The 288358-nt window shown below is 47.9% G+C and overlaps 4 protein-coding genes and 1 long non-coding RNA gene across 12 annotated transcripts; all 5 read right to left on the bottom strand.

Moving 5' to 3' along the window:
* Positions 1-13045: 13045 nt before the first annotated feature.
* LOC138917391 (ral guanine nucleotide dissociation stimulator-like) lies at positions 13046-52172 on the bottom strand. 6 transcript variants are annotated; one of them, XM_070233589.1, is made up of 20 exons: positions 51164-52159; positions 45134-45368; positions 44496-44734; positions 26765-26913; positions 26271-26461; positions 22071-24618; positions 21558-21668; positions 20507-20700; positions 19791-19898; positions 18936-19137; positions 18509-18789; positions 17508-17723; positions 17059-17162; positions 16457-16526; positions 15609-15677; positions 15091-15165; positions 14473-14505; positions 13981-14102; positions 13684-13775; positions 13046-13349 (listed from the first exon to the last, which is right to left on the bottom strand). In XM_070233589.1, exons 14-20 carry the CDS (start codon positions 16478-16480, stop codon positions 13288-13290), a joined length of 477 nt encoding a protein of 158 aa, XP_070089690.1. In that variant the 5' UTR covers positions 16481-16526; positions 17059-17162; positions 17508-17723; positions 18509-18789; positions 18936-19137; positions 19791-19898; positions 20507-20700; positions 21558-21668; positions 22071-24618; positions 26271-26461; positions 26765-26913; positions 44496-44734; positions 45134-45368; positions 51164-52159; the 3' UTR covers positions 13046-13287. The 6 variants fall into 6 exon arrangements, 2 of the variants coding, with proteins under 2 accessions (XP_070089690.1, XP_070089691.1); XR_011425284.1 differs by lacking the exons at positions 13046-13349; positions 13684-13775; positions 13981-14102; ... (1 more) ...; positions 15091-15165; positions 15609-15677 and having other exon boundaries at positions 16481-16526; positions 51164-51324; positions 52021-52161; XR_011425287.1 differs by lacking the exons at positions 13046-13349; positions 13684-13775; positions 13981-14102; ... (1 more) ...; positions 15091-15165; positions 15609-15677 and having other exon boundaries at positions 16481-16526; positions 24566-24618; positions 51164-52172.
* Positions 52173-52462: 290 nt separating this feature from the next.
* LOC138917392 (uncharacterized) lies at positions 52463-56016 on the bottom strand. Of its 2 annotated transcripts, XR_011425289.1 has the most exons (3): positions 54397-55968; positions 53965-54066; positions 52463-52607 (listed from the first exon to the last, which is right to left on the bottom strand). It is a non-coding gene; the product is annotated as an uncharacterized lncRNA (long non-coding RNA). The 2 variants fall into 2 exon arrangements; XR_011425288.1 differs by lacking the exon at positions 52463-52607 and having other exon boundaries at positions 53492-54066; positions 54397-56016.
* Positions 56017-57433: 1417 nt separating this feature from the next.
* Positions 57434-153219, bottom strand: LOC138917600 (uncharacterized). The gene is made up of 13 exons (XM_070234699.1): positions 152978-153219; positions 148550-148626; positions 103670-103859; positions 101676-103203; positions 91754-92524; positions 90834-90951; positions 74085-74372; positions 73737-73968; positions 72032-72198; positions 60129-60170; positions 59851-59930; positions 58570-58622; positions 57434-57665 (listed from the first exon to the last, which is right to left on the bottom strand). Exons 7-13 carry the CDS (start codon positions 74218-74220, stop codon positions 57434-57436), a joined length of 942 nt encoding a protein of 313 aa, XP_070090800.1. The 5' UTR covers positions 74221-74372; positions 90834-90951; positions 91754-92524; positions 101676-103203; positions 103670-103859; positions 148550-148626; positions 152978-153219.
* A 57202-nt stretch (positions 153220-210421) lies between these two features.
* On the bottom strand, positions 210422-213457 carry LOC138917544 (ral guanine nucleotide dissociation stimulator-like). 2 transcript variants are annotated; one of them, XM_070234684.1, is made up of 7 exons: positions 213296-213457; positions 212988-213056; positions 212470-212544; positions 211851-211883; positions 211356-211477; positions 211059-211150; positions 210422-210725 (listed from the first exon to the last, which is right to left on the bottom strand). In XM_070234684.1, exons 3-7 carry the CDS (start codon positions 212485-212487, stop codon positions 210664-210666), a joined length of 327 nt encoding a protein of 108 aa, XP_070090785.1. In that variant the 5' UTR covers positions 212488-212544; positions 212988-213056; positions 213296-213457; the 3' UTR covers positions 210422-210663. The 2 variants fall into 2 exon arrangements, with proteins under 2 accessions (XP_070090785.1, XP_070090784.1); XM_070234683.1 differs by lacking the exons at positions 212988-213056; positions 213296-213457 and having other exon boundaries at positions 210517-210725; positions 212470-212610.
* Positions 213458-213823: 366 nt separating this feature from the next.
* On the bottom strand, positions 213824-219671 carry LOC138917545 (ral guanine nucleotide dissociation stimulator-like). Its single transcript, XM_070234685.1, has 8 exons — positions 219445-219671; positions 218934-219044; positions 217870-218063; positions 217161-217268; positions 216306-216496; positions 214877-216159; positions 214428-214531; positions 213824-213904 (listed from the first exon to the last, which is right to left on the bottom strand). The coding sequence occupies exons 1-4, from the start codon at positions 219580-219582 to the stop codon at positions 217196-217198; spliced, it is 516 nt and encodes a 171-aa protein (XP_070090786.1). The 5' UTR covers positions 219583-219671; the 3' UTR covers positions 213824-213904; positions 214428-214531; positions 214877-216159; positions 216306-216496; positions 217161-217195.
* Between the last annotated feature and the right edge of the window lie 68687 nt (positions 219672-288358).

Genomic DNA, 288358 nt, shown 5'->3' on the forward strand with positions numbered 1-288358 from the left:
GTTGGTTCTGGCGTGTCGGGCACATGGTTCCAGTGTGCAGGGCATGTGGTTCCAGATTGTCCGTCAAGTGTTTCAAGCTGTTCTAGCAGGTGGTTCAAGTGTGTCCGGCAGCTGTTTCAGGTGTGTCCGGCACCTGGTTCTGGCCTGTGCTGGACCTGTTCCTGGTGTGTCCATCACACGGTTCTGGGGTGTCTGGCACATGGATCTGGCATATTCAGCATGTGGCTTAAGGGTACCGGGCACCTGGTTCTGGTGTTTCTGACAGTTGGTTCCTGTGTGTCTGGCATGTGGTTCCACTATGTTCTGAAGGTGATTCCTGCACGTTCTGAAGGTGGTTCCCGCGTGTCTGGCAGCTGGCTACCGTGTGTCCGGGACCTGATTCCGTCGTGTGCTGTTGGTACTTTCAGAGTGTCCAGGTGTTTGTTCCGGCGTGTCTGGTAGTTGGTTCCCACATATGTCCGGCAGGTTATGCCAGCCTTTTCCGGAAATTGGTTGTGGCATATCCAGGACCTGGTTCTGCTGTATCCGGCAGCTGATTTTGGAGTGTCCGGCAGGTTGTTCTAGTGTGTTAGGCTAGTGGTTCCAGCTTGTGTGGCAGGTGTTTGTGGCTTGTCTGGCACCTGGTTCTGGTGTATTTGGCAGGTGGTTTCAGCGTATTTGGCACGTGGTTGCGGCATATCCAACAGGTGGTTCCGAAGTGTCTGGCATGTGGTTCTGGTATGTTTGGAAGATGGTTCTGGTGTGTGCTTTTGGTGCTTCTGGCATTTCCAGGAGTTGGTTCTGGTGTGTCAGAGTCACGGTTCCAGTGTCTCCAGCTGGTTGTTCCAGGTGGTTCTGGCGTGTCCAGTGGGTGTTTCCAGTGTGTCTGGCTGGTTGTTCTGGCATGTCTGTGTGGTGGTTCCAGAGTGTCCAGCAAGTGGTTCTGGTATGTCTGTCACTTTTTTCTGGTGTATAATGGGCCTGGTTCCAGGGTATCTGGCAGGTGATTTTGGTGTGTCTGGCAGGTGATTCTGGCCAGTCAAGCAGGTGGTTCCAGTATGTTCAGCAGGTGGTTGAGGCGTGTCCAGCAGGTGGTTCATGTCTTTCGGGGAGGTGGTTCCAGCATGTCTGGCGCGTGATGCTGTCATATCTGAGAGGTGGTTCTGTCATTCCCAGCATGTGATTCCGGAGTGTCCGTCAAGTGGTTCTGGCGTATCCGGCAGGTGATTTCGGCATGTGAAGCAGGTGGTTCTGGTGTGTCCTGCAGGTGCTTCCTGTGAGTTTTGGACCTGATTCTCGCGTCTGAGGTGGGTGGTTCCTGAGTATTCAGATGATGGTTCCAACGTGTCTGACAGTTGGTTCCAGCATCTCAGGTGGGGGGGTCACAGAAGTTCAGCAGGTGGTTCCGGCGTGTGCCACAGGTTCCTGCACACCCAGAAGGTGGTTTCGGCGTGTCTGGCAGATGGTTCAGTCTCGTCCGGCAGGTGGATCAGTCGTGTGGGGCACCTGGTTCCGGCGTGTGCTGTGCCTGTTTCTGGCATATACGGCAGGTGGTTCCCTTATGTCTGGCACATGGTTACAGGGTATCATGCTGATGACTTACACGTGTCCTGTGGTTTTTCCAGGCGTATCGGACACCTGGTTCTGGTATGTCTGGCAGGTACTTTCAGCGAATCAGGCAGCTGATTCCGGTATAGTAAAAAGGTGATCTCAGCGTGTCTGGTAGGTGATTCCGGCATGTGTAGCACATGGTTCCGGCATATCCAGCAGGTGATTTCGAATTGTCCGGCAGGTGGTTCCAGTGTGTGTGGCAGCTGGTTCTGGCGTGTCTTGCAGGTGGTTCAGTCATGTCCGGCACCTGGTTTTGGTGTGTGCGACACCTGTTTCTGGTGTATCTGGCAGGTGATTCTCACTAGACAGGCAGGTAGTTCAGGCATGTCCAGCAGGTGGTTCTGGCATGTTGGGCACCTGGTTCTGGTGTGCCTGGCATGTGGTTCTGGATTGTCCGTCAAGTGGTTCAGGCTGGTCTAGCAGGTGGTTCTTGTGTGTCCAGCAGCTGTTTCAGGCATGTCTGGCACCTGGTTCTGACCTGTGCTGGACCTGTTTCTGGTGTATCCATGACATGGTTCCGGCGTGTCCGGCACATGGTTCTGGCATATTTGGCATGTGGCTCTAGGGTACCAGGCGCCTGGTTCCGGCATCTCTGACAGTTGGTTCCCTGGTGTCTGGCAGGTGGTTCCTGTGTGTCTGGCATGTGGTTCTGGTAGGTTTGGAAGATGGTTATGGCATGTCTGTTGGGTGCTTCTGGCATGTCTGGGAGCTGGTTCTGGCATGTCAGAGTCATGGTTCCAGTGTGTCTGGTGGGTGGTTCCAGGTGGTTCTGGTGTGTCCGGTGGGTGGTTCCAGCATGTCTGTCAGGCTTTTCCAGCGTCTAAGGGGTCTGGTCCCAGCATATCTGGCAGGTGGTTCAGGCATGTCCAGCAGGTGGTTCAGGTGTGTCTGGGAGGTGGTTTGGCATGTCCAGCACATGGCTCTGGCATATCTGAGAGGTGGTTCAGGCATGCCTGGCATGTGCTTCCGGAGTGTCCGTCAAGTGGTTCTGGCATATCTGGCAGGTGATTTTGGCATGTGAGTCAGGAGGTTCTGGCATGTCTTGAAGTTGCTTCTGGCGCATTCTGGACTTGATTCTCATGTCTGTGGTGGGTGGTTCTAGAGTGCCCAGATGATGGTCCTTATGTGTCTGACAGCTGGTTCCAGCTTGTCAGGCAGGTGCATCACACATGTCCAGTGGGTGGTTCCAGCGTGTGCCACAGATGGTTCAGGCACACCCAGAAGGTGGTTTCAGCATGTCCGGCAGATGGTTCAGACTTGTCTGGCAGGTGGATCAGTCATCTGGGGCACCTGGTTCCTGCATGTGCTGTGCCTGTTTCTGGCATATCCGGCAGGTGGCTCTGGTGTGTCCAGCTGGTGGTTCCATTATGTCTGGCACATGGTTCCGGGGTATCATGCAGGTGATTTTAACGTGTCATGTGGGTTGTCCAAGCATGTCTGACACCTGGTTCTGGCATGTCCGGCAGGTAGTTTCAATGAATCAGGCACCTGATTCTGGCATATCTAACAGGTGGTCCTGGCACGTCTGGTAGGTGATTCTGGCGTGTGCGGCACATGGTTTCCCTGTATCCGGCAGGGGATTTTGACATGTCCTGCAGGTGGTTTCAGCATGTCTGCCATCTGGTTCTCACATGTCTTTCAGGTGGTTCAGTCATGTTCAGCACCTCGTTTTGGCATGTGCAACACCTGTTTCTGGTGTATCCAGCAGGTGGTTCTCACAAGACTGAGTGGTGGTTCAGGAGTGTCGAGCAGGTGGTTCTGGCATGTTGGACAACTTGTTCTGGTGTGCCCGGCATGTGGTTCTAGATTGTCCATCACGTGGTTCAGGCTGGTCTAGGAGGTGGTTCAGGTGTGTCCGGCACCTGGTTCTGGACTCTGCTGGCCCTGTTTCTGGTGTACCCATCACATGGATCTAGCGTGTCCAGCACATAGTTCTGGTGTATTCAGCAGGTGGCTTCAGTGTACCGGGCCCCTGGTTCCGGCATATTTGACAGTTGTTTCCATGGTGTCTGGCAGGTAGTTCCTGTGTGTCTCACATGTGGTTCTGGTACATTCTTAAGGTGGTTCTGGTGTGTCCGGCTGTGCCTGTTTCCGGCATTTCCAGCAGGTGGCTCCACCTGCTAGACATGCTGGAAGCCCCTGCTGCGCTCGTAGGAGCCAGGTACCAGAGACACTTTAACCACCTGCTGGACACGCCAGAAACACAGGCAAGACATAATTGAAGGACATGCCAGACATGCCAAACCACTTCCTGGAAACACCCAGACCACCTGCCGGACACCCCCAAAACATCTCCTGAAGAGGAATGTATCAGATGCCAGACAGGCAAAACCACATTTCAGACACATCAAAACCACGTTTCAGAAATGCCTGGAACATGGGACGGCCATGCCAGGACCAAGTGCCAGATGCAACTGGACCGGCTGACAGACATGCTTGAACAACCTGCCAGACACACCTGAACTACCCGCTGGACATACTGAAACAATCCACTGGAAAAACCTGAACTACCTGCCTGACATGCTGGAACCAACAGCTGGGCACCTCGGAACCACCACCCAGACAGTCTGGAACCATGCACTGGAGATGCCAGAATCAGGTCCTGGAGACGCTGGAATCATGTGCAGGAACCGGCAGAATCACCCATTGCACACAGTGGACCCACTTTCTGGAAATGCCAGAACCACCTGCTGGACACAACGGAACCAGCTTCTTGACATGCTGGAACCACCCCTGGATATGCTGCCACCAACCACCAGACATGACTGATCCACCTGCTGGACAGCACTGATCCACCTGCCAAACATAGCTGAACCACGAGCCGGACACACCAGAACCACCTGCCTGACATCCCAGAAACACCTGCCTGACACACTGGAGCCACCTGTCGGACATGGCAGAACCAGGTGCCGGACACTGTAAAACCACATGCAGGATACGCCAGAAGCAGATGCCAAACACATCACAACCACCTGCCGGGCATGCCGGAACCACCCGCCAGACACGCCAGACAACAGGCAGGACAAGCTGAAATCACCTGCCGGATATGCCATAACCAGGTCCTGAATACACCAGAACCAACTTGAATGTCAAAATCAACTGATGGACATGCCAGAACCACCACCCAGACATGCTAACCCACCACCTGACATGACGAAATCAGGTCCCGGACACACCATAGCCACCTGCCAGACACGCTGGAATCACCTGCCAGACACGTGGGAATCAACTGCCAGACACCCCAGACACACCAGCCAGGCACTTCAGAACCACCACACAGGCATGCCAGAAGCACCAGCCACACACGTCTGAACCAACTGCTGGACACCCTGGAGGCACCCACTGGAAATGCTGGAAACACCTTACCAATGTAACAGAACCACTTGCCAGACACACCGCAAACACCTACCATACATGCCGGAAACACCTGTTGGATATTCCAGAACCAGTTGCTGGACACGGCGGAATCTGGTGCCCTAAGGCCAGAAAAACCTGCTGGACATGCCCAAAACACTTGCCAGATATGCAAGTACCACCTGCCAGACATGCCAGAATCACCTGCCAGATGTGCTAGAAAAAGGTGTCGCACACACCGAAATGAGGTGCCAGACAAAACTGAACCACCTGCAGGACACCCTGGAGCCACCTACTGGATACAACAGAAAGAGGTGTTGCACATCCTGGAACCAGGTCCTGGACACGACTGAACCAAGTGATGGACAAGCCTGAACCACCTGATGAACTCGTCGTAACCACCTTTAGGATGAGCTGGAACCATCTGGTGGACATGCTGGAAGCCGAACACGCTACATCCAGGTGCAAGACACACTGGAGCCACCTGTGGGATATGCCAGAACCCCAGGCTAGACATTCTCAAAGGACACGCCGGCTATGCCGAACCACTTCCTGGATACACCCGGACCACCTGCCGGACAACCCCAAAGCACCTCCCGGAGAGGACTGAATCACATGCAGGACATGCCCAAACATCATTCGGACACGTCAGAACCACATTTCAGAAATGCCTGGGTCAGGGGACAGCCATGCCTGGACCATCTGGCAGAGGCACCTCGACCAGCTGACAGACATGCCTGACCCACCTGCCGTACACGCTGGAACCACCTGCTTGACTCGCCAGAACCACATGCTGGACACGACGGAACGACCTTCTGGACACACTGCAACGACCCCTAGATATGCTGCAACCCACCACCAGACACAACTGATCCACGTGCTGGACAGCACTGATCCACCCGTGAAACATGGTGGAAGCACGAGCCTGACATCCCGGAACCAACTGTCAGACATGCCAGAATCACCTCTCACATATGGCAGAATCAGGTACCGGATACCGTAACCACATTCTGGGCACACTGGAACCAGGTTATGGATTTTCTGTCAAGTGGTTCAGGCTGGTCTATAAGGTGATTCAAGGGTGTCTGGCAGCTGTTTCAGGCGTGTCTGGCACCTGGATCTGGCCTGTGCTGGACCTGTTCCTGGCATATCCATAACATGGTTCCTGCGTGTGTGGCACATGGTTCTGGCGTATTCAGCAGGTGGATTCAGCGTACCGGGCGCCTGGTTCCGTATCTGACAGTTGGTTCCATGGTGTCTGACAGGTGGTTCCTGTGTCTCTGGCATGTGGTTCCGGTATGTTCTGAAGGTGGTTCCAGCGTGTCTGGCAGGTGGCTACTGTGTGTCCAGGACCTGATTCAGTTGTGTGTGGTTGGTGCACTCACAGTGTCCAGGTGTTGATTCTGGCATGTCTGGCATTCGGTTCCCGCATGTGCGGTGGGGGATTCTAGTCTGTCTGGTAGGGTGTTCCAGCCTTTTCCAGAAATTGGTTCTGGTGTATCCAGGAGCTGGTTCTGGTGTATCTGGCAGGTGATTTTGTTATGTCTGGCAGGTTTTTCCAGCATGTTAGGATGGTGGTTCTGGCTTGTCTGACAGGTTTTTGTGGCATGTCCAACACCTGGTTCTGGCGTATTCACCATTGGTTTCAGTGTATCTGGCACGTGGTCTCAGCATATCCAACAGGTGTTTGCGAAGTGTCTGGCAGGTGGTTCCTGTGTGTCTGGCATGTGGTTCTGGTACGTTTGGAAGATGGTTCGGATGTGTCCGTTAGGTGCTTCTGGCATGTGTGGGAGTTGGTTCTGGTGTGTCAGAGTCATGTTTCCGGTGTGTCCGACAGGTGTTTCCAGGTGTGTCTGGTGGGTGCTTCTGGTGTGTCTGGCAGGTCGTTCTGGCATGTCTGTGTGGTGGTTAAAGAGTGTGCAGAGGCTGGTTCCAGCATGGCTGTCGGGTTTTTCCAGCATCTAAGGGGCCTGGTTCTAGTGTATCCGGCAGGTGATTTTGGCATGTCTCGCAGGTGGTTCTGGTGAGTCAAGCAGGTGGTTCTGGTGTGTTCGGCAGGTGGTTCAGGTCTGTCCAGAAAGTGGTTCCATCATGTCTGGCACGTGTTTCTGGCATATCTGAGAGGTGGTTCTGGCATGCCCTGCATGTGATTCCCAAGTGTCCGTCAAGTGGTTCTGGCATATTCGGCAGGTGATTTTGGCGTGTGAGTCAGGTGGTTCTGGCCTCTCCTGCAGGTGCTTCCGGCGCATTCTGGACCTGATTCTCACGACTGTGGTGAGTGGTTACAGAGTGTCCAGATGATGGTTCCAACATGTCCACCAGTTGGTTACAGCATGTCAGGCACATGGGTCACACTTGTGCGGCAGGTGTTTCAGGCGTGCACACAGATTGTTCCAGTGCACCCAGAAGGTGGTTTTGGCATGTCCGGCAGACGGTTGAGTCTTGTCCGGCAGGTGAATCAGTCGTGTGGGGCACCTGGTTCCGGCATGTACTGCGCCTGTTTCTGGTGTATCTGGCAGGTGGTTCCGTTATGTCTAGCACACGGTTCCAGGGTATCATGCAGGTGATTTTGACGTGTCCTGTGGGTTGTCCAAGCGTGTCTGACACCTGGTTCTGGTGTGTCTGGCAGGTACTTTCAGTGAATCAGGCACCTGGTTCCAGCATATCCAAGAGGTGGTCCCCGCATGTCTGGTAGATGATTCCGACGTTTGTGTCACAAGGTTCCGTCATATCCAGCAGGGGATTTTGAGGTGTCTGGCAGGTGGTTCCAGTGTGTCTGGCATCTGGTTCTGGCATGTCTTGCAGGTGGTCAGTCATGTCCATCACCTGGTTTCGGTGTGTGCGACACCTGTATCTGCTGTATCCGGCAGGTGGTTCTCACAAGACTTGTAGGTGGTTCAGACGTGTCCAGAAGGTGGTTCTGGCGTGTGGGGCACCTGGTTCCGGTGTGCCTGGCATGTGGTTCAGGATTCTCCATCTAGTGGTTCAGGCTGGTCTAACAGCTGGTTCAGGTGTGTCCGGCAGCTGTTTCAGGTGTTTCTGGAACCTGGTTCTGGCCTGTACTGGACCTGTTTCTGGTGTATCCATCATATGGATCTGGTATGTCCAGCACAGCTTTTGGGCGTGTTCAGCAGGTGGCTTCAGCGTACTGGATGCCTGGTTCCATCGTATCTGACCATTGGTTCCGTGGTGTCTGGCAGGTAGTTCCTGTGTGTCTGGCATATGGTTCCAGTATGTTCTGAAGGTGGTTCTGGCATGTCCAGCTGGTGGCTACCGTGTGTCCGGACCCTGATTCCTTCGTGTGCGGTTGGTGCGTTCTGTGTGTCCAGGTGTTGGTTCCGGCGTGTTTGACAGTTGGTTCCCACATGCCTGGCAGGGGATTCCAGGCTGCCTGGCAGGTTGTTCTGGCCTTTTCTGGAAATTAGTTCTGGCGTATCCAGGACCTGGTTCCAGTTTATCTGGCAGGTGATTTTGGCATGTCCGGCAGGATGTGCTGGCGTGTTAGGCTGGTGGTTCTGGCTTGTCTGGCAGGTGTTTGTGGCATGGCCAGCACCTGGTTCTGGTGTATTCGGGAGGTGGTTTCAGTGTATCTGGCACGTGGTCTCGGCATATCCAACAGGTGGTTGCAAAGTGTCTGGCAGGTAGTTCCTGTGTGTCTGGCATGTGGTTCTGGTATGTTCGGAAGATGGTTCCAGCATGTCCTTTGGGTGCTTCTGGCATGTCTGCAAGGTTGTTCTGGCGTGTCAGTGCCATGGTTTCAGTGTGTCCGGCAGGTGGTTCCAGGTGGTTCTGGCGTGTCTGGTGGGTGCTTCTGGTGTGTATGGCGGGTCATTCAGGCATGTCTGTATCGTGGTTTCAGAGTGTGCGGCAGGTGCTTCTGGCATGTCTGTTGGCTTTTTCCGGCTTCTAAGGGGCCTGGTTCCAGTGTATCCAGCAGGTGATTTTGGCTTGTCCAGAAGGTGGTTCTGGCGAGTGAAGCAGATGGTTCAGGCGTGTCCAGCAGGTGGTTCATGTCTGTCAGTGATGTGGTTCCGGCATTTCCAGCACATGGTTCTGGCACTCTGAGAGATGGTTCTTTCATGCCCGTCATGTGATTCTGAAGTGTCCATCAAGTGGTTCTTGTGTATCCAGCAGGTGATTTTGGCGTTTGAGTCAGATGGTTCTGGTGTGTCCTGCAGGTGCTCTGGCACATTTTGGACCTGATTCTCACATCTGCGGTGGGTGGTTCCACCATTTCCAGATGATGCTTCTGAAGTGTCCAGCAGTTGGTTCCAGCATTGAAGGCAGGTGGGTCACACAATACCCGCCCAAATCATTCGGCTGAGGCATGAATGATTGTCCTTCCACATGCTTAGGAGGAGAGAGACAATAGGATTTTAACCAACCACTCTTTGGAAGTTAAGAAAAAACTCGCTTTCCACAGTGCTCTTACAGCATACCGGCAACCTCTCATGCCGCCCTTGTGCATGGGTGGAGAGAGTGTTCAGAAAGCAGCTATGGAAGAAAAGCCAAGTTTGCTCAGCAGAGTCCTACATTGCCCTAAAACTGGAAGGCACAAAACACTGCCTCCAACCCTCAAGGGGAGATGAGCAATAATCCATCTTGCTTCCAGCTCTTTAGGAAGCTGAGAAAGAACTCACTTTCCACACTGTTCTTATAGTGTACCTTGAACATCTCATACAAAGGCACCTGAAATGCTGTTTATTTGGAGCCCTTAACTCATTGCTTTAGAACTTCTGCTTTTGGGGCATTTCCATCTTGCCAACCCAGCTCAGACAAAATGCCTACATCTTCTCCTTAAGCAAGGAGGCTGAGGCCCGAATGGTTGTGCTTCCACATGCTTAGGAGGAGAGAGACAATAGGCTTTTAACCAACCGCCCTTGTGCACTGGAGGAGAGAGTGTCAGAAAGCACCTATGGGAGAAAGGCCCCTTTGCTCTCAGCCGTGCCCTACATTGCTCTAGAGGTGGAAGGCACAAAGCACTGCCTCCATCCCTCAAGGGGAGACAAGACACGAACCATCTTGCTTCCAGCTCTTTAGGAAGCTGAGAAAGAAGTCGCTTTCCACAGTGCTCTTACAGCATACTGGGAACCTCTCATACACAGGCAGTTGAATGCCATTTCCTCCCAGCCCTTAACTCGCTACTTTAGAACTTCTGCTTCTGCCACATTTCCCTCTTGCCAACCCGGCTCAGGGGTAATGGCTACATCTTCCCCTTAAGCAATGGGGCCAAGGCCCATATGATTGTGATTCCACAAGCTTAGGAGGATAGAGACAAGAGGCTTTTAACCAACCGCCCTTGTGCACTCATGGAGAGAGTGTCAGAAAGCCCCTATGTCAGAAAGGCCCATTTGCTCTCAACCATGCCCTATATTGCTCGAGAGGTGGACAGCACAAAGCACTGCCTCCATCCCTCAAGGGGAGACAAGCCACAAACTGTCTTGCTTCCAGCTCTTTAGGAAGCTGAGAACTCACCTGCTGGATATGCTCGAACCAGGCACCTTAGATGCTGGAAAAACCCGACAGGCATGCCAAAAGCACCCGCCAAACACTCTGGAACCACCACACAGACATCCCATAATGACCCACCAGACTCACCGTAAGCACCCACCAGACACACTGGAAACATGAGTCTGACACGCCAGAACCAACTTCCAGACATGCTGGAAGCACCTAACGGACAGGCCAGAACCATCTTCCGAACCTACCAGAACCACATGCCAGACACACAGGAACCACCTGCCACACACTTCGGAACCACCTGTTGGATATCCCAGAACCAAGTACCAGATACACTGAAACCACCTCCCAAATATGCCAGAACCAGGTGCCGGACATGCCACAAACACCTGCCACACAAGCTGGAACCACCATCCTAACACGCCAGAACAACCTGCCGGACAAACCAAAATCACCTGCCGGATACACCGGAACCAGGTCCTGGATACGCCGGTACCAATTTCTGGAAAAGGCTGGAAAATCTGCCAGACACGCCAGAATCACCCACCGGACATGCAGGAACTAATTGCAAGACATGCCGGAAACAAAGCCAGGACACTCTGAAAGCATCAACCGGACAGGATGGAATCAGGTCCCAGACACACTGTTGCAACCTGCTGGACATGCCAAAACCAACTTTCGAATGTACCAGAACCATATGCCAGACACACAGGAACCACCTGCCAGACACCATGGAACCAACTGTCAGATACACCGGAACCGGGCTCCAGTTTCCTGCATTTATCAGTTCTAATAGGTGTGTAGAAGTATCTCATTGAGGTTTTATATGAAATTCCCGAATGACCTGTGGCGTTGGTCATCTGTCCTCAGGATCGTTTGCCATCTGTATGTCTTCTTTGGTGAGGGATATATTCAGGTCTTTTGCCCATTTTTCAATAAGGTTGTTTATTTTTTTGTTATGGTTGACTTTTAAGGATTCTTTACTTATATCTTGGACATAGTTTCTTTATCATATATCTGTTTTGCGAATATCGTCTGCCAGTCTGTAATTTGTCTTTTGACTCATCGATTTTGCCTTCCACAAAGCAGGAGTTTTTAATTTAATAAAGTCTAACTTGGGGCCAGCCCGCTGGCACAGTGGTGAAGTTCACGCACTCCACTTCGGCAGCCTGGGGTTCACAGGTTCGGATCCTGGGTGTAGACCTACACACAGCTTGTCAAGCCATGCCGTGACAGCATCCCACAGTCCAAATAGAGGAAAATGGGCACAGCTGTTAGCTCAGGGTCAACCTTCCATACCAAAATAATAAATAAAGTCTAACATCAGTTTTTTTTCAGAGATTATACTTTCAGTTTGTATCTTAATAACATAATTCCAGATTCGAGTCCACTTAGAGTTTGTTGCATAATCTTTTTAGAAGTTGCATTGTTTTGCATTACATTTAGGTCTCTGTTCCATTTACTAAAAGTTTGTGAAAGTGTAAATTCTATATCTAGGTTCATTTTTGTAAGAGCTTTAATGAGGTGCAATTGATAGAGAAAGAACCTGACATATCTAATATGTACTATCTGATGACTTCCCCCACATACCAACTGACATATATGTATAAATTTCTCCTTTAGCCTATGACAGGGTGGATCACATTGATTTAATTTTGGAATGCTGATACAACCTTGCATACCTGAAAAAATTTCCTCTTTGTCCTGGTGTATGATTGTTTTACATTGTTGGCTTCAGTTTTCTAATATTTCATAGAAAACGGTAACTGCTCATTTCTGAGACTTGTTGTTCTCAAGTTTTCCCTAGTTTTAAACTCTAGTTTTGCTTTTAGGGTACTGCTGGCCTCATAAGATGAGTTGGAAAGTGTTGTCTCTGGTGATATTTTCTGGAACAGATTGTTGGGAGCACTAGGTTTCTGGAGGGAGACCTGGCTGAGGCCCTAAAAGCTGCATCCCACAGCTTTCCCCTTGGATAGACAACAAGCAGGAAATGGTATTCAGAGTCAGGGACCAGAAGCCCAGGGGGATCCAGTCTAGGTCAGAGGTGAACAGGGAGCCCCTAGTGGGCCCGAGAAGGCAGAGTCCTGCCTGCCCATGGTCCATGTCCACAGGACCTTCCTCTGGCCTCGTCCTCTCTATGTGCACGTTTTGAGCTTTTGACGGTATTTTCCCCACTTAGAGCTGAAGCCATTGCGGAGACTGAATCAGAAAACAAGGTCCTAATCTGTGTGCAAGAGAAACCGGGAAAATGTTCCCTCTTCCGGCAGAGTGTCGAAAGGCAGCCACTGTCCTGGGCAGGACGTGTGCTAGGGACAGGCACGTGCTAGTTTGACAGACACGCCCAGCTTAGTGGTTGTGGCTCTGGCTGAGAAAACGCCTCCAACCGCTTAGTCCCAAGAGGTCGGAGGGGCCATCTCTGCTCCTGGACAGGGTGAACCACACTGCAATTATCCTGTCCTCGGCAGGAGGGGGACTTGGGCATGTCGTTCAGTAGCCAGGGAGAGGACTGGCACTTCTCCCTTCTCCACATAAACTGAGCTGCTCACTCTGGGAGATTTCTAAATTTGAGGAGGAATGTGAGTTTCTGGATCCGGTTTCCATGAGTGCTGCGAGCGAAAGACTCACACCTCCACTCCCAGGATTAGAAAGAAGCAACAATTTAATATAATACTCAAACGGAGCATTTACCATTGACAACAAAATATGGCCCCGCCAAATAGGGAAATAGGTGCTGGGCAAAACGGGGGAGGGAGAAGAGGGGTTGGTGCCTCCCCTCGTGGCCAACAGGGGACCCCCAGAAACGGATCACAAAGTTCTCCTCATCAGAATCAGGGGAGGTGGCCATGTGCACCCTGAGTGTCAATGCTGTGTCCCCGCTGTAGCTCAGCTGGTCTCAGGAGGGTCATCGACCACCACCACTGGGCCCTTGGTTGGGGGTCTGGTGTCTGGAGAAAGAGAGGCGTTTCCTGAGTGGCCTGCCTTGGAACCACAGTGCACACCCCATCCCGGCCCCCACTGCGCTCTCTGCTCCAGCCATTTGCTCAGTGCTCAGTCAGCCAACAGCACCCCATCTGTCCCTGACACAGGGGCTGATATTTAGCGTCACCCATTTCACAGAGGAGGAAACCAATCCCAGGAACGTGAGTGCAACCGCCCAGGACAGGACTGCTCAGCAGTGGAGCTGGAACCCAGGGCCAGCTGTCTGCCTCCCCAGGCCCACACTCAGTCTGAATGTTTCCTGAGCCCGTGGATTCAGCCACTGCCGGTCTAGACACTCACTCTGCCCTGAGCGGTTCTTCTTGTGTTTGAAGAAGAGTTGAATCTTTCTGACCCAGTGGTATCGGGGCTCCAGCTGGCAAGACAGGCTGTAGCTACAGGACAGAGCAGAGCTGGGAGCTCTCAGGAGCCACACATCACATGTGCATCCTGGAGCCTGCCAGCAGCTGGAGTCGAAGGGCCCCAGGGGTCGCCATGCAACCAGATCTGAGGCTGACCAGTGAGCCATGGACATGGGCTCTGGAGCTGGTCAGCAGAGAGAGTCTGCCCTGCCCTCCCCCAACTCCTGACCCGACTCACCTCTCCTCCTCGCTCAGGGGCTCCACGGCCTGGAACCAGGCCCCAAAGTGCTTGTCGGGCTGCACGGTGTACAGATTTGCAGCCTCCTGGAGCAGCTCGATCTCGTCCATCAGTTTGAATTGCTAGGACAGAGCAAGCACAGGATGCCTACAGGGCCTGAGTGGGGGACCCTGCAGGGCTCGTGGAGGGGGTGAGGAAGGGGGCAAGGGGCCAGTCTGGGGCCTTTGCCCACTTGGGAACCCTCCCTCCCTGCGATTCCAGTCAGGACTTGCCTGCTCTCACACTTGGCTCAAAATAGCTCCTCCAGGAAGGAGTCTTTGATGCCAGCCCTTCCCCCACCGACCAATGCCATAGGATCCCTAGCTCTGTATATCGAACTGTGCAAATAAATGTTCCACCCTGGGGATTGGGCCAGAGGGGGTCCTGCCCACTGCTGGGGGGTCTCTGATTTCCAACACCCACCCTCCCCACCGGGAGGCCACAGCTGCTTACTTCATTCCATTTCCGACAGTTGAGCACATTGCCCTGGAAAGCAGACAGCCGCAGTCCATCAGAAACAGCCCCCTTGGCCAGCACTAGCCCCCGTCCACACCTCTTGCAATGCTGCACTACTGCCAGTGGGCAGGCCCATCCAGAGCCCAGACTTGGACCTGGGCCAGTCTCTGGGCTCCAGAGCAGGGGGCACAGAGCAACTGAGGCAAGAGACCTTGTAACCCAACCCTCTCTGATGACACGTGGGGAGACTCAGGCCTCAGGCAGGAAGGGACAGCTCAGCCTCTGATGTGCTTCCTGACTGGGAGGGGCCCGACTTCTCTTCCCTCACTGGCAGGGCCAGAGGGAGAGGCTGAGTCCAGCTCAGACACCACCTCCTGCGGCCACACAGTCAGGCAGCTCTGAGCCTCAGAAGCCCAGGGAACCTGGACGGTGGCTTATGCAGAGCCTGCATCACCCACTGGGGAGATGGGCCTGACACCCCAACTCCCACACGAGGCTGGAGGCCCTGCCGAGAGGACCTTTTCCAAATGCAGAGAGCTCAGGGCTCAGGACAGGACTCTCTCCTCCCCACCCTCAGGAGCCTGAGCCCCTGGACCCACCTCCGGGCTCACTCACCTCCACGTAATCCTCCATTGTACCGTCCAGCAGCTCCAGGGAACCGAAGAACGTCACCAGGGAGGGGACGACACCCTGTGCCGCCATCAGGATGGGCATGGTGATGAGCTCCCGCTCTCAGGTGCCCCCATGAACTTTCCCCTGAAACCCTTCAGCCCAGCCTCCTGCCCACCCCACGCCCCCACACAGAGCAGCCTAGGATCCTCGGGACACCGCAACACACAAAATTCCCTCCCCCGCTCCCCTCCAGGAACACCAAACTCCATCAGTCAAGTCACAGGGATGGCTGTTGGCGCCTCCCAGGGGCAGTGGCCCCTGCCCTTCCCCACCCAAAATCTGCCCTGCTGCCAGCCCTTCCAGGCCTCCTCCTGCTCACTGCCACTGCAGGCCCGTCATGCTTGGCAGCCACAGCAGATTCACCTGAGGTGGAAGGCCCCTCTTCTGAGGGAGGCCTCCAGCTGGGAGGAGGCGCCCCCTCTCCTCTGACTCCTGGGCCCCTCCCCCACAGTCACCCTCACCTGCTGCCACTGCCTCTCCTGGGCTCCCTGGCGTGCCCTCTCTGCAGTCTTTAACACGGAGGTCGCCTCCTGTTGGGGCCGAAGACAGGGTCAGTGTGCCCATACTCCCCTCCACATGTCCCCCCAAGGCCCCTGATCTCAGACCCTGGCCATCGGCTCCAGTCCCCTCCTGCCTCTGCTGCTCCAAACTGCAGGGTGCTCTGATTCTAGACCAGTCCCAGCTCCAGGAATCAGTCCTGTGTGACCTTGGGCCTGCCCAGGCCTCCCTGGCCCTCTTTCCTCAGCTGAAAAGTGTGAGGAGAATGTCACCTGCTTCCAGGAGTCTCCTGAGGACTCAGAGTCATCTGCGTGTCATCACTGCTCTCCCCTCACCTCTCGAGGAGGAGCCGGCACAAATCTCCTCCCGTTCCTGTCCTCCCTTGGATGGTAGCACCCCACTGGGAGGCCTGCACCGCTGATCTTTTCCCTCCACTTCCCAGAGGAGGAGACGGAGGCCCCCAGAGGGGCAGTGACTGGCTCAAGGACCCACTGGGAGAGGCTGCTCCCCATGCCAGCTACAGGCCCTGTCCCCGCTACCTTCACCCCACCCCTGGCTCCAAATCTGACAAAGGCCCCGGCCTCTGGACTCCAGGGGTGCGTCCAGACCCCAGCTGAACAGACAGGGAGAGGGAGGGCAGGGAGTCTTGGGGGACCTGGCCGAGTGGCCCCGGCCTGCCCCACCCTCACAGGGCTCTCTGACCCCCAGCCTGGGCTGAGCCTTGCCATAGCCTCACCTCCTAGGATCCCCTCAGGATGTTCCCCTCCCCTCTCCTTCTGGCCTCCTTCCAGATCTCCAGCCTCCAGGTTACCTGCACTAGCAGCTCCCTGCTCATGCGTTTCTATCTCCTGACCCACTTCTTCCAGGTTCCAGAACTCTCCCTGCGGGGTGGGGAAAGAAAGAAAGAAAGAAAGAAAGAAAGAAAAACTGTGGGATGCTTGAAGGCAAGTCCCATTTGTTTGAGAACCCAGCAGATCCAAACTGCCTGGGGCCTGGATGAGGGATTTCGCTGGGGTGCTCTGAGCTCTAAGGTCCCCATGGGACTGTGGAGGGGCCTCTCCTCTTGTCCCTTGGGGCCTCCATTCCCAGATGTCCCAAACAGATCTCCTTGGAACAGTGTTGGTTTCAGCTGCATAGAGGCTTCTGTTGCTGCAAAGGAAACACCTGACAATCTCCACCTGGGCTCAAGCCAGGATCTGGTCTGGAAGGAAATGAATCCCTGGGATGGAACTGCTGGCCTAAGGGCCCTGAGAGACTCAGAGACCCAGCACCCAGGTCAGTCCCTGCGCCCGGTGTTCGCTGTCTCCCAGGTGTTCTCAGCTGACTTTGGGGGACATGCCGGCCCAAATGATGTTGCCTGGGCCACCTCACCCTCATGGTGCTTGGCTGGAGAGCAGTCTACCCACTACCCACCTGGAAACTTGTCCCCAGGTGTCTTGGAGACAAGCAGTGGCAGGGCTCTGCAGGGCAGAAAGGATTGTGTGGCGGGAACAGAAGTTCCCGAGTCCTCGGCACTCCTGGGGAAGCGGAGAGATGGAGCCGTGAGGGTGAGCTGAAGCTCTGCTGCCTCTGGTTTCTGTCACCTCACGGACTTCTCCTGTCCTGGAGGACACACATGCCCAGGGAAGCCAGGGAGGGCACACCTGCCACCCGATGAGTAACACTGCCAGGCACAAGGATTTGTAGCTCAACACAAGAGAGGAAGTGAGTTTGTCCCCACTGGGACCTCAAGTCAAGGTCAACGTGGCCCTGGCATGAGGGTCAAGGGACAGTCCAGGGACTAAGACCCCAGACTTCAATCCTGAGAGCTGAGAAACAAGAGGCAATTCCCATGCATCCAGACAGGGCGTGCCAAGGCTTACCTCAGCCACCCTGATCCACAGCTCAACCACCCTGGCCCTGTCCTGTGCTGTCATGCTAGCGTCCCCAAGGCAGGTGACGAGGATGCAATTGGCCATGGTGTTGTCGTGCATCACAGTGTCACGGACGGTGGGTGCCAGGGACTCGCGTTTCCTGTTGTCACACTCAGACCAGATGGAGCCGAGGCAGTGGGCGGGCACCAACGTCTTGAACAGCTCCTGCAGAAGATGCGGAGTGTCACCCGGTCCTGCCACACCCCAGCTCAGCGTCCACAGTCCCCCATAGGCCCAGGCAGGGTGAGATCAGAACTGGAGCTCAGGAAGCAGAGCATCTGGCCTGAGGCTTATGGGAGTCCCTGGGTTTTGTCTGTGTCCACTGAATGCACCCAGTCCAGGATGACCCCGAACTCAGGACTGTGGGGAAGGGAGGGGACATTTGCTCCCAGCCCCGTCTCACTTCCTCCAAGCTCCAGAAGGCAGCCCACACATGCCCACCAGAAGGGCCATCATCCACCCATCCCAGTGCCCCTCGAGTCCCACTCCCCATTCCCATTCACATTCCCCCAGAGGCAGGGACAACCCCCAGCTTTGTTTGACTGTCTCCACTGGACTCAATACACATCACCTTCCTGATAAGTGCTGAGGCTGTCCGGGACACCTGCGCAGATGGGGGATCCACCCAAGGACCTGGCAGCACTTCAGTGAGTGCCCATCCCCCACCAAAGGGCCAGACTCTGCCCACCTTCCACTCTCTCCCACCTCATTCATCGGCACAGCCACCCTATACAGCAGGTGCTGAGTGTCTGTCTCTACTGTCCCGTGTTCGCTAGGGGACAGCGAAGGCTTGGGGAGAAAGAAATCTGCCCAGGTCACAGTGTTGATAAGGAAGGAAGCAGGGATTTGGACCCAGATCATCGGAATCCTGAGCAGGGAATGGCAGGTGTGGGGTGGCTCATGGCACCGGGAAGGCAGGGGCCACCCGCCCCGCGAGCTCCTCTGCTCACCGCAGCCATCCTCGTCATCTGCTCTGCCACCAGCTGGGGAGGGAAGTCCAAGATGTTCGGCTTCTCCTCCCTCAGCTGGTCCTCGGTGGTCATGGCCCAGGGGCAGCTGGGCTCTGGGGCTGCCTTTACTGGTGGCCCTTGCTCTGGTCCTGGAGTGGCCGACTCAGGGGCTGCTGGCTCCAGCTCTACCACACGTGGTGAGACTGGAGGTGCAGCTGGCTCCAGCCCGGGGGCTGGCACTGGCTCTGGCTCTGGAAGTGGCAGGAGCTTTGGAGCTGGCTCTGGAGCAGGATAAAGAGAAAGTTTCACGCACACACCTGACAGTTTCTGTGCCTTTCCAAAGACAGAAAGGACTCCACTGCCTCTAAGGGAACGCTAGCCCGTGAACCTCAACACAGACAGTCTTCCCAGACTCCAGTCCCCTCACCTTTCCGTTCGGCCTCAATGGCCTTGAGATGCTCCAGGTGGCCTGGCAGAAGGTAGGCATGGCCCTCCACATGGGAGCCACCAAAGCTGACGTGCAGAGTGGCCAGCTGCAGGGTCCAAGAGGGAAACCGCAGGGGCTCCCTGCAATCCTGCCCTTGGCCCAGCCAGGTTCCCAGCAGGAAATAGATAGCACTGCGGGGAGGCTGATGGGCCAGAGAGTCAGTGGCCTGGCCTTTCCTTAAACACCAGCCTCCCAAGGCACTCTTGTTAGCATCTGCGCCCCTGTGCCAGACCCTCCCCCTCCAGAGGAGGGCCCCATCCCAGCCCTGAGCCCTGGCTGCCTGACCTGGCTGTGGCAGGCCTGCTCATCCAGCAGGCTGAACACAGAGTCTGTGAGAGTCTCTTGTTCCCACCGACACTCTCCTCCCCAAGGGTCTGGACACAGCCCACTCAAGCCCTCCATGTATGTGGGCCACTGGAATGAAGACTCCAGCAGATTTGGGAGCAGCTTGCTCACACACCTCCTACTATGGACCTGGCGGTGGTGCTCACATGGTGTGGATGTGGAGAAAGGGAGGCAGGAGGAGCTGGGACTCTGCTGGGAGTGGGTCTCTAGGGGACAAGGCAACCCAGCCTCCCTTCCAATTCTCAAGGGGCCTGGGACCCATGCACAGCTCTCTTTGAGTCCAGTCCTGCTGGAGTGGAAGCCACCAGAACTGAGCCCTCCCATGGGAATCACAAGATGGGTGAGATGCAGGGTTCTCCCAGGCCTGACATGGCCACAGCCTCCATCCTCGCCCCGCACCCTTTTTGCTAGAGACAGGAGGCCCTTCTTCTCGTCCCAAAGACCACTCACTTTGGGAGGTGGTCGTGTCCTCCAGCATCCCGCACGCAATGGGCCAAGCTGCCTCCATGTGTCCCAAAGGGGATGAAGTCATCACCCGGGATGGCGGGTAGATGGGACCTGTGAATGATGTCAAGTGTGACTGTCTGACTCTCAAAATAGAGGGGAGGACCAGGGAGGCTGTCTGCTTCATTCACTGAGTGACCCTTAGTGTGTCCAGAAGTCCTGCTCAGAGTAGGTCCTTCATAGACATTGTTGAATGACCTCCAACCAGAACCATCCCAGGTGTCTGAGTGGGCCTGTGGCCCCTCTGTGACCCTAGAGATCCCTAAGTGGCTACACCAAGGACAAGCACCAGGACCAGCTGGATGGCATCTCAAACTCTTTGACAGGGTGCTCTCCAGGTGCTTTTCCAAACTCAAAAAGCCACAAGCCAGTGAAGGGAGAGGTGAAGTGAAGACTACTTTCCATGGGGGACAGAGAAATAATCACCACCAGCAACCACAGCATGGCCCACCACCCTCTCTGCAGAGCCGGGCACCAGGGAAGCACCTGGATGGCTGATCCCATTCATCCCTGGGAGAAGCCTAGCAAGTTCATCCTCTCTCACCCCACATTTAAGAGGAGCCAACTCAGGCTCAGAGAGATGTGGTGACATTCCCAAGGCAAGACACACAGCTGGCAGTGGGCAGAGTCACCACTGTGCTGAGGAGGAGGCTGGCAGTCACCTGGGAAACAGCTGGTCCAGGACCTGGTGGGAAGTGCTGGAGCCTGAGTAGCTGTAGAGGGAGGTGATGACACTGCAGAGGACTCTGCTGGGGAAGGCTGGCAGCACAGACTCTGAGAGCCTCTGCATCATGCCTGCCTGGAGGGCACGCATCCTGCAGGCCTCAGTTACAGACAGAGTGGACTCATCTTCACTCTGGGTGGGATGAGGAGGACACAGGGTCAGGGCCACCACTGTGAACCACCAGCATTATCGAGGTCTGCAGCTGACCCAGGAACTCCTAGCCCCTCCCAGACATGTGCGACAGGAGACACAGGAGCTCTCACACTCAGCAAGGTTCTGGGCTCTCACAGTACAATCTGACTTTGGGCGTGTGAAGGATTCCACATTGATCTCCCTCGAGGCCATTTGCTCACTGAGGGACAACAGACCTCCCTCTGTGAAGAGCACCAGCCCAGTGAGTCCTCAACAGACACCCCCTCTCTAGAGAGGAGAACAGAGGCTTAGGTGCGCCAGGTGGCTTCTCTAGGTCCTGTGGGTCAGAACTGAGAGCTGCCCAAAGTGAGGGCTGAGGGCCAGCCCCTCTAACTGCCTGAGGCTTCATTGGGCCCCAACCTGGAGGGAAATGTTATGTGGCCACCCCACCCCGCCCCAGTCTGGAAACAGTGTACAAGGCAGTGACACACTCTGACAATCCCTTTGACTTCCAAAACACGCTGATGGTTATTTCTCTTACATTAAAGGGAGTTTGGAGACCCTCGTTATCGAGGTTGCATGTTCCAAAAAAGGCAAAATTCAAAGATACTCAGGGCCTAGTGGGAAGTGACAACGTTTTCTCTAATCTTCCTAGGAAAATGCAACGAGTGCCCTCCTATCCTCCTATGCAGCTGGTGGGGAGGAGCAGAAGTCCAGATTCCTTTGGGACTGTGGGACACTCAGGGGGGACAGCCCTGTTAGGCTCCCAGGAGATGGGCAGTTTGAGGCTGGATTCTGGGCCTACCCTGGTCATCTCAGGGGCCTGGGTGGGAAGACCCCTCTGTGCCCACTCTCACCTCAGAGCAGCCCTGGTTATTGATGATGGTGCGGTGCAGTTGGCCGCTGTCCAGGGAGATGGAGTACCCGAAGCCATTTGCCAGCTCTTTGACCACCTCCTGCGTGCAGCTCTGCAAAGACAGTGCCCGAGAGCCGGGCCGGGATGTCTCAGGCACCTGCCTCGACTTGGCCACAGGAGGAAACCCCAGCAGGGATCAGGTACCCGGCAGTGTCTGTGTAGAACTCCAGCCAGGGAGGGAATGAGATGACACCCGGATGGCTCGGGACTAACCTATGGGTAGAGGAGCTTGGTCCCCAGCACCCACTCTCCCATCCTGCTAGCCAACACCTAGGCTGGGAACACGACGCACTGCCAGGCTTCCAACACCCAGCAAAGGGCTCCTGCCTAGGATGAGTGCCCCCTCAGCCCCGCCGTCCCTCACTCCACTCCCCCGGGACACACAAGGAGGCTCAGAGGGGTGTGGGGTTGGGATCCCATTGTGGCCTAAGGCGGTTGGCCTGCCCTGTGTTACCTGAGGGATCCTCCTGCCAAATGGCCAGGGGTGGTGCAGGTGAGGGCCAAGCCAATGTGTGTAGCAACTGAAAAGTCTCTGTTTCTTGGCTTTCCTGAAGCCACAGCCTCGACAAGTCAGGAGACAACAGCAGAGCATCCTGCTCTCTTCAGTGTCTCTACTCAAGTGAGCTCAATAGGAGGCTATGTCTAGAATGCGGGCGCCTGGAGACCAGTGTGCTAAGTTCTGTTAGGGTCTGTCACCAAGGAAGTGAGGTCACTTCCTCAAGCTTCCATTACCCAGGCCTCTTCTTTCAATCACACCAACCCAAAACCCCTCTGGGATCTTGGCTACTCACCCTCCTTGCCCATGTCATCACCAGAACTGTACACAAATAGCCAGCACAGAGCCTCACACAGGACCTTGAGAGGGAACCAGGTTTCCAGCTTGAGGAAGCTGAGTTCAGCTGAGTTCACGCCTCTCTTTCCCTAGAAGCTCTGTGTCCTGGAAACACAATTGTACCTCGCAAGGCCTCCTCAATCCTTCAACCTGCACGATAGGGACGAGGCCAGAAATAGCTCCCTCAGGATGTCCTCAGCTGCAGAAGAGACAGTAGTGACAACACCTGGTGTCTGGTTTCACTTGTGTCTGATGCACACACTTAGAGATGAAAGAATGACAAGAAGGGGTGGGCTATCGTGTGGAGTACCCCTTAAAACAGGCCTGTGTCACAGCTCTTGGGCCTTGAGCAAGTCTCTGCCCCTCTGGGCCTCATTTACACATCTGCAGCTTTAACGGGTTGAAATTAGAGGAAATTCAGAGATTGCCAGTCACTGGCATGAATGATTCCACGGTCTCCTGTTTCCCTTAGAGTCAGAACCAAGTGCCTCATGTTGGCCTATGTGGAGGGCAGCCTCCACCACGGCTCCCGGTGCTCACTGTCTCCTGCTGTGCACATCCTTGTGGAACCGCACAGTCATTAGGAAGTGACTTCTGAATAGAATGCAGCCAAGGTGTTGGGATGGTACACAACCCAGGGTTAAGAACAAAAAGCCTGGCCCTTCCTTCTTACTCATTGTCTTTAGCCCCCTCCCTCTTTCCCTCCTCCTGTTTCCATCTCTCTCTCTCTCTGCCTCTTATATCTCTGGAACTGGGGGAGCAAGTGCACATGTGTTCAATTTCCCTATGTAGAGGCTCCATAGGAGAGAATGGAGGAAATGATCGGCCAACAGACAGGCAGGAACTCAGGCTTTCCGTCCAAACAAACCCTGTCAACATGCATGTGAGTGAACTTGGGAGCACATGCTCCCCGAGTCGAGCCGCAATAGAGATGCAGCCCAAGCTTCACAGAGACCTTGAGGCAGAGGCACCCAGCTAAGCCGTGCCCCATTCCTGGCACACACACTTTGTGAGAGCTTAAGGATTTGTACTTTCTAGGGGCACGGTCTTAGAGCAACGTCGTCAGAGAGTGACAGGAAAAAGCAGTCTGCCAGTCCTGCCACCCGTCCCTGCCGTACCCCCATCTCCCCTCCTCTCTCTTCTCAGGATCCTTCCAGCCACACCGCCAGCTTTCTGACCTTCTCTGCTCAGACTGCTTTCTTCCTGTGAGTCTCTGCACCAGCAGTGGCTTCTCCCTGACACTCAAACTGTTCCCAGACACAGGCAGGCATGCCTCACATCTGTCACTCTGCTCACAGCAAATGTTACTCCTCTGAGGCCTTTCAGGGCCTCCCAGGCACAGTCTCCAACGTCACAGATCTCACATCTGCACGGTCATCTCATGATTTTCTCCTTCTTGGTCTCTTTTGGATAAAGTGAGTCCATGAAGCAGGGCATTCTGCTTGGCAGACGCAGAGGCAGCTTCTTCCGGTGCCCTCAGGAACATGACTGTCTCCTCTGGGTTGAATGTTTCCCCTCACAAGTCCATTCTGAATGGAAACTGTCATTTCACCTCTTTCCTGGGTCTTGTTTCTTCTAAGAACACAGGGAGCCATCCCTTCTCCCTGGAATGCGGCACCAGCCCCTACACCCACAGCCAGAAAATTAGCGCCCAGCTTCAAACACCACCAATCCTGAAGTCAGTTCCTGCTGAGGCCTCCCATCCATTCTGTAATTCCATGGTAACGGCTGAGGTCACCTTTCCCCTGAGACTCAGCTCCCAGCCTTCCGTTGGCTTCTTAGAGGAACAGTGGGATTTCCCAGAAGCACTCCCAGCCTGGGCAAGAAAGGCTTTGAAATGTTCTCTATGTATTTTCCAGGACATGGGACATGAGGAGAAGTCATTTTGGTGTGTATGTGCAACAGTTTTGATGCAAAAAGTATCTTTTTCAGACAGAGATCAAAGAATGGGGCTACTGGGTGTAACAAGAAAATGGATATGCTGAGCCATCGTCTTCATGGTGTGAAGTCTTAGAGAGCAAAGAACATGCTTAAGAGCAGAGCATATGAAGACAATATCTTATGTTCAAATTCCAGCTCAATCACTTCCTAGATATGGTAGCGGGCAAGTTACTCACCTCATCAGTGCCTCAGTTTCCTCATCTGGTGTCGGCAAGAATGATAAGTGTACCTAATTTGTAAGGACATGGAGAGTATTAAAGGAGTTAATGTTTGAAAACTGCTTGCAACACCTAGCACCTTACAAGCACTGTACCTATCCATTATAAATGAAATGGAAACATTCTTCTGATGCTATCTTTTTACTCCAGAAGGGAGACTAGTGCCTGGATGGATGTAGACAGAACTCCCTGAGACAGGATGAATCGAAGAATGAACAACACTGTTGAAGGCATTTCCAATGGCACATCTGCCTCCTTATGGACATTCTCTAGCAGAATCACACCCAAGCATCCCTCCTCTCTCCTGCATCATATTCTGGGATTCTATCCAGAAATCACGGGGGCTTCTTGCACCCCGGCACCCACACCCACTACAGGTTCTCTTCTCTCTAGCAGCAAACCTTAGGCCTTGTCCTGATGGCTGCAGCCCACAGGCTCTGCACTCTGATCCTTTTCTTCACTTGAGGGAGAAGTGCCATCCCGAGAACTGGGCACACACAGTGTGAGCCTTGGAGTGAATGTCTCCCTGGCCGGTTGTAGGTGGAAGAGCACCGTGACAGAATGGGACTTAGGGAGAATCTTCCAGGTGTGCTCAGAAGGGGCCCAGCCAGGGCATTGGTCAGCAAGGTCTGGTCTGGTTGGTGGACCTTGGTGGCAAATGAGTGGCAGGGGCAGCATGTTTTAGAGGTCCTGGCAGGAGACAATTCATAGGATGGTCATTAAGTCAGAATCAGCCTAATAAGCTCCAACTTAATCCACTGTCATCTGTTCCCTGACTGGCTGACTAATCCAGGAGTGATTTAGAAGAGTGATATTCGTGTTCTATCATCTTTTCATTGGTTGGCTACAGCTGTTATTCTTTACATAACTTGTATATGTCTACAAAGGAAAGGAAAGGTTAGTTTTGTTACAACCCTTCTAGCAAAATTCTCCCTAACATATTGAATCACTAACAGAATCCACCACTGGGAACCTCATATAAGATGCTGACATTTACTCTCTGGTTTCATATCTTCCTGTTTGGTAAATTCTCTTGACTTCTGGCTTCTTTCCTGAGGTTCGTCCACTCAGGACAATGTAGGAGTGCAATCTCTTGCTACTTCAGAAGTAGTGGGGCAACTCTATGATGATGTTGCTTTTGTTTTGTGACTGTGTGTGTGTGTGTGTGTGTGTGTGTGTGTGTGTGATGAGACTGTTTTCTGCATCTTGCCGCGTGGGTTGGATTGACTCCTTTCCTTGGAAAAATTGTCCCTTACCACTTTCTCTGGGCTTTATTTTCATGGCTTGAACAGTGCTGTGCAACAGTAGAATTGACACTCTATCTTATGGAATTTAAACTTCTTTTAGTAGCCACATTTCAGAAAGTAAAAATAAACATGTGAAACTAATTTTAATAGTATATTTAAACCCATTACAACCAACATATTATAATCTGGCCAGGCAATCTATATAAAAATTATGATAGAGATAGTTGAATTTTTTTTTATGATTGGGATCTAAAAATCCATTTACAGCACAGTCTTCATTTGCAAATTGAAATTTTCTACATATTCAGTTTCTGTGTCCCCCAAATCAGAACCTGGGCTGACTTGTTAGAGAGGAAATAAAGCAGAACAGGCATAAGTAACGATCACTGTCAATCCAGCTCAGCATGAACACTCACCACTGACAAAAAGGCTGTCCCTGAGCAGGGAGTAGAGGCCCCTCGGGGTGACACGGTGAGTCAGCTGGTTAAGCTCCCAGGAATGCTGCTGTCACCTGGTGTCTCTGTCATACTCTCCATCGTGAGCCATGGGGTCAGGGTGGTAGGTGCAGACAGCTTCCACGCTGGTGGCTGCCCCATCGTCCGCAGGCCTGGGGAGAGAGGAATGCGGGGACTCTAGAGAGATGTCCTGAATCCTCTGATAATGGGGGCCAGAGGGAGGGAGGAGCAAATTGGGAGTCAGTGGGAAGAGTGAAAACTGGGGTGGTCTCTGAAAGCGTTTGTGACTCTCAAAGCTCAGAAAAGGGACTTCCCTGAGGGAGATCACTCTGCAACCCAAGGACAAGGGGCCTAGGCTGCTCTTCTTGAACAAGGATCCAAGCAGGGGAGGAGGCAGGAGGAGGAGGAGCTGGAGAGACAGCAGGTGGGGAGCGGCTGGCTGGGACTCATCCTACCAGGAGCTGTGGGCACCAGGGTCTCATCCAGTGTTGCAGGACTCTCTCAGTGGAGTTAAATGTCGCTGAGCCCTTGCTCACGTCTGTTGAATATTGGAGGTTGGAGATGCTGAACTTCAGTGTGAGGGCCTTCAGCTCGTGCACCATAGCTTGCAAGAAGAGATGGGGAGAGATGGCCATCACTGACAGCTGGCCTGAGACCAGATCAGAGTCCTGAATTCATTATCATCTGTTGCCTTTGCTCCCAGTGGAACCACCACCCACCTCTGTGCTCATCCAAGTTGAAGCCAGTATATCACTCATGTCTTCCTTCCTCCCCTGCCAGTAACACCCACTGCACTTGAGGATTGCTCCTCAAAACACACCCTATTTCCCTATATAATGCCTACTCCTTCTTAAAGACCCCACCTGGGCAAAACTTCCTCCACAAAGCTCTTCCCACCCAAATAATGCCAGTGCTTCTCCTCAAAACATCCCACCTTCGATTAGAATGTTCTGTGAATTTCATAAGACCAGGGGCTCTCTGAGAGCTGCATCAGATTCGATTATTGGTATAATCTTTGTGATAGGCATGATTGCCCGAAAACCAGAATTGCACACCTCGGCTTTCCAGCTCCCAAGTGATAATTTGGCAGTGTAGGTGTGGGGCTGCAGAGCTACTCTGGGGAAGGAAGAGGGGTCCCCTAGGTCTGTGGTGGCTTCTGGTTGCTCAAGTGATGATGAAGTAGGCAGGAACTTGCTTCCTGGCTCAGGAGCTGTGGAAAGGGCTCTTGTTAGGGTGGGATAGAGCCCTCATACAGTGGGTGAAGCCCCACAGGCTCATCTGCACTCAGTAGTGGCTGTCCCAGGACAACCACTCACAGGTGAGCCATAAATGTGAGTGACAGGAGGAGGGATTGTGTGAGTAGAGGTAAGAGCAAGCTTATGAAGGAGATGAACCCAAAAGAGTGAGTGTGGTTGAAGAGAGAGACGGAACAAAGAGAGAGGTAGAGGCACAGACAGAGGGGATACCTGGATGGACAGAGGATGAGTGGACAAATGGAGGGTCAAAAGGAAAGCAGGAAGAATACACACAAGGAAGAGAAGTTGGAGAGATGGGAGGAAAGAGGATGGAAGGAGAGAAGAAGGAAAAACAGGCAAACAGGCAGGAGGACAGTTGGACAGATTGATATCTGGACAGATGCTTGGATGGATAGATGGAAGGAAGGAAGGAATAGAGGGAGGGAGTGTGGAAGGAAGGATAGAAGGAAAAAAGGAAGGAAGGAGGGAGCCTGAGAGGAGGGAGAACTGGGAAAATCACCTGCTCAAGTTCACAGGGTGTTTTAAAGGGAGGTTAAGGCTGAGAATACAGGACCCCTAACTCCCAGGCTTGTGTCCACCTGTCCCAATGCTGCCTGTTATTACTCGTAGAGATGAGCATGTGGACGTAAAAGAAACCTTGAGCCCTACCCTCACAATACACAAAACTCAATTCCTGGACACTTTGACCTAAAGGAGAAAGGTAAAATAACGAAACTTCTAGAAGACAACATAAGAAAACATCTTCAGGATGACAGGGTAGCAAAAACTTCTTAAAGAAGACACACAAATGCACACATACACACACTCTCCATAAAAGAAAAGATTGGTAAACTTGGATTCATTAAAATTTAGACTTTCAGTTCATCATGAGACATATTACAAGAGGGAATTGGCAAATCACAGGATGCGAAGAGATTGTTCCAATTCGAATATTCAACAAAGGATTCTCATGCAGAATACAGAAAATCTTCAGCATCACAGTAAGAAAGGAGCCAAACAAACCAATTGCTTAAAACTGGTCAAAAGACTTCAACAGGCACTCCACAACACAGAGTGTCCCAGCGGCCAACAAGCACATGCAAATGTGCTAAAATCAGCAGGGACAAGGGAAATGACAATTCAACCACACTGAGATCTTCTATACAACCAGAGAATGGTTAAAAACAGTTTTGAAATGCTGAGCTGAGGGCAGCAAGTGGAGGGGAAGCTGCAGAGCAACTGGAAGGCTCACACACTGCAGGTAGGAGTAGGAATTCATGCAGCCACTTGGGAAAGCTTTTTGGCAGGATCTACCTGTTAATGCTGGAGACACACATACAACATGACCAGCAATTCTACTCTTAGATGTGTCCTCAACTGAAATCTAAACATTTCAACCAAGAGGAAGGAGCAAGAATGATTAGAGCATCATTCTCCTTATTCCTCCAAAGTAGAAAGTACTCAAATATCCATCTACAGTAGAATGGATAAATCAATTCCACTATCTAGTTCATGGTGGTTTTAAAAATTGGCCACAAATTCTTTGAGACACATCCCATGAATATGTGAGGTTCAGGTTCCCTCCCCTTGAATCTAGGCAGGCGTGAACCTGCTTCAATCAACAGAGTAGAAGCGTTGCTCTGTGGAAGTGGTGTGATGTGACTTCCAAGGACATGCCACTCTCAGGAAGCTTGCTCAGTGAAGCCAGCCAACAAGCTGTGAAGAGCTAAGGCCTCATGGAGAATCTCCTCATGGAGAATCTGCAACCAGGGCACAGCCACCTTCATTGCAACTGCTATGCTGGCGATCAGGTGATAAGACTTCGTTCCTAAACAGAAGATGAACCATATGCACTGAAGAAAATAGACCACCAACACAAGCCCTGACGCACACCATGTCCATTTATACTTGGTATCTCAAGACCAGGGGCCAAGATGAGGAGGCAGGAGTTCATCCCCAAATTCTTGTGATTTTATCCAATACCAGACAGACTGTGCTCACCAAGCATTTCCTAAACCTCCTCCCTTCCTCAAAGGAATCTCTGCATCTGGATACCGACATTAAGTTTCCTCTGGTCATATATGATCACCAGCCCCAGTACACCCTTTGTATCAGCAATAGGTGAACACTATCTGAACAGGTCACCTGGGTCCCAAAAGTGGAAAAGAAGTAGAGCAACTTTCAAGTAGAAGTTTCCATCTCCATTGAAATTGTATTTTAGATATACCATTGGAAAAATAAAACTGCCACTTTTCAAAACAGGAAATGTAGGTGCCCTTGTGAACGATCCCAGAGGATTTTGGTCTTCAAGACATCCCAGCCAAGGTACCATCCATGTGAGTGAAAGAGCCTCTAAATGATTCTAGACCCCAACCATCAGAGAGCACGGCAATTTCTCCCTACCAAATTCCTAACCCACAGAATCCGACTAATACAATGGTTGTTGTTTCACTCCACTAAGTTTGGATAGGCATGTTACGCAGCTATCAATAACCAAAACTAATGCATTATGCAATAATAATCAGATCTAAAGAGCTTTATAAAAACCAACCAATTACCTGTAACAACATGAATGAATCTCAGACAGGATGTTTAATAAAAGGAGCCTGGTAGAAAGGAGTACATAGAGTATAATTCCATCTACCTGAGCTCAAAAACTGGCAAAACTAAGCTACAGCGATAGAAGTCAGAGTAGTGGTTACCTTGGGTGGGAGCAAATTCTGCAAAGGGTCACGATAGAGGCCTCTGGAGAGCCAGAATAGTGAATGTCTTGATTTGGGGGGTTTTTATGATAGTGTGTTTAGATTGTTAAAAAAAAAATCATTGAGGTAGATACTCAAGACTCGTGTACTTTTCCCACTAAGTATGCTATAATTTAAAACGATATTTTGTCAGTAAAACGTGGCTCACCCAATAGATGTGAGAGTGTGAAGGACAATAAAAGATGACTCCAAGTTTTCAGGCATGATAGACTAGGTAGTGCCATTAACTGAAGAGTTGAACCATGGAGCAAATTAAAACAGGAGCAGAGGCAGGGACCATGTCCTGCTCATTATGTATTCAGGTGTCTACCATAATCCTGAATACACAGTCAGTCCAGCTTCCAGGATACTCCTCTCCTTTTCACCATAAACTATGGCTCACCCCTTCTTGGTGTCTTCTATTGCCTCCTTTTTCCCAGCTGCTTTTTTTTTTAAGTTTTTATTTAGTTTATGATAGTTTACAATCTTGTGAAATTTCAGTTGGACATTATTGTTTGTCAGTCATGTTGTAGGTGCACCCCTTTACCCTTTGTACCCCCAAGCCCCCTTTCCCCTGGTAGCCACTAATCTGTTCTCTTTGTCCACGTTTAAATTCCTCATATGAGTGGAGTCATACAGAGATTGTCCTTCTCTATCTGGCTTATTTCACTTAACATAATTCCCTCAAGATCCATCCACGCTGTTTTGAATGGAACAACTTTATCCTTCCTTAAGGCTGAGTAGTACTCCACTATATATATACACATACATACATACATACATACACACACACACACACACACACATATATATATACACACACATAGAGTGTATACATACATATATATACACCATTTCTTCTTTATCCAATCATCAGTTGATGGGCACTTAGGTTACTTCCACGTCTTGGCTATTGTAAATAATGCTGCAATGAACATAGGGGTGCATGGGACTTTTGGAATTGCTGACTTCAAGCTCTTTGGATAGATACCCAGTAGTGGGATGGCTGGGTCATATTGTATTTCTATTTTTAATTTTTTGAGGAATCTCCATACTGTTTTCCATAGTGGCTGCACCAGTTTGCATTCCCTCCAGCAGTGTAGGAGGGGTCCTTTTTCTCCGCAACCTCTCCAACATTTGGTACTTTTTGTTTTGGTTATTTTTGCCATTCTAATGGGTGTAACGTGATATCTTAGTGCAGTTTTGATTTGCATTTCCCTGATGATCAGTGATGATGAACATCTTTTCATGGTGCCTATTGGCCATCGGTATATCTCCTTGGAGAAATGTCTGTTCATGTCTCCAGTCCATTTTTTGATTGGGTATTTTTGTTGTTGTTAAGTTGTGTGAGTTCTTTATATATTATGGAGATTAATCATTTGTTGGATATATGACTTGCAAATATTTTTTTCCCAATTAGTGGCTTGTTTTTTTGTTTCAATCCTGTTTTCTCTTGCCTTGAAGAAGCTCTTTAGTCTGATGAAGTCCCATTTCTTTATTCTTTCTATAGTTTCCCTTGTCGAGAAGACATGGTGTCCGAAAAGATCCTTTTAATACTGACATCAAAGAGTGTACTGCCTACATTTTGTTCTAGAAGTCTTATGGCTTCAGGTCTTACCTTTGGGTCTTTGATCCATTTACAGCTTATTTTTGTGAATGATGAAAAAGAATGGTCAATTTTTATTCTTTTACATGTGACTTGCCATTTTACCCAACACCATTTGTTGAAAAGACTTTCTTTTCTCCATTGTATGCCCTCAGATCCTGTGTCAAAGATTAGCTGTCCATAAATGTGTGGTTTTATTTCTGGGCTTTCAATGCTGTTCCATTAATCTGTGCACCTGTTTTTCTACCAGTACCATGCCGGTTTGATTCCTGTAGCTTTGTAGCATGTTTTGAAGTCAGGGATTGTGATGCCTCCCGTTTTGTTCTTTTTTCTCAGGATTGCTTTAGCAACTTGGGGTCTTTTGTTGCCTCATGTGTATTTTAGGATTCTTCATCCTATTTCCGTAAAGAATGTCATTGAGATTCTGATTGGGATGGTGTTGAATCTGTAGATTGCTTTAGGTAGAATAGACATTTTAACTATGTTTATTCTTCCAATCCATGTACATGGAATGTCTTTCCACCTCCTTATGTCGTCATCCAATTCTCTCAGAAAGGTCTTGTAATTTTCATTGTATAGGTCTTTCACTTCCTTGGTTAAATTCACTCTGAGCTATTTTATTCTTTTTGCAGCAATTGTGGATGGTATTGTGTTCTTGAGTTCTTTTTCTATTAATTGATTATTAGAATATAGAAATGCTATTGATTTATGCAAATTGATTTTATACGCAGCAACTTTGCTGTAGTTGTTCATTACTTCTAAGAGTTTTCCAATGGGTTCTTTGGGGTTTTCTATATATAAGATCATGTCGTCTGCAAACAGCGAGACTTTCACTTCTTCCCTCCCTATTTGGATTCCTTTTATTCCATTTTCTTGCCTGATTGCTCTGGCCAGGACCTCCAGTACTATGATAAATAAGAGTGGTGATAGAGGGCATCCTTGTCACATTCCTGATTTTAGGGGCTGGTGTTCAGTTTTTGCCCATTGAGTATGATGTTGGCTGTAGGTTTATCATAGATGGCCTTCATTATGTCGAGGTCATTCCCTTCTATGCCCATTTTGTTCAGAGTTTTTATCATAAGTGGCTGTTGGATCTTGTCAAATGCTTTCTCTGCATCTATTGAGATGATCATGTGGTTTTTATTCCTCAGTTTGTTGATGTGGTGTATGACGTTGATTGATTTGCAGATGTTGAACCATCCCTGTGTCCCTGGTATGAATCCCACCTGCTCATGATGTATGATCCTTTTGATGAATTGCTAAATTCTGGTTGCCAAAATTTTGTTGAGAATTTTTGCATCTTTGTTCATCAGTGATATTGGCCTGTAGTTCTCTTTTTTCGTGATGTCCTTGTCTGGCTTTGGTTTCAGTGTGAGGTTGGCCTTGTAGAATGCATAAGGAAGTGTTCCATCCTCCCTAACTCTTTGAAATAGCTTGAAAAGGATAAGTATTAAATCCTCTCTTAAAGTTTGGTAGAATTCCCCAGGAAAGCCATCTGGTCCTGGGGTTTTATTCTTTGGGATGATTTTGATTGCTGTTTCAATCTCTTTCCTAGTGATTGGTGTGTTCAAATTGTCTGCTTCTTCTTGACTGAGCTTTGGGATATTGTAGGAGTCCAAGAATTTATCCATTTTCTCTAGGTTATCCATTTTGTTGGCATATACTTTTTTGTAGTATTCTCTTATAATCCATTGTACTTCTGCGGAGTCTGTTGTTATTTCTCCTCTTTCATTTCTAATTTTGTTTATTGGAGCTTTCTCCCTTTTTTTCTTTGTAAGTCTGGCTATGGGTTTGCCAATTTTATTTATCTTCTCAAAGAACAAGCTCTTTGTTTCATTGATCCTTTCTACTGCCTTTTTCATTTCAATAGCATTTATTTCTGCTCTGATTTTTATTATTTCTGTCCTGCTGACTTTGGGCTTTGTTGGTTCTTCTTTCTCTAATTCGGTTAGGTGTAGTTTAAGATTTCTTATTTGGGATTTTTCTTGTTTGTTAAGATGTGCCTGTATGGTGATGAATTTTCCTCTTAATACAGCTTTTGGTGTATCCCATGTGAGCTGGTATGGCATGTTAACATTTTCATTTGTTTCCAGGTATTTTTTTAATTTCTTCTTTAATTTCTTCAATGATCCATTGCTTGTTCAGTAGCGTATTGTTTAGTCTCCACATTCTTGTGCCTTTCTCAGCTTTTTTCTTGTAATTAATTTCTAGCCTTATAGCATTATTATTGGGGAAGTTGCTTCTTAGTATTTCAATTTTTTAAAATTTATACAGGCTTGCCTTGTTTCACAGCATATAGTCTATCCTTCAAAATGTTCTGTGTGCACTTGAGAAGAATGTATATTCTGCTGTTTTTGGATGGAGTGTTCTATATAGGTCTATTAAGTCCAACTGTTTTAGCTTTTTGTTTAATTCCACCATTTCCTTGTTGATTTTCTGTCTGGATGATCTGTCCGGGGTTGTGAGTGGGGTGTTGAGGTCCCCTACTATTATTGTGTTATTTTTGATATCCTATTTTAGGTTTGTTAATAGTTGCTTTATGAACTTTGGTGCTCCTGTGTTGGGTGCATAGATATTTATAAGCGTTATTTCTTCTTGATGAAGTGTCCCTTTGATCATTATATATTGTCCCTCTGCATCTCTCTTTTCCTGCATTATTTTGAAATCCGTTTTGCCTGATATAAGTATTGCAACACCTGCTTTCTTTTGCTTGCTATTAGCTTGAAGTATTGTCTTCCACCCCTTCACTCTGAGCCTGTGTTTGTCTTTGGGGCTGAGGTGTGTTTCCTGGAGGCAACAAATTGTTGGAGGTTATTCTTTAATCCATCTTGCCACTCTGTGTCTTTTTATTGGAGAGTTCAATCCGGTTACATTGAGGGTGATTATTGATGCATGCGGGCTTAATGCTCTCATTCTCTCACTCATTATCTGGCTTTCCTGCATTACCTTTGTTTCTCGTCCTGTGTGTTTTACCAATTGACTTCTGCAATTTCTTATGCTGGGTTTCTTAGATTTTTCCTTATTTACGTTTTGTGGCTCTGTTCTGTTTGTTTTAGTGGCTACCCTGAAATTTGTATTTAGAAGCTCATGTATAATACAGTCTATTCTCTGGTGGTCTCTTACTTACTTGGCCTAGACTGATTTAGTCCCTTTGCTCTTCCCCTCCTAAATTATTATTTTCACCTCTTATTCCAACTCGTGTTATGAATTTGTAGTTAGAGTGATAAGATCGTCTTTGCTTTGGTTGTTTCCTTACCTTTATCCTAATGCTATAGTTGAATATTTGCTATCCTATTTTGGTTCTATCTATCTGTCTCCCTACTCTGTGGTTTGTGACCCCTTTCCCCCTTTTTCTTTTTTCAGGTATGAGAGCCTTCTTGAGGATTTCTTGTAGTGGAGGACTTTTGGTTACAAATTCCCTTAACTTTGGTTTGTCTGGAAAAGATTTAATTTCTCCCTCATATCTGAAGGATATTCTTGCTGCATAGAGTATTCTTTGCTGAAGATTTTTATCTTTTAAAGCTTTGAATACATCGCTCCATTCTCTCCTAGCTTGTAAGGTTTCTGTAGAGAAATCTGCTGAAAGTCTGATAGGAGTTCCTCTGTAGGTTATTTTCTTCTGTCTTGGTGCCCTGAGTATTCTTTCTTTGTCTTTCATGTTTGCCATTTTTACTACTATATGCCGTGCACTAGGTCTCTTTACATTGGCAAATCTAGGAGATCTGAAAGCTTCCTCCACACACATTTCTCCCTCAATCCCTAGATTTGGGAAGTTCTATTCTATAATTTCATTAAGCACACTTTCTGCTCTATTTTCCTTTTCCACGTTCTCAGGAATTCCAATGATTCTTAAATTCGTTATCCTCATTGAATCTGCTATTTCTCTGATATTTTCCTGCTTCTTTTAAATCCTTAGTTCTTTCTCTGTCTGGAGCCATTCAGCCTGTCTATCTTTGAGCATGCTAATTTGCTCCTCTATGGTGTCTCCACAGGCATTCAGAGAATCCGTATACTGTTTTATCTGGTCCATTGTATTTTTCATGTCTAGCATTTCTGATTGATTCTTCTTTATAGTTTCAATATCTTTTGTGAAGTAACTCCAGAACTTGTTGACTTGTTTCTCTATTTTTCCCTCAACCTCATTGAGTTTTTTGATGATAGCTACTCTGAACTCATTTTCACTTAGTTAATGTATTCCCAAGTCCTCAGGACTTAATCCTGTGTTTTTGTTGTTTTCCTTTTGGTCTGGAGCTTTTATAAATTGCTGGATGATAGAGGACTGGTTTTTTCTCATGATGGTAGTATTCGGTTGCACTTACAGCCTGTCACCACTAGACGGTGGTCGAAAGTCCTGTGTTCTGAGCTCTCCACCTTCAGGCAAGATGGCAGCGCCCAGCACGGGTTCGGGGAGGAGGGGCACTTTCTTTCATGTGCCGATCTGGCTTCCCATCTGCTCTCATTCTCTGGTCTCCCGGGGCCCAGCCTTCATGGGGTCCCCATGCACGGAAGCTTTCCCCCATCAGCAGGTTTCCACTGAACCAGCGGCGGTAGTCCTGGTTCATCCCCGGTCATGCAGCCCCTCTCCCACTCCTTCCTTCACCCGCAGCAGAGATCCTAGTCTCTAGAGGAGGGAGCAAAGTTCTCTCCTACCCTGTTCCAGGTCCTCCGAGCGTGGTGCCAGCCTCTCCATCCTCCGTCATATTGTTGCTATAGTTTTCTGTTTGTCATTAGGATTATTGGTTGAAATTCAGTTTTTCCAATTCTTTGGTTGTAGTTTGGAGCGGAGAGAGAAATCTGCTGAAAGTCTGATAGGAGTTCCTTTGTAGGTTAGTTTATTCTGCCTTGCTGCACTGAGTATTCTTTCTTTCTCACTCACTTTTGCCAGTTTTACTACTATATGCCTTGCACTAGGTCTTTTTACATTGACAAATCTAGGAGATCTGAAACTTCCTCCACACACATTTCTCTCTCATTTCCTAGATTTGGGAAGTTCTCTGCTATTATTTCTTTGAGCATGCTTTCTGCTACATTCTCCTTTTCTTCGCCCTTGGGGATACCAATAATTCTTATATTGCATTTCCTCATTGAGTCGGTTATTTCTTGGAGGTTTTCCTCATTCCTTTTTAGACTTAGGTCTCTGTCTTCCTCTATCTGGAGCCCTTCAACCTATCTTCAGTTACACTGATTTGCTCCTCTATGGCGTCCACACGGGCATTCAGGGAATCCATATTATGTTTTATTTCTTCCGTTGTATTTCTCATCTTTAGTACTTCTGAGTGATTCTTCTTTATAGTTTCAATCTCTTTTGTGAAGTAACTCCAGAACTCTTTGGCTTCTCTATATTTTCCTTTACCTAATTGGGTTTTTTCACGATAGCTATTCTGAATTCATTGTCATTTAGTTTACTTATTTCTGAGTCATCAGGACATAATTCTGGGTGCTTGTTTTCCCTCTGGTCTGGAGATTTGATGACTTGACAGATGCTGGAAGATGGACAGATGCTGGAAGATAGACAGGTCTTCCCCATTGTGATATAATTTGGTTGCAGTTACAGCCTGTCACCGCTAGATGGGGGTTGAGAGCCATGTATTCTGAGCCCTCAACCTTAAGCCAAGATGGCGTGTCATAGCACAAGTTGGGGGTCGGGGGGCACCTACTCTTGCATGCAGACCCAGCTTTCCCAATCAGATCTATCTGTTCTCCTTGGGTCTTGGCATAATGAGGTCACCGAACGAGAAATCTTTCACCCAGTTAGAGGGCTTCTGTCTGGGCTGCAAGGGCACTAGGGAGTCCTGAGCAATCCTGCTGATGCACAGCCCCTCCCCCAGTCCTATCCTCATGGAGCCTCCCATGGCAGCGATCCCAGACATTAGGGGAGGGAGCGAAGTTCTCTCTTACCCTGTTCCAGCTCCTCTGAGGACAGGTACAACACCACTGACCTCCCTCATTTGACTGCCCTCGGTCTCTGAGGATTCCTGTGCCATCAGGATGTTTTCCATTGGACTGTGGTTGCTCTTTTTTGTTGTATGTTGGAGGGGAGAGAGCCCTGGGCAAGCTCACTCCACCATGATGCTGACATCACTCCTTCTCCCAGCTGCCTCTTAATATTGGGATTCCTCAGGCTTCCATCCTCAGTCCTCCTTTCATGCACGCACACATGCATGCATGTACACAAACTCCTTTCTCCTGTATTTTCAATCTCAGCTGATGGCATAATCACCTACTTGTTCTTTTAAGCTAGAAACCTTAGAGTCAACCAAAATCAGGATTGTACTTAAACCCAATCAAAAGAAATATAACAGGATAAACATAAATTCCCAGGCTTAGCCCCAAAACTAATGCATAAAAACTGGATGAATGTATAGTTAGATCTAGTGCTTTTCTTTTTTCTTTAACTCAGTGTATGATGTGGTCATCACTGTATGATGTGCCCATCAAAAGGATAGAGTTGTAATCATATACAGTATGCATAATAAGAAAGGGAATACTCTTACCTAAACTAATAGAAGAAAATTGCTCTAATATGAGACATGAGTCTTTTGCTAATCAAGCCATGCCTAGAGTAGTGCATTTCCTTCCAAATTCTACAGCTTAAAAATGAATTAAAAACAAAGAAACCACCAATGTGGTGACCTGACATGAAGTCATGTTTTGTAAGGGATGGCTGACAAACTGGAGGTGTTTCAACTCAAAAAGACTGAGAAGACTTGATGACCATCTTTGCATATTTCTAAGGATATTCCGTGGAACTGGGATTCAGCCTGTACTATGTGTCTCCAAAACACAGGATGGGTAGGAGAAATAAGAAAGTACACTTCCACTCAATGCAAGAAAGAACTTACTAAGAAACAAAAGTGTATGAAAAACAGGACAGGGTGCAGGAAAGGGATGGAAACGGCTTAGGCTAATGGAGAAAAGAGGCTGTCAGAAAATGGACTATCTCACCTACGAGATGTTTTATAGAAATGTAACAGTAACCACTAAACAAAAAATCAGAGCAGAGCCACAATTCATAAATAAAAAGAAAACTGACAAAGTCACCACAGAAAACTTCCCAAGTGAAGTAGCAGTCAGACATACAAGGGAAGGGAAACAGTGAACACATAGAACAACTGGAAAACAACAGATAAAATTGAAGTATTATGCCCTAAAATATCAATAATAACTCTAAATGTAAATGGATGGAATTCTCCAATCAAAAGACACAGAGTAGCTGGGTGGATTCAAAAAGAAGACCCAACAATATGCTGCCTCCAGGAAACACATCTCAGCTGAAAGACAAACATATGCTTAGTGTGAAGGGATGGAAGACGATACTCCAAGACAACGGCAAATAAAGTAAGCAATTGTTGCCATATTTATATCAGACAAAGCAGACTTCAAGATAAAAAAGACAAGGAGAGACAAAGAGGGGCAGGAGACAATGATAAAAGGGATTTTCTGCCAAGAGGAGATACTATTCGTGAATACATACACACCTAATGCAAGAGCTCCAATGTACATAAAGCTACTATGAACAGACCTTAAGGGAGAAATTCACAGCAACACAATCATAGTAGGGGACATCAATACCCCACTTACATCAAGAGATAGATCATCCACACAGAAACTCAACAAGGAAATAGTGAATTTAAGTGAACCACTTGAGCAGATGGACTTAATAGATATATCTAGAACATCCCATCCCCAAACAGCAGAATACACATTCTTCTCAAGTGCACATGGAACGTTCTCAAAGATAGAGTATATGCTGGGAGAAATGGCAAGCCTCCGTAAATTTAAGAAGACAAATAATAAAAAGCCACTTTTCTGACCACAATGCTATGAAACTAAAAATCAACTGCAAGACAAAAAGCTGGGAAAATCACAAATATGTGGAGACTAAACAACTTGCTAGTGAAGAACAATTGGATCTAAATAAACCAAAGGAAAGGATTTTTAAAACCTGGATAAATATGCACAGGAAAACACGTCATCCCAACTCTTACGGAAAGCAGCAAAAGTAGTTCTAACAGGGAAATTCATAGCAATACAGGCCCAACTCAAGAAAAACAAGAAAAATCTCAAGATGACACCCACCAGAACTTGAAAAAGAAGAATAAACAAAGCCCAAGGTCAGCAGAAAGAGAGAAGTAATGAAAATTTGTGCAGAAATAAATGAAAAACAGGCTAAAAACTCAGTAGAAAGGATCAATGAAACTAAGCGCAAGTTCTTGAAGAAGAGAAACAAAATTGAACAAACCCTTAGCCAGACACACTAAGAGAAAGAGAAGGCTTAAATAAAGTTAGAAATGAAAGAGGAGAAATTTCAATGGATATCATGACATACAAAGGACTATATGACAATTTTATGAAAAACTATATGCCAGCCACCAAATTGGATAACCTAATAGAAATAGCAAATTCTTGGAATCGTACGAAGTCCCAAAACACCCACAGACATTATATTTAATGGTGAAAAACTGAAAGCCATCCCTCCAAGAACAGGAACAAGATAAGGGTGCCCACTCTTGCCACTCGTATTCTACATAGATATGGATGCCCACTTTTGCCACTCCTATTCAACATAGGTGTGGAGGTTTTGACTACAGCAATTTTCCAAGAAAAAGAAGTAAAATGTATCCAAATTGGAAAGGAAGAAGTGAAACTCTCACTGTTTGCAGATGACATGATTCTACATATAGAAAACCCTAAGGAATTCATCTGAAAACTATTAGAAAGAATCCACAACTACAGAAAAGTTTCACGGTAAAAAAATCAACTTACAAAAATCAGTTGCATTTCTATACACTAAAAACAAACTGGCAGAAAGACAAGTCAAGAATAGAATCTCATTTACAATTGCAACAAAAGAATTAAATACCTAGGACTAAATCTTACCAAAGAGGTGAAAGACCTATACACTGAGAACTATAAGATATTACACAAAGAGACTGAAGAAGATATAAAGAAATGGAAAGATATTCCATGCGCATGGATTGGAACAATAAAAAGTTAAAATATTCATATTACCTACAGCAATCTACAGATTCAATGGAATCTCAATCAGAATCCCAGTGACATTCTTCACAGAAATAGAACAAAGAATCCTAAGTATATATGGAGCAGCAAAAGACCCAGAATAGACAAAACAATCCTGAGAAAAAAGAACGAAGCTGGAGACTTCACAATCCCTGACTTCAAAATATACTACAAAGCTCTAGGAATCAGAACAGCATGGTACTGGCACAAAAACAGACACCCAAATCCATGGAACAGAACTGAAAGCCCAGGCATGAAACCACACATCTGTGGACAGCTAATCTTTGACAAAGGAGGCAAGAGCATACAATGGAGAAAGGAAAGTCTTTTCAAAAAACAGTGTTGGCAAAACTGGACACCCACAAGCAAAAGAATGAAAATAGACCCTTACCTTACACTGTACACAAAAATTAACTCAAAATGGATTAAACACTTGAAGGTAAGACCTGAAATCATAAAACTCCTAGAAGAAAACATTTCCAGTACACTGTTTGACATTGGTCTGGGAAACATCTTTTTGAATACCATGCCAGCACAGGCATGGGAAACGAAAGAACAAATAAACACGTGGGACTACATCAAACTAAAAATCTTCTGCAAGGCAAAGGAAACCATGAACAACACAAAAGAACAGCCCAACAACTGGGAGAAAATATCTGAAAATCATATATCTGACAAGGCGTTAATTTCCAAAATATAAAAAGAACTCAATGACAAAACAGAAACAACCAGATTGGAAAATGGGCAGAGGATATGAAAGGACGTTTTTCCAAGGAAGATATACAGAAGGCCAGCAGGCACATGAAAAGATGCACGACATTGCTAATTATGAGGGAAATGCAAGTCAAAAATACAATGAGCTATCTCCTGACACCTGTCAGAGTGGCTATAATGATGAAGACAAAAAATAACAAATGTTGGAGAGGATGTGGAGAAAAGGGAACCCTACAAGACTGCCAGTGGCAATGTAAACTGGTGCAGCCACAATAGAAAACAGGTGGAGATTTCTTGAAAAATTAAAATCTGAAATACTATACGATCCAGCTATCCCACTACTGGGTACGTATTCAAAGAAATGGAAAACAACAACTCAAAGAGATTTACACACCCCTGTGTTCATTGCAGCATTCTTCATAATAGTCAATATGTGGAAGCAACCCACTGTGCTTCAACTGAGGAATGGCTAAAGAAGATATGGTACATATATAAAACAGAATACTACTCGGCCATTAAAAAAGACAAAATTGTTCCATTTTAAACAATATGGATGGAGTGTGAGGGTGTGACGTTAAGTGAAAATAAGACAGACAGAGAAAGACAAATATCCCAAGGTTTCATCCATATGTGGAAGATAAACAGATGGGTAAAGTGAACAGATTAGTGGGTACCAGAAGGGAATGGGGTTAGGGGATGAGCAAAAGGTGTAAAGGGGCACATATATATGATGATGGATAAAAATTAGACTGTTGCGGGCGAGCACGATGCAGTCTCCAGGGAAACTGAGAAGCAATCATGCACACTTGAAATTACACGATGTTATAACCCATGATGACCTCATTTTTAAAAAAAAGAAACAAAGAGGATATGCTGTCTCTAGAGCAGTGGTTCTCAATTGTGGATGATTTTGCCCCCCTAGCCAAGTTTGGTGCTAAACATCATTCAATTCAGAGAACAACCCTCCACCACAATGAACGACCTATCTCAAATGTCATTACTCCCATGGTTGAAAAACACTGTTCTAGAGTTGCTGAGTTTCCTGTCACTGGAGGCATGCATGGTAGACCAGACCAGACAGTGTGATGACATCTAATACCTGGCTTTTGAGATCAGTGGGAAATGAGTTGAAAAATGTTTTTTGTTTCAGATCACTCTCCAGAGAAAAACACCTTAAGGGATGCTCAAGTGGTGAGGATGACAAACATATGTTGAACACGGACTGTGGGCCACACATTATAGCAAGTGATTCGTGTACACATCTCAGAGTCAATTCTGACAACCCTCCCATGAAACAGGTAGGATTGAACCTCGACTGGATGGTAAAATCAGGTTGCCCTAATGTCACAGAGCAGTCAATACTGCAACTCAGATCTACCTGACTCCACTGACATATGTCACTGTCGAAAGCACAAACAGGAAATTACTTTCAAACTTCTGTGCTCTAGAAAACAAATGAAGTGTCACATATTCCAGAAGTGTTGGCACAAAGTCTGAACAGGTTTTTGCTCACTGCAAACCTAGCTGGCCAGGAGAAAGGGGAAAGGATTCTTTGAAGCCATCCTGTGATGAAGGAGAGAACAGTATCTGGATTGTCCCCAAGTGCCTTCTTCTATAAGAGCCACACAAAATATTCATCTATTCATATATTCATGGAATCTCAGTCAGGAGCTGAGCCAGATAATGACATCCCTTTAGCATGAAAGTTCAGTATGGCAGACTTTTGGACATCCCTGACTGGGAATCCTGCCCTTCACAAAGACAGTAAGTGCTGACCCATGCTTTCTAGGCTGCTTACACTGATGCCCATTGGTCAGGATGCCGTGGCCCCGCTTACACGTTGGTCAAGCAGTCACTAGGGCACAGTAGCCAAACGATGATAGTTTGAAATGAACAGAGCAGGTTGCATAGCACTGTAAGAGCTTGCTCTTCTGCACATAAAAACCCCACAAATTCTGTGATGATACTGAATGGCACCAAACACAAGTGAAGTATTCTTGATCAATCTCCACATTCAGTGGAAAATACTTCTAGACTGAAAGGGAAGAATTAGCCCAAGGAAGTCAAATCAAACAGAAAAGGCACTTTGAAGACAAAGAAGTGGTTGCACTAAAGGTTTCCACACCACCAGTCTTTCATTAACACGCGTCATGGGAATCTCTTAGGCAGTAAAATCCTTTGCTCAGCAAGTCATCATTGTTTTTTTTTTTGGAAAAACAAGATGTTATGCTTTTCCATGTTCTAAATAAAGAAGCAGAAATGCTTTGATATGTAGTAGTTTGTCTGACATTAAATAAATTATATTTCGTAGTGGTCTTAAAAAAAGGACAGAAGCCTAAAATATATCTAAGATCAACTTGTAAATGCACAAAAAAAAGCAGAAGCCAAATCGGATTCCCACAGATGAATTAGAAAAAAGCATAATTTTCTCCAAGTAAGAAATCAAGAAATGAAGTGGGCTCTAAGAAAAGAGGAACTGAGTACGTTTAGTCACAAATTAAGAAGTTAGGGCTCGAGGGCTGTCACTTGTCACATCCCGCTGACTATAAGCGAAGTGTTCATATACTATTGTAGGTTCCTATTCTATCCTTGAAGATCTTCTGGATCACTGGCAGGAAGTACACGATGTCCTCACTGACTGGAAATGCTTCCCTCAGAATAAAACCCCAAATGCTGCAATTAGAGCCATGTGTCCCTGTCGGCTCCTCAGTGATTTGGAAGGACCCTGTTCCTCACCATTCTCTGTATAGTTCTTCACATACAAGTATCAGCACATGCTGATTAAATCAAAATAAAGAAAAGCGATCTAACTTTTCCTCGTTGGGCCAATTCATGAACTCTGTGTGTTCTTCTCATTTCAGTTGCTTACCTCTTAGACAGTTTAGAGAAGAAGCATCATCCACATCAGCAATAAGCCAACAAAGGGCTCTTCTTCTGACATGTACAACTTACTAAAAGCAGTGTTCCTAGCTTCAAAGTCCAGCGGAGTCCTCAGTGTCCATCACCAAAGTCATGACAAGGATCTGAAATCTACCATTATCCCTCTAGGAAAGCCCAGGTACTTCAGATCCTGAAGGGACACCACTCTTTTAGCTTTTGGGAAGACAGCTGTAACACAAAGCGCTAAATCAACATAAGGGTCAAGGTTATACCTTGTTCTTTCTACCAACCCATCGCTGCCATACGTGATCCTAAGACAACGTTCCTTCAAGACCATTTCTCCAATAGCTTTTTCCTGCTCAAGAACTTCCACTGAAACTCATTAGCAATTCTACAACCTAGCCAGCAGTTTTCTATCCTCATGAACCACTTATCCTTCCTTTCCTTCCCTCCTCCTCATCACACATGTCACTCCCTGAAACAGCCAGTTCGGACCTATCTTCTCTACCACCTGTCTTGTCTCATGTTATTCTCTGGAACGTTTTCCCCTTCTTCTCAAATGCACACATGCTCTCTTCAAGACTCGAGCCATGTCCTACCTTCCCAAGTCTGCATTCATTTTCATACCTAAATGCTCACTCGTTTCCTCCCATCTTCATTTTGGAATGCTGTTTGCAGTGTAAGCCAACTGATTTTGAATGAAGACAAAAAAGATGATCCAATGAATCCATTTAACATTAATTTTTGCAGAAGACATGAGGTTTACACCTTGGTTTTCTTTTTTTCTTTTCCTTTTGCCTACAGATGTCCAACTCTTCCAAAACCATGTAGAAAACAACAGTTGCACTCCTGGGCATTTACACTAAAAAAATGAAAACATAGATTCACGCAAAAGCTGTACATGAGTGTTCAGAGCAGCTTTATTTGTAATAGTCAAAAACTAGAAACAACCCACATGCCCTTCAATGGGTGAATGGTTCAATAAAATGTGGTAGAGCCATACAAAGGACAAGCACAACACAGTGATCTAAACCAGGAAATAGACACGGATAAAGCATTAGTCATTCAACTACTTAGTAGAATTTCAGTTTGGACTGAAATTCCCTAGATGTGTGTAGAGTTCTATGATGTTTTCTCATGCATAAAAATCCTTGTAACCATGAGAACAATCAGGACACAGAACTGTTCTATTACCCCAGAGAAATTCCCTCAGGCAACCCCTTTAGAGCCACACCCCCTCCACCCCCAGTTGTGACCGTGGAAAAATGGATCTCTTCTCAATTTCTATAATGTTGCCATTTTGAGAATGCTGTGTACCTCGAATCAATCACACAGCCTTTGCAGATTGGCTTTTTTCACTCAGTACAATGCCTTAAGCTCCATCCAAATCATTGCCTATGTCAACAGTTTGTTCCTTTTTCTTATGACATTTTATAACTAGATATAATCTGTACGTTGATAGCTCTGTGGCCACATTACATAGTACACTGCCAGGAGAAGTCAAAAAAAGCAACACTGCCTGTTGAAACCATAAAAGTTTCTGTTTCTGGGTCTCCCAGATGTAGCCTATGAAGACTAAAGGTTTAAGGGCACTTTCTAACACTTGGTATTGTGAAATGTGCTCACAACACATTCATATACAGAATCACCCAACGGTGGCAATTGTTCAGCTGTTCCTTGAGAAACAGCAATTAACCAGAAACAAAGCTGTAGTGACCTTAGCTACAAGACTTCTAACTTTATGACTTCGTGGAAAATTTCAGATACAGTTCACAGTTAGATAGAGAATGGAGTCTCTTTTGGTTCTGAAACAAGGAGCTAGGTCCGGAGCAGAATATCTGCCCTACAAGCCAACGGCAGCTAGACAGACAGTTTGCAAAGAGAAAATGACATAAATGCATAGGAAAGTATGAGAAAGCCCCCAAAAGTGTGGGATGGTGCTGCCCTGGATCCTAATGACTTTCCAGTTGTCATTTAGCTCCTTGCAGGACCAACTATCTTGTTCCAGATACTGAGCTCCATAAGACAAATGTGTCTTTCCAACAAAGTCTGCTATTTGCTTAAAAAGTATACAACAGAACATTCTGAAGTCTCAAACTAAGAACCTTGTCATTTAATTATATGATTCCACCTAGTACATCCTCCCACTTTATGTATATGGCTTTTTTGATAAACATTTTCTTGTGTGTACATGTTTAATATTCACCCTAAATATCTACCAGCACGAACAATGTCTAACTTAATTTTCAGACCCTGCCGTACTCGTTCCCATGCTATGGGCCAGGGAGCCAGGGAAGGACAGGAGTTCTGGCAAAGAATCATCAAAGCCCACGTACCTACATGAAGACGAAATCAAGAATATGATTCACAATAGATGTTTCCAAGATGACAAAGATGCTGTGGCTGAGAATATTCTTAACAAATTTACTGAAGAAGATTAACAAAAAGTAGAATAGTTTCCTGTCATTAGTATTTATTGAATATTAAACATCTAATTCCCATTGAGGGAAAGCACACACCTTCTACCTCTCTAGGCTCTCTAGAGAGCTTTTCTTTTTCAAAGGGCTGTCCTTATGTCATCCAGAACAACAACAGTAAGGAGAACATGCTTGAGTTGGAGTGCAAAGATTTAACTCAACGTTGGGAGAGATGGAGCAGGAATCACTGGAAAAGTGCCTAAAATGAGGGCAAAACAGCAACCTTCAAATGTCAGGTCCTTAACTATCATTCAGGAGCCAAGGGGAAACAATCCAAGGGCATGGCCCTTTTTGCATCTTTATAATGGCAAGTGGGAACATCCTCCCAGGAACTGTGGGCAAAAGGGCCAGAGACATCCTAGGGCACAAACACATCATGTTACACCACCTAGCCACATGCTTTGCCAGGATTCTATAAGCTTTCTAATTAATCTTGCATCCTTACCAAAAATTCCATATTGTCTTCAAACATGCCCTACACATTTATTGACCTCTTGTGTGCTGGATGCTAGATAACTGCAGTCAAAAAGAATGATGTCTATTAGTTTAAAACCATGACAACTTGCTTCCAAAAAACACTACAGTAGCAAGAACAGACTCTGCTTCCAGCACAGTCCCCGACATTGAGCAGGCCCCCGACATCTGGGGCACAAATCAGACCACTTCTGCTCACGCGGAATAATAACCTCACCCGGCATGTCTGAAACCTACTCTCCAGACCTATACAGGTACCAACCCATTCTCAAAACCCATCAACACCAATGTCATGAGAGCCTCCTCCACACACACACAGAGGCAGCATTTATCCTTGTTAGGTTTGCTGCCTCAGGTATCGAGACAGAAGCGCCGGCACTTTGGCAGGAATCCAGGACTCATTCTTCATTGTACAGAAGGTCCACTTAAAAGCTTTGCTTCATTTCCAGGAAGCTTTATTTTTCAAGTCAAAATTCTATTCAAAGTACATTATACTTTATTAAAGACGACTTTAAGGAAAAATATATAGTTGTCAACATAAAAATCTTATTTTTTCTTTTTCAGATATCGGGGACATTCATATAATAATAATAATTGTAATTATTTCACAGTAGTTCTCAAACATAAAAAAAGCTGCCCTATTTAAGAATTTAATTTTAGGGACTTCCAACATTTTGAAAGCATTACTGCGACTTTTAAAATACACACTGCATCTTGCTAGACAACTTAGCACAAGCTTTCTGTATGATCATCTCCTGGGCACTTTCTCACTTGCTATCTGCTAGGTTCTACGCTTGACACATCCCTGCATCATCTCATTGGTTTAACAACTTTTGCAGCACTGAACACAACAGGAGGTCGTTACACTATAAAAATTCGTGTAGATTATTAATATAGATATTAGCGCTAAAATGACAGCAACGCTTAACACAGTTTACTGTTATTGAGGTTGTGTTGCTGTGTTAACTCAGAATCTGATCAGCACTGTCCCAAGGCACAGAGAACACCATCTGTGGCCCGTTCAGCAGAGAAAGCCATTAAGCGACCTTCCCTTCTACAGGGAGCAGATGAACATCACCTTATCTACTCAGAAGTTTAATGCCAATCACTACACGCCAGTTGGGACAGCATAAAAAGGCGCAGAACAAAATGATTCTATGAAACACTCTTGCTTCCCTCTGAAATTGCTTTACGATTGTAGATCAAATTCTTCCCCAAAGAATCCTGCTCTGCATGTCATAAAAAGTAAGGTGCCTATGTCCTGCTTTGAACTCTTAAAAATACATGCTGTCCTGCATTTTCTTTGATGCTTGCAAATTTCAGACTCAACAGACAGGCAATCCCAGTAAGAAAGGGAAGAAGAACAAGAACTCAGGAGGCTTTTCCACAGTCCCCAAACCCAGTGCACTCCCACAGCAAACCGGTAGGTCCATGTTGTTCCAGGAAAGGGAGATGGGGAGAGACAGGAGGTGTCCACACCAGGCGAGACAAAACCAGGTGAGTCCAGAGGAGGCAGGTAGAGAACCAGGCGGACTACCAGGAGCCAAGGGTGGCCTCCCCCCTCCCTCCGGACCAGGACGAGGCCTGCTGTCCCTCCCCATCCCTCCGGTTGTCCCTCTCCAGCATCCCTGAGAGCGGGGAGTGGAGACACACGCGGTGTGCACAGCAGGCAGCCTCTCTGAGCCTGAGACAGCTGCCTGGACTGTCTTCCATCGCTGGGGAGCGGGGACGGAGGGGACGGAGGGACCGAGGAGCCCTGTGCAGCCCGCGAGCCCCGCGCCCCTGCCCTCGAGGACAGCGCCCCGCAGGCCTCAGCGGACACGGCGGGCCTGGGCCGCGCCGCCGCCCGGAAGGCTGTCCGGGACCCATGCCCGGGCTCAGGGCGCGTCTCCCCTCGGAGCGGCCCTCCCGCCCGCTGCGGCCTTGCCCGCCGTCCTCCGAGGGCCTCCTCGTCTCCGCGGAGCCCCGTCAAAGCGCTCCCGCCCGGGCTCCCCGCGGAAGAGACGCCCGGACGCCGGGGCCTCGCGGGCCAGGGCGGCACAGACCGTCCTCCGCCGGCGGAGCGCCCGACGCGGCGCGCGTTGGACCAGCCGCCCCCGCCCAGGAGGGACGAGGCCTGGCCGGGACAGCCCCGCGGGGCACTGGGCTCAGGGGGACCGCTTTGGAGGGGATGGCCGCGCCCTCTCTACCGCTTGCCTCAGGCGCATCGCTGTGCAACAGGCAGGAACTTCCCGCCACATTCGCCTACTCCACGCTGAGGCGGCATTGCCCCGCCTGGCCCGGAAGTCTGCGGCCTCCCCATTGGCTCAGGAAGAGCAGGAGCTGGGGGGCAAGCGGGTGGGCGAGTGAGTGAGGAGGCAGAGCCAGGGGAGGGCGGGGCGAGCTGGAGGGGAGGGGCGATTGGAAGGGCGGGGCGAGTGGGGAGCCTGGGGAGAGTGGAGGCGTTGGCAGCAGGGAGTTGGGGCGCCAGAGGAGCTGGGGCAGCCACGTGCCACTGCACTGCACGTGGGCAGGCAGGGCGAGCTGGGAGGCGTGGCAAACGGGATCAACCAGCAGGAGGTGGAGACTGTACTGGTCAACTACCAGCCAAGGAAAATCAGGAGCCATGCTCCTCCCACCCGCTGCCTAATGGGAAAGGAGTCTCTTTACATGAAAAGTAAGAGGCCAGTCTCCCTGCCTCCTGCCCTTTGGGAAATGTAGTCCACAGCCTCTAAGTCCTACCTTCTGATCTGATGCTTCAGCTCTCAGTGCCATAAAAGCCAAAGAAACATGGCGAAATTCACATTGAGGTTGAATGTTACTCCACAAAATTGAGTTTCAGCACCAAAGGTAACATTAATATTTTCTTCATTTTTTTTTTTTTTGAGGAAGATTAGCCCTGAGCTAACCTCTGCCACCAAACTTCCTCTTCTTGCTGAGGAAGAATGGCCCTGAGCTAACATCTGTGCCCAACTTCCTCTACTTTATGTGTGGGACGCCTGCCACAGAATGGCTTGACAAGCAGTGTGTAGGTCTGCACCCGAGATTGAAACTGGCAAACCCTGGACAGCAGAAGGAGAACATGTGAGCTTCACTGCCAGCCCCACTGGGCTGGCCCCAATGTTTTCTATATTATTCCTACAGAAACCAAAAAACACTTGTTTGGGGAGATTTTCCAGGTTTTGCTTGTAAATCAAGATGAGGCAGTAGGGATCACATCAAGATGGCAGCATAGGCAGACTCTGAACTCACCTCCTCCCACAAACAGAACTGGGTTACAACTGTTCTTGGAAAAATTACCCTGGAGAGAAAACTGGAAACTGGATGAAAAGAACCCCCACAATAAGGGACAGTCCTGACTGAGGCGGAAGAGGCAGAAATTCCTTCTGGAGAGAAAAAGCCACCTTCACAAACCACGGACCTTCACAGCCAGTAGGGCAGGAGCCACCCTAAGGTACACAGCCCTCCCTGGAGAAGTGGGGACCTGAGCAGGGGCCTGTTACTGCCATAAGCATGCTTCAGACTCAGCACAACTGAGATGAGTGCCCTACTATTTGGCTTGGCTGCCTATTAACTGCAATGGGGCAATACCCCCAGAAAAGCTATCAGATGAAAGCAGGAAAACACCGGGTCTTAAAGGGCCCAGGCACAAATTCAGCCATATCAGAGAGAAACCTAAAATCACCAAAAAGAAAGCTGCACAGTCCTTTGGTGAAAAGAGACTCACCTGGTAGGCTCTGGGTGTGTCTCTGTGAGAGGTGAGACGTCTCCAGAGACAGACATTGGTGGTGGCCATTGTTGTGACCTAGTACAGGCATGCTGACAGGTGCTGGCAGACAGCATTGAAGTTCTTCCCCTGCCCAACAGCCCGGGGGTTGGCCAAACCAACTAGAGCACAGAAATAATCCAGATCAGCCAGGGCAGGCAGCCTGCCCTAGGGAACTGCCCTACACAAGAGCAAGCCCTCAGGCTACTTGTCAGCCTGCATAGACTGGGTGCTTTGATCCTCTGCAGGTAGGAGAGTGTGTCCACCTCTATGGGGCAGGGACTGTGTGAGGAACAGGTGAACTGTGGGGGGTACTGTTGGAGAGGTGGGGACCTCTGCAGTGGGGTGACAGGTATATCCCAGGGAGTCAGGAAGTGTGCACGAAACAGGGCTTTGTGATGGGGGGCACAGAGGAGCTAACGCCAGAGACCTCGTGACCCAACCCTCTCTGATGACAGACAGGGAGACGGAGACCTCAGGCAGGAAGGAAAATCTCAGAAAGTGATGTGCTTCCTGACTCAGAGGGGCTCAACTTCTCTCTCCACATCAGCAGGGCTAGAGGGAGGGACTGAGTCCAGCTCAGACACAACCTCCTGCAGCTCAGGGCCTCAACAGCCCAGGGAACATGGACGGTGACTTACGCAGAGCCTGCATCACTCATCACTGTGTTGGGCCTGATGCCTCGGCTACCACAGGAGGCTGGAGTCACTGCTGAGAGGACCTTTGCCAAATGCAGACAGCTCAGGGCTCAGGGCAGGACTCTCTCCTCCCCACCCTCAGGAGCCTGAACCCCCGGACCCACCTCCGGGCTCACTCACCTCCACATAATCCTCCATCGTAGCATCCAGCAGCTCAAGGGAACTGAAGAATGTCACCAGGGAGGGGACGACACCCTGTGCCGCCATCGGGATGGGCATGGTGATGAGCTCCCGCTCTCAGGTACCCCCATGAACCCTCCTCTGAAACCCCTCACCTGAGCCTCCTGCCCACCCCACACTCCCATACACAGCAGCCTAGGATCCTCGGGACACCCCAACACCCACAATCCCCTCCTGCCCTCCCCTCCAGGAGCACCAAACCCCACCAGTCACGTCCCAGGGCTGGCTGTCGGCCAACGCCAGGGGGTGTGGCCCCTGTCCCTCCCCACCCCAAATCTGTCCTGCTGCCAGCCCTTCCAGGCCTCCCCCTGCTCACTGCCAATGCAGGCACTTCAGGCTCTGTGGCTATAGGAGATGCCCTGGAGGAGGAAGGCCCCTCTCCTGAGGGAGGCCTCCAGCTGGGAGGAGGCGCCCCCTCTCCTCTGACTCCTACACCCCTCCCCCACAGTCACCCTCACCTGCTGCCGCTGCCTCTCCTGGGCTCCCTGGTGGGCCCTCTCTGCAGTCTCTAACACGGAGGTCACCTCCTGTCGGGGCCGAGGACAGGGTCAGTGCGCCCATACTCCCCTGCACATGTCCCCCAAGGCCCCTGAACTCAGACCCTGGCCATCAGGCTCCAGTCCCCTGCTGCCTCTGCTGCTTCCTCCTCCAGGGTGCTCTGATTCTAGACGAGTCCTGGCTCCAGGACTCACTCCTGTGTGACCTTGGGCCTGCCCAGCCCTCCCTGAGCCTCTTTGCTCATCTGAAAAGTGTGAGGAAAATGTCACCTTCTTCCAGGAGTCTCCTGAGGACTCAGAGTCATCTGCGTATCATCACTGCTCTCCCCTCACATCTCAAGGAGCCAGCACAGATCTCCTCACATTCCTGTCCTCCCTTGGATGGTAGCACCCCGCTGGGAGGCCTGCACCTCTGATCATTTCCCTCCACTTCCCAGAGGAGGAGACTGAGGCCCCCAGAGGGGCAGTGACTTGCTCAAGGACCCACTGAGGAGAGGCTGCTCCCCGTCCCAGTCAGAGGCCCTGTCCCTGCTTGCTTCACCGCAACCCTGGCTCCAAATCTGACCAAGGCCCCGACCTCTGGACTCCCAGGGTGTGTCCAGACCCCAGCTGAACAGACAGGGAGGGGGAGGGCAGGGTGTCTTGGGGGGCCTGGCCGAGTGGCTCTGGCATGCCCCACTCTCACAGGGCTCTCTGACCCCAGCCTGGGCCGAGCCTTGCCACGCGCCTCACCTCCTAGGATCCCCTCACGTGGTTCCCATCCCCTCACCCCTCTTGTCCTTCCAGATCTCCAGCCTCCAGTTTACCATCAGGAGCAGCTTCCTGCTCACGTGCTGCTCTCTCCTGCACCACTTCTTAAAGTTTCAAGAACTATTACTGAGGCATGGGGAAAAAAAGAAAGAAAAACTGTGGGGTGCTTGAGGGGCAAATCCCTTTTGTTTGAAAACCCAGCAGATCCAAACTGCCTGGGGCCTGGATGAGGGATTTCACTGGGGTGCTCTGAGCCCTAAGGTACCCTTGGGACTCAGGAGGGGGCCTCTCCTCTTGTGCCCTGGGGCCTCCATTCCCATATGTCCCAAACAGATCTCTTTGGAACAGTGTCAGTTTCAGCTGGATAGAGACTTCCGTTTCTGCAAAGGAAACACTTGAAACTCTCCACCTGGGCTCAAGGCAGGATCTGGTCTGCAAGAAAATGAATCCTTGTGGAAAAACTGATGGCCTAAGGGCCCTGAGAGACTCAGAGACCCAGCACGCAGCTCAGTCCCTGTTCCCCGCGTTCGCTGTCTCCCAGGTGGTCTCAGCTGACCTTGGGGGACATGCCGGCTGAATGCAGGCTGCCTGGTCCACCTCACGCTCATGATGCTTGGCTGGAGAGCAGCCTACCCACCTGGAAACTTGTCTCCAGGTCTCTGAGATGGTTAATGGCAGGGCTCTGCAGAGCGGAAAGGATGGTGTGGAGGGAAGAGAAGTTTCCTAAGCCTCGGCACTCCTGGGGAAGGGAAGAGATTGAGCTGTGAGGGGGAGCTGGAGCTCTGCTGCCCCTGGCTTCTGTCCCCTCATGGACTTCTGTCCTGGGGCAGACAGATGCCCAGGGAACCCAGGGAGGGCACACCTGACACCCAACGAGTAACACTGCCAGGCACAAGGATTTGTAGTTTAACACAGTGAGCTTGTCCCCACTGGGACCTCAAGTCAAGGTCAGGGAGAGTCGAGGGACAGTACAGGGACTCAGACCAGAGACTTCAATCCTGAGAACTGAGAAACAAGAGGCAATCCCCACAACTCCAGAGAGGTCCTCCCTGGGCATTCCACAACTTACCTCAGCTTCCTGGATCCTCCACAACCGTGGCCCCTCCTGCGGTGTCATGCTTGTGTCCCTGAGGCAGGTGGCAATCACATGGTTGGCCACGGTGTTGGTATGTGTCATATTCTCTGGGATGAGGATGCCAGGTACTCGCAGTCCCTGTTGTCTCTCTGGGAACAGATGGGCCCAAGGCAGTGGGTGGGCACCAACTTCTTCAACAGCTCCTGTGGAAGATTTGGAGTATCACCTGGTCCTGTCACACCCCAGCTCAGTGTCCACAGTCTCACATAGTCCCAGTCAGGGTGGGAGCACAGCTGGAACTCAGGAAGCAGAGGATGTGGTCTGAGGCTTGTGGGAGTCCCTGGGTTTTGTCTGTATCCACAGAAGCCTCCTGGGACAAGATGACACAGGACACGGTACTGTGGAGAAAGGAGGGGGCATTTTCCCCCAGCCCTGTCTCACGTCCTCCAAGCTCCAGGATGCAGCCCACACCTACCCACCTCTAGGGCCATCTTCCCCTCATTCTAGTCACCCTTGGGTCCCACTCCCCATTCCCATGCACATTCGCCCGAGGCACCGCCAACCATTGGCTTTGATTGTCTCCACTGTGGTCAAAACATGTCAGGTGCCTAATAAGTGCTGAAGATGACAAGGCCACCTGGGAAGATGGGTGATTGCCTCATGGACCTGGCAGCACTTCACTGAGCACCCATCCTCCACCAAAGGGCCAGACTCTGCCCAGCTTCCACTCTCTTCCACCTCATTCATCGGCACAGCCACAAAGTGCAGCACTTGCACTGAGTGTCTGTGTTTATTGTCTCCTGTTCTCTAGTGGGCAGGGAAGGCTTGGGGGGAAAGAAAGCTTCCCAGGTCACAGTGTTGGTAAGGGAGGGAGCAGGGATATGGACCCAGACCATTGGATTCTGGAGCAGGGAATGGCAGGTGTGGGGTGGCTCATGGCACCGGGAAGGCAGGGGCCACCTGCCCTATGAGCTCTGCTGCTCACTGCAGCCATCCTCATCAGCTGCTCTGCCACCAGCTGGGGAGAGAAGTCCAAGAGGTTCGGTTTCTCCTCTCGCAGCTGGTCCTCGGTGGTCACGGCCCAGGGGCAGGTGGGCTCTGGGGCTGGATCCTGCGGGCTCCTGACTGCTGCAGATGGAACTGGAAGTCTCAGTAGAGCCCAGCGTCCAGTGGTCTCCAGTGCAGGAGCTGACACTGGGGCTGACTTTAATGGTGGCCCTTCCTCCAGCCTTGCAGTGGCCGACACAGGGGATGCTGGCTCCAGCTCTACCACAGGTGATGGGACTGGAGGTGGAGCTGGCTCTAGCCCGGGGGCTGGAGCTGGCTCTGGCTCTGGCTCTGGAAGTGGCAGGAGCTTTGGAGGTGGCTCTGGAGCAGGGTAAAGAGAAATTTTCACCCACACACCTGACAGTTTCTGTAACTTTCCAAAGACAGGAAAGACTACACTGCCTTTAAGAGAACTCCAGCCCATAAACCCCAGCACAGGCAGTTTCCCCATACTGCAGTCCCCTCACCTTTCTGCTCAGTCTCAGTGACCATGAGATGCTCCAGGTGGCCTGGCAGAAGGCAGGCTTGGCCCTCTGGGTCTGAGCCACCAGAGCTGACATGAACAGTGGCCAGCTTCACCGTCAAACAGGGAAACTGCAGGGGCTCACTGAAATCCTGTCCTTGGTCCAGCCAGCTTCCCAGCATCAAATAGATAGTACTGGGGGGAGGCAGATGGGCCACAGGGTGAGAGGCCTGGCCTTTGCTTCCACACTGCCCTCCCAAGGCACTCTCATTTGGACTGGGGCCCTTGTGCCTTACCATGCCTTCCAGGGGAAAGCCCCATCCCAGCCTTGAACCCTGCCTGGCTTTCCTGGCAGTGGCAGGCCTGCTCCTGCAGCAGGTTTAACACAGAGTCTGTGGCAACCTCTTGTTCCCACTGATACTCTTCTCCCAAAGGCCCAACATCCACCTCAGCTCTCCATGCACGTGGGCTAATGGAACGAAGACTCAGGCAGATTTGTGAGCAGCTTGCTCATGCACCACCTGCTCTGGAGCTGACGGTGGTGGTCACAAGGGGTGGATGTGGAGACAGGGAGGCCAAAGGAGCTGGGACTCTGGTGGCGATGGGTCTCTAGGGGACAACTCAGCCTAGACTCCCTTCTGGTTCTCAGGGGGCCTGGGACCCATACAAAGCTCTCTTATACTCCTGTCCTCTTTGAGAAGAAGCTACCAGAACTTAACCCTCCATGGGAATCGAAAGATAATTGAGATGCAGTGTTCTTCCAGGCCTGGCAAAGCCACGGCCTGCATATTCTCCTCCTACCCTCTCCTCTAGAGACAGGAAACCCTCCTTCTGGACCCAAAGACCACTAACTTTTGTAGGTGGTCCTGTGGTCCATCCCACTCACAAAGGGGGAAGATGCCTCCAGATGTCCAAGAGGGTATGAAGGCGTCACACAGGATGTATGGTGGATGGGACCTGTGAATGATGTCAAGAGTGACTGACTGTCTCTCTGACTAGAATTGAGGCCCAGACAGGGTGTCTGCTTCATTCACTGAGTTACGCTTAGTGTCTCCAGAAGTCTAGTGTGGAGTAGGTGTTTAATGCACGTTGTTGAGTGAACTCCAACTGGAACCATCCCAGATATCTGAGTGGGTCCTGGGGCCCCTTTGCTGCCTCAGAAATCCCTCATTGGCTATGTGAAGGGCGAGGACCAGGACCAGCTGGATGGAATCTCAAACTCCTTGACAGTGTGCTCTCCAGGTGCTTTATCAAACTCAGAAAGGCCACAAGTCAGTGATGAAAGAGGAAGAGTAAGTTTTATGGGAGACAGAGAAATAATCACCATGAACAACCACTGCCTGTCCCACAGCTCTCTCTGTAAAGCCAGGCACCAGGAACCGCTTGCCATGGCTGGTTTCATTCATCCCTGGGAGAACCCTATGATGTTCATTGTCTCCCACCCCACTTTTCACAAGACCAAACTGAGGCTCAGAGAGATGCGCTGACATCCCCAAAACTTACAGCTGGCAGTGGGCAGAGTCACCACAGTGCTGAGGATGAGGCGGGCACTCGCTTAGTAAACAGCTGGTCCAGGACCTGGTGGAATGTGCTGAAGGCCGAGTAGTTGCACACGAAGGTGGTGATGTTGCAGATGATTCTACTCAGGAAGGCTGGGACCATGGACTCTGACAGCTTCTCTATCACTCCTACCTGGAGAGCATGCATCCTGCAGGCCTCATTTGGATAAAAAATGGACTCATCTTCAGGCTGGCTGGGACCAGGAGGGACATAGTGTCAGTGGCACCATCTCAGGGTCCTGGATTAGGAGACCCCTCTGTGCCCAGTCACCTCAGACCAACCCTGGTCATTCTTGGTGGCCTGGTGCATCTACCCTCTGTCCAGGGACATGGAGTAACTGAAGCCATCTGCCATCTCCTTGGCCATCTCCTATCTCTTTGGCCATCTCCTGTGTGCAGCACTGCAAAGACACTGCCTGAGGGACAGGACAGACGGTCTCAGGGGCCTGCCTCGACTTGGTTATGGGGAAACTCCCACCACAGAGCAGGTACAGAACGCCTCCTGTCACAAATCCATTGTGAAAGGAATCTTCATTCCCTATTTCACGTGTTTAGTTTCCCCAAGAACACCAGGAGCCATCCCCTCTTCCTGTAATGCGGCACTAGCCCCTACTCCCACAGCCAGAAAATTAGCGCCCAGCTTCAAACACCACCAGATCCTGAAGTCAGTTCCTGCCGAGGCCTCCCATCCATTCTGTAATTCCATGGTAACTCCTGAGGTCTCCTTTCCCCTCAGACCCAGCTCCCAGCCTACCCTTGGCTTCTTAGAGGAACAGTGGGATTTCCCAGAAGCATTCCCAGCCTGGGCAAGAAATGTTTTGAAATGTTCTCTTAATTTTCAAGGACAGGGGATATTGGTAGAAGTCATTTGGATGTGTATGTGCAACAGTTTTGATGTAAATAGTATGTTTTTCAGACAGAGATCGAAGAGTAGGGCTACTGGGTGTAACAAGGAAATGGATACACTGATGCAATGTTTTCATGGTGTGAAGTTTTAGAAAGGAAATATCATGGTTAAGAGCAGAGAATATCCAGCATCTTATGTTGAAATTCCAGCTCAATCACTTTGTAGATATTGGTAGTGGGCAAGATACTTACCTCGTCGGGGCCTCAGTTTCTTTATCTGTTGTTGGCAAAAATGATAAGTGTACCTAATTTGTAAGGACATGGAGAGAATTAAAGGAGTTGATGTTTGAAAAATGCTTGGAACACGTAGCACATTACAAGCACTGTACCTATATATTATAAATGAAAATTAATTCTTCTGACACTGTAAGCACCAGTGGGGAGAATATTGCCTGGGTGGACGTAGAATGCAGTCCATGATATAGGATGAATCACTGAATGAACAGCACTGTTGAAGGCATTACCAATGACACATCCGCCTCTCTAGGGACATTCCCAAGCATAGTCACACCCAAGCATCCCTCCTCTGTCCTGCATTGTCTTCTTTGATTCTATCCAGGAATCAGGGAGGCTTCTTGAACCCTGGTACCCACACCCGCTAAATGTTCTCTTCTCTCTCTCAGCAGACCCAACTGCTTGTCCTAATGGCTGCAGCTCACAGGGTCTGCAGTCTGATCCTGATTTTAGATTTACAGTGGTGCCAAAATATCCTGGGTTTTTTTTCCTTCTCACCAAAGACCCCCAGTACATAGGTGTATACTCTAGTTGTGAGCACCTCTGGTTGTGCTGTGTGGGTTGCCACCTCAGCATGGCCTGATGAGCAGTGCCATGTCCATGCCTGGGATCTGAAGCAGTGAAACCCTGGGCTGCTGAAGTGTAGCACATGAACTTAACCACTCTGCCACGGGGCCAGCCCCCAAAATATCCTGTTTTGTCATAAAATCATAATACCAGCAGGAGCTAAGGCATGGGAAATAATCAGATCTTCTGGGGTTGAAGTTTTACAAGGCAGCTATGATGAACAGTAAGAATATTTGGATGGTTCCAAGAGAATTACTGAGGTCATAGACCAAGGATTCCAGGAATGGTAGGATATAAGAAGAGAAATTAAACTGAGGGCATGGTGATGTGGCATCACTTCCGATCTTGAGGAACGGGTGTTTATTGTCTGAGAGTGTGAGTAAAATCTAGTCACCAGAGATTTGTTGAGGGTTAATATGTTTCTGAATTTCTCATTATTGAATATGATCCTTTGGGTTGATGGAAACATCTGGGACAGGGGAGTCAGCCCCTCAGAGTTGGGCGGATGATAATGTCACTACTGATTCAAGCTCTAAAGGAGCCACCAACATCAAGTCGCCAGTGAGAGACACTATCTGCTAAACATATCCCTAGCAAAGCACATATATTTACAATATAGCAAGAGCTCTTACAACCCAACAGAAAGAAGACAAACAACACTACCCTGCTTACCAGGAGACCGCAGAGCAGGCATGTGATGAGCACCAGGAGTCCCGCCAAGTAAATGAGGATGATGGCCCAGAAGGGGAAGTCTAGGGTGATAAGCGCTGGGCTGAGCCAGCTCCTGTCATTCCTCCAAGGCTCCTGCTGTCCCCGCACTGTGTCACAGTCCTTGACACGAGTTGGCCAGCTTTCATCATCATTCAAGACCCAGTGTGCATGGTTCTCTTTGACGCACAGCATCAAGATATTCCCTTCCCACCCAGGACTAGGGCTTTCTTGAAGCTTACCAGAGTTCTCAGTCAAGGCATTGTTTCTGTTGGGAGAGTACCCTGAAAGTCAATAAAATGGAATACATGTGAGTGTGTTTTACTTTTTTTTAATCAATATTATGATAGATTACAACCTTGTGAGATTTCAGTTGTACATTATTGTTAGTCATGTTGTGGTTACACCACTTCCCCCTTTGTGCCCACCCCCCAGCCCCCACCCCCTTTTCCCTGGTAACCACAGATCAGTTCTCCTTGTCAATATGTTAACTTCCACCTATGAGTGGAGTCATATAGAGTTCTTCTTTCTCTGTCTGGCTTATTTCGCTTAACATAATACCCTCGAGGTCCATCCATGTTGCTGCGAATGGGCCAATTTTGTCCTTTTTTTTATGGCTGAGTAGTATTCCATTGTGTATATATACCATATCTTCTTTATCCAATCATCAGTTTCTGGGCATTTAGGTTGGTTCCACGTCTTGGCTATTGTAAATAATGCTGCGATGAACATAGGGGTGCAAGGGACTCTTGGAATTTCTGATTTCAGGTTCTTAGGATAGATACCCAGTAATGGGATGGCTGGGTCATAGGGTATTTCTATTTTTAACTTTTTGAGAAATCTCCATACTGTTTTCCATAGCCGCTGTACCAGTTTGCATTCCCACCAACAGTGTATGAGGGTTCCTTTTTCTCCACAACCTCTCCAACATTTGTCGCTCTTGGTTTTGGATGTTTTTGCCAATCTAACGGGTGTAAGGTGATATCTTAGTGTAGTTTTGATTTGCATTTCCCTGATGATTAGCAATGATGAACATCTTTTCATGTGTCTATTGGCCATACTTATATCTTTTTTCGAGAAATGTCTGTTCATGTCCTCTGCCCATCTTTTGATCGGGTTGTTTGTTTTTTTGTTGTTAAGCTGTGTAAGTTCTTTGTATATTATGGAGATTAACCCTCTGTCGGATAAGCGGCTTGTAAATATTTTTTCCCAATTAGTGGGCTGTTTTTTTGTTTCAATCCTGTTTTCCCTTGCCTTGAAGAAGCTCTTTAGTCTGATGAAGTCCCATTTGTTTATTCTTTCTATTGTTTCCCTCAACTGAGGAGTTGTAGTGTCCAAAAAGATTCTTTTGAAACTGATGTCAAAGAGTGTACTGCCTATATTCTCTTCTAGAAGACTTATTGTTTCAGGCCTAATCTTTAGGTCTTTGATCCATTTTGAGTTTATTTTGGTGTGTGGTGAAAAAGAATGGTCAATTTTCAATCTTTTGCATGTGGCTGTCCAGTTTTCCCAGCACCATTTGTTGAAGAGACTTTCTTTTCTCCAATGTAGGCCCTCTGCTCCTTTGTCGAAGATTAGCTGTCCATAGATGTGTGGTTTTATCTCTGGGCTTTCAATTCTGTTCCATTGATCTGTGGACCTGTTTTTGTACCAGTACCATGCTGTTTTGATCACTGTAGCTTTGTAGTATGTTTTGAAATCTGGGATTGTGATTCCTCCTGCTTTGTTTTTCTTACTCAGGATTGCTTTAGCAATTCGCGGTCTTTTGTTGCCCCATATGAATTTTAGGATTCTTTGTTCAATTTCTGTAAAGAATGTCCTTGGGATTCTGATTGGGATAGCATTGAATCTGTAGATTGCTTTAGGTAGTATGGACATTTTAACTATGTTTATTCTTCCAATCCATGTGCATGGAATGTCTTTCCATCTCTTTATGTCATCGTCAATTTCTTTCAAGAAAGTCTTGTAGTTTTCATCGTATAAATCCTTCACTTCCTTGGTTAAATTTATCCCAAGGTATTTTATTCTTTTTGTTGCGATTGTGAATGGGATTGAGTTCTTGAGTTCTTTTTCTGTTAGTTCATTGTTAGTGTATAGAAATGCTACTGATTTATGTATGTTGATTTTATACCCTGCTACTTTGCTGTAGTTGTTGATTATTTCTAATAGTTTTTCTATGTATTCTTTGGGGTTTTCTATATATAACATCACGTCGTCTGCAAACAGCGAGAGTTTTACTTCTTCATTACCTATTTGGATTCCTTTTATTTCTTTTTCCTGCCGAATTGCTCTGGCCAACACCTCCAGTACCATGTTGAATAGGAGTGGTGAATGTGGGCACCCTTGTCTTGTTCCTGTCCTCAGAGGGATGGCTTTCAGTTTTGTCCATTGAGTATGATGTTGGCCGTGCGTTTGTCATATACAGTCTTTATTATGTTGAGGTACTTTCCTTCTATACCCATTTTATTGAGGGTTTTTATCATAAATGGATGTTGGATCTTGTCAAATGCTTTCTCTGCATCTATTGAGATGATCATGTGGTTTTTGTTTCTCATTTTGTTAATGTAGTGTATCACGTTGATTGATTTGCAGATGTTGAACCATCCCTGTGTCCCTGGTATAAAACCCACTTGATCATGGTGTATAATCTTTTTGATGTATTGCTGTATTCGGTTTGCCAGAATTTTGTTGAGGATTTCACCACGGAGCCGGCCGCTGGAGCTCCACCCAGCTCCAGTCCTCTCCGAGGAGATCTCCGGCAGTCCTGAGCCCCATTGGGCAGGCAGCGGCAGCCGGCAGGCCGCGGCGCTGCTTGGGATTCTCTCCGGGACCTTCCCGGCATTGTGAATGCTGGGAGGGGCCCTCCGCTAATGGCAGAGAGTTTTGTCTGCTGCCCGGGCGGAACTCTGGAGCTTCCCCCCTGGGCCACAGAGCCAGCCTCTGGAGGTCTCCACAGCCCCAGTCCTCTCTGAGATCTCCGGCAATACTGTTTTACTTTTTTAAATAAAAGTTTTCAAAAACACAGGAAAGTAGAACAGTATTGGAAACATCGATTGACTAGATTTAACAATGTAAACTTCATCCAATTAAAACAGTATTCCATCCAATGTGTAAATTATTCACACTTGCCACCTTTGCTTTCTCCCACATTTTCCTTGAAAAATGTTTTTTATTTATTTTATTGAGGTCATATTGGCTTGTAACATTGTGTAATTTCAGGTGTACATTGTTATATATCAGTTTCTGTATAGACACCATTGCACTCACCACTAATAGTCTAGTTTTTTTCCGTCACCATAAATATGTACTCCTTTACCCCTTTTTCCCTCTTCCAAGCCCTTCCCCTCTGGTAACCACCAATCTGTTCTCCTTTTCCATGTATTTATGTTCCACATATTGGTGAAACCATAAGGTGTATGTTTTTCTCTGGCTTATTTCATTTAGCATAATACCCTCAAGCTCCATCCATGTTGTCACAAAAGCACAATTTTGTCTCCTTTTATGGCTGAGTAGTACAGCATAGTGTGTGCATCTATCTATCTATCTATCTATCTATCTATCTACAACATCGTCTTTATCCATTCATCTGTTGATGGGCATTTGGGTTGCTTCCACATGTTGGCTATTGTGAATAATTAATAAATCTCTGAATTGTTAATTTCATGTTCCTTGGATAAATATTCAGTAGTGGGATAGCTGTGTTATGTGGTATTTCTATTTTTAGTTTTTTGGGAAATCTCCATACTGTTTTCCATAGTGGCTGCACCAGTTTCCATTCCAAGCAGCAATGTCTGAGGGTACTCTTTTCTCCCCATCCTCTCCAACATTTTTGTCTTGTTAATTGTGGCCATTCTGACAGGATAAGATGATATCTCATTGTAGTTTTGATTTCCATTTTCCTAATAATTCATGACACTGAACATCTTTTCATGTGCCTATTGGCCATCTGTATATCTTTTTTGGAAAACTGTGTGTTCATATCCTCTGCCCACCTTTGTTTTTATCATTTTCTTTTATTGTGGTCACATTGGTTTATAACATTATGTAAATTTCAGGTGCACAACTTCAGATATTTTCATTTCTGTGTAGATTACATCCTGCTCAGCACCCAAAGACTAATTACAATCCATTGCCACGCACATGTCCCTAATCACTCCTTTCCTCCTCCTGCCTCCCCCCTTTGCCTCTGGTAAGTACCAATCCAATCTCTGCCTCTATGTGTTCGTTTGTCATTGGTTTTACATTCTACTTATGAGTAAAATCATACTGTATTTCACTTTCTCCCTCTGAAATATTTCACTGAGTGTAATACCCTTCAGTTCCATCCATGTTGTCACAAATGGCTGGATTTCATCATTTCTTGTGGCTGACTAGTATTCCATTGTATATATATATACTATATCTTCTTTATCCATTCGTCTCTTGATGTGCACCTCAGTTGCTTCCAAGTCTTGGCTATTGTGAATAGCACTGTGATGAACATGGAGATGCATGTACCATTCTGCACTTGTCTTTACATGTTTTTTGGATAAATACCCAGCAATGGAATAGCTGAATCATATGGTAGATCTATTCATAATTTTTGGAGGAATCTCCATATTGTTTTCCATAGTGGCTGCACCAGTTTGCACTCCCACCAGCAGTGTATGATGGTTTCCTTCTCTCCACATCTTCTCCAACACTTATTGTTTCCTGTCTTCTTAACTATAGCCATTGTGATGGGAGTGAGGAGACAACTCTTTGTAGTTTTGATTTACATTTCCCTGATAGTTGATGATGTTGAACACCTTTTCAAGTGCAGGTTGGACATATTTATATTTTCTTTGGAGAATTGTCTGTTCAGATCTTTTGCCCATTTTTTAAATTAGGTTGTTAGTTTTTTGGTGTTGAGATATATGAGTGCTGTGTATATTTTGGATATTAACCCCTTATCAGATATATGATTTGCAAATATCTTCTTCCAATTGTTAGAATGTCTTTTCGTCTTGTTGATGGTTTCCTTTGCTGTGCAGAAGCTTTTTAGTTTGATGTAGTCCCATTTGCTTATTTTTTCTATTGTTTCCCTTGCCCTGTCAGACATGGTACTTCAAAATATGCCACTAAGACTGATGTCAAAGAGTGTACTGCCTATGTTTTCTTTAGAAGTTTAATGGTTCTGGGACTTACATTCAAGTCTTTAATCGACTTTGAGTTAATTTTTGTATATGGTGTAAGATAATGACCTACTTTCATTCATTTGCATGTGGCTGTCCAGTTTTCCAAACACCATTTATTGAAGAGACTTTCATTTCTCCATTGTATGTTCTTGGCACCCTTGTTGAAAATTAGCTGTCCAGAGATGTGGGGGTTTATTTCTGGGCTCTCGATCCTGTTCCATTGAACTGTATATCTGTATTTGTGCCAGTACCATGCCATTTAGCTTACTATAGCTTTGTAGTATATTTTGACATCATGGAGTCTGATACCTCCAGTTTTGTTCTCTTTTCTCAGGATTCCTGTGGCTGTTCGGGGCCTTTTGTTGTTCCATATAAGCATTAGGCTTCCCCATTCTGTTTATTTGAAAAATGTTGTTGGAACTTTGATAGAGATTTCAGTGAATCTGTTGATTGCTTGAGGAAGTATGGACATTTTAACTATGTTAATTCTTCCAATTCAAGAGCACGGAATATCTTTACATTTCTTGTGTCATCTTCAATTTCTTTCAACAATGTTTTATACTTTTCATCATACAGATATTTCACCTCTTTTGTTAACTTTAATCCTAGATATTATATTCTTTTTGTTGCAACTGTAAATGGGATTGCATTCTTAATTTGTCTTTTTGCTACTTCGTTCTTAGTGTATACAAACTCACCTAATTTTTGGATGTTGATTTTGCATCCTGCAACTTGGCCATATTCATTTATTATTTCTAAAAGTTTTTGGGTGGATTCCTTAGGGTTTTCTACATATAAAATCATGTCATCTGCAAATACTGATAGTTTCACTTCTTCCTTTCCAATTTGCATCCCTTTTACTCTTTTTTCTTGCTTGATTACTCAGGTTAAGACTACCAATACTATGGTAATAAGAGTGGTGAATGTGGGTATTCTTGTCTGCTTCCTGTACTTAGAGGGGCAGCATTCAGTTTTTCTCCATTGAGAATGATATTAGCTGTGAGTTTGTTATATATGGCCTTTATTATGTTGAGGTACTTTCCTTTTCTACCCATTTGGTTCAGAGTTTTTATCAGAAATGGATGCTATGTCATGCCAAATGCTCTCTCTGCATCTATTGGGAGGATCATGTGCTTTTTATTCTTCACTTTGTTAATGTGGTGTATGATGTTGATTGATTTGCAGATGTTGAACTATCCCTGCATCCCTGGAATGAATCCCACTTGGCCATGGTGTATGATGTTTTTAATGTATTGTTGTATTTGATTTTCTAGTATTTTGTTGCAGAGTTTTGCATCGATTATCGTCAGTGATACTGGTCCATAATTTTCCTTTTCTGTGATGTCCTTGTCTGGTTTTGGTATCAGGTTATGTTGGTTTTGTAGAATGAGTTAGGTAGCTTCCCCATCTCTTCAATGTTTTGGAAGAGTTCAAGAAGGATAGGTAATAAGTCTTTGAATGTTTGGTAGAATTCACCAGGGAAGCCGTCTGGTCTTGAGCTTTTATTTTTTGGAAGTTTTTCATTACTGTTTCATTCTATATCCTGGTGACTTCTCTATTAAAATTCTCTAGTTCTTCTTGATTCAGTTTGAAGGTGGTATGTTTCTAAGGATTTATCCAGTTCTTCTATATTATCCAATTTGTCAGCATATAGCTTTCCATGGTATTCTCTTGTAATATTTTGCATTTGTGAGGTGTCCATTGTAATTTCTCCTCTTTCATTTCTGATTTTATTTGAGCCTTCTCTCTTGTTTTCTTCGTGAGTCTAACTAAAGGTTTGCCAATTTTGTTTATCCTTTCAAAGAACCAGCTCTTGGTTCCATTGATTTTTTCTATTGTTTTTTAGTCTCTATTTCACTTACTTCTGCTCTGATTTTTACTTCCCTCCTTCTACTGATATTGGGCTTTATTTGTTTTTCTTGTTTGTTGACATAGACCTGCATTGCTATAAACTTCCTTCTTAGAATTGTTTTGCTGTTTCCCATTGATTTTGGCATGTCATATTTTCATTTTTATTTGTTTCCAGGCAATTTTTGATTTCTCCTTTGATTTCTTCATTGACCCGATTGTTGTACAGTTGCATTTTGTTTAATCTTTTCTGATTTTCTGATTTTCTGATTTTCTTCCTGTAGTTGATTTTTAGTTTCATAACTTTGTGGTCAGAGAAGATGGCTGGTATTATTTCAATCTTATTAAATTTATTCAGACTTCTTCTGTGGCCTAATATGTGAGCAATCCTGGAGAATGTTCCATGTGCATCTGAAAAGAATGCGTATTCTGTGGTTTTTGGATGCAACGTTCTCTATATCTACGAAGTCCATCTGATCTAAAGTGTCGTTGAAGGCCAATATTTCCTTTTTGATTTTCCATTTGCATGATCTATCCATTGGTGTAACTGGAGTGTTAAAGTCCCTTACTATTATTGTGTTACTGTCTATTTCTCCTCTTATATCTGTTAATAATTGCTTTATATATTTAGGTGCAGAGATATTTACAAGTGTTATATCCTCTTGTTGGATTCTTCCCTTTAACATTATGTAGTGCCCTTCTTTGTCTCTGGGTACAGTTCTTGTTTTAAAGTGTATTTTGCCTGATATAAGTATTGCCACCCTAGCTTTCTTTTCTTTGCTATTTGCATGGAGTATCTTTTCCCATCCCTTAACTTTCAGGTTATGAGTGTCTTTAAGTTTGAAGTATGTCTCTTGTATACAACATATGTATGGGTCTTGTTTGTTTTTATCCAATCTTCCACCCTATGCCTTTTGATTGGAGGATTTACTCCATTGACATTTAAAGTAGCTATTGGTAAATATGTATTTACTCCTATTTTGTTATTTTTTTCTGTGTGTTTTAGTAGTTCTTCTCTGTTCCTTTCTTCTTCTCTTGCTCTATTCTCTTGTGTTTGGGGGCTTTCTTTAGTATCATGTTTGGCCTCCTTTCTCTGAATTATTTCTGTCTTTATTACAGGTTTCTGGTTTGTGAATACCATGAGGTTCTTATGTAATAATCTACATATATAGCAATCTACATTGAGTTGATGATCTCTCTAGTTTGACTTCTTCCTAAAAACTCTACTCTTTTACACCCCTTCTCCCACATTTTGTGCTTTTGATATCAAATCTAACCTCTAATTTTGTGCGTGAGTATCCATTACCTTATTATCATTGAAATAGGTAAATTTAGTTCTTTTGTATTTTGACCTCCATATTATCTTCATAGGTGGTTGATCTGCTACATTTACTGTATTTTTGCCTTTACCGGTGATTTTATTGCCTCTTTATTTTATTAGAATTTCCTTATCACTACTTTTTATCTTCTCTTTCCCACTTAGATAAGTCCCTTTAGCATTTCCTGTAAAACTGGTTTCTTGGGGATAAACGCCTTTAATTTTTGCTTGTCTAGGAAACTCTTTCTCTCTCCTTCCATTCTGAGTGAAAACCTTGCTGTGTAGAGTGTTTTTGGCTGTAGGATTTTTCCTTTCTGCACTTGAAATATATCCTGCCACTCACTTCTAACCTGCAAGGTTTCCGCTGAGAAGTCAGCTGACAGCCTTATGGGTTTTCCTTTGTATGTCACTTGTTGCCTTTCTCTTGTGGCTTTTAGGATTCTATCTTTATCTTTAATTTTTGACATTTTAATTACAATGTGTCTTGGTGTGGGCCTCTTTGGGTTTATCTTGTTTGGTGCTCTCTGTGCTTGCTGTACTTGGATGTCTGTTTCCTTCCTTAGGTTAGGAAAGTTTTCAGCTATCATTTCTCTGAATAGATTCTCTCACCTCTTTGTCTTTCTCTTCTCCTTCTGGGACACTTATAATATGAATGATAGTGGGCTTAATGATGTCCCAGAATTAAATTAGATTGTTGGTTCTTTTTAGTTCCTTTTTCTTTTATCTGTTCAGCTTGGGTGATTTCCTCTACTCTTTTGTCCAGCTTGCTGACCCATTCTTCTGTATCATCTACTCTGCTACTGAGTCCCTCTAGTGGATTTTTCATTTCTACTACTGTATTCTTCATTTCTGATTTTTTTTTTTATATTTTCCAATTCTTGGTTGACGTTCTCACTGTGTTCGTCCAATCTTATTCCAAGATCAGTGAGCATCTTTATGACTTTTTCTTTGAACTCTTTGTCAGGTAGATTGCTTATTTCCACTTCATTTAGTTCTTTTTCTGGTTTTTTTCCTGTTCCCTTGCTTGGAATGTATTCCTTTACCTCCTCATTTTGCCTCTTTCTCTGTGCTTATATCTATGTATTAGGTGGGTCAGCTACGTCTCCTGATCATGGAGAATTGGCCTTATGTAGGAGATGCCTTTTGAGGTCCAGCAGTGTGCTTCCCTCTCATCACTAGTTCCAAATGTTCAAGGAGTGACCCCTGTGTGGGCCACATGTGTCCTTGCCTTGTTGCAAGGTTGCTTTTGCTACAGGTGCCCAAGGAGTCCAGGTTGTCCCCCTGGCTGGCTGGTTGTAATTCTCAGCTCTGTGTGCTGCTGTTCTGGACCCTTCAGTCACTTTGTTGCATTTGGGGACAGGCAGCACCACTGGCTGTAATGTCTAAGAGCACATTCCTGTTGCAGTTTTTCTGTTAAGTGAGTAGGACTCCAGTGTGACTGGTTGCTAGGCTCAAGGGGTTACAATTGCTGTAGGATTCCAGCCTGCAAGGCTGTTGTCAGCTTTCTCAGGTTTGCAGCTGAGGGGGGCTAGATGCAGGAACCAGAGCACCCAATTGTTTCAGGCTTGGGAAGGAGGGGCTGATCCCATATGTGGCTGTTTGTAAAGCACAGGTCTTCTGTTGCTGATAAGCCCCATGGCCCACAGGTCCACACACACTGTCAATACAGTCCTGGCACATGAACACATCCCTGCTCCCTGGAGCGGACCCAGTCACCACACTGCAGAGGCTCCACACATGCTTCGCCTAATGCCCAACCCACTCCAATGATCCTCACACGTCCTGCCCTGAAGAGGCAGAGCTACTTGCCTGCCTGCAGCAGATCTTGGCACACAGCCTATGCAAGTCAAAAGTTGCCTGAGGGCTTGCTGTTGGGTGGGGCCAGTCCCTAGGGTGGGCCACCTGCCCTGCCTTAGCTGGATTAAATACTTGCTGTAATGGGTGGGGCAGATTCCCAGGCTAACAGGCCAGGGGAAGAACTCCAATGGCATCAGCCAGCATCTGTGTCTGCACTCCTGTACTGGATCATGATAACGGCTGCCACCAATTTCTCAGTCCTTGGAGAGCTCTCACATCTCACAGAGATGCACCCAGAGCTTATCAAGTGAGTCTTTCTTCATCAAAGGACTTTGCACCTTTCTTTCTGGTGATTTTAGGTTGCTTTCTGAAACCTGTGAATTTGTGTGTGGGCCCTTTAAGAGGGCTTTTTCAGCTTATGTCCAATAGCTTTCCTAGGGGAATTCCCATTCTATTTACTAGCCAGCAAAGCCAGATATTCTGAGACTCATCTCAGTTGTACTGAGTCTGAAGGGTGCTTATAGCAGTAATGCTTCCCAGTTCAGATCCCCCACTCCTCCAGGGAAGGCTGTGTACCTTAGGGTTTTTCCAACCCAGATGTGAAGCTCCATGGTTCATGAAGGTGATGTTTTTATATACAGAAGGAATTTCTCCCTCTTCTACCTCAGTCGGGACTGTCCCTTGTTTTGGGGGTCCTTTTTATCCAGTTCCCACTTCTCTCTCCGGTGTAATTGTTCAAAAAATGGTTATTGGTTTGTTGTTTTCATGCGAGGAGGTGAGTTCAGAGTCTGCCTATGCTGCTATCTTGACACCAACCCCTCACAAAAATAATTAAAGGCAAGTAGACATCCTGATGTTTCACCCCATTTCAGTTTGCATGTCTGAAAAATTTGGACACTTTGCTACATAATCCAAGGCCGTTATCACACTACAGGAGTGTAACAAATTAAATCAAATTTATATTTCTGGGCACAGAGGACTGAAATTGGGCCAAGCCATCTTATGATGGGTGGGGGAGCATGGGTCACTAGTTGGTAAGCCCATTGGACCTCTGTAAATTTGTGAGTTCCCATTCAAATGATTTCTACTCTGCATAGAAACACATTTATTGCCTTCTCCTTTACCACGTTGGTTTATATTCATATGCCAGGATTCACCTACAATGGAATTTCCTTCAGGAAGCCTTCTCTATTACAGCTCCCAAGTATGGACTGGTTCACATCATATCATTTATAATTTCAATCACCTATTCTTGTTATTGCCAGCTACACCATCAACTTCGCAGGTTAGGGACACAGAGCACTCATTGGGCACTGGGGAGGGTTGCAAATCTCCCTACATGTGCAACCTCTCTCCAGGCAACTTCTTAGTGATATATTGTCCAATATGGAGTATCAAGTGCCTTTTTAAATAAAAATTAATTTTAATTAAATAAAATTAAAAATCAGGTACCTTAGTAACATTAAAATCAGTATTGATAAAAACCAGTCACAACACCACCCTTCAATTAGTTGGTAGCCACATGTGGCTTTGTACTGGATAGCACAGATATAGAACATTTCCATCATTACAGAAAGTTCTAGTGTATCCTTCTGATCTAGAGCAGGACTTGGCAAAATACAGCCCATGAGTCATCAGGCCCATACCTATTTTCATACAGCCCATGGATCAGAAAACAGGCCCATCCTGTCACATCTGCCAAGGCTGGTTCACACACAGCTGAAGGTCCTCCATGGTCATCTGACCAAGTGTTTTCAATGCAGAGATAATGAAGCAAGTGTCCAGATGGGGAAGGTGACTAGCCTGAGACCACAGAGCCATCTGAGAGAAGGCAAGTGCCTGCAATCTCCCACTGGGAGCCCTTTTCTCTCCCTCAGTGGTGGGAAAAGCCTGGGGGACTATGCCATCTCCTGCTGATCTGAGAAAGTTGAATGCTGTCCCATCCACAGGCATCCAGATTCCCAGGAAGGACCCCAGGTGTGGAAGTTGGAAACGACACTCAAATCCAATGTGCAGGGAGCCTTACCATCCATGAGGACACTGTTCTTGTCCAGGGCAAAGCTCTGCAGCTGGGTGCCATCCTGCGTCAGATACAAGAATTCCTCACAGATCACAACTCTATCCATTCTGTGTCCCAGTGGTGATAAGTTACACAGGGAGGCCACCCTACTGTGGTTACTGCAGGGGACAGACCTGGAAGGGCACAAGGGGTGAACAAGATTGTCTGGAGTTCTACCCTGATTCTAGATGCCCTGCTTCTAGGGCCTATTTAAGAGAACTTTCAGCAAGGATGTCAACATTTGTGTCTTCCCTATCCAATAGAATCATTATTAGCCCCAGGTGGTTTCTGAGCACTTAAAATGTGGCTAATGTGTGTGAGCGAGGAACTAAATTTCTCATGTCATGTAAGTTAATGTAATTAATTTATAAATAAATAGCCACAGGGAGAACGTTTCTGAAATGTCGGAGTAAGGACTTCTGAAAATCCATGCAAACAATGAGAACACTGGTGAAAATGGTAAAAAATCAAGTTTTACAGAAGTCTAGAAGTTAACTAAATGCTTGCAACAATCTGAGGAGTGTATAGTTAAGAAAGACAGTGGAATCTTGGTAAAGGGAATAATCTCAGTGGCATTAAAATTTGTGCTGTTCCCATCCTACTCTGATCATAGCCTTAGTAACTTGGAAAACCATCAGTCTCAGAACCATGGTAGATGTAAAAACCAGCAGCCTAACAGGCATAATGGGTTTGGAGTTCACAAAGACCCATCCCCATTGAATTTCACCATCTGACCTACCTGGCAGCTCCTTGTAAATGTCCAATTTGGGGGGCTTCTCTTGAGTTGACTCAGAGCTTTCTCAGTGAGGAGAGCCTCCCCTAGTGTACTTACCAGAACAATTAGTGGTACATGTTTCCTATTGTAGCTACCTGAGCAAGCTATACTAGTTGAGGCAAGTGAGAGGTGAGTGAAAAACTGAAAAGAAAAATTAGGAGAATGACATGTGTATGAGGGCTCTGAAAAGCTCCAATGTATTGGTGAGGATCTAGAAGGTCACAAGTGTGCAGGGCTCTGTGCATGCCCAGGAAAGACTAGAGAAGGTCTCAATCTCTCACCTCTAGCTGAAAGTGTGGCTTCCCATCTGGAAAATTGATTCATGTAACTGGCCATATTAATAGAATAATGGAAAAATGCCACTTGATCTTGATACAGACATACAAAAGAGAATTTGACAAAATACAACATCCTTCATGATTAAAAAAAAAAAAAACACTCAACACATTAAGAACAGAAAGGAACTTTATCAATCTAATAAGTAAAATCCTTGAAAACCGACAGGTCATATCACAGTCGATGGTGAAAGACTGATAATTTCCCCCTAAGACCAGGGACAAAACAATGTTGTCGGCCCTCGTTTCATATGTTATTCACCCTGAACTAGAGGTTCTAATGAGGGCACTTAGGCAAGAAAAATTTTAAAAAGGCATCTAAATTCAAAAGGAACATGTAAAATTATTTCCTTTTGCAGATGACTTGATTTATATAGAAAACCCTAAGAAATGAAAACATATAGTATATGAATCAGATCTAAAATAACAAGAGAGGGTCTCCCTATGGAGGTTTGAGGAAGGTGCCACCCAACCAGAACTTGGGCTGATTGTTAAAGAGGAAATAAAATAGAACAGTATAAGTAATGATCATTGTAATTCTAAGCTCTGCATGAACACTTACCACTGACAAAAAGGCTGTCCTTGATCAGGTGGTGGAGGCCCCTGTGTGACATGGTGGGTCAGCTGTTTCAGATCCCAGGAATGCTGCTCTCGGTCACACGGGGTCTCTGTCACACTCTCTGTCATGAGCCACGGGGTGAGCATAGTAGGTGCAGACAGAATCCACACCAGTAGCTGCCCCATCCTTCTGAGGCCCAGGGAGAGAGGGCCTCTAGAGAGATATCCTGAAACCTCTGAAAATGGGGGCCAGAGTGAGGAAGGAGCAAATTGGCAGTCATTGTGAAGACTGAAAAATGGAGTGGTCACCAAAAGTGGTCATGACTGGCAAATTCTATGGAAAGGAACTTACCTGAGGGAAACCAGTTTACAATCCATATATAAGGGGCCCAGGCTACTCTTCCTGAACAAGGATCAAAGCTGTGGAGAAAGGAGGAGGAGGGTGAACAGGAGAGACAGTATGTGGGGAGTGGCTGGCTGGGACTCATCTTACCAGAAGCTGAGGGCACCAGGGTCTCATCAGGTGCTGCAGGACTCTCCCAGTGGAGTTGAACGTGCCTGAGCCCTTGCTCATGTCTGTTGAATACTGGAGGTTGGAGATGCTGAAGTTGAGGGTGAGGGTCTTCAGGTCGTGCCTCAGCTGCAATAAGACATGGGGAGAGATGGCCATCACGGAGAGCTGGCCTGAGACCAGATCAGGGGCCCACATTCATTATAATCTGTTGTCTTCTCTCCCAGTGGCACCACCACCCACTGACGTGGTCATCCATGTTGAAGCCAGTATTTCTGCTCAGATCCTCCTCCGTCACTTCCTAGTAACACCAATTCCACTTGCAGAATGGTCCTCAGTACATTTCTTCTCTCCATCCATGTCCCAGCTCAGTCTTATCTTTTCTCACCAGAAACAACACCCTAACAGACTCACTGGATGCTCTGTCTAAAGGATGTTCTCTGCCTTGAACATTAGAAAAAATTTTTGAAAGGAAAACCTCACTAGGAGCACTCCTGCTCTAGTAACACCCATGGCTCCCTGAGGTCTTCAGCATTAAGTTTACCTTTCTTGACCTGGCACTAAATGCCCTTCTAGATCTGGCTCCCGCTGACTCTTCAGCCTCATTGATCCATTCACTCTGAGTTTGGCTTTGTGCTTCAGGAAAACCAAATTCCTATCAATTCTTCCATACACTATCCTGTTTTTGCCTACTGGGCCTTTCCTCATGGAATTCCCTCTACCAGGAACACTCACCATACCCTATTTTCCTAGGTAACTCTTACTCATTCTTAAAGATCCCAATTAGGCAAAACTTTCTGCAGAAAGTCCTTCCCCTTCAAATGATGCTAGGTGCCTCTCATCAAAGCATCCCCCGCTTGTGTTATATTTGTTTCTTAATTTGACAAGACTAGGGGCTCAAGGACTGGCATCTGATTGAATTATTGGTATAATCTTTGTCATCAGCATGACTGCTCTAAAACCAGAATTCCATACCTTGGCTTCCCAGCTCCTGAGTAATAATTGGCTGGTAGATATGTGGGGCTGGAGAGCTTCTCTTGGAAAGGAAGAGGGGCCCCATATACTTGTGGTGGCTTGTGGTGGGTCTGGTTATGAGGGAGTAGGCAGGAACATGGTGCCTGGTTCAGAAGCTGTGGAAAGGGCTGTCATCGGGGGTGGGGGGACAGAGCTCCACACAGAGTGGAGAAGCCCCCCAGGCTCCTCTGTGCTCCACTAGTGCCTGTTCCAGGACAATCATCCACAGGTGAGCCATAAATGTGAGTGACGGAAGGAGGGATTGTGTGAGTAGAGGTAAGAGCAAGCCTGTGAATGAGATGAACCCAAGAGAGTGAATGTGGTTGAAGAGAGAGACGGGACAAAGAGATAGGTAGAGGCACAGACAGAGGAGATACTTGGAAGGACAGAGGAAGAGTGGACAAATGGAGGATCAAAGGGAAAGCAGGAAGAATACACACAAGGAAGAGAAGTTGGAGCGATGGGAGGAAAGAGGATGGAAGGAGAGAAGAAGGAAAAACAGGCGAACAGGCAGAAGGACAGTTGGACAGATTGATATCTGGACAGATGGTTGGATGGATAGATGGAAGGAAGGAAGAAAGGAAGGAAAGAATGGATGGAAGGAGCGAGGAAGGAAGGAGTCTGAGAGGAGGCAGAACTGGGAAAATAACACTCCCAAGTTCAGAGGGTGCTTTGACGGTCGGTTAAGCCTGAGAATACAGGACCCCTAACTCCCAGGCTTGTGTCCACCTGTCCCAATGCTGCCTGTTATTTCTCATACAGATAAGCATATGGATATAGAAGAAACTTTGACCCCTACCCTCACAACACACAAAACTCCATTCCTGGACACTTTGACCTAAAGGCGAAAGGTAACATAATAAAGCTCCTAGAAGACAACATAAGAAAACATCTTCAGGACGACAGAGTAGCAAAAACTTCTTAAAGAAGACCCCTCACACACACACAAAAACACTCTCTCTATAAAAAAAAAAGTTGGTAAACTGGAATTCATTAAAATTTAGAATTGCAGTTAGTGAAAAGACACATTACAAGAGGGATTTTGCAACTCACAGGATGGGAAGAGATGTTTCTAATTCTAGTAGTCAAAAGAGGATTCACATACAGAATACATAAAAACTTCAGCATTACAATAAGAAAAAAGGGAAACAACCCAATTTGTTAAAAATGGGCAAAAGACTTGAATAGGCACTTCACAACACAGAGCATCCCAATGTCTAACAAGCATATGTAAAGGTGCTCAAATCACTAGTTATCAGAGAAATGGCAATACAACCACACTGAGATCTTATTCACAACGGCAGAAGGATTAAAACCAGGTATTAAAAGTTGAACTATGGCAGCAAGAGGAGGTGAGGCTGCAGAGCAAGTGGAATTCTCACACATTGCTGGTAGGACTATGAATTTGTACAACCACTTTGGAAAACTGTTTGGCAGGATCTATCTAGTAAAGCAGAGATATACATACAAGGTGACAAGCAATTCTACTCTTAGATATGCAGTCAACTAAAATGCAAACATGTGAACCAAGAGAAAGGAGCAAGAATGATTAGAGCATCATTCTCTTCATTCCTCCAAAGTAGAAAGTACTCAAATATCCATCTACAATAGAATGGATAAATCAATTCCACTATCTAGTTCATGGTGGTTTTAAAAATTGGCCACAAATTCTTTGAGACACAACCCATGAATATGTGAGGTTTAGGTTCCCTCCCCTTGAGTCTAGGCAGGCGTGAACCTACTTCAATCAACAGAGTAGAAGCGTTGCTCTGTGGAAGCGGTGTGATGTGACTTCCAAGGACATGCCACTCTCAGGAAGCTTGCTCAGGGAAGCCAGCCAACAAGCTGTGAAGAGCTAAGGCCTCTTGGAGAATCTCCTCATGGAGAATCTGCAACCAGGGCACAGCCACCTTCATTGCAACTGCTACGCTGGCGATCAGGTGATAAGACTTCGTTCCCAAACAGAAGATGAACCATATGCACTGAAGAAAATAGACCACCAACACAAGCCCTGACGCACACCATGTCCATTTATACTTGGTATCTCAAGACCAGGGGCCAAGATGAGGAGGCAGGAGTTCATCCCCAAATTCTTGTGATTTTATCCAATACCAGACAGACTGTGCTCACCAAGCATTTCCTAAACCTCCTCCCTTCCTCAAAGGAATCTCCACTTCTACATACTGACATTAAGTTTCCTCTGGTCATATATGATCACCAACCCCAGTACAGCCTTTGTATCGGCAATATCTGAACACTATTTGATCAAGTCACTTGGAACCCAAAAGTGGAATAGAAGTAGAGCAACTTTCAAGTGAAGTTTCCATCTCCATTGAAATTGCACTTCAGATGTACCATTGGAAAAAGAAAATAGCCACTTTTCAAAACAAGAAATGTAGGTGCCCTTATGAACGATCCCAGAGGATTTTGGTCTTCAAGACATCCCAGCCAAGGTACCATCCATGTGAGTGAAAGAGCCTCTAAATCATTCTAGACCCCAACCATAAGAGAACAGGGAAATTTCTCTCTAATAAATTTCTAACCCACGGAATCTGACTAATAAAATGGTTACTGTTTCACTCCACTAATTTGGAGTTCCATGTTATGCAGTTATCAATAACCAAAACTAATGTGTTATGCAGTAATAGATAATCAGATCTACAGAGCTATATAAAAACCAAGCAATTATCTGCAACAACATGGATGAATCTTAGACAGGATGTTTAACAAAAGGGGCCTGGTAGAGAGGAGTACATAGAGTATAATTCCATCTACCTGAGCTCAAAAACTGGCAAAACTAAGCTACAGTGATAGAAGTCAGAGTAGTGGTTACCTTGGGTGGGAGAAATTTCTGCAAAGGGGCATGATAGAGGCTTCTGGAGAGCCAGAATAGTGATGGGGGTGGCTATTACAATGTGTTTACATTGTTAAAGAAAGTCATTGAGCTAGATACTCTAGATTTGTGCGTTTTTCCCAGTAAGTATGCTATAATTCAAAATGATGTTTTGTCAGTAAAACGTGGTTAACCCAATAGATGCGAGATTATGAAGGACAAATAAAAGGTGACTGCAAGTTTTCAGGCATGATGGACTAGGTAGTGCCATTAACTGAAGAGCTGAACCATGGAGCAAATCAAAACAGGAGCAGAGGCAGAGACCACGTCCTGTTCATTATGTATTCAGGTGTCTACCATAATCCTGAAAACACAGTCAGTCCAGCTTCCAAGATACTCCTCTCCTTTTCATAACAAACTATGGCCCACCCCTTCTTGGTGTCTTCTGTTGCCTCCTTTCTCCCAGCTGCCTCTTAATATTGGGATTCCTCAGGCTTCCATCCTCAGTCCTCCTTTAAGGCATGCATGCATGGGTGCATGTACACACACACCTTTCTCCTGTATTTTTGATCTCGGTTGATGGCATAATCATCTACTCATTCTTTTAAGATAGAAACCTTAGAGTCAACCAAAATTAGGATTGTAGTAACTCAATCAAAAGAAACCTAACAGGATAAACATAACTTCCCAGGGTCAGCCCCAAAACTAATGCATAAAAAACAGATGAATGTATAGTTAGAAAGATCTAGTGGTTTTCTTTTTTCTTTAACTCAATGTATGATGTGGTCATCACTGTATGATGTGCCCATCAAAAGAATAGAGTTGATAATCATATACAGTATGTACAAGAAGAAAGGGAATATTCTTACCTATTCTGATAGAAGAAAAGTGCTCTAATATGAGACATGAGAATCTGTCTTTTGCTAATCAAGCCATGCCTAGTATAGTGCATTCCCTTCCAAATCCTACTGTTTAAAAATGAATTGAAACAAAAGAAACTACCAATGTGGTGACCTGACATGAAGTCATGTTTTTTCAGGGATGGCTGATGAACTGGAGATGCTTCAACTCAAGAAATCTGAGAATAGTTGACCATCTCCGCATATTTCTAAGGATGTTCCATGGAACTTGGATCCAGATTCTACTTGTGTCTCCAAAAGACAGGATGGGTAGGAGAAATAAGAAAGTGCTCTTCTGCTCAATGCAAGAAAGAACTTACTAACTAAGAAACAATAGTGTATGAAAAACAGGATAGGCTGGAGGAAAGGGATGGAACCTACTTAGGCTAATGGAGAAAAGAGGCTGTGAGAAAATAGTCTCATCTATGAGATCTTTTATACAAATGTAACAGTAACCACTAAACAAAAAATCAGAGCAGAGCCACAATTCATAAATAAAAAGAAAATCTACAAAACCACCACAGAAAACCTCCAAAGTGAAATGGCAGTCAGACATACAAGGGAAGGGAAACAGTGGAAACATAGAACAGCTGGAAAACAAGAGATAAAATGAAAGTATTAAGCCTTCAAATATCAATAATAACTCTAAATGTCAATGGATGGAATTCTCCGATCAAAAGACACAGAGCAGCTGAGTGGATTAAAAAAGAAGACCCAACAATATGCTGCCTCCAGGAAACGCATCTCAGGCCTAAAGACAAACACAGGCTTAGCAGAAAGGGGTGGAAGACAAAACTCCAAGCAAACAGCAAATAAAAGGAAGCAAGTGTTGCCATACTTACATCAGACAAAGCTGACTGCAAGATAAAAAAGACAAGGAGAGACAAAGAGGGGCAGGAGACAATGATAAAAGGGATTTTTCTGCCAAGAGGACATAACACATTAATATATGTGCACTTAACACAGAGACACCAAAGTACATAAAGCAATTATGAGCAGACCTTAAGGGAGAAATTCTCAGCAACACAATCATAGTAGGGGACATCAACACCCCACTTACATCAATAGATAGACCATCCAGACAGAAGGTCGACAGGGAAATAGTGGATTTCAATGAAACACTTGAGCAGATGGGCTTAATAGATATATCTATGGAGAGAACATCCCATCCCCAAACAGCAGAATACACATTCTTCTCAAGTACACATGGAACATTCTCAAAGACAGAGTATATGCTTGGACAAAAGGAAAGCCTCAGTAAATTTAAGAAGAATGAAATCATCCTAACCATCTTTTCCAATCACAGTGCTCTGAAGCTGGAAATCAACCATAAGAACAAAACTGAGAAAGTCAGAAATATCTGGAGACGAAACAATATGCTATTTAACAACTATTGGATCACTGAATAAGTCAAAGGGGAAATTACAAAATGATTAGAGGCAAACAAAAATGAAAATACAACATACTAACTCTTATGGGATGCAGTAAATGCAGTCATAAGAGGGAAATTCATACCAGTACAGGCCCACCTGAACAAACAAGAAAAATCTCAAATAAGTAATATAAAATGCACCTAACAGAGCTACAAAAAGAAGAATAGATGAAGGTGAAAGTCAGCAAAAGTAGGGAAATAATAAAAATCAGAGCAGAAAAAATGAAATAGAGACCAAAAAACAGCATAGAAAGGATGAATGAAACTAAGAGGTAGTTCTTTGAGAAGATAAACAAAATTGAAAAACTCTTAGCCAAACTCACCAAACAAAAAGAGAGAAGGCCAAATAAATAAAATAGGAAATTAAAGAGGGGAAACTACAACAGATACTGCAGAAGTACAAAGGATTATAAGAGGATACTATGAAAAACTGTATGCCCACAAGTTCGATAATGTAAAAGAAATGGATGAATTCCTACACTCATGCACCCTCCCAAAAACTGAATCAAGAAGAAATAGGGTATCTGAGTAGACCAATCACAAGTACAGAGATTGAAGCAGTAATTGAAAACTTCCCACAAAACAGAAGTCCAGGGCCAGATGGCTTCTCTGGAGAATTCTACCAAACATTCAAAGAAGATTCGTACCTCTCCTTCTCAAACTATTCAAAAAAATTGAAGAAGATGGAATGCTTCCTAACACATTCTATGAGGCCAACATCGCCCTGATACCAAAAGCAGACAATGGAAACACAAAGAAGGAGAACTAAAGGCCAATATTGCTGATGAACATAAATGCAAAAATCCTCAACAAAATATTGGCAAACACAATACAGCAATACATAACAAGGATAGTACACCATGATCAAGTGGGATTTATTCCAGGGATGCTAGGATAGTTCAACATCTGCAAATCAATCAATGTAATACACCACATTTACAAAATGAGGAATAAGAATCACGTGATCATTGCAATAAATTCACAGAAAGCATTTGACAAGATCCAACATCCATTTATGATAAAAGCTATCAATAAAATGACTATAGAAGGAAAGTACAACATACTAAAGGCCATATATGACAAACCCACAGCCAACATAATCCTTAATGGTGAAAAACTGAAAGCCATCCCTCTGAGAACAGGAACAAGACAAGGTGCCACTCTTGCCACTCTTATTCAACGTACTACTGGAAGTATTGGCCAGAGCAATTAGGCAAGAAAAATAAATAAAAAGAATCCAAATTGGAAAGGAAAAAGTGAAACTTTCGTTATTTGCCGATGATATCATCCTATATCATCTCATCCTATATATAGAAAACCCTAAAAAATCCTCCAGAAAAATATTAGAAATAACTACAGCAAAGTTGCAAGGTACGAAATCAATTTTAAAAAATCAGTTGCATTCCTATACACTAACAGTGAACTAGCAGAAAAAGAAATCAAGAATACAATCCCATTTACAATTACAACAAAAAGAATAAAATACCTAGGAATAAACTTAACCAAAGAGGTAGAAGACGTGTACAGTGAAAACTATAAGAAATTATTGAAAAAAATTATAGAAAATATAAAGAAATTGAAAGATATGCCATGTTCATGGGTCAAAAGAATAAACATAGTTAAATGTCCATACTAGCTAAAGCAACCTACATATTCAATGCAATCCCAATCAAAATCCCATTGACATTCTTCACAGAAACAGTACAAAAAATCCAAAAATTCATATGGAACAACAGAAGACTCCAAATAGCCAAAGCAATCCTGAGAAAAAAGAAAATAGCTGGAGGCATCACAACCCCTGACTTCAAAACATACTACAAAGCTATAGTAATAAAACAAACAAACAGATCAATGGATAAGAATGGGAAACCCAGAAATAAAATCACACATCTGTGGACAGTTAATCTTTGACAAATGAGCCAAGAACATACAAGGGAGAAAGGGAAGTCTCTTCAATAAATGGTTTTGGGAAAACTGGACAGCTACATGCAAAAGAATGAAAGTAGACCATTATCTTGCACCATACACAAAAATTAATTCTAAATGTATTAAAGATTTGAATGCAAGACCTGAAAGCATAAAACTCCTAGAATAAAATATAGGCAATATAGTCTTTGACATTGGTCTTAGACTCATCTTTTCAAATACCCTGTCTACTCAGCCAAGGGAAACAAAAGAAAAGCTTAACAAATGGGACTACATCAGACTATAAAGCTTCTTCAAAGGAAAGAAAATCAGGAACAAAATGGAAAGACAACCCATCAACTGAGAGAAAATATTTGCAAATAATTTATCAGACAAGGGGTTGATCTCCAAAATATATGAAGAACTCATGCAAATCAAAAAAAAAAAAAAACAACCCAATCAAAAAATGGGCAGAGGATATGAACAGACATTTTTTCAAGGAAGATAGACAGATGGCCAACTGACACATGAAATGATGCTCAACATCACTAATTATTAGGGAAATGAAAATCAAAACTACAATGAGATATCACATTCCACTAGTCAGAATGGCTGAAATTACCAAGATAAAAACCAGCAAATGTTGTAGAGCATATGGAGAAAGGGTAACACTGCATACACTGCTGGTGGCAATGCAAACTGGCGCAGCTACTATGGAAAAGAATATGGAGATTTCTCAAAAAATTAGAAATAGCATATGATCAACCTATCCTACTACTGGGTATTTATCCAAGGAACTGGAAATCAAAGATCCAAAGAGACTTATACTCTACTATATTCATTGCAGCATTATTCACAACAGCTAATGTGTGAAAACAACCCAACTTCCTATCTATAGATGAATGGATAAAGAAGATGTGGTATATATATATATACAATGGAAAACTACTCATCCATAAAAAAGACAAAACCATCCTATTTGCAACAACGTTGATGGAAGTTGAGGGTATGACGTTAAGTGAAATAGACAGAGAAAGACAAACACTGCATGACTTCACGAGTATGTAGAAGATAACAAATACATGGATAAAGGAATAGATTAGTGGTTACCAGAGTGGAAGGGGTTTGGTGGGGGTGGACGAAAGGGATAAAGGGGCACATATGTGTGGTGATGGAGAAAAACTAGACTACGGGGCCTGAGCGTGATGGAGAGTATTCAGGAATTGATAAACAACAACGTACACCTGAAATTACTCAATGTTATAAACCACTATAATCCCAATAAAATTACTTGGGAAAAAAAGTGGCTACACTGTTTCTGTCATAAAGTACCTTTCTCCACCATGTGACTGGTACATTGTAAAGTCTTATTTAATCTTTCAAAGAAATGTTTACACTCAAAAATTTACCTCCCAGAAGATAACAAACTGAGTTTTACCTGCTAGGCAAACTGATTTATTATTCACCTCTACTTCTCCCTAACAAATGATCTTTTTACTTCTTAATCTTTAAGTTGTTGGTGTTTGATTTAATTTTTTCTAATGCGTGAACATAATTGTTTTTACCATTATTATACGACCACATCCAATGGTAGTTTTTCAAATCATAATTTATTTTTTATGATTGTCATCAAAATTTAATCACCCATAAGCTATACCAGGCACTGGGGTTTTAGTGAAAGAAAGCAATATTGCCTTTTTTGGTGTTTGATTCCAGTGAGGAAACATTACATTACATAAAAATACAAATAAATAGAGAGTCCGGAAAGTAATTTGTGTTAAAATAAATTAGAAGAGAGAAATCTGTAATACTTATCTCTTTTTCCAAATATTAGATGGAAAGATAAGATGTGGTATTAAAAATCAGAAGGGAGCATAACACTTGAGAGGCCTTATTTTTTTCATGCTAAACTACCTACTATGTTTGGTGTCTCCAAAATAATTTAGTCAATTTTACGCTAGGTGGTTTGTGTTGATTGAACAACATGAATAGACTCTTCCCTTTATGTGATGAAATTATAATTGTGAAATTTTCTTTTTTAATTTGTTTTTCTTAATGTACAAGTTTTATAAGGAATTTATAAAACATAAGAAAATTTCCTTATAAGGAAATTTTAATTATAGAGTTTAAACCACAGTCACGTAGTAGAAGTAAAGAAACATAGATAAGACCACTTGATTCTTAGAAGTGAAGACCGCTTCTACAAATTTCAGGAATGTTATTTCTGAATAAACCTTTGTGTTCTTTAAGACAAACGAGCCAATAAACATGCCTGACACATTTTTGAAAAGTTTTTACTATAAAATTTTTGGAGTGAGTCTAATCTCAAACCACCTCAGATGTAAGCTATGACAAATCCTTATTGGAAAATTTACAAGTGAAAAAATATGATGGAATTGTAAATAAAACCTTAACTAGCAATGAAAGACTAACAAGATAGGTAGGTTACCTACTTTATATAATGCTGCTGATTGTTTTAAAAAAAGAAAATATGCATCTCTTAAAAATTGAAAATAATTATTTTAGTTGAAGGATTACAAGTTATAATTTACTTTCAAAATCATGTTACACCTTAAAAATGTTATCCAAGTGTTATTTATAAAGCCTTTGGGAAACGTTGAAGGAAACTTAATTATATCATTATATTCTAAATCTACTTCCAAAAGTTAAACATTCATATTTGTATGTACTTAAATTACTACAGATACCCATCTATTTATATTTATATTTATAACTCTATCTACCTGTCTATCTATCATCACCTCTCTATAACTATACTACTCTAAGTATAATGGTAAATGTGTGTTTAACATATACTTATAATATTCTTTGGTATAAAAATGTGAAAGGGACTGAAAAAATAAGGATGCTAGAACAAAAAGTAAGATTAATTGATTTATTTCGTATTCCTTAATTTGCTCAGTGCCACAACACAAAACTGCTAGTCATAGTGTGGTTAGACAGGATTTGCTTCATAAGAAGTAACATCATTTTTTACATTGGCAAGGGAGCAGACTAATATTCAGATGAGAGTAAATAATATTTCTTATAAATTATGAGAAAAAAGCTACATAAATATTAAGGTAAAAACTATTTTCTATACATATTGAGAAATCTTAGTAAAGGCTGATAGCCCAATTATTAATATAGGTGACAAATAAATATGGGTGAGTAACATTTAATAAATACAGTGATATTTAATATTACTACATTTTTTACAAGTTTGTTTTAAATATCAGTCACTGATTGTTTACTAAGGAGCTATTTATTGCATATTAATCTATTTACATACAATATATTTAACTGCTTTAATGCTCAATCTTGACTGAATGATCAAGCCACTATTTATAATAATAACCCATAATCCAGCACTTTATTTTTAGTTTGGATACATGCCTTTGTGTATAAATTCTTCATCTTTAAATATTAGAGGTTATGTCTCCTCTTTATTAATATCCTGTAAGTGATGAGCGTATTGAGTTATCTAAAGCTGATGTCAATAAATACAGGTACTGTGAATCCTTTATTTTGGATCTATAATAGAACAATTTAAGAATTTAATTACAATTTTCCCTTGGACATCAAATGATAGTTGGCAGAAATCAAAGAATACAATTTGTTTTTTTGGAGGAAGATTAGTCCTGAGCTAACATCTGCTGCCAATCCTCCTCTTTTTGCTGAGGAAGAATGGCCCTGAGCTAACACCTGTGCCCGTCTTCCTCTACTTTTACATGTGGGACGCCTACCACAACATGGCTTGCCAAGCGATGTCATGTCTGCACCCAGGATCCAAACCGGCGAACCCCGGGCCATCAAAGCAGAACATGTGAACTTAACTGCTATGCCACCAGGCCGGCCCCGCAAAAAATACAAATTTAAAACTGTTATCTTTTTAAACTCATTATTTACCCTTTTCAGTATACCTGATATATTTGACCATCACACATATGTCTTATTTAAAATGGTTAATATGTTAGCTAATGTTGTGGGGTTTTATTAATAATTCACATATATCAGGTATGGCAAAACAGCAGACATTGAGCAATATTCAGAAAGTTCAGTTAGTGAGACTGAACCATCTTTACATACAATTGGAAAAGAAGGAAGCCAGTCCTATAGATATCCCTCTAAAGTCATCCACTTTAACTGTGTATACGATAGTGAAACATTCTCTTTATATATTTCAACTAATCTCTATGTTATTATTTTTTATTTAATATTGATATTCTTAGTCTCTTCTGTAACATCTGCACAGATAGTGCTGCACATTTTCCTAATAAATGGTAAATAAAGATTATTTTAAAATACTGATTCTTGAATCAATGAAAACAGCATAAATAAATAATTGTCAACCATTTGTTATATTTATACACTGGAAATGAGTTTACATGCTGCCTGATATTAATATTGTTACCTTTGATATTACAGCAATGTTTATAAAACAAATTATAAAAACAACTCCTGTGATTGCTATTCTCTTCAAAGAAGTGACTATTCATTTACTTGGTCAATTAATGAAATTATTAATTGCTCAACAAAAAAAGTTGGGCTATTACATTAATATCCTTCCATAGTTTCAATTCAAATGTCCCGCCCATCTCTAAAGAATTTTCTTTTTAAAGTAAATCAAAGTTTGCAAGGAAATGATCATTTAAGGGAGAATGAGAAGGAAAACATTAACCATGATAGTAAGCACAAATTACTCACTCTTGAAAATTGTGTGTTCTTAACCTGGAGAGGAGAACAAATGTTTCCCTTGTTAGCTTCTCTAAATTAAAGGCTTCATGATGGTTTAACCAAATTTACCTATACAGACAATGTTTGTGAGTGTCTTTAGATAAACCAAAGACCATTCCTATGTTGTGTAAACATGTCAATCATGTTCTGCCTTATCTAAAAGTGTAGACATACCCCTGCCACCACCAATAAAGTCTCGGGGGACAGAGTTTTTACCATCTAATGATGGCCAGTTTCCCAAGGGTAAATAAACATGTAGTAATTTCCAGAACACATGTAAACAGGACCCAGTTAAAATACAAGATGTTAGATACCTAACACTTCGGAGTGTCGACTGGGAATGTAGTCATGTGATAGGAACCGTAACTAATGTTTTGTTAAATTAGACTATTTCACTAATAGCACAGGTACAAATACCTGTCCTGGGCCACTTCCCAAGAATCTCTCCCCAGTTCTCTGCACACGTGTTTAGGATCCTTACACCCTGCTGGTGGAGTGGCCCACTTATCACTCTGCAATGTCCTTGTTCCCATCGAATATCTCTCCTGTCAGCCGGCGTTGTCTGAATTGGTGTACTACTCCAGTTTTCTTTTCAGCATTACTTATACAACATATACATTATCCTTTCAACTTGTATGAATACTTTAAGATCAACCTCTAAGTGCATAATTTAGTTTTATTTTTATTCTAAGAAACTTTGCCTTCTAATTGGAGTATTTATTCTATTTATATGCCATAAAATCACTGATATTGGACATCTAGGCACCATTATCACTGTTTGCCACTGTTTGCTCTTTATTCTGCCTGTTCTGTGCTCCTTGTTGCCTTCTTTGGGTTTATTCATCCATAATGATTCTATTTCTCCCCTACCTCAGGAGCTTCTGATTAATATTCTCTCACTGTTTATGCAGTCTTTATAGAATGCTCCCTTGTTTTAATAAAGTCCATATCATTTTCCTTGGACCACTTCATGGACAATGCAGGGAGCTTAGAAGCTCCTTTATTTTTCCTGCCGTTGGTGTTATTATTGACATCTTTTTAAATTTCATATGAGCGTAAACTCCCAAAGCATTACCATATTGCTTTACACTTTCAATAAATATTTAGATGTGCCCACATATTTATCTTTTCCTTCAGTCTCTGCTCTACTGGCAACTCTGAGCTGCCTCTTGTGGTCAACATCTGCCTTTTGTTGTTGGTCCTCAGGTGACAAATTCTCTTAGTTATCTGCCTGGAGACAGCAGTCCAGGTTGGCTGTTCCCAGTGTCAGCACTTTTGTGTACATTTTCTTCTGTGCTTCATTCCACTTGCTGAGAAGTTGGGGGTCATCAACTTCTGCTCTTTGACAAGAATTGTCTCTGCTCTCATCATGCTTTAGGATTTATCTTTGTGTTTCAAAGCTCTGCGGTAGTTGATGGGCCTTTCTTTGGACCCCTCCTGTGTCGTGTTCTTAATGCTTCTGAAATCATTCGCTTGGTGTTTTTTTTCTTGTTTGAGAACATTTGAGGCTTCTCCTGACATGTGGCCTGTTTCCTCTCTCTCCTTTTTCTGGGGCTCCAGTTACACTACCCCTGATCTTCCCTCATACCCTATGTGTGGGAGGCTCTTTCCATCACCACCCATCCTTGGGTTTCTCATGCAACAGTCTCAGTATTTCCTTCTGCTCTGTTTTCCTGTTCACTAATTATCTCTTCAGCTGCACAGAATTTGTTTTACAATCCAGCTATTATGTTCCTATTTCCAGTTAATATATTTTGTTATAAATTCTCTTAGAATTTTTCATAGTTTCCAAAAATTGTCTGACAAAATTCTCAAAAAAGTTATTTAATTCCTTGAACAAATCAGTTATAATTATTTTAAAACCAGTGTCTTATAATGTCTTGTAAATATAATATCTAGATCTACTCTAGCGTTTTTTTCTTGTCTTGATTTTTGGACAATTCCTTTTCCTTGTTCACCTGGTTACTTCTGATGAGTGCAGGACACTGTGGTGAAAACCTACGGAAAAATGTGAGGCTCTGGGAAAGTCTCATCTTACCCCAGGGTTTCCTTGCCTGTGGTAGGCAAATATTAAACCAAGGGATTCTTATGGTGTAACTTAATGGTCCCACCCCTATTGGAACTGGTTTATTTCTGGGACAATTACTTGTAGGATGTCAGGGTCTCGATGAAAGCTTCAGGTGCTCTCAAGACCCTCCCTCTGATGGATGGCCACTGCCAGACCCACAAGAAAGCTCCTCAGCTGGTCCTTTCCAAACCAGCTGCTACCGAAAGGCAAATCTGGACACAGCTCCAGGCCCACGGCTTGGCTGCTCTCCTCCCCAGGTGCTGACCTAGAGGCTCTTGCTGCCAAAGTAGCTCTCAAAACCATCAAATATATATATTTTTTCAAATTATGTTCAGACTTTCTACCATAAGTAGAATAACCTGGGTGAGTCAGAAAAAGAAAATAAAATGTGAAGCTCTTCCAACCTGGATACCTAGGGGCACAAAGTGGTAGTGAGCCCCTTTCTTCTGTAAAAGATGAGCCCGCTGGCATCTCCCCAGCATCTGCAGCCACAGAGAGAGCTGTAGGAAGCACGGCGTGATGCACCTGCCTTGTGGAAAGGAGGAAGAGTGTCCTTCCTCAGCATTTGTGGTTCATGCCCAAATCCCGTTATGCTTCAACTTTAATGGGTTGATTGTGGACTCCCTGTCAATTCATTAACCAGAGGATATAGAAGGAGGTTAATAAAAGCAGGGTCTACACTTGCAGAGATGACCACTGGTGGTGAAGTGGAGCTGCAAGACTGGGAATTTCTCGTGCATTTCAGTTGTCCAGGTTTTGGCTGCAGTGACAGTCCCCACTGCACATCTGTGGACAAGAACTGGACCTTTATTATCCTGATGCTGATGAATGTGTGAAAACAAAACATGTGATTCACAGAGCAGCTCCCCTCAGGCTGCAAGGCTGACCCAGGACGGGCTGGAGGAGACGCAAGCCAGTTCTAGACAGTTCTCAGGAGGCCACTTTCCATAAGCTCACACCTGAGCAGCAAGTTTCCAGTTTCAAATTTTTTCTTTAGACCATGTCCAATTGTAATATAGATTGAAGAAGGGCCATAAGCTTTGCACAAGCTTTGTAAATGAACTTTGACATCCTTTAAAAAGGTATGTTTTTATATTGAATTATTTATTCATTCAAGTATAAATTACCTCTATAGTTGCAAAAACTTATGACACAACTTGACTTTTTTTAGTTTCATCTAATTTATTTAGTGGTATGTGTGCATTTCTGCAAGACTAGATAAGTAAAAAATGAAAAAAATTTGGAAGGCCTCAATTCACAAAAATTAGATTTTAGAAAATAATCCAATTTGAGTTCCTCCTGAGTACTATCAGCTTAATTTGAAAGGACGTTAATTTCTCTAGAAATGAACTAGTTAATTAAGAGTTAGCAGGTAATTAATGTGCAGTTATATGCAGTGGTGTTTAATGAAAGCAATAAGAAAGGATCTATTAATAATTGGTATTTAAAGTTTCATTTGAGAATATTAAAAAGATAATCTGGTGTATTGCCAGATCAGAAGGAAAGCTCCTCGTATAGTTGGGGCAAATTTGGTAAAAAGTAAAAGTTAAAAAAAAAAGTGTTGGCATCTTTATGAAGTAAAGCTTCATATATAGATTCTCAATTAGTTTTTACTGGACATGAAATGAAACACTTGTTTTCAACTTTAATTCCTTTTTAATAAATCATCATCAGCACCTGGGCAAGTTTCCCAGCCACTTACCTGAACGCAGGTGGCTCCGGGCATGGGAGGTCCTGTTCACGGGCCTGCAGGTCTGGGCCAGTGGTGCATCTCGCTGGGGCTGCTGATGGAGTCTCTGGCTGCGTCATGCTCTAAAATGCTTGAAGTGAAGTCACAAAACATCAATTCTAAAAGCTTTTCAGACTAATCCTAAGTGATAAAAGTAAGATCAGGAAAATCAATCTTTCAATTAAGGAAATTTGAATATGTATTTATCTAAACATAAATCTATGTCTATGTGTATTTATGAATGTTTACATAAGTGTATAAAATTCTGGGAGACACGGAAAAATGTATCCAGTGGATAATGGGGGGATTATGTTGACTTTTAAAAATGTTTACAGTTTTCTTGCAATAAGCATATGCTATTTTTTATTTAAAAACATTCAACATCTAAAAATAGTTTACTGTTCATTCTGAGCCTGAGGTCATAGTCAGTGTGAAGGTCCTGGGACTGAACCAGAAATGGGGGTAATGTAGGATCAAGGCATCTCCAGGGAAAGTTGTCTGGTGGAGGGGTCATCTGATGCTTCCAGAGGGTTCTGGAAAGTTCTAAGAAGGCAGTAGGATTTCTGTGTAAAGCAGCCAACTCCGCAATCCAGGTGTTAAGGCGAGGCCACCGATGCCCAGGGAGTCCTCCAAAATCCTTCCCTTGCTGTCCTTGGGGCCACCCTCCCCGATCCTATTCTGCTCTGGGCCCCACCGTGACTCAGTTTCCTACCCTGGTGTCAGTACAGAGACTCAAACACCAGGAGCAGCTGCCCACAGCTGCTGCAGAGCCTTGGCCACCATGGGCTCTGCAAGGCCACAACCCGGCCTCTGCTGCCCCACAGCCCCATTGCACTCATGCGAGCTGCCAACAGGTTCCCTCCTCAGGGCCCTCCCACAACCCCCCTGTGTACCTGCAGTCCAGGGTCACGGGGTCAAGGTTGAAAGGCCTGACTATGACAGATGCATTACCCAGCACATCCTGAGGCTGATGGACTTGCTGGACAGTGAGTGTCCTCTGCAGACAATATGCCCACTCTGTTCAACAGAGAGAGATGAGCCTGCGTTTGAGGCCTTACCCAGCCGAGGCCACTTGAACGCTGGGAGGGGCAGAGAGGGTATGCCAGAGGCAAGGGCAGAGGTTCAGAGAGCTTCCTCCACCACAATTCTTCTCGTTTTCTAAGAAAAGCTGATGGGGAGCAGACGTGTGGTGTGATGCCCCCACGTTAGCTGCGCTTGAAAAATGCAAGACAGAGCCCTGGGCTCTGTCGTTTCCTCAGTGAAGACTCTTGACACAGTCTCCTTCTGGTGTTGAGTGTGTGACATCAGCCTGGGTCTGCCCGGCACATTCCCAGCCTCCAGTCTGCCATCCCCACTCCCTGCTGAGGACCCACTCAGTCTTCTTCTCAAGGGCCATGAGACTTGTTCAGACATGTTCCAGACGTCACAGTCGTGCCTGTTTAAGGATGTTCTACCTGCGCCAGGTATGGTCACAGTCAATGAGGTGCATATCTGGCTGCATGTTCAAGTTGTACCTATTAAGGATCATTTCTTAAATTTCACGTGTAGACACAGCTGGAGGTCACTGTGGTCTAGGGCTGCCCTGAACCCGGAGCGTCCTGCCTTTCTGAGGCTTTACGAATATGGAGGACATCACAGACTTCTTCGGGCATTCACGGGCTGGCCTGTATGTTGGCATATAACGAAAATGACCACTTCAGATTTTGACTGATATCACCAGTTGTCTTCCAAAACAGTTTAAAACCATCCATAGTCCCGTCGACAAAATATGAGCACATGCATTTCCTATACATTTGTGATGTTTTAATATGAAATGAGAAACTGTATCTCTTTTATCATTATTTATAAATTGATTAGTGAGGCTGGGCCCCTTCACACATGTTAATTGGACATTTCTATTCCCTTTACTCTGAGTTACACACAAATATGCTTTATTCAATTTCCTTTTGGAATGCTTGTCTGTTTCATATTGAAATACAAAGATTTTTTGAATATCTAAATATTAATCCTTTGTGCCACTTCTTAGTGAAAGTGTGTCTATTTTATTTTTCTTTAAAAACAATTTAAGGGGCAACCCGGTGGCATAGTGGTTGAGTTCGCATGCTCAGCTTTGGCAGCTCAGGGTTCATGGGTTTGAATCCCAGCTACAGACCTACACACCTACACACCAGTCATCAAGCCATGTTGTGGCAGTGGCACACATGAAAAACAGAGGAAGATTGGCCCGGGTGTTAGCCCAGGGCCAATCTTCCTCAACAGCAACAACAACAGAAAGAATTTAACTTTCAATTTCCTGGGTAAGGTTCCCATGTCCCTTCAGTCAGTTTCTTGGTCCTGACTCCTGATCAAACGCTGTTCCATTTGCTATGTCTGTTTGTCCCTTCTCTTTGCTTCTCTTTCTCCTCTTGGGGTGACTTGACCATGGTCTGGTTTCTCTTTGGTGTTTTTCCATGTGTTTCTGTTTCTCTTGTGGTTGAAATGTGGACATTCTAGGCTTTTTCTTCCTCTGGTTATTCTAAGTGTCTAAAACCAGGTATATTGTAAACAAATATCTTTCAAAACCAAGATTGAGTAATTGCCACTATATCCCCTGAGCTACAGAATCACTTCTGCATGATTTGACTCCACATTATTTACCATTTTGAAATAATCTTGGAATTCTAGTCCAGATTGCTTTCTTTTATATCCAAAGTATTATGCTATAAAGAATTTAAGAAAAATGCACATTCTAGGGTTTTATTACCACGTCCTCCAAATCTTTCATGCTTCTTTATTTTCCTGCACTCCATCGTTTTGCCTTTCTTGCAATATATTCTGCTATGATCATCCTCTGAAAGGCCTCTATCCTCCCCTGTCTTTTCATGATAGTTGGGTTTGGAATCAGCCTTAAAAACCTAGGAGGCGATATTGTGTATTCCTCTGACAAGCTTGGAGATTTAGCAATTGAATCTGCAATCTTGACCATGGTCATATCGATAGTTACGACTTTCCCTGAATTAATCAAACATCTACTCACTTCTCCACATGCATTGGGCACAGTGCTCCAAGGGTCATGGAAACCAGATCGAAATTTCACAGTTCAGGTCCTCCTGACTGCACAGTGTCAAATCTTTACCGTAGATGACTCATAAAACAAACCTGCTTACTATGGTTTTCAGGTCTAAGAATTAATACCGCATTTCACAAGGAGAAAGGATAGGGGAGTTTAAAAGGATATTTAAAATTCATTAGCTAAGTTTCCTTATTGCCAAAGTGCAGGTGGCAGAGAGAAGACAAGGTGGTGGTGGACACCATGCCCGAGAGAAAGTGTTTCACCTAAATTTTCTTGGAAAACCCTGGATCTCTGCAGGCCACTCTGTGAAGGTCCTTCCTCTGCAAATCAGGACCTACAACAGAATTTACTAGGCCTGCTTTAGGGCTTGACAAGGCACCTGGGGATGCTTGTGAACTGTGAGGCTGTGTGGAGCACAATTGTCAAACTACACTCTTTCAGGATCCATTTATTCCCGCATGGCAGGCACAGTGGACACTCACTGATGTGTGTGTTAGATCTGCTTTGCCGCTCCCTTGTGTCTCAGTTTTGTTTCCTCTCACCCTAGATCCAGATGTCCTCCAACAGGAAGGCGGTCTCTGGTGATCCGAAATCCAGTGCCTGCTCTGCCCTCAGCAGCAGCTGCAGGCCTCAGAGAAGCTTCAAAGCTGCTTCTGTTGACCTGATGTTTAACTTTGGTTCATTAACAGCAGACCCTGAGCTCTGATCCTTCTTTCTGTCTCAGGGCAACTGTGAAAGTCGCACAACGACCTCATGTGTGGGTTCACCCACATCCCAGATTCAGTTGGGGCACTTGGTGACAGGAGTAGGAGATGGCAGCCTCCTTTTATAGACTATGACCGTCTCCTCCCTCGTTGTGGAAGCAGAGCTCACATCCATGGGGTACCAGGAGGCTCTATGGGATGTTACACTCAGCCCAGGGCCAGGCCAGGTACATGTCACACTGACAGCAGGTCTAAAATGACAAGTGACGTGTCTGTTCAGAGTACAGACAGTGACAGTGCATCACATCCAACTGTCATGGCAACAACATCAAAGTTCTACCAACCCATTTTGGTACAAGAACTGGTGGTATGGCTGCCACTTTTCCTAACTGAGATTCAGTCCTATATAGGGAAAATTATGGAGGACCTGTGGACTGACCGTAACTCCTTTCTGCCTGATGGAGGTGAGCAGTTAATCTCCAGTAGCCGCATGAGTCAGGAGGCAGGTGCTTGGCCACAGTTGCTCCACAAATTTGCAACCTGTCCATGAACTGACATGGAGCACCCCGTGTAGGTAAAGCCAATCTGCAGTAAATCCAGACCAGGGGTGTAATTTAAGGTCTGATGAATCCTTAAAGGGACATCTGTAGAGTCTCTGACTTGGAGGAGGGGTCTCTGAGAAGATTTACACCCTGGACGGGGCTGGTCTGCACAGGTGCATGAAAAATAGCTCACGATCCCAGCAGAGTTGCATTAAAATTCTGTAATTATAGCAACCCTCTCAAATACACCCTGTCTGCATTTTGTAGAGATGTATTTCCCGGAGATTCCTGAACGTGCCATCAGTTGCAATCCCCTCCAGTTAATCCTTGTATCTGATATACTGCATAGAAAAGCAAGCCAACCCAAAAGCAGCCTGGGACAAGGCTAGTTCTCTGAAGTTGCAGCTTTCACAAAATGCTGCTTGGACAACAGAAGGAAATAAGAGTTAGAGGAAGCAAGTCTGTGGCCTGACAAGAGATGCCCCTTCAGAAAGAAGGAAAGACAGCTTCCCAGCCCCCAGCCTCCTTCCCAGTGGGTATGTCCCAATCCTACCCTCAGAGAAGAAACTTATGAAGGGTCAATTCTTTGTCAAGATGATTAGAATCGTGTCGATTAAAAACCACTAGTTTGAACAGTACACAATCTATCTGCTTACTTTTCTCTTCTGGTAAACTCAACTTGATTTTGAGTTTAAAGAGCACAAATTGTTATGGAAATAGACAGAGCTCAGCTCTAATGCACAATGAATTCATAGAAAGTCATCCATAACAAGCAGACAATGTAGGCCTACTGTGAAGATAGCTGAAAGCAAGCTTTAGGATTACGGAGGGGAAGGGAAGTTGTATTTCAACGGTTTCCAGGAGTTCCTAATCGCCAGAGATATGGCTTTAAATTCACTTTGGGTTGGATGACTTCTTTGAGGAATGTCAGTCACACGGGCTCCTGAGTTTCATAAATATTTAGGAGAAGGTGTTATTGATCACAGTCCTGTTTCTGTGGCATAAAGGCCAGGTGAGGAGGGGATGTGTGGTGGTGTGTCTAATAACTGACCTCTAACTAACGTGGTGATGACTTTGTGCTTTGGGGTCCGTTGGAAGCCTGAGGTTGGCCTGTAGGTCATGGAGTGACCAGGGAGTCTACAAAGGCTGCATGCGTGTGAGGACATGAGTCCCAGGCTGTGAGAGACAAGAGGACCCCACACCCAATGCCCTTGTGCAGGTCAGCTTCTCTTACGAGTCTCTCTGTAGGACTGTCCAGAGCACATTCTCAGGGTCACAGGGTAAGTCTGTCTAGTGGGTTTTAGAGCGGCTGAGTACTCTCAGTGTGCTCTTTGGCTTCAAGTGGCACTCCCTCCCCTTGTGCGTTTGTGCACAAGTTTGCCTTTTTATAAGGACATCTGTCATGTTAGATGAGACAGGATGACCTCATCTTAACTAATTACATCTGCAATGACCTTGCATCCCAATAAGGTCACATTCTGAGGTCCTTGGGGCTAGGACTTCCACACATGAAACTTAAGGGCACAAGTCAGCCCATAGGGCTCACCCACACAATGCTGTGTTGAGGTGTGTAGCCTTTGCTGAGCTGATGTGTGAAAGAGACAGTTCACTGTAGCATTTTAGGTTCACTGAATTTCTGGGTAAACAGTGATATTTTCTGCTAATAAGTATAGTTTTGCTTCTTCCTTTGCAATGTTTATTATCATTTTAAATGTTTTTTCTAATGTCACTGGCTAGATCTCCCACAGCTATTTCATAACAGGGATAATAACGGACATTCTTATTTTGTTGCCAAGTTTGGTGGTGACACAACTGATGTCTCAACATTAGCTTTTCATTTCTGTGTATGTTTCAAATAATTCTAAGAAGGTATCCATTTCAGTTCATTCTCATTTAATAAACTTTGTTTAAATAAAGATTGAAAGCTGATTTATTTTCCTGAGGATGATTCTCCCCAACTTAACATCTGTACCAATCTTCCCCTAGTTTGTATGTGGTTCACTGCCACAGCATCGCTGCTGACAAGTGGTATAGGTTCAGGCTGGGAAACGAAAACCGGCCACTGAAGCAGAGTGTGCCGAACTTAACCACTAGGCAATGGGGCCAGCTCCAAAAGCTGATATTTAAAATTGTTTTTCTCTCTATATAAAAGAGTTTGCATGTCCCTCTTTTAAACTACAAGTCCTCCTACCAGTTACTCTCCATCAAGCCAGACTATTTTCCCCATTATTGTCTTTCTATGTTTATTTATTTATTGACAGCTTCTTGAATTCACTAGAGTGCAGGAGGACAGGAACTTTGCTTCTTGTCCTGAATATTTATTGCCATCTGTGGGTGCAAACCATCATTAAATATGTTTAGGGGCTGAGTGGATGACATGAGGAGTGAGGAGAGCTTATAGAGTGAAGGGAGCATCAGCCACCGTGACACATGGCTGAAGCATCTGCAGTGATGTCAAACCTCAGTGCTTGCTGCAGGACTGGTTCAATCACCTAAATGTTGTAGCTTAGGGCATTTGAAATGAGATGAGAAATTGCACTGAGTAAGACACCACAGTTATTTAATAATCAGCACATGAAGAGTAGCCTAAGGGTCATCTGCACATCCGAATAGTCCAGCATGTGGAGGCTCTGCTCACACTTAATTGGAAGCAGACAGGAGATGCTCCCTTACTGTTAATCAGCTGGGAAACCAGGTCTTAGCAAGCACAGAAGGAGAGGAGAGAAGCAATGCTACTGCTCAGAATAAGGCTGAACTGAAGCTCAGGCAATGACTTGCATCCCAAAGATAATAATTATAAATTCTGGAAAATGTTTTTAAGAGAACAATTTGCAGTCAGAGGAGGACAAAAGCAGGTGGAAGCTGGAGTATCACCCTGTGGAATAAGAAGGCCACGTGGGACAGGTCTCCCTTTACGTGACTTCCTCTTAGATTCCTCCCAAGTTTTAAGGTGTGGAGTAGCCAGAACATGAGCAAAACCCACAGTTTTCTCACCGGGACATGTCTGAGAACAAAGTTTTGGCTTGCTACAGTGGCTGGAACCTGAGAGGGAAAAGGAAAACCACAGTTGGGGGCTTCAAATTTTCTATAGGCTCCCCACAAATCCTTGGCCAATCTCTGAACTTTAAACACATGAGACTGAGTCCAAAAGCTGGGTGGAAAGCAAGATCCGTACTCCTGGGCCATCTGAGCTGAGATTTCAGCTGGCGCCCACCACAGAAGGATGGAACTTGGAGTTTGAATGCTGCCAAGTTAGAATGGTGAGTAACAACCCAGCTTTGGATGAAACACCAGATGGAACTAAGAATTCACACTAAAATTCAAGAAAAACCGATCCTTATCTTTTTTAAGTCCAAGGTGATCAGCCAGCAACTTAAGTGCCAGCTATAATAAAACAATGCCTCATTGCTCTTCTGAGGGAGGTAACAAAATTCAGTCTCTTCAGCAAACCATCCACAATGGTTAGTTTACAGAAAAAACAATTGTTACACATAAACAGGAAAAATTGGCCCATGTCAAGAGAAAAAATGGTCAAGAAACACAAGCCATGAGATGTCTCTGATTTGCAGTTAGCATGTGTTGAGGCTAAGCGGCTATTCCAAGTATTTTAAAGGACTTAAATGACAAGATGTCATGATGAATGCACAGATGAGGAATCTCAGCACAGAAATAAAAAGTTAATAAACAATCCAATGGATATTCTAGAAAAAAAACTGCATATAAGAAATTTTTAAAAAATATTTACAAACTCAAAAACCAATTGGAGGTGACAGGTGAAACTGACAGTGAATTGAAGCAGATCAAGAGAAATTATACAACCTGAAGAAGAAGATAGAACACAGAAGAATCACAAGCAGAGCATGAGTGACCTGTAGGACACAATCATGTGGTTGACATGCATATTCTTGGAGTTCCAGAAGAGAAGAGAGATTTGGGAAAATATTTTTTTTAAATAATGTTTGAACATTTTCCAGTTTCAGTGAAAAATATCAACTTATAGATTCCAGAAACTCCTCAGCAAAACCCATGCAGGTTTAATAAAGAGAACACCATGCCTGGCACATGGTAGTCAAGTAGCGGAAAATCAGATATAAAGGGGACATATGAAAGCTGCTGGAATAAAAAGACCATCACAAACAAGAACCATGATGACAACAGATGGCAAAGGACCACACGTTCAAGTGATGAAAGAAAAATAAAAGCAAAGTTGACAACATGAAATTCTATATCCAGTAAAAAGTCTGTGTACATTCTAGAAGAAGGCTTAAGGGAAATGAATCCCAGTGGAAACTGGGATCTGCAAGCAGGAAAGAGAAGTACTCAAGTGTTAAATATAGAAAACATAAATAAATATTCTCTTAATTTCTTTAAAGTCAAATTTCTGTTTAATGCAAATAGAATCATATCTCACGATTCATAACAGAGGCATATATAGAACAGATGACAAATATAGCACAGAACAAATAAAATTCACCATCGCAAAATTCTTAAGTTTACATTGAATAGTATATTAATAACTCTAGGTAGCAAACACAATTTAAAAGCTTATAGGTAATAGGTTTTGGAGGAACTGAAACAGTTTTAAAAGAATATCCAAAATGCTAAGAAAGAGAAGTGGAAAAAACATTAGATGTGTTGAATTGAAACAAATAACAAACTAGTCCAGTCATATCAATAATTCATTTAAAGTAAGTGGTGTAAGCCCTTTAATTAAGAGCTATATTGTCAGGAGGAACGGAAAAGAAAGACTCAACTATATCCTACCCATTTTAAATACAAAGACAGAGGGTGAAAAAGAGAGAATGGGACAGATACACCGGGCACACAGTAGGCACGAGAAAGCTGGTCGGCAGTGTTGATATCAGACGAAACAGACTTTACCACAAGAGTATTACTGGAGACAAAGAGACATATTTAATGATGATGAATCATCACTTCACCAGGAAAACATACAAATCTTAAACGTGTGTGTGCACCTACTAACGGAGCTTCAACATATGTGATGCAAAAACTGTCATGACAAAGGGTGAAATAGACAAACACACATCACGGAGGGCAATGCCAACAGCCCTGTCTCAGTAATTAATGGAATAAACAGACAAAATTCAGTGAGGGCACAAAATACATGAGCACGACTATCAGTCACCCTGACCTAATCAAAATATTTAGAACATCTCATGCAAAACTGAAGAATAGTCATTCTATTAAAGTAAAAATGGAATGTTCCCAAAATAGACCATGTGCTGGGCAATAAAATAAGTCTCAGTAAATTTCAAAAGGCTGGAGTAAGACATTTTATGCTCCCTGACAATAAAGGAATTTGTATGAGTCAATCACCATGAAACATGTAGGAAAGTACCCAATACTAACAAGTTAAAACATGCAAATGCACATGCACATACTCACACGCTCACACGCACACCTGCGCGCATGCACATAGACATGAATGCACGCAAACGCAATCCATCCGTATGAAGTCCCAAAGCAGGCAAATGAATCTACAGTGATACATTGAGAACAAGGGTTAACACTGAGAGTTGTGTTTTCTGGGAAAAGCCAAATAAAACTTTTTAGGGTAGTGAGACATTCTGTTGACTGAAACATTGATTGTGGTACTGATTAAATGAGTGTATACATTTTCCCAAACTCATCAAATATATCAAATTGTGTAATTTGCTGTATGTAGATTTTAATTCAATAAAAATTATGAAGGAAACAAACTGAAATAAAAGATGGTTAACTACCCTCTATGCTCTTTTCTGTCTCGGTAATGGAAATAGTCCTTTGTGAATCACAGATGTACCTGCTTGGCACCAGAAAACAAACTCCATCATACTTCCAGGCAATGGCAGGGGCCAGTCTTGGCTATTGGAGTCACATGTCACTTTCCGTTTTGGGGACTACTGTTACTACCAAGGAGTATAGAAAAGAGAAAATACTTTGGATAAAAAATGCCCTTATCTTCTTTTTCAGTTTTGATTTTTCAATAGAGTTATAGTATAAAACGAATGAAAATAGTACCTCCACAAAATCTGCTCCAAGTGATTAAACACCTTCTTGCATGTTTCCTGGCTGGCCCTCAGGCTTACTTTCCTTTGCTCTCACTGCCTTCAGAACAAGATCCACATCCTCATGGATCATCCCTTCTTTAAGTTCTAGCCCCTCAGATTCCAGCCCACCGCAAGATCGCTCTCACTTCCTAGATGCTGCTGTCTCTCCAGAATCAAGATAATGTCAGTCCCTAAACTGAGGAACTATAACAAGGATATTGATGCCACATTGTTATGTTTGAGGAAGCCACTTATTCAACCCCGAGATTCCTCAATGTTGATGGAACATTTACCACCCTCTGAGTAACTCAAGGGATTAGGGAACAAAAACGATCATTCTGTGCCCCTCCCATAATAAAGTTTGCCACAAAATGCAGGCTCATTAAAGCTTATTTTATTGAATGTTTATACCATTATTAATGCTTGAGGAATTTATACCATTCATAAGATTTACTTAATAAACTTACCATGGCGGGGGGGGGGGTTCCTGATCAAAGAACAACCCACATGAATGTTAGCAACACTAATTGATGTTGAAAAACCAACACCTGTTAGTAAGAGAGATTTCTGAGGTCCTGGGGTCAACCCAGTATTCTCGTATATTCTAAAATTTTCCTAGTACTCAAAAGTCTCCAAAATGTCTCTTAGAATGGAGAGAGCCAGTGATGTCTGATTTTGCTTAAAGTGAGTTCCCTAGATCTCAAGTACTGAGATGGGAACGGGTCAATCCCAGGATCTTATTCAGTGTGTTCCAAGGGTGAGTTACACAGAGTGAAGTCAGTAATTGTAAGTTGATATGGTTCTTCAGCTGGCCCAGCAATTGGTGATCCATCTCAGAATGACGCAGAGTCAACGAAGTGTAGGATTCCCAATGATGCACTGATCATTCCGGTATTGGAAAAGCCAAGCGTTTGGGGACAAAAAAAATCATCATATGGCTGACACATGGACTTGAAGACACTCCTACCAGCCAGGTAACTGTCACTGATGCTTTTCATTGATGAAGCCACCTTAAAGAAAGCTGTTTTACAGCGATTCTCTAAGAAAGTAAAATACTAACAGGAAAGGGAGAAAACATGTAACTGCTGTATTCCAGTGAGCAAAGTTTGTTGGCTTTATTTGCTGTTATTATTTTTGTTGAGTGTTGGGAGTTTACACAGGGGTAAAATGATCATGCTAATGATATTCTTTGTTACTATTCAACCATGAAAAGTACAAAATAAGTTCCAGGGCCAGCCCCGGTGGCCTAGTGGTTAAGTTCAGTGTGCTCCACTTTGGTGGCCTGTAATTGGTTCCCAGGTGTGGACCTACACTGCTCTGTTAGCAGCCATGCTATGCTGGCAACACATGTACTAAAAGATGGAGGGAGATTGGCATGGGTGTTAGCTCAGGGCAAATATTCCTCAGGAAAATAAAATAAAATAAAGTAAGTTACAAATTTCTATAGCTACAGACATGTTAACTTGTTCCAGGGTATGGAAGGGATTAAAGGACGTACATTTGCTTCTTCCAAAGAAAGGCAGGTAAGTCTATAAAAATGTAAAGGCATTTAAATTTCTGACAGTGAAAGTAGACCCTTTAGATGGGTCTTTGTTTTCATAGCAAAATCTCCTTTGCAAACCAGCCCCAACATTAATTTAAACAGATGTAAGTTTTGAAGGCATCTTTGTTGAAATGACTTTGACAGATGCTACTTTCATCAGTAAAAGCAAGGAAGCAACGGCGATACAAATAGGCTCCAGCAGACTTCATTTGTCCACAAAAACTGAATCTTCTTTCTCTATTCATGATTGACAGTCTTAGACAAAAATGGTAGAGTGGGAATTAAAACACATTTTGATAGCAAATGAGCTCCAGTATGAAGAGTGTTGGTGTGTATCTGACCCACAGTCTGCAAGTTTCCGGCAGGATGCCGTGCAGCTTCATGCGGACTCAGAGCTCCCTCTCACTTGCCGATGGTCACACAGCCACTTTTCTCTCTTCAATCAGAGGCGTCTGGAAGGACAACATAATCCATTCTCAGTGAAATAATCTCAGTCCATTCTAGGGGAAATCAGGAGTCCTGCCTAGGAATCACCTTGCCATGATATGTGGAGCTAACATAACACTTTTTTTTTAATATTATATCTTTAAGAGAGAATTTCAAACAATCTGTTTCATTCACTGAACAAAAGAAAAGGAAAGAAAAAGAAGGGAAGAAAAGACTATTTTCAAGGCAATAAAGAAATGGCCATGTGCATTCTGTGCACGATCTGCCGTGAAGAACCACCAGCAAAGGCGCAGCAGGAACAGATGCCCCGAGGCAGAGGTTCCACAGGCTCGGGGAGGGGCTTAAAATCAAACGAAGCCAAACAGAAGCCTGAGTGATGGAATTGACCCTGCCACCTCCATAGCCCCACACACCACTCTAAACACTAGCAGACAGTAAAAGAGGATTAGGTGAAAATAACAGATAACTCACCAGCAGTGGATCTCTGCATAACTAGCCTCAACGCCAATGGAGGGGCAGAACGCAGGGAGATAAAGAACATCTTCCAGGGAGTCACCAGGTGGAGCATCCAGCGACCAGCTCCCCACAGTCTCACACAACAGTATCTCTAAGTACTGGTCAAAAAGAACCACGTGCATTGAAGAACAAGGTGATAGAACCGCTGAAAGAGATGAAAGGGGAGCTCATGGACCACAGGAAAGAGTGGGAGAGAACTAGAAGCTGCAGAGACAAATGCTGCATTTATTGATTATGATTTAATGATTATAAAAAAGATTGTTGATGTTTCTGAAAAACATGGAGCAGAAAACAATGTTTAATGATTTCATTGAATAAATATTTTGTGAACTAACTTATGTCTCCAAGTTAAAAGGGCATACCCCTTCCCAGGAAATGAGCCATACAACACTTTCAGCCCAAGAACAACCTGGGTGTGAGCTGAATTAAGTGGGGAAATAATTATAAAATAAATGTAGAACTCAATATGCAAAGGGGAATCCCTGGCAAGTCTAGACGTCCCTGCAGCATCTATGACAGAAGAAATGAGAGCATTTTAGACACACTCAAGTTTCCCTAAATTATAGAGGAATCAGATTCAAGCTATGCAAACCCGAGAATCTTTGTTAAAATTACTCTGAAAAATTATGTAATACATAAAATAATAACTAAAGAATAGTGAAATCACATAAAATAATTGCAAACAAACTTGCACCCATCACTGTGAAGTAATTTAAAGTACACTAAGACCAAACTGTATGAATAATCAGTGCAGGACAGAAGGAAAACATCAGGCATCTTGAAATGCAAAAGTAAAAATGCCACCTGCACAAATCAGGAAAGGAAATAAAGGTTTGGTGGGGGTTACTTTTTCATGTCCTCACTTGTTACAGAAAATAATCAATGGGTACTTTCAAAATGAGAACCATTTGAAGAAAACAGCTCTAATCACTTAATATTTTGCAGCATATTTTCTTAACTATAGTGAGATCTTTCAAGAAATAATACCTATTAGGGTATTAGGGTAGATGGTTTTTTATCAGAATGTCACCAATTTTCCTTTTCAGAATTATTTCATTTTATTTTTTCTGTTAATTCAATTTGAATTTGCAAATTGTATTGAAAAACAAGCCTTAAAATCACATCTCAAAGGTATCTCTGAGTGTTCACCAATCTTTTCTTTAGGCTGTCAATATCTCTCTGTATCTCCTGCCCTCTCTCCTCTCTCTTTCTCCACAGACACAGGAGGAAGCCCTGCAGACCTCAGGTCAAGTTGTCCAACAACAGAATCAAGAGCTGAATAAAAAGGAGTTTCAAATCACTAATTTTTGGACTGGCTGGCCATCCATCCAACTAATGGATCATGTAACTATACTTTTCCTCAATTCCTCATCTACAAAGCATGGGGTGAAATAATAGGATCCTTTAGAGTTGTTAGCATTAAATAGATGGCGCACCCACTTAACACAGTGCCTACTACAGGTGGGGGCTCATTACAGTTTAGTTAGGATTAAGGAAAAGAAAACCAACTGCTTTACTTATTTATTTATTTCACTATGTTATTGAGAACATATTGGTTTATAAGATTGTATAATTTCAGAAGTACATTATTATGTGTCAGTTTCTGTATAGACTGCCTTGTGTTCATCACCAATAGCCTAGTTTTTATCTTTCACCATATGTATGTTCCCCTTTATCCCCTTCACCCTCCCTTCACCTCCTTCTCCTCTGGTAACCACGAATCTGTTCTCCTTTTCTATGTGTTTGTTTATGGTCCACACACGAGTGAAATCATACAGAATTTGTTTTTCTCTGTCTGACTTATTTTGCTTAGAATAATGTCCTCAAAGTCTATCCATGCTGTCACAAGTGGTGAAGTTTTGTCTTTTTTTATGGCTGAGTAGTATTCCATTGTGTGTGTGTGTGTGTGTATATATATATATATAAATATATATATAAATATATATATATATATATATGTATATATTGGCTTCCTCACCCACATCTGGCCCCCACCCTGGCCAACCCCCTTACCAAATTAAAAACAAAATCACTCATTGTTATTTCTCCTTTGATATTCTTCACACAATCCTCATCTACAAATGGACTTTTGATTGAGTCTTCCCTAAGATCCTGCTCTGCCATTATTTTGGATTTTTTAATTTAATTTTATGTTCCCTTGATTGCATTTTATTTAAAATCAGCTTTTAACTTTCATCAGCTTCGTTCATATATATACACACACATCTTCTTTATCCATTCATGCATTGATGGGTACTTGAATTGCTTCCATGTCTTGGCTATTGTGAATAATGCTGTGGATGTGTAAACCTCTTTGAATTGTTGATTTCATCTTCTTTGGATAAATACCCAGTATTGGGATAGCTGGATCATATGGTATTTCTATTTTTAATTTTTTGAGAAATCTCCATACTGTTTTCCATAGTGGGCTCACCAGTTTGCATTCCCACCAGCAGTGTATGAGGGTTCCCTTTTCTCCACATCCTCTCCAACATTTGTTATTTCTTGTTTTGTTCATTATGGCCACTCTGATGGGTGTGAGGTGATATCTCATGGTAGTTTTGATTTTCCTTAATAAATGCAGAGAAAGAATTTGACAAGGTCCAACATCAATTTATGATTTAAAAAACTCTCAATAAAATGGGTATAGAAGGAAAGTACATAATAAAGGTGATATAACAAACCCACAACCAACATCATACTCAACAGTGAAAAACTGAAGGCCATTCATCTGAGAACAGGAACAAGACAAGGGTATCCACTCTCACCACTCTTATTCGACATAGTACTGGAAGTTTCAGCCAGAGAAATTAGGCAAGAAATCAAAAGGATACAAATTGTAAATTAACAAGTTAAACCCTCGCAGTTTGCAGACGGCATGATTCTACAAATAGAATACCCTAAAGACTCAACCGAAAGATGGTTAGAAATAATCAACAATTACAGCAAAGTTGCAGGGTGCAAAATCAACTTACAAACATCAGTTGCATTTCTATACTCTAACAACGAACCAGCAGAAAGAGAAGTGAAGAATATAATCCCGTTTACAATTGCAACAAAAAGAATTAAATATCTAGGAATAAATTTAACCAAGGAGATGAAAACCTATACACTGAAAATTATAAGACATTATTGAAAGAAATCAAAGAAGACACAAAGAAATGGAAAGATATTCTATGTCCATGGATTTATAGAATATACATAGTTAAAGTGTCCACATTCCCTAAAGCAATCTACAGATTCAATGCAATCCCAATCAGAATCACAATGACATTCTTCCCATAAATAGAACGAAGAATCCTAAAATATATATGGTACAACAAAAGATCCTGAAAAGACAAAGCAATCCTGGGAAAAAGAACAAAGCTGGAGGCATCACAATCCTTGACATCAACATATACAAAGACCAACTTCTTTGTTTTATGACCTCAAAAACATGAGGACTCAACACTCATGTCCATGAGAAAAATGTTCTAACATCAGAACCATTTATGCAAATCTCCAGTCTTGAACCGCCGAATTCCTCACCTAGAACTAGTTTGTAAGTGAGCCCAGAACAAGAGAGAGGGAGGAATGAAGACTCCCGGGGAGGGGGGGCAGTGGAGGGTCACACAGCTTCCTCACCCACATCTGGCCCCCACCCTGGCCAACCCCCTTCCCAAACTAAAAACAAAATCACTCATTGTTATTTCCCTTTGATATTCTTCACACAATCCTCATCTACAAATGGACGTTTGACTGAGTCTTCCCCAAGATCCTCCTCTGCCATTATTTTAGGGTTTTTTAATTTAATTTTATGTTCCCTTGATTTAACTTTATTTAACATCAGCTTTTAACTTTCATCAACTTTGTTCAGCAAACGTATTCATGGAAAAAGGAAGGCTGACAGCCAGATGTTCATCTTTAGCTGCTACACATGTAAACATTCATGTTACCAGTCAGAGCCAGCAGTTCTGAACAGGAAGGTGCCAGTTCTCCAGAAGGAAGAAAGGAAGTTTCAGGGACAAGGCGGTAAACACTTGGAGGAATCATCCATGACTGTTTCTATCCTTACAGTACATTCAAAGAGAGAGAAAGGAAGAGAGAGGGTTTGGCTACAAGAGTTGTTTTCAGACTCTTGGCTGTGAAGGACTATTTTTAATTGATCATGTAACAGGAAGGGGGAAAAATCTGTAACAAGTAAGAAATTGTAACATTGGAAACAATTAAATCCTTCCAGTGGCATGTTCTTTAAATGTCAAGTAATTACAGATGTTAGGGAAAAGTTCAGGAAGCAAAATCACACGTCTTCTGATAAATAGAGCAGAATCTGGCTGCGTTAACCATGTTTGCACACATCCGCCCACCTCTTCAGCTGTAGAGCAGCGACGTCTGTCAGCCAGCATTGCTGCACGTAATCTTCCCCAGGCTGTGAATTCAGCCTATCATTATTTTATATATTTTATATACGTAGGTTATTTGACTTGCCCCTGAAAATTTTTGGTGGAAGCCCCTTATGTGTCTGCTGTTGGGAGAGGTGTACGCTTGCTCCCATAACGAGTTCCTTTTGAGGCTTGTTTCATTTTTTTGAGACGAAGTGTCTCCATGGGAGCCATTTCTGAGATTGACAGAAGCAGGTGCCTTCCTGTGTACTGTGGGAGTAGTACTTGTTCCTCACACGAACGGCATTGGTACTCATGCTGAGAGTGACGGGAGTGACTTCATTCCTGACATTGGCAAGGGGAGTCATTCCTGAGACTGAATCTGCTCTTCTGCAGAAAACTGGAATAATATTGGTGTTTAGTGAGTATCTAATTATTGGTTATTCCCTGTTAATGTAATTAATAATTATTCTCTGGTAACAATTCTCTGCTTCCTCATCAGTAGGGCTTAATTTATGATCCGGCCTTTCTGAATTGAAAGACAGCATGTGTTGCTTTTAAGAATTGAAATCTCCTATATATTTTCAAACTAATAAAATATTTTACACTTGTGCATGAAAAGCTAGATCCAAGGGCACAAAATTGAGCTTGTATCTAAATCACCAAATATAGATCTGTGAGGAAATGCAGGTTCTAACTCCCAGCTGAGCTATAGCTTTTCACAGGTTAACCCCCTCCTCTCAAAATGAAAGCAATCCTCCTGCTTCTTAGAACCAGCCTTCTCCAATAACCCAGAATTAAATTTGCGTGGTTGTAGGCTTTTGTGTTTAAAACATTCTTCACTATACCCATGGATATACCTATCATTTCAATTCAAGCTACATATTTCCATAAAGATCTATTCCTTCCATCAAAAACACCTGATGTGAAGGCAGTCAGTCCTTTCATGTTTTTCTATTTAGCTGAACTAACTTGTTTCTGACGTCTTATGTAGAACAAACTCGAACTTCAGAACGTTGTCCCAATTGTACACAGAACACCCGTTTGCCCATCACTTAGACTCACAGATTGTTAATATTTTACCACATTTTCTTGATTTCTCATTCCCTCACCCCCTAATCTATCTACACATTTTGAAAGATTTTTGCCGAATAATTTGAGCATTATTTGCAGACATCAAGACTATTCCCCTAAATACTCCAGCACCTATCCCCTAGTAACCAGGACGTCCTCCTATGTGTCCCAGCTCCTCTGGGCACCTTCTCTTCTCCAGGATCCATCCCAGACCTGGCGTCGAGTTCAGCCTCCCGTCCCTGTGGTCCTCAACCTGATGAGTCCCACTGACTCCTCTTCCATTACATTGACATTTCTGAAAAGTCTAGGATCGTTGTTTTGCGTAACTCCACTCATTTGGAGTGATTGTGTGCTTCTTCCTGATGACAGTCCGAACAAACAGTTGGGGCAGGAACACTGCAGAAGCAGCCTTGAGTTCTCCTCAGGCAACAGGGAGCAACAGGATGAGATTCCCCTAGTGGTGGTGCTGATGTTGCACATTTGGTTAGAGTGGTGTCTGCCAGGTTTATCTGCTTCCAAGTGCCTTTGACTCTGAAATTATTAGGCAATAATAAATATACATTGATTACATGTATATAATAAATATGCATGGTAAATATCACCTGTGGGATGGTATTTGGAGAGTGTGTGTTTATCTTATTCAACAATTGTTCACCCAGTGGCGGGTGAGTTGGGACTTGCAGGGGGCTTGTGCAGGGATGTGCGGGAACAAATAACGCTTACTTCATCTGGGGAGGAGCTGTTGTGCTCAGACCTGAAGCAGAGGCCTGTGGGCAGGGATGTCCACTCATGGCTGGAAGACCCGCCTTGTCACACGACACAGGTGAAAGCTATCGTTTCAAAAATTAGGCATTTTTTCCTTTTACTAAAATTAGGACTGAATTTGCCTATTTAACTGTTTGTCCCACATGGATCCAAGGTAAGCTCTCCAAGTTTATTTCCTCCTACACATTCCAGTTATTAAATTCTGTGTAAGCAAATATTTTTCATGATACTTCAGTTGATGATAGGTGAAACCATTCATATAAAAGAAGAATCTATTCAAACCATCAAATAAAAACTCTTTTGAAGTTTAACATAGTTCTTTAAATCACCATATGCCTCTGAGGAATATGACTTCAATCAATATAGGCAAGGAAAGCATTTAGCTCCCAGGAAGGATAATCGATTACAAAGTCTGTCTGAGAACTCCCATGCTTATGGCTAAAAGGCCAGGAGGGCTTTATGTGTCATGGTAAGTGATTTACTCGAGTAGAAATAAGGCAGAGAGGAATTCTACTTGCCTCTGCTTGCAGAGAGGGTGGAAGGGCTTTGCTCCCATCCTGACAGCAGCCACGCTGGATAAACTAGAGTCACCCGAGTCCACTCGACACCCAAGGTGACAAGGAAAGCAGGTGGCCAGAGATCTGAGAAACGTTGGCCCTCCAGGAGGGTGAAGGCAACACGCGCATCTTGAAAGTGGTGAGAAGATGAGCTGAAATGTTTGACCCCTGGCCACAGACCACGTGGACCCAGGAGAGGCTTTAGAAACCCTGGGGGCCACACACAGCGGGGTGTGCAGCCTCTCTGGGCTCTTCTACCAAGACTCAAAGGGACCTGTACCACCTTGGGGCAAGTGGGGCTGGAGGCAACTCCACCGGGGAGAGGCCCAATGGCCCACCCCACCCCTTCTCCTGTGGGGACATCTGCTGAAGAAAGAAAGCTGTTACCTGGCACCAATGGGTCAGTTCCCTAAGGAGATTAATTCCAAATGCATGTGTGTAACAACAGAGCTTCTGACAGCACGGAGCAAAAACAAGGACTGATGGAGAGAGAGGCGAATCAGTTACAGTTGGAGCTCTCAGCGCCCTGTTGCTAATCAATGCACCAACTGGATAGAAAACCATCAAGGATGGAGAAGAAGCAAGGAACACCATCAGCCAACTGGACCTCCTCATCTGAAGGACATTTCCAGAACAACCCACCGACAACAGCAGGATGCACTTCCTCCAAGTGCACTGGATCTACTCCCAGGACACACCACCTTCAATGCCATAAAACAAAACTGAGAAAATTTTACAAAGTTGAAATCATACCAAGTATGTTCTCTAATCAGGACGGAATTCAATTAGAAACTGGTTAACAGAAAGACATCTGGAAAATCCTCAAATGTTTGAAAATTAAGTGACCCTGTTCTCAATAATCCATGAGTCAAAGAGGAAGCGAGAGGGAATAGAGAGCATCTCAGAGGAGGGAACCTGAGGACACAGGTGCCTTGCTGCTCAGAGGACCATGTCGGCACCCACTGCTTACAGTGGAAAACATGCAAAATCAGTGCTTGAAGATTCCACCCTATACACTAGTAGGAGAGAAGAAATTAACCCAAAGCACCAGAAAGAAGAAGTTAACAGAGAGAAGAACAGAAATCAATTAAATTGACATAGAAAGGTACTAGAGAAAATCAGTGAAACAGAAAGCTGATTTTTTAATAAAGATCCATAGAGTTGAAAAATGTCTAGCCAGACTGATAATGAAAAGATGAGAGAAGAGACAAATTAAAAATATCAAGATTGAAAGAAGAGGTTTTACTAGATATTTTACCGGGGCTTTCAGATGAAATAGGGCACACCCAGGTAAATTTTAACTTCAAATAACAATACATATGGGACAAACTCACACTGACAAACGACTTGTTTTTGTATCTGAAGTTCAATCATCATCATTATTATTATTACTATTAATTATTACACTAAGTCTGGCAACTGTACATACTATGGGCATTTAAATGACAGTGAGTTAATATTATGAAACTTTATGCCAATACATGTGATAACTTAGACAAAACGTACAAATTCCCTGAAAGACAAAAATTTCCAAAGTCCACTCACAAAGAAACATCTCTCATATCTATTAGAGGAACTGAGTTTGTACTTAAAATCCTTTCAACTAAGATATTCATGGTCAATCTGGTTTCACTGGAAAATTCTAATAAATAATCATAGAAGAAAGAAAATCAGTGCTTGAGAAATTCTTCCAGAAAACAGAAGAGAAAGGAATGCTTCCCAATAACTTATGGGAAGCCAGCATTACCCTGATTAAAAAAAAAAAAAAAAAAAAAGCAGACAAATACATTATAAGAAAATTATAGATATATGTCCTCATAAAGACATTGCAAAATCTTTAATATTATTAAATAAAACCTGATAATACATAAGAAACATATGACCAAGTGAGGTTCATTCTGAGAATGTAAGGTTGTTTTTTAATTCATCATATTAACAGACTAAAAAAGAAAAATAACGTGGCTATTTTGAAATGTAAAGAAAAAGCATTGGAAAAAATTCAACGTCCATTTATGACAAAAACATGCAAACTAGAAAGAAAATGGAAGTTTCTTAACCTGAGGAAGAGCATCCATGAAGTCCCACAGCTGACCTCACATGCTGTGGTGTAAAACCAGGACCACGAAGGACGTCTGTCTCACTCTTCCTACCGACCATTGTACCACGAGGTTCTAGCCAGTACAACACGGCAAGAAAAAGGAATAGCAGGCATTCAGATTGGAAGGGGAAAATTAAAATTATCTATACTTGCAGACAACATGATCGTCTGGGTTGGAAATATTAAATTAGCAGTAGAACTAACAAGTGATTCTGACGAGTTTGCAGGATACAAAGTGGAGATAGAAAAATTAACTGTAATTCTACATGGTATCAACGAACAATGTGAAATCGAAATTTAAGCATACGATTTTGAATAGTACCAAAAACACCTTGAAATACTTAGGTATAAATGTTAATAAAAGTATGTATAAGGTCTGCATGCCAAAAACTGCAAAATACTGATACGGGATAACAGACAAAACCTAAATAAAGGGAAAGAAATATTTTATTCATGGATTGGAAGTCACCATACTTTGAAGACATCAATTTGTCCCAAATTAACGTATAGACTCAGCACAATCACCATAAGCATACGAGCAGGATTTTCTTGTAAAAATTGACAAGTTCATCTAAATTTATACAACAAAGCAAAGAACCTAGAACAGCCAAAATGATTTTCAAAAAGGAGAAGGAAGTAAGACTGACCCTACCTGATTTCAAAACTTAGGATAAAGCCACAAGAATCAGTATGTGTGGTATTGGCAAGTGGGTAGACACATAGGGCAAAAGAGAATTGAAGGTCCACAGAAAGACCCCCACAGACGGGGGCGGCTGACTTCCGACAGCGACAGAGAGACCATTCGGGGAGAAATGGCGACACTTTCAGATCCAGAAATCTATGCGCAGAACGCCTGTCCAGATCTCCTAGGGGTGCAGCTCCCAGTTAAGACGTCGGTGACATGCAGCTGTGTTCCCTCCCGCAATGAGAAGGGAAAAGGGGGGGGGCACACAGAAAGAGGATAAACAGAGAGGAGGAGAAGAAATGGTGATGTCAGCTCTCACAGCCTGAGACGGCTGCTTCCTCCACATTCCCGTCTGAGGTCCATCAATCACCTGCAGGTCCTTGAGTATCAGGGGCCACTGGTTTCTAAGCATGTTTGATTTTTTAAAGGAGGTGATAACATACTAAGTAGATGCTAGCTCAGTTTATCCTTTTTGAGTTATTTTCAGGGTAGAAACAGGTTGACCATATCAAGGCATGCAAATCACATCATCTTTTTCTTTCTCTCCTCTTGTTTTTTTCTTTTCCCTAATTCTCAACCAAAATTCCTAACATCTCAAGAGGGTTGACTGGATATTTGCTACTCTTATATTATACACTAAAAATACAGAAGTAAGATAAAAGTTCTGTTCAGTTATATGCGCTGCCTGGTGTCTTTAAAGTTTCTAATTCATCTCAAAATTATTTTAAAAGTAAACAGGGGAAAGAAACATAAAATAGCTCATTATTTGCTCTATCCAGTCTACCCATGATTCTCTTTTTTATATTGTTAACTAAAAGCAGGAAATACTATTCATTAACAAATACTTTAATTGCACAAGTGCAGTTGAGGAGAGTGATTTTGCATCAGTGGTTACCGTCCTCAGATACCACTCTGGTGCCACGTGGTTGGCTCTCTCCAAACGTTGCCACTTAAAATACATACATGCGTCTCCCACTGTGCCTGACATCATTGGTTCCCAGAGGGCAAACCTCTGCAGTCTTGAGCGAGTAGGTGGTATTTGCCTTGAGCCCTGACAACTGGCTCCTTTTCTTTAATTTTTGAATGGGTGACACAACCACACTGTTTAAAAACAATGAAATAGTAAAAATATAAAGAGTCACCTGCGGTGGGGCAGCAACTAGCAAAGCCTTGTTGCTCCCGAGTCGGGGAGCCAGGGCGGGGGCAGACGGGGGGCACCTGCACGGGGTTATTGGTGCTGAGGGAAACGCCCACCATCTAGTGGAGAAGACACGGGATAGAGAGGGCAGAGGCTGGAGTGTCCAGATGTGGTGCTGTGGGAAGGACACGGTATTCTTTATGGAAAGGATAACCTGAATCCAATTATAAGGAAACATCCGGCACAAAGGAGGAACATTCTATGAAAAACTGGAAGAGTATTTTATTCTACAAAAATGGAAATGTCATGAAAGAAACAGGCTGAGGATCTCTTCCAGACTGAAGAATGAAGGGAGACGGAAGCTCAGGGCAGCACGAGATTCTGGGCTTGATGCTCCGAGGGAGAAAAAACACGCTGTGAAGGGCATTTGGTGTCAATAGTGGATTAGAGAAAGGAAGTGTGTGAATGTCGAGTTTACTGAGGTTGATATCGTGTGTGGCTCCAGAAAACAACATCTCTCTTCTTAGGAAATACGCTCTGAAGTTTTAGGGGTGAAGGGACGTGGTGTCTGCACCTTACGTTAAAGTGGGTGTCTACCTAAATGCCAAACCGTCTCTCCTCACCTCATTGGCTGACAAAGAATTTGGGGGAGGTGCCCTGGCATTCTTTCTACTCTCTTCAAATCTTCTCTAAGCTTGAAATTGCTTCCAGACAAAAAGGTAAGAAATAACAAGTGCAATAATGGGTTTTTTTGTGGGGGGTGTTCCTGTTCGGACTTATTTCAATTCAGATGTGGCGTCAAACTTGCGTGTTGATTTTGGCGCCTAGTTTTGTCAACGGTGGTTCAAACTGTGGTCAATGGTGTTTTTGAGAACTGCTTTGTTTCTTTGAGTCACACAAAAAGTTGAAATTCAGCCCGTGGGCGGCCAGGAATCCTGGAAATTTCAGGGGAGCTTCAGATCACTGCACAGTGTGGACTCCTCCTCATCTCTTCACCGTCACTTAGCTCACTGTGTGGCTGCAGTAGGTTGGCACAGCCCAGGAGGGGCAAAGGCTGGTGGACAAGCCCACCACATCCCCTGAGCCACTCTCAACTGGGGACCTCAGGTCAGATGACGGTGACAACACCTCAGCAGTCTAAACTCTAGCTTCAAAATGAAACAGCACAACGGAAAGACAATTCAACCCCACGTCAGTCCTTTCAGGGAGCAGACCCATCGTGTGTTCATTAGGTAAACGTCAGGCCCCACATGACCGTGAGCCTCTGCTTGTGCTGCTAGTTTTCCCAGCGGAGCAATGCTGCATCCACACAGTGTGTGTCCTTTCCCAAGTCCGGCATCTGCTATTCCCCTCCTTTGGGTCCTAAAAGATCCATCTGCCCCTCTCTGTGCAGTTACTGAAAGCTCAGTATCTTAGTAGTGCTCTTATTTTTATTTCATTTATTTTGCTTTATGATGGTGGTCGTGTCAAAACATTCTGTGGGACGAGGGTGTTTATTCCAGCAATGGAATTTGTCTGTCTGTCTGGAGGTCCACTCTCTCCCTGCTTCTCCTGAGTCAGGTGTGGCAAGTTACTGCTTCCTGATCATTACGTAGGAAGAGGAACTTCCAGGTATGCCCAGCGTACGTGAGGAAGGTTGCCAGGGAACGCAGCTTTAGAAGAGCGTCGCAATGTTTGCAGCATTTCGCTCTTAAATTGCACCTCAACTGATTATAGAGAACACAAGTAATGGGGCCACAACTTGGACCCATGTGCGCTGCCTGAGAATCTCATTTGACAGCTGTCCTTGGGAGAGATTCCCCCAAATGAAGCCGTCTGCCTTTCAGGTAGATAGACATGGGTGTACATTTAGATAGCTACAAATGTAGGTACAGGTTTAGGTTGACATTTAGACTTGCATTTGGACATGGGCATGGTTATGTATTTTCAGGTTTGGATTTAAGGTAAGTATAATATATAATGAACCTGTAACTTGCCTGATGACAAGACAGGAGGGTTAGGATGCCCTGGGAACCTGACGATGGGGCGCGAGGGTTAGGATACTGTGCTGTGGGCACCCTAACCCTAACTGTAGCCCTAGCCCTAGCCTTAGCCCTAACCCTAAGCCTAACCCTGTTGATGAGACAGGTGGGTTAGGATGTCATGGGCCACTGGTGATGAGATGGGACGGTAAGGACACATTAGGAATTTAACAGAGACAATTATCCAATAAAATTTTGTTCCAGAAACAGGTTAAGCTTCTCAAATCATTCATTTAGTTTTGCCTGGGTAAAGGCATTTTCTGTTGTAATTCAACCTAGAGGAGAAGAAGAAATTTGAAATCACTATGGAGATATTCACCCTCTTTAGCTGGTAGAGAATTTCTCATCGCATAAATGTAAATTTGCTTCAGATTTTGACACCTTTGAGGCGTTAAGAATAGAAAAATAATTCACAATTTAAATTTGTCTAAATTTAAATCTTTTTTTTAAAGGTTGGCACCTGAGATAACATCCATTGCCAATCTTTTTTTCTTTGTTTCTCCCCAAGCCCCCCAGTACATAGTTGTATATCGTAGTTGTGGTCCTGCTGGTTGTGCTATGTGGGATGTCACCCCTGCGTGGCCTGATGAGCGGGGCTCTGTCCATGTCCAGGATTGGAACTGGTGAAATCTTGGGCCACCGGAGTGGAGCGCATGAACTTAACCATTAAGCCACGGGGCTGGCCCCTAAATTTAAATCTTTCTGTTTAAATTTCCACATTCTTTTAATTATCATGTTAATTCAAACATTTCTTCTCTTCATTTCTATCCTCTTCAATTTTCTCTTGTTTCCTTCCAACATAAAATATGAGTTTGTTCTTGTGTACCTTTATGTGTGTGAGTATATTTATTTGAAATAAAAACGTATACACACATATACATACAAGTGAGTTTTACTTTTGAACATTTTCTTTGGACTCAACAATATATGGCCACACATTTTACTTACTTCTTGCAACATTTGTCTGATGTTACATTTGCTTTCCCAAATTATTTTCAGAAACAAGGAAGCTGGATCTCAGGGAGGTTAAATTAGCAACAATTTCATTAAAAAGTCATTAAAATTTATTGTGTAATTTCTTGAATTATACACAAAATGACTACTATTTAGTTCTTTTATGTGTGTACCAATGCATTTGTGGGGAATGTATGAGAGTTTACAAATTCGGTGTGGTAGAATCTATCAGTATTCTCTCCATTGCTTTTTTTCTTTTATTATTCTTACCAAAAACCTGAGCAGTCACTTTAATATTCTTCACTTTTGAGTCTTTGTTACAAACAAAACTAAAATTGAAAATTTTCCTGCATCCAGTGGTAATATATCACCTTTTATACATGTTTCCAACTTCTTTTCACATCTCCATTATTCCTGATTTTATCTTTTGAGCTTTTGTGACTAGATCTAGTTCTAAAAGTCGCATTATGTGGGCCATCATTTGGGAAGTATTGCTCTTTACCATTTGACTACACATCACCTTTGTCTTTTTAAGCATATTTGAATTCATGTGTCTTTATACAAGATGAAATTCTACCTTAGATACTGCTGCTTCTCCTATTTTAAAATCCTTCTGTTAGATTCTTTTCTTTCCAAGTCTTTGGGAATTTTATCTTGGATTAGTGACTTAGGCACTAATTAGTGATACGTATCATTAAATTATTACTATTTTATGTAGTTATATAAATTAATTGTACATTTTCCTTCAAGTTTTTTACATATAGTTTTTTAGAAAACAATATTCTTAACCTAACTTTACTTTCACTGCTTTTGTTTGTTTCATAACTTCTTAGCTTTTTAAAAAATTTATCTTTCTATATTGTGCACAAATACATATGAATACACTTTCTAGAGATGATGAATAGAGCCCTACTCACAGCATTGATGCTTTTTATGTTTTAGCGCAGACTTTTTTTCTACCTTCTGCGTACTTTTTCTTCTTTCTCAATAATGCTTCAACGGACATGCCCCCAGTCAACTACTATAATAATGACTCCTTATTTCAAAGGCTGTGTAAGATTCCTGGTGTGGCTGTATTACATATTTGGTGGTCTTTCATATTCTTTCTCATAAAATTGCTATTACTGCCACAAAAATATGTGGGGACTGTTACGTTAAAACTGTGCATGTCTATCTGTGGCAATTTTGTTCCCAGGGGACATTGAACAATATCTTGAGACATTTTTGGCTGTTACATTGAGGAGGGGTGGGTAGAGGCCAAGGATGCTCTGAACACCCTACAATGCACAGGACAGAGCCCTTCACAGAGAATGATCTGCACAGAATGTCAATAATGCTAAGACTAAGCAACCCTGCATTAAAGAATATCCACATTTTTAATATTTATAGCTGTCTTCAGATGATTTCCCCAACGTTGTAAGACTTCACGTTTCTTTCAGCAAAATTAGAGAGCACCTCTTTTGCTACCTGTTTAAAAGTCCTAACTCCAGTCAACATGAGAGATCTTTCCCCAGGCTGATGAGTGTGGAAGAGATCTTTTCTTGTACTTTTAAATTATTTCATTGTTTGAAAAAAGATTCATATATTTGATCACCAAGGCATTTGCCTATTATTACGTGTCCATATATTTTAAGCTTATTTTTACACAGCTACATTTCAAATCTATTTTACACATTATTTCTACTTTTATAACTTTTGGTTGGATATTTTTGACCACAAAATAGTTTTAAGTTTTAAATTTTTAAATATATCTATGTTCTTACTTCTGATTTTCTCACCTTAATTTTGACGGTTTTGTCCACTATTAGATTTGATATGTAGATTTTGTATGTTATCTAAAATGTACTGTTTACACTGGGGACTTTAATCTCTCTGGTCTTTAAAGATGTGTGATATAAAGAACCACTTAACTTTCTTTCAGATAGCCATCTGTGCTAGATTTTATTCAATGGTCCAATTTTTTCCAACTAAGTTGAAATACAGCCTTTCCATATGGTAAATGTCCGTATCTACTGAAACTTAATTCCTGATTCAGTCAACAAATAATAATGCCATATATGCTATATGCCAGAAAGTTCTAGGTAGATTTAATGCTATACTCTCTTATGTTCAGGTCTTCACTAATTCAATTACAATTCCATGTTGATGTTATTCATTTTCTGTTATTGTATATCATATTTTAGTTATTTTTTGATGTCCCATTCAAATTTGTTTCAGACCATTGTATGAAATCAGCCTACTTAACTGGTTTCATGCTCTTTTCCATTCCTTTTATTTCATAACTTCTCACTTGCTTAAATTTGTTTCTATACAAGTGCACGTATATTCACATACTTTTGGGAAAAACAAAGGTGAACAATGCAAGTGAAGTCCCTGTTTCGTTGCTACTTACGTTATATGGCAAAGTACAGAGTACAATAAAAAGTGTATATGACATAATATGCACATAGAAGAAGTCAATGAATAAAGTGATTTGGGGTAAAAATACAGTCTGAGAAGGAGTTTGCATGTTGGACAAAGACCAGAACCAAGACTAGGGTGTGCCCATTGGACTTGTCAAAAAAAGAGATCAAACCCAAAGTCTAAGAATAACAAAGGAAAAATAGGAGGGCTTGCCTCCTATGTTATCATACTATATTAAAAAATACTGTCAAATAAATATTGAACAGGACCAGGAAACACAAGTCTTCTACTCTTTGTTATTTAAAAAGTCCAACTTTTGGGGCTGGCCCAGTGCTGCAGTGGTTAAGTTCACACGTTACACTTTGGCAACCTGGGATTCACTTGTTTGGATCAAGGGTGTGGACCTACACACCACTTGTGAAGCCATGCTGTGGCAGGCATCCCACATAAAATAGACGAAGATGGGCAGAGATGTCAGCTCAGGGCCAATCTTCCTGAGCAAAAACAGGAGGATTGGCGGCTGATGTTAACTCAGGGCTAATCTTCCTCAAAAACAAATAAATAAATATTTTTTTAAAGCCCATCTTTTGTTGTACTTTGTATATTTCCTTTTGTGAAATGTTCGTGTTTTAGTTTTGTTCATTTTGTGCTTGAAGAGTTCAATCATAATGTGTTTCATAATGTAAACATGTCAGTGCTTTTGCCTTTTGAACACTGTTTTGGTTCTCTCATTTTCTGCTGGACATCAGGGGATATAATGTGAATTGGAATGCCACCAGAACAGGGATACTTTTACTTTCTCATGGTCTCTCAGGGATCATCTGAGATACTAGATCTTTTTCTCCTCATGTTCACTTCATTTTTCTCTTCTCTGTCTTTATTGAACAGATGGCTTATGTTTCTTTAAAGTAAGGAGGAAAATGAGTATGCCAATAGGGATCCCCAAGTCGATCTGTCCATAGGAAGCTTACTAACTTGAATTTCTGGTACCATTTTTACGTTCTTTAGGGGAAAGATAACATGATCTGGCCAGCTTGAGGCATATCCACTACTGGCTGAATTAGTGTGACTGGGGGCAAGAAAGGCAAGGTAGTAAGCGACCCAGGAGGCCACGGTTTTTGTGGTGTGTGCATGTATGTGCACATATGCATGTGTGTGTGCTCTTTGTTGAGTGAGAACAGTCCTCAGAGCAGGGTTTCTGGGTTCATATATCCCAAGGTGACTCATAAGTTAGAGGCCAGAACTCAATCAACAGAAGTAACTAAAGGGGGTTGTCAATTTCAATTCAAGGGACACCGTTATAACAAAATGAACAAAGACCTACAAACAGTTCATGGGTGGGGGATCCCTGTGTCCTGCAGTTTCAGCTGTCATAGGGCATTCTCTTCCTGCCTCAAGCTTCTCTGACACTGTCTCTCATCACTCCCTTCCTTGTTCATTGTCCTTGACACACTGGTTTCCTTTTGAGATTTGACTATCTGAAACAAGCACCTTCCTCAGGGCATTTGCAATGGCAGTTCCCCCTGCAGGGCACACACTTCCCTGGATAACATCAATCTCCCAGCTATCTTCCTTGACTTCTCTGTTCAAACGTCACTTTCTTTGCAAATCTTGCCTGAACTTCCAGTAAAAAATAAGACCCCATCCTCTCTCTCCTTTAAACCTGCTTGAGTTTTCTTCATAGCTCCTGTCACTGTAGGACATGATTTTTAAAATATTTTATGTGCTTATATTCTTTCTCCATCATTGGATTGTAGGGACTTTTTGTTTTTCATCACCCTATGTTCATTGCCTACATAGTGCCTCGTATATTGTCAACACTCAATGTGAATTCATCAAATAAATAAAAAGTATTCTTACTAAAACATAGTATGCATTATGCTTGAAGAACAGTCTGAGCATGGAAAAGAAATTTCTAATGAGAAATGGAGCTAGGTGTTTCCAAAAGGTGACCAGTCCATACACATATATTAAAATGAATTTCTTGACTCTAAAATATAAACGGTAGCATTTATGCTAGGTTACCAGTGCTCGCTTGTGTGAAAATTACTCATTTTTTTCTCTGTACTGGTAGTCACCTCCAACATATGGAATCAAGGAACCTTACAGGAGTTTCAGAATTTCTTCTTCTGGGATTTTCAGAGAAAGCAAAATTTCAGTGCCTCATATTTGGGCTTTCCCTCTCCATATACCTGATCAATCTGTTTGGAAATCTGCTCATCATCTGGGCCATTTGCCTACACTCATCCAGGTCATCTCATCACACCTTCAAACACCTGTGTACTTCTTCCTCTCCAACCTCTCCTTTGTAGGCATTTGTTTCACCTCCATCACCATCCCAAAGATGCTTGTGAATATAGAGACAGAAAACAAAGTCATGACCTATGCAGGCTGCACCACCCAGATGTATTTTTCTTACTCATTGCAGTATTGAACCACCTCGTTTTGACTGCGATAGCCTATGACCAACTTTTGGCCATTTGTTATCCACTGCACTACATGGTCCTCGTGAAACAACTACTGTGTGGACTTTCTGGTGTCCTGGATCATGAGTAGTTTTCATTCCCTGTTACAATGCTTAATGGTGTTGTCACTATCCTTGTGTGTAGACATGGAAATCCTTCCCCTTTTGCGTGAAATCATACAGGTGGTCTAACTTGCCTGTTCTGACATCTTTCTTAATAACATGAACTGGGCTGCTGGCTGGTGGTCTCCTCGCTGGTATAATTTATTCTTAGTCTAAACAGTTTCTTCAGTATGTGGAATCTCATGAGCTCCGAGAAGCATAAAGCATTTTCCACATGTACATTTCACTTGTCAGTTGCCTCCTTATTTTATTGTACGAACCTAGGATTGTACCTTAGCTCTCCTACTACCTACAGCTCAAACTCAAATGCAATAGCCTTGGTCATGTGCACTGTGATCATACCCTTGTTGAACACTTTCATCTACACTTTGAGGAATAAAAACATAAAAAGGGCTCTGAAAAGATTCTTTGAGAAGGAAATTATAAAACAACCTATTGTCCTTGGACTGATGCACATGATAGCAAGGCTTAAAACATCAGAGCCAGATATTGTGATTCTTTGATCAGATTGTGACGGGAGAATTTATTCCTTCTATTTAGCTGTTCTTGTTGAAAATGTAGACTTTAATATATAGTGTGTATTATAATAGGTCATTGGATGTCATTCCAACAACAGGATACTGTTCTCTTATTTAGCTTGGTGTCCACATTGGCTAACATAGTCACGTAAAACTGATAATTAAATACAGGTCTCCAATTGTAGTCTTTGTAGAAACATATATTTCAATAAATACTTTAAATTAATATGATCATAGAGTCAGAGATGATGTTAATTACGATAAGGCAACATTTTAAGTTATAAATGTATGACTATGCAAACTATTTTTTGTGGCTTACATTTGCTTATTAATGTAGGTAAGATTGATGCCCATGTGTAAAGTCGATTAACATTGAAGTGGAGGATTGTTTGGTGTAATTATATTTTATATTGAATTACCTTCTTACTTCTGCTTGAGAACCTCCATTACTGCCTACAGATATGATTACTTCCATTGCTCTAAATGAATATCTCCCCCTTTAGTAAATTTTGTCAAAATCTCTAAAAGTGTAGTGAATGAACAATATCATTATCATCCATTATATGTCCTTTACACAATATAATATATACTAATTATTATGCATTATATATAAATGTTCAAAGGATGACTCACTAAAGAGCTTGAATTCTTGTCCAGTCCTATGAATCAGAGTCACACAAGTTTTGCACAAACACGCACATCATTTCAAATTCTTTGGTTCCCTATTAGGAACCTCAATGGAGTCAATTTTTAATAGAGTTAGATGAAGTAATCTTGAATAACAGAGTAATCATGAATGATATCTTCAAATATCAGAACAAATGCCTAGAATGAGAAGTGACAATTATAATTTCCTTCAGTTCTGTTCACTTTGGTTATTGTATCAGCTGTTGCTGCATAATGTCATTCTAAAAGCAAATGGCTTAATATAATGCATTTATTATCAAGTTGGATTATATTGAGGGGAGTTGTTCTGAGCTCTGGTCACCCACTAATGGGCCTATTGTCGGCTGTCAGTCTCTATACTGTGTATCTTGGGTGAATACATAATGTGTGCAATTGTAGTGCTCGTCTGTCTTGAACAATTTTAGTTCAGTTTGCTCCTTTTATATGTGAAGATCAGTCTTTAGCTTATGGAAAAAATGGGTTTATCAAATGTTAATTACTTATTTTAATTCCACTGTTCTCATATTCATATATGACACTTTGCCTTCGTCCAAGTTAGAAGACATATTTCCCAACACTTTAGGTGTGATTCAGCTACATGTGCTCTAAATCCTTCTTTGAGCCATGCACCACCAAAAATTTTTAATTATTAACTAATGCACTGAAGTTTAATTACATAAAATAAACTTCACATATTTAAAGCATACATTTTTAAAAAAATTAAAGGACCATACAAGAATTAAGAGTATATACTACATGGTTCCATTTATGTATAATTCAAAAAGGTGTACAACATGTTTTTCTTTTTAAAGATTGACACCTGACCTAACATCTGTTACCAGTCTTCTTTTTTTTCCTTCTTCTTCTCCCCAAAGCCCCTCAGTACATAGCTGTGTATTCTAGTTGTGAGTGCCTCTGGGTTGTGGTATGTGGGACACCGCTTCAGCATGGCTTGAGGGGTGGTACTATTGTCCGCACCCAGGATCTGAACTGGGGAAACTCTGGGCCACCAAAGTGGAGCACACAAACTTAAGGACTGGGCCATGGGGCCAGCCTCCAAAATGTGTACAATATGTTTTAACTGTTTTGTCATGTCATCATTACAAAATGTACTCACCTGAGCCTCAATTTCCTTATCTCTGAAATTAATGTGAGACCATTTACACTAACTTCAGATGAATGTTGTGAAGAATAAATAAAAGATGTAGAAATACTTTGTTGAGTGCAAGTAAAACGTTCAACTTTAGGAGAATGTGTATGTATATGCATGTATGCATTTGTATACATCCTTGTTTCATAGAAATACACACTTGTATATGTACACACACATAAACTCATTTAAATCCCATCTATTATGTTGAAAGAAAAGCTGCCCGGGGCGCCCACGCCGCCGCTGCGCACGGCCGGCGCCGTCTAGGCCCCTCGCCCCCGCGCTCCGCGTCCCGGCGGGGCCGCAGACGGCGATGGAGACGGCGCCCGCCCGCCGCCGCCGCGCGGTTCCTCCCCGCGGCGCGCCCCGGAGCGCGCGCCCCCGCCCGAGGCCCGGGCCGGCGCCTGGAGGACGCTGCTCGCGCCACTGCCCGGCCTGCTGCGCCGGTTGCTGGCGTGGGGCCGGCTCTTCGACGCGCTTGTGCCGGCGCTGGGCCTGCAGCCCGCCGCGCCCCCGCCGGCCCCAGAGGGCGGCCGCCTGCCCGAGCGCCGCGCGCGTCCCGCTCTGCCCGTGGGCGGCCCGCCAGAAGGCCGCCCTCTGCGCGTGGGGGGGCTGGAGCTCCCGCCGCCGGCCGCCGCTGCCCGCGCGGAGCAGGACCCCGGCTACCACAGCCTGGAGGAGGAGGTGCACGGGCTGCCGCGCGCGCACGCGGGGTCCGAGCACACAGGCCAGCCTGCGACAACCGGCTCATCGACTACATCCTGGGGGGCGGCCCGGCGGACAGCGGCTCCGACGGGGAGGACGCCGCGGACGACGGCTTCGACAGCAGCAGCTCGCTCGCCGAGTCGGACCCGGAGCCGGACGCCGAGGGCCTGAGCCGCTGCGCGCCCCGGCCCCCCGGGCTACTACCTCAGTTTGTAATCTACCGGTCATTGTTTTATGCCTCTCTGGTTCGCTCTAAAAACTGCCGCCAGCGTTAATATGTGTATTCATCCGTAAACACTCTGCAGGTGCGACAACGTGCAGGCGGGCCTGCTTTTCGCAGAGCCTTTGTTCTGTGTGTTCTGCGTCCCTCCCCGTTAGGTAGTCGTAGGGGTGTGTTTATGGAGCGTGGTGGAACACCGTCGAAACAGGCTAGTTTCAAGCCCCAGCTGTGTCAGTGGGAAGGAAGGCGGCATTCGCCTTGAAAAAAGCTTTTGGAAAATGTGTAGGCATTCTTTGAAAACCAGACCGAAGTATACTTTTGTTTCAGAGACTTAGGTTGTGTTCTGTGTTTCTGAAATCTAGGACCTTTGCATATTTGAAAATAGTGCAATATTTTTACATTTATTGGATTTGGGAAATTGTTCCTTGGGATCCCACCCTCAGTGCTCAATGAGGAAAAGCTTGGTTAGGAGTGGTTTGCTGCCCTCCTCTAAAGGCAGTGGCCAGACAGGTGTGAGCAGGATAGGGGGGACCATTTGTAAGTTGGACCGAGGAGAAAAAGTTCCTGTCAGTTTCATCCAATTTTAGTTGTTAGAACAAACTTGAACCCCCATAATCTCAGAAAATCCTTGTAAGTTTTAATGGAACATTTTACACACTTCAAGTCTTGCAATGGTGCTTTAAGTATCAATGTAGCATGTGAAAGGCTTTGTACAGACAGGTGAAATTTCCTTTTCTGAGTGTGGAAATGTGATAACAGCACCTCTTCATCTTTAACTTGAAATCAAAACTATCAGATTTTATTTTTCTATAATTTAGCAAGGTGAAGTTAACAGACTAGAAGACTTCTAAATTGGCTTCTACAGATCCAGTAATTTAAATGTAACCAGTTCAATGGGATTTTATAGCTAAAATTGTATTTGTGTATATAACAACTAATCTGTAAATTGTAATAAATGTATTTGCAATTATTAAATGTTACATGATATTTTGGTTCAACTGTAAAAAAAAATATTATGCAATATGTCAGATGACTACACGCATTATAAAGGAAGTATAAAGAAGGGAGTGAATAGGAGTTTTATTTTTTCTTGATGTTTAGGCAAGACCAGTACAAAAGTTGACCCTTCAATCAAGACCTCAAGAAAGAGAGGGCAGGAGCCACAACCATACTGGGAAATATGTGGCTGGCAGAGGAAATGGCCACTGCAAAGGCCCTGAGGATTATAAAACTTTCAGCAATTCAAGTCCAAAAAAGGAAGCAACTGTGATAAGGGAAATAAGCATGAAATAGAGTAATCAGAGATGGTGTCAGACGATTTGAAGGAAACAGTTGGTCTCGCCGCTGGTTAAAGTTCAAGACAAAGGAGTCACTATCCACACTATATACTTTTGTACTTTATAAATTTGGTGGCAAAGGCAGCCTGTAAATTGAAATAGATTCCCCCTTAATACCATCTATTGTTTGAGTTATGGCCTCTGTATTGTAAGAGTCACCATGGAATATATGGGACTATGTCTTCCTGCTTTGAGGATGGATCTCACTCTACAAGGCACAAACACACATACACACAAACACCAGACCTTTGCTTGTTGGGCTGTGTTCTTACCATGCTTTGAGTCCTACTGATTAACTGAAGAGTGTGTATAAATCAAACTGGCCAGATCAATTATCACTCCCCTAAAGAATGTAGAAGTGGTACCTGAAATTCCAGTTAGTAACTTCCTGTGTACAAATAAAATTGAAAATCCAGATTGGTACACTCAATTTCTACCCTGTATTTAAAGAAACGTATGCATTTTTTCAGTAAACTAAAAGAGAGAGAGACGAGAGAGAGAGAGAAATGAAATGGACATGAATGAAGAAAAGACCAAACAGTTCAGGTGGTCTCTGAGAGACCATAAAGAAGAAAAAGCATCCTTGGTTCTAATGACATTCCAACCCTTGTTATATCTCCTTGATGCTTAACAAAAAAGAAAATAAAAATAAGGGAGCAAAAATAAATTTGGCCATAGGACAAATGTAGTGATATCTTTATACTACAGACTAAACACTCCAAAAGAAAAATCTACTAAGGAAATAAACCAACACTTCACCAAAGAAAATATTCAAAGAATATCAAAGGCTGAGCTTATTATATATGAAGCAGTAGAAGAGTTGTTTTTTCTGTGCCTATTCCACATTTATTTGACCAATTAGATTTTCTATGATCTTACAGGGGATGAGTAAAATCCCTTTCACTCTTCTAATGTGGTATCTTTTCTTTGTTTTTCCTGGGCTTTGAGTTTTGATCTCTGTTTTCACAAATACAATGGGCACTCTCTAGTCTGATTCTGGCCTTTGTATAACATGCTAATGCCTCTTCGTACCATGCTCTATAAAATTTTGCTTATTCCATGGCAATCCATCCTCTGACTCCAAATGACAATCTTCATAAGATTTATGCCTCAGGATATTACATCATCCACATATTTGACATTGTACTGTGACTTCATAATTATAATGTAAGTACCAAAGGAGCAGGGCCTTCATCTTCATTGTTTACTGTAGCTTTTCAAGTGGTATGTGAATATATGTAAACTTAGAGAGAAATAAATTTAAGAAGATGAGTATTTATGAAATAAATGGATTAGCAGAGATAAAACCAGTAAAATAGAGTGATCTCATGCAAGTATGTTATTCAAAATTGAATGGAGCATTGAACACTAACTGAAGTATGATGTAAAACAACAGTAATTGAACAATAGTAACATGGATCAATAATTAATTTAGCAAAGATCTTGTCATAAGGGAATGTAACACAAAATGTACCTAGAACTTTCCGGCATGCACAGATACTGTGTTATAATATGTTCAATAAATCAGGAATTAGATCTCAGTACATATGGACATTTAATATGTGACGAGGTGTATTTCAGTTTAAATGGTAAAAGATGATTGTTCCAATCATCTTTGGTATAAATGGCTGTCCATCTGGAAGAAAACTAAATGGTTCCCTATTTCACACATCTTAAAAAGTCAGGATTAAAGACATCAATGTAAAGGGACACCGTACATTTAAGGTGTAAAAAAGCTACATATAAAAGCTACAAGTGGGCAAAACCATTGTAAGTAAGGCAAGAAAATCATAAGTAAAAGATAGTTATATTTAACTATATAAAATTTAAAACTTTTTGGACAATATATCCAACAAAACATCAATAAACAATCTGCAAAAATTTGAAATGCTGCTAACTGTTGAATAATAGACATATAATTTCTGGATGTAAAATAATAATAGGCATGTAGTAATGAACATAAGGATCAAGTATATGGATATTTGCTCAAATTGAGTAATATTTTTAGAAAACAACAAGAAATCTCTTTCCCATCCATCAGCCCGTGAGACAACTTAAGGATCTCTCACATTGATTGGGGTCAGAAGTTTTAAAGAGGTAACAAAAGAGTCTTGTCTAATTTTGCTGGCAAAAATGTGTTACACATTGGGGAAACAACCTGAAGATACCAAAAATATTAAAATATGGATATTTTTTAAATCAAGTTCTCTCAATCTCTACTCTATTGACAATCTGAGCTGGATCGTTCTTTTTGGTGGGGTCTTTCCTGTGCACTATAGGATGTTTAGAGCATCCCCAGCCTCTACTGACAACTCCCCATGTGACAGCCAAACATTTCTTCTTTGGATATTGATGAAGATCACTTGGGGGAACAATATTGCCTCTGGTGGAGAACAAGAGGGTTTTTTTAAATTAAAAATGTTCTTACTACTGGAGGATAAACGAACATGAAGAAGTTCAACTAAAGTGAACTCACTTAAAATTAGGACAAACAGTTCATAAAATATTGATTTAATCCAAGCTTTATGTCATGAGTTTTCTTAAAAACAAGATGTACAATCCAGAATTCTAATATTTGCCAACTCTGCATCAGTCATGGCCAGATGGAAGGTCAAAATAGTACATAACAACCTCAAAATATTTTTGTATAATTGTTATCATAACAATGTGTTTAGAAAGAATATGTGAGGCTTTCAAAGAGTGCTTATTACAGGCACACCGTGAGATATGCAGACGTTGAAATAACGAATCAGCATTGCACTAGTTAATTGGAGATAAGTCTATGAGGTATTGAGTAAAGAGGAAGAGCAGACACATACAAAGAAAGACTGCACAAAAACATAAAGAGCATTTACGATGGGCACAGGATAACATTCATACTTTTATAAAAAGTGTATAAATATATATGTGTGCATAACATAGGAAGAAAAGTTTTAAAAGAAACTAAGAATTTATGGAATAAAGATTGTCAGGAGGAATGAAATTAGATTAAGTATAGTAGTTTCAAAACAATTGCATGAAACAAAATTGAATGACAATCTATAACTTACTTATATAAAGACATAAAATGATACAAATTTATTGATATCAACATGGATCACTACTTCCAGATTAAATTTTCAAAGACTTAGAAATAGAAGGATGTAATAGAAGGGTTTTTAAAAATGTGGAAGAAGCAGAATCTAAGTTATAATTTCTTCTTATATCAAGATATATGGATTGAAATATACTCATGGAAGGTAAGGATGATCTTTACTCAGAAGTAAAGAAGAATGACTTACAGATGATGGTCAAACATAATGCAATTTTTAGAAATAGATCTAATCAGAAAAGGCCAAAAGGAACAATTTGGAATAACAGAGATGTGTAAACTAGTTGGTAATATGTATAAAGGGTGATTTCGTAGCAAGTATACTTAGCAAATACACAGAAGAACATTCACTCTCACTTTTGCTCACAGCAAAGATTCACAAGTAAAGAATATAAAAGTGACAGCTAAATTCTTTCTGTAAAATAATATAAAATCTAAACATTCAATAGAGAAAAGGAATATGGCTGAGTGATATATTTGACCCCACACTATTGATAAACACAGTTCCCCACGTATACGTCTATACATACATAAAATAATTCAATGACAAACAGCAAAATTATTGAAAAAAACCCTTCAATTCATTGTTTGGGATAATCTAATCAAAAACAGGAATAAAAACCCTCTGACCCCCTTATACATTATAAAGAACTTATACAGACAATTTACAATTGAGAAAACATATGCTAACCCACAAATATATTCAAGTCACAAGTAATGAAATAATTGCAAAGTAAAGCTATTTAGCATACCCATTTTTGCTTCTGACATGGTTTTTTTTACATGAATGTCCAGAGTGAAGCTTCGAAGATACTGTGAAATATATGTCACGTGAACAAATGTTGAAGATCTTTTCCATCAATACAGAAATATAGTTCAATGTGCCCCATCTTAAATATGAAAAAGAAATGCCTCCTCTTCACTGGATATCCTTCCATGAGAATACTCTATTTTCCTACTCCCTGTAATTGCAAAGCTCCTTGTACTTTTACTGGAAGCACTTTATGCCTGCCATTCCCTCCTCAACTGGGCTTGACTCCATTCATTGTCAACATTTACCCACGTGTTGCTGAGTTCAGTGTTCACTTCTCTTTTTTGGCATCACAAATAGATTCCTTAATTAATCAGATAAGAAAACAACAACAGAGATCTCTAGGTTCTGGATGAGATTGGTGGCTGTCAAACAACTTCAAGTACATGTGCTTGGCTTTGATTCTCTCTGACCCCTTCCAGCAGTATCTACTGGGCTCTCAGACTCACATGGATGGATATTCTGAGGGGAAGGTCTCTGTGGGGTCTGAATTTCTCCTGGATGGTTAATGATGGAGACTGCAGTTCTGTCCCCACACAAGGCAGCAGGAAGGAGGCTAGTGTTAGCATTCTAGCCAAACTTAGGACTCCAAAAGCAACAAGCAGGACCTGTCCAGTCCAAGCTTGCACATGCTGAGGGACTGCAGCAGAGGAGATGTTTACAGCTCCCTCTATCTGCTCATTAGGCACATTTCCCTCTTGTTACTCCAACTTCTAGTCACATGATTTCCCTGTGGGACACTAGTCTAAACAGAAAGGAAATCTTCCATGGAGTTTCTTTGTTCCCAATAGACCTGGCTAGAACCAAGTGAATTCAATTTTTATTAGTCCTTTTTCATGAACACTCCTGGGTTCCAGGGTCTAATCTCCCATCATTTTATCTTACTGCTGATTGAAATTTTTTTTCCAAAGTTGAAGACTGAGAAACCCATCTGGATGAGATCACTTGAATCTTCAAGTTATGGACTTCTATGGGCTGGCCCCATGGCCTATTGGTTAAGTTCAGCATTTTCCACCTAAGCAGCCTGGGCTCAGTTCCAAAGCATGGGCCTACACCATTTTTCAGCTGTCATGTTGTGGCAGTGGCCCACGTGCAAAATAGAGGTAGATTGGCAGAGTTGTTAGCTCAGGGTGAATCTTCCTCAGCAAACACACATACCGCGCCCCCCCCCCCCACACACACACACGAAAACCCTATTGACTTGTAGTGGAGATGCAGCCCCTGATAGCTTCAGAAAATAGTTATTCTCCAAAATGAGAGAGAATTTAGTTTCTTTGATATAAACATTGTGCACTACACACTTTGGTAGCTTCTAGTTGATGTTGATTTTCAGGTACTTGTCTGCAGACCACTCTGAGTATCAAGACAGTAGTCAAGTGTTACAGTCATAAATGGGCAATTTGAGGCCTTCTTCACCAAGAACCCTCCTAAACAACTCAGGTCTGACCTTATGTTGTCAATTGTTGCACTCAGTATTTCAGCTCCTGCACACGTTTACACATGCCTCTTGAATATTTATCCCATGACAGGAAATGAAACTTTTAGAACTTTGGTTCTTTATCTATAAACTCAGTAATTTCTATCTATTGGAGTGGATGTGAGAAGTAATATTTTAGAGCTCAGCTGTAAATATTAAAAATGTAGATATTCTCTAACTTAGAATTTCTCAATCTCAGCATGATTAGCCTTCTGGGGAAGATCACTCTCTGTGGTGTGTTCTGTCAAGTGGATTGCAGGATGTTTAAATCATAAATGGCCTCCACACTCCCCTCTCAAAATGTCACTGCCTGAAATGTCTCTAGACAGTGCTCAGTGTTCTCTAGGGGGGGAATTGTCCCTGGTTCGTGAAAACCACAGTTTTCACTTAACTATCTCAAAGCATTTTTATTGCATTGGTATATTAATAATTTTAATATAGAATATGAAAGATCATCAAAGGTAAAAAATGGCAGAGCCACACCATGAAATAATATGGAACCATTGAAACAATGAATCAGCATTTTTCTGGTTGATTAGAAGGGCATCTATAAAATAGTATTGAGTAAGAAGGGAATGGGGGAGTCAGGCTGGAAAAAAGAAGAATGCCCCAAAACAGAAAGACGACTTATCATGCACAGAGGATTCTATTCAGGCATTTGAATTAAAATTTCCTGCATATGTATGGGTGCAAATATAGATATAAAAGTTTTAAAAGAACCTAGGAGCTTAAGGAAGGAAGAATGACAGTGAGAATGCAATTAGGTTAAGTTTAGTGCTTTCAAAACAAATCTAGGAAAGAAAAGAGATGGAAATATGAAATTAAATTCATATAAAGTATTAATAATTTAATGACATTGACATGGGCCACCGATTAATGACTAAATTGCCAAAGGCTTGGAAATAAAAGAATATAACAGAAAGTCTTTTACAATGTTGAGAGAAAGCACTATCTTAAGTTACAATATTATCTTCTGTAAAGATAGACACGTTTAAATATGCTTCTGGAAGATACAGATAATCTTTAATCAAATGTAAAGAAGAATGTGTTCCAGATGATGGACAAAGGTGATGCAACTTTTAGAAATAGATCTATTCACAAAACACCAGAAGAAAACATAAGGATTAACATAGACCTGAAAATGAGTTGGAAATATGTATAAAGGGTAATTTATTAGTATAAAGTATACAGAAGGACCTTCATTTTGATTTTTCTTTATAGCAAGGATTTGCAAGTGAAGAACAGCAAAGGGACAGCTCACTTTTTTCAGTAAAAAAATGAAAAGGAGTGAGGTGATGTCAGCATCATGGTGGAGGGAAATCTCCTGTAAACTCTCCCCTCAAAGATACAACAAGGACATTCATATGCCAACAGTGGACATCCACACAACACAAAAGATGTCGAAGAGACCCATGCAACCATATGTCAGAAGGTGGAGGTGCTAGAGCTCCCTCCCAAGGAAGTGGAATATGAGCTAAGAGGATGCTTCTCTTCCTCACCGAAGGCAAGCAGCCCAGGGAGTGCATTCAGCCTTCAGGAGGAAAGCAGAGGTGGGGAGGGAGGAGCAGCCCCCCATGGGAACACCACAGACCTCTGAGGCCCTCACCGCCCAGGGGAAAGCCCCTCACAGAAGGGACTAGCTATCATGGGGTGTGTCCATCAAACCAACACACTAGGAGAGTAGATAGCAAGGGCAGAGCAAGAAGCCCCTGAGATCATGCAAGAGAAGAAAGTGCCCCTCCCAGCCCCCAGAGCCAAAGCCCAGCACCTTGGAGCTGTCCCCACAGATCCCAGCAGGCTCAGATTAAGCAGCTCTTTACCCCCACCCAATGGCAAAGGGTGGAAGTGGCAATCAAGTACTACCACAATGAGAAAGTACAAATCCATGTCATCTGGCAGTATGAAAAATATACTAAACCTCCAGACCAGAAAGAAAATGGCAAGTATCCTGAAATCAATCCAGAAGTCTATAACCTAAATCACAGAGAACTGAAAATATCTATGATTAAAAAACTCAGTGAGGTAAAAAAGCATGCATGGAGACAATGCAATGAGTTCAGGAGCTACTTCACAAAAGAGTTTGAAACTATAAAGAGGAACCAATCAGAAATATTGGAAATGAACAACACAATAGATGAGATAAAGAAGAACATAGACTACCTGAATGGTAGAGCTGATAACAGCAGGAATGAATCAACATCATTAAGGACAGAAACAGAAATGCTTCATGAGAGGAGGAGAGAGAACTGAGACTAAAAAGAAATGAAGAAAATCTCTGAGAATTATCTGACTCAGTTCGGAAATGAAGCATAAGATATAGGTGTTCCAGAGGGAGAAGAGAAGGAGAATGGAGCAGAAAGCATGTTCAAAAAAATAATAGCAGAGAACTAAACCTGGGGAAGAAGATAGAAATTCATGTGAAAGACACCATCAGATCTCCTAACTTGTCAATGTAAAAAGGCCTACTGCAAGACGTATAGTAGTGAAGCTTGCAAAAGTCAATGACAAACAAAAAATACTAAGGGCAGCAAGACAGAGAAGGTAACTTACAAAGAAACCCCTACAAAGGCTTTCAGTGGATTTCTCAGCAGAAATCTTAGAGGCTAGCAGATAGTGGAATGATATATTCAAAGCTTTGCAAGATAAAAACATTCAACCAAGAATACTCCATCCAGTGAAAATATCTTTCAGATATGATGGAGAAATAAAAACTTTCCCAGATAAACAAAAGCTAAGGGAGTTCAGCACCACAAGAACCCCTGCTACAAGAAATCTTCAAGAATGCCCTCATACATAAAAAAACAAAGAAGAAGAAAGGGGTTACAAAGCACTGAGTAGGGAGATGAAGAGGTAGACAAAATCAGAAAATCGGAGTTATTCAGCAGAAGAGGTTAGCAAATACTCAGGTACAACATTAGAGATAAAGGGAAGGAAAATACTGAAAATAAAGATAGCCTTGTCATTCTAACCACAAACTCACAACAGACAATAGACTAAGATTTGACAAAAACAACTCAGGAGAGGAAGAGGAAAGGGACTGAATCCACTTAGTCTAAGGAGATGAGAAGTCATCAGAAAATGGACTATCTCATCTATGAGATTTTGCATGCAAAGCTCAGGGTAATGACTAAACAAAAAAGTAGATCAGAGTCACAAATAATAAACAAGGAGAAAACTAAGTAATCCAGCACAAAAAACTACCTAACCAAATTAGCAGTCCAAGATACATGGGAGAAGAAAACAAAGAAATGGAGGAAAATAGGAAAATGAGCAATAAAATGGCAGTATTAAGCCCTCATATATACTCATATATATATATAAAATCTTATATTCATATATACTTATTTTATTACATATTTTATATATGTTATTATATATAAAATAAACATATTAATTATTTTTATTATATATTTTATTATATATATATAATAATCACTCTAAATGTAAATAGATTGAGCTCTCCAATAAAAAGACAGAGTGATGAGATGGATTAAAGACCCACATATGCTGCCTCCAGAAAGTACATCTCAGCTTCAATGACAAACACAGGCTCACAGTGAAGGGATGGAAGATGATACTCCAAGCTAATGGCAAACAAAAGAAAGCAGGTTATGCAATATTATATCAGACAAAGTAGACTGCAAGATAAGACAGGTAAAGAGAGACAAAGAGGGGCAGTATATAATGATTAAAGGGACACTCCACCAAGAAAACATAACACTTATAAATGTCTATGCACCCAACACAGGTGCAACAAAATACATAAATCAACTCTTAAAAAACCTAAAAGGAGATATTCACAATAGCACAATAATAGTAGGGGACCTCACAACCCCTCTTACATCAATGAATAGATCATCTGCACAGAAAATCAACAAGGAAACAGGGGAATTAAATGAAAAGCAAGACCAGATGGACTTAAGACATATATATAGAAGACTCCATCCAAAAACAGCAGAATACACGTTCTTCTCAAGTGTGCATGGAACATTCCCAAGTAGAGACCATATGTTGGCAAATAAAGCAAGTCTCAATAAATTTAAGAAGACTGAAATAATAACAAGGATCTTTTCTGATCACAATGCTGTGAAACTAGAAATCAACTACAAGATAAAAGCTGAGAAAGGGACAAAGATGTGGAGACTAAACAACATGTTACTGAACAACCAATGGATTATTGAATAAATCAAAGGGGAAATAAAAAATATCTGGAGACAAATGAGAATGAAAACATACTATATCAACTCATATGGGATGCAGAAAAATAGTACTAAGAGGGAAATTCATGACAATGCAGGCTTACCTTACCAAACAAGAAAAATCCAAAATAAGCAATCTCAAACTACACCTAACTGAATTATAAAAATGAGGACAAACAAAGCCTAAAGTCAGCAGAAGGAGGCAAAAAATAAAATTCAGAGGATAAATAAATGCACTTGAAACAAAAAACAGCAGAAAAAATCAATGACAGAAAGAGCTGGTTCTTTGACAAGATGAACAAAATTGACAAATACCTAGCCAGACTTACAAAGAAAAATAAGAGAGACAGCTCAGATAAATAAAATTAGAAATGAAAGAGGAGAAATTACAATGGATACCACAGAAATACAAATGATTATCAGAGAATACTATGAAAAGCTATATACCAACAAATTGGACAATCTAGAAGAAATGGAAAAATTCTTAGACTCTTAAACCTCTTAAAGCTGAATCAAGAAGAAATGGATAATCAGAAGAGAACACTCACAAGTAAAGAGATTGAAACAGTAATTAAAAACATCCCCCAAAACAAAAGTCCAGGATCAGATGGCTTCCCTGGAAAATTCTACCAAATGTTCACAGACGATTTAAGAACTATGCTTCCTCAAACTATTCCAAAAAATGAGGGAAGACGGAACACATCCTAAAAAATTCTACTGGGTCAATATCACCCCAATACCAAAGCCTGACAAAGATAACACAAAAAAGGAAAACTACAGGTCAATATCACTGATATACATAGATGCAAAAATCCTCAACAAAATCTTGTCAACCTGAATGCAGCAATACATTAAAAAGCTCATACACCATGATCAACTGAGATTTATACCATGAACACATGGATGGTTCAACATCCACAAATCAATCAAAATGATACACCACATTAAGAAAATGAGGAATAAAAAACACATGATCATCTCAACAGACACAGAGAAAGCATTTGACAAGATCCAACAGCCATTCGTGATAAAAAAAAAAAAAAACTCTTAACAAAACGGGGATAGAAGGAAACTACCGCAACATAATAGAGGCCATATATGACAAACCCACACCTAACACTGTACTCAGTGGGGAGAAATTGAAAGCCATCCCTCTGAGAACAGGAACAAGACAAGGGTACCCACTCTCACCGTTCTTATTCAACATTGCACTGGAGGTTTTGGCCACAGCAATTAAGCAAGAAAAAGGAATCCAAATAGGAAATGAAGTGCAACTCTCACTGTTTGCAGACGACATGATCCTATTACAGAAAACCCTAAAGAATCCATTGGAAAAGTATTAGAATTAATCAACAACTACAGTAAAGTTGCAGGGTCCAAAATCAACTTACAAAAATCAGTTGCATTTCTATGCACTAACAATGAACTAACAGAAAGAGAAATCAAGAATACAATCCCATTTATAATCACAACATAAAGAATACAATATCTAGGAATAAATTTGACCAAGGAGATGAAAGACCTATACAATAAAACTATAAGACATTATTGAAAGAAATCAATGATGATGTAAAGAAATGGAAAGATGTTCCATGCACATGGATCAGGAGAATAAACATAGTTCAAATGTCCATACTACCCAAAGCAATCTACAGATTCAATGCAGTCCCAATCAGAATCCCAATGACATTCTTCAAGGAAATAGAACAAAGAATGCTAAAATTCCTATGGGCCAAGAAAACACCCTGAATAGCTAAAGCAATCCTCAGAAAAAAGAACAAAACTGGAGACATCACAACTTCTGACTTCAAAATGTACTACAAAGCTATAGTAATCAAAACAGCATGGTACTGGTACAGAAACAAGCACACAGATCAATGGAACAGAATTGAAAGCCCAGAAATAAAACCATACCTCTACGGACAGCTAATATTTGACAAAAGTACTAAGATCTTACAAAGGAGAAAAGATAGTCTCTTCAACAAATGGTGTTGGGAACACTGGGTAAGCACAAGCAAAAGAACGAAAGTAGGCCACTATCTTATGCCATACACAAAAATAGACTCAAAATGGATCAAAGAGTTGAAACTATAAAACTTCTGGAAGAGACTATAGGTAGTACACTCTTGGACATTCATCTTAAAAGGATCTTCTCAAATACCATGTCTTATTGGACAAGGGAAACAAAAGAAAAAAATAAACAAGTGGGACTTCATCAGACTAATGAGCTTCTGCAAGACAAAGGAAACCCAAACCAAAACAAAGGCAACCCACCAACTGGGAGAAAATATGAGCAAATCATATATCTGACAAGGGGTTAATCTTCATAATATACAAAGAACTAATACAGCTCAACAAGAAAAAAACAATAATCCAATTAGAAAATGGGCAATAGATCTGAACAGAGATTTCTCCAAAGAAGATATACGGATGGCCAACAGGCATATGAAAAGATGCTCAACATCATTAGCTATCAGAGAAACGCAAATCAAGACTACAATGAGGTATCACCTCACTCTGGTCAGAATGCCTATAATTAACAAGACAGGAAACAACAAATGTTGGAGAGGATGTGGAGAGAAGGGAACCCTTGTTGACTGCTGGTGGGAGTGCAAACTGTTGCAGCCACTATGGAAAGCAGTATGGAGTATCCGCAGAAAATTAAGGATAGATCTACCATATGATCCAGCTATTCCCCTGCTGGGTATTTATCCAAAGAACTTGAAAATACCAAAGGCATAAAGATACTTGCACCCCTATGTTCATTGCAGCATTATACACAATAGCCAAGACTTGGAAGCAACCTAGGTACCCATCAAGGGATGAATGGATAAAGATGTAGTATTTATACACGATGGACTACTACTCAGCTATAAGAAATGACAAAATCCGGCCATTTGTGACAACATGGATGGACCTTGATGGTACTATGCTGAGTGAAATAAGTCAGAGGGAGAAAGTCAGATACCATGTGATCTCAATCATAAGTAGAAGATAAAAACAATGACAAAAAAACACATAGCACTGGAGACTGGATTGGTGTTTACCATAGGGGAAGGGGGGAAGGGGGAGGGCAAAAGGGGTGATTAGGCTCACAATGTGAGGGGATGGACTATAATTAGTTTTTGGGTGGTGAACATGATGTAATGTACACAGAATTCGAAATGTGATGTACATCTGAAAATTTAAAAAGAATGATAAAAAAAAGAAAGTAAAAAAAAAAAAAATCCAGATCTTTAACCAAAGGGAAAAGATAATTTGGTTGGGCACCCACTGATTTAAAAGCTTGGCAAACTATTTTGAATGGAATGAGTACTCAAATTTATGGCATGGAAATTCACACAGAAATAATGTTGCTAGAAATATACATAATTCTACTGTGAAAAAAATAAAAAGAAAAAGAAATAAAAAATAAAAAGAAATCACCTCACTTGCCTGTACATCACTCTTCAGCTAATATGCTATTTGCCCACTTTTGTTAATTGCAAATATCCTTTGATTTATGTTCTACGTTTACTAAAATGACTTCACGCTTCTCATTTCCCCTTTTTATTGACCTTCTGTTACTATCATTTAATTTCAACATTGACACCTGTGTTGCTAGATTCATTGCTCGCTTTTCATTTCAGCATCATAAATAAATATATTAATTAATTAATACAGCAAGCAAACAACCCCAGTGATCTCTGAGCTCTCTGTTAGGCAGGATTGACTCTCAGTTGAGCTCAGGGAAATATTCTTGGCTTTCGTTCTCTCTGACTCTCTCCTACAGTGTCTACAACACTCTCAGACTCACCTGGATGGAATCTCTGAGAGGAAAGTCTCCAGGTTGAAAAAAAAATTTCTCCCTGGATGGTTGATTATGGAGATTGAAGTTTCACCCAACAAGCCACCAGGGAGCAGTCAAATATTGGTCCATGAGCCAGATGTAGGACTCCAAAAGAACAACCATCTCCCATCCAGTCCAAGGTTGCACATGCTGAGGGACTGCAGCAGTGGGGAATTGAGCTCCCTATATCTGTTCATTAGGCACATTTCCCTCTTATTACTCCAACCTCTAAATACATGATTTCCTTGCCTGACAGTGATCAGGACAGAATTAAAAGTTTTCCTACTGATTCTGTTTCCAAGAGACGAGCTTAGAAATCAAGTGAATCCAGTTCTTGTTACTCCCTCTACATAAACTCTCCTGCTTTCCAGAGGTCCAACCTATCAGCCCTTCATCAAAACCCTGAGCTTAAATTTTGTCAAAAGTTTAAGACTGAGAAACCTCTGGTTTAGGTCCACAGGATCTTCAAACATTAACTCGTGGTGGGAACACTGTCCCTCATATCTCCAGAAAATCGCTAGTCCATTCTTCAGAACATGAGAGCATTCTGTTCCTTTAATATAAAATCTTGGGCACAAAATTCCTTGCCTTCCTGATACATTTGCCAAAACAACTTGCAATTCCTATTTATATCACAAGTTAAGAGCTGATATGTCACCCTTCATTATGAAACATTTGCTAATTACAAGATATCTATTTAGATCATTTTATGCCAAATTATCCAAACTTACCACCTTATAGGGTCTTTCCTATTTAATTTTTACAAAAGTCTGTTCTATGAGATAGTATGTTTATGAACTCCACCCTATATTGCAGAAATGGTGCTCAGAGAGATTTAGTGATCCGTGCAAATTTACAAGTAAGACATGGGGTCTTGATTGGAATTCTGTCAGAATGCTTTCAGTTCTGAAACATCATGCCATTGGTTCTCAATCAGAGGTGATTTTGCCCCAGAGACACTTGGCCATGTTGAAGGAGTACTGCTAGTCACCTGAAATGCACAGACAACACACAACACAAACAATTATCCAGCCCCAAAAGTCAATAGTGACAAGGTGAGAAAACTCATTCAAGACCAGCACTTCTGTGACTTCAATATGCATGAGAGTCGCCAAGGAACCTAGTTCAAGTGCAGATTCTGATTCAGTAGGTCTCCCTCGGCCCAAGAGACTCTCAATTTCTAAGAAGCTCCTGGGTGATGATACTGAAGATCCTAATCTGTGGACCAGTCTTTGAGTAAAAAGGCTGTGGTCCTGTATTAGAGTCAGGTGTAGGCATTTTTAGGACTTCACCAAAATTGCCTCTTCAGGTAATTTTTTTAAAGTTTGTTGAGGTAACATTGGTTTATAATATTGTATACATTTCAGGAGTACATCACTATATTTCAACTTCTGCACAGTCTACATCATGTTCACCACCAAAAATCTAATTCCCTCCCTCATGGTACAAGTGTCCCTGTTTGCCCCATTTGCCCTACCCCAATCTGATTTCCCCTCTGGTAACCACCACTTAGTTCTCTCTATGTGTTTGCTTTTTTATCATCCACACGTGAGTGAAATCGTATAGTATTTGTCTTTCTCTGTCTGAGTTGTTTTTACTTAGCATAATACCCTCGAGGTCTATCCATATTGAAAATTGCAATATTTCATCTTTCTTATGGATGAGTAGTATTCCATTGTACATACAAACAACACGATTTTTATCCATTCGATCATTGATGGACACTTAGATTATTTCCAAGTCTTGACTACTGTGAATAATGTTGCAACAGACATAGTGGTGTATATATATTTTTGAATTAATGTTTTTGCTTTCTTTCAATAAACAGCCAGAAGTGAAATAGCTAGATCATATGGTAGATTAAATTTTTTGAGGAATTTCCATACTGGTCTCCACAGTGGCTGCACCATTTTACATTCCCACCAGCAGAATACAAGAAGCCCCTTTTTTCCACATCCTCTCCAATACTTGTTACTTTTCATTTTCTGCTGGGCTTTTTTTGCCTTTTTTAATAATAGTGATTCTGACAGGTGGGAAGTGATATCTCATTGTGGTTTTGATTTGTATTTGCCTAATTAGTGATCTTGAACATTGTTTCATGTGCCTGTTGGCCATCTGTATCTCTTCTTTGCAAAAACGTCTGTTCGGATCCTCTGATCATTTTTTAATCAGTTGTTTTTGTGTTTTTGAGTTGTATGTGTTCTAAACATGTTTTGGATATTAACCCCTTATCAATATATGATTTTCAAATATCTTCTCCCAATTGGCAGGTTGTCTTTTCATTCTGTTGATTGTTTGTTTTCCCATGCAGAATATTTTTAGCTTGATTTGCCCTATCTGTTTATCTTTTCTTTTGTGGCTTGTGATTTTGGTGTCATATCCAAAAATTCATTGCCAGGATGCATGTCAAAGACATTTTTTTCCTACTCATTCTCCTGGGAGTTCTATGGTTTCAAGTCCTATGTGGTCTTTAATACACTTAAAATTATTTTTTTTAATTGTGTGAGATAGGAGTTCAATTTCTTTCTAATGTATATGGATATCCAGTTTTTCCTGCTCCATTTATTAAAGACACTATCCTTTCTTAAACAAGTATTCTCGGCTCTATTGTTAAATACTGGTTGCCCTTATATACATGGGTTTATTTCTGCATTCTTGATTCTGTTTCACTGGTCTTCGTGGTTCTTTATATTCCAGTACGATATTGTTTTAATTACTATAGTTCAGAAAGTGTGATGCCTCCAGCTTTGCTGTGTTGTTTTTTTCTGAGGATTTCTTTGGTTATTCGGGGTCTTCTGTGATTCCATAAAAATTTGAGGATTTTTAAAAATATTTCTGTGAAAAGTAGCATTGGAATTTTGATAGCAATTGCATAGAATCCATAGACAGCTTTAGGTAGTATGGAGATTTTAACAATATTAGATTGTTCAATCCATGAACAAGGACAATCTTTCTATTTATTTGTGTCTTTTCACTTTATTTCATTAATGTCTTCTGGTTCTATTTGGATAGAAATCTCACTTCCTTGGTTAACTTTATTCTTGAGTACTTTATTGTTTTTGATGCTACTGTAAAGATAGTATTTTCTTTATTTCTTACTTATATTGCTCATTTTTGGTGTGTAGACATAGAACTGATCCTTATATGTGGATTTGGTGTTCTAAAACTTAGCTGAATTTGTCTATTCCTTCTAACAGTTTTTGGTGGGGTCTTCATGGGTCTCTACATAAGATATCATGCTTTGAATGGGGACTGCTTTACTTCTTCCTTCCTGGTTTGAACGTATTTTATTTCTTTTTCTTGTCTAATTGCTCTGACTAGGATGTCCAGTACTATGTTGAATAAGAGTGGTGAGAGTAACATCCTTATCTTGTTCCTGATCTTGGAGAGAAAATTTTAAACTTTTCACTGCTGTATATATTGTTGGCTGTGTCTTGTCATATATGGCCTTTATTATTTTGAGATATGCTTATTCTATCACAAATTTGTTGTGATCATACATTATGAAATGATGTTGAATTTGCCAAAAGTGTTTTCCACATCTATTGAGCTAATCATATCTCTTTAAACTTTAATTCTATCAATGTGATGTATCACATTTATTTCTTTACTTAAAGGGAAACATCCTTACATTCTAGAAATAAATTTCACTTCTTCATGATGTATGGCCTCTTTATTTTTCTATTATTTTTTGTTTGCTGGTATTTTGTTGCAAATCCTTACATATATATTAATCAGAGATTTTGTTGTGTAGTTTTTTGCTTTCTTTTTATTTTTAAAATTGTTTTTACAAAGATTGACCCTGAGCTAACATCTGTTGCCACTCTTTTTTTTTTTCCCTTCTTCTCACCAAAGCTCCCTAGGTCATAGTTCTATATTCTAGTTGTAGATCCTTCTAGTTCTGCTATGTGGGACATCAACTCAGCATGGCTTGATGAGTGGTGCTAGGTCCATGCCCAGGATCCAAACCAATGAAACCCTGGGCCACAGAAGCAGAGCGTGCAAGCTTAACCACTATATTATGTGGCTTGCCCATATTTTTATTTTTTATTGGGGTATAGCTGACATAAAATATTAGATTAATTTCAGGTACACAACATAATAATTCAATATTTGTATACATCATGGAATGACTGCATGAAGTCTAGTTAGCATCTGTCACTATTGAAAGTTACATTTTTTTCTAGTGAAGAGAACTTTTAAGATTTACTCTCTTAACAACTTTCAAAGATTTAATACAATATTACTCACTGTAGTGACTATGTTGTACATTACATCCCCTTGATTCATTTATATTGTAATTGGAAGTTTGCACTTCTTGACTCCTTTCAGCCATTTTTTCCCACCCCCTAATCCACCACTCCTCTGGCAACCACCAATCTTTTCTCTGTGTCTGTGAGTTTTGCTTTGTTTATTATACTCCATATATAAGTGAAAGCATACAATACTTGTCTTTCTCTGACTGATTTATTTTATTTAGCTTAATACCCTCAAGGTCTATCCATGTTGTTGAACATGGCAAGATTTCATTCATTTTTATGATGGAATAGTGTTGTTATCAAGCAAGGGTTTGATGCTTGACACACAGAAAAGCCAATAGTATGGCACCGGCTTTGGAGAAAAGAAAAAGCTTTATTGTGAGATTGACTGGCAAGGAGACAGGAGCAAAGCTTTCAAGTCTGCCTTGTGAAAACCATTCCTCTGAGAACAGGAACAAGACAAGGGTGCCCACTCTTGCCACTCTTCTTCAACACAGTACTGGAAATTTTAGCCAAAGCAGTTTGGCAAGAAAAAGAAATAACAGGTATCCAAAAAGGAAAGGAAGAATTAAAACTGTCACTATTTGTGGTTGACATGATTCTATATATGGAAAACTGTAAAGAATCCAACAAAAAACCATTAGAAATAATCAACGAATACAGTAAAGCTGCAGAGTACAAAATCAACATTCAAAAATCATTTGCATTTTATTCCACTACAGTGGCCTGTGGCTCGCCAGTTTGGATCCTGGGCATGGACCTACACACCGCTCATCAGGCCATGCTGTGGTGGCATCCCAAATGAAAGAACTAGAATGATATACAACTATGTACTGGGGCTTTGGGGAGAAAATTAAAGAGGAAGATTGGCAAAAGATGTTATCTCAAGGCCAGTCTTCCTCACACACACAAAATCACTTGCATTTCTATAGATTAATAATGGACCAGCAGAAAGATAAGTCAAGACTATAATCCCACTTACAACTGCAACAAAAAAGAATAAAATACCTGGAATAAATTTAACCAAGGAGGTGAATGTCATATACACCAAAAACTATGACGTTAATGAAACAAATGAAAGAAGACAAATGGAAAGATATTCCATGCTCATGTATTGTAAGAATAAACACAGTTGAAATGTCCATATTACCTAAATCAATCTACAGATTGATCTACAGACCAATCTACAGACTTAATTCAAACCCGAATGGAATACCAATGACATTCTTCATGAAAAGAGAAAAAAGAATCTTAAAATTTATACGGAAAAACAAATGACACTGAATAGCCAAAGCAACCCTGAGGGGGGAAAAAAAACACTTGGACGCATCATGCTCCCTGAACTCAAAATATACTACAAAGCTGTAGTAGTCAAAACAGCATGGTACTCACATAATAAACCCAGATATACAGATCAATGGAACAGAATTGAAAGCCCAGAAGTAAAACCACACTTCAAGGGACGTCTAATCTTCAACAAAGAAGCCAAGAACACACAATGAAGAAAGGAAAGTCTCTTCAATTAACAGTGTTGAGAAAATTGGAGAGCCACATGCAAAAGAATGAATGTAGATCATTGTCTCACATGATACAAAAAAATTAACTCTAAATGGATTAAAGACTTGAATGTAAGACCTGAAACCATAACACTCTTAGAAGAACATATAGGCAGTACAGATTTGACGTAGGTCTTAGTAGTATCTTTCTGAATACCATGTCTCCACAGGCAAGGGAATCAAAAGACAAAATAAAGAAATGGGACTACATCAGACTAAAGAGCTTCCTCAAGGCAAAGGAAACCATCATCAAAATGAAAAGACAACCTACCAATGGGAAGAAAATATTTGCAAATCATACAGCTGACAAGGCATTACTTTCCAAAATATATAAAGAACTCATACAACTCAATAACAAAAAAAGAATAATCCAATCAAAAAAATGGACAGAGGATATGAACAGACATTTTTCACGAAGATATCCAGATGGCCAACAGGCACATGAAAAGATGTTCGACATCACTAATCATCAGGAAAATGCAAATCAAAACGACAATGAGGTATCACCTCACATCAGTCAAATGGCTATAATTACCAAGCCAAAAATAACAAATGTTGGAGAGGATGTGAAGTAAAGGGAATGCTCATAAACTGGTGGTGGGAATGCAAACGGGTGCAGCCACTATGGAAAACAGTATGCAAATTTCTCAAAAACTTAAAAATAGAAATACTGTATGATCCAGCCATCCCACTACTGGGTATTTATCAAAAGAACATGAAATCACTAATTCCAAAAGATATATGCACCCGTATGCTCACCACAGCATTATTCACAATAGGCAAGATGTGGAAGCAACCTAGATGCCCATCAAGGGACAAATGGAGAAGAAGGTGTCGTATATATATACAATGGAATACTACTCACCCATAAAAACAGACAAACTCATCCCATTTGAGACAACATGGATGGATCCTGAGCCAAACAAGTAAGACAGAGAAAGGAATACTCTATGATTTCACTCCTATGTGGAATATAAGCAAACACATAGATGAGAATACATTAGTGGTTACCAGAGGAAAAAGGGATGAGGGAGGATGAAATGGTAAAGCCACATATGTATGGTGACGGATAAAAACTGAATTATTGGTGATGAACACAATGCAGTCTAAAGAGAAACTGAAATATTATGATAGACACTTGAAATGTATACAAGGTTGAAAGCCAATATGACTCAGTAAAATAATTATATATATAGATAGATAGATACATGTATATAGATACAGACAGTGACCACTAAAAATAGGCACATATAGAAAATCAAGTTAAAATGGAATTTTAAATAATTATTATTAACCCCAAAGAAGAAAAAAAGAGAAAGAGGAACAAAAGCCAAATGGAAAAAAAGAAAACATACAGTAAAATGGATGACCTAAATCTAACTGTCAATAATTACGTTAAATGTAAAAGGATAAAATTCTCCAATTGAAACTTAGAGTTTGTCATAACAGATAGAAAAACAGCATATAAAAAAGAACGAAAGAATATCTTAAATACTGAAATTCTTTGTTAAATGCTATCATATGTAGTTTCCTTATTTTGACTAATATTTTGAATGGCTGCATAGCACTCTAATTTATGGTTATAATAGAATTAAACATGTTTAGATGATTATGATTATATACATTGTTAGACAACATATCTAAGGTCTTTTCTATTCTTGCTCTCTGTTAATTTAAGACTTATGATTTTATTCTCTTTTATGGACACTAACAATCCCTCACTGAGAACTTTTCTGGTTCATGAGTTAGAGGATACTAATGTAGGATGATCCAGAATTATATCAAAGTCATTCAATTTCATCGCATCCCAGTCAGCAATAAAATAGTCATATTTCTCATTCAGGAATCCCTTACAAAGGACCATGATCCATATATTTTCAAGTCCTAAATCATATTGCTATTCAATTCCAAAAACCTCACAGTGCATTGGATCTTAGCCTCCAGAGACCGTTCATTGCTGGGTTTTATCATGTGTATCTAGAAAACTCATGTCTGTGAGAACGTCAGGGTCTTTCCCTGCTTGGCCAAATGGGATCTCCATCTCTCATCCAACTACAGTCCTGACACGGGAAGCTCAAATCATTTCTTGACAGGACTTAATTTCTTCATTCCTCCATTATAGCTCTTAATATGACTAAGTTGAGCACGTAGGAGAGAATAACCTGGTCAGTGAATGCATAAACACTGGCTGGAAAAGACTGGGCCACATAAGGAGGACTAGGTTATTTGGAACCATTGTTCAGTTCACTGGAATGGGAGGAACTGGGAAGCACATAATCACATGGGGTTCTTTGGGTAGGACGCTTCAGAACAATTAATGAAAACATTTACGTCTCACTATTTTAACGAGAAGGAAACACTAACTTACACATACCATGGTTTTGCACCTGCCAAAACTGATCAGTCCTCCTTGGGATTCCTCTACTGGGAAAGAACAAAGGGAATCCAGAGCTGGGTAAGGAAAAAGAGACCATGAGAGCAAGCATAATTCAGGGTTAGCATGAAAGGAAGTAACATTTGGCTCCTCCATTCCATTTTGCATAATACCGCTAACCAAACAAACACAACAATATGAAAAGATTAGAAGGATTGTAGATAAACCCAAACTCTTTCCCTAACCCCCAGGAAACCCAAACAATTCAGCAGACAGTTTTCTGGCCTGTCCTCCACTTTGGGGAAGCAGCTCTGCACGTGAGGCTAGGCTGGTCAGCGCTGCCCTGAACAGGTCCTCCTCCCTCCATTCACACCTTCCAGGACTGAAAAGGAGCCACGCCATCCAGCCACACCTTACCTCATGGCCTTGGGGTCAGGTGAGGTTGAACAGGTTAGAAAAGACATAGAACTGGTCAGGAAGTATTCAATATTCCAATTCCAGAAAAACTGACTGGTTAAACACATTACGACATATCCATGTAGTAAACGTGAAGTCAGGAAAAATATTGTGAACATGGAAAACATTCCAGAAATACTGTCAGTAGAAAAATCAGGTTATAAAACTATAGGTGCAATATGATACCATTTGAAGAACATATGTGTATCTCAATATCAAATGACTGAAAAATCATCAGACTTCAATAGACAGAAAAAGATCTAGAAAGTTGTACATTCACTGATTAACAGTGCTTATCTTTTGCTCCTGATGGGGATTTTGTTTGTTTAAGTATATCTTAACTTGCTGATTCAATGGCCATTTCTTAAAATATCTGTGCATGTGAACATTTGCTGTGTGTTAAGTGGAAGCTGTTTTCCAAAATGTGGAAAGTTCATTCTTCTAAACAGAGTTTACTTGGTCTTGGGGAAATGTACTAAATTTGGGTTGTTTTACTAAATGGTTTTTGATTCCTTCAGTTACCAGTGACACAATCTCCTCTCAGGTTTCTAGGCATGCTCATTGTTGGATGACTGTCTAGACAGATGGTGAGGTCCCTGAGTGTAGCTAACATGTATTGTTGCTGGTCTCAGCGCTACATCCTTCTGCAAGTTTTCTTACGGAATCCTTTCCCACCCTGTTAATCACGTCCTCCAGAAAGCTGCTCAATTATCTTATCCCATCAGTCTCACTCAGCAACCACCATCATCAGAATAAAATGTAATGTAGGAGTTACCGTGTGACCCAGCACTTCTGCCCTTAGCTATATACCCAAGAGAATGGAAATATGCATTCACACAAAAACTAGTACACAAATGTTCACATTTGTCACAGCCAAAAACTGAGAGCAACCCAAATGTCCATCAACAGATGGATGAGGAAAATGTCGTTTATGGATATAAGGGAATATTACGCAGACATAAAACTGAAGGCTATTTTGATACCGACTCCTCATGGAGGACCTTGAGGACACTGCGCTAAGTAAAATGAGCTAGTCATGAAAGTATAAATTTTGCACGATTGCTCTACTATGAGGGTCCTAGAGAAGTCAAATTCAGAGACAGAAAGGAGAATGGTGGCTGCCAGGAATGGGAGGAGAGGGGAATGGGGAGTTAGTGTTTAATGGGACAGAGTTTCAGTCGAAGATGAAAAAGTCCTGGAAGTGGATGGTGCTGATGGTCGCACAATAATGTGAATGTGCTTACTGTCACAGAACTGTACACTGAAAAGTGGTTAAAATGGCAAATGTAATGCCATGTATACTTTCCAAAGTAAAGTAAAAGAATGATGTGCTTATCTACCACATGGACGAACTTTGAAAACCTCATGCTAAGTGAAAGGAGCTAGACATAAAAGGACACATACTGCATGATTCCATGTAGACTGAATTTCAAGAGTCAGCAAATCCATGGAGACAGAAGCCAGGTTAGTGGTTTAGTATGGGAGGACGAGGGATAGGAAGTGACAGCTAACAAGGCCAGGGTTTCTTACTAAGGTGATAAAATGTTTTGAAATTAGATAGTGGTACTGATTTTTACAACCTTGTGAATATAGTAAAACGTTTTCTTTTGAGTACATTTTTACAAGGTGAATTTTGGGGCTGGCCCAGTGGCATAGTGGTCAAGTTCAGCACACTTTGCTTTGTTGGCCCAGGTTCACACGTTTGGATCCCAGGCATGGACCTACGCCACTCAACAAGTCATACTGTGGTGGCACCCCACATACACAATAGAGGAAGGCGTGCACAGATGTTTGCTCAGGGCCACTCTTCCTCAAGCAAAAAGAGGAAGACTGGCAACAGGTGTTAGCTCAGGGCCAATCTTCCTCACCAAAAAAACAAAAAACAAACGGTGAATTTTATGATCATGAATCTATCTCAACTTAAAAAGCAACATAAAAATTTGCAACATAAATTCCTTACCATCACGGTGCTCTCATAGGTCATCAGAGTTTAATCACAACCCGACAGTGGTGACTGCAGTCAGAATGACATCACTGCCGTATAAAACACCAAGTCACATTATCTGAATCTCCCTAGTGGCCTTCGATGCATCTATTCCTATTCAGGGTTTACCTTACGTACCAGAAGGAACGTAAAAGTGTCAACTATGTCATTTGAGTCTTTTTATCACCCCGAATACTAAGATGGCATGGTCTGGCATATCATAAGCACTTACTAAAAATCTGATTATTTGACCCCAAATTCTAGTTCTAGACATTTCTTAAGAAAATATTGAGATAAAGAAATGCATGTACAAGTATGTTCAATACTTAGCTTATGACAGCCAAAACTAGAAACACAAAAATCTAACGGAACAGGTTAATTAACTTGGTTCTGCTATATGATGGCAGGTACAGCATTATTAATCAGGATGATACTGGTCCCAGTGTAAAATACGCACTCATAACTGGGGAACGGTATCCAGTTGAAACTTAAGACATAGATTCTGTTCTCAGATTTTCTAAATGTAACTGCTCTTAGAGTTCATGGCATTTTAATGCCTTGGGTTGTTCATCAGTAAAACTAAGAGTGTGAAGATCCCTTACTAAGCATGAATATCTTGGAGAAATATAATCTACATAAAAACTTAATAACATGTTGTAATCCTATATAAATATGTTAGATATTTTTACTGAAGAACATTGCATGCCCTCTAATTGGGTATTATAAAAGAAACAATTATTCTTAGATTAAAATTGTGCTTATCAGCCCTGCTCTGATAATGCTCACAAAACAAAGGGAAAAAAAATCAGGACTTTTGCTTGAGAATGCATTTTTAATTCATAAATCAAAAGTTTCTAGAAAAGAGGAGGAGGAAATTTCCCTCCCACCGAAATGCAGCAGAATCAAAGAGACATTTGTGAATCACAACCTGCCCAAAGAAGCTGATGTGATCAAGCGTCTCATAAGTGAGAACATCAGTAAGACTCTCAGTGCCCTGAAGCAGCAAAGAAAGACGTGGGTAAATAAAATGATTCCTTATTTTCTTCTATTTCAATCAGTATTTGGAAATGTTTTGGGGAAGACAACTAAAATCAGATATTTTTGCAAAGTTTTGTTAAGTTTTTCTTATACCAATAAGTTAAAATCAATGATTTTATGAAAGAAAATCAACCGTCCTCAATGTTGACTTTTGTGTGTAAACCAATTCTTTCCCTTCATCAAGGTTCTTCTTTTGGGGATGGCAGGACTGAGGAGGAAGTCAGGAGGCACCAGGCTTTTCTTGGGGCACAGAATGACTCCCTTACACGACACTCTCCAGGTCCACACCCGCCCTGCTCATACACATAAACAGATGGAAAAGAGGACAGAGCCTGGACTACGGGAATAGGTTTACAGCACGTTCCTGGGGTCCGAGCTCTGGGAACCCCGAGGCTCTGAGACAGTAGCTGCCCCTCAGAGCTCCCAAGTAGAGAACTCCCCAGGCTTTCCCAAACTAACCTCGGTGCCCCGTGGCTGGAAATCTCCCTTTAGGGCTCAATGTCCTACTTCCCTCTTGCAGCCAAGCAGCTGTGAGGAGAGAAGAGGAGGAACACCAGGGAACCCAGAGCCACCAGACAGTGACGCCACAGAGCCACAGCCATCACACCCGCACAGGTGAAGGACATGCACCAAATCCCCGTCACCCCAGCACATCCACGCACCTGTCACAGCCTCGCAGCCACACCCACGGCACGGAGGCGCATCCCACCGCTCACTCGCGTCTCTCACACACACCCCGCCACACGCTGCCCGTCTGTCCCCACAGACACACACCGTCCTCTGCCGTTCAGGCCCGAGAGTCCCGTGAGGACTGGCGTCCCTACTATGGGCCTCCAGGCTGTGAGCGCTTCCGCCGCCACCCCTCCTGGTTCACGTCGGGCTCCAAATTGACTCGCTTCACAGGATTCCCGCATCCTGTGCTAACACATCCACAAACGAGCTCCACTCACCTTGCGAAGAGGGAGAACCGCGCGAAAACGGAATGGAAGCCGAAGAGCTGGCGTGACCGCTGCCGTCTGGGAAGTGTCGCTCCAACCTGAACATCTCTGGGCGCGGCGGCTCGTCAGAAAGGCCACCGAAGCGCGGAAGTCCCGGTGGAACGGCAGCGCGAGAACCGCCCGGAGCCCGGCCCGAGCGCAGGTCTCTCCGCCAGGAGCGCGACGCGAGGGCGCGTGCGCGGGCACGGAGCCTGCGCGGAGGCCGCTGGTGCGCGTGCTCGGTCCAGAGGCGCCGCTGCGCCCAGGAGGCCGAGCAGCGCAGCCCGGCGCCGTCTCCGGGCGTCCGGCCTGTGGGCGCAGAGCCGCGCGGGAGGGTCGGCGGGGCGGCCTCGGGGCGAGAGCGCACGGCGGGTGTGAGCTCTGAGGGCGGGGGCCCGGGCGAGTCCCCTCAGGCGGCTGCAGCCTGGGGACAGCACGTGGGGCAAGTAACTCCTGATACCGCCTGGGATGAGCTGGTTTATTCAGTGTCTTTTAGCTGCGTTTAAAGGGTGTGCAGGAGTGAAGTAATACACATTTACTTAATTCTTTAGGATAAGCTATAATAGTCAAAATGGAATGAATAATTAATTGTAGAAGTTCTGTGGTGAAAATTATGTAGATATTTTCTAATATTGATTCAGGGACAGATTTTCCAAGCATGCCCAAAGAGAGGGATGTTATTAAAATTTTAAGAGTTGACTGGATAATTAGTTGTAATCATCCTAATCACTTGAATGCAAATCAATTAATAAAAGTTAATCCTAGACAAAGATTTGATAGACTTATTTTTAAAAAATATAATGAGCACACTGATAATAATCTTAATTCCATTTTTTTCTCAATAAGATAGGTGTCAGTAATCTAAGAGGAAAGGGAATGGTGAACTGCCATAGGACCCAGCTATCCCACTACTGGGTATCTCTTCAAAGAGCTTGAAGTCAGCAACTCCAAAAGTCCTGTGCACCCCAATGTTTATTGCAGCATTATTTACAATAGCCAAGACATGGAAGCAACCTAAGTGCCCATCAACAGATGAATGGATAAAGAAGATGTGGTATATATATACAATAGAATACTACTCAGCCATAAAACAGAACAAAATCGTCCCAGTTGCAACAACATGGATGGACCTTGAGGGAGTTATGTTAAGTGAAATAAGCCAGATAGAGAAGGACAATCTCTGTATGACTCCACTCCTATGAGGAATTTAAACATGTGGACAAAGAGAACAGATTAGTGGCTACCAGGGGAAAGGGGGGGTGGGGGTGGGCTCAAAGGGTGAAGGGTGTCACCTACAACACGACTGACAGACAATGATGTACAAATGAAATTTCACAAGACTGTAACCCATCATTAACTCAATAAAAATTTTTAAAAATAATTTAAAAAATTAAATAATAAATAAATAAATAAGACTAACACACCACCTCATCAATATTTATGACATATTTAATAAAGAATTCACACATTAAAATATGCCTATGGGCACTAGGCCTTTACTTTAAAAATTCACTATTAAATTCCTTCCCATATTAGGAAGACCTGCTAAAAAATCCACACCGAAAAACAAACCCCCTTGGCTTTATACAGATAAACAAATAATTTAGCCAAAAAGAAATACTTGGGAAATGACTAGAAGGAAACACTAACAAAAATTAGCAAGAGTGACAAGGCAATGGTAATGAGCACGCCGTCTTTCAAAAGAAGAAATCATTCAAAATATTTCTTTATCAGAGTCGCAAACACAATCATATCCTCTGGTATAGTAAAACCACTTTAAAGATATATTCCAGCACCCTGCTCCATTCCATCCCATTTCCTGCATATATTCTCTATCAGTGCACATCACACTATATATATATATTCCAGCACCCTGCTCCATTCCATCCCATTTCCTGCATATATTCTCTACCAGTGCGCATCACACTATATATTATTCCAGCACCCTGCTCCATTCCATCCCATTTCCTGCATATATTCTCTATCAGTGCACATCACACTATATATATATATTCCAGCACCCTGCTACATTCCATCCCATTTCCTGTATATATTCTCTATCGGTGCACATCACACTGTATATATATATATTCCAGCACCCTGCTCCATTCCATCCCATTTCCTGCATATATTGTCTATCAGTGCACATCACACTATATGTATATATTCCAGCACCCTGCTCCATTCCATCCCATTTCCTGCATATATTCTCTATCAGTGCACATCACACTTTATGTTTACTCATGAGATCTAAACTTCGTGAACAAAATACTCATCACCCTGAATAAGAGAGAGTGCAAGATGGCACAATCAAGCACACAGACTCAGCATGCTCTTCACAGTCTACTTTCCTTCAGAAGGTGGGCAAGTTCCTTTCCCTCCAGCTCTCGTTTTTCTCCTCTGCCAATATTTATTCATCCACTAGATCCTAGTTGCTGTCCAAAAACTTTATCAGCAGTTCTCTATATTTTAGATACCAGACTTCCCTCTGACATACTAATGGCAAGCATTACCCCATTCCATTGACTTTCTTTTTATCTTTGTTTTCTTTGATGTAAATGTTTCTTTTTTCCATATATATAGGATTTGAATTTTTCTATTTTGCCACCAATAATTTCCTTTCATGTTTCTATAATTTCTAATTTACTCAGTAATTCCCCTGTCTCGGATTGTATCCTAAGAAATTATCAGAAACTTGGACACACTGAAACGGATCACACTTATGTGGAGATGGCAGTGGTGGGGAAGGACAGAAAGGGGTGGAAATGTATAAATTTTGCATTGTTTGACAGGCATCTTTACTTCTTTCAGTTTTTAATAGAGTGCCCTTCCTGTCTTCCATTGTAAAGACCAGGGAAATAAAAATCTAATGTTGAGACATAAAAGAGAAGCTTGAACAAAAATTGACCTTTTAAAAGATGTTAATTGAAGGATTACGTATAATAGGAAAATTAGAAATAGCTTAAATAGCTAATACGAAGAGAGTGATTAATTTGTAATATATAGCATATATAAAACATAAAAAATATACAGCAATTAATTAAAACATTTTCTTTTCAAGAAAGATGTGGGTTTTTAATAACTGAAAATTTAACATTTAATTAGATCATCAGGGACATAATTAGATTGAGCTATTTGCAGGAATTTTTAAACTATATTTTTTGTATAAAAACTATTATTACACTGCTGGTGGAAATTAAAACACAAGAAAGGTTCATGCGATCTTGCCAGATCACCCAGCTCCTCCCAGGCTTTGTCAATATGTGTGTGTGACTTGTAAATAATTGCAGTCTGTCAACTCTGTATTTATACATTTTCAGAGATGATTTTGGAGATGTGTGCTTAAATTTTACAGAGATTTTTTAAAAGTGTTTTAATCATATTTTATGAGTTCTAAAGCAGCATAAAAGAAAAATATTTGTCACCTTATATAAAACATCTACATAATAAAAATGCCAATCAACATATTTATTGTATTTCTGCTATGTTTTCTCAGACAGTTTCTGAGGGAAGAATCATCAACAGCTTTTAATTATTGCTGGAAGAAAGCAGCAATAAGTGGATGAGAAAAGAAAAGTTTGAGTGAGTTCTACTTTCTTTAAGTCTCCAAATGGACACTTAAGGGGGAAAATGCTGATTCAGAGCAATGGCTGACAGTGTTCTGGATTAAGTGAGAGCCTATTCATCCTCTAAACATGTAAGACTGATCAGGAAACATCTCTATATTTGTTTTCCAGAAAGACTCCACCAGTTTATACTTGTGGCCAAGTAATGTTAAATTTTGTCATTCTTACTAATTTTTTATAGCAATACCTCTTGCTCTTGATGTCTCAATACTTTAACTAAAAATGCTCATAATTTCTAATGGTAGATCCAAGGATATTGTTATTATTGTTGTTGTCATTATTAGTATTTTAAAGTACTATTTATTGAAAATCTACTATTTGCCAGGTACTGTAATATAATTTATCTTAAAACTCCATGGAGAAGAGACTGTTATCAAACTGAGGTTTATGAAGGATTACGTCTCTTGCCCAAGACCATATATGGCCTTCAACCTTTGGATTTAAAACAGTGGCAGGGTAGAGATTAAAACCCAAATCAAAGCCCACACTCTTTGCCACTATCCTGTACTCATCTTGGGCCCCTGCTAGACACACCGGAACCACCTGTTGGATATGCCAGAAACATCTGCCGGATACACTGAAACCACCTGCCAAATATGCCAGAATCAGGTCCCGGACATGGTGGAAACACCTGCCAGACACGTCCAAATCACCTGTCAGATACGCCAAAACCATGTGCCACACATGCCAGAACCACCTCGCGGACACATCTGCTGGATACTCCAGAAACAGGAATAGCACAGGACGGAACCAGGTGGCAGACAAGCGTGAAGCCCCTTCCAGACTAGCCTGAACCACTTGCTGGACCAGCCTGAATCACTTTATGGACATTCCAGAACCACGTGCCCAGCACGCTAGAACCGAGTGACTGACACGCCAGAACCACCTGCTGAGCACACCTGAACCGGTCACTGTGAAACCACCTGCCAGATACGCCAGAACCAGGTGCCGGACATGCCAGAACCACCTGCCAGATACGCCAGACACAGGTGTCGCACATGCGGAAACCAGGATCCCAAATGACTGAACCACCTGCCAGACACGTTGGAGCCACCTGCCGGATATGCCAAAAACAGCTGTTGCACATGCTGGAACCAGGTGCTGGACACACCTGAACCACCTGCCGGACAAGTTTCAACCACCTGCTAGACACAAGGGACCCACTTGCCGGACACGCCATCATCACCTTCAGGAAACGCCAGAACCATCAAGTGAACATGCCGGAAGCACCAGCCGAACATGCCAGAGCCAGGTGCTTGACACGCCATATCTGCCTGCCAGACACACTGAAATCACCTGCCAGATATGCTGGAACCAGGTCCCGGACACGCCAGAACCAACTTCCAGGCAAGCCAGAAAAACCTGCCGGACACGCCAGAACCACCCCTCAGACTGGCCAAAACCACGAAAATGAAATGACGGGATCATGTCCTGGACATGTCGTAGCCACATGTTGGACACGCTGGAATCAACCGCCGGACATGCTGGAACCAACTGCTGGACACCCCGGAAGCACCCACTGCCCATGTCAGAACCACCTTCTGGACATACTGTAAACTCATGCCAAGTACACAGGAACCCCCTGCCTGACAAGCTGGAACCACCTGAATGGCATGCCAGTACCACTGGTCGGACATGCCAAAACCAGCTGCAAGACAAAACTTAAACACCTGCCAGACAAGACTGAAGCACCTGCTGGATACGCCTGAACCACTTGACAGACACTCCGGAACCACCTGACCAACATGCTTCAACCACCTGCTTAACTCCCCAGAACCACCAATGCACACCTGTTGGATATGCCGGAACCAGGTTCTGCATACACTGAAACCACCTGCCAAACGCCCCAGAACCAGGTGCCAGACATGGTGGAACCAACTACCAGACATGTCCAAATCACCTGTCAGATATGCCAAAACCATGTGCCGGACACACCAAAAGCATCTCCTTGACACGCCGGAACGATCTGCCAGATACGCCAGAAACAGGTAGAGCTAGGGTGGAACCAGGTGTCAGACAAGCCCGAAGCAGCTGCTGGACTAGCCTGAACCACCTGCTGGATGAGCCTGAACCACCTGCTGGACCATCCTGAACCACTTTACGGACATTCTGGAACCACATGCCAGGCACGCTGTAACCAGCTGCCCAACACTCAAGAACCACCTGCTGAACACGCCTGAACTACCTGCCAGCCTTGTGTGAACCACCTGCCAGACACGTGGGAACCACCTGCCAGATACACCAGAAACAGGTGTCACACATGCCGAAACCAGGTGCCGGACATAACTGAACCACCTGCCAGACACACTGGAGCCACTTGCTGGATATGCTAAAAACATGTGTTGCACACCCCGGAACCAGGTGCTGAACACGACTGAACCACCTGCCGGACAAGCCTCAACCACCTGCTGGAAGCGACTGAACCACCTGCAGGACACGCCATCACCAACTTCAGGACACACCAGATCTATCTGTTGGACACGCCAGAAGCACCAGCCGAACATGCCGGAGCCAGGTGCCGAACACACCAGAACTGCCTGCTGGACACACCAAAATCACCTGCCGGATATGCCAGAACCAGGTCCCCGTTATGCCAGAACCGACATCTGGACAGGCTAGAAAAACCTGCCAGTCACACCGGAACCACCAGTCAAATACGCCGAAACCACCACCCCAATTTGACTGGGTCAGATCCTGGACACATCGCAGCCAGCTGCTGGACACACTGGAATCACCTGCCAGACATGGGGGAACCAACTCCTGGACACCCGAGAAGCATCCACTGGACACGTCGGAACCACCTTCTGGACATACTGGAAACTCATGCCAGACACACAGGAACCCCCTGCCTGACATGTTGGAACCACCTGAATGACACACCGGTACCAATGGCCGGACATGCTGGAACCACGTGCCAGACCAAACTGAACCACCTGCCAGACAAGACTGAACCACCTGACGGATACCCCTGAACCACTTGACAGACACTCCAGAAACATATGCTGAGCATGCCAGAACCACCTGTCAGGTATGCCAGAACCAGGTGCCGGACACACCGGAACCACCTTCCAGACATACCTGAACCACCTGCAGGACACACTGAAATCACCTGCCAGATACCCTAGAACCAGGCCCCTTATATGCCGGAACAACCCGTCAGACATGCCGGAATCACCCACCAGAAACAGTGGAACCACCACACAGATACATCAGAACCACCCACCAGACACACCAGAAACACACCCCAGACACGCCAGAACCACCTGGAACCACCCACTGGACACACTGGAACCACTACTCAGACATGCTGAAACCACCAACCAGACACACCGAACCAACTTCCGGACACAGCGGAAGCACCCACCAGACACGCCAGAACCATCTTCCAAACGTACCAGAACCACATGCCGGACACACAGGAACCACCTGTTGGATATGCCGGAACCAGGTGCCGGATACACTGAAACCACCTGCCAAATAAGTCAGAACCAGGAGCCAGACATGACAAAAACACGTGCCAGACAAGCCGGAACCACCTGCCTAACATGCCAGAACAAACTGCTGGACATGCCGAAATCACCTTCCGGACACGCCAGAAACAGCTCCTGGATATGCCAGAACCAATTTCCATAAAATGCTGGAACAACCTGCTGGACATGCCAGAATCAACCACCGGACACATCGGAACCACCTTCCTGACATACCAGAAACTCATGCCAGACACACAGGAACCCCCTGCCTGTCATGCCAGAACCACCTGAATGACATGCCAGTACCATCGGCTGGACATGCCATAACCACCTGCCAGAGAAAACTGAACCACCTGCCAGAAAAGACTGAGCCACCTGCTGGACATGCCTGAACCACTTGACGGACATTCCAGAACCACATGCCAGATACGCTGGAACCACCTGCAGTACAGGCCTCAACCACCTACTGGATATGCCTGAACCGCCTGGTGGACACACCGCAACCACATTCTGGATGTGCCGGAACCATCTGGTGGACATGCTGGAACCACCTGAATAACATGCCGGAACCACCTAACATGCCGTAACCACGTGCCAGACACGCCAGCACCACCTGCTGGAAAACCCGGAACCACAGCCCAGACATACTGGAAGGACATGCTGGACACGCAGGAACCAATTGCTGCACACACCTGGACCACCTGCTGGACACCACCAAAGCACATCCTGGAGAGGCCTGAATCAGCTGCTGGACATGCCCAAACCACCATTCAGACACTTCAGGACCATGTTTCAGAAATGCCTGTACCACAGGATGGCCATGTCTGGACCATGTGCCGGATGCATCTGGACCAGCTGACAGACATGCCTGAACAACCAGCTGGACACGCTGGAACTACCTGCCAGGCATACCGGAACCATCCACTGGAAACGCCTGAATCACCTGCCTGATATGTTGGAACCAACTGCAGGAAATGTTGGAAACAACACCCGGACAATCTGCAACCACCCACTGGAGACACCAGAATCAGATCCTGGACACACCGGAAGCACCTGCCGGACACTCTGGAACCACCTTCGGGAACCACCTGAATCACCCACCGGATACGAAGGAACCACCTTCCAGACACACCAGAACCACTTGTCAGATTCGGCGGAACCAGGTGCTGGACATGATGAAACCACCTGTCGGATATGCCAGAACCAGGGACCAGACACGAGAGAACCACCTGCTGGACAAGCCGGAACCACCTGCCTGACATGCTGGAACAACCTGCTGGACACGCCGAAATCACCTGCCTCATACACCGGAACCAGGTCCTGGAAAAACCTGCCAGAAACACCAAAACCACCACCTGCACACTCCGAAACCACCAACCCGATTCTGGCAGTTCCTGCAGGTGGTTCCAGCGTGTGTGGCAGGTGCTTCTGGTGTGCTGGGACCTGATTCTGCCATCTCCGGTGGGTGGTTCCAGAGTGTCCTTGTGGTGGTGTCCAGCAGTTGGTTCCAGCGTGTCAGGCAGGTGGTACAGGCGTTTCTGGGAGGTGCTTTGGGGGTGTCCAGCAAGTGGTCCGGGTGTGTCTGGCAAGTGGTTCCAGCATGTCCGGCGTGTCCTTCCAGTATGTCTGGCCTGTAATTCCTCATGTTCAGCCAGTGGTTCTGGTGTGTCCGTCACCTGGTTCTGGCATGTTTGGCAGATGGTTCCAGCAAGTCCACCAGATGGTTCTGGCTCATCCTGAAGGTGGTTATGGCATATCTGGCAGGTGGTTCAATCATGTCCAGCAGGTGGTTCAGTCTTGTTCAGCAGGTGGTTCAGTCATGTCCAGCACCTGCTTCTGGCATGTGAGAAAGCTGTTTCTGGCGTATCCGGCAGGTGGCTCCAGTGTGTCCGGCAGGTGGTTCAGTTGTGTCCAGCACCTTGTTTCTGTGCGTGCGACACCTGTTTCTGGCATATCAGGCAGGTATTTCTGGCATGTCCAGCAGGTTTTTCACTCAAGTCTGGCAGTTGGTTCAGGCGTGTCCAGCAGGTGGTTCTGGCGTGTTGGGCACCTGGTTCCAGAGTGCCCGGCATGTGATTTGGGAATGTCTGTAATGTGGTCCTGGCTGGTCCAGCAGGCGGTTCAGACTAGTATGGCAGCTGCTTCGGGCTTGTCTGGCACCTGGTTCTGGCCTGTCCTGGTCCTGTTTCTGGTATATCTGGCAGATGGTGCCGGTGTGTCTAAGAGGCGGGTCTGGTGTGTCTGGCAGATGGTTTTGGTGTACTCAGCAGGTGATTTGGAAGTGGCCGGCAGGTGTTTCCTCCATGTCTGGCAACTGGTTCTGGCACATTTGGTAGGTGGTTTCAGTGTATCTGGCACCTGGTTCCCCCATATGCAAAAGGTGGTTCCAGCATGTCTGGCAGGTGGTTCCAGGGTGTCAGACCAGAGATTCCACCATGTTTTGCAGATGGATCAGTGCTGTCCAGCAGGTGGATCAGTCGTTCTGGCAGTGGGTTGCAGCATATCTGGCGGTGGTTGTGGCGTGTCCAGAAGGTGGTTCTGTCGTGTCCGGCAGGTGGTTCTGGTGAGTCAAGCAGGTGGTTATGGCATGTTTGGCAGGTGGTTCAGGCGTGTCTGTCAGCTGGTCCAGGTGCATCTGGCACATGGTCCAGGTGTGGCCGTCCCGTGGTCCAGGCATTTCTGAAACATGGTTCTGACATGTCCAAAAGATGGTTTGGGCGCGTCTGGCATCTGATTCAGTCCTCTCCGAGAGGTGCTTTGGGGGTGTCCCACAGGTGGTCCTGGTGTTTCCAGCCAGTGGTTCGGCATGTCCGGCACGTCATTCGAGTATGTCTGGTCTGGGGTTCCAGTTTGTATAGCAGGCGGATCCAGCGTGTCTGGCACCTGGCTCCGGCATGCTTGGCAGGTGGTTCTGGCATGTCCACCAGATGGTTCCAGTGCATCCTGAAGGTGGTTATGGCGTGTCCAGCAGGTGGTTCAGGCTTGTCCGTCACTTGGTTCCGTCCTGTCCAGCACCTGGTTCCAGCATTTGCGTCACCTGTTTCTGGCATATCTGGCAGGTGGCTCCAGTGTATCCAGTGGGTGGTTCAGTCATCTCCTGCACCTGGTTACGGCGTGTGCAACAACTTTTTCTAGCGTATCCGGCAGGTGATTCCAGCATGTCCAGCAGGTGGTTCACGCTAGTTTGGCAGGTGTTTTGGGTGTGTCCAGCAGGCGGTTCTGGCCTTAGGGCACCAGGTTCCGCTGTGTCCAGCACTTGGTTCTGGCATATCCTGCAGGTGGTTTCTGTGTATCTGGCCCCCGGTTCCAGCATATCCAACAGGTGGTTCCAGCGTGTCTAGCAGCTGGTTCAGGTGTGTCTGGGAAGTGGTTCAGTTACATTCGGAAGGTGCTTCCGGCATGTCTGGTGGGTGATTCCAGTGTGTCTGGCAGTTGGTTCCAGCATGTGTGGCTGGTGGTTCCATTGTGTCTGTTTGCTGGTTCTGATGTGTCCGGTGGGTGCTTCTGGGGTGTCCGGCAGTTGCTTCCCACATGTCCAGAGGGTGATTTCACCACATCCAGCAGGTGGCTATGGTGTGTCCAGGACCTGAATCCATCAAGTTGGGTGGTGGTTTTGGTATGTTTGGGTGGTGGTTCCTGCGTGTCCAGCAGGTGATTTTGGCGTGTCTGGCAGGTGGTTCTGGTGAGTCAAGCAGGTGGTTGCAGTGTGTCAGGCAGGGGGTTCAGGCATGTCCAGCAGGTGGTTCAGGCCTGTTCAGACAGTGGTTTTGGCGCATCCAGCACCTGATTCTGGCATATCTGACATGTCGTTCCGGCGTGCCCAGCGTGTGATTCCAGATTGTCCATCAAGTGTTTCAGGCGTATCCAGCAGGTGTTTCAGTCTTTTCTGGCAGGTGGTTCCGGCATGTCCTACCAGGGGTACTGGCTTGTCATTCAGGTAGTTCCAGCATGTCAGGCAGGGGCTTCCAACATGTCCAAGACCTGATTCTGGCGTCTCCAGTGCATGGTTCCAGAGTGTCCAGGTTGTGGTTCTGATGTGTCCAGCAGTTGGTTCCAGCATGTCAGGCAGGTGGTTCAGGCGTTTCCAGGGGATGATTCCTGTATGTCCAGCAGGTAGTTCAGGTGTGTCCAGCAGGTTGTTCAGGCATGTCTGTCAGCTGGTTCAGTTGCATCTGGGACATTGTCCTGGCATGGCCGTCCCGTGGACCAGGCATTTCTGAAACGTGGTTCTGACGTGTCCGAATGGTGGTTTGGGCGTGTCCAGCATCTGATTCAGGACTCTCCAGGAGGTGCTTTGGTGGTATCTGGCAGGCGGTCCAGGTGTGTCCAGCATTGGTTCCGGCATGTCCAGTGTGTCTTTCTAGAATGTCTGGACTTTGGTTCTGGGACGTCCAGCAGGCGATTCCAGTGTGTCCAGCACCTGGCTCTGGCATTTTCAGTAGGTGGTTCCTGCATGTCCACCACATGGTCCCAGCATGTCCTGAAGGTGGTTCCGGCATGTCCAATAGGTATTTCAGTCCTGTCCAGCAAGTGGTTCAGGCTTGCTCGGCAGTTGGTTCAGTCGTGTCCAGCACCTGGTTCCAGCGTGTGTGACTCCTGTTTCTGGCATTTCTGGCAAGTGTTTCTGGCGTGACCAGCAGTTGGTTCATGCAAGTCTGGCAGGTGATTCAAGCGTGTCCAGCAGGTGGCTCTGGCATGTCAGGCAGCTGGTTCCACCTTTCCCAGCATGTGGTTCTGGAATGTCCGTGACGTGGTTCAGGGTGGTCTAGCAGATGCTTGAGGCTAGTCATGCAGCAGCTGCAGGCTTGTCTGGCACCTGGTTCTGGCCTGTGCTGGACCTGTTTCTGGTGTATCTGGCAGGTGGTTCTGGCATGTCCTGCACATGGTTTTGGTGTATCTGACAGGTGATTTGGACGTGTCTGGCAGGTGTTTCTGCCATGTCTGGCACCTGGTTCTGGTGTATTCGGCAGGTGGTTTCAGTGTATTTGGCACCTCGTTCCGGCATATCCAACAGGTGGTTCCGGTGTGTCAGGCAGGTGGTTCAGGTGTTTCTGGCATGTGATTCTGGTACGTCTGTAAGGTGGTTCTGGGGTGTCCAGTGGGTGCATCCAGAGTGTCTGGCAGTTGGTTCCGGCATGTCTGGAGGGTGGTTCTGGCATGTCTGAGTGGTGGTTCCAGTGTGTCCGGTGGGTAGTTCTGGCATGTCTGTTGGGTTGTTCCGGCGTATAAGAGGCCAGGTTCCGGCGTATCTGGCAGGTGATTTTGGCGTGTCCAGCAGGTTGTTCCGGCGAGTCAAGCAAATGGTTGCGGTGTGGCCCAGTAGGTTGTTCAGGCATGTGCAAAAGGTGGTTCAGGTCTGTCCTGAAGGTGGTTTCTGCACGTCTGGCACCTGGTTCTGGCATATCTGACATGTGGTTCCAGCGTGCCCAGCATGTGGTTCCAGATGTCTGTAAAGTGGTTCAGAAATATCCGACTGGTGGTTCAGTCTTGTCTGGTGGGTTGTTCAGGTTTCTCTGGCTTGTGGTTCCGGCATGTCCTGCCAGTGGTACTGGCGTGTCATTCAGGTGGTGCCAGCATGTCCGGCAGGGGTTTCCTGAGTGTCTGGCATGAGTTTCCAGTGTGTCTGGAAGGTGGTTCTGATGTGTCAGGAGGGTGCTACCAGGGTGTCTGGCAGTTGGTGCCCACATGTCTAGTGGGTGATTCCAGCGTGTCCGGCAGGTGGGTACAGCGTGTCTAGGACCTGATTCTGTCATGTCGGATGGTGGCTTTGGCATCTTTGGGTGGTGGTTCCGGTGTGTCCAGCAGGAGATTTCAGCATGTACGGCACCTTTTTCCACCCTGTGTGGAAGTTGGTTCTGGTGTATTCAGGACCTGGTTCCGGGGTATCCAGAAGTTGATTTTGGCTTGTCTGGCAGGCTGTTCTGGTGTGTCTGGCAGGCTGTTCTGGTGTGTCTGGCAGGTGGTTCTGGCATGTCCAGCACCTGGTTCTTGTGTATCCGGTGGGTGGTTTCATGGTGTCCAGCACCTGGTTCTGCTGTATCTGACAGGAGGTTCCGGTGTGACTGTCAGGTGTTTCCAGGGTCTCAAGCAGGTGGTTCTGGTGTGTCTGACTGGTGGTTCAGCTGTGTTTGGCAGGTGGATCAGTGCTGTCCAGCAGGTGGATCAGTCATGTCTGGTGGTTGGTTTCAGCATATCTGGGGGTGGTTCCAGCGTTTTCAGAAGGTGGTTCTGTCACGTCTGTCAGGTTCTTCTGGCATGTCAGTCAGGTGGTTCTGGCATGTCGAGAAGGTGGCTCCATCATGTCTGGCAGGGGCCCAATAACCTGCATCCCTTGGCAGACAGTCCAGAACCACCTGCCAGGCACACCAGCACCACCTGCCCGATAAGCCAGCACCAGGTGCCAGACACGACTAAACCACCTTCCGGACAACTTGAACCACCTGATGGTGAGGTCTGAGCCACCTGCCAGACATGCCAGAACCACCATCCCAACGTGCTGGAACAACGTGGTGGACATACTGGAACCACCTGCCAGACATGCCGGAACCATGTCCTGGGCACGCTGGAACCACCTGCTGAACAGGAAGGGAAAAGCTGACAGACAGCCCTGATCCACCCAATGGACATGCCATAACCACAGTCCAGACATGACAGCATCACCTTCTGGACATGACAGAACCACATTCTGGACATGCCAGAACCACTCCTCAGACACACCGGAACCACCCACTGCACACGACAGAACCACCTTCCAGACACGCCAGAACCACCTGACTGACACACTGGAGCCACCTTACTGACACGCAGGCATCATCCACCGGACATGCCGGAACCACCTGCGGGACACGCTGGCACCACCTGCTGGTTACACCAGACTGAGGTGGCAGGAATGCCAGAACCAACTGCCACACAAGCCTGAAAAATCTGTCAGACCAGCCTGAACCACCTGCTGGACATGCCTCAATCACCAGACAGACACACTTCATCCACCCGATAGACATGCCAGAACCAACTGCAGGACCCACCGGAACCACCTGCCGGACACACAGGAACCAAATTCCAGTCACATGGGAACCACCTGTCAGATACACTGGAACCACGTGCCTGGTTCACTGAAACAACAAGCTGGATACGCCGGAACCAGGTGCCAGACATGCTGGAACCAGGTACCAAATATGCTAAACCCACCTTCTGAATATGCCAAAACCAGGTGCTGGACACTCCCAAACCACCTGCTGGACACAGCCAAACCACCTTTCGGACATGTCAGAACCACGTTTCAGAAACCCCTGGACCACGGGATGGCCATGTCTGGAACACGTGCCAGGTGCACCTGGCCTACCTGACGGACATGCCTCAACAACCTGCTGGACACGCCCGAACTATCTGCCGGACATAATGAGATGATCCACTGGAAAGGCCAGAACCGCCCAGCAGACATGACAGAACCACCTTCCGGTCTCGCCCCAGCCACGTGCTGGACACTCTGGAACCACCAGCCGGACAAGATGGAACCTCCTGCCGGATATGGCTTAACCACTGGAGGGACAATCTGGAACCACCTGCCTGGCACGCAGGATCCACCTGCCAGATATGCCAGAACCAGGTGCTGGACTCGCCGGAACCACCCACTGGACTGGAGGGAACCACCACCCGGACACGCCGGAACCACCTGCTGGACAACCCTTAACCACCAGACAGACATGCTGGAACCACAGACCAGATATGCAGGAAGGTCATGCTAGACACAGCAGAGCCACCCGCCATACCTACCTGGACCACCTGCCACACACGCCTGAAGAACCTGCTAAACACTTCCGAACTGCCTCCAGACAAACCCAACCACCATTCTGACACGTCAGAAGCACGTTTCAGAAATGCCTGGACCACGGGACTGCCATGCCTGTAGCAGGTGCCAGAAGCACCTGCACCACCTGACGGGGATGACAGAACAATCTGTCAGACATGCCGGAACCACCTGATGGACATGCAAGAACCACTTCCCTGAGATGGTGGAACGACCTTTCGGACAAGCAGGAACTATGCCCCGGACACACAGTAACCACATGCAGGACATATTGATCCACCAGCTGGACACAACTGATCCACCCACCGAACACAGCTGAATCACCCATGGGACACACCAGAATCACATGCCAGACATGATGGAACCACCTTCCGGACATGCTGGAACCACTCATTGGACACACCGGAACTACCCACTGGACACGATGGAATCATCTTCTGGGCATGCCAGAACCACCTGACTGACATGCAGGGACTAACTGACTGAGACACCAGAATCACCCGCCAGTCATGCCAGAAACTCCTGCGGGACACACCACAACCCCCTGCCAGTTACAGCAGAACCAGCTGGCAGAAACACCAGAACTGGCAGATGGACAAGCCTGAACAACCTGCCGGAGCAGCCCGAATCACCCACCAGACATGACTGAACCACCTGCCAGACACTCCAGAACCACATGCTTGACTCGCCAGAACAACTTACTGGACGTGCTGAAATCACCTGATGGATACTCCAGAAGCAGGCCACTTATATGCAGGAACCACATGCAGGACAAGCTGGAATGACCCGACGGGCAGCCTGAACCACAACTCAGACACACCGGAACCACCCACAAGACACCCCAGAGTCAGGCCCGGGACACAGCACAACCAACTGCAGGACATGTAGGAATCACTTGTAGGACACACCGGAACCACCTTAAGAACATACTGGAACCACCTGCCAGACACCATGGAACCAACTGTCAGATACGCTGGAACCAGGCACCTAATAGGCTGAAACCACCTGCTGAATACACCAGGACCATGTGCCAGACACGCCGGAAGCATGTGATGGATACACCAGAAACAGGTCCAGCACTGGCCAGAACCAGGCGCAGGACATGCCTGAAACACCTGCCGGACACACCTGAACCACCTGCTAGACCAGCCTGAACCACTTTACGGACAATCTGGAACCACATGCTGGGCACACCAGAACCAGGTGCCCAACACACCAGAACCACCTGCTGGACACGCCTGAACCACCAGCCAGTCTTGTAAGAACCACCTGACAGATGCACCAGAACCACCTGCCAGATACGCCAGAAACAGGTGTCGCACATGCCAAAACCAGGTGACAGGCATGCTGGAACCACCTGCCACACATTGAAATCACCTCCCAGATATGCCAGAACCATGTGCTGGACATGCCAGAATCGCCTACCAGACATGCTGGGACCATCTGTTGGAGACACGGGAACCAGGTGCCTGATTTGCTGAAACTACCTGCCGGACATGCCAGATGCAGGTGCTTGACATGCCAGGACAACCCACAGGACACATCAAAATCACCTGCATGATACCCAGTAACCATGTGCCAGATATAACAGAACCACCTGCTGGACACACTGGAGCCACCTGCTGGATATGCCAGAAACTGGTGCCCCACAAAACAGATCCACCTGCCAGACAAGAGTGAACCATCTGCTGGTGGGGCCTGAACCACCTGCCAGACATGCTGAAATCACCTTCCGGATGCACCAGATCCATCTGTTGCACACACCAGAACCACCACCAGACATGTGTGACACACCTGCCTGACACGCTGGAACTAACTCTCAGACACATCAGAACCATCATCCAGACACTCTGGAAGCACCCACCAGAGATGCGAGAATTACGTCGAGAACACGCTGGAAGCACCTGCAGGACACGCCAGAACGACCTGACTCACACGCCAAAATCACCTGCCGGATACGCCTGAACCACTTGACGGACTTTTCAGAATTACATGCCGGTCATGCCGGAACCATCTGTCAGATATGCCAGAACTGGTGCCAGACACACTGGAACCACCTTCTGGACAGACCTGAACCAACTGTCGAACACGCCAGAACCACCTGCTTGACTTGCTGGAACCAGATGCCGGACATGCCAAAATCATCTGCCAGATATGCTGGCACCAGGCCCCTTATACGCCAGAAAAAACTGACAGACATGTCAAAACCACCTGTCGGACACAGTGGAACCACCACACAGACATGCAAGAACCACCTGCCAGACACGCCGGAAGCACCCACCAGACGCGACGGAACCACCTACAACCACCCACCGGACAAACTGGAACCACGACTCTGACATGCCAAAATCACCTGCCAGACACGCGAGAACCAACTCCCAGACACACCGGAAGCACCCAATGGACATGCCGGAACCACCACTCAGATATGCCAGAACGACCCGCCAGACAAGCTGGAACAAACTGCCAGACATGCCAGAAGCACCTTCCAGACACACTGGAACCACCTTCCAAACGTACCAAAACAACATCCCAGACACACAGGAACCACCTGACAGACACTTTGAACCACCTGTTGGCTATGCCAGAACCAGGTGCCAGATACACTGAAACCACCTGCCGAATACACCAGAACCAGGTGCCGGACACACCAGAAGCACCTGCCAGACAGGCTGGAACCACCAGCCTAACACGCCAGAACAACCTGCCAGACATGCTAAAATCAGCTGCCGGACATGCCAGAACCAGGTCCTGGACACGCCAGAACCAATTTCCATAAAAGGCCGGAACAACCTGCCAGACATGCTGGAATCATGCACCGGACATGCGGGAACCAACTGCTGGACACGCCGGATTCAACACCTGGACACGCTGAAAGCAGTGACCAGACATGAGGGAATTAGGTCCTGGAAACACCATAGTCACCTGGCGGACACACTGGAATCACCTGCCGGACATGTGGAAACCAACACCAGGACACACTGGAAGCACACAACAGACATGTCGGAACCACCTTCCGGACATACCAGAAAATCATGCCAGACACACAGGAACCCCCTCCCTGGCATGCCAGAACCACCAGAATGGCACGCAGGTACCATCAGGTGGACATGCCGTAACTACCAGCCAGAGAAAACTGAACCACCAGCCAGATATGCCTGAACCACTTGACGGATACTCCGGAACCACATTCCGGGCATGCCAGAACCACGTTTCATATATACCAGAACCAGATGCTGGACACGCCGGAACCACCTTCCAGACAGGCCTGAACCACCTGCTGGACGCGCCTGAACCATCTCCCAGACACGGTGGAACCACCTCCTTGACTCGCCAGAACTACCTGCTGAACATGCAGAAATCACCTGACAGATATGCCAGAACCAGGCTCCTTATACAGTGGAACAACCTGACAGAAATGCCGGAACCAACCCCCGGACACACGGGAACCACCACTCAGACACTCCGGAACCACCTGCCAGACACGCCAGAACCAACTGCTGGACACGCCGGAAGCACCCACCGGACATGACGGAACCACCTTCTGAATGTACCAGAACCACATGCCAGACACACAGGAACCTCCTGCCAGACACGCTGGAACCACCTGTTGGATATGGCAGAACAAGGTGCCACGTACACTGAAACCACCTGCCAAATACCCCAGAACCAGGTGCCAGACATGGCAGAACCAGTAGCCGGACATGTACAAATCACCTGTCGGATACACCAAAACCATGTGCCAGACACACCGGAAGCACCTCCTGGACACGCCGGAGCCATCTGCCAGATATGCCAGAAACAGGTCATGCTAGGCCAGAAGCAGGTCCCAGACAAGCTTGCAGTGGATGCCGGACTAGCCTGAACCACCTGCTGTACAAGACTGAACCAACTGCTGGACCAGCCAGAGCCACTTTATGGACATTCTGGAACCACATGCTGGGCATGCGGGAACCACGTGCTCGACACACCAGAACCACCTGCTGAACATGCATGAACCACCTGCCAGCCTTGCGTGAACCACCTGCCGGATACACCAGAAACAGGTGTCGCACACACCAGAACCAGGTGCTGGACACGACTGAACCACCTGCCACACAAGCCTCAACCACTGGCTGGACAAGACTGAACCACTTGCTGGACACACCATCAGCATTCAAGACATGCGAGAACCATCTGGTGGGCATGCCAGAAGCACCAGCTGAACATGCCAGAGCCAGGTGCCAGACACATCGAAATTGCCTGCTGGACACACCAAAATCACCTACTGAATATGCCAGAACCAGGTCCCGGATATGCCAAAAGCAACTTCCGGACAGGCCGGAAAAACCTGCCGGACACGCTGGAATCATCATTCAGGCATGCCGCAACCACCAACCTGACATGATGGAATCAGGCCCCGGACACATCATAGCCACCTGCCGGACATGCCGGAATCACCTGCCAGACATGCAGAAACCAACTGCCAGACACCCCGGAAGCACCCACCAGACATGTGGGAACCACCTTCCTGACATATGGGAAACTCATGCCAGACACAGAGGAACCCCCTGTCTGACATGCTGGAACTACCTGAATTATACGCTGGTACCACTGGCTGGACATGCCAAAACCACCTGCAAGACAAAATTGAACCACCTACCATACAAGACTGAACCACCTGCCAGATACGCCTGAACCACTTGACGGACACTCTGGAACCACATGCCAGGCATGCCAGAACCACCTCTCAGATATGCCAGAACCAGTTCCTGGACATGCCAGAACCACCTTCAGGACAGACCTGAAACACCTGCTGGACACGCCTGAACCACCTGCCAGAAATTCCAAAACCACCTGCCAGATACGCGGGAAGCAGAACATTTAAATGCCAGAAAAACCTGACAGGCATTCCAGAACCACCCGCCGGACACAGTGGAACCACCATAGAGACACACCAGAACCACTTGCCAGACACACAGGAAGCACCCACTGGACACGCCGGAACCACCTGGAACCACCTGGAACCACCCACCAGACGCACTGTAACCACCAATCAGACATGCTGGAATCATGTGCCAGACATGCTGAAACCAACTCCTGGACATGCTGGAAGCACCCAACGGACACGCCGGAACCATCTTCCGAACATACCAGAACCACACGCCGGATATACAGGAACCATCTGCCAGACACACTGGAACTACCTGTTGGATATGCCAGAACCAGGTGCCAGATGCACTCAAACCACCGGCCGAATATGCTAGAAGCAGGTGCTGGACATGCCAGAAACACCTGCCAGACAAGCTGGAGTCATCTGCCAAACACGCCAGAACAAACTGCCGGACGTGCCGAAATCACCTGCCGGATACGCCAGAACCAGGTCCTGGATACGCCAGAACCAGTTTCCATAAAAGGCTGGGACAACCTGCCAGACACAACAGAATCACCCACCAGATATGCGGGAACCAACTGCCAGATATGCTGGAACCAACCTCTGGACTCTCTGAAATCACCAAACGGACACGACGGAATCAGGTCTTGGACACACGGTAGCCACCTGCCTGACACGCCAGAACCACCTTAAGAACATATCAGAACCACATGCCAGACACACAGGAACCACCCGCCAGACACCATGGAACCAACTGTCAGATACCTGCCTGACACGCTGGAACCAACTGTCGGACACGTCGGAACCATCATCCAGACACTCTGGAACCACCCACCTAAGATGCGAGAATCAGGTCCAGAACACACCGGAAGCACCTGCAGGACATGCCAGAACCACGTGAGTCACATGCTGAAATCACCAGCCGGATATGCCTGAACTACTTGACAGACACTCCGGAATCACATGCCGGGAACGCCGGAAACGCCTGTCAGATGTGACAGAACCAGGCGCTGCACGTGCCTGAACAACCTGCCGGACATGCCAGAACCACTTGAATGACATGCTGGAACAACCTGCTGGAAATGCCAAAATCACCTATCGGGTACGCTGGAACCAGGTCCTGGATACACCAGAACCAATGTCCATAAATGGCCGGAACAACCTGCCAGACATGCCGGAATCACCCATTGGACATGCGTGAACCAACTGCCAGACATGCCAGAACCAACACCTGGAAATGCTGAAAGCATCAACCAGACATGACAGAATCAGGTCCCAGACAGTCCATAGCCACCTGCCGGACACGCCGGAATCACCTGCTGGACATATGGGAACCAACATCAGGACACACCAGAAGTACCCACCAGACACGTTGGAACCATGTTCCGGACATACCGGAAATTGATGCCAGACACACAAGAAAGCCCTGCCTGTCACGCCAGAACCACCTGAATGACACGCCAGTACCATCGGCCTGACGTGCCATAACCACCTGCCAGAGAAAACTGAGCCACCTGCCAGATAAGACTGAACCACTTGACGGACACTCTGGAACCACATGCTGGGCATGCCAGAACCTCCTGTCAGATATGCCAGAACTAGATGCCAGACACACTGGAACCACCTTCCAGAGAGACCTGAAGCACCTACTGAACATGCCTGAACCACCTCCTTGACTCGTCTGAACCACATGCTGGATGTGCAGAAATCACCTTACGGATACGCCAGAACCAGGCCCATTATACAACAGAGCAACCTGACCAAAATGCATGAAACAACCCCCAGGAACACTGGAGCCACCACTCAGACACTCTGGAACCACCCGCCAGACACGCTGGAACCAACTACTGGACACGCTGGAAGCACCCACCTGACATGCCGGGCCCACCTTCTGAACGTACCAGAACCACATGCCAGACCAACAGGAACCTCCTGCCAGACATGCTGGAACCACCTGTTGGATATGCCGGAACCAGGTGCTGCATACACGAAAGCCACCTGCCAAATACTCCAGCACCAGGTTCCGGACATGGCGGAACCAATGCCGGGCACATCAAAACCACCTGTCGGATATGCCAAAACCATGTGCTGGACACATCAGACACACCTCCCAGGCATGCTGGAGCCATCTGCCAGGTACGCCAGAAACAGGTCCTGCTACGCCGGAACCAGGTGCCAGACAAGCCTGAAGCAGCTGCCAGACTAGCCTGAACCACCTGTTGGACCAGCCTGAATCAACTGCTGGACCAGCCTGAACCAATTTACAGACATTCTGGAACCACGTGCCAGGCACGCTGGAACCAAGTGCCCAAAACGCCAGAACCACTTGCTGAACACGCCAGAACTACCTCCTGGATAAACCAGAAACATGTGTCACACACGTCGAAACCAGGTGCTGGACAAGCCTGAACCACCTGCTCCACACAACTGAACCACCTGCTGGACAGGCCAGGTCCATCTTCAGGATGCACCAGAACCATCTGGGGACATGCCGGAACCACCTGTCAGTTACGCCAGACACAGCTGTAACACATGCCGAAACCAGGTGCTGGACATGACTGAACTGTTTGCTGGAAACGCCTGAACCACTTGATGGACGCTCCGGAACAACATGCTGGATATACTGGAACCACCTGCTGGACAAGCCTAAACCACCTGGTGGACATGCTGCAACCACCTTCCAGATGCACAGGAACCATCTGGTGGACATGCTGGAACAACCTGCCGAACATGCCGGAACCAGGTGCTGAGCATACCGGAACCACCTGCTGGAAACCCCGGAACCACAGGCCAGTCACACTGGAAGGACACAACGGACATGCCAGAACCAATTGCTGTACACACCCGGACCACCTGCCGGACACCCCCAAAGCACCTCCTGGAGAGGCCTGAATCAGCTGCCGGACACTCCCAAACCACCATTTGACACTTCAGGACCACGTTTCAGAAATGCCTGTACCACGGGACAGACATGTCTGGACCATGTGCCAGATGCACCTGGACCAGCTGACAGACATGCCTGAAAAACCAGCTGGACACGCCAGAACTACCCACTGGACATACCAGAACCATCCACCAGAAATGCCTGAACCACCTGCCTGACACGCTGGAACCAACTGCCAGAAATGTTGGAACCACCACCTCGACAATCTGGAACCACCCACTGGAGACACCAGAATCAGGTCCCGGACATGCTGGAAGCACATGCCGGACACTCTGGACCCACCTTCGGTAACCGCCTGAATCACCCACCAGATACAACGCAACCACCTTACGGAACCATCTGTCAGAATCAGCGGAACCAGGTGTCAGACACCATGAAACCACCTGTCTGATACGCCAGAACCAGGTGCCAGACACAACAGAACAACCTGCCAGACACGCTGAAATCACCTGCCACATACGCCAGAACCAGGTCCTGGAGAAACCTGCCAGACACAATGGAACCACCACCCAGACATGCCGAAACCACCAACCTGATTCTGGCAGTTCCCACAAGGAGTTCCAGCATGTCTGACAGGTGCTTCCAGCGTGCTGGGACCTGATTCTGCCATCTCCGGTGGGTGGTTCCAGAGTGTCCTTGTGGTGGTTCTGATGTATCCGGCAGCTGGTTCCAGCGTGTCAGGCAGGTGGTTCAGGTATTTCCAGAGCTGCTTAGGGGGTGATTGGCGGGTGGTCCAGGAGTGTCCAGCATGTGGTTTCAGCATGTCCAGTGTGTCCTTCCAGTATGTCTGGCCTGTGGTTCCAGCATGTCCACCAGATGGTTCTGGTGTGTCCTGAAGGTGGTTACAGCATGTCAAGCAGGAGGTTCAATCATGTCCAGCAGGTGATTCAGTCTTGTTCGGCACCTGCTTCTGGCATGTGCAACACCTGATTCTGGCATATCCGGCAGGTGGCTCCAGCATGCCCAGAAGGTGGTTCAGTCGTGTCCAGCACCTTGTTTCTGTGTGTGGAAGAACTGTTTCTGGCATATCCAGCAGGTGGTTCCAGAGTGTCTGGCAGGTGTTTCACACAAGTCTGGCTGGTGATTCAGGCATGTCCAGCAGGTGGTTCTGGCGTGTCGGGCACCTGGTTCCAGCGTGCCTAGTATTTGGCTCCAGAATGTCTGTAAAGTGGTCCTGGCTGGTCCAGCAGGTGGTTCAGGCTAGTATGGCAGCTGCTTCAGGCTTCTCCACACCTGGTTCCCGCCTGTTCTGGGCCTGTTTCTGGCATATCTGTCAGATGGTTCCAGTGTGTCCCGCAGATGGAGTCGGCGTATTCAGCAGGCGATTTGGCCGTGGCTGGCAGGTGTTTCCAGCGTGGCCGGCAACTGGGTCTGGCATATTCGGCAGGTGGTTTCAGTGTATCTGACACCTGGTTCCGCCGGATGTGACGGGTGGTTCCAGCAGGTCTGGCAGGTGGTTCTGGGGTGTCAGGCTGGTGATTCTGCCGTGTTTCATGGGTGGATCAGTGCTGCCCATCAGGAGGATCAGTCACGTCTGGCGGTTGGTTACAGCATATCTGGGGGTGGTTGCAGTGTGTCCAGAAGGTGGTTCTGTCGTGTCCAGCAGGTGGTTCTAGCGAGTCAAGCCAGTGGTTCCAGCGTGTATAGCAGGTGGTTCAGGCATGTCTGTCAGTTGATCCAGGTGCATCCTGCACGTGGTCCAGGCATGGCCGTCCCGTGGCCCATGCATTTCTGAAACGTGCTTCTGACGTGTGCGAAACATGGTTTGGGCGTGTCCAGCATCTGATTCAGTCCTCTCCGGGTGGTGCTTTCGGGGTGTCCAGCAGATGGTCCGGGTGTTTCCAGCAAGTGGTTCGGCATGTCCAGCTTGTCCATCGAGTATGTCTGGCCTGGCGTTCTGGCACGTCCAGCAGGCGGTTCCAGCCTGTCCAGCACCTGGCTCAGGCATGTTCAGCAGGTGGTTCCTGCATGTCCACTAGATGGTTCTGGTGCATCCTGAAGGTGGTTACTGTGGGTCCAGCAGGTGGTTCAGGCTTGTCCGTCACTTGGTTCAGTCGTGTCCAGCACCTGGTCCCAGCGTGTGCGACATCTGTTTCCAGTGTATCCAGCTGGTGCCTCCAGTGTGTTCAACAGGTGGTTCAGTCATGTTCGGCACCTGGTTTCTGCATGTGTGACGCCTTTTGCTAGCATATCCAGCAGGTGATTCCAGCGTGTCTGGCAGGTGGTTCAGGCATGTCCAGCAAGTGGTTCTGGCCTTAGGGCACCAGGTTCTGCCGTGTCTGGCACCTGGTTCTGGCATATCCTGTAGGTGGTTTCAGTGTATCCAGCACCTGGCTCCGGCATATCCAACAGATGTTTCCGGCATGTCTGGCAGCTGCTTCAGGTGGATCTGGCAAGTGGTTCTGTTACATTTGGAAGATGGTTCTGGCGTGTCCGGTGGGTGCTTCTGGCATGCCCAGCAGTTGGTTCCAGCATGTGTGGCTGGTGGTTCCGGCATGTCTGTTTGCTGGTTCCAAAGTGTCCAGTGGGTGCTTCCGGGGTGTCCAGCAGTTGGTTCCCGCATGTCCAGTGTGTGATTCCGGTGTGTCTGGCAGGTGGCTACAGTGTGTCTGGAATCTGATTCCGTCATGTCAGGTGGTAGTTTCAGCATGTCTGGGTGGTGGATCCTGCCTGTCTGGCAGGTGATTTTGGCATGCACAGCTGGTTTTTCTGGCCTGTGCGGAAGTTGGTTCTGGCATATTCAGGACCTGGTGCCGGCGTATCCGGCAGGTGAATTTGGTGTGTCCAGCAGGTTGTTCTGGCGTGTCTGGCAGGTGGTTCCATCTTGTCCAGCAGGTGGTTCTGGCATGTCCAGCATCTGGTTCTGGCATATCCAGCAGTTGGTTTCATGGTGTCCGGCACCTGGTTCCGCCATATATGAGAAGTGGCACTGGCGTGTCTGGCAGGTGTTTCTGGGGTGTCAGGCAGGTGGTTCCAGTGTGTCCGGCCAGTGGTTCAGGCGTGTTTGGCCAGTGGATCAGTGCTGTCCAGCAGGTGGATAAGTCATGTCAGGTAGTTGGTTGCAGCACATCCGGAGGTGGTTCTGACGTTTCCAATATGTGGTTCTGACGTGTCAGTCAGGTGGTTCCAGGTGACCGGAAGGTGGTTCCATCATGTCCTGTGGGTGATTCCACCGGTTCCCGCAGCTGGTTCCAGTGTGTCCAGCAGGTGCTTCAGGCGTGTCCAGGACCTGATTCTGGCATCTCCAGTGCATGGTTCCAGAGTGTCCAGGTGGTGGTTCTGACGATTGCAACATTTGCTTCCAACATGTCAGGCAGGTGGTTGAGGCGTTTCCGGTGGATGGTTCCAGTATATCTGGCAGGTAGTTCTGGTTTGTCCGGCAGGTTGTTCAAGCATGTCTGTCAGCTGGTCCAATTGCATCCAGCACATGGTCCTGGCATGGCCGTCCCGTGGTCCTGGCATTTCTGAAACGTTGTTCTGACGTGTCCAAAAAGTGGTTTGGGCATGCCCGGCATCTGATTCAGGCCTCACCGGGAGGTGGTTTGGTGATGTCTCGCAGGTGGTCTGTGTGTTTCCCGCAAGTGGTTCCGGCACGTCCAGCGTGTGCTTCCAGAATGTCTGGACTTTGATTCTGGGATGTCCAGCAGGCGGTTCTGGTGTGTCTATCCGGTGGTTCTGCCATGTCAGGCACCTGGTTCCAGCGTGCTCGGCATGTGGTTCCGGAATGTCTGTAAAGTGGTTCAGGCTGGTCCAGCAGATGGTTCCGGCTAGTCCTGCAGCAGCTGCAGGCTTGTCTGGCACCTGGTGTCAGCCTGTGCTGGACCTGTTTCTGGCATATCCAGCAGATGGTTCCGGCGTGTCCGGCACATGATTTCGCCATATGAGACAGGTGATTTGGACGTGTCTGGCAGGTATTTCTTCCATGTCCAGCACCTGGTTCTGGCATATTTGGCAGGTGGTTCTGGCCTGTCCGGCAGCTCGTTCAGGTTTGTCTGGTTTGTGATTCTGGTATGTGCAGAAGGTGATTCTGGCATGTACATTCAGTTCTTCTGTCATGTGCAGCAGTTGGTTCTGACATGTCTGCTGGGTGGTTCTGGTGTGTCTGAGTGGTGCTTCCAGTGTGTCCAGCGGGTGGTTCTGGCATGTCTGTCGGGTTGTTCCAGCATATAAGGGGCCTGTTTCCAGTATATCCGGCAGGTGATTTTGGCGTGTCTGGCAGGTGGTTCAGACACATCCAGCGGGTGGTTCAGGTGTGTCTGGAAGGAGGTTTCCACACGTCCATAACCTGATTCTGGCATATCTGACATGTGGTTCCAGCATGCCTGGCATGTGGTTCCAGATTATCGGTCAAGTGGTTCAGGTGTATCCAGCAGGTGGTTCAGTCTTGTCTGGCAGGTGACTCAGCCTTGTCTGGCAGGTGATTCCAGCCTGTCTGCCAGTGGTACTGGCGTGTCATTCAGGTGGTTCCAGCGTGTCAGGTGGGTGTTTCTGTGTGTCTGGTATGAGTTTACGGTATGTCCAGAAGGTGGTTCCATGGTGTCCGTAGGGTGATTCCACCGGTTCCCACATATGGTTCCAGAGTGTCTGGCAGGTGGCTCCTGTGTGACTGGCATGTGGTTCTGGTATGTTCAGAAGGTGGTTCCAGCCTGTCAGGCACCTGCTTTCAGCATATCCGGCAGGTGGTTTCACTGTGTCCAGCACCAGGTTCCACCATATCTGACTGGTGGTTCCAGCGTTTCTGGCAGGTGGTTCCAGCATGTCTAGAAGTTGGTTCCGTGATGTCCATCAGGTGGTTCAGGTATGTCCAGCCGGTGGTTCAGGCACGTCTGGAACGTGGTTCCAGGGTGTCCAGCAGGTAATCTGACATTTTGGAGCCAAATGCTGGGCACGCTGGAACCAAGTGCCCGACATGCTATTACCACCTTCTAGACACGCCTGAATCACCTGCTGCAAACACCTGAACCACCTGCTGGATATGCCAGAAACGGTTGTGGCACATGCTGAATCCTGGTGCTGGACATGCTTGAAGACATGCCGACCACGATGGAGCCACCTGCCTGATACGCCATAAACAGGTGTTGTACACTCTGGAACCATGTCCTGGACACGACAGAAACACCAGCTGGACAAGCCTGAACAACCTGCTGGACATGACTGAACCCCTGTTGGACACACCGTAAGCACCTTCGGGACTCGGTGGAACCCTCTGCTGGACATGCCAGAATAACCTACCAAAGACACTGGAGCCAGGAATCAGACATGCTGGAACTGACTGCTGGACATGCCGGAACCACAGGCCACACATACTGGCAGGACACACCAGACACGCCAGAACCTATTGCCGGATACACCCGGACCACATGCCCGACACCACCAAAGCACCTTCTGGAGAGGCCTGAATCAGGTGCTGGGCATGCTGAAACCACATTTCGGACATGTCAGAACCACACTTCATAAATGCCTGGACCATGGGACGGCCATGCCTGGACCATGTACAAGATCCACATGGACCAGCTGACATACATGCCTGAACAACCTGTTGGACATGCCGGGACTACCCACCGGACATACCAGAACCATCCACTGGAAATGCCTGAACCACCTGCCTGAAACGCAGGACCAACTGCTGGACACTCTGGAACCACCTTCGGGACAGGCCTGGAAAACCTGCTGGACACGCCTGAACCCCTGCTTGACACGCTGGAAGCACCTGCTTGACTCACCAGAACCCCCTGCCAGATATGCCAGAACCAGGCTCCTTATACACCAGAACCACGCACCAGTCATGCCGGAACCACCTACAAAACACACTGGAACCACCACACAGACACGCTGGAACCACTCTCCACACCTGCCAGAATCAGGTCCCGGACATAGCACAATTACCTGGCAGATGCTCCAGGACCATCTGCCGGACACATTGAAATCACCCACAAGACATGCCCAAACCAACCGTCCGACACCCCAGAAGCACCCACCACACACACTGGATCCACCTTCTGAATGTACATGAACTACATGCTAGACACACAGGAGTGACTTGCCATACATGCCAGAACCACATGTTGGTTACACCGGAACCGGGTGCTGAATACACTGAAACCACCTTCTGAAAACGCCAGAACCAGGTGCCAGACAAGCCAGAAACACCTGCTGGACATGTCCAAATCACCTGTCAGATACACCAAAGCCATGTGCCGGACACGCCAAAACCACCTCCCAGACAAGCCAGAACCATCTCCCAGATAAACCAGAAACAGGTCCAGCACAGGCCGGAACCAGGTGCCGGACATGCCTGAAGCAGCTGCGGGACAAGCCTGAAACACCTGCTGGAGATGCCTGAACCACTTTATGGACATTCTGGAACCACATGCCGGGCATGCCAGAACCCGGTGCCAGAAATGCCAGAACCACCCACTGGACACGCCTGAACTACCTGGCAGACTTGCATGAACCACCTGCTGGACATGCAGTAACCATATGCTGAAGATGACAGAACCACCTTCTGGACATGCCAGAACCACCTCTGGACACTCTGCAACCAACCGGGGGGCTTGACTGATCCCCTGCTGGACACCACTAATCCACTCTCCAAACATGGCTGAACCACCGGACGGACATGCTGGAACAACCTGCCTGACTCCCAGAACCACCAGCCAGACACGCCGGAAGCACCTGTTGGATATGGTGGAAGAAGGTGCCAGACACCGTGAAACCACCTGCCAGATATGCCACAGTGAGGTACCGGACATGCCAGAATGACCTGCTGGACAAGCCAGAACCACCTGCCTGCCATGCCGGAACAACTTGCTGGAGAGCCGAAATCACGTGCATATGTGCCAGAACCGGGTCCCAGATATGCCTGAACCAACTTCAGGACAGGCCAGAAAAACATGCCGGAGAAGGCAGAACCACCACTTGGAGACGCTGAAACCACCAACTGGACACAGCATAATCAGGTCCCAGACATGCCGTAGCCACCTGTCAGACAGGCTGGAATCACCCACTGGACATGCGGGAACCAACTACTGGACACCCCGGAAGCACCCAATGGACACATGGGAACCGCCTTCCAGACATACCAGTAACTCATGCCAGACACACAGGAACCTCCTGCCTTGCATGCCGGAACCACCTTAATGACAAGCCAGTAACACCCGCCGGATATGCCAGAACAACCTGCCAGACAAAACTGAACCACCTGCCACACAAGACTGAACCATCTGCTGGATATGCCTGAATCATTTGACGGACACTCTGGAACCACATGCCGGGCACACTGGAACCACCTGACAGATATGCCAAAACCAGGTGCCAGACACTCCAGAACCACCTTCCAGATAGGCCTGAACCATCTTCTGGACATGCCTAAAACACCTGCTGGACACACCAGAACCAACTGTGACTCACCAGAACCACTTGCTTGACTCCCCAGAGCCACCTGCTGGACAAGCTGAAGTCACCTGCTGGAACCAAGCTTATCTGCCAGAACCACCCACCACACATACTGGAACCACCCGCCAGACACACTGGAACCACCACTAAGACACACTGGAATCACATGCCGGAATCAGGGAGGGGACATGGCACAGCCTCCTGCCAGATGGTCTGGAACCACCTGCTGGACATACCGAAACCAGGTGCCTGATACGCCAGAACCACCTGCTGGACATGCCTGAACCACCTGCCAGACTTGTGAGAAGCACCTGCCACACACGCCGGAACCACCTGACGGATACTCCAGAAACAGGTGTCGCATGTGCCAAAACCAGGTGCTGGACATGACTGAACCACCTGCAAGAGACACCAGAACCAGGTGCCCAGCATGCTGGAACCACCTGCCAGACACGCCAGAAACACATGCTGGACACTCCAGAGCCAATTGTCAGGTACACCAGAACCAGGTGTTGGACACGCTGAAACCACCTGCTGGACACGTCAAAATCATCTCCCAGATATGCCAGAACCATGTGCCAGAAACGCCGGAACTGCCTAGCAGACATGCCAGAAGCACCTGTTGGATACACCGGAACCAGGTTCCTGATTTGCAGAAACTACCTGCCGAACACGCCAGAACCATGTGCCTGACACACTGGAATAACCCTCTGGACACGTCGAAATCACCTGCATGATACTCTGGAACCATGTGCCAGACATGACAAACACCTGCTGGACACACCCCAACCACCTGCTGGATACATCAGAAGCAGGTGCAGCACACACCGGAACCAGGTGCCCCACACGACTGAATCACCTGAGGGACAAGACTGAACCATCTGCCAGAGAGGCCTGAACGACCTGCCAGACGCTTCAGAACCACCTGTTGGATATGCCGGAATCAGGTGCCAGATACACTGAAACCACCTGCTGAATACTCCAGAACCAGGTGCCTGACACGCCACAAACACCTGCCAGACAAGCCAGAACCACCAGCCTAACACGCCAGAACAACCTGCTGGACACGCCAAAATCACCTATAGTTCCAGCATGTCCAGCACGTGGTTCTGGCATATCTGAGAGGTGGTTCCGGCATGCCGGGCATGTGATTTCATAGTGTCTGTGAAGTGGTTCTGGTGTATCCGGCAGGTGATTTCAGTGTTCCGACGTGTCCGGGACCTGGTTTTGGCACGTGCGACACCTGTTTCTGGTGTATCCAGGAGGTGGTTCTCACAGGATTGGCAGGTGGTTCAGGCTGGTCTAGCAGGTGGTTCTGGCGTGTCAGGCACCTGGTTCTGGTGTGCCTGGCATGTGGTTCCGGATTGTCCATCAAGTGGTTCAGGCTGGTCTAGCAGGTGATTCAGGTGTGTGTGGCAGCTGTTTCAGGCGTGTCCGGCACCTGGTTCTGGCCTGTGCCAGACCTGTTTCTGGTGTATCCATCACATGGTTTAGGAGTGTCCAGCACATGGTTCTGGCATATTCGGCAGTTGGCTTCAGTATCCTGGGCGCCTGGTTCCGGCGTATCTGACAGTTGGTTCCGTGGTGTCTGGCAGTTGGTTCCCGTGTGTCTTGTGTGTGTTTCCAGTACATTCTTAAGGTGGTTCCTGCGTGTCCGGCTGGTGGCTACTGTGTATCCGGGACCTGATTCCGGCGTGTCCAGTTGGTGCTTTCAGAGTGTCCAGGTGTTGGTTCCGGCGTGTCTGGCAGTTGGTTCCTACATGTCCGGTGGGTGATTTTGGCGTGTCTGGCAGGTTGTTCTGGCCTTTGACAGAAATTGGTTCTGGCATATCCAGGACCTGGTTCCGGTGTATCCGGCAGGTGATTTTGGCGTGTCCGGCAGGTTGTTCCTGCGTGTTAGGCTGGTGGTTCTGGCTTGTGTGGCAGGTGTTTGTAGCGTGTCCGGCAACTGGTTCTGGCATATTCGGCAGATGGTTTCAGTGTATTTGGCACCTGGTTCCGGCATAACCAACAGGTGGTTCCGAAGTGTCTGGCAGGTGGTTCCTGTGTGTCTGGCCTGTGGTTCTGGTACATTTGGAAGACGGTTCCGACGTATCTGTTGGGTGCTTCTGGCATGTGCGGGAGTTGGTTTTGGCGTTTCAGTGTCATGGTTCCAGTGTGTCCGGCGGGTGGTTCCAGGTGGTCTGGCTTGTCAGGAGGGTGCTTATTGTGTGTCAGGCAGGTCATTCAGGCATGTCTGTGTGGTGGTTCCAGCGTGTCTGGTGGGTGGTTCCAGCATCTCTTTCAGAGTTTTACAGTGTCTAAGGGGCCTGGTTCCAGTGTATCCGGCAGGTGATTTTGTCGTGTCTGGCAGGTGGTTCCAGCGAGTCAAGCAGGTGGTTCCGGCGTGTTCGGCAGGTGGTTCAGGCGTGCCCAGCAGGTGGTTCAGGTCTGTCCAGGAAGTGGTTCCGGCGTGTTCGGCACCTGGTTTTGGCCTGTGTTGGACCTGTTTCTGGTGTATCCGTCGCATGGTTCCGGCATGTCCGGCACATGGTTCTGGCTTATTTGGCAGGTGGCTTCAGCGTACCACGTGCCTGGTTCCGGCGTATCTGACAGTTGGCTCCATGGTGTCTGGCATGTGTTTCTGGTACATTCTTAAGGTGGTTCCTGCATGTACAGCAGATGCTTCAGTCTTGTCTGGCAGTTGGATCAGTCATGTGGGGTGCCTGGTTCCGGCGTGTGCTGCGCCTGTTTCTGGCGTATCCAACAGGTGGTCCTGGCATGTCTGGTAGGTGATTCTGGTGTGTGCGGCACATGGTTGTGGTGTATCTGGCAGGTGATTTCGACGTGTCCAGCAGGTGTTTCCAGCATATCTGGCACCTGGTTCTGTCATGTCTTGCAGGTTTTTCATTCATTTCCTGCACCTGGTTTTGGCGTGTGCAATACCTGTTTCTGGATTATACTTCAGGTAGTCCCAGTGTGCCCAGCAGGTGGTTCTTGCAAGTCTGGCATGTGGCTCAGGCATGTCCAGCAGGTGGTTCTGGCGTGTTGGACACCTGGTTCCAGCATTTCTGGCAGGTGGTTCCGGACCATTCAGCAGGAGGTTGCATCATGTCCCCTACCTGATTGCGACGTGTGTTTTGGGTGGTTCTGGTGTGTCTCTGTAGTGCTTCCAGTGTGTCCTGAAGGTGGTTCCGGCACGTGTGGTCGGTTTTCCCAGCATAGAAGGAGCTGGGTTCCAGCCATCAGTCGAGTCTGCCTGTTGGTTGCAGCTTATCCAGGGGGTGGTTCTGGCATCTCCACAAGGTGGTTCCAGTGTGTCCAGCAGGTGATTCCGACATGTCTTGTGGGTGGTTACGGCACATAATCCTAGGCCAGATATAATCAAATGATACGGTGGATCACCCACTTGCCGGAAACACCCAGACCACCTGCTGGACACCCCCAAAGCACTTCCCGGAGAGGAGCAAATCAGATGTCTGGCACACCCAAACCATCTTTTGGGCACATCAGAACCACGTTTCAGAAATGCCTGGAGAGGTCGGCCATGCCATGTGCCATGCCATGTGCCAGGTGCACCTGGACCAGCTGACTAACAGGCCTGAACATCTTGCCAGACTTGCCGAACTACCCTCTGGCCATACCGCAACCATCCACCAGAAACGCCTGAACCACCTGCCTGACACGCTGGAAACAACTGCTGGAAACATGGGAGCCACCACCTGCAAACTCTGGAACCAACCCCAGAGATGCAAGAATCGGGTCCCGAACATGCCGGAAGCACCTGCCGGACATGGTGGGACAACCTGCACGAACTGCCAGAATCACCCACCGAACACAATGGAACCACCTTCCTGACACGCCAGAAGAACCTGTCTGACACGCTGGAACCACCTGCCAGGCACGATGGAATCACATTTTGGACATGCTGGAACCACCCTAGGACATGCTGCAACAAACTGCCAGAGACGACTGATCTACCTGCTGGACAGAACTGATCCACCTGTCAACCATGGCTGAACCAGCAGCCAGACACAGCAGAAACACCTGCCTGACACCCCAGAACCACCTTCCTGACAAGCTGGAACCACAGGTTGGATACAGCAGAAGTAGGTGCCGGACAATGCGAATGCACCTGCCAGATATGCCAGAACCAGGTGCCAGACATACCAGAACCACCCTCCAGACATGCCAGAGCTAACTGCCAGACACGCCGGAAGCACCCACCGGACACGCCAGAACCACCTTTCGAACATAACAGAGCCATGTGCCAGATACAGCTGCCCCACCTGCCAGACATGCCAGAACCACCTTTTGGATATGCCAGAACCAGGTGCCGGACACACCAGAACCACATGCCGAACAATCTGGAACCGCCTGCCAGACACGCCAAAACCACCTGCCGGACATGCCGAATTCACCTGCCACACATGCTGGAATCATCACCCAAACATGCCAAAACTACCATCTGACATGATGGAATCAGGTCCTGGACACGACATAGCCAGATTCAGGACACGCCGGAATCACATGCCAGACATGTGGGCACCAACTGCTGGACACCCCGGAAGCACCCACCTGACACGTTGGAACCACCTTCCGGACATACCGGAAACTCATGCCAGACACTCAGGAACCCCCTGCCTGACATGCTGGCACCACCTGAATGACATGCCAGTACTACTGGCAGGGCATGCCAGAACCACCTGCTGTACAAAGATGAACTACCTGCCAGACAAGACTGAACCACCTGCCAGATATTCCTGAATCACTTGACAGATAATCTGGAACCACATGCTGGGCATGCAAGAACCACATGTCAGATATGCCAGTACCAGGTGCCGGACGCCCAGAAACCACCTTCACGACAGGCCTGAACCACCTTCTGGACAGGCCTGAACCACCTGCTGGACATGCGCAACCATCTGTTGACTTGCCAGAACAACCTGCCGGACACGCCGAAATCCCTTCCTGGATACACCAGAACCACGCCATTATATGCCAGAACAACCCAACAGACATCCCGGAATCAACTGCCGGACACTCAAGAAACACCCACTGGACATGCCGGAGCCACCTTCTGAACGTACCGGAATCACATGCCAGACACCTGCCAGACATGCCAGAAACACCTGTTCTATATGCGGGAACCAGGTGGCAAATACACTGAAACCACCTGCCAAATACACCAGAACCAGGTGCCGGACATGGCAGAAACACCTGCCGGAAATGTACAAATCAGCTGTCGGTTACGCTGAAACCGTGTGCAGGACATGCCGAAACCATCTGCCGGATTCGCCAGAAACAGGTCCAGCACAGGCAGGACCCCGGTGCCGGGCAAGCCTGCAGCTGCTGCAGGACTAGCCTGAACCATCCGCTAGACCACCCTGAACCACTTTACGGACATTCCAGAACCACATGCCAAGCACGCCAGAACAAGCTGCCCGACACACCAGAACACACTTCCACACAGGCTGGAAAAGCCTGTGGTACATGCCTAAATCAGCAGCCAGACACACAAGAACCACCTCCCAGACATGCCAAAACCACCACCTGAAATGATGGAATCAGGTCCTGAACACACCATAGTCACCTGCCTGACACCACGCAAACACCTGCCAGACATACCAGTACAACCTGTCGGATATGGCAGAACCAGGTCCAGACACCCTGAAACCACTTGCCAGAGATGGCAGAACTAGGTGCCAGACACGCTAGAACCACCTGCCAGACAGGCCAGAACCACCTGCCAGACAGGCCGGAACAACCTGCCAGACACACCAAAATCACCTGCCAGATACACCAGAACCAGGTCCTGAATACACCAGAAGCAACTTCCACAGAGTCTGGAAAAACCTGCTGCACATGCTGAAATCACCTGCCGGACACACCAGAACCACCACCTAGACATGCGAAAACCACTACCCAACATACAGAATCAGGTCCTGGACACACTGGAATCACCCTCCGGACATGCAGGAACCAAAAGCCGGACAACCTGGAAGCACCCACATGACACATCACAACCACCTTCCAAAAATACCGGAAACTCATGCCTGACACACAGGAACCCCGAGCCTGACACACTGGGACCACCTGAGTGACACGCCAGTACCACTGGCAGGACATGCCAGAACCACCTGCCAAACAAGCTGAACCACCTGCCAGATACGCATGAACCACTTGATGGACAATGTGGAACCGCATGCCGGGAATGCAGGAACCACATGTCAAATATGCCAGAACCTGGTGCCGGAAGTGCTGAAACCACCTGCTGGACAGGCATGAACCCACCTGCTGGACAGGCATGAACGACCTGCCGGGCACACCGCAACCACCTGCTTGACTTGCTGGAACCATCAGCCAGATAGGCCAAAATTATCTGCCAGATATGCTGGAACCAGGCCCCTAGACACCAGAACAACCCAACAGAAATGCCAGAACCACCCGCCGGACACACTGGTACCACCACTCAGGCATGCCAGAAACACCCACCAGACATGCCGGAGCTAACTGCCAGACATGCCGGAAGCGCCCACCGGACATGCCAGAACCACCTTCTGAACATAACAGAACCATATGCCAGATACCCCTGTACCACATGCCAGACATGCCAGAACCACCTGTTGGATATGCCTGAACCAGGTGCCAGGTATACTGAAACCACCTGCCGAATATGCCAGAAACAGGTGCTGGACACAGCGGAACCTGGTGCCCTAAGTGCAGAGCCACCTGCTGGACACAACTGAACCACCTGCCAGACTTGTGTGAACCACCTGATGGACATGCTGGAATCACCTGCCAGATACGCTAGAAAAAGGTGTTGCACACACCGAAACCAGGTGCCAGACATGACTGAACAACCTGCCGGAGATGCTGGAGCCATCTGACGGATACGCCAGAACCAGGTGTCACACACGCTGGAAGCAGGTGCTGCACACGACTGAAGCAAGTGACGGAACAGCCTGAACCACCCGCTCGACACACCGTAACCAACTTCAGGATGCGCTGGAACCATCTGCTAGACATGCCGGAAGCACCTGCTGAGCACGCTGGAACCAGGTGCCAGACACACTGGAACTGCCTACTGGACGTGCCAGAAACACAGGCAAGACACAATTGAAGGACACACCAGACATGCCAAACCACTTGCCAGAAACACCCGGACCACCTGCCGGACACCCCCAAAGCACCTCCTGAATAGGACTGAATCAGATGCCGGACATGCCCAAACAATATTTCGGACACATAAGAACCACATTTCAGAAATGTGTGGAACACAGGATGGCCATGCCAGGACCAAGTGCCGGATGCAACTGGACCACCTGACAGACATGCTTGAACAACCTGCCAGACACACTGGAACTACCCACCAGACATACTGGTACCATCCACCAGAAAAACCTGAACTACCTGCCTGACATGCTGGAACCAACTGCTGGGCACGTCGGAACCACCACCCAGACACTCTGGAACCATGCACTGGAGATGCCTGGACATGCTTGTACCACCTGCAGGAACTGGCAGAATCAGCTGCCGGACACGATAGACCACCTTCTGGAAACGCCAGAACCATCTGCTGGACACAACGGAACCACTTTCTTGACACACTGGAACCACCCCTGGATATGCTGCAACCAACCACTGGACATGACTGATCCATTTGCCGGACAGCACTGATCCACCTGGCAAACACGGCTGAACCACCAACTGGACACACCAGAACCACCTGCTTGACACCCCGGAAACACCTGCCTGACATGCTGGAACCACCTGTTAGGATATGGCAGAACCAGGTGCCAGACACTGTAAAACCACCTGCGGGATATGCCAGAAGCAGATGCCGAACACACCACAACAACCTGCTTGACATGCCAGAACTACCTGCCGGACACGCTGAAACAACCTGCTGGACACACTGAAATCACCTGCTGGATACGCCAGAACCAGGTCCTGAATACGCCAGAACAAACTTCTGCACAGACTGGAAAAACCTGGCGTACATGTCAAAATCAACTGCCGGACATGCCAGAACCACCACACAGACATGCCTAAACCACCACCCGACATGATGGAATCAGGTCCCGGACGTGCCATAGCCACCTGCCAGACACACTGGAATCACCCACCGGACATGTGGGAAACAACTGCCGGAAACCCCATAAGCACCCACCAGACACATTGGAACCACCACACAGAAACACCAGAACCACCAGCCACACACGCTGGAACCAACTGCTGGACACCCTGGAAGCACCCACTGGAAACGCCAGAACCACTTTCCTAATGTAAAAGAACCACTTGCCAGACACACCACAAATACCTGCCAGACGCACTGCAACCACCTATTGGATATGCCAGAAGCAGTTGCCGGACATGGTGGAATCTGGTACCCTAAGGCCAGAACCACCTGCTGGACACGCCCGAAACACTTGCCAGACTTGCGTGTACCACCAGCCAGACATACCAGAATCACCTGCCAGATACGCTAGAAAAAGGTGTCGCACATGACGAAACCAGGTGCTGGACACGACTGAAACACCTGCCAAACACCCTGGAGCCACCTACTGGGTATGCCAGAAACAGGTGTCACACATGCGGGAACCAGGTCTTGGACATGACTGAACCAAGTGACGGACAAGCCTGAACCACCTGATGAATTCATCGTAACCACTTTTAGGATGCGCCAGAACCATCTGGTGGACATGCTGGAAGCACCTGCCAAACACACTGGAGCCAGGTGCCAGACACACTGGAACCGCCTGATGCACATGCCGGAACCCCAGGCCAGACATACTCAAAGGACACGCCGGCCATGCCGAAGCACTTCCTGGATACACCCGGACCACCTGCCGGACTACCCCAAAGCACCTCCCAGAGAGGACTGAATCACATGCCAGACACTCCCAAACCATCATTCAGACACATCAGAACCACGTTTCAGAAATGCCTGGACCACGGGACGGCCATGCCTGGACCATCTGCTGGATGCACCTTGACCAGCTGACAGACACGCCTGACCCACCGGCCGTACACGCCAGAACCACCTGCTTGACTCGCCAGAACCACCTGCCCGACACGACAGAACCACCTTCTGGACACACTGCAACCACCCCAGGATATGCTGCAACCCACCACCCGACATGACTGATCCACCTGCTGGATAGCACTGATCCACCTGCGAAACACGGCGGAATCACCAGCCTGACACCCCAGAACCAACTGCCAGAAATGCCGGAATCACCTCTCACATATGGCAGAATCAGGTACCAGATACCCTGAAACCACCTGCCGAATATGCCAGAACCAGTTGCCAGACATGGTGGAAACACCTGGTGGCCATGTCCAAATCACCTGCTGAATACACTGAAACCATCTGCCGGACACAGCCGAGCCACCTCTTGGACTTGCCGGAACCATCTGCTGGTTACGCCAGAAACAGGTCCAGGGCAGGCCAGAACCAGGTGCTGGACAAGCCTGAAGCAGCTGCCATACCAGCCTGGACAACCTGCTGGACCAGCGAGGACCACTTTATGGACATTCCAGAACCACATGCCAGACGTGCTGGAACCAGGTGCCCGACACACCAGAACCACCTGATGGACACGCCTGAACCACCAGCCAGGCTTGAGGGAAACACCTGCCGGACATGCCGGAACCACCTGGCAGATACGCCAGAAACAGGTGTTGCACACACAGAAACAAGGTGCCGGACATGACTGAACCACCTGCTGCATACACCAGAAACAGGTGTTGCACATACCAGAAGCAGGTGCTGGACATGACTGAAGCACCTCCTGAACAAGACTGAACCAGGTGCTGGACATGATTGAACCACCTGCCTGACGTTCCATAACCACCTTCAGAATGCGCCAGAACCATCTGGTGGACATGCCGGAACCATCTGCCGAACACACCAGAGCCAGGTGCCAGACACACCCGGACCACCTGCCAGGACCTGATTTTGGTGTCTCCGGCAGGTGTTTGCAGATTGTCCAGGTAGTGGTTCCGATTTTTACAGCGGTTGGTTCCAGAGTGTCTGGGAGGTGGTTCAGGCGTTTCTGGTGGACGCTGGGTGTATGTCCGGCGGGTAGCTCCAGAGTGTCCAGCAGGTTGTTCAGGCGTGTTGGGCAACTGGTTCTGGATTGTCCGTAAAGTGGTTCAGGCTGGTTTAGCAGGTGGTTCATGTGTGTCCGCCAGCTGTTTCAGGCGTGTCCAGCACTTGGTTCTGGCCTGTGCTGGACCTGTTACTGGTGTATCCCTCACATGGTTCCGTCATGTCTGGCACATGGTTCTGGCATATTCAGCAGGTGGCTTCAGCGTACTGGGCGCCTGATTCCGGCGTATCTGACAGTTGGTTCCATGGTGTCTGGCAGGTGGTTCTGGTACATTCTTAAGGTGGTACCGGCGTGTCCGGCAGGTCGCTGCTGTGTGTACGGGACCCGATGCCATTGTGTCGGGTTGGTGCTTTCAGAGTGTCCGGGTGTTGGTTCCAGTGTGTCTGGCAGTTGGTTCCCACATGTCCGGTGGGTGATTCCGGCGTGTCCGGCAGGTGTTTCCCACGTTTTATGGAAATTGGTTCTGGCATATCCAGGACGTGGTTCCAGTGTATCTGGCAGGTGATTTTGGTGTGTGCGGCAGGTTGTTCCGACATGTTAGGCTGGTGGTTCCGGCTTGTGTGGCAGGTGTTTATGGGGTGTCCGGCACCTGGTTCTGGCGTCTTCGGCAGGAGGTTTCAGTGTATCTGGCACCTAGTTGCGTCATATCCAACAGGTGGTTCCGAAGTGTCTGGCAGGTGGTTCCTTGTGTCTGGCGTGTGGTTCTGGTACGTTAGGAAGATGGTCCCAGCATGTCCGTTGGGTGCTTCTGGCATGTGCAGGAGTTGGTTCTGGAGTGTCAGAGTCATGGTTCCAGTGTGTCTGGCGGGTGGTTCCAGGTGGATCTGGCGTGTCCAGTGGGTGCTTCAGGTGTGTCTGGAGTGTCATTCAGGCATGTCTGTGTGGTGGTTCGAGAGTGTCCGGCGGGTGGTTCCCACGTGTCTGTCGGGTTTTTCCAGCGTCTAAGGAGCCTGGTTCCAGCGTATCCGGCAGGTGATTTTGTCGTGTCCGGCAGGTGGTTCCAGCAAGTCAAGCACGTGGATTTGGCATGTTCGACAGGTGGTTCAGGCATGTCCAGCAGGTGGTTCAGGTCTGTCCAGGAGGTGGTTCTGGCGTGTCCGGCACATGTGAGACGTGGTTCCGACATGCCCTGCATGTGATTCCAGAGTGTCCATCAAGTGGTTCTGGCATATCCGGCAGGTGATTTCAGCGTGTGAGTCAGGTGGTTCTGGCATGTCCTGCAGGTGCTTCTGGCGCGTTCTGGACCTGATTCTCGCATCTGTGGTGGGTGCTTCCAGAGTGTCCAGATGATGGTTCCGATGTGTCCAAAAGTTGGCTCCAGCCTGTCAGTCAGGTGGTTCTGCTGTGTCTGGAATGTCATTCCCTGTTGTCCTGCATTTCGTTCTGGTATGTATGATGATTTGTTCCGGAGTGTCCAGAATTTGGTTACATCATGTCGGGCTTGTGGTTCCGGCATTTTAGTCACATGGTTCCGTCATGTCTGGAACATGATTCTGTCTTGTCTGACCTGTGGTTCCAGCGTGTCCCTTGACTGGATCAGGGTTGTCTGTCGGCTTCTTACTTCCTGTTCAACAGGTGTTTCTGGCATGCCCATGAACTGGTTCCTGTGTGTCTGGCAGGTGGTTCTAGTTTGTCCACCACATTGTTCCAGCACGTTTGGATGGTGGTTGTAGGGGGTCCGGCAGATGGCTCAGGTCTTTCCAGCAGGTGGTTCAGGTTGCCCGGCAGGTGGTTCTGGACTGTCCACCAAGTGATTCAGGCGTATCGGGCAAGTGCTTCATTCTTCTCTGACAGGTGGTTCAGGCCTGTCCAGAAGGTGGTTCCGGCGTGTCCAGCACCCAGTTCTGGCATATCTGACTGGTGGTTATGGCGTGCCCAGCATGTAGTTCCAGAGTGTCTGTCAAATGTTTCAGGTGTATCCGGCAGGTGGTTCTGTCTTGTCTGGCAGGTGGTTCAGTTTTGTCTGGCAGGTGGCTCCGGCATGTCTGGCCAATGGTACTGACGTGTCATTCATGTGGTTCCAGTGTGTCCAGCAGGGGGTTCCTGTGTGTCTGGCATGAGTTGCCGGTATGTCTGTAAGGTGGGTGCTTCCGGGGTGTCTGGCAGTTAGTTCCCGCATGTCTGCTGGGTGATTTGGCGTGTCCAGGAGCTGATTCTGTCATGTCTGGTTGGTGGTATCAATGTTTCTGGGTGGTGGTTCCGGCATGTCCGGCAGGTTTTTCTGGCCTGTCTGGAAGATGATTCTGGCGCATTCTAGACTTGATACCAGCGTGACCAGCAGGTGATTCACACAAGTCTGGCAGGTTGTTCAGGCTTGTCCAGCAGGTGGTTCTGGTGTTTCCGGCACCTGGGCCCGGCATATCCAACGTGTGGTTCCAACGTGTCCGGTGTTTGCTTCTGGGGTGTCTGGCAGTGGATTCCTACATTTCCAGTGGGTGATTCCGGCATGTCCGGCAAGTGGCTACAGCGTGTCTGAGACCTGATTGCATCAGGACGGGTTGGTGGTCTCGGCATGTCCAGGTGGTTGTACCAGCATTTCTGGCAGGTATTTCCAGTCTGTCCGGAATTTGGTTATGGCATATCTGGGACCTGGTCCTGGCACATCTGGCCGCTGATTTCAGTGTGTCCAGCAGGCTGCTGCGGCATGTCTGGCAGGTGGTTCTCGCTTTTCTGGCAGGTGGATCTACTGTGTCTGGCACCTGGTTCTGGCATATCCAACAGGTGTTTCCAGAGATTCCGGCAGGTGGATCCAGGGTGTCAGGCAGGTGATTCCGGCGTGTCTGGCCGCTGGTTCAGCCGTGTTTGGTGGGTGGATCAGTGCTATCCAGCAGGTGGATCAGTCGTGTCCAGCGGTTGGTTTCTGCATATCCGGGGGTTGTTCCAGCATGTCAGTCAGTTGATTCCAGTGTGTCCAGAAGATGGTTCCGTTGTGTCCGGTGGGTGATTTTCCACTTCCTGTATGTGATTCCAGCATGTCCAGAAGGTGCTTCCGGCCTGTCCGAGACCTGATTCTGGAGTCTCCAATGTCTGGTTCCAGAGTGTCTGGGTGGTGGTTCCGACATGTCTGGCATTTGGTTCTAGTGTGTCAGGCAGGTGGTTCACTGCCGGGAGCCATCAGCCTACAACTTAAGCCTCTGCCTTGTGACACGGTCCTGGAGAGAGATGAGGGGACACACGGCGACCCTCAAGGGAATCTACCAGGCTGCCCCTGCAACAAGTCTCCCTGGTACTTTTAACTTTCCTGCTTCTGCTTACTGTTCTACACCTGGCATTATTTCAGGGGAATTCAGCCCGGCCCTGGGAATGAGAATGATACAATACAATATTCTAGGGAAAGTTCTGGGGAGAAACATCTTCTAGGGAAAGAATATTCTGACCCATCCTTCGGTCAGGTGAAGCGATGGGAGTAGAGAGGGAACAAAGAAATCTGTAGCCCCCACAGATCTCTCTGGGAGGACGGTGGTTGCCACGGCCCATTGAGTCAGGAGGCCGCTGCGGGTAGCCTCCTTGAAGTACAGAATTACAGAAGCTTGACTCCCCCCGGGCCTGCACACAATCCATTGCTCTTAAGACTATTGTCTACCTTACAATCAATTACTCTTAGGAGTATTGTCTACCTTGCAAAAACCCGCTTATGTGAGCCAAAGATATGTACTGGGACTGTTTCATGAAATCATCCTTGCATACCCTGAGCCCTATATAAATCATACATACACAAAATAAAGTTAGACTTGGACACTAAACTCCTTGTCTCACTGCCTGCTCCCTCGCCGACGCCGTCCATCCCTCAGGAGACCCTGTTCGGCTGGGGCTGGACCCCGGCAGTTCACGTGTTTCTGTTGGATGGTTCCGGTGTGTCCAGTGGGTAGTTCTGGCAAGTCCGGCATGTTGTTCAGGCATGTCTGTCAGCTGGTCCAGGTGCATCAAGCACATGGCCAAGGAATGGCCCTTCTGAGGTCCACATATTTCTGAAACGTGGTTCTCATGTGTCCGAAAGGTACGTTGAGCATGTCTGGCAGGTGATTCAGGCCTCTCTGGGCAGAGCTTTCGGGGTGTCCGGCACGTGGTCCAGGTTGGTCTGGCAAGTGGTTCCTGGATGTCTGGCATGTCGTTCCAGTATGTCTGGCCTGTGGTTCCGGCGTGTCCAGCAGGTGGTTCTGGAGTGTCCGGTACCTGGCTCTGGCGTGCTGCGCAGGTGATTCCAGCAACTCCAACTGATGGTTCCAGTGCATGCTGAATGAGACTATGGCACGTCAGGCAGTTGATCCTGTCGTGCCCCCCAGGTGGTTCAGGCTGGACAGGTAGGTGGTTCAGTCGTGTTCAGCACCTGGTTCTGGCATGTCTGACACCTGTATTTGGCATATCAGGCGGGTGGTCCCAGCGTGTCTGGCAGGTGGTTCGTGCAAGGCTGTCAGGGGGTTCAGGCTTTTCCAGAATGTGTTTCAGTCGTGTTCAGCACCTGGTTCTGGCATGCACGACACATGTTTCTGGTGTATAAGGCAGGTGGCTCCACCGTGTCAGGCAGGTCTTCAGTCGTGTCCGGCACCTGGGTTCAGCATGTGCAAAAAGTGTTACAGGCATATCCAGCATGTGGCTCCAGCATGTCCAGCAGGTGGTTCATGCTAAGATGTGAGGTGGTTCAGGTGTGTCCAGCAGGTGGTACTTGTGTGTCAGGCATCTGGTTCCAGCATGCCCGGAATGGGGATCTGGAATGTGGGAATCAGCACACACACATGCCAGAACCACCCATCACACTTGCCAGAAACAACTGCTGGGCACGCAAGAAGCACCCACTGGAAATGACGGAACCACCTTCCGAACATACCAGAATCACATGCCAGACACACATTAGCCAAGTGCCAGGCATGACAGAACCACCTGTTGGAGAAGCTTGAACCAGGTGCTGGATACACTGAAACCACCTGACGAATATGCCAGAACCAGGTGCTGGCTACAGTGGCACCTGGTGCCCTAAGGCCAGAACCACCTGCTGGACAGGCCGGAACCGCCTGCCAGACTTGTGTGAACCACCTGCCGGACACGCCGGAATCACCTGCCAGATAGGCTAGAAAATGTGTCTCACAGGCAGAAACCAGGTGCTGGACATGAGTGAACCACCTGCCGGACATGCTGGAGCCATCTAGCCGATATGCCAGGAACAGTTGTCGCACACACCGGAACCATGTGCTGCACACGACCAAACAAAGCAACGGACAAGCCTGAACCACCTGCTGGACATGACTGAACTACCTACCGGACATGCCAGAACCACCTGCCGGATACACCAGAAACAGGTGTTGAACGTGCCAGAAGCAGGTGCTGGACACGACTGAACCACCTGCTGAGCAAGACTGAACCAGCGGCTGGACATGATGGAACCACCTGCCGGATATTCCATAACCACCTTCAGGATGCACCAGAAACATCTGGTGAACATGACCCAACCACCTGCCGAACACGCCGGAGCCAGGTGCCATGCACACCCGGACCACCTGCCAGACACCCCAAAGCACCTCCTGGACACGCCTGAACCACCTGCCTGACATGCTGGAACCAACTGCCACACATCAGAACCACCACAAGGACACTCTGGAGCCACCCACTGGAGACAGTAGAATAAGGTCCTGGCACGCCGCAAGCACCTGCCAGACATGCTGGAACCAGATGCGGGACCGCCAATATCGGGTTGGTGGTTCCCGCGTGTCCGGCAGGTTTTTACAGGACCTGGTTCTGGCAGATGCGGCAGGTCATTTGGGCACGTCCAGCAGATTGCTCCGGCATGTCAGGCAGGTGGTTCTGGCTTGTCCGGCAGGTGGTTCTGGCATATCTGAGAGGTGCTTCTGGCGTGTCCGGCATGTGATTCCAAAGTGTCCGTCAATTGGCTCTGGCATATCCAGCAGGTGATTTTGGCATGTGAGTCAGGTGGTTCTGGCGTGTTCTGCAGGTGCTTCTGGAACTTTCTAGGCCTGATTCTCGCATCTGCATTGGGTGGTCCAGAGTGTCCAGATGATGGTTCCAACGTGTCCGCCAGTTGGTTCCAGCGTGTCAGGCAGGTGGGTCACACATGTCCGGCGGCTGGTTCCGGCGTGTGCCACAGACGGTTCTGGCGCATCCGGAAGGTGGTTTCGGCATGTCCGGCAGAGGGTTCAGGCTTGTATGGCAGGTGGATCAGTCGTGTGGGGCACCTGGTTCCAGTGTGTGCTGTGCCTGTTTCTGGTGAATCTGGCAGGTGGCTCTGGCGTGTCAGGCAGGTCGTTCCATTATGTCTGGCACATGGTTCTGGGGTATCATCCAGGTGATTTTGACGTTTCCTGTGGGTTGTCCAGGCGTGTCAGGCAGGTAGTTTCAGGGAATCAGGCACCTGGTTCTGGCGTATCCATGAGGTGGTCCCGGTATGTCTGGTAGGTGATTCCGGCGTGTGCAGCACATGGTTCTGCCGCATCCGGCAGGGGCTTTCAAAGTGTCCAGCAGGTGGTTCCAGCGTGTCCTGCACCTGGTTCTGGCATGTCTTGCAGGTGATTCAGTCGTGTCCGGCACCTGGTTTTGGTGTGTGCGATACTGTTTCTGGTGTATCCATCAGGTGCTTCTCACTAGAATGGCAGGTGGTTCAGGCGTGTCCGGCATGTGGTTCAGGTCTGTTCGGGAGGTGGTTCGGCGTGTCCAGCACGTGGCTCCGGCATATCTGGGAGCTGGTTCAGGCATGCCTGGCATGTGCTTTCGGACTGTCCGTCAAGTGGTTCTGGCATATCTGGCAGGTGATTTTGGCATGGGAGTCAAGAGGTTCTGGCATGTCTTGCTGGTGCTTCTGGTGCATTCTGGACTTGATTCTCACATCTGTGGTGGGTGGTTCTAGAGTGACCATATGTTGGTCCTTACGTGTCTGAGAGTTGGTTCCAGCTTGTCCGGCAGGTGCGTCACACATGTCCGGTGGGTGGTTCCAGCGTGTGCCACAGATGGTTCAGGCACATCCGGAAGGTGGTTTCAGCATGTCCAGCAGATGGTTCAGTCTTATCTGGCAGATGGATCAGTCATCTGGGGCACCCCGTTCCTGCGTGTGCTGTGCCTGTTTCTGGCATATCTGGCATATGGCTCTGGTGTGTCCAGCTGGTGGTTCCATTATGTCTGGCACATGGTTCCGGGGTATCATGCAGTTGATGTTGACGTGTCATGTGGGTTGTCCAGGCATGTCTGACACCTGGTTCTGGCATGTCCGGCAGGTATTTTCAACGAATCAGGCACCTGATTCTGGCATATCTAACAGGTGGTGCTGGCATGTCTGGTAGGTGATTCTGGCGTGTGTGGCACATGGTTTCCCTGTATCCGGCATGGGATTTTGATGTGTCCTGCAGGTGGTTTCAGCATGTCCGCCATCTGGTTCTCGCATGTCTTTCAGGTGCTTCAGTCATATCCAGCACCTCGTTTTGGCATGTGCAACACCTGTTTCTGGTGTATCCAGCAGGTGGTTCTCACAAGACTGAGTGGTGGTTCAGGAGTGTCGAGCAGGTGGTTCTGGCATGTTGGACAACTTGTTCCGGTGTGCCCGGCATGTGGTTCCGATTGTCCATCACGTGGTTCAGGCTGGTCTAGAAGGTGGTTCAGGTGTGTCTGGCACCTGGTTCTGGACTGTGCTGGCCCTGTTTCTGGTGTACCCATCACATGGGTCCAGCGTGTCCGGCACATGGTTCTGGTGTATTCAGCAGGTGGCTTCAGCGTACCGGGCCCATGGTTTCGGCATATCTGACAGTCGTTTCCATGGTGTCTGGCAGGTAGTTCCTGTGTGTCTCGCATGTGGTTTTGGTACATTTTAAGGTGGTTCTGGTGTGTCCGGCTGTGCCTGTTTCTGGCATTTCCAGCAGGTGGCTCCATCTGCTAGACATGCTGGAAGCCCCTGCTGCATTCGTAGGAGCCAGGTACTGGAGACACTGTAACCACCTACTGGACATACCAGAAACACAGGCAAGACATAATTGTAGGACACACCAGACATGCCGAACCACTTCCTGGAAACACCCAGACCACCTGCCGGACACCCCCAAAGCATCTGCTGAAGAGGAATGTATCAGATGCCAGACAGGCCAAAACCACATTTTGGACACATCAAAACCACGTTTCAGAAATGCCTGGAACATGGGACAGCCATGCAAGGACCAAGTGCCAGATGCAACTGGACCAGCTGACAGACATGCTTGAACAACCTGCCGGACACAGCTGAACTACCCGCTGGACATACTGAAACAATCCACTGGAAAAACCTGAACTACCTGCCTGACATGCTGAACCAACTGCTGGGCACCTCGGAACCACCACCCAGACAGTCTGGAACCATGCACTGGAGATGCCAGAATCAGGTCCTGGACACACTGGAATCACGTGCAGGAACCGGCAGAATCACCCATTGGACACAGTGGACCCACTTTCTAGAAATGCCAGAACCACCTGCTGGACACAATGGAACCACCTTCTTGACACGCTGGAACCACCCCTGGATATGCTGCCACCAACCACCAGACATGACTGATCCACCTGCTGGACAGCACTGATCCACCTGCCAAACACAGCTGAACCATGAGCCGGACACGCCAGAACCACCTGTCGGACATGGCAGAATCAGGTGCCGGACACTGTGAAACCACATGCAGGATACGCCAGAAGCAGATGCCAAACACATCACAACCACCTGCCGGGCATGCCAGAACCACCTTCCAGACACACCAGACAACAGGCAGGACAAGCTGAAATCACCTGCCAGATATGCCATAACCAGGTCCAGAATACACCAGAACCAACTTCAGTGTCAAAATCAACTGATGGGCATGCCAGAACCACCACACAGACATGCTAAACCACCACCTGATATGACGAAATCAGGTCCCGCACACACCGTAGCCACCTGCCAGACACGCTGGAATCACCTGCCGGACACGTGGGAATCAACTGCCAGACACCCCAGACACACCAGCCAGACACTTCAGAACCACCACACAGGCACGCCAGAAGCACCAGCCACACACGTCTGAACCAACTGCTGGACACCCTGGAGGCACCCACTGGAAATGCTGGAAACACCTTACCAATGTAACAGAACCACTTGCCAGACACACCGCAAACACCTACCAGACATGCCGGAAACACCTGTTGGGTATGCCAGAACCAGTTGCCGGACACGGCGGAATCTGGTGCCCTAAGGCCAGAAAAACCTGCTGGACATGCCGGAAACACTTGCCAGACATGCAAGTACCACCTGCCAGACATGCCAGAATCACCTGCCAGATGTGCTAGGAAAAGGTGTCGCACACACCGAAACGAGGTGCCAGACAAAACTGAACCACCGGCCGGACACCCTGGAGCCACCTACTGGATACACCAGAAACAGGTGTTGCACATCCTGGAACCAGGTCCTGGACACGACTGAACCAAGTGATGGACAAGCCTGAGCCACCTGATGAACTCGTCATAATCACCTTTAGGATGCGCCGGAACCATCTGGTGGACATGCTGGAAGCCAAACACGCTACATCCCGGTTCAAGACACGCTGGAACCACCTGTGGGACATGCCAGAACCCCAGGCTTGACATTCTCGAAGGACACGCCGGCTATGCCGAACCACTTCCTGGATACACCCGGACCACTTGCCATACAACCCCAAAAAGCCTCCCGGAGAGGACTGAATCACATGCAGGACATGCCCAAACATCATTCGGACACGTCAGAACCACATTTCAGAAATGCCTGGGCCAGGGGACGGCCATGCCTGGACCATCTGGTGGATGCACCTCGACCAGCTGACAGACACGCCTGACCCACCTGCTGTACACGCTGGAACCACCTGCTTGACTCGCCAGAACCACATGCTGGACACGACGGAACGACCTTCTGGACACAATGCAACGACCCCTAGATATGCTGAAACCCACCACCAGACACAACTGATCCACGTGCTGGACAGCACTGATCCACCCATGAAACACAGCTTAAGCACGAGCCTGACATCCGGGAACCAACTGCCAGACATGCCGGAATCACCTCTCACATATGGCAGAATCAGGTACTGGATACCGTAACCACATTCTGGGCACACGGGAACCAGGTTACGGATTTTCTGTCAAGTGGTTCAGGCTGGTCTAGAAGGTGATACAAGGGTGTCTGGCAGCTGTTTCAGGCGTGTCCGGCACCTGGATCTGGCCTGTGCTGGACCTGTTCCTGGCGTATCCATAACATGGTTCCCGCATGTGTGGCACATGGTTCTGGCGTATTCAGCAGGTGGCTTCAGCGTACTGGGCACCTGGTTCCGTATCTGACAGTTGGTTCCATGGTGTCTGACAGGTGTTTCCTGTGTGTCTGGCATGTGGTTCCGGTATGTTCTGAAGGTGGTTCCAGCGTGTCTGGCAGGTGGCTACTGTGTGTCCAGGACCTGATTCAGTTGTGTGTGGTTGGTGCGCTCAGAGTGTCCAGGTGTTGATTCCGGCATGTCTGGCAGTTGGTTCCCGCATGTGCAGTGGGGGATTCCAGTCTGTCTGGTAGGTTGTTCCAGCCTTTTCCAGAAATTGGTTCTGGTGTATCCAGGAGCTGGTTCTGGTGTATCTGGCAGGTGATTTTGTTGTGTCTGGCGGGTTTTTCCAGCATGTTAGGATGGTGGTTCTGGCTTGTCTGACAGGTTTTTGTGGCATGTCCAACACCTGGTTCTGGCGTATTCACCATTGGTTTCAGTGTATCTGGCACGTGGTCTCAGCATATCCAACAGGTGTTTGCGAAGTGTCTGGCAGGTGGTTCCTGTGTGTCTGGCATGTGGTTCTGGTACGTTCGGAAGGTGGTTCTGATGTGTCCGTTAGGTGCTTCTGGCATGTGCGGGAGTTGGTTCTGGTGTGTCAGAGTCATGTTTCCGATGTGTCCGGCAGGTGTTTCCAGGTGGTTCTGGTGTGTCTGGTGGGTGCTTCTGGTGTGTCTGGCGGGTCGTTCTGGCATGTCTGTGTGGTGGTTAAAGAGTGTGCAGAGGGTGGTTCCAGCATGGCTGTCGGGTTTTTCCAGCGTCTAAGGGGCCTGGTTCCAGTGTATCCGGCAGGTGATTTTGGCATGTCTCGCAGGTGGTTCTGGTGAGCCAAGCATGTGGTTCTGGCGTGTTCGGCAGGTAGTTCAGGTCTGTCGGGAAAGTGGTTCCGTCATGTCCGGCATGTGTTTCTGGCATATCTGAGAGGTGGTTCTGGCATGCCCTGCAAGTGATTCCAGAGTGTCCGTCAAGTGGTTCTGGCATATTCGGCAGGTGATTTCGGCGTGTGAGTCAGGTGGTTCTGGCGTCTCCTGCAGGTGCTTCCAGCGCATTCTGGACCTGATTCTTATGACTGTGGTGAATGGTTACAGAGTGTCCAGATGATGGTTCCAACATGTTCAACAGTTGGTTCCAGTATGTCAGGCACATGGGTCACACTTGTGCGGTGGGTGTTTCAGGCGTGCACACAGATTGTTCCAGCGCACCCAGAAGGTGGTTTTGGCATGTCCGGCAGATGGTTGAGTCTTGTCCGGCAGGTGAATCAGTCGTGTGGGGCACCTGGTTCCGGCATGTACTGCGCCTGTTTCTGGTGTATCTGGCAGGTGGTTCCGTTATGTCTGGCACATGGTTCCAGGGTATCATGCAGGTGATTTTGACATGTCCTGTGGGTTGTCCAGGCGTGTCTGACACGTGGTTCTGGTGTGTCTGGCAGGTACTTTCAGTGAATCAGGCACCTGGTTCCAGTGTATCCAAGAGGTGGTCCCGGCATGTCTGGTAGATGATTCTGACGTTTGTGTCACAAGGTTCTGTCGTATCCAGCAGGGGATTTTGAGGTGTCTGGCAGGTGGTTCCAGTGTGTCTGGCACCTGGTTCTGGCATGTCTTGCAGGTGGTCAGTCATGTCCATCACCTGGTTTCGGTGTGTGTGACACCTGTATCTGCTGTATCCGGCAGGTGGTTCTCACAAGACTTGTAGGTGGTTCAGACGTGTCCAGAAGGTGGTTCTGGTGTGTGGGGCACCTGGTTCCGGTGTACCTGGCATGTGGTTCAGGATTCTCCATCTAGTGGTTCAGGCTGGTCTAACAGCTGGTTCAGGTGTGTCCGGCAGCTGTTTCAGGTGTTTCTGGAACCTGGTTCTGGCCTGTACTGGACCTGTTTCTGGTGTATCCATCATATGGATCTGGCATGTCCAGCACAGCATTTGGGCGTGTTCAGCAGGTGGCTTCAGTGTACTGGGCGCCTGGTTCCAAAGTATCTGAACATTGGTTCCATGATGTCTCGCAGGTAGTTCCTGTGTGCCTGGCATATGGTTCCAGTATGTTCTGAAGGTGGTTCCAGCGTGTCTGGCTGGTGGCTACCGTGTGTCCGGACCCTGATTCCTTCGTGTGTGGTTGGTGCATTCAGTGTGTCCAGGTGTTGGTTCTGGCGTGTTTGACAGTTGGTTCCCGCATGCCTGGTGGGGATTCCAGGCTGTCTGGCAGTTGTTCTGGCCTTTTCTGGAAATTAGATCTGGCGTATCCAGGACCTGGTTCCAGTTTATCCGGCAGGTGATATTGGCATGTCCGGCAAGTTGTGCTGGCGTGTTAGGCTGGTGGTTCCAGCTTGTCTGGCAGGTGTTTGTGGCATGGCCAGCACCTGGTTCTGATGTATTCGGGAGGTGGTTTCAGTGTATCTGGAACGTGGTCTCGGCATATCCAACAGGTGGTTGCAAAGTGTCTGGCAGGTGGTTCCTGTGTGTCTGGCATGTGGTTCTGGTACGTTCGGAAGATGGTCCCAGCATGTCCTTTGGATGCTTCTGGCATGTCTGCAAGGTGGTTCTGGTGTGTCAGTGTCATGGTTCCAGTGTGTCCGGCGGGTGGTTCCAGGTGGTTCTGGTGTGTCTGGTGGGTGCTTCTGGTGTGTATGGCGGGTCATTCAGGCATGTCTGTATGGTGGTTCCAGAGTGTGCGGCAGGTGCTTCTGGCATGTCTGTTGGCTTTTTCCGGCTTCTAAGGGTCCTGGTTCCAGTGTGTCCGGCAGGTGATTTTGGCTTGTCCAGAAGGTGGCTCTGGCGAGTGAAGCAGGTGGTTCAGGCGTGTCCAGCAGGTGGTTCATGTCTGTCAGTGATGTGGTTCCGGCGTTTCCAGCACATGGTTCTGGCACTCTGAGAGATGGTTCTTTCATGCCCGTCATGTGATTCTGGAGTGTCCATCAAGTGGTTCTTGTGTATCCGGCAGGTGATTTTGGCGTTTGAGTCAGATGGTTCTGGTGTGTCCTGCAGGTGCTTCTGGCACGTTTTGGACCTGATTCTCACATCTGTGGTGGGTGGTTCTACCGTTTCCAGATGATGCTTCTGAAGTGTCCAACAGTTGGTTCCAGCATTTAAGGCAGGGGGGTCACACAAGTCCCACCCGAATCATTCGGCTGAGGCACGAATGATTGTCCTTCCACATGCTTAGGAGGAGATAGACAATAGGATTTTAACCAACCACTCTTTGGAAGTTAAGAAAAAAACTCGCTTTCCACAGTGCTCTTACAGCATACCGGCAACCTCTCATGCCGCCCTTGTGCATGGGTGGAGAGAGTGTTAAGAAAGCAGCTATGGAAGAAAGGCCAAGTTTGCTCAGCAGAGTCCTACATTGACCTAAAACTGCAAGGCACAAAACACTGCCTCCAACCCTCAAGGGGAGATGAGCAATAATCCATCTTGCTTCCAGCTCTTTAGGAAGCTGAGAAAGAACTCACTTTCCACACTGTTCTTATAGTGTACCTTGAACATCTCATACAAAGACACCTGAAATGCTGTTTATTTGGAGCCCTTAACTCATTCCTTTAGAACTTCTGCTTTTGGGGCATTTCCATCTTGCCAACCCAGCTCAGACAAAATGCCTACATCTTCTCCTTAAGCAAGGAGGCTGAGGCCCGAATGATTGTGCGTCCACATGCTTAGGAGGAGAGAGACAATAGGCTTTTAACGAACCACCCTTGTGCACTGGAGGAGAGAGTGTCAGAAAGCACCTATGGAAGAAAGGCCCCTTTGCTCTCAGCCATGCCTTACATTGCTCTAGAGGTGGAAGGCACAAAGCACTGCCTCCATCCCTCAAGGGGAGACAAGACACCAACCATCTTGCTTCCAGCTCTTTAGGAAGCTGAGAAAGAAGTCACTTTCCACAGTGCTCTTACAGCATACTGGGAACCTCTCATACACAGGCAGCTGAACGCCGTTTCCTCCCAGCCCTTAACTCGCTGCTTTAGAACTTCTGCTTCTGCCACATTTCCCTCTTGCCAAGCCGGCTCAGGGGTAATGGCTACATCTTCCCCTTAAGCAATGGGGCCAAGGCCCATATGATTGTGATTCCACAAGCTTAGGAGGATAGAGACAAGAGGCTTATAACCAACCACCCTTGTGCACTCGTGGAGAGAGTGTCAGAAAGCCCCTATGTCAGAAAGGCCCATTTGCTCTCAACCATGCCCTATATTGCTCAAGAGGTGGATGGCACAAAGCACTGCCTCCATCCCTCAAGGGGAGACAAGCCACAAACTGTCTTGCTTCCAGCTCTTTAGGAAGTTGAGAAAGAACTCACCTGCTGGATATGCTCGAACCAGGCACCTTAGATGCTGGAAAAACCCGACAGGCATGCCGAAAGCACCCGCCGAACACACTGGAACCACCACACAGACATCCCATAACAACCCACCAGACTCACCAGAAGCACCCACCGGACACACCAGATCCATCTGGAACCACCCACTGGACACACTGGAAACATGAGTCTGACATGCCAGAACCAACTTCCAGACATGCTGGAAGCACCTAACGGACAGGCCAGAACCATCTTCCGAACCTACCAGAACCACATGCCAGACACACAGGAACCACCTGCCACACACTTCGGAACCACCTGTTGGATATCCCGGAACCAAGTACCAGATGCACTGAAACCACCTCCCAAATATGCCAGAACCAGGTGCCGGACACACCACAAACACCTGCCACACAAGCTGGAACCACCATCCTCACATGCCAGAACAACCTGCCAGACACGCCAAAATCACCTGCCGGATACACCGGAACCAGGTCCTGGATATGCCAGTACCAATTTCTGGAAAAGGCTGGAAAATCTGCCAGACATACCAGCATCACCCACCGGACATGTGGGAACTAATTGCAAGACAGGCCAGAAACAAAGCCAGGACACTCTGAAAGCATCGACTGGACAGGATGGAATCAGGTCCCAGACACACTGTTGCAACCTGCTGGACATGCCAGAACCACCTTTCGAATGTACCAGAACCATATGCCAGACACACAGGAACTACCTGCCAGACACCATGGAACCAACTGTCAGATACACCGGAACCAGGCTCCAGTTTCCTGCATTTATCAGTTCTAATAGTTGTGTAGAGGTATCTCATTGAGGTTTTATACGAAATTCCAGAATGACCTGTGGTGGTGGTCATCTGTCCTCAGGCTCGTTTGCCATCTGTATGTCTTCTTTGGTGAGGGATATATTCAGGTCTTTTGCCCATTTTTCAATAAGGTTGTTTATTTTTTTGTTATGGTTGACTTTTAAGAATTCTTTACATATATCTTGGACATATTTTCTTTATCATATATCTGTTTTGCGAATATTGTCTGCCAGTCTGTAATTTGTCTTTTGACTCATCGATTTTGCCTTCCACAAAGCAGGAGTTTTTAATTTAATAAAGTCTAACTTGGGGCCGGCCCGCTGGCACAGTGGTGAAGTTCACGCACTCCACTTCGGCAGCCTGGGGTTCACAGGTTCGGATCCTGGGTGTAGACCTACACACAGCTTGTCAAGCCATGCCGTGACAGCATCCCACAGTCCAAATAGAGGAAAATGGGCACAGATGTTAGCTCAGGGTCAACCTTCCATACCAAAATAATAAATAAAGTCTAACATCAGTTTTTTTTCAGAGATTATACTTTCAGTTTGTATCTTAATAACATAATTCCAGATTCGAGTCCACTTAGAGTTTGTTGCATAATCTTTTTAGAAGTTGTATTGTTTTGCATTACATTTAGGTCTCTGTTCCATTTTCTAAAAGTTTGTGAAAGTGTAAATTCCATATCTAGGTTCATTTTTGTAAGAGCTTTAATGAGGTGCAATTGATAGAGAAAGAACCTGACATATCTAATATGTACTATTTGATGACTTCCCCCACATACCAACTGACATATATGTATAAATTTCTCCTTTAGCCTGTGACAGGGTGGATCACATTGATTTGATTTTGGAATGCTGATACAACCTTGCATACCTGAAAAAATTTCCTCTTTGTCCTGGTGTATGATTGTTTTACATTGTTGGCTTCGGTTTTCTAATATTTCATAGAAAACGGTAACTGCTCGTTTCTGAGACTTGTTGTTCTCAAGTTTTCCCTAGTTTTAAACTCTAGTTTTGCTTTTAGGGTACTGCTGGCCTCATAAGATGAGTAGGAAAGTGTTGTCTCTGGTTATATTTTCTGGAACAGATTGTTGGGAGCACTAGGTTTCTGGAGGGAGACCTGGCTGAGGCCCTAAAAGCTGCATCCCACAGCTTTCCCCTTGGATAGGCAACAAGCAGGAAATGGTATTGGGAGTCAGGGACCAGAAGCCCAGGGGGATCCAGTCTAGGTCAGAGGTGAACAGGGAGCCCCTAGTGGGCCCGAGAAGGCAGAGTCCTGCCTGCTCATGGTCCATGTCCACAGGACCTTCCTCTGGCCTCGTCCTCTCTATGTGCACGTTTTGAGCTTTTGACGGTATTTTCCCCACTTAGAGCTGAAGACATTCTGGAGACTAAATCAGAAAACAAGGTCCTAAGCTGTGTGCAAGAGAAACCGGGAAAATGTTCCCTCTTCTGGCAGAGTGTCGAAAGGCAGCCACTCTCCTGGGCAGGACGTGTGCTAGGGACAGGCACGTGCTAGTTTGACAGACACGCCCAGCTTAGTGGTTGTGGCTCTGGCTGAGAAAACGCCTCCAACCGCTTAGTCCCAAGAGGTCGGAGGAGCCATCTCTGCTCCTGGACAGGGTGAACCACACTGCAATGATCCTGTCCTCAGCGGGAGGGGCACTTGGGCATGTCCTTCAGTAGCCAGGAAGGGGACTGGCACTTCTCCCTTCTCCACATAAATTGAGCTGCTCACTCTGGGAGATTTCTAAATTCGAGGAGGAATGTGAGTTTCTGGATCTGGTTTCCATGAGCGCTGCGAGCGAAAGACTCACACCTCCACTCCCAGGATTAGAAAGAAGCAACAATTTAATATAGTACTCAAACGGAGCATTTACCATTGACAACAAAATATGGCCCTGCCAAATAGGGAAATAGGTGCTGGGCAAAAGGGGGGAGGGAGAAGAGGGGTTGGTGCCTTCCCTCGTGGCCAACAGGGGACCCCAAGAAACGGATCACAAAGTTCTCCTCATCAGAATCAGGGGAGGTGGCCCTGTGCACCCTGAGTGTCAACGCTGTGTCCCCGCTGTAGCTCAGCTGGTCTCAGGAGGGTCATCGACCACCACCACTGGGCCCTTGGTTGGGGGTCTGGTGTCTGGAGAAAGAGAGGCATTTCCTGAGCGGCCGGCCCTGGAACCAAGTGCACACCCCATCCCGGCCCCCACTGCGCTCTGTGCTCCACAACTGTGCTCAGTGCTCAGTCAGCCAACAGCACCCCATCTGTCCCTGACACAGGGGCTGATATTTAGCGTCACCCACTTCACAGAGGAAGAAACCAGTCCCCGAAACGTGAGTGCAATCGCCCAGGATGGGACTGCTCAGCAGTGGAGCTAGAGCCCAGGGCCAGCTGTCTGCCTCCCCAGGCCCACGCTCAGCCTGAATGTTTCCTGAGCCCGTGTATTCAGCCACAGCTGGTCTGGACACTCACTCTGCCCTGAGCGGTTCTTCTTGTGTTTGAAGAAGAGTCGAATCTTTCTGACCCAGTGGTATCGGGGCTCCAGCTGGCAGGACAGGCTGTAGCTACAGGACAGAGTGGAGCTGGGAGCTCTCAGGAGCCACACATCACATGTGCATCCTGGAGCCTGCCAGCAGCTGGAGTCGAAGGGCCCCAGGGGTCGCCATGCAATCAGATCAGGGGCTGACCATGGAGCAACGGCCATGGGCTCTGGAGCTGGTCAGCAGAGAGAGTCTGCCCTGCCCTCCCCCAACTCCTGACATGACTCACCTCTCCTCCTTGCTCAGGGGCTCCATGGCCTGGAACCAGGCCCCAAAGTGCTCATCGGGCTGCACGGTGTACAGATTTGCAGCCTCCTGGAGCAGCTCGATCTCCTCCATCAGTTTGAATTGCTAGGACAGAGCAAGCACAGGATGCCCACAGGGCCTGAGTGGGGGACCCTGCAGGGCTCGTGGAGGGGCTGAGGAAGGGGGCAAGGGGCCAGTCTGGGGCCTTTGCCCACTAGGGAACCCTCCCTCCCTGCGATTCCAGTCAGGACTTGCCTGCTCTCACACTTGGCCCCAAATAGCTCCTTCTCCAGGAAGGAGTCTTTGATGAAAGCCCTTCCCCCACCCGCCAATGCCATAGGATCCCTAGCTCTGTATATCGAACTGTGCAAATAAATGTTCCACCCTGGGGATTGGGCCAGAGGGGGTCCTGCCCACTGCAGGGGGGTCTCTGATTTCCAACCCCCACCCTCCCCACCAGGAGGCCGCAGCCGCTTACCTCATTCCATTTCCGACAGTTGAGCACATTGCCCTGGAAGGCAGACAACCTCAGTCCATCAGAAACAGCCCCCTTGGGCCAGCACTAGCCCCCGTCCACACCTCTTGCAATGTTGCACTACTGCCAGTGGGCAGGCCCATCCAGAGCCCGGACTTGGACCTGGGCCAGTCTCTGGGCTCCAGAGCAGGGGGCACAGAGCAACTGAGGCAAGAGACCTTGTAACCCAACCCTCTCTGATGACACGTGGGGAGACTCAGGCCTCAGGCAGGAAGGGACAGCTCAGCCTCTGATGTGCTTCCTGACTGGGAGGGGCCCGACTTCTCTTCCCTCACTGGCAGGGCCAGAGGGAGAGGCTGAGTCCAGCTCAGACACCACCTCCTGGGGCCACACAGTCAGGCAGCTCTGAGCCTCAGCAGCCCAGGGAACCTGGACGGTGGCTTATGCAGAGCCTGCATCACCCACTGGGGAGATGGGCCTGACACCCCAACTCCCACACGAGGCTGGAGGCCCTGCTGAGAGGACCTTTGCCAAATGCAGAGAGCTCAGGGCTCAGGACAGGACTCTCTCCTCCCCACCCTCAGGAGCCTGAGCCCCCGGACCCACCCCCAGGCTCACTCACCTCCACATAATCCTCCATCGTAGAGTCCAGCAGCTCCAGGGAATGGAAGAATGTCACCAGGGAGGGGACGACACCCTGTGCCGCCATCGGGATGGGCATGGCGATGAGCTCCCGCTCTCAGGTGCCCCCATGAACCTTCCCCTGAAACCCCTCAGCCCAGCCTCCTGCCCACCCCACGCTCCCACACAGAGCAGCCTAGGATCCTCAGGACACCCCAACACACACAATTCCCTCCCCCGCTCCCCTCCAGGAACACCAAACTCCATCAGTCAAGTCCCAGGGCTGGCTGTTGGCCCCTCCCAGGGGCAGTGGCCCCTGCCCTTCCCCACCCCAAATCTGCCCTGCTGCCAGCCCTTCCAGGCCTCCTCCTGCTCACTGCCACTGCAGGCCCATCAGGCTTGGCAGCCACAGCAGATTCGCCTGAGGAGGAAGGCCCCTCTCCTGAGGGAGGTCTCCAGCTGGGAGGGGGAGCCCCCTCTCCTCTGACTCCTATGCCCCTCCCCCACAGTCACCCTCACCTGCTGCCGCTGCCTCTCCTGGGCTCCCTGGTGGGCCCTCTCTGCAGTCTTTAACACAGAGGTCGCCTCCTGTCAGGGCCGAGGACAGGGTCAGTGCGCCCATACTCCCCTCCGCATGTCCCCCAAGGCCCCTGATCTCAGACCCTGGCCATCGGCTCCAGTCCCCTGCTGCCTCTGCTGCTCCAAACTGCAGGGTGCTCTGATTCTAGACCAGTCCCAGCTCCAGGACTCAGTCCTGTGTGACCTTGGGCCTGCCCAGGCCTCCCTGGCCCTCTTTCCTCAGCTGAAAAGTGTGAGGAGAACGTCACCTGCTTCCAGGAGTCTCCTGAGGACTCAGAGTCATCTGCGTGTCATCACTGCTCTCCCTTCACCTCTCGAGGAGGAGCCGGCACAAATCTCCTCCCGTTCCTGTCCTCCCTTGGATGGCAGCACCCCGCTGGGAGGCCTGCACCGCTGATCATTTCCCTCCACTTCCCAGAGGAGGAGACGGAGGCCCCCAGAGGGGCAGCGACTGGCTCAAGGACCCACTGGGAGAGGCTGCCCCCCGTGCCAGCTACAGGCCCTGTCCCCGCTGCCTTCACCCCACCCCTGGGTCCAAATCTGACCAAGGCCCCGACCTCTGGACTCCAGGGGTGTGTCCAGACCCCAGCTGAACAGACAGGGAGGGGGAGGGCAGGGTGTCTTGGGGGACCTGGCCGAGTGGCCCCGGCCTGCCCCACCCTCACAGGGCTCTCTGACACCCAGCCTGGGCCGAGCCTTGCCATAGCCTCACCTCCTAGGATCCCCTCGGGATGTTCCCCTCCCCTCTCCTTCTGGCCTCCTTCCAGATCTCCAGCCTCCAGGTTACCTGCACTAGCAGCTCCCTGCTCACGCATTTCTCTCTCCTGACCCACTTCTTCCAGGTTCGAGAACTCTCCCTGCGGGGTGGGGAAAGAAAGAAAGAAAGCAAGCAATAAAAACTGTGGGATGCTTGAAGGCAAGTCCCATTTATTTGAGAACCCAGCAGATCCAAACTGCCTGGGGCCTGGATGAGGGATTTTGCTGGGGTGTTCTGAGCTCTAAGGTCCCCATGGGACTGTGGAGGGGCCTCTCCTCTTGTCCCTTGGGGCCTCCATTCCCAGATGTCCCAAACAGATCTCTTTGGAACAGTGTTGGTTTCAGCTGCATAGAGGCTTCTGTTGCTGCAAAGGAAACACCTGAGAATCTCCACCTGGGCTCAAGCCAGGATCTTGAAGGAAATGAATCCCTGGGACGGAACTGCTGGCCTAAGGGCGCTGAGAGACTCAGAGACCCAGCACCCAGGTCAGTCCCTGTGCCCGGCATTCGCAGTCTCCCAGGTGGTCTCAGCTGACTTTGGGGGACATGCCGGCCCAAATCAGGCTGCCTGGGCCACCTCACCCTCATGGTGCTTGGCTGGAGAGCAGACCACCCACTACCCACCTGGAAACTTGTCCCCAGGTGTCTTGGAGACGGGCAATGGCAGGGCTCTGCAGGGCAGAAAGGATTGTGTGGAGGGAACAGAAGTTCCCGAGCCCTCGGCACTCCTGGGGAAGCGGAGAGATGGAGCCGTGAGGGGGAGCTGAAGCTCTGCTGCCTCTGGTTTCTGTCCCCTCACGGACTTCCCCTGTCCTGGAGGAGACACATGCCCAGGGAAGCCAGGGAGGGCACACCTGCCACCCGACGAGTAACACTGCCAGGCACAAGGATTTGTAGCTCAACACAAGGAAGGAAGTGAGCTTGTCCCCACTGGGACCTCAAGTCAAGGTCAACATGGCCCTGGCATGAGGGTCAAGGCACAGTCCAGGGACTAAGACCCCAGACTTCAATCCTGAGAGCTGAGAAACAAGAGGCAATTCCCACGCATCCAGACTGGGCGTGCCAAGGCTTACCTCAGCCACCCTGATCCACAGCTCAACCACCCTGGCCCTGTCCTGTGCTGTCATGCTCGCATCCCCAAGGCAGGTGACGAGGATGCAATTGGCCACGGTGTTGTCGTGCATCACAGTGTCATGGACGGTGGGTGCCAGGGACTCGCGTTCCCTGTTGTCGCGCTCGGACCAGATGGAGCCGAGGCAGTGGGCGGGCACCAATGTCTTGAACAGCTCCTGCAGAAGATTCGGAGTGTCACCCAGTCCTGCCGCACCCCAGCTCGCCGTCCACAGTCCCCCATAGGCCCAGCAGGGTGAGATCAGAACTGGAGCTGAGGAAGCAGAGCATGTGGCCTGAGGCCTGTGGGAGTCCCTGGGTTTTGTCTGTGTCCACTGAATGCACCCAGTCCAGGATGACCCCGGACACAGTACTGTGGGGAAGGGAGGGGACATTTGCTCCCAGCTCCATCTCACTTCCTCCAAGCTCCAGAAGGCAGCCCACGCATGCCCACCAGAAGGGCCATCATCCACCCATCCCAGTGCCCCTCGGGTCCCACTCCCCATTCCCATGCACATTCCCCCTGAGGCAGGGACAACCCCCAGCTTTGTTTGACTGTCTCCACTGGAGTCAATACACATCACCTTCCTGATAAGTGCTGAGGCTGTCCGGGCCACCTGCGCAGATGGGGGATCCACCCAAGGACCTGGCAGCACTTCAGTGAGTGCCTGTCCCCCACCAAAGGGCCAGACTCTGCCCACCTTCCACTCTCTCCCACCTCATTCATCGGCACAGCCACCCTGTACAGCAGGTGCTCTGAGTGTCCGTCTCTTCTGTCCCCTGTTCTCTAGGGGACAGCGAAGGCTTGGGGAGAAAGAAAGCTGCCCAGGTCACAGTGTTGATAAGGGAAGGAGCAGGGATTTGGACCCAGATCATCGGAATTCTGAGCAGGGAATGGCAGGTGTAGGGTGGCTCATGGCACCGGGAATGCAGGGGCCACCCGCCCCGTGAGCTCCTCTGCTCACTGCAGCCATCCTCATCAGCTGCTCTGCCACCAGCTGGGGAGGGAAGTCCTAGATGTTCAGCTTCTCCTCCCGCAGCTGGTCCTCGGTGGTCATGGCCCAGGGGCATCTGGGCTCTGGGGCTGCCTCTAATGGTGGCCCTTGTTCTGGTCCTGGAGTGGCCGACTCAGGGGCTGCTGGCTCCAGCTCTACCACACGTGGTGAGACTGGAGGTGCAGCTGGCTCCAGCCTGGGGGCTGGCACTGGCTCTGGCTCTGGAAGCGGCAGGAGCTTTGGAGCTGGCTCTGGAGCAGGATAAAGAGAAAGTTTCATCCACACACCTGACAGTTTCTGTGCCTTTCCAAAGATAAGAAGGTCTCCACTGCTTCTAAGGGAACGCTAGCCCATGAACCTCAACACAGACAGTCTTCCCAGACTGCAGTCCCCTCACCTTTCCGTTCGGCCTCAATGGCATTGAGATGCTCCAGGTGGCCTGGCAGAAGGTAGGCATGGCCCTCCACATGGGAGCCACCAAAGCTGACGTGCAGAGTGGCCAGCTGCAGGGTCCAAGAGGGAAACCGCAGGGGCTCCCTGCAATCCTGCCCTTGGCCCAGCCAGGTTCCCAGCAGGAAATAGATAGCACTGCGGGGAGGCAGATGGGCCAGAGAGTCAGTGGCCTGGCCTTTCCTTAAACACCGCCCTCCCAAGGCACTCTTGTTAGCATCTGCGCCCCTTTGCCAGACCCTCCCCCTCCAGAGGAGGGCCCCATCCCAGCCCTGAGCCCTGGCTGGCTGTCCTGGCTGTGGCAGGCCTGCTCATCGAGCAGGCTGAACACAGAGTCTGTGAGAGTCTCTTGTTCCCACCGATACTCTCCTCCCCAAGGGTCTGGACACAGCCCACCCAAGCCCTGCATGCATGTGGGCCACTGGAATGAAGACTCCAGCAGATTTGGGAGCAGCTTGCTCACACACCTCCTACTATGGACCTGCCAGTGGTGCTCACAAGGGGTGGATGTGGAGAAAGGGAGGCAGGAGGAGCTGGGACTCTGCTGGGAGTAGGTCTCTAGGGGACAACGCAGCCCAGCCTCCCTTCCAATTCTCAAGGGGCCTCGGACCCATGCACAGCTCTCTTTGAGTCCAGTCCTGCCGGAGCAGAAGCCACCAGAACTCAGCCCTCCCATGGGAATCACAAGATGGGTGAGATGCAGGGTTCTCCCAGGCCTGACCCGGCCACAGCCTCCATCCTCTCCCCGCAGCCTGTTTGCTAGAGACAGGAGGCCCTCCTTCTCGACCCAAAGACCACTCACTTTGGGAGGTGGTCCTGTCCTCCAGCATCCTGCACTCAATGGGCCAAGCTGCCTCCATGTGTCCCAAAGGGGATGAGGGCATCGCCCGGGATGGAGGGTAGATGGGACCTGTGAATGATGTCAAGTGTGACTGTCTGACTCTCAGAATAGAGGGGAGGCCCAGGGAGGCTGTCTGCTTCAGTCACTGAGTGACACTTAGTGTGTCCAGAAGTCCTGCTCAGAGTAGGTCTTTCATAGACATTGTTGAATAACCTCCAACCAGAACCACCCCAGGTGTCTGAGCGGGCCTGTGGCCCCTCTGTGGCCCTAGAGATCCCTAAGTGGCTACACCAAGGACAAGCACCAGGACCAACTGGATGGCATCTCAAACTCCTTGACAGGGTGCTCTCCAGGTGCTTTTCCAAACTCAAAAAGTCACAAGTCAGTGAAGGGAGAGGAAGACTACTTTCCATGGGGGACAGAGAAATAATCAACACCAGCAACCACAGCATGGCCCACCACCCTCTCTGCAGAGCCGGGCACCAGCGCAGCACTTGGAAGGCTGATCCCATTCATCCCTGGGAGAAGCCTAGCAATTTCATCCTCTCTCGCCCCACGTTTCAGAGGGGCCAACTCAGGCTCAGAGAGATGTGGTGACATTCCCAAGGCAAGACACACAGCTGGCAGTGGGCAGAGTCACCACTGTGCTGAGGAGGAGGTGGGCAGTCACCTGGGAAACAGCTGGTCCAGCACCTGGTGGGCTGTGCTGGAGCCTGAGTAGCTGCAGAGGGAGGTGATGACACTGCAGAGGACTCTGCTGGGGAAGGCTGGCAGCACAGACTCTGAGAGCCTCTGCATCATGCCTGCCTGGAGGGCACGCATCCTGCAGGCCTCAGTTACAGACAGAGTGGACTCATCTTCACTCTGGGTGGGACGAGGAGGACACAGGGTCAGGGCCACCACTGCGAACCACCAGCGTTATCGAGGTCTGCAGCTGACACAGGAACTCCTAGCCCCTCCCAGACGTGTGCGACAGGAGACACAGGAGCTCCCACACTCAGCAAGGTTCTGGGCTCTCGAAGTACAACCTGACTTTGGTCCTGCGAAGGATTCCACATTGAGCTCCCTCGAGGCCATTTGCTCGCTGAGGGACAACAGAGCTCCCTCTGTGAAGAGCATCAGCCCAGTGAGTCCTCAACAGACACCCCTCTCTAGAGAGGAGGACAGAGGCTTAGGCATGCCAAGTGGCTTCTCTAGGTCCTGTGGGTCAGAACTGAGAACCGCCCAAACTGGGGGCTGAGGGACATCCCCTCTAACTGCCTGAGGCTTCATCAGACCCTGACCTGGAGGGAAATGTTATGTGGCCACCTCATCCCTCCCAGGTCTGGAAACAGTGTACAGGGCAGTGACACATTCTGAGAATCCCTTTGACTTCCAAACACGCTGACAGTTATTTCTTTTACATTAAAGGGAGTTTGGAGACCCTCATTATCGAGGTTTCATTTTCCAAAAAAGGCAAAATTCAAAGATACTCAGGGCCTATTGGGAAGTGACAACGACATCAACGTTTTCTCTAATCTTCCTAGGGAAATGCTAAGAGTGCCCTGCTACCCTCCTATGCAGCTGGTGGGGAGGAGCAGAAGTCCAGATTCCTTTGGGAATGGGACTGTGGGACACTCAGGGGGGACAGCCCTGTTAGGGTCCCAGGAGAACGGCAGTTTGAGGTTGGATTCTGGGCTGGCCCTGGTCATCTCATGGTCCTGGGTGGGAAAACCCCTCTGTACCCACTCTCACCTCAGAGCAGCCCTGATTATTGATGGTGGCGCAGTGCAGCTGGCCCCTGCCCAGGGAGATGGAGTACCCGAAGCCATCCACCAGCTCTTCCACCACCTCCTGCATGCAGCTCTGCAAACACAGAGCCCGAGAGCCGGGCCGGGAGGTCTGAGGGGCCTGCCTCGACTTGGCCACCGGAGGAAACCCCAGCACAGATCAGGTACCGAGCAGCATCTGCATAGACCTCCAGCCAGGGAGGGAATGAGATGACACCCGGAGGGCTCAGGACTAACCTATGGGTAGAGGAGCTTGGTTCCCAGCACCCACTCTCCCATCCTGCTAGCCACCACCTAGGCTGGGAACATGACGCACTGCCAGGCTTCCAACAGCGAGTAAATGGCTCCTGCCCAGGGTGGGTCCCCGCTCAGCCCCGCCGTCCCTCTCTCAACCCCTCCGACACACAAGGAGCCTCAGAGTGGTGTGCGGGTGGCATCCAGTTGTGGACTAACCCGGTTGGCTTTCCCTGTGTTACCTGAGTGCTCCTCCTGCCAATTGGACAGAGGCGGTGCAGGTGAGGGCCAAACCAGTGTCTATAGTGACTGAAAAGGCTCTTTTTCTTGGCTTTCCTGAAGCCAGAGCCTCCACAACTCGGGAGACAGCAGGAGAACATCCTCTTGTCTTCAGTGTCGCCACTCAAGTGGGCTCAATAGGATGCTATGTCTAGAATGTGGGCGCCTGGAGACCAGTGTGCTAAGTTCTGTTGGGGTCTGTCTCCAAGGAAGTGAGGTCACTTCCTCAAGCTTCCCTTACCTGGGCCCCTTCCTTCAATCACACCCACCCAAAACCTCTCTGGGATCTTGGCTGCTCACCCTCCTTGCCCATGTCACCTCCAGAACTGTACACAAATAGCCAGCACAGATCCCAACATAGGACCTTGAGATGGAACCAGGGTTCCACCTTGAGGACATGCAGCTGAGTTCCGACCTCTTTTTTCCTACAAGCTCTGTGTCCTGGAAATGCCAATGGGCCTCCCAGGGCCTTCTGAATCACCCAACCTGCACGATGGGGACGAAGCCAGAAATAGCTCCCTCGGGACATCCTCAGGTGTAGAACAGACAATAGCGACAACACCTGTGGTCTGGTTTGCATGTGTCTGATGCACACACTTAGAGATGAAAGAATGACAAGAAGGGGTGGGATGTAGTGTGGAGTACCCCTCAAAACAGGACTGGGTTCCAGCTCTGTGACCTTGAGAAAGTCACTGCCTCTCTGGGCCTCATTTCCAGGTCTGCACCTTTAAGAGGTGGAAATTAGGGGAAATTCAGATATTTCCATTCACTGGCATGAACCTTGCACGGTCTCCTGTTTGACTTAGAATCAGACCCAAGAGCCTCGTGTCGGCCTATGTGGTGGGCAGCCTCCACCATGGCTCCCAGTGCTCACTGCCTTCTGCTGTGCACGTCCTTGTGGAACCACAAGTGTTCAGGAACTGCCTTCTGAATAGAATGCAGCCAAGGTGATGGGATGGCCTGCAACCCAGGGTTAAGAACAAAAAGCCTGGCCCTTCCTTCTTACTCATTGGCTTTAGTCCCCTCCGCCTTTCCCTCCTTCTGTTTCCATCTCTCTCTCTCTCTGCATCTTATATCTCTGGAACTGGGGGAGCAGGTGTGCATGTTTTCAGTTGTCCTATGAAGATGCTCCATAGGAGAGAATGGAGGGAATGATCGACCAACAGGCAGGAACTCAGAATTTCAGTCCAAACAAACCCCGTCAACATGGATGTGAGTGAACTTGGGAGCAAACCCTCCACGAGTCAAGCCACAATAGAGCCGCAGCCCCTGCTTCACAGAGACCTTGAGGCAGAGGCACCCAGCTAAGCTGTGCCCCACTCCTGGCACACAGAATTTGTGAGATGTTAAGGATTTGTATTTTCTAGGTGCAATGTCTTAGAGCAGTGTCATCAGAGAGCGACGGGAAAAGCACAGTCTGCCAGTTCCTGCCCTCTGGCCCTGCCTGTCCCCATCTATCCTCCTCTCTCTTCTCAGGCTCCTTCCAGTCCAACTCAATCCACTGTCATCTGTTCCCTGACTGGCTCACTAATCCAGGAGCGATTTACACGGGCAATATTCGTGTTCTACCATCTTTTCGTTGATTGGCAGGAGCTAGTATTCTTTACAAAACTTGTGTATTTTTACACAGGAAAGGATAGGTGAGTTCTATAACAGCCCTTCTTGCAAAGTTCTCACTAACGTATTGAGTCTCTAACAGAATCCACCGCTGGGAACTTCACAAAAGATCCTGACCTTTACTCTCTGGTTTTAGATATTCCTGATTGGTAAATTTTCTTGACTCCTGGATCCTTTCCTGAGGTTCGTCCACTTAGAACAATGTAGGACTGCAACCTCTTGCCACTTGAGAAGTAGTGGTTCAACTCTATGATGATGTTGGTCTTGCTTTCTAAGTGTGTGTGTGTGTGTGTGTATGTATGTGTGTATGAGACTGTTTTCTGCATCTTGCCACGTGGGTCAGATTGACTCCTTTCCTTGGAAAAATTGTCCCTAACCACTTTCTCTGGGCTGTATTTTCACGTCTTGAACAGTGCTGTCCAACAGTAGAATTTCACACTCTATCTTATGAAATTTAAACTTTTTTAAATACTCACATATAAAAAAGTAAAAATAAACAAGTGAAACTAATTTTAATGGTATATTTAAACCCATTATAACCAAGATATTACCATTTGTCCAGGCAATCTATATAAAAATTAATAGTGAGATGGTTCAAATTTTTTTAATGGGATCAAGAAATCCATTTACATAGTCTCCGTTTGTAAGTTGAAATTTTTTACATATGCGGTTTCTGTGTCCCCCACTCAGAACATGGGCTGACTTGTTAGAGAGAAAATAAAGCAGAACAGGCATAAGTAACGATCACTGTCAATCCAGCTCAGCACGAAGACTCACAACTGACAAAAAGGCTGTCCTTGACCAGGGAGTAGAGGCCCCTCGGGGTCACATGGTGGATCAGCTGGCTCAGCACCCAGGAATGCTGCTCTCTGTCACATGGGGTCTCTGTCACACTCTCCATCATGAGCCATGGGGTCAGGGTGGTAGGTGCAGACAGCTTCCATGCTGGAGGCCGCCCCTTCCTCCGCAGGCCCGGGGAGAGAGGAATGTGGGGACTCTAGAGAGATGTCCTGAATCCTCTGATAATGGGGACCAGAGGGAGGGAGGAGCAAATTGGCAGTCAGTGGGAAGAATGAAAACTGGGGTGGTCACCGAAAGTGTTCATGAGTCTCAAATGCACAGAAAAGGGACTTCCCTGAGGGAGATCAGTCTACAGCCCAAGACAAGGGGCCCAGGCTGCTCTTCTTGAACAAGGAGCCAAGCAGGGGAGGAGGCAGGAGGAGGACGAGCAGGAGAGACAGCAGGTGGGGTGCGGCTGGCTGGCACTCATCCTGCCAGGAGCTGCTGGCACCAGGGTCTCATCAGGTGCTGCAGGACTCTCTCAGTGGAGTTCAATGTGGCTGAGCCCTTGCTCATGTCTGTCAAATACTGGATGTTGGAGATGGTGGAGTTGAGTGTGAGGGCCTTCAGGTCGTGCCCCTTGGCTGCAAGAAGAGAGGGAGAGAGATGGCCATCACTGAGAGCTGGGCTGAGACCAGATCAGAGTCCTGAACTCAGTATCATCTGTTGCCTTTGCTCCCAGTGGAACCACCACCCAATGCTGTGCTCGTCCAAGTTGAAGCCAGCATATCTCTCAGCTCCTCCTCCCTCACCTGCCAGTAACACCAATTGCACTTACAGATTGCTCCTCAATGCATTCCTTCTGTTCATTCACGTCCCAAGTTGGTCTTATCTTTTCTCACCGGAACCAACACCCTAATATGCTCACTGGATGCATTGTCTAAAGGATGTTCTCTGCCTTGAACATTAGAAGCATTTTTCTGAAATGAAGATCTCACTAGAACACTCCTGCTCTAGCATCACCCATGGCTCCCTAAGGCCTTCAGGGTTAAGTTCTAACTTCTTGACCTGGCACTCAAAGCCCTTGCACATCTGGCTCCTGCTGACTCTTCAGCCTCATTGATGCATTCACTCTGAGTTAGGCTTTGTGCTTCAGGCAAACCAAATTCCTGTCAATTCTTCCATACACTATGCTGTTTTTGCCTACAGGGCCATTGCTCATGCAATTTCCTCTGCCAGGAACACGCTCCACACCTTATTTCCCTATATAACTCCTACTCCTTCTTAAAGACCCCAATTGGGCAAAGCTTGCTCCAGAGAGCCCTTCCCACCCAAAGGATGCCAGGTGATTCTCCTCAAAACATCCCACCTTGTATTAGAATTTTCTGTGACTTTCACAAGACCAGGGGCTCTCTGAGGGCCGCATCAGATTGAAATATTGGTCTAATCCTTGTGATCAGCATGCTTGCCCTCAAAGCAGAATTGCACACCTCGGCTTCCCAGCTGCCCAGTAAGAATTGGTCAGTTGAGGTGTGGGGCTGGAGAGCTCCTCTGGGGAAGGAAGAGGGGCCCCCTAGGCCTGTGGTGTCTTCTGGTTGCTAAAGCAAGGAGGAAGTAGGCAGGAACATGCCCGGCTCAGGAGCTGTGGAAAGGGCTGTCGTCTGGGAGACACAGAGACCCCACACAGTGGGTGAAGCCCCACAGACTCATCTGCACTCCAACAGTGGCTGTCACAGGACAACCATTCACAGGTGAGCCATAAATGTGAGTGACAGAAGGAGGGATTGTGTGAGTAGAGGGATGTTCGAGCCTGTGAGTGAGATGAACCCAAAAGAGACAGTGTGCTTGAAGAAGAGAGAGACGCAACGAAGAGATAGGTAGAGGCACAGATCGAGGGGATACCTGGATGGACAGAGGAAGAGCGGACAAATGGAGGGTCACAGGGAAAGCAGGAAGAACAAAGACAAGGAAGAGAAGTTGGAGAGATGGGAGGAAAGAGGATGGAAGGAGAGAAGAAGGACAAACAGGCGAACAGGCAGGAGGACAGTTGGACAGATTGATACCTGGACAGATGCTCCGGTGGATAGACGGAAGGAAGGAAGGAAAGAATGGAGGGAGGGAGGGAGGCAGGAATGAAGGATAGAAGGAAGAGAGGAAGGAAGGAGTCTGAGAGGAGGGAGAACTGGGAAAGTCACCTGCCCAAGTTCAGAGGGTGCTTTAAAGGGAGGGTAAGGCTGAGAATACAGGACCCCTAACTCCCAGGCTTGTGTCCACCTGTCCCAATGCTGCCTGTTATTACTCGTAGAGACGGGCATATGGATGTAAAGGAAACCTTGAGCCCTACCCTCACAATACACAAAACTCAATTCCTGGACACTTTGACCTAAAGGGGAAAGGTAAAATAATGAAACTTCTAGAAGACAACATAAGAAAACATCCTTGGGACCACAGGGTAGAAAAAACTTCTCAAAGAAGACACACACACACACACTCTCCATACAAGAAATATCGGTAAACTGGGATTCATTAAAATTTAGGCTTTCGGTTCATCATAAGACACATTACAAGAGGGAATTTGCAAGTCACAGGATGCGAAGAGATTGTCCCAGTTCCAATATTCAACAAAGGATTCACATGCAGAATGCAGAAAATCTTCAGCATATTTATTAGATAAAATGCAGTGAAAGAGATACATATTAATGCTGGTTATTTTAATGAGCCACATTTATTTTACAAGGACAGTGAACAAAGCGATCTGAAAAGCAGGGGGTGAAAAACGAACAGTAGATAAACAGAATCCCAGGAGGGTTTGGAAAAAGCAATAGAAGCCCCTTACATAACAGTTCATTGGCCTTAGAAAAGGAAAGTACTACTGGATTGTGTTAGGAAGTCAGCAAGATTGAAATATCTAGTGGCTTCAGTGGAAAAATAAGACAGGAAAAAATAACTATGATAGTTATTTGATTTTCCTCCAAATGACTTTATCCCTAAGAGAGCAAGGCACTTTCCTTTTCAATCATCAACACATCAAAGTTTAATTTCCCTCCATTTAGCCTTTTTTGTGGTGATAAGTTAGAAGCAGCAAAGGGGCTCAGCAGGCTGAACCAGTCTGCAGACATACTCTGTCCTGTTCCACACTGGCTCACACACATGCAAAGTGGGCTCTTCTCACAGGGGAAAAGCCTGCAGGGCTGAGGGGCAGCCACCCCTTGGACCCTGTTTGTTAGTACCATTGGAAATTTCTCCTGAGTCCCTACTCAAAAAGGAAGTTCGTGGGGGGTAGAATAAGAAGACCATATATTTGAAGGAAATAGGAGAAAATATTTCATTTTGCGAGTAATAAATATTGCTTTTCAGAAGTCATGTGTATGTTGAAAGTCTATGTCTTAAGGCACCACAATGAAACAATGTACACCTCACCTTCTCCCTCTTTTATCTGAGCATAAGGTTAAAATCCAGGACATTCCTAAGCTTAAAAACACACAAAAATCACAAGGAAAGTTTTGGAGGTCATGGATGTGTTCAGCACTTGGTTGTGGTGATGATATGATGGGTGTATGCATATGTCCAAACTAATCAATAAACATATAGAAAACGTGTGCACTTTTTGTCTATTACTCATACCTCAACAGAGCTAAAAATTAAAATAAATTCCTAATTTTACTTTTTGAGGGTGTATAAAAGTCAAAATTTCTAATAAAATTCAGATTGTTAATTTCTGAACATAAATAGCATTCCTGCTTTGATGGGTGACCCCACAGCTCTCAAAAAAATCAAGAGCAGTTGCTACTGTCAATCTCAGTGGAAGTTATTTTCAACACCTCACCCCCTTCTTTACACCTCATTATTTAAAAACCAAGGAAATAGTCTTCAGCTTTTAAAATGGAGTAAATGAGCCCCTTTGACATTATACTTTATTCAAGATTTAATGTTAAGTAAAGGAAATAACTGAGCATGAGCAGAATCCCTTCCATAACCCATCTTTTCTCCTATGCTGATAATAAAAATGACACTCTACGTAAACATAGTTTGTATGATATATTCTCAAGTAAATATACTTAACTGCTGGACATTTGATTTCATTTTTTTTCTTTTTTTAATCAATAATTTACACAAAAAAATCAATTTAGGAGATAAAACATATTGCTATTTAGAATTACTTCCTGATTGTAAATTACTAGAAGTGTAAACATGAAGTCAATGCTAAGGACGTTTTAAGTCCTTTAATTCATTTTGCCAAATTTCTTTTTTAGAAAATAATGTTAATATAGGACTTTAAGTTTGAGAAACCTGTTTCATGACACCCTAATCTGTTGAAGGATAATTTTGAGATTCTTATTCAATTTCTTCATATTCATCTGTAAAACTTATTTGGCATCTTTCATCTTTTTATCATTTTCATCTTTTTAACTTTCGAAGGTTTAACTTTCCAAGAGACGATTTTTTAATGATGAGCTAACTGATGAATTTGTGCACCGACTGTTTTTTTGAGACTGAATATACAAATGGACAAAGGCCAGAGCATTTATGACAGTATAACTCTGACCCCCAACGTGGGGAGCAAACATCCCAAGAAGCCAAGTGACAGCCCCTGCAGCATTCAGCACAGAACAGTCAGCACTTAATCAGTAACTGCCAGTTTCCAAAACTCTCGTTCTGCTTTCAGCACAGGACCGCCAGAGAAAGTCACATATGCTCCCTAAACCATCACATAGGATGCCTGCCTTCTACTTAGTGACCTCCAGCTTCCCCGTGTCAACAACTTCCAATCAGGCCACCCCTCCCCCACTCCCCTGACCCCTGCCACCCTCTCCCCTCCCTTTCCCTTCTCTGCTCTTCTTGTGCATGCGACAATCCTCTCCTGTCGCATTACAGTCTCTGCAATATTTTTAACGTGTGATAGAGCAGCTCCTCCCTCAGAGTTCTTCCTGGTCCATATTTTCCTAGCCTAGCTTATGCGTTTATTTTTTCCATGTAGGATCATTTATCTAACTTGACAGAAAAGCTCGTTAAATTTTTTATTGGCATTATATTCAACATATAAAGTAATGGGACTGACCATTTAATGAAACTTCCTAACTTAGAACATAGACTGACTTTCCATTTGCCAACTATTTTTAATTGAAATTTATAGTGTGATCATTGTAGATTCCACACTGCTGTAAGGAATAACTCCAAAAGTTCCACTGTACACTTTACCCCGTTCCTTACAATGATAACATTCTGCAAAACTATAGGACGATACCACAGCCAGCTTGTTGGCATTGATACAATCCACTATCTTATTCAGATTTCTCCAATTTTACTTGTACTAATTTGCTCCTGTGTATTTAGTTCTGTACAATTTTATCAGATGTGCAAGTTTGTGTATCCATCACAGCTAAAATAATGACTAGTTTTATCACCACAAGGTATTCTTGTGGTGCCTATTAAAAAATAAATGGATGTTATTTTTTAGAGCAGTTTTACATTTACAGCAAAATTTAATGAAATATACAGTGTTCTCATATAGTCCCTGCCCCCACATATGCATAACCTTTCTGTTGTCAATATCCGTCATCAGAGTAGTATACTTTTCACAATTGATGCACATACATAGGCACACCATTATCACTCAAATTCCATAATTTACATTAAGGTTCACTCTTGGTGTCAGAGATCACTAGGGTATAACTCTGTGGTCCATTTCTGGATTCTCTACTCTGTCCCATTGATTTATGTAGCTGTCCTACAGTGAAAATGATGATGCTGTGATTACAGTATGTACAAGGCAATACTAAATATTGTTAAAGTGTTTACTGCCTCATTATTCTTCCTGTCATGATTGTTTTAGCTACTCTCAGCTATGTGCCTTTCTATATAAATTTTAGAAAAAGGTGTCTCTGTCTACAAACTGTGGTGGAATTTTTATTAGAATAATATTAGACCTATAGATCAATTTGGGGGATAATTGAGACCTGTACTCATTATTCTATCCAGTAACATGGTGAGGACTGCAGAATTCTCGGCACATAACAACTCCTTCCAAACCCCCACACCAGGAGGAGACTCAACCAAACTCTGGCGTGGCTTCTAGCAGCATAAGTCTGTGTAACCGGAATGACTCCAGCCCACCATTAAAATGCCTTCCTGAGAGCTCAAAGCTGACAGAAAAATTTGCTATTTATTTTAGTCAACACCCAATTATAGGCCTCCGATCCCCCTTCTTAGAGTATTTACTAAAGAGGGCTTACAACTGTCGATATGTATCTCTCACAATTCTCTAAAGGACCTAAGAGCCACTCCTTTGAAATACGATCATTAAGACAGATAGAGCCTCTTTCTCTCAACTTCTGAGTGAGGATAGAATCCTAACTTTGATAACTGCAAAGTAACGAACACAGAGGGTCTAATCACAGTTACACTGACCAACCTTTGTACTTTTCCACTTCTTTTACTCTACTGAGCCCCTGAACCCTGCTCCTTCATTCCCTCTTTAAAATTCTAGATTCACCTCCGTACAAATCTGAGCGCAGCTCAGCTTCTGTCAGCTGTTACTGAATAAAATCTGCTTTCACCACTTTAATTTCTGCTGCATTTGTCTTTGACAATAGTAAGGCTCTCAATTTATTTGCATCTTCTTTAATTACCATAATCGGTATTTGATAATTTTCAGCATCAGATCCTGTACACATGTTCTTGAATTTATGCCTGAATATTTCATGTTCTTCAGAGTGGTTTTCAACAATACAGCATTTTCAAGTTTATCATCTGCAGGTTCATCATTAGTTGCAGAAATAAAATTGTCTTTTGTGTGTTGATCTTGTACTTGGTGAACTTTTTGTACTCATGTATTAGTTGTAGATTCCCAGAGTTTTTTTACACAGACAACAATGAAACTAGGAACGGTTATATTTTTTCCTTTCTAAACTCTATGGCTTTTATTTCCTTTACTTCTGTTATTGCCAGAAGCTTCAGTATTTTGTTGAATAAGAATAGTGAAAGTGGTATTCCTTTCCTTGTTCCTTATTATGGGGAGAATCATTTAGTCTTTCACTGTTAAGCATGAAGTCAACTGTGCATTTTCTGTAGATGAGCTTCAACAAGTGAAAGTAATTTCCATCTATTTCAAACTTGCTAGAAAATTTTATGACAAACAGGAGTTGGATTTATCAAATGTTTTCTCTACATCTCTGGCTTATTAACAAGTCTTGACCTTAAACAAATAGACAGCCAGTTATTTCTCTGGTGAAAATTGGTTTATCTGGGATTAGCAAAGAATAGCCATTTGGAGTGTGCAACCATGGCTAGCCATGCAGGAGCACCCAGCGAGAAAGAGAGGAGAAGCTCTTTTATCTCAGAGTGGGGAAAATTGGGGGGCTATTGGACACAATCTTGAGAGCAGTGGCTTTTCATCGGCAGAGTTGTGACAGTCTCTCCTTGGCTTAGTTTCTGACTGGTCAGGAAGAGCAAGTCTTTATTCTTCCTGTTGCACTGTGCTTTTGACATAGGGCATGAGAACTCCCTCTACTAGCCTTCCAACACTATTTCAACTACGTTTCCGTTTATTAACTTTCAGATGTCCCCATTTTGATTGCGATCTTTCTCTGAAAGCACTGTTGATCTGCAGTCAGATTTTTCCACTTTCAGTAGCCTCTCGTCCCTCGATGCCAGGAAGGAGCTTCTCTGGGAGTCATGTCCCAGGTTGGAGGAAAAACACACAGATTGGAAACCTATCGTGGCCACATTTGAGGAAAACGGAGTGAGAGGAGGGAGAACTCTCTGGCACTTTTTACCTAAAGTTTGTATGTTTTCAAGATCAGAGGCATTGGAGATGATCTGAAGTGTCATGTCATCCTCAAAGGTTTGGCAGACAAACTTCCAACAGACCTGGTCCAGACACCTTGGAAACCTTCGCATCAGATACTGTCTGCTTCCATTTGGAGAAATCTTTATTTTTAAGTCACCAAATGATGTGCAGTCCCCCAGGGTTTTGTGCTTTCTTTAGGTGTGTCGCATGAATCCAAGTCTTGAGTTTTGTGGCAAAAAGCTTGGCTGGCAGCGCCCAATCGAGGAAAATACTATCATCTTGGTTGAGTTTTGTTAGTTTGAAATTTTTGGTAAATTGTTCCTTGTTTTCAAGTTGTTAAATTTATGATAATGGAGCTGTTTATATTATTTTCAATGGCTGAATAACCTGCAGTGATCTATCCCTCTAGTGTGTCTCAGGCCTTTGAGGGTGAAGAGGCTTCCCCAAAGCTTCTTGAGGCAGAACCTTGTTTGCTGATGGCCCCTAACATCTTGAGTGCATCTGGGTTGGGGAGGAGACAGAGACTTCCAAGAACAAGTTGGTTCTTCTTGAAGGAATGCTGAAGATGCCCAAAGTATGGTACTTTGACATACAAATTATTTTGAGCCAAAAGCAATCGAGAGCCAGCAGATGCAGGAAAAACTCTTGATCTCCACCTTGACTGCTTTAAATGAAGGACAGACTTCCTCTTTGGAAAGGAAATTTATGTTTATAAAGGAAATTTCCATTAGTAAAAGCATCTGCACCAGAAAGAGAATGACTCAGAGAATTTTTTTGGGGGGAAGATTAGCCCTGAGATAACATTTCCCACCAACCCTCCTCTTTTTGCTTAAAAAGCTAGGCCCTGAGCTAACATCCATGCTCATCCTCCTCTACTTTATACGTGGGATGCCTGCCACAGCATGGCTTGATAAGTGTTGTGTAGGTCCGCGCCTGGGATCTGAAATGGTGATCCCCAGGCTATCAAAGCAGAATGTGTGAATTTAACCCGTGTGCCACCAGGCCAGCCCCTAGAGAATTTGGTTTTTTTTGAGGAAGATTAGCCCTGAGCTAACTGCTGCCAATCCTCCTCTTTTTGCTGAGGAAGACTGGCCCTGAGCTAGCATCCACACCCATCTTCCTCTGCTTTATATGTGGGACACCTGCCACAGCCTGGCGTGCCAAGTATTGCCATGTCTGCACCTGGGTTCAGAACCGGCGAACCCCAGGCCACTGAAGCAGAACGTGTGCACTTAACCAGTGAACCACCAGACCAACCCCTAGAGAATTTTTTTAACTGAGAAATTTATCTGCATAACAAGGCAAGCTTTATTTATTATACATTTTCTCCCCTCATCTTCCCATAATTTTTCTTCAGCCACTTCCTGCTGCTGCTCACCCAGATGGCTTCCTGCTTCCAAGCTCCCCCATGTGCACCCAGTGTGGACTGGACTTGCAACTGGCAGCTGGTGTGGAGCTGCCTGCTCAAGGGCTGCAGAGCACCATCCTAAGTCTCATCCCCAGCATGACCTACCTGTCCAGCAATACTCAGGATCTGCCACCACTGCACAGGATTGGGGCATCTGCACTGATGGTTCAGATTGTGGGCAGTACCCAGCCCACTTCCCACTCACCTTTGTTGACCACACGCCTGTGCTGTTTGCAGATGGTACAGATTTAAAAGAGAAGTCATATCCTGTCGTTAAAGTGGAACTGTTGGACTGACTTGAGGAATTTTTCAACACCTGTAAAACTAAAGAGAAGCTAGGAGAATTATCAGAAGATTTCTACAAAAATGAACTACTATTGATCGAAATGTTGAATATACATGTCCCTGCAGTTGCTAAATTGAGACGTCTTTTAGACAGTTCTCCTAGGGAAGATTTACTAGACATTCTGACATCACTTATCCAAACAAGCAACAGAAATGCTCCAAATTTTAGATACTGTGACTCTGGAGGAAACTGTCCAAGATGATGATACCACTGCTGGTGAAACAAATGCAAGAATTGAAATTGCTTTAAAAAAACAGAAAACTTGGGGCCGGCCTGGTGGTACAGTGGTTAGGTTTGCATGTTCTCCTTCAGTGGCCCGGAGTTTGCCGGTTCAGATCCTAGGTGCAGACCTACGCGCCATTCATCAAGCCATTCTGTGGCAGGAGTCTCACATATAAAGTAGAGGAAGATGGGCATGGATGTTAGCACAGGGCCAGTCTTCCTCAGCAAAAAGAGGAGGATTGGTGGTAGATGTTAGTCAGGGTTAATCTTCCTCAAAAAAAATAATAACAATAAAACAGAAAAAGCAAGAAAGATGATAATAAATGCATTATAAGAATATGCCTCAATAGGATTTCACACATCCTAGGTACTTTATTTTCTGGCACATTGTTACGGGATATCATGCAGGTGATTTCGACATATCCTGTGTGTTTTCCATGCGTGTCCCACACCTGATTCTGGCGTGTCCGGCAGGTAGTTTCAGTGAATCAGGCACCTGGTTCCGGCGTATCCAACAGGTGGTCCTGGCATGTCTGGTAGGCGAGTCCAGCACATGTGACATGTGGTTCCGGCGTATCTGGCAGGGGATTTCAACGTGTCCGGCAGGTGGTTCCAGCATGTCCAGCACCTGGTTCTGGCATGTTTTGCAGGTGGTTCCGTCATGTCGGCACCTGGTTTTGGCATGTGCGACACCTGTGTCTGGTGTATCTGGCAGGTGGTACTCACAAGACTGGCAGGTGGTTCAGATGTGTCTGGCACCTGGTTTTGGCATGTGCAACACCTGCGTCTGGTGTATCCGGCAAGTGGTTCTCACAAGACTGACAGGTGGTTCAGGTGTGTCAAGCAGGTGGTTCTGGCATTTCGGGCACCTGGTTCTGGCCTCTGCTGTACCTGTTTCTGGTGTATCCATCACATGGTTCCAGCGTGGCTGGCACATGGTTCTGGCATATTCGGCAGGTGGCTTCAGTGTACTGGGTGCCTGGTTCCAGCATATCTGACAGTGGGTTCCATGGTTTCTGGCAGGTGGTTCCTGCATGTCTGGCATGTGGTTCCGGTACGCTCTGAATGTGGTTCCAGCGTGTCCATCAGGTGGCTACCATGTGTCCAGGACCTGATTCCGTCGTGTGCGGTTGGTACTTTCAGAGTGTCCAGGTGTTGGTTCCAGCATGTCTGGCTGTTGGTTCCCACATGTCCAGGGGTGATTCTGGTGTGTCCGGCAGGTTGTTCCGGCCTTTTCCAGAAATTGCTTCTGGCGTACCCAGGACCTGGTTCTGGTGTACCCGGCAGGTGATTTTGGCATGTCCAGCAGGTTGTTCCGATGTGTTACGCTGGTGGTTCCGGCCTCCGTGGCAGGTGTTTGTGGCATGTCTGGCACCTGATTCTGGCGTATACAGCAGGTGGTTTCAGAGTATCTGGTACCTGGTTGCGGCACATCCAACAGGTGGTTCCAAAGTGTCTGGCAGGTGGTTCCGAAGTGTCTAGCATGTGGTTCTAGTACGTTCGGAAGATGGCTCAGGCGTGTCCGTTGGGTGCTTCAGGCATGTGCGGGAGTTGGTTCTGGTGTGTCAGAGTCATGGTCCCAGCATGTCCGTCACCTGGTTCCAGGTGGTTCTGCCTTGTCTGGTGGGTGCTTCCAGTGTGTCTGGTGGGTCGTACTGGCATGTCTGTGTGGTGGTTCCAGAGTGTGTGGCGGGTGGTTACGGCATGTCTACCGGGTTTTTCCAGCATCCAAGGTGCCTGGTTCCAGCATATCAGGCAGGTGATTTTGGCATGTCCAGCAGGTGGTTCAGGTGTGTCTGGGAGGTGGTTCCAGCATGTCCAACATGTGGTTCTGGCATATCTGAGAGGTGGCTCCGGTGTGTCCGGTAGGTGGTCCCATTCTGTCTGGCACATGGTTACGGGGTATCATGCAGGTGATTTCAATGTGTCCTGTCGGTTGTCGAGGCCGGTCTGACACCTGGTTCTTGTGTCTGGCAGGTAGTTTCAGTGAATCAGGCACCTGGTTCTGGCATATCCAACAGGTGGTCCCGGCATGTCTGGTACATGATTCCCGCCTGTGCGGCACATGGTTCCAGTGTATCCGGCAGGTGATTTCGACGTGAGCGGCAGGTGGTTCCAGCATGTCAGGCACCTGGTTCTGGCATGTCTTGCAGGTGACTCACTCATGTCTGGCACCTGGTTCTGGCATTTCTTTAAGGTGGTTCATTCATGTCCAGCACCTGGTTTTGGCGTGTGCGACACCTGTTTCTGGAGTTCTTGGCAGGTGGTTCTCACAAGACTGGCAGGTGCTTCAGGCGTGTCCAGCAGGTGGTTCTGGCATGTTGGGCACCTGATTCTGGTGTGCCCAGCATGTGGTTCCGGACTGTCTGTCAAGTGGTTCAAGCTGGTCTAGCAGGTGTTTCAGGTGTGTCCGGCAGCTGTTTCAGGCATGTCTGGCACCTGGTTCTGGCCTGTGCTGGACCTGTTTCTGGTGTATCCGTCACATGGTTCTAGCGTGTCTGGCACATGGTTCTGGCATATTTGGTAGGTGGCTTCAGCATACTGGGAGCCTGGTTCCGGTGTATCTGACAGTTGGTTCCATGGTGTCTGGCAGGTGGCTCCTGTGTGTCTGGCATATGGTTCTGGTACATTCGAAAGGTGGTTCTGGCATGTCCAGCAGGTTGCAACAGTGTGTCTGGGACCTGATTCCATCCTGTCCGGTTGATGCTTTCAGAGTGTCCTGGCTTTGTTTCTGGCCTGTCTTGCAATTAGTTCCCACATGTCCGGTGGGTGATTCTGGCATGTCTGGCAGATTTTCCAGCCTTTTCCAGAAATTGGTACTGGTGTATCCAGGACCTGGTTCCGGTGTATCCGGCAGGTGATTTTGGCATGTCCGGCAGGTTGTTCTGGCATGTGAGGATGGTGGTTCCAGCTTGTGTGGCAGGTGTTTGTGGCGTGTCCGGCACTCGATTCTGGCATATTTGGGAGGTGGTTTCAGTGCATCTGGTACTTGGTTCCGGGATATCCAACAGGTGGTTCCGAAGTGTGTGGCAGGTGGTTCCTGTGTGTCTGGCATGTGGTTCTGGTAGGTTCGGAAGATGGTTCTGGCCTGTCCGTTAGGTGCTTCCAGCATGTCTGGAAGTTGGTTCTGGCATGTCAGACTCATGTTTCCAGTGTGTCCAGTGGGTGGTTCCAGGTGGTTCTGGTGTGTCCGGTGGGTGCTTCCGGTGAGTCTGGTGGGTCGTTATGGGATGTCTGTGTGGTGGTTCCAGAGTGTTTGGTGGGTGCTTTCAGCATGCCTGTCGGGTTTTTCCAGCTTCTAAGGTGCCTGGTTCAAGCATATGCAACAGGTGAGTTCTTTCTCAGCTTCCTAAAGAGCTGGAAGCAAGACAGTTTGTGGCTTGTCTCCCCTTGAGGGATGGAGGCAGTGCTTTTTGCCGTCCACCTCTCGAGCAATATAGGGCATGGTTGAGAGCAAATGGGCCTTTCTGACATAGGGGCTTTCTGACACTCTCTCCACGAGTGCACAAGGGCGGTTGGTTAAAAGCCTCTTGTCTCTATCCTCCTAAGCTTGTGGAATCACAATCATATGGGCCTTGGCCCCATTGCTTAAGGGGAAGATGTAGCCATTACCCCTGAGCCGGCTTGGCAAGAGGGAAATGTGGCAGAAGCAGAAGTTCTAAAGCAGCGAGTTAAGGGCTGGGAGGAAATGGCGTTCAGCTGCCTGTGTATGAGAGGTTCCCAGTATGCTGTAAGAGCACTGTGGAAAGCGACTTCTTTTTCAGCTTCCTGAAGAGCTGGAAGCAAGATGGTTTGTGTCTTTTCTCCCCTTGAAGGATGGAGGCAGTGCTTTGTGCCTTCCACCTCTAGAGCAATGTAGGGCATGGCTGAGAGCAAAGGGGCCTTTCTTCCATAGGTGCTTTCTGACACTCTCTCCCCCAGTGCACAAGGGTGGTTGGTTAAAAGCCTATTGTCTCTCTCCTCCTAAGCATGTGGACGCACAATCATTCGGGCCTCAGCCTCCTTGCTTAAGGAGAAGATGTAGGCATTTTGTCTGAGCTGGGTTGGCAAGATGGAAATGCCCCAAAAGCAGAAGTTCTAAAGGAATGAGTTAAGGGCTCCAAATAAACAGCATTTCAGGTGTCTTTGTATGAGATGTTCAAGGTACACTATAAGAACAGTGTGGAAAGTGAGTTCTTTCTCAGCTTCCTAAAGAGCTGGAAGCAAGATGGATTATTGCTCATCTCCCCTTGAGGGTTGGAGGCAGTGTTTTGTGCCTTGCAGTTTTAGGTCAATGTAGGACTCTGCTGAGCAAACTTGGCCTTTCTTCCATAGCTGCTTTCTTAACACTCTCTCCACCCATGCACAAGGGCGGCATGAGAGGTTGCCGGTATGCTGTAAGAGCACTGTGGAAAGCGAGTTTTTTTCTTAACTTCCAAAGAGTGGTTGGTTAAAATCCTATTGTCTCTCTCCTCCTAAGCATGTGGAAGGACAATCATTCGTGCCTCAGCCAAATGATTCGGGCGGGACTTGTGTGACCCACCTGCCTTAAATGCTGGAGCCAACTGTTGGACACTTCAGAAGCATCATCTGGAAACGGTAGAACCACCCAACAAAGATGTGAGAATCAGGTCCAAAACGTGCCAGAAGCACCTGCAGGACACACCAGAACCATCTGACTCAAAAGCCAAAATCACCTGCCGGATACACAAGAACCACTTGATGGATACTCCAGAATCACATGACGGGCATGAAAGAACCATCTCTCAGAGTGCCAGAACCGTGTGCTGGAAACGCCGGAACCACATCACTGACAGACATGAACCACCTGCTGGACACGCCTGAACCACCTGCTTCACTCGCCAGAACCACCTTCTGGACAAGCCAAAATCACCTGCCAGATACACTGGAACCAGGCCCCTTAGAAGCCAGAAAAAGCCAACAGACATACCAGAAGCACCTGCCACACACTCTGGAACCACCATACAGACATGCCTGAATGACCCGCCATACACACCAGAAGCACCCACCAGACACACCAGAACCACCTGGAACCACCCGCCGGACACACTGGAACCATGACACTGACATGCCAGAACCACCTTGCAGACATGCCAGAAGCACCCAAAGGACATGCTGGAACCATCTTCTGAACGTACCAGAGCCACATGCCAGACACACAGGAACCACCTGCCAAACACTTCGCAACCACCTGTTGGATATGCCGAGACCATGTGCCAGATACACTGAAACCACCTCCCGAATACGCCAGAACCAGGTGCTGGCCATGCCACAAACACCTGCCAGACAAGCCGGAACCACCAGCCTAACACGCCAGCACAACCTGCCGGACATGCCAAAATCACCTGCTGGATAAACTGGAACCAGGTCCTGGATACGCCAGAACTAATTTCCAGAAAAGGCCAGAACAACCTGCCAGACAGCCTGGAATCCCCCGCCAGGCATGTGGGAACCAACTGTCAAACACGCCAGAACCAACACCTGGACACACTGAACGCACCAACCACAAACGAAGGAATCAGGGTCCGGACACATGGTAGCCACCAGCTGGACACGCCGGAACCACCTTCAGAACATATTGGAACCATATGCCAGACACACAGGAACTACCTGCGAGACATCACGGAACCACTGGTCAGATACGATGGAACCAGGTGCCCAGTACGCTGAAGCCACCTGCTGAACACGCCCAAACGCTGTGCTGGACATGCCAGATCTATATGATGGATACACCAGAAACAGGTCCAGCACAGGCCAGAACCAGGTTCCAGAAACACCTGAAACAGCTGCCGGACACACTTGAACCAGCTCTTAGACCAGCCTGAACCACTAGATGGAGAATCCTGAACCACATGCCAGGTACACCGGAACCAGGTGCCCCACACTCCAGAACCACCTTCTGGACACGTCTGAACCACCTACAAGTCTTGTGAGAACCACCTGCCGGATACACCAGATACAGGTGTCGCACACACCGAAACCAGGTGATGGACATGACTGACCACCTGCAAGACATGCCAGAACCAGGTGCCAGACACACTGGAACCACCTGCCAGACACCTCAAAATCTCCTGCTGGATACGACGGAACCTTGTGACACATACGTCGGAATCATCTACCAGACATGCCGGGACCACCTCTTGGATACACTGGAACCAGGTGCCTGATTCACTGAAAGTACCTGCCAAACACACCAGAACCAGGTGTCAGACACGCCTGGACAACCCACAGGACATGTCAAAATCACCTGCATGATACCCTGGAACCATGTGCCAGACATAACGGAACCACCTGCCAGATACACCAGAAACAGGCACAGTACATGCCAGAACCAGGTGCCGGACATGCCACAAAAACCTGTCAGACAAGCCAGAACCACCATCCTAACATGCTGGAAAAACCTGCCAGACACAACAAAATCACCTGCCAGATACACCAGAACCAATTTCTGGAAAAGGCTGGAACAACCTACCAGACAGACTGGAATCCCCCACTGCACATGCGGGAACCAACTGCCAGACATGCCGGAATCAACACCTGGACACTCTGAGCGCACCAACCACACACAACTGAATCAGGTCCTGGACACACAGTAGCCACCTGCCAGACACGCTGGAACCACCTTCAGAACATACCGGAACCACATGCCAGACACACAGGAAACACCTGTCAGACACCATGGAACCAACTGTCAGATACGGAACCAGGTGCCCGGTACGCTGAAGCCACCTGCTGAATACACCAGAACCATGTGCCACACACGCGGGAACCATGTTATGGATACGCCAGGAACAGGTCCAGCACAGGCCAGATCCAGGTGCCGGACACGCCTGAAACAGCTGCCAGACACCCTTGAATCACCTTCTAGACCAGCCTGAACCACTCAACAGAAAATCCGTAACCTGGTTCCGGTTTGCCCAGAATGTGGTTACGGTATCCAGTACCTGATTCTGCCATATGTGAGAGGTGATTCCGGCGTGTCTGGCAGTTGGTTCCGGGGTGTCAGGCTCATGCTTCCGCCGTGTTTCATGGGTGGATCAGTGCTGTCCAGCACGTGGATCAGTTGTGTCTGGTGGTGGGTTTCAGCATATCTAGGGGTCGTTGCAGTGTGTCCAGAAGGTCGTTCCGTCGTGTCCAGCATGTGGTTCTGGTGAGTCAAGCAGGTGGTTCCAGCGTGTACGGCAGGTGGGTCAAGCGTGTCTGTCAGCTGGTCAAGGTGCATCCGCCAGATGGTCCAGGCATGGCCGTCCCCTGGCCCAGGCATTTCTGAAATGTGGTTCTGACGTGTCCGAATGATGTTTGGGCATGTCCTGCATGTGATTCAGTCCTCTCCGGGAGGCTTTTTGGGGTTGTATGGCAAGTGGTCCGGGTGTATCCAGGAAGTGGTTTGGCATAGCCGGCGTGTGCTTCGAGAATGTCTAGCCTGGGGTTCTGGCATGTCCCACAGGTGGTTCCAGCGTGTCTTGAACCTGGATGTAGCGTGTTCGGCTTCCTGCATGTCCACCAGATGGTTCCGGCGCATCCTAAAGGTGGTTACGACGAGTTCATCAGGTGGTTCAGGCTTGTCCATCACTTGGTTCAGTCGTGTCCAGGACCTGGTTCCAGGATGTGCAACACCTGTTTCTGGTGTATCCAGTAGGTGGCTCCAGGGTGTCCGGCAGGTGGTTCAGTTTTGTCTGGCACCTCGTTTCAGTGTGTGCGACACCTTTTTCTAGCACATCTGGCAGGTGATTCTGGCATGTCTGGCAGGTGGTACTTGCATGTCTGGCAAGTGTTTCCGGCATGTCCAGCAGGTTTTTCTGGCCTTAGGGCACCAGATTCCGCCGTGTCTGGCAACTGGTTCTGGCATATCCAACAGGTGTTTCCGGCATGTCTGGTAGGTGTTTGCGGTGTGTCTGGCAAGTGGTTCTGTTACATTGGTAAGGTGTTTCCAGCATTTCCAGTGGGTGCCTCCAGGGTGTCCAGCAGTTGGTTCTGACGTGTGTGGCTGGTGCTTCTGGCGTGCCTGTGTGGTGGTTCTGAAGTGTCTGGCTGGTGCGTCTGGGGTGTCTGGCAGTTGATTCCCACGTGTCTGGCAGGTGATTCCAGCGTGTCTGGCAGGTGGCTACGGTGTGTCCGGGACCTGATTTTGTCATGTCAGGTGGTGGTTTAGCATGTCTGTGTGGTGGATCTGGCATGCCCATCAGTTGATTTTGACATTGAAGTTGGTTCTGGTGTATTCAGGACCTGGTTATGGCATATCCGGCAGGTGATTTCAGCTTGTCCTGCCTGTTGTCTGGCGTGTCTGGAAGGTGGTTCCGGCATGCCCGGCAGGTAGTTGTGATGTGTTTGGCATCTGCTTCTGGCGTATCCTGCAAGTGGTTTTACAGTGTCCGGCACCTGACTCTGCCATGTCCGACAGGTGGTTCCGGCGTGTCAGGCAGGTGTTTCTGGGATGTCAGGCAGGTGGTTCTGGTGTGTCCAGCTTGTGGTTCAGCTGTGTTTGGCAGGTGGATCAGTGCTGTCCAGCAGGTAGATCAGTCATGTCCGGTGGTTGGTGGCAGCATATCCAGGGGTGGTTCCAGTGTGTCAAGAAGGTGGTTCCGTTGTGTCCAGCAGGTGGTTCTGGCATTTCCAGAAAGTGGGTCCACTGTGTCCAATGGGTGATTCTGCCGGTTCCTGCACATGATTCCAGTGTGTCCAGGACCTGATTCTGGCATCTCCAGTGCATGGTTCCAGACTGTCTGGGTGGTGGTTCCGAGGTGCCCAGCAGTTGGTTCCAGCATGTCAGGCAGGTAGTTCAGGTTTTTCCAGTGGATTGTTTCAGTATGTCCAGCGGATAGTTCAGCTGTGTTGGCAGGTTGTTCAAGCATGTCTGTCAGCCGGTCCAGTTGCATCTGGCACTTGGTCCTGGCATGGCCGTCCCATGTTCCAGGCATTTCTGAAACGTGGTTTTGATGTGTCCAAAATGTGGTTTTGGCCTGTCTGGCATCTGATACATTCCTCTTCAGCAGATGCTTTGGGGGTGTCCGGCAGGTGGTCTGGGAAGTGGGCAGGAAGTGTTTCGGCATGTCTGGCGTGTCCTTCAATTACGTCTTGCCTGTGTTTCTGGCGTGTCCAGTAGGAGGTTACAGTGTCTCTGGTACCTGGCTCCTACGAGCGCAGCAGGGGCTTCCAGCATGTCTAGCAGGTGGAACCACCTGCTGGAAATGCCAGAAACAGGCACAGCTGGACACACCAGAACCACCTTAAGAATGTACCAGAACCACATGCGAGACACACAGGAACTACCTGCCAGACACCATGGAAACAACTGTCAGATATGCTGGAACCAGGGGCCCGGTACGCTGAAGCCACTTGCCGAATACACAAGAACCATGTGCCGGACACGCTGGACCCATGTGATGGGTACACCAGAAACAGGGCCAGCACAGTCCAGAACCAGGTGCCAGACACACCTGAACCGCCTTCTAGACCAGCCTGAACCACGTGATGGACAATCTGGAACCACATGTCGGGCACACCGGAACAAGTTGTCCAACATGCCAGAACCACCTGCTCGACACTCCTGAACCACCACTCAGTCTTGTGAGAACCACCTGCTGGATACACCAGAAACAGGTGTTGCACATGCCAAAACGAGGTGCTGGATATGACTGAAGCACCTGAAAGACATGCGAGAACCAGATGGCGGACATGCTGAAACCACCTGCAGGACACGTCAAAATCCCCTGCCGGATACAGGGAAACCATGTGCCGCACACGCCAGAATCACCTACTAGACATGCCAGGACCACCTGTTAGATATGCTGGAATCAGGTGCCTGATTCCCTGAAACTACCTGACTGACACGCCTGGACAACCCACAGGAAACGTCAAAATCACCTGGATGAGACCCCGGAACTGTGTGCCAGACATAATGGAACGACCTGCCTGACACGCCAGAGCCACCTGCCAGATTCACCAGAAACAGGCACAGCACACACCTGCCATACAAGACTGAACCATCTGCCGGACATGCCGTAACCACCGTCCGGATGCGCGGGAACCGTCGGTGGCACACGCCAGAACCAGCCGCCGGACATGTGTGACCCACCTGCCTGACACGCTGGAACCAACTGCCAGGCACGTTGGAACCATCATCTGGACACTCTGACCCACCCAATGAAGATGTGAGAATCAGGTCTAGAAAGTGCCAGAAGCACCTGCAGGACACGCCAGAACCACCTGACTCACAGGCCAAAATCACCTGCTGGATATGCCAGAGCCAATTGACGGACACTTTGGAATCACATGCTGGACACGCCAGAACCACCTCTCCGATATGCCAGAACCACCTGCCGGACAAGCCAGAACCACCTGCCTGACACGCGGGAGCAATCTGCTGGACGTGCCCAAATGACCTGCCGCATATGCCAGAACCAGGTCCTGTAAAAACCTGCCGGACACGCTGGAACCACCAGACGGACACGCTGAAACCACCAACCCAATATTGGCGGTCCCGCATCTGGTTCCAGCATGTCTGGCAGGTGCTTGCGGCGTGCCAGGACCTTATTCTACTGTCTCCAGTGGGTGGCTCCAGAGTGTCCTTGTGGTGGTTCTGATGTGTGCAGCAGTTGGTTCCAGCATGTCAGGCAAGTGGTTCAGGCGTTTCCAGGAGGTGCTTTGGGGCGTCTGGCAGGTGGTCCGGGTGTGTGTGGCACCTGGCTCCGGCGTGTTCGGCAGGTGGTTGGGTCGTGTTCACCAGATGTTTCTGGTGCCTCCTGAAGGTGGTTATGGAATATCCAGCAGGTGGTTCAATCACGTCCAGCAGCTGGTTCAGTCTTGCTCAGCAGGTGGTTCAGTCATGTCCAGCACCTGCTTCTGGCATGTTCAACACCTGTTTCTGGCATATCCGGCAGGTGGTTCTGGCATGTCCGGTAGGTAGTTCAGTCATGTCCAGCAGGTGGTTCAGGCTTGTCCGTCACTTTGTTCGGTCGTGTGCAGCACATGGTTCCGGTGTGTGCGACAACTGTTTCTGGCATATCGGTTAGATGGCTCCAGCATGTCCAGCAGGTGGTTCCCTCATGTCCAGCACCTGGTTTCTGCATGTGAGACACATTTTCTAGCCTATCTGGCAGGTGATTCCGGCGTGTCCAGCAGGTGGTTCACACAAGTCTGGCAGGTGGTTCTGTCCTGTCCAGCAGGTGATTCTGGCCTTAGGGCACCAGGTTCCACTGTATCCAGCACCTGGTTTTGGCATATTCGTCAGGTGGTTTCAGTGTATCCGGCACCTGGTTCAAGCCTATCCAACAGGTGGTTCTGGCGTGCCTGGCAGTTGGCTAATGTGTGTCTGGCATGTGATTCTGGTACGTTCAGAAGGTGGTTCCGTCATTTCCAGTGGGTGCTCCTTGCGTGCCCAGCAGTGGTTTCTGGCAAGTGTCATGGGTGGTTCTGGCATGTGTGTGTGGTGATTCCGACATTCCAGATCCACATTCCGGGCATGCTGGAACCAGATGCCTGACACACAAGTACCACCTGCTGGACACACCTGAACCACCTCACATGCTAGTGTGAACCACCTGCCATTCTAGTGAGAAGCACCTGATGGATACACCAGAAACAGTATCGCACACACCAAAACCAGGTGCCGGACACGACTGAATCACCTGCAAGACATGCCAGAACCAGGTGCTGGACACGCTGGAACCACCTGCTGGACACTTTGAAATCCCCTGCTGGCTACGCCAGAACCATGTGCTGCACACGCCGGAATCACCTACCAGACATACCGGGACCCCCTAATGGATACACCAGAACCGGGTGCCTGATTCCCTGAAACTACCTGCCTGACACGCCTGGACAACCCACAGGAAACGTCAAAATCACCTGGATGATATCCCGGAACCGCGTGCCAGACATAACCGAACCACCTGCCTTTCACGCCAGAGCCACTGCCAGATTCACCAGAAACAGGCGCAGCACACACCGGAACCAGGTGCCCCACAGGACTGATCCACCTGCCATACAAGACTGAACCATCTGCCGGACATGCCGAAACCACCTTCCGGATGCGTGGGAACCGTCTGTGGCACACGCCGGAACCAGCCGCCGGACATGTGTGACCTACCTGCCTGACACGCTGGAACCAACTGCCGGGCACGTTGGAACCATCATCTGGACACTCTGGCCCACCCAATGCAGATGTGAGAATCGGGTCTAGAAAGTGCCAGAAGCACCTGCAGGACACGCCAGAACCACCTGACTCACAGGCCAAAGTCAACAGCTGGATATGCCAGAGCCAATGGACCGACACTTTGGAATCACATGCCGGACACGCCAGAACCTCCTCTCCGATATGCCAGAACCACCTGCCGGACAAGCCAGAACCACCTGCCTGACATGCTGGAGCAATCTGCTGGACGTGCCCAAATGACCTGCCGCGTCTGCCAGAACCAGGTCCTGTAAAAACCTGCCGGACATGCTGGAACCACCAGACGGACACGCTGAAACCACCAACCCAATATTGGCGGTTCCGCATCTGGTTCCAGCATGTCTGGCAGGTGCTTGCGGCGTGCCAGGACCTTATTCTACTGTCTCCAGTGGGTGGCTCCAGAGTGTCCTTGTGGTGGTTCTGATGTGTCCGGCAGTTGGTTCCGGCATGTCTGGCAGGTGGTTCACTCATGTCCAGCACCTGGTTTCTGCATGTGAGACACATTTTCTAGCCTATCTGGCAGGTGATTCCGGCGTGTCCGGCAGGTGGTTCACACAAGTCTGGCAGGTGGTTCCGGCCTGTCCAGCAGGTGGTCCTGGCCTTAGGGCACCATGTTCCACTGTATCCAGCACCTGGTTCTGGCATATTCGTCAGGTGGTTTCAGTGTATCCGGCACCTGGTTCAAGCTTATCCAACAGGTGGTTCTGGTGTGACTGGCAGTTGGCTAATGTGTGTCTTGCATGTGATTCTGGTACGTTCAGAAGGTGGTCCCGTCATTTCCCGTGGGTGCTCCTTGCGTGCCCAGCAGTGGTTTCTGGCAAGTGCGATGGGTGGTTCTGGCATGTGTGTGTGGTGATTCCGACATTCCAGATCCACATTCCGGGCATGCTGGAACCAGATGCCTGACCCACAAGTACCACCTGCTGGACACACCTGAACCACCTCACATCCCAGTGTGATCCACCTGCTGGACATGCTGGAGCCACATGCTGGATATGCCTGAAACACTTTTTGCACATCCTGAACCCAGGTGCCGGACACGACTGAAGACCTGACCGACAGGATGGATCCACCTGCCTTATACACCAGAAACATGTGTCGTGCATGCCAGAACCATGTGATGGACATGACTGAAACACATGCTGGAAAAGCCTGAACCCCCTGACGGCCTTGCACGAACCACCTGCCAGACACGCTGGGACCACCTGCCTGATATGCCAAATACAGGTGTCAGACATGCCAGAACCTGGTGCTGAACATGACTGAACCACTTACCTGACCAGCCTGAACCACCTGGTGGGCACAACAGGACCAACTGCGTGACGTGCCATAATCTCATTCAGCATGCACTGTAACCATCAGTTGGACATGCCGGAATCACCTGCGCAGCATGCCAGAGCCCGGTACTGGACACTCCAGAACCACCTGCTGGACACGCCGGAACCACAGGCCAGACATACTGGAACGACATGCCAGACATGCAGGAACCACTTCCCAGACCAACCTGGACCACGTGCCGGTCACCCCGAAAGCCCTGCCCAGAGAGGCCTGAATCACCTGCCAGACATGCCCAACACACCTTTTGGACTACATGAGAACCACGTTTCAGAAATATGTGGACCTCAGAAGGGCCATTCCTTGACCATGTGCTTGATGCACCTGGACCAGCTGACAGACATGCCTGAACAACCTGCCAGACTTGCCAGAACTACCCACTGGACACACCGGAACCATCCAACAGAAACACGTGAACTGCCGGGGTCCAGCCCCAGCCGAACAGGGTCTCCTGAGGGATGGACGGCGTCGGCGAGGGAGCAGGCAGTGAGACAAGGAGTTTAGTGTCCAAGTCTAACTTTATTTTGTGTATGTATGATTTATATAGGGCTCAGGGTATGCAAGGATGATTTCATGAAACAGTCCCAGGACATATCTTTGGCTCGCGTAAGCGGGTTTTTGAAAGGTAGACAATAGTCCTAAGAGCAATTGATTGTGTGCAGGCCCGGGGGGAGTCAAGCTTCTGTAATTCTGTACTTCAAGGAGGCTACCCCCAGCGGCCTCCTGACTCAATGGGCCATGGGAACCACCGTCCTCCCAGAGAGATCTGTGGGGTCTACAGATTTCTTTGTTCCCTCTCCACACCCATCGCTTCACCTGACCGAAGGACGGGTCAGAATGTTCTTTCCCTAGAAGATGTTTTTCCCCAGAACTTTCCCTAGAATATTGTATTGTATCATTCTCATTCCCAGGGCCGGGCTGAATTCCCCTGAAATAACGCCAGGTGTAGAACAGAGTAAGCAGAAGCAGGAAAGTCAAAAGTACCAGGGAGACTTGTTGCAGGGGCAGCCTGGTAGATTCCCTTGAGGGTCGCCATGCATCCCCTCATCTCTCTCCTGGACCATGTCACAAGGCAGAGGCTTAACTTGTATGCTGATGGCTCCCAGCAGTGAACCACCTGCCTGACACGCTAGAACCAAATGCCAGACATGTCGGAACCACCACCCAGACACTCTGGAACCAGACATTGCAGACTCCAGAATCAGGTCTTGGACAGGCCAGAAGCACCTTCTGGACACGCTGGAATCACATACAGGAAGTGGAAAGTCACCCACCGGACACAACGGAACCATCTTCTGGACACACCGGAACCAACTGACTGACAGGCTGGAACAACCCCCGGATATGCAGAAACCAACCGCTGGACACGACTGATCCACCTGCTAGATAGCACTCATCCACCCACCAAACACGGCTGAACCAGTGGCTGGACACGCCGGAATCACCTGCCTGACACCCTGGATCCACCTGCCGGAATCTCTGGAAACACCTGTTGGATATGCCAGAACCAGGTGCCGGACATAGTACATCCACCTGCCAGAAAAGCGAGAACCACCTGCCAGACCTGCTGCAGCAGCCTGCTGGACACACTGAAATCAGCGGCCAGATGTGCCAGGACCAGGTCCCAGATATGCCATAACCAAATTCCAGACAGGCTAGAAATACCTGCCAGAAATGCTGGAACCACCACCTGGACATGCCGAAACCACCAACCCGTCCCGATGCAATCAGGTCTCAGACACGCTGTAGCCACTTGCCGGACATGCCGGAATCACCCACTGGAAATGTAGGAATCCACTGCCAGACACCCCAGAAGCAAACACCGGACACGTTGGAACCACACGTTGGATATGCCGGGCCCAGGTGCCGGAAACACCAGAATCACCTGCTGGACAAGCCTGAACAACCTGCCAGACTTGTGCGAATCACCTGCTGGTCATGCTGGTATCAAGTCTAGAATGCGCCAGAATCATCTTCCAGACAGGCCAGAAAAACCTGCCGGACATGCCAGAACCACCACCTGGAAACATTGATACCACCAACCAGACATGACATAATCAGCTCCTGGACACGCCAAATCACCCACCAGACATGCGGGAACTAACTGCCAGACACCCCGGAAGCGCCCACCGGACACGTCAGAACCACCTTACAGACATACCGCCAACTCATGCCAGACACACAGGAACCCCCTGCTGGACTCACTGGAACCACATGAATGACACGTCAGTTCCATTGGCCAGACATGCCAGAGCCACCTGCCAGACAAAACTGAACCACCTGCCAGACAAGACAGAACCACCTGCAGGATATGCCTGAAACATTTGACAGACACTCTGAAACTACATGCTGGGCACGCCAGAACCACCAGTCACATATGCCAGAACTTGGTGCTGTACACGCCAGAACCACCTTCTGGACAGGCCTGAACCACCTGTCAGAGAAGAATGAAGCACTTGCCTGATATGCCTGAATCACTTGGTGGACAGTCCAGAACCACCTGCCAGGCAACCTGAACCACCTGCTGGAAAGACCTGAGCCATCTGCCGGACCCCCTACAACCACCATCCAAACGTGCTGGAACAATGTGGTGGACAAACTAGAACCACCTGCCAGACACACAGGAACCAGTTCATGGGCATGCCAGAAACACCTGTTGAACAGGAAGTAAGAAGCCGACAGACAACCCTGATCCAGTCAAGGGACACGCTGGAACCACAGGTCAGACAAGACAGAATCATGTTCCAGACATGACGGAACCATGTGACTAAAATGCCGGAACCACAAGCCGGACATGATGTAACCAAATTCTGGACACTCCGGAACAAATCATCATACATACCAGAACGAAATGCAGGACAACAGGGAATGACATTCCAGACACAGCAGAACCACCTGACTGACAGGCTGGAGCCAACTTTTGGACACATTGGAACCATCATCTGGACACTCTGGAACCACCCACCACAGATGCGAGAATCAGGTCCAGAACACCAGAAGCACCTGCAGGACATGCCAGAACCACCTGACTCACACGCTGAAATCACCTGCCGGATATGCCAGAACCACTTGATGGACACTCTGGAATCACACGCAGGGCATGCCGGAACCACCTCTCACATATGCCAGAACCATGTGCCGGACACACCAGAACCACCTCCTGGACAGACCTGAACCACCTGCTGGACATGCCTGAACCACCTGCCAAACATGCCAAATCCACGTGCTTGACTCGCTGGAACCACCTGCCGGACACGACAAAATCACCTGCCGGATATGCAGGAACCAGGCCCCTTAGACGCCAGAAAAACCCGACAGACACGTTGGAACCACCCGCCCCACACTCTGGAAGCACCAGACAGACATGCCTGAATGACACTCCAGACACACCTGAAGCACCCAGTGGACACGACAGATCCACCTGGAACCACCCGCCGGACACACTGGAACCATGACTCTGACACTCCAGAACCAACTCCTGCACATGCCAGAAGCCCCCAATGGACATGCTGGGACCATCTTCCTAACGTACCAGAACCACATGCCAGACACAAGGAACCACCTGCCAGACACTTTGGAACCACCTGTTGGATATGATGCAGCCAGGTGCCAGATACACTGAAACCTCCTGCCGAAGATGCCAGAACCAGGCGCCGGACACCCCACAAACACCTGCCACACAAGCCAGAACCACCAGCCTAACATGTCGGAACAATCTGCCGCACACGCCAAAATCACCTGCCAGATACACTGGAACCACGTCCTGGATACGCCAGAACCAATTTCCATAAAACGTGGGAAACACCTGCCGGACACGCCAGAATCACCCACCAGACATGTGGGAAACAACTGCCAGACACACTGGAACCAACACCCGGACACTCTGAAAGCACCAACCCGACACAATGGCATCGGGTCCCGTAGACACAGCAACGACCTGCTGGACACGCCGGTACCACCTTAAGAATGTACCAGAACCACCTGCCAGACACACAGGAACTACCTGCCAGACACCATGGAACCAACTGTCAGATACGCCGGAACCAGGCATCCGGTACGCTGAAGCCACCTGCCGAATATGCCAGAACCATGTGCCAGACATGACGGAACCATGTGAGGGATACACCAGTAACAGGTCCAGCACAGGCCAGAACCAAGTGCTGGACACGCCTGAAACAGCTGGCGGACACACATGAACCACCTGCTAAACCAGCCTGAACCACTTTACGGACAATCCAGAACCAGTTGCCCAACACGCCTGAACAACCTGCTGGACACTCTGAAACTACCTGCCACACATACGCCCAGCATCCACCAGAAACGCCTGAACCACCTCCCAGACACTCTGGAACCAACCACTGTAAAAATCGGAACCACTACCTGGACAATCTGCAAACACCTGCCGGAGACACCAAAATCAGGTCCCGGCAGGTGGTCCGGGTGTGTCTGGCACCTGGCTCCAGCGTGTTCGGCAGATGGTTCCGGCATGTCCACCAGATGGTTCTGGCGCATTCTGAAGGTGGTTACGGAACATCAGGCAGTTGGTTCAATCATGTCCAGCAGCTGGTTCAGTCTTGTTCGGGAGGTGCTTCAGTCATGTCCAGCACCTCCTTCTGGTATGTGCAACACCTGTTTCTGGTGTGTCCGGCAGGTGTTTCCCTCAAGCCTGGCTGGTGGTCCAGGCATGTCCATCAGGTGGTTCCGGTGTGTCGGGCACCTGGTTCCAGCACATCTGGCATGTGGTTCTGGAATGTCCATAAAGTGGTCCTCACTGGTCCAGCAGGTTGTCCAGGCTGGTATGGCAGCTGCTTCAGGCTTGTCTAGCACCTGGTTCTGGCCTGCCCTGGCCTGTTTCTGGCGTAACCAGCAGATGGTTCCAGCGCGTCCAAGAGGTGGCTCGGCTGTGTCCGGCAGATGGTTTCGGTGTATTCAGCAGGTGATTTGGACGTGGCCACCAGGTGTTTCCACCATGTCTGGCAACTGGTTCTGGCATATTCGGCAGATGGTTTCAGGGTATCTGGTACCAGATTCTGCCATATGTGAGAGGTGATTCCGGCATTTCTGGCAGTTGGTTCTGGGGTGTCAGGCTGGTGATTCTGCCGTGTTTCACAGGTGGATCAGTGCTGTCCAGCAGGTGGATCAGTCATGTCTGGTGGTGGGTTGCAGCATATCCCGGGATGGTTGCATTGTGTCCAGAAGGTGGTTCTGTCATGTCGGGCAGGTGGTACTGGCGAGTCAAGCAGGTGGTTCTGGCATGTACGGCTGGTGGGTCAGGCGTGTCTGTCAGCTGGTCAAGGTCCATTCAGCAGATGGTCCAGGCATGGCCATCCTGTGGTCCAGGCATTTCTGAAACGTGGTTCTGACGTGTCTGAATGATGGTTTGGGAGTGTCTGGCATGTGATTCAGTCCTCTCCGGGAGGTGCTTTGGGGTTGTCCGGCAGGTGGTCCAGGTGTATCCAGGAAGTGGTTTGGCATGGCCGGCGTGTCCTTTGAGTATGTCTGGCCTGGGGTTCCGGCGTGTCCAGCAGGCGGTTCCAGTGTGTCTGGCACCTAGCTCCAGTGTGTTTGGCAGATGCTTCCAGCATGTCCACCAGATGGTTCTGGCGCATCCTAAAAGTGGTTATGATGAATTCATCAGGTGGTTCAGGCTTGTCCGTCACTTGGTTCAGTCGTGTCCAAGACCTGGTTCCAGCATGTGTGACGCCTGTTTCTGGCGTATCCAGTAAGTGGCTCCATGGTGTCTGGCAGGTGGTTCAGTCGTGTCCAGCACCTGGTTTCGTCATGTGTGACACCTTTTTCTAGCGTATCTGGCAGGTGATTCCGGTATGTCTGGCTGGTGGTACACGCAAGTCTGGCAAGTGTTTCGGGCGTGTCCAGCAGGTGGTTCTGGCCTTAGGGCACCAGATTCCACCATGTCCGGCAACTGCTTCTGGCATATCCAATAGGTGGTTCCGGTGTGTCTGGCAGGTGTTTGTGGTATGTCTGGCAAGTGGTTCTTTTACATTAGGAAAGTGGTTCTGGCGTTTCCAGTGGGTGCTTCCAGGGTGTCCAGCAGTTGGTTCCAGCGTGTGTGGCTGGTGGTTCTGGCGTTTCTGTGTGGTGGTTCCAATGAGTCTGGTGGGTGCTTACGGGGTTTCCGGCAGTTGTTTCCCACATGTCTGGTGGGTGATTCCAGCGTGTCTGGCAGGTGGCTACGGCACGTCCGGGACCTGATTCCATCATGTCGGGTGGTGGTTTAGGCATGTCTGTGTGGTGGTTCTGGCATGTCCGGCAGTTGATTTTGACATGTACGCCAGGTTTTTCCAGTCTGTGCAGAAGTTTGTTCTGGCGTATTCAGGACCTGGTTCTGGCGTATCCAGCAGGTGATTTCAGTGTGTCCAGCAGGTTGTTTCGGCGTGTCTGGCAGGTGGTTCTGGCATGTCAAGCAGGTTGTTGTGGTGTGTTCGGCATCTGCTTCTGGCGTATCCCGCAGGTGGTTTTACAGTGTCTGGCACCTGGTTCTGCCATATCCTACAGGTGGTTCTGGCATGTCAGGCAGGTGTTTCTGGGGTGTCAGGCAGGTGGTTCTGGTGTGTCCGGTTGGTGGTTCAGCCGTGTTTGCCAGGCGGATCAGTGCTGTCCGGCAAGTGGATCAGTCATGTCCAGTGGTTGGTTGCAGCATATCCAGGGGGTGGTTCCAGTGTGTCAAGAAGGTGGTTCCGTTGTGTCCAGCAGATGGTTCTGGCTTTTCCAGAAGGTGGTCCACCGTGTCCGGCAGCTGATTCTGCCAGTTCCTGCAGGTGGTACCAGCATGTCCAGGACCTGATTCTGGCATCTCCAGTGCATGGTTCCAGAGTGTCTGGGTGGTGGTTCCAACATGCCCAGCAGTTGGTTCCAGCATGTCAGGCAGGTAGTTCAGGTTTTTCTGGTGGATGGTACCAGTACGTCTGGTGGGTAGTTCCAGTGTGTCTGGCAGGTTGTTCAAGCATGTCTGTCAGGTGGTCCAGTTGCATCCGGCACTTGGTCCTGGCATGGCCATCCCGTGTTCCACACATTTCTGAAACGTGGTTCTTATGTGTCCGAAATGTTGTTGGGGCATGTCCGGCATCTGATTCAGTCCTATTCAGGAGGTGCTTTGGGGGTGTCCGGCAGGTGGTCCGGGTGTTTCTGGCAAGTGGTTCGGCAAGTCTGGTATGTCCTTCAATTGTGTCTTGCCTGTGTTTCTGGCATGTCCAGTAGGCAGTTCCAGTGTGTCTGGCACCTGGTTCCAGCGTGCTCAGCAGGGGCTTCCGGCATGTCTAGCAGATGGTTCCAGTGCATCCTGAAGTTGGTTACGGTGTGTCGAGCGGGTGGTTCAGGCTGTTCCGTCACTTGGTTCAGTCATGTGCAGCACCTGCTTCCAGCATGTGTGACACCTGTTTCTGGCGTATTCGTCAGATGGCTCCAGTGTGTCTGGTAGGTTGTTCAGTCATGTCCAGCACCTGGTTTCGGCGTGTGCGACACCTTTTTCTAGCGTATCTGGCAGGTGATTCTAGCATGTCCATCAGGTGGTTCGCACAAGTCTGGCAGGTGGTTCAGTTGTGTCCAGCAGGTGGCTCTGCACTTAGGGCACCAGGTTCCGCCGTGTCCAGCACCTGTTTCTGGCATATTCGGCAGGTGGTTTCAGTGTACCTGGCACCTGGTTCAGGCATATCCAACAGGTGATTCTGGCATGTCTGGCATGTGGTACAGGGGTATCTGGCATATGGTTCTGTTATGTTCGGAAGGTGGTTCTGGCGTGTCCCGTGGGTGCTTCCGGCATGTCTGGCAGTTAGCTCTGGCATGTCTGGTGGGTGGTTCTGGTGTGTCTGAGTGATGGTACCAGTGTGTCCAGCGGGTGGTTCTGGCATGTCTGTTGGGTTGTTCTGGCGTCTAGGGGCCTGGTTCCAGCATATCTGGCAGATAATTTTGGCCTATCTGGCTGATGGTTCCAGCAAGTCAAGCAGATGGTTGCGGTGTGCCCGGCAGGTCGTTCATGCCTGTCCAGCAGGTGGGTTCAGGCCTGTCCAGAAGGTGGTTTCAGCACTTCCGGCACCAGGTTCTGGCATATCTGACATGTGGTTCCTGCATTCCTGGCATGTGGTTCCACATTGTCCATCAAGTGGTTCATGCGTATCTGGCAGGTGGTTCAGCTTGTTTGGCAGGTGGTTCTGGCATGTCCTGCCAGTGGTACTGGCGTGTCACTCAGGTGGTTCCACTGTGTCAGGCTTGGGGTTCCTGTGTGTCAGGCATGAGTTTCCGGTATTTTTGGAAGGTGGTTGTGATGTGTCAGGTGGGTGCTTCCAGGTTGTCCAGCTTTTGGTTCCTGCATGTCCGGAGGGTGATTCCAGTGTGTCCAGGACCTGATTCTGTATGTTGGGTAGTGGTTTTCACATGTCTAGGTGGTGGTTCCGGCGTGTCCGGCAGGTGATTTCAGCATGTGCAGCAGGTTTTTCCAGACTCTGTGGAAGTTGCTTCTGGTGTATTCAGGACCTGGTTCTGGCATATCCGGCAGGTGATTTTGGTGTGTCTGGCAGGTTGTTCCAGCCTGTCTGGCAAGTGGTTCTGGCTTGTCTGGCAGGTGGTTCTGGCGTGTCTGGCACCTAGTTCTGCCATCTCTGGCAAGTGGTTTCAGGGTGTCTGGACCTGGTTCTGCCGTATCCGACAGGTTGTCCTGGTGTGTCTGGCAGGTGTTTGCGTGGTACCAGGCAGGTGACTACGGTGTGTTCAGGAACTGATTCCCTCATTTCAGGTGGTGGTTTTGGCATGTCTGGGAGGTGGTTCTTGTGTGTCTGGCTGCTGATTTAGGCATGAACCACAGGCTTTTCCGGCCTGTGTGGAAGTGTGTTCTGGTGTGTCGGGCAGCTTGTTCTGGCGTGCTCGGCATGTGGTTCTGGAATGTCCGTAAAGTGGTTCAGGGTGGTCTAGCAGATGGTTCAGGCTAGTCCTGCAGCAGCTGCAGGCTTGCCCGGCACCGGGGTCTGGCCTGTGCTGGACAAGTTTCTGGCGTATCCGGCAGATGGTTTCGGCATGTCCTGCACACGGTTTCAGCGTAACCGACAGCTGATTTGTACATTTCTGGCAGGTGTTTCTGCCATGTCCAGCACCTGGTTCTGGTGTATTTGGCAGGTGGTTTCAGTGTATTTGCCACCTGGCTCCCGCATAGAGAACAAGTGGTTCTGGCATGTCTGGCAGGTGTCTGGCATGTGATTCCGGTATGTTCAGAAGGTGGCTCTGGCGTGTCCAGTGGGTGCTTCTGGAGTGTCCGGCAGTTGATTCTGGGATGTCTGTTGGGTTGTTCCGGCAGATAATGGCGTGCTTCTTGTGTATCCAGGAAGGGATTTTGGCGTGTCTGGCAAGTTGTTCCGGCAAGTCAACAGATGGTTGCGCATGTCCGGCAGGTGGTTCAGGCCTGTCCAGAAGGTGGTTCAGGCTTGTCATGAAGGTGGTTTTTGGGCGTCCGGCACCTGGTACTGGCATATCTGACATGTGGTTCTTGCATGCCCAGCATGTGGTTCCAGATTATCTGTCAAGTGATTCAGGAATATCTGGCAGGTGGTTCAGTCTTGTCTGGCAGGTAATTCATCTTTGTCCGGCAGATGGTTCTGGCATGCCCTGCCAGTAGTATTGGCGTGTCATTCAGGTGGTGCCAGCATGTCACGCAGGGGGTTCCTGAGTGTCTGGCATGAGTTTCTGGTATGTCCGGAAGGTGGTTCCAACGTGTCAGGTGGGTGCTTCCAGGGTGTCCGGCAGTTGGTGCCCACATGTCTGGCATGTGATTCCGGCGTGCCCTGAATCTGGCTATGTCGTGTCCAGGACCTGATTCCATCATGTCAGATGGTGGTTTTGGCATGTTTGGGTGATGATTCCAGCATGTGTGGCAGGTGAATTCGGCATGTCCGGCAGGTGGTTTTGGTGTGTCTGGCAGGTGGTTCCAGATTGTTCGGCATGTGGTTCTGGTGTGTCCGGCACCTGGTTCTGGCATATCCAACAGGTGGTTCATGCATGTCTGGCAGGTGGGGCAGGTGTATCTGGCATGTGGTTCTGTTATGTTCGAAAGGTGGTTCTGGCGTGTCCGGTGGGTGCTTCCGGCGTGTCTGGCAGTTAGCTCTGGCATGTCTGGAGGGTGGTTCTGGTATGTTTGGCACCTGGTTCTGGCATATCTGGCAGGTGCATTCGCATTGTCTGGCACCTAATTCTGCTGTATCCGACCTGTGGTTCCAGCTTGTCAGGAAGGTGGTTCTGGGGTGTCAGGCAGGTGTTTCTGCTGTGTCCGGCTGCTGGTTCAGCCATGGTTGACAGGTGGATCAGTTCTGTCCAGCAGGTAGATCAGTCATCTCTGGCGGTTTGTTGCAGCATGTCCAAAATGTGATTCCATCGTGCCTGGCAGGTGGTTCCAGCGTGTCAGACAGGTTCTTCTGGCGTGTCAGGAAGGTGGTTCCATTGTGTTCGGTGGGTGATTCTGGCAGTTCATGCAGGTTGTCCCACCATGTCCGGCAGGTGCTTCCGGCATGTTCGGGACCCGATTCTTGCATCTCTGGGGTTGGTTCCAGAGTTTGCAGGTGGTGGCTCCCATGTTTCCAGCAGTTGGTTCCAGCGTGTCAGGCAGGTGGTTCAGGCGTTTCTGGTGGATGGTTGCGGTATGGCCAGAGGGTAGTTTGGCAAGTCTGGCAAGATGTTCAGGCCTGTTAGTCAGCTGGTCCAGGTGCACCTGGCACATGGCATGGCACATGGCATGGCTGACCTCTCCAGGCATTTCTGAAACGCGGTTCTGATGTGCCCAAAAGATGGTTTGGGTGTGCCAGACATCTGATTTGCTCCTCTCCGGGAAGTGCTTTGGGGGTGTCCAGCAGGTGGTCTGGGTGTTTCCAGCAAGTGGTTTGGCATATCCAGCGTATCATTTAATTATATCTGGCCTAGGGTTATGTGCCGTAACCACCCACAAGACATGTCGGAATCACCTGCTGGACACACTGGAACCACCTTGTGGAGATGCCAGAACCACCCCTGGATAAGCTGCAACCAACAGCCAGACTCGACTGATGGCTGGAACCAAGCTCCTCATACGCCGGGAAAACCGACCACACGTGCCTGAACCACCTGCAGGACACACTTGAGGCACTACAGAGACACACCAGAACCACCCAAAACACACGTCGCAATCAGGTAGGGGACATGGTGCAACCTCCTGCTGAATGGTCCGGAACCACCTGCCAGAAATGCTGGAACCAGGTGTCCAACATGCCAGAACCACCTGCTGGACGTGCCTGAGCCACATGCCAGACTTGCAAGAACCACCTGCTCGGCACACTGGGACTGCCTGAAGTATAATCCAGAAACAGGTGTTGCACACGCCAAAACCAGGTGCGGGAAATGAATGAAAAACCTGCAAGACATGACAGAACCAGGTGCCAGATATGCTGGAAACACCTGCTGGACACGTCGAAATCACCTGCCAGATACACCGCAACCATGTGCCACACACACCAGAATCACCTACCAGACATGCCAGGACCACCTGTTGGATACACTGGAACCAGGTGCCTGATTCGCTGAAACTACCTCCTGGACATGCCAGAACCAGGTGTCGGAGATGCTGGGACAACCCACAGGACACGTCAAAATCACCTGCATGATACCTGGGAACCATGTGCCAGACATAATGGAACCACCTGCCGGACATGCCAGTGCCACCTGCCAGATACGCCAGAAACAGGCGCAGCACACCCCAGAACCAGGTGCCCCACATAACTGATCCAACTGCCAGACAAGACTGAAGCATCTGCCGGACATGCAGGAACCACCTTAAGAATGTACCAGAAACACATGCCAGACACCATGGAACCAACTGTCAGATATGCCGGAACCAGGCACGTGGTACGCTGAAGCCACCTACCAAATAAGCCAGAACCATGTGCTGGACATGCCGGAACCATGCGACAGATACACCAGAAACAGGTCCAGCACAGGCCAAAACCAGGTGCCGAACATGCGGGAACCACTTCCCAGACAGACCTGAACCACCTGCTGGGCACGCCTGAACTACCTGCCGAACACGCCAGAACCACCTGCTTGACTCACCAGAACCACCTGCCAGACACGCCAAAATCACCTGCCAGATACACCAGAACCAGGTCCTGGATATGCCAGAACCAATTTCTGTCAAAGGCCAGAACAACCTGCCAGACACACCAGAATCACCCACCGGACATGTGGGAACCAACTGCCAGACACCCAGGAACCAACACCTGGAAACTCTGAAAGCACCAACTGGACACGCTGGAATCAGGTCCCGGATACACAGTAGCCACCAGCCAGACATGCAGGAACCACCTTAAGAATGTACTGGAAACACACACAAGACACACGGGAACCAACTGCCAGACACCACGGAACCAACTGTCAGATACGCCAGAACCAGGCACCCAGGATACTGAAGCCAACTGCCGAATATGCCAGAACCATGTGCTGGACACTCCTAAACCATGTGATGGATACACCAGAAACAGGTCTGGCACAGGCCAGAACCAGGTGCCGGACACGCCTGAAACAGCTGCCACACACACCTGAATCACCTGCTAGACCAGCCTGAACCACTTGATGGACAATCCGGAACCACATGCCAGGCACACCAGAACCAGGTGCCCGACATGCTAGAACCACCTGCTAGACCAGCCTGAACCACCTGCCAATCTTGTGAGAACCACCTCCTGGATACACCAGAAATAGGTGTCGCACATGCCAAAACCAGATTCCGGACACGACGGAACACCGAAATCACCTGCCAGATATGCCAGAACCACTTCACGGACACTCTGAAATCACATGCCCGGCATGCCGGAACCACCTCTCAGATATGCCAGAACCATGTGCTGGACACGCCGGAACTACAGGTGATTTTGGCGTGTCCAGCAGGTTGTTCTGGCATGTTAGGCTGGTGGTTCTGGCTTGTCTGGCAGGTGTTTGTGGGGTGTCTGGCACCAGGTTCTGGTGTATTCAGCAGGTGGTTTCAGTGTATCTGGCACCTGATTCTGGCATATCCAACAGGTGGTTCTGAAGTGTCTGGCAGGTGGTTCCTGTGTGTCTGGCATGTGGTTCTTCTACGTTTGGAAGATGGTTCCGGCGTGTCCGTTGGGTGCTTCCGGCATGTCTGGGAGTTGGTTCTGGAGTGCCATAGTCATGGTTCCATTGTGTCCAGAAGGTGGTTCCTGCATGTCAGTCAGGTGCTTCCGGTGTGTCCTGCGGGTACTTCTGGCGTGTCCTGGCCCTGATTCTCGAGCCTCTGGTGGGTGGTTCCAGAGAGTCCGGATGGTGGTTCCAACATTCCGGCAGTTCGTTCCATCGTGGCAGGCAGCTGGTTCACCCATGTCCAGTGGGCAGTTCTGGCATCTGCAACAGACGGTCCAGAAAGTGGTTTCAGCATGTCTGGCAGGTGGTTCAGGCCTCTCTGGCAGATGGTTCAGTCCTGTCCCTCAGGTGATTCAGTCGTGTGGGGCACCTGGTTCCGGTGTGTGCTGCACCTGCTTCTGACGTATCCAGCAGGTGGTTCCGGTGCGTCCAGGAGGTGTTTGTCATGTCTGGCACATGGTTCCAGAGTATCATGCAGGTGATTTCGACGTGTCCAGAGGGTTATTCCAGTGTGTCAGGCACATGGTTCTGGCGTGTTCGGCAGGTAGTTTCTGCAAATCAGGAACCTGGTTCCGGTGTATCCAACAGGTGCTTCTGGCATGTCTGCTAGGTGGTTCCGGCGTTTCTGGCACATGGTTCTGGCATATCTGGGAGCTGATTTTTATGTGTCCAGCAGGTGGTTTCAGCATGTCCAACACCTGGTTCTGGTGTATCTGACAATTGGCTCTGGAGTGTCCGGCATGTGGTTCTGGCGTGTCTGGCAGGTGGTTCCAGCTTGCTGGGCACCTAGTTCTGGTGTCTCTTGCAGGTGGTTCAGTCATGTCCAGCACCTGGTTTCGGCACATGTGACACCTGTTTCTGGAGTATCCATCAGGTGGTTCCGGCGTGTGTGACAGGTGCTTCTCACAAGTCTGGCAGGTGGTTCAGGCATGTCCAGCTGGTGGTTCTGGACCATCTGGCAGGAGGCTGTGCCATGTCCCCTCCTTGATTCTGGCATGTGATTCCGGTGTGTCTTAGTGGTGGTTCCAGTGTGTCTGGCGGGTGGTTCCGGTATGTGTGGTGGGTGGTTCTGGCAGATAAGCTTGGTTCCAGCAGGTGACTTCAGCTTGTTCGGCAGGTGGCTCTGGGGAGTCAAGCAAGTGGTTCTGGTGAGTCAGACAGTTGGTTCTGGTGTGTCCAGCAGGTGGTTTAGGCATGTCCAGAAGATGGTTCAGGCCTGTCTGAAAGGTGGTTCTGGAGTGTCTGGCACCTGGTTTTGGCATATCTGTCAGGTGGTTCCGGTGTGCCTGGCATGTGATTCCAGAGTGTCTGTCAAATGATTCAGGTGTATCCAGCAGGTGGTTCAGTTTTGTCTGGCAGGTTGTTCCAGCATATCCGGCGGGTGTTACCGGCTTGTCATTAAGGTGGTTCCGGCATGCAAGGCAGGAGGTTCCTGTGTGACTGGCATGAGTTACTGGTATGTCTGGAAGGTGGTTCCCATGTGTCCATTGGGTGCTTCCGGGGTGTCCAGCAGTTGGTTCCCGCATGTCCAGTGGGTGATTCCAGCCTGTCTGACAGGTGGCTATGGCATGTCTGGGACCTGATTTTGCCGTATCCAGTTGGTGGTTTCAGCGTCTCCAAGAGGTGGTTCTGGCTTGTCAGGCATGTTTTTCTGGCCTGTCCTGAAGTTGGTTCAGGCATATCTGGGACCCGGTTCTGGCACATATGCACGTGATTTCGGCTGTCCAGCAAGTTGTTCCGGCATGGCAGGCAGGTGGTTCTGGCTTGTCCAGCAGGTCATTCTGGCATGTCCGGCACCTCACTGTGGCATATCTGGCAGATGGTTTCACGGTGTCTGGCACCTTCTTCCACCATATCCAACAGGTGCTTCCGGCGTGTCTGGCTGGTGGTTCTGGGAGTCAGGCAGGTTGTTCCAGCATGTCCGTCCGGTGGTTCAGCCATGTTTGGAGAGTGGATTAGTGGTGTCCAGCAGGGGATCAGTCAAGCCCGCCAGTTGGTTGCAGAGTGTCCAGAGGTGGTTCTGGCATGTCCAGAAGGTGGTTCCATCATCTTCAGCCTATGGTTACTGCATGTCCAGCAGGTGGTTCATGCAAGTCTGCCAGGTAGTTCAGGCGTGTCCAGTGGGTGGTTCTGGCGTGTCTGGCACCGGGTTCTGGCATGCCCGGCATGTGGTTCCAGAATGTCCATAAAGTGGTTCAGGCATCTCCAGCAGGTGTTTCAGGCTTGTCCGGCAGCTGCTTCAGGCATGTCCGGCACCTGGTTCCTGCCTGTGCTGGACCTGTTTCTGGTTTATCTGGGAGATGGTTCCGGCTTGTCTGGGAGGTGGTTTTGGCGTGTCCGGCACATGGCTTTGGTGTATCTGACAGGTGATTTGGACATGTCCAGCAGGTGTTTCTGGCGTTTTCAGAAGGTGGTTTCAGTGTATCCAGCACTTGGTTCCGGTGTAACCAACATGTGGTTCTGGAGTGCCTGGCAAGTCATTCCTGTGTGTCTAGCATGTAGTTCATGTACATTCAGAAGGTGAATCCAGTGTGTGTGGTGGGTGCTTCTGGGGTGTCGGACAGTTGGTTTGGGCATGTCTTGTGGGTGATTTCAAAGTGTCCGGCAGGTGGTCCTGGAGCATCTGCCAGGTAATTGTGCTGTGTCCTGGGCCTGATTCTGACATGTGTGGAGCGTGGTTCCAGCGTGTCTGTGTGGTGGTTCCAGTGTGTCCTGTAGGTGGTTCCAGCATGACTGGTGGGTGGTTCCAGTGTATAAGGAGCCTGGTTCTGGCGTACCTGGCAGGTGGTTCTGGTGAGTCAAGCAGGTGCTTCCAGCGTGTCAAGCAGAGGTTCAGGCATGTCCAGCAGGTTTTCCAGGCCTGTCCCGAAGGTGGTTCCAGAGTGTCCAGCAGTTGGTCCTGCGTTTCAGGCAGGTGGTTCAGGCGTTTCCAGTGGATGGTTCCAGTATGTCCGGTGGGTAGTCCTGGCATGTCCAGCAGGTTGTTCAGGCATGTATGTCAGCTGGTCCACGTGGATCTTGTACATGGTCCAGGCATTTCTGAAATGTGGTTCTGACATGTCCGAAATGTGGTTTCAGCATGCCCAGCACCTGATTCAGGCCTCTCCAGAAGGTGCTTTAGTGGTGTCAGGCATGTGGTCCGGCTGTATCCGGCAATAGGTTCTGGCGTACCTGGCGTGTCCTGCCAGTATGTGTGGCCTGTGGTTCCAGCATGTCCAGCAGTCAGTTCCAGCATGTCTGACACCTGGCTCCAGCGTGTTTGGTAGGTTATTCTGGCATGTCCAGCAGAGGGTTCCACCATGTCCCGAAGGTGCTTACGGTGTATCTGACAGGGGTTCAGTCATCTCCAGCAGGTTGTTCAGGCTTGTCCAGCTGTTGTTTCTGTCATGTCCAGGACATGGTTCCAGAGTGTGCAACACCTGTTTATGGCGTATCAGGCAGGTGGCTCCATCGTGGTTGGCATGTCTTCAATCATGTCTTCAATCATGTTCAGCATGTGCCACAACCGTTTCTGGCATATCCAGCAGGTGGTTCAGGTGTTTGCAGCAGGTGATTCAGGTGTGTCTAGAAGGTGGTACTAGCGTGTCGGGCACTTGGTTCCAGCGTGCCCAGCATGTGGCTCCAGAATGTCAGATTACCTGCTGGACACCCTGGAGCCACGTTCCAGTCATGCTGAACCACCAGCTGGACATGCCTGAACCACTTGCTGGACATCACGGAACCAACTTCTAGACATGCTGGAACTACCTGCCAGAAACGCCGGAACCACCAGTCAGATATGGTGGAACCTGGTGCTGGACACAGTGAAACCACCTGCCGGATATGCCAAAAGCAAGTGCCTGAGAGGCTGGAACCACCTTCTGAACATACCAGAACCACATGCCAGTCACACAGGAGCCACCTGCCAGATACTCTGGAACCATATGTGGGAACCGGTGGAATCACCCTACGGACACCATGGAACCACCTTCCGGACATACTGGAAACTCATGCCAGACACACAGAATCCCCCACCTGACACGCTGGAACCACCTGAATGACACACCAGTACCACTGGCAGACAGGCTGGAATCACCTGCCAGACAAGGCTGAGTCACCTGCCAGACAAGACTGAACTAACTGCTGGATACACCTGAACCACTTGACCGATAATCTGGAACCACATGCCGGGCATGCTGGAACCACATGTCAGATATGCCAGAATCAGGTTATAGACGTGTGGAAACCACCTTCCAGACACACCTGAACCACCTGCTGGACGTGTCTGAACCACCTGCCAGACACGCCAAAATCACCTGCCCGATACACTGGAAACAGGCCCCTTATATCCTGGAACAACCCGACAGACATGCCAGAACCACCCTCTGGACACACTGGAAGCACCACTCAGACACACCAGAACCACCCAGCAGACATGTCAGAACCAACTGCCGCACATGACAGAAGAACCGAATGTACATTCCAGAATCACCTTCCGAACATACCAGAATCACATGCCAGACAAACCTGAACGAGCTGCCGGACAGGCCAGAACCACCTGCCAAATACGCCAGAACCAGGTGCTGGACATGGAAGAAATACCTGCCAGACATGTCCAAATCACCTGTCTCATATGGCAAAATCATGTGCCGGACACGCCGGAACCATCTGCTGGATATGCCAGAAACAGGTCCAGCACAGGCTGACACCAGGTGCCAGACAAGCCTACAGCTGCTGCAGGAGTAGCCTGAACCATCTGCTGGACCAGCCTGAACCACTTTACAGACATTCCGGAATCACATGCCGAGCTCGCTGGAACCAGGCGCCCGACATGGCAGAACCACTGGATGGACACACCTGAAGCACCTGCCAGATTGCATGCACCAACTGATGGACATGCCAGAACCACCTGCCAGATACACCAGAAACAGGTGTCACATACGCTGGAATCAGGTGCTGGACATGACTGAACCAACTGCCAGACATGCCGGAAACACCTTCATGATGCCCCAGAACCATGTGGTGGACATGCCAGATCCACCTGCCGAACTCACTGCAGCCAGGTGCTGGACACACCAGAACCGCCTGCTGGACATCCCAGAATCAGAGTCCAGACATTCTGGAAGCACACGCTGGACATGCTGGAACCACTTGCCGGACACACACAGACCACCTGGGAGACATCACCAAACCACCTCCCGGTGAGGCCTGAATCAGATGCCAGGCATGCCCAAACCACTTTTCGGACACGTCAGAACAATGTTTCAGAAATGCCAGGACCACGGAACGGCCATGCCAGGACCATGTGCCGGATGCAATTGGACCAGCTGACAGACATGCTTGAACAACCTGCCGGACAAACCAGAACTACATGCCGGATATACTGGAACCATCCACCGGAAACACCTCAACCACCTGCCTGACACGTTAGAAGCAAATGTTGCACTCGTCAGAACCACCACCTGGACACTCTGGAACCACACACTGGAGATGCCAGAATCAGGTCCTGGACACACCAGAAGCACCTGCTGGACACACTGGAATCAGCTGCGGGAACCGGTGGAATCACCCACAGGACATGATGGAACCACCTTCCGGTCACCTGGAACCACCTGACTGACATGTCAGAACCACATATTGGAAACATCAGAACCACCTCCGGATGTGCTGCAACCAACTACCTGACATGACTTATCCACCTGCTGGACACCACTGATCCACTGGCCAAACACGGCTGAACCACCAGCCGGACACACTGGAACCACCTGCCTGACACCCCAGAAACACCTGCCAGACACGCCGGTGCCACTTCTCATATATGGCGGAACCAGGTGCCGGACACCATGAAACCAACTGCTGGATATGCCAGAACCAGATGCTGGATATGCCAGAACCACCTGCTGGACAAACTGGAACCACCTGCCAGACACGCTGGAACAACCTGCTGGACACACCAAATTCACCTGCCGGATACACCGGAACCAGGTCCTGAATATGCCAGAACCAACTTCCGCACAGGCCAGAAAAACCAGCGGTACATGCCAAAATCACCTGCCAGACACGCAGGATCCACCACCCAGACATGCTGAAACCACCACCTGACATGACGGAATCAGATTCCAGACACACTGTAGCCACCTGCCAGACACACCGGAATCACACACTGGACATGCGGGAACCAACTGCCGAACACCCCGGAAGCACCCACTGGAAACGTTGGAACCAGCAAACAGACATGCTGGAACCACCAGCCACACATGCTGGAACCAACTGCTGGGCATGCCAGAAGCACCCACCGGACACGCCAGAACCATCTTCCAAATGTAACAGAACCACTTGCCAGATCCACCTGAAGCAGCTGCCAGACATGCCAGAAACATCTGTTGGATATGCCGGAGCCAGGTGCTGGATACACTGAAACCACCTGCAGGATATGCCAGAACCAGGTGCCAGACACGGCAGAACCTGGTGCCCTAAGGCCAGAACCACTTGCTGGATGTGCCTGAACCACCTGCCAGACACGCTGGAATCACCTGCTGGATATGCTAGAAAAAGGTGTCACACACGCAGAAACCAGGTGCCGGACATGACTGAACCACCTGTTGAACACACTGGAGCCACCAGCTGGATACACTGGAAACAGATGTCGCACACGCTGGGACCAGGTGCTGGACACGACTGAACCAAGTGACGGACAAGACTGAACCACCTGCTGGACCCACAGTAACCACCTTCAGGATGCACCAGAACCATATAGTGGACATGCTGGAACCACCTGCTGAACATGCCTGAGCCAGGTGCTGGACAGGCTGGAACCGCCTGCTGGACGTGCCAGAACGCCAGGCCAGACATACTCGATGGACATGCTGGACATGCCAAACCACTTGCTGGAAACACCCGGACCATCTGCTGGACACCCCGAAAGCACCACCCGGAGAGGACTGAATCAGATGCTGGACACGCCCAAACCATCTTTCTCACACGTCAGAAGCACGTTTCAGAAATGCCTGGGCCACGGGACGGCCATGCCTGGACCACGTGCAGGATGCACCTAGATCAGCTGATAGACATGCCTGAACCACCTGCTATACATGCTGGAACCACTGGCTTGACTCGCTAGAACCACCTGCTGGACACGACGGAACCACCTTCTGGACACGCTGCAACCACCCCCAGATATGCCACAACCTACCGCCAGACATGACTGATCCTCCTGATGGGCAGCACTGATCCACCCGTGAAACACGGCAGAATCACCAGCCTGACACCCCAGAACCACCTGCCAGACATGCCGGAACCACCTGTCACTTCCAGCGTAACCAGGTGCTAGATACACTGAAACCACCTGCCGAATATGCCAGAACCAGTTGCCGGCCACGCTGGAAACACCTGCCAGCCACGGCCAAATCGCCTGCTGAATATGCCGAATCCATCTGCCAGACACACTAGAACCATCTGACAGATATGCCAGAAACAGGTCCAGAACAGGCGGGAACCAGGTGTGGAGAAGCCTGAAGCAGCTGCCGTACTAGCCTGAACCACCTGCTGGACCAGCCAGGACCACTTTACAGACATTCTGGAGCCAAATACTAGGCATGCTGGAACCAGCTGCCGGACACATCAGAACCACCACAAGGACACTCTGGAACCACCCACCGGAGATGGCAGAATCAGGTCCCAGCACGCCGGAAGCACCTGTCAGACATGCTGGAACTCCCTGTGGGAACTGCCAGAATCGCGTTGGTGGTTTCAGCGTGTCTGGGTGGTGGTTCCATTGTGTCTGGCAGGTTTCTCCAGGACCTGGTTCTGGCGTATGTGGCAGGTGATTTCAGCGTGTCCGGCAGGTTGTTCTGTTGTGTCTGGCACCTGGTTCTGGTGTATCAGACAGGTGGTTTCATGGTGTCCGACACCTGGTTCCGCTGAATCTGACAGATGGTTCCAGCGTGTCCATAAGGTGGTTGCATTGTATCTGGTGGGTGATTCAGGCGGTTACCGAAGGTGGGTCCAGAATGTCCAGAATGTGCTTCCAGCATGTCCGGGACCTGATTCTGATGTCTCCAGTGGGTGGTTCCAGATTGTCGGGGTGGTGGTTCCGACGTTTCTGGCAGTTGGTTCCAGCGTGTCAGGCAGGTGGTTCAAGCACTTCCGGTGGATGGTTCTGGTATGTCCAGTGGGTAGTTCTGGCGTGTCCAGCTGGTTTTTCAGGCATGTCTGTCAGCTGGTCCAGGTGCATCCGGCACATGGTCCAGACATGTCTCTCCCGTGGTACAGGCATTTCTGAAGCGTGGTCCTGAAGTGTCCAAATGGTGGTTTGGGCGTGTCCGGCAGCTGATTCAGGCCTCTCTAGGAGGTGCTATGGGTGTGCCCGGCAGGTGGTCCGGGTGTGTGCAGCAATTGGTTCCGGCGTGTCCATTGTGTCCTTGCAGTATGTCTGGCCTGTGGTTCAGGGGTTTCCAGCAGGTGGTTCCAGTGTGTTCAGCACCTGGTTCCGGCATGTTAGGCAGGTTGTTCCAGCATGTCCACCAGATGGTTCCTGTGCATCTGGAAGGTGGTTGCAGCATGTCCACCAGGTGGTTTAGGCTTGTCCAGCAGGTGGTTCCAGTGTATCCAGCATGTTGTTCCGGAGTGTCCATCAAGTGGTTCAGGCGTTTCCAGCAAACAGTTCAGTCATGTCCAGCACCTGGTTTCGGCATGTGTCACAGCTGTGTCTGGCGTATCTCACAGGTGGTTCTGGCATGTCCCCAGATGGTTCTGGTGCATCCTGAAGATGGACGTGGTCTGTCCAGCAGGTGGTTCAGTTGTGTGGAGCAGGTGGTTCAGGCTTGTCCAGCACCTGGTTTCAACGTGTGTGACACATGTTTCTGGTTTATCCGGCGTGTTCAGCAAGTGGTTCTGGTGTTTTGGGCACCTGGTTCCAGCGTGCCTGGCATGTGGTTCCAGAATGTCTGTAAAGTGGTTCAGGCTGGTCCAGCAGTTGATTCAGGCTGGTCCAACAGGTGGTTCAGGCTAGTCCGGCAGCTGCTTCAGGCTTGTCTGGCACCTGGTTCCGGCATAGCAGGACCTGTTTCTGGTGTACCTGGCAGATGGCTCCAGCATGCCTGGGAGGTGTGTCTGATGTGTCCAGCACATGGTTTTGGCATATCCGACAGGTGGTTTTGATGTGCCCGGCATTGGTTCGACCATGTCCGGAACCTGGTGCTGGGGTATTTGGCAGTTGGCTTCCGTGTATGCAGCACCTGGTTCTGGCATATCCAACAGGTGGTTCCAGCATGTCTGGCAGGAGGTTCCTGTTGGTCTGGCATGTGGCTCTGGTACGTTCAGAAGGTGGGCCCGGCATGTCCGGTGGGTGCTTCCAGTGTGTCCAGTAGTTGGTTCCAGCGTGTCTGGCGGGTGGTTCCAGAGTGTCTGAGTGGTGGCTCCAGTGTTCCTGGGGGTTGTTTCATGCATTTTGGTCAGGTTGCTCTGTTGTATAATGGGCCTGGTTCTGGCGTATCCGTAAGGTGATTTCTGCACGTCCAGCATGTGGTTCAGACGAGTCAAGGAGGTGGTTCAGGCATGTTCAGTAGGTGCTTCAGGTCTCTCTGGAAGGTGGTTCCAGCGTGTCTGGCATCTAGTTCTGGCATATCTGACAGGAGGTTCTGGCATGCCCAGCATGTGGTTCCGGAGTGTCCGGCAAGTGGTTCAGGACTGTCCGGCAAGTGGTTCAGTCTTATCTGGCAGGTGGTTCAGTTTTCTCTGGCAGGTGGTTATGGCATGTTAGGCCGATGGTACTGGGGTGTCATTCAGGTGGTTCTGGAGTGACAGGCAGGGGGTTCTTGTGTGGCATCAATTTCCGGTATGTCAGGAACATGGTTCCAACATGTCTGGTGGGTACTTCCGGTGTGTCCTGATGCTGGTTCCCATATGTCTGGCAGGTGATTCCGGCGTGTCCGGCAGGTGGCTATGGACTGTCTGGGACCTGATTCTGTCGTGTCTGGTTGATGCTTTCTGCATGTCCAGGTGTTGGTTCTGGCATGTCCGGCAGTTGGTTCACGCATGTCCAATGGGTGATTCTGGCATGTCTGGCAGGTTGTTCCGGCCATTTACAGACATTGGTTCTGGTGTATCCAGGACCTGGTTCCAGCGTACCTGGTAGATGATTTTGGCATTTCCAACACGTTGTTCCGGCATGTCATTCAAGTGGTTCTGGCGTGTCCGGCAGGTTGTTCAGGCACGTGCAGCGCCTGGTTCTGTCACATCTGACAGGCGTTTCCGGCGTTCCCGGCATGTGATTCCGGAGTGTCTGTCAAGTAGTTCAGGCATATCCAGCTGGTGATTTCAGCATGTGAGTCACGTGGTTCTGGCATGTCCTGCAGGTGCTTCTGGTGTGTTCTGGACCTGATTCTCGCATCTTAGGTGGGTGGTTCCAGAGTGTCCGGATGATGGTTCTGACGTGTCCGACAGTTGGTTCCAGCGTGTCAGGCAGGTATCTGACAGTTGGTTCCATGGTGTCTGGCGGGTGGTTCCTGTGTGTCTGGCATGTGGTTCTGATACGTTCTTAAGGTGGTTCTGGCATGTCAGGCAGGTGGCTACCGTGCGTCCAGGACCTGATTCCGTCGTGTCCGGTTGGTGACTTCAGAGTGTCCAGAGGTTGGTTCCAGCATGTCTGGCAGTTGGTTCCTGCATATCCGGTGGGTGATTCTGTCGTGTCTGGCAGGTTGTTCCAGCCTTTTATGGAAACTGGTTCTGGCATGTCCGGCAGTTTGTTCCGGCGTGTTTGGCAGATGATTCTGGCTTGTCTGGCAGGTGTTTCTGGCATGTCCAGCACCTGCTTCTAGTGTATTCGGCAGGTGGTTTGAGTGCATCTGGCACCTGGTTCCGGCATATCCAACAGGTAGTTCCAGCGTGTCTGGCAGATGGTTCCTGTATATCTGGCGTGTGCTTCTGGTATGTTCGGAAGATGGTTCCAGCATGTCCGTTGGGTGCTTCTGGTGTGTCCAGGAGTTGGTTCCGGCATGTCTTGCACATGATTCCAGTGTCTCTGATTGGTGGTTACAGTGTGTCTGGTGGGTGGTTCCAGGTGGTTCTGGCGTGTCCAGTGGGTGCTTCCTGTGTGTCTGGCAGGTGGTTCTGGCATGTCTGTATGGTGGTTCTACTGTTTCCGGCGGGTGGTTCTGGAATGTCTGTCAGGTTTTTCTGACATTTAAATGTTCTGCTTCCAGCGTATCTGGCGGGTGATTTCGGAATTTCTGGCAGGTGGTTCAGGTGTCCATCAGGTATTTCAGGTCTGTCCTGAAGGTGGTTCTGGCATGTCCAGAACTGGTTCTGGCATATCTGAGAGGTGGTTCTGGCGTGCGTGGCATGTGGTTCCAGAGTGTCCGTCAAATGGTTCAGGCGTATCTGGCAGGTGGTTCAGTCTTGTATGGCAGGTGGTTCAATTTTGTCTTGCAGGTGGTTTTGGCATGTCCAGCCAGTGGTACCAGCATATAGTTCAGGTAGTTCCAGCATGTCAGACAGGGGGTTCCTCTGTGTCTGGCATGAGTTTCCCGTATGTCAGGAAGGTGGTTCCCACATGTCTGGTGGGTGCTTCCGGGGTGTCTGGCAGTTGGTTCCTGCGTGTCTGGCAGGTGATTCCGGCATGACCGGCAGGTGGCTATGATGTGTCCAGGGCCTGATTCCATCATGTCAGGTTGGTGGTTGCGGCATGCCTGAATGATGATTCCAGCGTGTCCGGCAGGTTTTTCTGGCCTGTCCGGAAGTTGCTTTTGGCATATCCGGGACCTGGTTCTGGCATATTCAGTAGGTGATTTTGGTGTGCCCAGCAGGCAATTTCGACGTGTCTGGCACCTGGCTCTGGCATGTTCAGCTGGTGCTTCTGGCATGCCCACCAGATGGTTCTGGCACGTCCTGAATATGATGATGGTGTGTCCGGCAAGTGGTTCAGTCTTGTCCAGCCAGTGGTTGAGGCTTGTGTGGCAGGTGGTTCAGTCATGTCCAGCACCTGGTTCTGGTGTGTGTGACACCTGTTTCTGGTGTATCTGGCAGGCTGTTCCGGCGTGTCCGGCAGGTGGTTCACGCAAGGCTGGCAGGTGGTTCATGCATGTTCAGCAGGTGGTTCTGGTGTGTCGAGCATGTGATTCCCGCATGCCCAACATGTGGTTCCAGAATGTCCATAAAGTGGCTCTGGCTGGTCCAGCAGTTGGTTCAGGCTTGTACAGCAGGTTGTTCAGGCTAGTCCGGCATCTGCTGCAAGCTTGTCTGGGACCTGCTTTTGGCCTAGCATGACCTGTTTCTGGTATATCTGGCAGATGGCTCCGGCGTGTCCAGGAGGTGCTTCCGGTGTGTCTGGCACATGGTTTTGGTGTATCCGACAGGTGATTTGTACATGTCCGGCTACTGGTTCTGCCATGTCTGGCACCTGGTTCTGGGGTATTTGGCAGGTGGTTTCAGTGTACACGGCACCTTGTTCTGCCATATCCAACAGGTGGTTCCAGCGTGTCTGGCAGGGGGTTCCTGTGTGTCTGGCATGTGGTTCTGGTACATTCAGAAGGTGGTTCCGGCATGTCCGGTGGGTGCTTCCGGCGTGTCCAGCAGTTGGTTCTGGCGTGTCTGGCAGGTGGTTCCAGAGTGTCTGAGTGGTGGTTCCTGTGTGTCTGGGGGTTGGTTCCAGCATTTCTGTCAGGTTATTCCATAGTTTAAGGAGCCTGGTTCTGGCATATCTGTCAGGTGATTTCTGCATGTTCAGCAGGTAGTTCTGGTGAGCCAAGGAGGTGGTTCCACCGTGTCTGGGAGATGGTTCAGGCACATCCAGCAGGTGGTTCAGGCCTGTCTGGAAGGTGGTTCCAGCGTGTCCAGCATCTGGTTCTGGCATATCTGAAAGGTGGTTCTGGCATGCCCGGAATGTGGTTCCGGAGTATCCGTCAAGTGATTCAGGCGTATCTGGCTGGTGGTTCAGTTTTCTCTGGCTGGTGGTTACGGCATGTCCACCCGATGGTACCTGCGTGCCATTCTGGTGGTTCTGGCATGCCAGGGAGGGGGTTCCTGTGTGTCTGGCATGAGTTTCTGGTATGTCCGGAAGGTGGTTCCGACATGTCTGTTGTGTGCTTCCGGTGTGTCCTGGTGTTGGTTCCCACATGTCCGGCAGGTGATTCCAGTGTGTCCACCAGGTGGCTATGGTGTGTCCAGGACCTAATTCCCTCATGTCTGGTCACTGCTTTCAGCGTGTCCAGGTGTTGAATCCGGCGTGTCTGGCAGTTGGTTCCTGCATGTCCGGTGCGTGATTCCAGCATGTCTGGCATGTTGTTCCGGCCTTTTATGGAAATTGGTTCTGGCGTGTCCAGACCTGGTTCCGGCATGTCCGGCAGCTGATTTTAGCATGTCTGGCAGGTTGTTCTGGCGTGTTAGGCTGGTGGTTCCAGCCTGTCTGGCAGGTGTTTGTGGCGTGTCCGGCACCTGGTTCTGGTGTATTCAGCAGGTGGTTTCAGTGTATCTGGCACCTGGTTCTGGCATAGCCAACAGGTGGTTCGAAGTATCTGTCAGGTGGTTCCTGTGTGTCTGGAAGGTGCTTCTGGCATGTCTGGCAGTTTGTTCCAGCTTGTCTGGCAGGTCGTTCTGGCATATCTGAGTGGTGGTTCCGGCATGTCCATTGGGTGCTTCTGCCGTGTCCGGGAGTTGGTTCTGGCGTGTCTGGCAGGTGATTTTGGCATGTCAGAGTCGTGGTTCCAGTTTGTCAGGAGGGTGGTTGTAGGTGGTTCCGTCATGTCTGGTGGGTGCTTCCGGCATGTCTGGCAGGTGGTTCTTGCATGTCTGTGTGGTGGTTCCACTGTGTCCGACAGGTGGTTTTGGCACGTCTGTCAGTTTTTTCTGGCGTATAAGGGGCCTGGTGCCAGCATATCTGGCAGATGATTTTGGCATGTCTGGCATGTGGTTCCAGCGAGTCAAGCAGGTGGTTCTGGCGTGTTTGACAGTTGGCTCAGGTCTGTCCAGAAGGTGGTTCCAGCGTGTCTGGCACCAGTTCTGGCATATCTGAGAGATGGTTCTGGCATGACCGGCATGTAATTCTCAAGTGTCCGTCAAGTGGTTCAGGCGTATCCGGCAGGTGATTTTGGCATGTGAATCAGGTGGTTCTGGCGTGTCCTGCAGGTGCCTCCAGCGTGTTCTGGACGTGATTCTCACATCTCTGGTGGGTGCTTCCAGAGTGTCTGGATGATGGTTCTGATGTGTCTGAGAGTTAGTTCCAGCGTGTCAGGCAGGTGTGTCACACATTTCTGGTGGTGGTTCTGGTGTGTGCAACAGATGGTTCTGGCGCATCCGGAAGGTGATTTCAGCATGTCTGGCAGGTGGTTCAGGCCCCACCAGCAGATGGTTCAGTCTTGTCTGGCAGGTGGATCTGTTTTGTGGGGCACCTGTTTCTGGCATATCCAGCAGGTGGCTCTGGCATGTCCAGCAGGTGGTTCTGTTATATCTGGCATATGGTTGCTGGGTATCATGCAGGTGATTTTGACGTGTCCTGTGGGTTGTCCTGGCATGTCAAGCACCAGCTTCTGGCATGTCTGGCAGGTAGTTTCAGCAAATCAGGCACCTGGTTCCAGTGTATCCAACAGATGGTCCCAGCATGTCTGGTAGGCGATTCTGGCATGTCCGGCACATGGTTCTGGCATATCTGGCAGGTGATTTCAATGTGTGGCAGGTGGTTCCAGCATGTCCGGCACCTGGTTCTGGCGTGTCTTGCAAGTGGTTTAATCATGTCCGGCACCTGGTTTTGGCATGTGCGACACCTGTTTCTGGCGTATCCGTCAGGTGATTTCAGCACGTCCAGTAAGTTGTTCTGGCAAGTCAAACATGTGGTTCTGGCGTGTCTGGCAGGTGGTTCAGTCATGTCTGGTGGGTGATTCGGGCTGCTCCGGCAGGTTGTTCAGGCTTGTCCATCTGCCAGTTCTGGTGTTCCTGCCAGCTGGTTCTGCTGTAACTGGCAGGGGGTTGTGGTGTGTCCCGCAGGAGTTCTGGCATGACTGGCGGGTGATTCTGGTGTCTCAGTCAGTTAGTTCCTGCATGTCAGTCAGGTGGTTCTGGCATGCCCAGAAGGTGATTCCATCATGTCCAGTGGGTAGTTCCGGTGTGTCCAATGAGTGGTTCCAGCATGTCCGGAAGGTGGTTCCATCATGTCTGGCAGGTGATTCTGGTGTGTCCCATGGGTGATTCAGCTGTGTTCGGCGGGTGGATCACTTGTGTCCAGCTGGTGGATCAATGTGTCCTGCATGTGGTTACTGTGTGTCCGGGGCATGGTTCCTGCTTGTCCGAAAGGTCATTCCACAATCTCAGGGAGGTAGTTATTGCATGTCCATCAGGTGGTTCCGGCATGTCTGGCAGATTGTTCTGTCATCCCCATCAGGTGGTGCAGGTGCTTCTGGCACCTGCTACAGGCATGGCAGTCCCGTGGTCCAGGCATTTCTGAAACGTGCTTCTGACGTGTCAGAATGGTGGTTGGGTTTGTCTGGAGGCAGTTCGGAAGTGTTTAGCAGGTTCTTCAGGCGTGTGTGGCAGGTGGTCCAGGTAGGTATGGTGGGTGGCTCTGCTGTGTCTAGCATGACCTTCCTGCATATCTGGTCTGTGGTTCCAGCATGTCTGTCTGGTGGTTAAGGGTTGTCCAGCAGGTGGTTCCAGCGTGTCCGGGTGGTGGTTCCCTCCAGTCCAGCGGGTGGTTCCAGCGAGTCCAGCACCTGGTTCTGGCATATCTGGCAGGTGGATCCTGCGTGCCAGGCAGGTGGTTCCAGATTGTCCCTCCAGTGGTTAAGCCATATCCGGCAGGAGGTTCCATCTTGTCCGGCTGGTGGTTCCACAGTGTCCAGCACGTGGCTGGAAGGTGGTTCTGTCATGTCTGCGGGGCGGTTCTGGCCTTTCCAGTGGATCATCTCATTATGTCTGGCAGAGGGTTCGGGCATGTCCAGCAGGTTGTTGAGGCATGTCCGTCAGGTAGGCCAGGTGCACCTGGCACGTGTTCCAGACATGGCCATCCCGTGGTTCAGGGGTTTCTGAAACGTGGTTCTGACATGTCCGAAAGGTGGTTTGGCTGTGTCCAGCAGGTGGTTTGGGAGTGTCCAGCACCTGGTTTTGGCATATTCAGAAGGTGGGTTTAGCATATTTGGTACCTGGTTCCAGCATGTCTGGCACCTGGTTCCGGCGTATCCAGCTTGTTGTTTCAGTGAACCAGGCACGTGGTTCCAGTGTATCCGACAGGTGGTTCCCATGTGACTGGAATTTGGTTCCTGTGTGTCCGGCAGGTGGTTCCAGTGGGTCCTGCAGTTGGTTCTGGCGTGTCTATCGGGTGGATGAAGTGTGTCTGCCTGGTGATGGAGGCATGTCCAGCCGGTGGTTCAGGCTGGTCTGACAGATTTTTCAGGCTTGTGTGGCAGTTGGTTCTGGCATTCCTGCCACCTCATTCTGGTGTAACCAGCAGGTGGTGCCAGCGTGTCCCGCAGGTGGTTCCGGCATGTCCGGTGGATGATGCCTGCGTGTCAGTAAGGTGGCTCCAGTGTGTCAGTCAGGTGGTTCTGGCGTTTCTGGAAGGTGGTTCTGTCGTGTGCAGTGGGTGGTTCTGGTGTATCTGAGGAGTGGTTCTGGCATGTCCAGAATGTGGTTCTGTCATGTCCAGAAGGTGATGCTGTCATGTCTGGACTGTGGTTATGGCATGTCCGTTGGGTGGATCAGGGCTGTCTGTCAGCTTTTCCCTTCCTGTTCAGCAGGTGGTTCCGGCGTGCCCAGGACATGGTTCCGGCATGTCTGGCAGGTGGTTCCAGTATGTCCACCACATTGTTCCAGCACGTTGGGATGGTGGTTCTGGCATGTCTGGCAGGTGGCTCAGACCTCTCCATCAGGTGGTTCAAGTTGTCCGGAAGGTGGTTTAGTCGTGTCTGGCACCTGGTGCTGGCTTATCTGGCAGGTGGTGCTGGCATGCCTGGCAGGTGGTTCTGGACTGTCTGCCAAGGGATGCAGGTTATTGGGCGCCTGCCAGACATGATGGAGCCACCTTCTCGACATGCCAGAACCACCTGACTGACATGCCAGAAGAACCTGACAGACGTGACAGAACCACCTTCTGAAAACGCTGGAACCACCCCCAGATATGCTGAAACCAACCACCAGACATGACTGATCCACCTGCTGGACAGCACTGATCCACCTGCCAAACACAGCTGAACCACCAGTCAGACACACCAGAACCACCTGCTTGAGACCCTGGAAACACCTGACAGTCACACCGGAACCTCCTGTCAGATACAGCAGAACCAGGTGCTGGACACCATGAAACCACCCACCGGATACACAAGAACCAGGTGCTGGACATGCCAGAACCACCTGCCAGACACACCAGAACCACCTGCCAGACACACCAGAACAGCCTGCCAGACAAGCCAAAATCAACTTCTGGATACCCCGGAACCAGGTCCTGAATACACCAGAACCAACTTCCACACAGGGTGGAAAAAGGTGCCGTACATGCTGAAATCTCCTGCTGGACACACCGGAACCACCACCCAAAGATGCCAAAGCCACCATCCAACATGACAGAATCAGGTCCTAGACACGCTGTACCCACCTGCCGGACACGCTGGAATCACCCACTAGACATGTGGGCACCAACTGCCAGACACCCTGGTAGCACCCTCCTGACACATCAGAACCACCTTCCAGACACACTGGAAACTCATGCCAGACACTCAGGAAACCCTTGCCGGACATGCTGGCACCACCTGAATGACACGCCAGTACCACTGGCAGGACATGCCGGAACCACAAGCCAGAGAAACCTGAACAACCCACCAGACAAGACTGAACCACCAGTCGGATATTACTGAACCACTTTACAGACATCTGGAACCACATGTCAGATATGCCAGAACCAGGTGCCAGACGTGCAGAAACCACCTTCACGACAGACCTGAACCACCTTTTGCACATGCCTGAACAACCTACTGGGCCACACCGCAACCATTTGCTTGACTCGCCGGAACAACCTGCTGGACACGCCAAAATCACCTGCCAGATACGCCGGAACCTGGCCTCTTATACGCTGGAACAACCCAACAGACATGCCAGAACTACCCACCGGACACACTGGAACCACCACTCAGACATGCCAGAACCACCCTCCAGACATGCCAGAACCACCTGCCGGATATACCAGAAACAGGTCCAGCACAGGCCAGAACCAGGTGCCAGACAAGCCTGCAGCTGCTGCATGAATTGCCTCAACCATCTGCTAGACCACCCTGAACCACTTTATGGACATTCCGGAACCACATGCTGGGCAAGGTGGAACCAACTGCCTGACATGCCAGAGCCACCCGCTGGACACGCTTGAATCACCTGCCAGACTTGCATGAACCAACTGCTGGTCACACCAGAAACACCTGCCAGAAATGCCAGAGACAGGAGTCACACACGCTGGAACCAGGTGCTGGACACGACTGAGGCACTTGCTGGACAGGACTGAAATACCTATTGGACATGCTGGAACCACCTTCAGGACACGCTGGGACCATGTGGTGGACATGCAGGAACCACCTACTGAAAATGCCGAAGCCAGGTGCCAGACACACTGGAATCGCCTGCTGGACGTCCCAGAACCAAAGTCCAGACATTCTAGAAAGACACACTGGACATGCCGGAACCAATGCTGGACACACCTGGACCGCCTGCCAGATACCACCAAAGCACCTCCTGGAGAGTCCTGAATCAGATGCTGGACACGCCCAAACCACCTTTTGGACACGTCAGAACCACGTTTCAGAAATGCCTGGACCACGGGACGGCCATGCCAGGACAATGTTCCAGATGCCACTGAACCAGCTGACAGACATTCCTGAACAACCTGCTGAACACACCTGAACTACCTGCTGGACATACCGGAACCATCCCCTGGAAACGCCTGAACCACCTGCCTGACATGCTGGAACCAACTGCTGGACAAATCAGAACCACAGCCCGGACACTCTGGAACCACGCACTGGAGATGCCAGAATCAGGTCTAAGACATGTCGGAACCCCCTGCCTGACACGCTGTAACTACCTGAATGACACGCCAGTACCCCTGGCAGGACATGCCGGAACCACCTGCCAGAAAAGACTGAAACACCTGCTGGATACGCCTGAAACACTCAATGGACAATCTGGAATCACATGCTGGGCACGCAGGAACCACACGTCAGATATGCCAGAACCAGGTGCTGGATGCACCGAAACCACTGTCCGAACAGGCCTGAACCACCTGCTGGACATGCCTGAACCCCCTGCCTGACACGCTGCAACTACCTGCTTGACTCCCCGGAACCACCACCCAAACATACCAAAACCACCACCCAACTTGATGAATTCAGGTCCTGGACATGCCATAGCCACCTGCTGGATGTGGTGAAATCACCTTCTGGACATGTGGGAAGCAACTGCCAGACACCCCAGAAGCACCCACTGGACACATCAGAACCAGCAAACAGACACGATGGAACCACCAGCCACACATGCTGGAACCAACTGCCAGACACACTGGAATCACCCACCAGACATGCCGGAAGCACCTTCCGAATGTAACAGAACCACTTCCCAGACACACCTGAACCAGCTGCTAGACACGCCGGAACCACATGTTGGATATGCTGGAACCAGGGGCCAGATACACTGAAACCACTTGCAGGATATGCCAGAACCAAGTGCTGGACACAGCGGAACCTGGTGCCCTAAGGCCAGAACCGCCTGCTGGACACACCCAAAACACCTGCCAAACTAGTGTGAACCACCTGCTGGACATGCTGGAATCACCTGCCGGATATACTAGAAAAAGCTGTTGCACACACCGTAACCAGGTGCAGGAGATGACGGAACCACCCACTGGACACGCTGGAGCCACCTGCCAGATATGCCAGAAACAGGTGACGCAAATGCTGGAACCAGGTGCTGGACATGACAGAACCACCTTCAGGATGCACTGGAACCATCTGGTGGACATGCCAGAACCACCTGCCAAGCATGCCGAAGCCAGGTGCCAGACACGCTGGATCTGCCTGCTATACAAACTGGAACCCCAGACCAGACATACTCGAATGACATGCCGGACATGCCGAACCACTGGCCGGAAACACCAGGACCACCTGTGGGACACCCCCAAAGCACCTCTCGGAGAGGACTGAATCAGATGCCAGACACGCCCAAACCATCTTTCGGACATGTCATAACCATGTTTCAGAAATGCCTGGACCACGGGACGGCCACGCCTGGACCATGTGCCAGATGCACCTGGACCAGCTGACAGGCACGCCTGAACCACCTGCCAAACATGCCATAACCACCTGCTTGACTCACCAGAACCACCTGCCGGACACGACAGAACCACCTTCTGGACACGCCACAACCACCGCCAGATATGCTGCAACCCACTGCCAGAACGACTGATCCACCTGCTGGACAGCACTGATCCATCTGCAAAACATGGTGGAATCTCTGGTCTGACACCCTGGAACCACCTGCCAGACATGCTGGTACCACCTTTTGCATATGGGGGAACCAGGTGCCGGATACACTGAAACCACCTACCAAATGCGCCAGAACCAGTTACCAGACCTGGAGCAAACACCTGCCGGCCACTTCCAAATCACCTGCTGAGTACACCAAAACCATCTGCCAGACATACCGGAACCATCTGCCAGATATACCAGAAATAGGTCCAGGTCAGGCCAGAACCAGGTGCCAGACAAGCCTGAAGCAGCTGCCATACTAGTCTGAACCGCCTGCTGGACCAGCCAGGACCACATTACAGACATTCCCAAATCACATGCCAGGCACGCTGGAACCAGCTGCCCAACACGCCAGAACCACCTGCTGGACACGCCTGAACCAACTGCCAGACTTGAGTGAAAAACCTGCTGGACATGCCAGAAATACCTGCCTGATATGCCAGAAACAGGTGTCGCACGCACAGAAACAAGGTGCTGGACACAACTGAACCACCTGCCGGACACACTGGAGCCACCTGCCGGATACACCAGAAACAGCTTTCTCACATGCCAGAAGCAGGTGCTGGACACGACTGAACCACCTGCTGAACAAGACTGAACCACCTGCTGGACATGATTGAACCACCTGCCAGATATGCCATAACCACCTTCAGGATGAGCCAGAACCATCTGGTGGACTTGCCGGAACCACCTGCCAAACATGCTGGAGCCAGGTGACGGACACGCCAGAACCACTGGCTGGACAGGAGGAATTACAGGCCAGACATACTGGAAGGACACGCCGGACATACTGGAACCACTTGCCAGACACACCCGGACCACTCACTGGACACCCGCAAAGCACCTCCCAGAAACGCCTGTACCACCTGCCTGACACACTGGAACCAACTGCTGGACACCACCACAAGGACACTCTGGAACCACCCACCGGAGATGGCAGAATCAGGTCCCAGCACACCAGAAGCACCTGCCAGACACACTGGAACCACCTGCAGGAACTGCCAGAATCGGGTTGGTGGTTTCGGTGTGTGCAGGTGGTGGTTTTGGTGTGGCTGGCAGGTTTTTCCAGGACCTGGTTCCGGTGTATGAGGCAGGTGATTTCGGCGTGTCCATCAGGTTGTTCCAGCATGTCAGGCAGGTGGTTCCGGCTTGTCCAGCAGGTGGTTCTCTCGTGTCTGGCCCCTGGTTCTGGCATATCCGACAGGTGGTTTCATCATGTCCAGCACCTGGTTCCGCCGAATCTGACAAGTGGTTCTGGTGTGTCCCGAAGGTGGTTCCTTCATATTCGGTGGGTGATTCCAGTGGTTCCAGAAGGTGGTTCCAGAGTGTCCAGCAGGTGCTTCCAGTGTGTCCAGGATCTGATTCTGGTGTCTCCAGCGGGTGGTTGCAGATTGTCCGGGTGTTGTTTCCAACATTTCTGGCAGTTGGTTCCAACATATCAGGCAGGTGATTCAGGCGTTTCCAGTGGATGGTTCCGGTATGCCTGGCAGGTAGTTCCGGCGTGTCCAGCTGGTTGTTCAGGCATGTCTGTCAGCTGGTCCAGATGCATCCGGCACATGGTCCAGACATGGCCGTCCTGTGGTACAGGCATTTCTGAAACATGGTCCTGAAGTGTCCGAATGGTGGTTTGGGCGTGTCCAGCAGCGGATTCAGGCCTCTCCAGGATGTGCTTTGGTGGTGTCCAGCAAGTGGTCCAGGTGTGTGCAGTAATTGGTTCCTGCGTGTCCAGCATGTCCTTCCAGTATGTCTGGGCTGTGGTTCCGGGGTTTCCAGCCGGTGGTGCTGGCGTGTCTGGCACGTGGTTCCGGCATGTTAGGTGGTTCCGGCATGTTAGTCAGGTGGTTCCAGCATGTTATTCATGTGGTTCCAGCATGTCCACCAGATGGTTCCGGCGCATCCAGAAGGTGGTTGCGGTGTGTTCACCAGGGGGTTCAGGCATGTCCAGTAGGTGGTTGAGGCCTGTACTGTAGGTGGTTCCAGCGTATCTGGCATGTGGTTCTGGAATGTCCGTCAAGTGGTTCAGGCATGTCCAGGAGGGGGCTCAGTCTTTTCTGGCAGGTAGTTCAGTTTTCTCTGGCAGGTGGTTATGGCATGTCCGGCCGATGGTACTGGCATGTCATTTGGTGGTTCCGGCGTGACAGGCAGGGGGTTCCTGTGTGTCTGGCATGAGTTTCTGGTATGTCAGGAAGGTGGTTCCGATGTGTCCGGTGGTTGATTCTGGCATGTCCAGCAGGTTGTTCTAGCATTTTATGGAAATTGGTTCTGGCATATCCAGGAGCTGTTTCTGGCGTGTCCGGAAGGTGATTTTGGCATGTCCAGCAGTTTGTTCTGGCATGTTAGGCAGGTGGTTCGGGCTTGTCTGGCAGGTGTTTTTGTCATGTCTGGCTCCTGGTTCTGGCTTATTTGGCAGGTGGTTTCAGTGTATCCGGCACCTGGTTCCGGCATATTCAACAGGTGGTTCCTGTGTGTCCGGCATGTGGTTTTGGTACGTTTGGAAGATGGTTCTGGCGTGTCTGGTGGGTGCTTCCGCTGTGTCCGGAAGTTGGTTCGGTGTGTCTGGTTGGTGGTTCCAGCATGTCTGAGTAGTGGTTCCAGTGTGTCCAGTGGGTGATTCCAGGTGGTTCTGGCGTGTCTGGGGTGTGTTTCTGGCGTGTCTGGTGGGTGGTTCTGATGTATCTGTGTGGTGGTTCCACTGTTTCTGGTGGGTGATTCTGGCATGTCTGGCGGGTTTTTTGGGCACATAAGGGGCCTGGTTCTAGGGTATCTGGAAGGTGATTTCAGCGTGTCCTGCAGGTGGTTCAGGTATGTCTGGAAGGTGGTTCCAGTGTGTCCGGCACCTGGTTCTGGCATACCTGACAGGTGGTTCTGGCATGCTCGGCATATGTTTCTGGAGTGTCTGTCAAGTGGTTCAGGGGTATCCGTCAGGTGGTTCAGTCTTGTCTGGCAGGTGGTTCAGTTTGGTCTGGCACGTGGTTCCAGCATGTCCGGCCAGTGGTACCAGTGTGTCATTCAGGTGGTTCCAACATGTCAGGCAGGGGGTTCCTGTGTGTCTGGCATGAGTTTCCAGTATGACAGAAGGTGGTTCTGACATGTGCGGTGGGTGCTTCCGGGGTGTCCAGCAGTTGGTTCCCGCATGTCCAATGGGTGATTCCAGCCTGTCTGACAGGTGGCTATGGCATGTCTGGGATCTGATTTTGCCGTGTCCAGTTGGTGGTTTCAGCGTCTCCAAGTGGTGGTTCTGCCTTGTCCGGCATGTTTTTCTGGCCTGTCCTGAAGTTGGTTCAGGCATATCTGGGACCCAGTTCTGGCATATATGCACGTGATTTCAGCTGTCTGGCAGGTTGTTCCGGCATGGCAGGCAGGTGGTTCTAGCTTGTCCAGCAGGTCATTCTGGCATGTCCGGTACCTCACTGTGGCATATCTGGCAGGTGGTTTCACGGTGTCTGGCACCTTCTTCCACCATATCCAATAGGTGCTTCCGGTGTGTCTGGCTGGTGGTTCTGGGAGTCAGGCAGGTTGTTCCAGCATGTCTGTCTGGTGGTTCAGCCACGTTTGGAGAGTGGATTAGTGGTGTCCAGCAGGGGATCAGTCGAGCCCGCCAGTTGGTTGCAGAGTGTCCAGAGGTGGTTCTGGCATGTCCAGAAGGTGGTTCCATCATCTTTAGCATATGGTTACTGCATGTCCAGCAGGTGGTTCACGCAAGTCTGCCAGGTAGTTCAGGCGTGTCCAGTGGGTGGTTCTGGCGTGTCTGGCACCGGGTTCTGGCATGCCCGGCATGTGGTTCCAGAATGTCCATAAAGTGGTTCAGGCATTTCCAGCAGGTGTTTTAGGCTTGTCCGGCAGCTGCTTCAGGCATGTCCGGCACCTGGTTCCGGCCTGTGCTGGACCTGTTTCTGGTTTATCTGGGAGATGGTTCCAGCTTGTCTGGGAGGTGGTTTTGGCGTGTCCGGCACATGGCTTTGGTGTATCTGACAGGTGATTTGGACATGTCCAGCAGGTGTTTCTGGCGTTTTCAGAAGGTAGTTTCAGTGTATCCAGCACCTGGTTCCGGTGTAACCAACATGTGGTTCTGGAGTGCCTGGCAAGTCATTCCTGTGTGTCTAGCATGTAGTTCATGTACATTCAGAAGGTGGATCCAGTGTGTGTGGTGGGTGCTTCTGGGGTGTCGGACACTTGGTTTGGGCGTGTCTTGTGGGTGATTTCAACGTGTCCGGCAGGTGGTCCTGGAGCATCTGCCAGGTAATTGTGCTGTGTCCTGGACCTGATTCTGGCATTTGTGGAGCATGGTTCCTGCGTGTCTGTGTGGTGGTTCCAGCGTGTCCTGTAGGTGGTTCCAGCATGACTGGTGGGTGGTTCCAGTGTATAAGGAGCCTGGTTCTGGCATACCTGGCAGGTGGTTCTGGTGAGTCAAGCAGGTGCTTCCAGCGTGTCAAGCAGGTGTTCAGGTGTGTCCAGCAGGTTTTCCAGGCCTGTCCCGAAGGTGGTTCCAGAGTGTCCAGCAGTTGGTCCTGCGTTTCAGGCAGGTGGTTCAGACCTTTCCAGTGGATGGTTCCAGTATGTCCGGTGGGTAGTCCCGGCATGTCCAGCAGGTTGTTCAGGCATGTATGTCAGCTGGTCCATGTGGATCTTGTACATGGTCCAGGCATTTCTTGAAATGTGGTTCTGACGTGTCCAAAATGTGGTGTCAGCATGCCCAGCACCTGATTCAGGCCTCTCCAGAAGGTGCTTTGGTGGTGTCGGGCAGGTGATCCAGGTGTGTCCGGCAATAGGTTCTGGCATGTCTGGCATGTTCTGCCAGTATGTGTGGCCTGTGGTTCCGGCATGTCCAGCAGTCAGTTCCAGCATGTCTGACACCTGGCTCTAGCGTGTTTGGTAGGTTATTCTGGCATGTCCAGCAGAGGGTTCCACCGTGTCCTGAAGGTGCTTACGGTGTGTCTGACAGGGGTTCAGTCATGTCCAGCAGGTTGTTCAGGCTTGTCCAGCTGGTGTTTCTGTCATGTCCAGGACATGGTTCCAGAGCGTACAACACCTGTTTATGGCGTATCAGGCAGGTGGCTCCATCGTGGTCGGCATGTCTTCAATCATGTCCAGCACCAGGATTCAGCATGTGCCACAACCGTTTCTGGCATATCCAGCAGGTGGTTCAGGTGTTTGCAGCAGGTGATTCAGGTGTGTCTAGAAGGTGGTACTAGCGTGTCGGGCACTTGGTTCCAGCGTGCCCAGCATGTGGCTCCAGAATGTCAGTTTACTTGCTGGACACCCTGGAGCCATGTTCCAGACATGCCTGAACCACGGGCTGGACATGCCTGAACCACCTGATGGACATCACGGAACCAACTTCTAGACATGCTGGAACCACCTGCCAGAAACGCTGGAACCACCAGTCAGATATGGTGGAACCTGGTGCTGGACACAGTGAAACCACCTGCTGGATATGCTGAAAGCAGGTGCCTGACAGGCTGGAACCACCTTCTGAACATACCAGAACCACATGCCAGTCACACAGGAGCCACCTGCCAGACACTCTGGAACCATATGTGGGAACCGGTGGAATCACCCTACGGACACCATGGAACCACCTTCCGGACATACCGGAAACTCATACCAGACACACAGAAACACCCACCTGACACGCTGGAACCACCTGAATGACACGCCAGTACCACTGGCAGACAGGCTGGAATCACCTGCCAGACAAGGCTGAGTCACCTGCCAGACAAGACTGAACCACCTGCTGGATACATCTGAACCACTTGACCGATAATCTGGAACCACATGCCAGGCATGCTGGAACCACATGTCAGATATGCCAGAATCAGGTTATGGACGTGCGGAAACCACCTTCCAGACACACCTGAACCACCTGCTGGACGTGTCTGAACCACCTGCCAGACACGCCAAAATCACCTGCCGGATATACTGGAAACAGGCCCCTTATATGCTGGAACAACCTGACAGACATGCCAGAACCACCCTCTGGACACACTGGAAGCACCACTCAGACACACCAGAACCACCCAGCAGACATGTCAGAACCAACTGCTGCACATGACAGAAGAACTGAATGTACATGCCAGAATCACCTTCCGCACATACCAGAATCGCATGCCAGACAAACCTGAACGAGCTGCCGGACAGGCCAGAACCACCTGCCAAATACGCCAGAACCAGGTGCTGGACATGGAAGAAATACCTGCCAGACACGTCCAAATCACCTGTCTCATATGGCAAAATCATGTGCCGGACACGCCGGAACCATCTGCTGGATATGCCAGAAACAGGTCCAGCACAGGCTGACACCAGGTGCCAGACAAGCCTGCAGCTGCTGCAGGACTAGCCTGAACCATCTGCTGGACCAGCCTGAACCACTTTACAGACATTCCGGAACCACATGCCGAGCACGCTGGAACCAGGTGCCTGACGTGGCAGAACCACCAGATGGACACACCAGAAGCGCCTGCTGGACATCCCAGAATCAAAGTCCAGACATTCTGGAAGCACATGCTGGACATGCCGGAACCACTTGCGGGAAACACACAGACCACCTGCAAGACATCACCAAACCACCTCCCGGTGAGGCCTGAATCAGATGCCGGGCATGCCCAAACCACTTTTTGGACACGTCAGAACAACGTTTCAGAAATGCCAGGACCACGGGACGGCCATGCCAGGACCATGTGCTGGATGCAATTGGACCAGCTGACAGACATGCTTGAACAACCTGCTGGACAAACCAGAACTACCTGCCAGATATACTGGAACCATCCACCGGAAACGCCTCAACCACCTGCCTGACATGTTGGAAGCAAATGTTGCACTCGTCAGAACCACCACCTGGACACTCTGGAACCATGCACTGGAGATGCCAGAATCAGGTCCTGGACACGCCTGAAGCACCTGCTGGACACACTGGAACCAGCTGCGGGAACCGGTGGAATCACCCACAGGACATGATGGAACCACCTTCCGGTCACCTGGAACCACCTGACTGACACGTCAGAACCACATATTGGAAACGTCAGAACCACCTCCGGATGTGCTGCAACCAACTACCTGACATGACTTATCCACCTGCTGGACACCACTGATCCACTGGCCAAACACGCCTGAACCACCGGCCGGACACACTGGAACCACCTGCCTGACACCCCAGAAACACCTGCCAGACACGCCGGTGCCACTTCTCATATATGGCGGAACCAGGTGCCGGACACCATGAAACCAACTGCTGGATATGCCAGAACCAGATGCTGGACATGCCAGAACCACCTGCTGGGCAAGATGGAACCACCTGCCCGACACGCCAGAACAACCTGCTGGACACACCAAATTCACCTGCCGGATACACCGGAACCAGGTCCTGAATATGCCAGAACCAACTTCCGCACAGGCCAGAAAAACCAGGGGTACATGCCAAAATCACCTGCCAGACACGCAGGATCCACCACCCAGACATGCTGAAACCACCACCTGACATGGCGGAATCAGATTCCAGACACACTGTAGCCACCTGCCAGACACACCGGAATCACACACTGGACATGTGGGAACCAACTGCCAGACACCCCAGAAGCACCCACTGGAAACGTTGGAACCAGCAAACAGACATGCTGGAACCACCAGCCACACATGCTGGAACCAACTGCTGGGCATGCCAGAAGCACCCACCGGACACGCCAGAACCATCTTCCAAATGTAACAGAACCACTTGCCAGATCCACCTGAAGCAGCTGCCAGACATGCTGGAAACATCTGTTGGATATGCCGGAGCCAGGTGCTGGATACACTGAAACCACCTACAGGATATGCCAGAACCAGGTGCCAGACATGGCGGAACCTGGTGTCCTAAGGCCAGAACCACTTACTGGACATGCCTGAACCACCTGCCAGACACACTGGAATCACCTGCCGGATATGCTAGAAAAAGGTGTCACACACGCAGACACCAGGTGCTGGACATGACTGAACACCTGTTGAACACACTGGAGCCACCAGCTGGATACACTGGAAATAGATGTCACACACGCTGGAACCAGCTGCTGGACACTTCAGCACCACCACAAGGACACTCTGGAACCACCCACCGGAGATGGCAGAATCAGGTCCCAGCACGCCGGAAGCACCTGTCAGACATGCTGGAACTCCCTGTGCGAACTGCCAGAATCAGGTTGGTGGTTTCAGCGTGTCTGGGTGGTGGTTCCATTGTGTCTGGCAGGTTTCTCCAGGACCTGGTTCTGGCGTATGTGGCAGGTGATTTCAGCGTGTCCGGCAGGTTGTTCTGTTGTGTCTGGCACCTGGTTCTGGCGTATCAGACAGGTGGTTTCATGGTGTCTGACACCTGGTTCCTCTGAATCTGACAGATGGTTCCAGCGTGTCTGTAAGGTGGTTGCGTTGTATCTGGTGGGTGATTCAGGTGGTTACCGAAGGTGGATCCAGAGTGTCCGGCATGTGCTTCCAGCATGTCCGGGACCTGATTCTGGTGTCTCCAGTGGGTGGTTCCAGATTGTCGAGGTGGTGGTTCCAACATTTCTGGCAGTTGGTTCCAGCGTGTCAGGCAGGTGGTTCAGGCATTTCTGGTGGATGGTTCTGGTATGTCCAGTGGGTAGTTCTGGCGTGTCCAGCTGGTTTTTCAGGCATGTCTGTCAGCTGGTCCAGGTGCATCTGGCACATGGTCCAGACATGTCTGTCCCGTGGTACAGGCATTTCTGAAACGTGGTCCTGAAGTGTCAAATGGTGGTTTGGGAGTGTCCGGCAGCTGATTCAGGCCTCTCCAGGAGGTGCTTTGGGGGTGTCCAGTAGGTGGTCCGGGTGTGTGCAGCAATTGGTTCCGGCGTGTCCGTTGTGTCCTTCCAGTGTGACTGGCCTGTGGTTCCGGGGTTTCCAGCAGGTGGTTCCGGTATGCTCAGCACCTGGTTCCGGCATGTTCGGCAGGTTGTTCCAGCATGTCCACCAGATGGTTCCTGTGCATCTGGAAGGTGGTTGCAGCATGTCCACCAGGTGGTTTAGGCTTGTCCAGCAGGTGGTTCCAGTGTATCCAGCATGTTGTTCCGGAGTGTCCATCAAGTGGTTCAGGCGTTTCCAGCAAACAGTTCAGTCATGTCCAGCACCTGGTTTCGGCATGGGTCACAGCTGTGTCTGGCGTATCTGACAGGTGGTTCCGGCATGTCCCCAGATGGTTCTGGTGCATCCTGAAGATGGACCTGGCCTGTCCAGCAGGTGGTTCAGTTGTGTGGAGCAGGTGGTTCAGGCTTGTCCAGCACCTGGTTTTGACGTGTGTGACACATGTTTCTGGTTTATCCAGGAGGTAGTTCTGGCGTGTTCAGCAAGTGGTTCTGGCGTTTTGGGCACCTGGTTCCAGCGTGCCTGGCACGTGGTTCCAGAATGTCTGTAAATTGGTTCAGGCTGGTCCAGCAGTTGATTCAGGCTGGTCCAACAGGTGGTTCAGGCTAGTCTGGCAGCTGCTTCAGGCTTGTCTGGCACCTGGTTCCGGCGTAGCAGGACCTGTTTCTGGTGTACCTGGCAGATGGCTCCAGCATGCCTGGGAGGTGTGTCTGATGTGTCCAGCACATGGTTTTGGCATATCCGACAGGTGGTTTTGATGTGCCCAGCATTGGTTCC

This window comes from Equus caballus, chromosome 14 (genome assembly GCF_041296265.1).
Source record: "Equus caballus isolate H_3958 breed thoroughbred chromosome 14, TB-T2T, whole genome shotgun sequence".
In the NCBI taxonomy this organism is placed as follows: domain Eukaryota; kingdom Metazoa; phylum Chordata; class Mammalia; order Perissodactyla; family Equidae; genus Equus; species Equus caballus.

Bases quoted from the DNA above. Each gene is read 5' to 3' on its own strand.
- LOC138917545 (XM_070234685.1), bottom strand. From the start codon at position 219,582: ATGTTCTCCTGCTGTCTCCCGAGTTGTGGAGGCTCTGGCTTCAGGAAA. The intron at 218,064-218,933 runs GTGAGAGTGGGT...CGTCCCACCCAG, and splicing joins ATAATCAGGGCTGCTCTGAG to AGTGAAGATGAGTCCACTCT. The intron at 217,269-217,869 runs GTGACTGCCCAC...CATCATTCACAG, and splicing joins CTGGACCAGCTGTTTCCCAG to GTCCCATCTACCCTCCATCC.
- LOC138917391 (XM_070233589.1), bottom strand. From the start codon at position 16,480: ATGAGCAGGGAGCTGCTAGTGCAG. The intron at 14,103-14,472 runs GTAAGCAGCTGT...GCTCTGTCCTAG, and splicing joins ACTGTCGGAAATGGAATGAA to CAATTCAAACTGATGGACGA. The intron at 13,776-13,980 runs GTGAGTCGGGTC...TCTGTCCTGTAG, and splicing joins CCCCTGAGCGAGGAGGAGAG to CTACAGCCTGTCTTGCCAGC.
- LOC138917600 (XM_070234699.1), bottom strand. From the start codon at position 74,220: ATGAGTCCCAGCCAGCCACTCCCCACATACTGTCTCTCCTGTTCACCC. The intron at 72,199-73,736 runs GTAAGTGTTCAT...GTGCCCTTCCAG, and splicing joins GGACAGCCTTTTTGTCAGTG to GTCTGTCCCCTGCAGTAACC. The intron at 57,666-58,569 runs GTAAGTATCTTG...TCCTGGTCCCAG, and splicing joins GAAACTGAGGCCCCGACGAG to CCAGCCTGAAGATGAGTCCA.
- LOC138917544 (XM_070234683.1), bottom strand. From the start codon at position 212,568: ATGCCCATCCCGATGGCGGCACAGGGTGTCGTCCCCTCCCTGGTGACA. The intron at 211,478-211,850 runs GTAAGCGGCTGC...GCTCTGTCCTAG, and splicing joins ACTGTCGGAAATGGAATGAG to CAATTCAAACTGATGGAGGA. The intron at 211,151-211,355 runs GTGAGTCATGTC...TCTGTCCTGTAG, and splicing joins CCCCTGAGCAAGGAGGAGAG to CTACAGCCTGTCCTGCCAGC.